At 36.7% G+C, this 243793-nt stretch overlaps 2 protein-coding genes and 1 pseudogene across 2 annotated transcripts; 2 read left to right on the top strand and 1 right to left on the bottom strand.

The window, feature by feature from the left end:
• Positions 1-11918: 11918 nt before the first annotated feature.
• On the top strand, positions 11919-126800 carry LOC123934684 (annotated as a pseudogene).
• Positions 126801-141910: 15110 nt separating this feature from the next.
• CYLC1 (cylicin 1) lies at positions 141911-153451 on the bottom strand. Its single transcript, XM_045994789.1, has 6 exons — positions 153418-153451; positions 152676-152736; positions 147263-147303; positions 145786-145904; positions 142582-144189; positions 141911-141964 (listed from the first exon to the last, which is right to left on the bottom strand). The coding sequence occupies exons 1-6, from the start codon at positions 153449-153451 to the stop codon at positions 141911-141913; spliced, it is 1917 nt and encodes a 638-aa protein (XP_045850745.1).
• Positions 153452-220097: 66646 nt separating this feature from the next.
• Positions 220098-220892, top strand: LOC123934682 (non-histone chromosomal protein HMG-14-like). The gene is made up of 2 exons (XM_045994788.1): positions 220098-220437; positions 220828-220892. The coding sequence occupies exons 1-2, from the start codon at positions 220098-220100 to the stop codon at positions 220890-220892; spliced, it is 405 nt and encodes a 134-aa protein (XP_045850744.1).
• The last annotated feature ends 22901 nt before the right edge of the window (positions 220893-243793 follow it).

Here is a 243793-nt window from a genome sequence, read left to right as displayed (position 1 = left end):
CTGTTGGAGCTGCGCGGAAACCCCGGAGCGGGAGAAAGAGGCGTGGCCCTCCCCCACCTGCCCGAGGCCACTGCCATCCTCCTTGTCCCACCAGGGCCACAGCATGGACAGGGACTCTCCACCGGTATCCCTCCCTCCCTCGGCCCTCACGGACCTCTCCTCAGCTGGGGCCCTCCCGGGAGCCGGAGGGGCCTCGAACGTGTTCCCAGAGGGTGGCAACGTGCACCGAAACAGAGAGGGCTCTCCCCAGGGGACTCGAGTGGGGCCCGAGTGGCCGCCCGAGGCCGGTCGATTCTCACCAGCTGTCTGCCCCAAAGCCATCTGCATTTGGGCAGAAAGCTGGTGACAACTGGCCGGAAACCCCCGGCCAGCTCCTTTGCCGGCTACGCGGGCTTTCAGCGGAGTCCCCTGGAACTGGCCAGCGGTCCCGAGTGGTCGCGGTCGGAGCCCTGCCAGAAAGCCGGGTACAAGCCAGGCGCACTCGTGGCCAAACCCTCCCTCAACTCAGCCTTCTGGCTTGCCGTGCTCATTGCAGGTAGATCGGTGCTGCCATGGGCTAGGCCCGAACCCGAAACCTCGGGGGCAGGGGGTATAGTTGACGAGTGCTGACTAAGGCTTCTGTCCTGGTGGCCTGCAGCCCGAGTTCTGCCCCGTGTGGTCCTGGAAGCCCAAGCTCAGAGGTCTTCTTGCCAGCCCCATGGAAACAGTGCCATTTACAGAGTCATAGAACCCTCAGAGTGGGAGAAAGCTGCATGTCGCCCTCAGAGGCTACCCCCACCTTCTTCGCCCCAGCATGCCAGCGACATGGAGAGTGATGGTCAGTCGGAGCCCCTCCCACATCTCTGGCCTCAGAAATCTCCCCTCAGCTGGGGCCCTCAGGCTCCACGTGTCCGCGTCCCCCTTAGCCTGATGTTTGCCCCTACACACGTAGCCAGAAAGGGCTCTCTACATGGGGCACCAGGTGGGCCCAAATCTTGGCGTCTCCTCGGCCGATTCTCACGAGCTTTCTGCCCAGTTGCAGATTGTTTTGGGCACAAAGTTCGTGAAGCCTTGGCCCGAAAGCCCCGGCCCAGTCACGTCAAGCTACGCGGACTTCCAGTGGGGCCCCCTGGGCCCGGCCAGAGGTCCTGCCTTGGCCTGGTCCGAACCGCACAAGAAAGCCATCTCAAAGCCAGGCGCCCACAGGGCCAAAACCCTCCCTCTTCTCAGCCCTGTGCTGAGCAGGTCTCAATAAACCGGGATTCCGATGGGCAGCTTTCCCACCGCCCTCCGTGCAGCTACCCAGGGAGATGGCCTCAGCGCTGGCAGATAGGGCCTGCCATGCTCCTAGGCCCTAATCCTAACCCTAGCAAGGGGTATAGGCTTCAGTCCCCAGATGCCTCCCCAAGCCCTCAGCTGCACTCCAGGGCTCTGTTGGCTACCCAGTAGCAAATGGTGCTGATGAAGGTTTGAATATGGGGACGTTCGGTCGGTTGATTTCGGGAGCTGATGACTAAGGAAGAATTCTTGAGTCATCTATGGTGCAAAAGGTGATTTATTAAAGCTCGGGGACAGACCATTGGGCAGAATGAGGTGCTGCCCTGGGTTGTGAGAAATGGTGGGTTATGTACCATGTGGTTGGGGGAGTTTATGCAAAGTGTGCTTTCAAGGGAACTTTCATATGTTAAAGAGGGCCTACTATGTGCTGGGATACTAGAGGTCTTGTGGCTTGATCAAGGTTGACTTTCCCTTTTAGCAAGCCATTAACATCAAGATAGTTGGGGGATTCCTAAAGAATGTCACATTTGTCCCATCCAAGAGTGGTGGGGGTGAGGGAGAAATTGTGAGTTGTCAGGCTTTTGCTTGGCATGAGGGGGCGATTGTGAGGTGTCAGCCTTTTGTTTTGTCCTCAGCCAGCCTTCTGCTCCCTCATCATTCCCTGCTGAACAATTTTAACCCTTAAATTTTTAGGGTAGTTGAAGGTGGAAGGTCTCATCTTCTGTAACATCTTCCTGCTGTATTGGGGCGTAGAATTGTCCCTACCTACTCGGGTCAACATTGATCAGTTGCAGAATATGTAGGGGAGTTACAAAAGACGGAGGCAACTGAATCCAGAGCTGACAGTGAAGTAGTGTCTCTATGTGTGGTGAGGATCATCTGTCGTCATGAAGTCATTGCAACAATGGAGTCTCGGCACCAAGTAGAGAAACACTGAACAAGGCAACACATTTAGATTAATAAGACTATAAAAATGAGAAGCCCGAAAAGGAGATTTTTAATTGTTGACCATAGTCCTCCTTTAAACCAGGAGCTTAACCAATCACTGAGAGAGAGAGAAGGATCCTGTAGAGCCTCAGTCTGGGTATTCATATCTTTTATTAGTCCTGTGACATTTTTGTGGTATTCTGGGATATACACACAACATTCTGCTTTGAAAATTGCACATGTGCCGCCTTGTGCTGCTCTTAGGACATCTAAGGCCCTCCGATTTTGTAGGACTGCCTTGCGCATCTGTGAGACTTCAATATTAAGTAAGGAGATGCTATTTAGTGAATCACTGAGTGCCTTTGCAGTATATTTATTAAGGGCTTCTACATGCCAAATGACATCCTCTAGTCCCACAGATGGAGCAAAAATGGATGTCAACTGATCATACCATTTAAAAACAGATCATGTCCATCTTTGCTTTAAATTGGGGAGATTAGCTGGAGTGGTGATGGTTTTAGTAATGTGCCCATGAATCTAGGCAAATCCTAAAGTACAGCGACCTATCCTCCCTGGAGGAAGCCAGGGCCACAGGTTAATTCCACATATCCAGTGGGTTTCGTTTGGAGCTGACCATCTAATGCCAGGTCGCCTTACCCAATCAGTAGCAAACCAGTCAGTAGCCTGGAGTACTATTATTTGGGAACACATTTCTTTTTTTTAATATATATTTTTATTTATTTCTTATTTTTCATAAACATATAATGTATTTTTATCCCCAGGGGTACAGGTCTGTGAATCGCCAGGTTTACACACTTCACAGCACTCACCATAGCACACACCCTCCCCAATGTCCATAACCCCACTCCCCCTCTCCCAACCCCCTCTCCCCCCAGCAACCCTCAGTTTTTTTTGTGAGATTAAGAGTCATTTATGGTTTGTCTCCCTCCCAATCCCATCTTGTTTCATTTATTCTTCTCCTATCCCCCAACCTCCCATGTTGCATCTCCACGTTCTCATATCAGGGAGATCATATGATAGTTGTCTTTCTCCGATTGACTTATTTCACTAAGCATGATACCCTCTAGTTCCATCCATGTTGTCGCAAATGGCAAGATTTCATTTCTTTTGATGGCTGCATAGTATTCCATTGTGTATATATACCACTTCTTCTTTATCCATTCATCTGTTGATGGACATCTAGGTTCTTTCCATAGTTTGGCTATGGTAGACATTGCTGCTATAAACATTCGGGTGCACATGTCCGTTTGGATCACTACGTTTGTATCTTTAGGGTAAATACCCAGTAGTGCAATTGCTGGGTCATAGGGTAGTTCTATTTTCAACATTTTGAGGAACCTCCATGCTGTTTTCCAGAGTGGTTGCACCAGCTTGCATTCCCACCAACAGTGTAGGAGGATTCCCCTTTCTCCGCATCCTCGCCAGGATCTGTGGGAACACATTTCTAATGATAGCCATCTTAAATGTCATATGTTATTTTCCCAAGTATCACATGTATGATTTCTTTGTTCCCAGCATAAAACTGCCTTTTGACTGAGCTGTCCAATAGTGGGTGTGAGCCACAAATATGTATCCCAGATTTGATATACGCCATCCTTAGTATAATGATAAGGAGGGTTTTGTAAATTAGGCCCTAGTTGGTGGGTATTAATTTGTGGGATTGTAAGGTCAATTAGGACTTTAACAGTTTGAGAGTATGAAAGTTTGGTTATGTCCTGGTGAACTCCATGTTTTACTGATCATGGGCCAGGAAGAAACATTGTGATTAGTGATAGATTTATCCCAGTACATACTGTCTCCGTATACTATATCTGAAATATAATCCTGCAGAGAATGCCAATCAGTGCCCTGTAAAGGGGAAAATCACCAGGGTAACCCAGACATACTTGACATAGGCATAATTCCTCATGTCCAACAATCTGTTTGATTTTGAAGTTCATCATAATGCTGTGCCCACTGTAGAAAGGAATTGTCAGTTAAGATAGGTGAAAGGAAGATAAAGAGAATATATACAACCTTCATTTTTGTTTGAAGAGAAGTTTGAGATGTTCTATGGGCTCACAGGAGTAAGAAGTCACGTTAATTTGCTCATTGGGGTCCTTTTACTGCTTCTTTAGCTGTATGGTCTGCTAAATTGTTTCCTTTAGATTCTAAGGTCATATACTTTTGATGTCCTTTGATGTGAATCACTGCTACCTCCTTGGGCAGGTGTACAGCCTCAAGAAGTGTTATGATCTCAGGCCCATATTTGATTGGGGATTTATGGTTTGACAGCAATCCCCTTTCCTTCCAAAAAGCTCCATGGGTATGTAGTACCAGGAAGGCATATTTGGAGTCAGTATTAATGTTTATTTGTAAGGCTTTGGCAATTGCAAAGTGCTAGTGAGCAATATGGCATACCTAGCCTTTTCTTATTCCTTTCATGAAAACTATTGTCATCAGCAAGCCAGCTGTCATTTGTATTTTTAATAGGGACATCTTAAATCTGACCAACTAGTGTAAGCAAGATCAATAACCTCTGAACAGTTTTGCTCTATAGAAAAAGAAGTACAATGGTCAGGTTCAGGCATATGGGTAACTAGGCTTAAAATTTGACAAGTTTTAAGTATTATCTCTGGTAAGTGTAGCCCAGTATTTAAGTTGGCCTCCATCATCCATTGGAGGCCTTTGCTTTCTAAGAAATTTTGGACCTGATGTTAAGTCATTACAGTCAGGGACTGTCCCATAGTGAACTTTGAGGTTCTTTTTATGAGGAGGGCTAGTCTATGCTTAGCTCAAGCATTTGTTTGCCATTGTACCTCAACAGAGGTGGCTTCTAGGATAAAGGGATGAAACCATTAAGAAGCCCTTTGAGTGGGCCAGCCTTAACAATATACTGATTACAGAGGATCACTGGCAAGTGGGAGAAAACTTGTCAAGAGATAAGGGGAGTCCCACATGCATCATTCAATCCAATCATAAAGAAAGTGGGGTCATCCATTATTTCCACAAGTCCATAGTTAATCCTATGGAGTGCAGTATGCTGGCTTTAAGCAATTCCATTATTCCAGCCACACATAAGGTGATAGTTAAGTTATACAATGTTGGGGAATCAATCCAATTTTCCAGTTGTTTAAATATTTAAGTTATGTGCCCAATGGTTTCTGTTATTATCCCTACAGAATATTAGGCAAGATCGTCTAAATGAGCTATTGTGCAACTTCTCTGAATTTTACCTCAAGTTGTCTAGTTTAGGTAATCAAACATTTAAAGACAACAAAATCTAGAACTTAACATCCACAAAGGTGTGTTACTGAAACATAATTTTTCTCTCTAAAATAACCCTCATTTCCAGAGATAGTCAAATCAGGACTAATTTATTTGAAAAACAAGTCCAGCTTAAACAGATTTGGCCTAATTATTTACATAAGATCAGCAAGAACAGTGAGTGATCATATAGATCATTTAGAATCTGCTTTGCTGGAACTTCTTATAAGGAATCTTTAGGTTGAACTTTTAGTAGCCTCTCTAGGCCAGAAGCCAAGCCACCTACTTGCCATCAGACATGCCTGAAATACCTGTCAATTTGGGTGAATTCCTTTTCCTGAGGTCCCCAAAGTTTCCTGAGGTTCCTGCACTTGCCAGGAAGTGACATTCTTTACTCACCTGGTGAGGAAGCTGGGAACTCTGTAAGCAAGGTATCAGGCCAACAGCTCCAAGGGGCTTTATGGCTCCAGGTTTCATAAAGTCAACCTTAGTTCCTTAAAGCTCTCTGGTCATATCTGAGTCTATGCATGTCTTTCTCAAATATGACATTCCAGTCAAAGCCTTGGTAAAATAACCCATGTTTCCAATGGTGTCCTGTTACAAGGAGAACAGATTCTTATTGAACTTATGCAAATGACTGATTGCCTTGGAGGAAAGAATACTTACTGAGACCTTTTGAGTTTTAGAGGGTTCAGATAGAGAGAAAAGTTGAATGCTTTGATTTGTTTACAAATAAATATTTTTACATTTCTTTAAGTCACAGATATCTTAAGAAAAAAATTTTCTTAGTCTGGAAAAGGAAACATTAGAGAACCAGCAATGTTTAAAATAACAGATACAATATAATCTTTTAGTTTGTTTAGTCCCATGTTACTAATTCTGCTTCAGTTTGAATACAGCTTTAGTTAGTTCTGGAAATTCTTACCCATTTCAGTTTTAGAATTTTCAAGTATATCAAATATCTGTATTTGTCCTGAAAGTCCTTTATATGAATCTGCTTTAAGATATAACTCATTTTATAATAGAATTAAAATAATTATGAATGAGAAAAACTCAGAATGGATATGGTTAGAGCTGATGAGATGAGAGTTTACAATTTAGCTGGCAAAGAAATCAGGTTATTTCCGTGACACATAACATTTCAATAATTACAATATCAAGTTATGATCTATCAAACCTTTGAAACTTTAGGAAATGCATAGAATGTCTAGAATAGTTATAAACTTTACCCAAATGTAACCCAAGGTTTATCATCTGTTTAGCAGTACTTCCTGAGTAACTTAGCATACCAAGGAAAAGGATGAGTTAAAGAGATTTCATTTACAACTTAAATCTTATCAGCAATTGCAAAAATCTTAGAAAGTTTTAAAGCACATGTCTAAATATAATTAAGGATGTTAAACACCTGATAGAGGCGAAATGTGGAAGATGGTTTTTCTGGACAGGCAAAGAGGAAACAACAGTTTATGTTTCCTTCTTCACAGCAGATCAATTAACCTATGGAAACTTTGTCCTTTTTGAACAGAGAGAAATCAGACTTTCTATACCAGTGTCTTTTAAAAATTCACTTCAATCCTAGTCTGTCCTGACCATACCTAAAATTCCATTCCAAAGATTTCTCTTCACAAACATTTTACAACTTTCCTTTGCATTTAGGCTTTGTCCCAAGCCATTTCCTTCCAAACAACCATCTCATTTAGGACAAAATTACCTTTTATCTTTAACAAAATGCATTTCCATTCCTTATCTTTCTTCTGTATCTACTTTTCCACACACAGAGTTGTTTCCCTTATTTCCATCAGTCTTAGTTACACTTAACAGAATTTTGTACTCCTAGAAACACCTTAATCTCTAGTGAAGACTAAATATAAACCAATTGCGAACTGTTACAACAGAATTCTTAAGATGGCACAATTATGAATCAGTTAAGCACAAAACATGTTTACCAACAGATTTAAATATTCTTAGTTTCTTTGCAGTAAGAAGTCAAAAGCACAAACCTACATCCAGTACTCAATGCTTTAACACTTTATCCTATTTGGAAAAGACCTAGATGTCCAACACATTTAATTTTATTTGATATCCAAGCAAAACATTAAATTTTCAGGTTACCAAAGACTTTGAAAGCTATCTCAGCAATTACCCATTAAAACTTTGAAACAGACAATTAACCATCAGTTTAGTCATCTCTTTGCTAAGAGATGTTAACAAATAACATGAACTTATTTGACCTTCAGTAAACTTTTATTGAAGTTTCACGTTTACTGCTGATAACTTAAAAGACATATCTATCTTAATTAAACCAACATTTCAAATCAGTTCAAATACTGATTTACGTTCTACCTGGGCCCAATTCACTTTGAATGTTTACCTGAGACAGGGGTGGGAAGATCTTGAGTGTGGGGTTTTAGGTCTGGGGGTGTTCTTCTTGCTCCTTGACAGTGAAGAGAGAAGGAGCCGAGGTGCAGGAAGCACCGAGGATGGTCTAGAGGCCAGTTATGCAGGCTGCACCTAAGTTGGTGCAGAAACAGAAGGGGGAGACAGAAGAACAAAGTGCTGCCAGAAGACAGAGAAAGGATTCCTGGTTTTAGAGCTCATCAGCGCCAACAGAGGAGCAGACACCATGTTTTTCCACCAACAAGGGGGGAGGGGCTAAGCAGTCCACGTTGGGCCAGAGAAGACAGGGAATTTCCCTGAAACAAAGGGAGTTTTGGCAGCTGCTTGGAAATATTCCTTAAAATCTCCTTCTTGAGTTAGACTAACCCCAGTTGGCTCCAGTTATAGCCATTAACACTGGAAATGCATGAGGAAGAAACCCCCACCTCTATTAGGAAGAACAGAGAGAGAGAAAGTCAGAGTCCCCTTTGCTAAGGGTGGCCCAGCAACCTGGGTTTACTGGAAGGCTTATTTACCAATTATCATCCAATATGTCAGGAGGGAGTTTACTAGTTGACTCATTCGGGCAAACACATTCTGCAAAAGGCCCTTAGATAGGGGTCCTGGTGTAGAGCAATGAAGGCCTAGGTATGAGTGATGAAGGTATCCTAGGTGCATTTGCCCTGTTTCCTACAGAGGAGATCTAACTGACCAATCCCACTGAGGCCATGCAACATTACAGGAGCTCAGTCCTTTCCTAAGTTTTGCAATCCAAATTATTTCCAGTGGGTTAAAAGGCACCCCAAGGTAGAGTCATTGGGAACTGAAGAAGTCTACTTAGGCCATGCTCCAGAAAAGTAAAGAAGATCTATTACCAAATCCCCCCTGATGCCTGGGTGGCGTCCCACACAGGATGTGTCAGAGGTTCCCATGTGTCAAAAGCGACCAGAGGCATCCCTCAAGACATCGCTATTGATCATGATCCTGCCTGACCTGGAAAGGCATTCCTGCCATAAAAGACCCTGGAGGGGTGCCGGCACCCCTACCCTTCCCCATCGCATCCTAGGCTGCTGATGGGTGCCTGGTGAATGGACCAATATTGTGCCATGCCATGTTATCGTCTGTCCTGAAGACTGCATACTGTTTTGCCATTTTAACTCATGGGAATACTAGAAAAGCTTGGCAACAGGAAATTACCCAATTTCGTAGCTTTAATTAGTTTGTAGAAGACACTGACAAGAAACAGTAAAGACTGAAATTCATCATTGTCTATGCAACATTCCAACACATGTGGTCCTTACAGCCAACTTCCCTAGGAAATTGTCCCCAGTTGTGTTTTAATTCAATCAGGTACTGATTTCGGCCGGCTCCCAGTGGAGGTCCCATGACCAGCAGTGGCTAAATCAGTGATGTGGAGGGGATCACATTAGATCAATCAGGAAGAAACTTCACACGGGAGTCTTAAGATTGGCAGCTGTCCTGGTGACTTAGGTGGCTGTCCATGCCCAAGAGAGAAAACATTATATAAAAACAGGAATAAAAAGAGGGCATCAAGTTTCTGGGTCTTGTTACCATTCTGGTCAAGGTACTAACTTCCAGCCAAAAGGCAGATGCTCTCCTCCCCACAGAGTAGCCACAGGCTAGAGGATTACAGCCTGAGCAATCGACATGCAAGTATTCCAATAAGACCATACTCCGTGAAAAGCCCTGAAATGAGAGTAAAGGAAGAAGAGAGAAAGTACTCACCAATTTTGCACCGAAGCTCAGAGTCCAAATGTAAAGACTCACAGCTCCACGTTTGGACGATAAATGATGAGGTTCTGGAATATAGGTGAGGTTTGATGGGGTGAGGTCTGGAGCCGATGACCAAGAAAGAATTCTTGAGACACCTTTGGTGCAAAACGGTGTTTTATTAAAGCACAGAGACAGGACCCATGGGCAGGAAGAGCTGCTGCCACGGGTTGTGAGGGATGGCAGGTTATGTACCATGCCGTTGGGGGAAGGTGAGGGAAAGGGAGGTTTCAATGGAGTTTTCCTATGCTAAAGAGGGCCTACAAGGTGCTGGGATACTGGAGGTCATGTGGCTTGATCAAGGTTGACTTTCCCTTTTAACAAGCCATTAACATCAAGATAGTTGGGAGATTCCTAAAGAATGTCACATTTGTCCCATCCAAGAGTGGTGGGGGTGAGGGAGAAATTGTGAGTTGTCAGGCTTTTGCTTGGCATGAGGGGGCGATTGTGAGGTGTCAGCCTTTTGCTTTGTCCTCAGCCAGCCTTCTGCTCCCTCATCAGTGCCTTTGGTGCTGTGCATAACCCTCAGAGAGGGAGAAAACTAAATGCCCCCTCAAGGTCGACCCCACATTGGGAGGCACTCCTGGCAATGAACCCAGTGTCCGATGGGCTGCCTGACCCCTGCCCTCAACTTTGGCCCCCAGGGAGACTGTCACAGCATTGGCAGAATGGGCCTGCCATGCTCTTAGGCCCTAACCCTAACCCTAGGATGGAATATAGGCTTCTACCCCAGAAGCCTGGTCCCCAAGATCTCAGGACTGGGGACCTCTCAACTACACCCCAGGACTCTGCTTGCCACCCAGGAGGAAGTGGTATCCTTTGGAGCTGCCCAGAACCCTCGGAGCGGAGAAACCTTCATGCTTCCCCAAGGTCGTCCCCACATTGGGTGGCACCACTGGCGACGAACCCGGGGTTCCGAGGGCCGCCTACCCCCAACTTCAACACCAGATCCAAGAAGACTGCCTCAGTGCTAGCAGATTCAGCCTGCCATGTTCCTAGGCCCTAACACTAACCCTAGGCTGGGATACAGGCTTCCATCCCCAGAAGCCAGGCACTCAAGCCCTTAGGACTTGGGACCTCTGGGCTACACCCCAGGACTCCGCTTGCCACCCAGGAAGAAATGGTGCCTTTTGGGCCTGCGCAGAACCCTTGGAGCGGGAGAAATCTGCATATTCCCTGAGGCCACGCCCTCAGGTTCAGGGGCCTCTTGGCAACCACCAAGGTGTCTGAGGCACAGCGCGACCCCCGCCCTCAACTCAGCCCCCCAGGGAGCATGCCTCAGCACTGGCAGATTGGTGCTGCCATGGCCCTAGGCCCGAACCCAAAACCCAGGGGGAGTTCTCAGGCTTCTGTCCCCGGGTGCCTGATGCCCGAGCTCTGCCCAGTGTGGTCCCCAAAGCCCAAGCCCAGATGTCTTCCTGCCAACCACATGGAAACTATGCCACTTGGAGCTGCACAGAGCCCTGAGACCAGGAGAAAGCTGCATGCCGCCCTCAGAGTCCACCCCCACCTTCGTGGCCCCAGCGTGCCACCCACACGGAAAGTGATGGTCAGCCAGAGGCCCTCCCACGTCTCTGCCCTCAGAAAGCTCCCCTCAGCTGGGGCCCTCACAACGCCACGTGTCCCCGACCCCAGTATCCGGATGGTTGTCCCCACACACCTAGCCAGAAAGGGCTCTCTCCAGGGGGCGCCAGTGTGGCCCGAATCTTGGCGCATGGCCGGCCAATTCTCATGAGCTTTCTGCCCAAATGGAGATTGATTTGGGCACAAAGCTCATGAGACTTGGCCAGAAACCCCCAACCAACTCGTATCCAGCTGCACGGACTTTCAGCAGAGCCCCCTGGGCCTGACTCGAGGTCCCGCTTGGTCACATTCCAAACCCTACAAGAAAGGGATCTCAAAGCCTGGCACACACGTGGCCAAACCCTCTCTCTTCTCAGCCTTCTGGTGTGCAGTTCTCAATGCAGGCAGATCAAGCCTGCCATGCCCCTAGGCCCTGCCCTAAGCCTAGGTTGCATTATCAGGCTTCCTTCCTTAGAGGGCTGATCCCCAAGCCCTCCAGACTGGGGAGTCCTGACTCACTCACCAGGACTCTGTTTGCCACCCAGGAGGAACCTGTGCCTTTTGGAGCTGCGCTGAAACCTCAGAGTGGGAGAAAGAACTGTGCCCCCCCCCCCCCAGGCCACCTCCATCTTCCTCCCCACCAGGCCATCAAAATGGACAGTCATGCTCCTCTAGGGTTCCTCCCTCATCTCTTCCCTCAGAAAACTTCCTTCTGCTGGGGCCCTTACAGGAACCGCATGTCCCTCAAAGAGGTTCCTGGATTGTTACAATATGCACCTTGTCAGACAGAGCTCTTCCCTGGGGGCGTGAGTGTGGCCCGAATCGCTGCACATCACCCACCAATTCTCTCGAGTGCTCTGCCCAAGTGGATCTCAATTTTGGCAGAGAGCTCATGAGAATTGGCTGGAAACCACCCGCCAACTCCCTTTCAGCAGTGCGGACTTTCAGCGGAGCCTCCTGCAACTGGCCTAAGGTCCCTCGTGGTCGCAGTCTGAGCCCTGCAAGAAAGCAGTCTACAAGCCAGGCACATGCGTGACCAATCCCTCCCTCTACTCAGTCTTCTGTCTTGCTGATCTCAGGGCAGGCAGATCCCCACTGCCATGAACCTTGGCCTGAACCCTAACCCTGATTTAGGATATCAGCCTTCTGTCCACAGAGGCCTGTCCCCTAACCCCTCTGGACTGGGGACCTCTGAAACACATGCCAGGATTGAGCTTGCCACCCAGGAAGAAACCCTCCCATTTGGAGCTGTGTGTAACCCTCAGACCGGGAGAATGCTGCATACCCCTCTTTGGTTGCTCCTTTGTAACAACCTCTTTGTCTGACCTACCTCCTGACCCCCGTTCTCAACTCAGGCTCCCTCGAGCCCATATTTGTACCAGCAGATCAGAATTGCCATGCCCCTCGGCCCATAGCTTAGCCTTAGTTTGTTTGTACAGGCTTCCATCTTAAAGTCTTAGCCCTCTGGCCCACAAGATTGAATTCCCCTCACTGACACCCCCAGACTCTGCCCATCATTCAAGAGGAAACTGCTGTTTGGAGCTGCACAGAGCACTCCGAAGGGTAGAAACTTTATGCCTCCCAAGACTAACCCCAAATATATATATATATGTTTTGCTTTGTTTTTTTTTAAACATTTTATTTATTTATTTGACAGAGGGAGAGAGATCACAAGTAGGCAGAGGCAGACAGAGAGAGAAGAGGAAGCAGGCCCCCTGCTAAGCAGAGAGCCCAATGTGGAGCTCGATCCCAGGACCCTAAGATCATGACCTGAGCCAAAGGCAGAGGCTTTAACCCACTGAGCCACCCAGGTGTCCCTTGCTTTGGTTTTGGTTGCCATTTTTGGATGTAGAGTCTTCAATCAGGAAGAAATGGATTACCCTGCTTTTTCTACCCTGCAAGATTGTTCTCTCCACTCCTCCTTTCCTTTTGCTTTTCTTTTGGTTTTGTTCACATTTTTGTTGTGCTTTCCATCAGCTCTTTTTTTGGTCTATTTTATATTTTGCTTGGAACATGTTTGATATTTTGGGATCTGCTCACTCGCTCACCTATCTTTCTCTGGGCAAAATAACTAGAAGTAAGAAGTCACACAAAAAAAGAAGGAAGCAGAGCCAATATTCTCTGCCACAGAGTTAATCCATATGGATATAAATAAGATGTCAGAGACAGAATTTACAAGAGTTATAAACTTCATAGTTTGGAATGAAAAACTTAAATGACAATAGAGAATCTCTAAAAGCAGAAATGACATCCAATTATGCTGAACTTCAAAATGTTCTAACTGAGATACAGTGGAAATTGGATATTCTAATAGCAATGGTGAATGAGGTGGAAGAGAGAATACATGATCTAGAAGACAAGCTTATGGAAAGGAAGGAAGTTGAGGAAAAGAGAGAATTACAAATTTGAGACAATGAAGAAAGGCTTTAAGAATTTAATGAAGTCCTGAAAAGAAAAAAAAAAATGTCCATATTATTGGTGTGCCTGAGGGGGAAAACAGGGAGAGAGGGGACCAGAAGGTATATTTCAGCAAATGATAGCTGAAAACTTCCCTTATCTGGGGAAGGAAACAAGCATTCATATCCAAAAGGCAAAGAGGAACCCTTCCCAAAATCAACAAAAATAGATCAACACCCTGACATATAATAGTGAGGTTTGCAAATGTTAGAGTGAAAGAGACCATCTTGACAGCAGCTTGGGACAGGAGGTTCCTTACATAAAGAGGGAGGAGCATCAGAATAACATCAGACCTGCCTACAGAAACCTGGATGGCCAGGAAGGATTGGCATGATATATTCATAGTACTAAATGAGAAGAGAATGCAGCCAAGCATTCTTTATCCAGCTAGGCTGTCATTCAAAATAGAAGGAGAGATAAAGAGATAAAGAGCTTCCAGGATAGACAGAAACTGAAAGAATATGGGACCACCAACATATCTCTGCAAAAAATATTAAGGTGTATACTGTAAACAAAGAGAGAACGTCAAGGGTAACATAGACAAGAAAGAAGCAGTGACAATCTACAGAAACAGGGACTTTACAGGTCATACAGTGGCACTAAATTCATATCTTTCAATAGTTTCTCTGGCAAATGAGCTGAATGCTTCACTTCAATCAAAAGACACATGATATCAGATTGGATAAAATAGAAAGACCCATCTATCTGCTGTCTACAAGGACCCATTTTAGACCTAAAGACACCTCCAGACTGAAAATGAGGGGTTAGAGAAAAAATTATCATGCTAATGGATCTCAAAAGAAAGCTGGATTAGCAATCCTCATATCCGACAATTTAGATTTTAAACCAAAGACTGTAGTAAGAGATGTAGAGGTACACTATATCATATTAAAGGGTCTATCCAACAAGAAGATCTAACAATCATAAATATGTATGCCCTCAACATGATGTAATGCCAATTATATCAACCAATTAATAACCAAAGTAAAAAAAAAAAAACCACATTGATAGTAATATATTAGTAGAAGGGGACTTCAATATTCTACTCACACCAATGGACAGATCATCTAAGCTGAAAATCAACAAAGAAACAAAGGCTTTGAATGACACACTGGAGCAGATAGACTTCACAGATATACACAGAACATTCCATCCTAAAACAACAGAATACTCATTCTTCTTGCGTGCACATGGAATGTTCTCCAGAATAGATCACATGCTGGGTCACAAGTCAGACCTCGACTGATACCAAAGATTGATATTATTCCCTGCATATTTTCAGACCACAACATTTTGAAACTTGAACTCAATCACAAGAAGAAATTTGGAAGGAACTCAAACACTTAGTGGTTAAAGAGCATCCTGCTAAAGAATGAATGTGTCAACCAGGAAATTAAAGAAGAATTTAAACAATTCGTGGAAACTAATGAGAGTAAAAACATATAGATTCAAAATCTCTCCCCACACTGGGCTCCCTGTTCAGCGGGAAGACTGCTTCTCTCTCTCCCACTCTTGCTGGTTGTGTTCCCTCTCTCACTGTGTCTCTCTCTGTCAAATAAATAAATAAAATCTTTTAAAAAAAGAAAGTGGCACTTTCCTTTATTGTCCTAAATGTAAAAAAAAAACAAAAAAAAAAAAACAAAAACTGTTGAGATTTAGAAAACTAGACTAACAAAAACAGAATAGATAAAAAGGAGACTTATTGATATATGAACACATTGTGACAGAGGTGACACCTATATTGCAAGGGAAAAACATTATTTGTCAATTACTGATGTTTGTTTCCCTGGATATCCATATTGTAAAAAAAAAGAAAGAAAGAAAGAAAAAAAAAAAGAGAAAAAAGTGAATCCTGACTTCTATTTTGCACATACATAAAATTCTACCCCAAGTGGATTAACTAAGCATGCATTTATGAACTTACAGGTTGGCAATGAACTTGTAGAATACATATACCAATAGCTGTTTCAATGTCAGCTTCTCTACTAAACCTATTATCTGCATCACTTTTAGGTCTGTTTTTATTGATTGATTTTTCTCTTCACTGTGGGTTGTATTTTAGAGTACCATACTATTTTGATTACAAGAATTTTGTGATATATCTTGAAATCTGATAATGTGATACTTCCAGCTTTGTTCTTTCTCAGGATTGCTTTGGCTATTCAGGGTCTTCTGTGGTTCCATACAAATTTTAGTATTATTTGCTCTAGCTATGTGAAAACTGCTATTGGTATTTTGAAAAGTATTGCTTTGAATATGTAGATTAATTTGGGTAATATGCACTTTTAACAATATTTATTCTTCCAATCCATTAGCATGGACTATCTTTCTATTTGCATTTCACTTTCAATTTCTTTCATTGGTATTTTACAATTTTCAGAGTACTAATCTTTCACCTTTGGTTAAGTTTATTCCTAGGGATTTTATTTTTTGTACAATTATAAATGGCATCATTTTGTTAAATTTCTGTTTCTGCTACTTGATTATTCATGTATAGAAAAGTTACTGATTTCTGGGTATTAATTTTGTATCCTGGTGGTTTACTGAATTCATTTATTAGTTCCAGTAGTTTTTTGTGAAGTCTTTAGAATATCATGTCATCTGAAAAGAGTGAGAGTTTAACTTCTTTACCAGCATGGAGGCCTCTTATTTCTTTTTCTTGTCTGCTTGATTCTAGCACTATGTTGAATAAAGATAGCAAGAGTGAATATCCTTGTCTTGTTTCCGAACTTAGAAGAAAATCTGTTTTTCACCATTGAGTATGATGTTAGCTATGGGTTTTTCATATATGGTCTTTATTGAGAAAATTTTTTTCTCTCACTTGACTTTGTTGAGAGTTTTTATTGTGAATAGATGCTGAATGTCAATTTTTTTCTCTTTTTTATAAAAAAGTTTTTATTTAAAATCCAGTTATTGGGGCGCCTGGGTGGCTCAGGGGGTTAAGCCTCTGCCTTTGGCTCAGGTCATGATCTCAGGGTCCTGGGATAGAGTCCCACATCAGGCTCTCTGCTCAGCAGGGAGCCTGCTTCCTCCTCTCTCTCTCTCTGCTTGCCTCTCTGCCTACTTGTGATCTCTCTCTGTCAAATAAATAAAATCTTTAAAAAAATAATAAAATCCAGTTATCTAACACACAGTATATTAGCTTCATGTGTACTACAGGGATTCAACACTTCTATACAATATCCAGTGCTCATCACAGCAAATTCACTCCTTAATTCCCATCACCAATTGAACCCACCTCCCAACCCATCTCCCCTCTAGTGAGTATCAGTTTGTTCTCTATAGTTAAGAGAGTGTTTCTTGGTTTGTTTCTCTCTCTCGTTTTCCTCTTTGTTTTAATTCTTAAATCCCACATATGAGTGAAATCATATGGTATTTATCTTTCTTTGACTGACTTATTTTGCTTATCATAATACTCTCTAGCTCCAGTCACATTGTTGCAAAAGGCAAGATTGAATTCTTCTTGATGGCTGAGTAATATTCCATTATATATATAAAATCTCATTTGTTCTTTGGTGTTTTTATTTTTTTAGACTTTATTTAAATTCAAGTTAGTTAACATATAGTGTATTATTAGTTTCAGGGCTTAGGATTTAGATTAATCAGTTGCAAATAACACTCATGCTCATTAAATCAAATGCCTTCCTTAATGCCTATCACCCAATTACTCCATTCCCTTACCCACCTCCTTCAACCCACCTTCAATTTATTCCCTGTAGTTAAGTGTTTCTTGTGATTTGCCTCTCTCTCCCCTTTTTAATCTTATTTAATTTTTCCTTTCCTTCCCTGTGCTTATCAATTCTGTTTCTTAAATTTCACATACGAGTGAAATCATATGCTATTTGTCTTTCTCTGATTAACTTATTTCACTTAGTGTATTACATTGTAGTTCCATCCATGTTGTTGTAAATGACAAGATTTCATTCTTTTTTTTTCCCTTTTTATTAATTTTTTCAGCGTAACAGTATTCATTCTTTTTGCACAACACCCAGTGCTCCATGCAAAACGTGCCCTCCCCATCACCCACCACCTGTTCCCCCAACCTCCCACCCCTGACCCTTCAAAACCCTCAGGTTGTTTTTCAGAGTCCATAGTCTCTTATGGTTCGCCTCCCCTCCCCAATGTCCATAGCCCGCTCCCCCTCTCCCAATCCCACCTCCCGCCAGCAACCCCCAGTTTGTTTTGTGAGATTAAGAGTCATTTATGGTTTGTCTCCCTCCCAATCCCATCTTGTTTCATTTATTCTTCTCCTATCCCCCTACCCCCCCATGTTGCTTCTCCATGTCCTCATATCAGGGAGATCATATGATAGTTGTCTTTCTCCGATTGACTTATTTCACTAAGCATGATACGCTCTAGTTCCATCCACGTCGTCGCAAATGGCAAGATTTCATTTCTTTTGATGGCTGCATAGTATTCCATTGTGTATATATACCACATCTTCTTGATCCATTCATCTGTTGATGGACATCTAGGTTCTTTCCATAGTCTGGCTATTGTAGACATTGCTGCTATAAACATTCGGGTACACGTGCCCCTTCAGATCACTATGTTTGTATCTTTAGGGTAAATACCCAGTAGTGCAATTGCTGGGTCATAGGGTAGTTCTATTTTCAACATTTTGAGGAACTTCCATGCTGTTTTCCAGAGTGGTTGGACCAGCTTGCATTCCCACCAACAGTGGAGGAGGGTTCCCCTTTCTCCACATCCTCTCCAGCATCTGTCATTTCCTGACTTGTTAATTTTAGCCATTCTGACTGGTGTGAGGTGATATCTCATTGTGGTTTTGATTTGTATTTCCCTGATGCCGAGTGACGTGGAGCACTTTTTCATGTGTCTGTTGGCCATCTGGATGTCTTCTTTGCAGAAATGTCTGTTCATGTCCTCTGCCCATTTCTTGATTGGATTGTTTGTTCTTTGGGTGTTGAGTTTGCTAAGTTCCTTATAGAGTTTGGATACTAGCCCTTTATCTGATATGTCGTTTGCAAATATCTTCTCCCATTCTGTCAGCTGTCTTTTGGTTTTGTTAACTGTTTCCTTTGCTGTGCAAAAGCTTTTGATCTTGATGAAATCCCAATAGTTCATTTTCGCCCTTGCTTCCCTTGCCTTTGCCGTTGTTCCTAGGAAGATGTTGCTGCGGCTGAGGTCGAAGAGGTTGCTGCCTGCGTTCTCCTCAAGGATTTTGATGGATTCCTTTCTCACAGTGAGGTCCTTCATCCATTTGGAGTCTATTTTCGTGTGTGGTGTAAGGAAGTGGTCCAATTTCATTTTTCTGCATGTGGCTGTCCAATTTTCCCAGCACCATTTATTGAAGAGGCTGTCTTTTTTCCATTGGACATTCTTTCCTGCTTTGTCGAAGATTAGTTGACCATAGAGTTGAGGGTCGATTTCTGGGCTCTCTATTCTGTTCCACTGGTCTATGTGTCTGTTTTTGTGCCAGTACCATGCTGTCTTGATGATGACAGCTTTGTAATAGAGCTTGAAGTCCGGAATTGTGATGCCACCAACTTTGGCTTTGTTCTTCAATATTCCTTTGGCTATTCGAGGTCTTTTCTGGTTCCATATAAATTTTAGGATTATTTGTTCCATTTCTTTGAAAAAAATGGATGGTATTTTGATAGGGATTGCATTAAATGTGTAGATTGCTTTAGGTAGCATAGACATTTTCACAATATTTATTCTTCCAATCCAGGAGCATGGAACATTTTTCCATTTTTTTGTGTCTTCCTCAATTTCTTTCATGAGTACTTTATAATTTTCTGTGTATAGATTCTTAGTCTCTTTGGTTAGGTTTATTCCTAGGTATCTTATAGTTTTGGGTACAATTGTGAATGGGATTGACTCCTTAATTTCTCTTTCTTCAGTCTTGTTGTTGGTGTACAGAAATGCAACTGATTTCTGTGCATTGATTTTATATCCTGACACTTTACTGAATTCCTGTACAAGTTCTAGCAGTTTTGGAGTGGAGTCTTTTGGGTTTTCCACATATAGTATCATATCATCTGCGAAGAGTGATAGTTTGACTTCTTCTTTACCAATTTGGATGCCTTTAATTTCTTTTTGTTGTCTGATTGCTGAGGCTAGGACTTCTAATACTATGTTGAATAGCAGTGGTGATAATGGACATCCCTGCCGTGTTCCTGACCTTAATGGAAAAGCTTTCAGTTTTTCTCCATTGAGAATGATATTTGCGGTGGGTTTTTCATAGATGGCTTTGATAATATTGAGGTATGTGCCCTCTATCCCTACACTTTGAAGAGTTTTGATCAGGAAGGGATGCTGTACTTTGTCAAATGCTTTTTCAGCATCTATTGAGAGTATCATATGGTTCTTGTTCTTTCTTTTATTAATGTGTTCTATCACATTGATTGATTTGCGGATGTTGAACCAACCCTGCAGCCCTGGAATAAATCCCACTTGATCGTGGTGAATAATCCTTTTAATGTACTGTTGAATCCTATTGGCTAGTATTTTGGCGAGAATTTTTGCGTCTGTGTTCATCAAGGATATTGGTCTGTAGTTCTCTTTTTTGGTGGGATCCTTGTCTGGTTTTGGGATCAAGGTGATGCTGGCCTCATAGAATGAGTTTGGAAGTTTTCCTTCCATTTCTATTTTTTGGAACAGTTTCAGGAGAATAGGAATGAGTTCTTCTTTAAATGTTTGGTAGAATTCCCCTGGGAAGCCGTCTGGCCCTGGGCTTTTGTTTGTTTGGAGATTTTTGATGACTGTTTCAATCTCCTTACTGGTTATGGGCCTGTTCAGGTTTTCTATTTCTTCCTGGTTCAGTTGTGGTAGTTTATATGTCTCTAGGAATGCATCCATTTCTTCCAGATTGGCCAATTTGTTGGCGTAGAGTTGCTCATAGTATGTTCTTATAATTGTCTGTATTTCTTTGGTGTTAGTTGTGATCTCTCCTTTTTCATTCATGATTTTATTGATTTGGTTCCTTTCTCTTTTCTTTTTGATGAGTCTGGCCAGGGGTTTATCAATCCTATTGATTCTTTCAAAGAACCAGCTCCTAGTTTCATTGATTTTTTCTATTGTTTTTTTGGTTTCTATTTCATTGATTTCTGCTCTGATCTTTATGATTTCTCTTCTCCTGCTGGGTTTAGGGTTTCTTTCTTGTTCTTTCTCCAGCTCCTTTACGCGTAGGGTTAGGTTGTGTACTTGAGACCTTTCTTGTTTCTTGAGAAAGGCTTGTACCGCTATATATTTTCCTCTCAGGACTGCCTTTGCTGTGTCCCACAGATTTTGAACTGTTGTGTTTTCATTATCATTTGTTTCCATGAATTTTTTCAATTCTTTAATTTCCTGGTTAGCCCATTCATTCTTTAGAAGGATGCTGTTTAGTCTCCATGTATTTGGGTTCTTTCCAGCTTTCGTCTTGTGATTGAGTTCTAGCTTCAGAGCATTGTGGTCTGAAAATATGCAGGGAATAATCCTAATCTTTTGATACCGGTTGAGACCTGATTTGTGACCCAGGATGTGATCTATTCTGGAGAAGGTTCCATGTGCACTAGAGAAGAATGTGTATTCTGTTGCTTTGGGATGAAATGTTCTGAATAGATCTGTGATGTCCATCTGGTCCAGTGTGTCATTTAAGGCCTTTATTTCCTTGTTGATCTTTTGCTTGGATGATCTGTCCATTTCAGTGAGGGGAGTGTTAAAGTCCCCTACTATTATTGTATTATTATTGATGTGTTTCTTTGATTTTGTTATTAATTGGTTGATATAGTTGGCTGCTCCCACGTTAGGGGCATAGATATTTAAAATTGTTAGATCTTCTTGTTGGACAGACCCTTTGAGTAGGATATAGTGTCCTTCCTCATCTCTTATTATAGTCTTTGGCTTAAAATCTAATTGATCTGATATAAGGATTGCCACCCCAGCTTTCTTCTGATGCCCATTAGCATGGTAAATTGTTTTCCACCCCCTCACTTTAAATCTGGAGGTGTCTTCGCGTCTAAAATGAGTTTCTTGTAGGCAACATACTGATGGGTTTTGTTTTTTTATCCATTCTGATACCCTGTGTCTTTTGATTGGGGCATTTAGCCCATTAACATTCAGGGTAACTATTGAGAGATATGAATTTAGTGCCATTAGTAGCCTGTAAGGTGACTGTTACTGTATATTGTCTCTGTACCTTTCTGATCTACTACTTTTAGGCTCTCTCTTTGCTTAGAGGACCCCTTTCAATATTTCCTGGAGGTCTGGTTTGGTGTTTGCAAATTCTTTCAGTTTTTGTTTGTCCTGGAAGCTTTTGATCTCTCCTTCTATTTTCAATGATAGCCTAGCTGGATAGAGTATTCTTGGCTGCATGTTTTTCTCGTTGAGTGCTCTGAATATATCATGCCAGCTCTTTCTGGCCTGCCAGGTCTCTGTGGATAAGTCTGCCGCCAATCTAATATTTTTACCATTGTATGTTACTGATTTCTTTTCTCGGGCTGCTTTCAGGATTTTCTCTTTGTCACTAAGACTTGTAAATTTTACTATTAGGTGACGGGGTGTGGACCTATTCTTGTTGACTTTGAGGGGGGTTCTCTGCATCTCCTGGATTTTAATGCTTGTTCCCTTTGCCATATTAGGGAAATTCTCTCCAATGATTCTCTCCAATAGACCCTCTGCTCCCCTCTCTGTTTCTTCTTCTTCTGGAATCCCAATTATTTTAATGTTGTTTCGTCTTATGGTGTCACTTATCTCTCGAATTCTCCCCTCATGGTCCAGTAGCTGTTTGTCCCTCTTTTGCTCGGCTTCCTTATTCTCTGTCATTTGGTCTTCTATATCACTAATTCTTTCTTCTGCCTCATTGATCCTAGCAGTGAGAGCCTCCATTTTTGATTGCACCTCATTAATAGCTTTTTTGATTTCAACTTGGTTAGACTTCAGTTCTTTAATTTCTCCAGAAAGGGCTTTAATATCTCCAGAGAGGGTTTCTCTAATATCTTCCATGCCTTTTTCGAGCCCGGCTAGAATGTTCAGAATCGTCATTCTGAACTCTTGATCTGACATAGTACCAATGTCTGTGTTGATTAGGTCCCTAGCCTTCGGTACTGTCTCTTGTTCTTTTGTTTGTGGTGATTTTTTCCGCCTTGTCATTTTGTCCAGATAAGAGGATATGAAGGAGCAAATAAACTACAAATAGGGTGGCAAAGACCCCGGAAAAATGCGCTGTAACCAAATCAGAAGAGACCCCAAATTGGGGGGGGGAAGGGGATAAAAAACAGGTTCTGAAAAAAAAAGAAAAAAAAATTTAAAAAATAAAACAAATAAAAAATATAAAAAAGAAAGAAAAAATATATATATTTAGATGAACTAGTCAAAAAACGTTAAAAAAGAAAAGGGTAAAAGTTTTTAAAAAAATTTAGCAGAAGAAGAAAAAAGAAAAAAGAAAAAAAAATTGAAAAAAGAAAAAAAATAAAAAATTGAAAAAAGAAAAAAAAAATTGAAGTAGCCGCAAGACTAAAGAATCATGGGGAGAAAGCCATGAGTTCCGTGCTTTGCTTTCTCCTCCTCTGGAATTGCTCTGCTGTCTTAGGAATTGAATCTGCTTTCTCCTTGATAGATGACCTTCGTCCTGGCTGGATATTTTGTTGATCTTCTGGGGGAGGGGCCTGTTGTAGTGACTCTCAAGTGTCTTTGCCCGAGGCGGGATTGCACCGCCCTTACCGGCGGCCGGACTAAGTAATCGGCTCGGGTTTGCTTTTGGGAGCTTCTGTTCCCTGAACGCTTTCCGTAGAGTTCCGGAGGATGGGAATGAAAATGGCGGCCTCCCAGTCTCCGGCCCGGAGGAGCCGAGAGCCTGGGGCCCCACTCCTCAGTGCGCCCCCAGAGGACAGCACCCAATCACTCCCGTATCCCCAGCCTCTAGCCACGCTCCGAGCTCACCCAGCCCGCGACCAGTTCAAGGTAACCCCGAGCTGAGAGTTCAGTCCTCGGCTCTGTCTTTGCAGCCGGTTTCTCCGTTCTAATACCTGCGAGCTCTCCGACACTCCGACACCCCCGATCCTTCTGTGACCTTGCGGGGCCTGGGGCCACGCTGGCCCCGCGTGGGCTTCACCCCGGTTTAGCCCCTGGAGCAATGTCCCTCAGTGGAACAGACTTTTAAAAGTCCTGATTTTGTGCTCCGTTCCTCCGCCGCTTGCCGGGAGCCGGCCCCTCCCCCCGCGGTCTATCTTCCCGTCGTTTTAGATTCACTTCTCCGCCAGTCCTACCTTTCAGAAAGTGGTTGATTTTCTGTTTCTAGAGTTGCTGTTCTTCTTCTCTTCGCTCTCCCGTTGGATTTGTAGGTGTTTGCAATGTTTAGATAAGCTATCGAGCTGATCTCCTGTTACCTGATGTAGTCTCAGGCTGCTACTTCTCCGCCATCTTGACTCTTCTTGATTTCATTCTTTTTGATGGCTGAGTAGTATTCCATTATGTGTGTGTGTGTGTGTGTGTGTGTGCATGCATGTTTGTGTGTGTGTGTGTTTGCATACACACACACATGTCACATCTTCTTTATCCATTTCTAGTCCATAGACATCAGGGTTCTTTCTATATTTTGACTATTATGGACATTGCTGCTATAAATGTGAGGTTGCATGTGCAACTTCAGATCACTATTTTTGTATCCTCTGGGTAAATACCTAGAAGGGCAAATGATGTAATGAGCACTGGGTATTACATAAGACTGATGAATCACTGACCTCCACCTCTGAAACTATATATTATTCATTGAATTATGTGTTAATTAATTGAATTCAAATGGTCATCATGCACTGAAACAAAGCTCTCAGACACCAATGTGAGCTGTCGTGCAGGGCTGCCTCTGCAAGGGAGAGTAGCATCAGCTGAATTATGCATGTAGCTTTTATTTGTATTGTTTTATCAGAAAACCAAGGAAAGTTGTATCACAGCATGGGGAAGGAACACAAAGAGATGGCGATTATCTTGAAGCTGAAAACAGGCCTTCACCCTCCCCTACACTCAGGCTTTCAGGGAGACAGTCAGGGGATAAGGGGGGACTAGGATGTTTGTGCTAGTCATCACCGAAGGCAGTAAGGGGAGTGGAGGGTTACTTTCTTTCATGGCTCCTAATCTATGCCCTGCCCCAGGAGATGATGGGATCCTGTTTGTACCAGGCTATTGGGTTCAGTAGCCCAAGAACAGGAATGCTGCTGACATTTCAGCTGCTTCCACAATCACCCTTAGGGTTTACAATATATTTTCTAAGAATAACTCTACAGGTCCCTCTTTTTGTTTATTGGGATTTGTAGGTGGGCTATTGAAAGGGATGGAGAGGATCTGTGTGGTCACTACAAGTGTGTATAGGGTCCTACAGGCAGAACAGCAGGAGTGGCTTGCCTTGATGACTATGATGAAAAAGAAAACCAGCAAAAATGGTACAGCCATGTAAAACAAAGAGGGGAGATTGAGAAAACCAGTTTTTTTGGATTGAGCCAGGTAGTAATGTCATTTAGAGTATTAATGGCAGCTTGTTGACTTTTCTGTTGGAGTTCCTGTATTTGTAAATCTTGCCATATCTTATGTAAACACCCCAGGAGGTAACTGAAACATTACCCATAATTACCTAGAGCTGAAGGAGGACAAGGGGGGGGTGGATGGGAAGGCCTATTAAACTACAACTGCTGTAATAGCTCTTTTGACCAAAATATATCCATAGCCTTTTTAAGATTACTTGTCAATTACAAATACAAATCTTAAATATCTTCTACACAAATATTAGTAAAAAAACAATTAGTCATTGGAGTGGGTAAATTTAACTTGTTCCATCTGCTGGAGACACCATTTGAATTCAACTGTTTTTAAAATATATATAAACTAATTTTGTATTGTATCTGATTCATGACAAAAATTTTTTAATAGAAGCTATAAGGTCTCTGTGTCTGTGTCTGTTTTTATATATGTCCATGGCTGTGTGTTATGTAAATGTGATTTTTCTCTACCTCTGAATGGTGTTGCCAAATTAATTTATATTAAAAGTTTTATTAAATTGGCTTAAGAAAAATAAGTGCTCATCAACTTAAATATTTCTAAACTCTAAGAAATATAGTAGAAACTGATCCAGTGATTTTCAAGTGTACATGATGTAGGATAACTTTCAATAAATAAAAGATAGTTATGTTTGTTGGCTTAATTAAAATGGCTTTAGAGTTATCAGTGATGGGTCCATGGTCAAAGGAGCGAGACTGATAAAAAGTGAAGGTCAAGCAAAACTTTATTTCATGCCAAGCATCAAGAATCAAACCGACGGATTGGGGCCACCTCTTACAGAGAGGCGACCCCTCCCAGCCTTACAGACTAACTTTTAAAGGGCAATGGCCATGTGGTTGAGCCTAGCCACACACAGGTGGCCAGTGAGATTGCAACACACAGAGAAAGTTGCAATCATGCTAGGTCACACATGAGTGGTCAATTGAATTACAATTCACCCTATAGTAGATATTTGAGCTAGCTTATCACCTTGGTCAGAATTGGTGCCCAAAAGGCACCCAAAAGGCAGGGCCCACACTCCTTGTTAGCTAGGGAGCCAGTATGCATGTTCCATGGATTGGATGTCTCCACCTGGCCTGACTCGCCCTTGTATTTGGGCTCTGTTACCTGGGACTGGTCAACCATATTTTACTAGTTTCCTGGACTTGCTTTTAAGTAAATCCTCTTGGTGAGGTGGCGGGGTCAGTTTAAGTTTTACTGCATAAACAATAAAATGGCTGTTCAACCGAGATGGAGCTGCTCTGGCTAAACAGGCCCTTGCAATCAGCATTAAACATAAAACAGACATACAATTTATATTCCACTTGAGTTTATTAGTCAAATAAGCTTATTTTATCAGTTACAAAGTTTGTCATGATGACTAGCTACATTAATGTCTTATGACATTTTTATAACTAATATAAATTTAATTGTTAAGAATCAATAAATTAAATTTAAATGAGGTAAAAGTTTTTAAGTGAACTTTTCAACATCAATTATGTTTTGTGATATGTCTACTTTTTTTTTAAAGATTTTATTTATTTACCTGACTGAGATAATATGGAGGCAGAGAGGCAGGCAGAGAGAGAGAGGGAGGAAGCAGGCTTCCTGCTGAGCAGAGAGCCTGAAGCGGGGCTCAATCCCAGGATCCTGAGATCATGACCTGAGACGAAGGCAGAGACTTTAACCCACTGAGCCACCCAGGAGTCCCTGTGATATGTCTACTTAAATAGTTTTGTCACTAGCTAGACTCTGAGACCTGACCTTCACTGCCTGCTTGTACTCATTGATTGACTTTTGTCACACATTTTCCCTTAAGCTCTTCTGATGAAGTTTTAGAATATAGATGAGGTTCGGTGGGGTGAGGTCCAGAGCCGGTGACTAGGAAAGAATTCTTAAGACATCTTTGGTACAAAATGGTGGCTTATTAAAGCACGGGTACAGGACCTGTGGGCAGAAAGAGCTGCTGCACCAGGGTTGTGAGGGGTGGCAGGTTATGTACCATGGAGTTGGGAGGAGGGAAGTAAAAATAACTTTCATATGCTAAAGAGGACCTACAAGATGCAGGATACCAGAGGCCTTGCCATTGCCAAGGTCGTCTTGCCCTCTAGCAAGGTATTAACATTAAGATGGGTGGGAGATTCCTAAAGAATGTCACATATGTTCCACCCAGGAGTCGGGGTGGGGGAAGGTTGGAGGGTGTCAGCTTTTGCTTTGTCCTCAGCCAGCCTTCTGTTCCCTCATCACTTCTTTCCAGCTTCTTTCTTTCTTTTTTTTTTTTTTTTAAGATTCTGTTTTTTTTTCTTTGAGCAGAGGTGGGGGAGAGGGAGGGAGAGGGAAAAGCAGTGCAAGCCCTGAGTGCATCCCCACATGGGGTTCAATCTTAGGACCTGAGACAAAACCACTGAGTCACAAGCTCAACCAACTGAGCCATCCAGGCTCCCCTCCAGCTTATCTCATAACTCAAGCAAATGAAAACTGAAATCAACCCTCTAGCAACAGCAATTGCCCTGACAAGATCTCGAGCCAACCCATACCACCCAGACCAGTTTGAGAGTAATCCCCATCTTGGCCCTGCACAGATGGACGATAGAATGACCTCTAGAATGACAGTCAACCATCTTCACCTCAGTAAAACACTAAAATCTCTGCACAAGGAGGAGCACAAACTCATCCACATAACATACAATATGTGTATAAGCATGTTTTGTTAAGGTGGATGCAGAGCCTTATGCCCAGCTCTACATACCATGACAAGGCTTCCTTATCTAACTATTCATTCTAACCCTAAAAAGAAAAGAAATCATTCATCCCTTGCTTGGGAATACATGGCTTTAGAAGTTATTCCCCATTAACTTCTTATTTGCTGCAAATAATGTTTACTTTGCATGACAACTCTGCCTAGTGTATCTGTGACTTACCAAGGAGAAAACTCATGGTGGTTTGGTTACAGTTTTCCATATCTCTTCAGTATCTTATACCCTTAGAGTTTTTCTAAATTAAGTTAAATGATAGAAATTACTTGATTATCTAGATTATTTTTAAATAAGATTATATACTGAAATATTAATTACTGAACATAGTTTTATTGACATCCAGCTTATTACAGAGAAATTAAGGATATTTGAGTGTGTTAGAGAATATGTCCAATACTATGTTAAAATTACAGTAAAAAACTATAGTAAAAACTCTAGAAGTTATGAAATGTATTCATAAATATTTCAATCTACAGAAGCTGACATAACAGAGAGATCACAGTTTATAAATGTTTATGACTTTTTGTTTTAACATTGCTGGTTCTTTAAAATTTGGGGTTTATTTCCAGATTTAGGGAAACCTCTTCTCTTAAGCTATCTATTACTTACCACAATTTGGCAAAATATATCTTTGGGAACAAAATTGAAAGAATTTTTTTTTTTTTTGTCCATATGGATACTGATCGCTCTAGAATTTGAACTTTCAGTGAGTGTTTTTATTTTCATGGTAATATAGGTACTTGCATGAATTCAATAAGAATCTCTTCTTGTAATAGGACATAATTGGAAACATTGACTCTATTACTGAGTCACTGGCTAGAATGTCATATCTGGGAGAAATATGCATGAACTCAGATATGACTATAAGGTTGACTTTATGATGCCAATAAATCCCTTTGGAAAAATTGGCCCAGTACCTTGCTGCCAGGGTTCTCAGCAGTCTTACTATGTGAGTAAGAAGGGGCACTTCCTGGCAGACCCTGAAACCTCAGGATATTTTAGGGACCCGAGGAAGCTAGGAACTTACCCAAACCCAGAGATGAAGCAGACAAAGTCTGATAGCAAATATTTGGTTTGTTATTATCAAGAGGTTTTTAAGAGTCCACTCTGACATTCCTTGTGAAAACATCCAGCAAAGCAGACTTAAAAGAACCTATATAGTCAATCACTATTCTTGCTTAAGTTATGTAAATAATCAAGCTAAGTTTAATGAAATTAGATTTATTTTGCCATCAAATCAGTCTTACTTTGATTATCTCTGGAAATGTATAGAAGGAAAAATAAGTTTCAATAAAAAGCTATAGTATATCTTTGTGGATATCAGATTCTATCCCTCTTAACAGTCTTTGAAATTCTGTTGCTTGCCTGTAAACTGGACTGGATGGTGAATTGTAGTTTTCTGTAGTAGCTGGCTACAAATCTCGAAACTAATGTTTCTAATTTTTCTCCTATCCTTCTGACTTGGTACTATTAAGAATGTCACCTTTTTCCTGAAGCTATGCAAGCTAAAGTTGGAAAATTAATAGGGACTTCAGAGAAAATGATGTGGGGAACAAAGGCAGAATGAGATGAGGGTAAAATTAAATCTTATAACCTGTAGCCCATTGACAAATATTTGAGATCGGCAGGTTAAAAGATTCCTCCAGGATCCTGAGTGTTCTTTAACATATGGAAGTGTTTTTTGAACTTCCCTTATCTTTATTTCTCCCAACCCCAAAGCATATAATCAGTTGCTCCTCACAATTCCAGGGCAGCAGGGAGAAGCAGCCAGCAGCAGGGAGCAGTAGGCAGCAGAAGGCAGCAGTGTCTTGCAGCTCTTTCTGACCATGGGTCTTGTCCCCATGCTTTAGTAAAATCACCATTTTGTACCAATGATGTCTCAAGAATTATTTTTTGGCCATTAGCTCCAGACCGCACCAACACAACAACATTCAAGAAAACTATATCATAAAAAAAAAAAAGAAAACTATATCATTTGTTCCCTAATGTGGAACTTCAAGTCTTTTTATCTGGACTCCAAGTTTCTGTGCAAATTTAGTGAGTACTCTCCTCTCTCTTACTCCCATTTCAGGGACTTTTCAAAGAGTATGGTCTTCTTGGAACACGTCCATGTCGATTGCTCAGGCTCCAATCCCTTAGCCCATGGCTACTATATGGGGAAGAGAAAGCCTGCCTTTTGGCTGGAAGTTAGTACTCTGGCTAGAATGGTAATAAGAACCAAAAACTTGGTGACTTCTCTTTATTCCTGTTCTTATACAAAGTTGTCCATCTTGGGCATGGGACATTGCCTAAGTCACCAGGAATTCTGCCAGTCTTAAGATTCTTTTTTTTTTTTTCATTTTTTTTATTTGTTTATTTACAGCATAACAGTGTTCATTGTTTTGGCATCACACCCAGTGCTCCATGCAGTACGTGCCCTCCCTATTACCCACCACCTGGTTCCTCAAACTCCCACCCCCTGCCCCTTCAAAACCCTCTGGTTGTTTTTAAGAGTCCATAGTCTCTCATGGTTCATCTCCCCTTCCAGTTTCCCTCAACTCTCTCTCCTCTCCATCTCCCCATGTCCTCCATGTTATTTGTTATGCTCCACAAATAAGTGAGACCATATGATACTTGACTCTCTCTGCTTGACTTATTTCCCTCAGCATAATCTCTTCCAGTCCAGTCCATGTTGCTACAAAAGTTGGGTATTCATCCTTTCTGATGGAGGCATAATACTCCATTGTGTATATGTACCACATCTTCCTTATCCATTCATCCGTTGAAGGGCATCTTGGTTCTTTCCACAGTTTGGCGACCATGGCCATTGCTGCAATAAACATTGGGGTACAGATGGCCCTTCTTTTCACTACATCTGTATCTTTGGGGTAAATACCCAGCAGTGCAATTACAGGGTCATAGGGAAGCTCTATTCTTAATTTCTTGAGGAATCTCCACACTGTTCTCCAAAGTGGCTGCACTAACTTGCATTCCCACCAACAGTGTAAGAGGGTTCCCCTTTCTCCACATCCTCTCCAACATACGTTGTTTCCTGTCTTGCTAATTTTGGCCATTCTAACTGGTGTCAGGTGGTATCTCAATGTGGTTTTAATTTGAATTTCCCTGATGTCTAGTGATAATGAACATTTTTTCATGTGTCTGTTAGCCATTTGTATGTCTTTGTTTGAGAAATGTCTGTTCATATCTTCTGCCCATTTTTTGATATGATTATCTGTTTTGTGTGTGTTGAGTTTGAGGAGTTCTTTATAGATCCTGGATATCAACCTTTTGTCTGTACTGTCATTTGCAAATATCTTCTCCCATTACGTGGATTGCCTTTTTGTTTTGTTGACTGTTTCCTTTGCTGTGCAGAAGCTTTTGATCTTGATGAAGTCCCAAAAATTCATTTTCACTTTTGTTTCCTTGGCCGTTGGAGACATATCTTGAAAGAAGTTGCTGTGGCTGATATCGAAGAGGTTACTGCCTATGTTCTCCTCTAGGATTCTGATAGATTCCTGTCTCACGTTGAGGTCTTTTATCCATTTCGAGTTTATCTTTGTGTATGGTATAAGAGAATGGTCAAGTTTCATTCTTCTACATATCGCTATCCAGTTTTCCCAGCACCATTTATTGAAGAGACTGTCTTTTTTCCATTGTATATTTTTTCCTGCTTTGTCGAAGATTATTTGACCATAGAGTTGAGGGTCCATATCTGGGCTCTCCACTCTGTTCCACTGGTCTATGTGTCTGTTTTTATGCCAGTACCACGCTGTCTTGGTGATCACAGCTTTGTAGTAAAGCTTGAAATCGGGTAACGTGATGCCGCCAGTTTTATTTTTGTTTTTCAACATTTCCTTAGCAATTCGGGGTCTCTTCTGATTCCATACACATTTTAGGATTATTTGCTCCAGCTCTTTGAAAAATACCGGTGGAATTTTGATTGGAATGGCATTAAAAGTATAGATTGCTCTAGGCAGTATAGACATTTTAACAATGTTTATTCTTCCAATCCAAGAGCATGGAACAGTCTTCCATCTTTTTGTGTCTTCTTCAATTTCTTTCATGAGTGTTCTGTAGTTCCTCAAGTACAGGTCCTTTACCTCTTTGGTTAGGTTTATTCCCAGGTATCTTATGGTTCTTGGTGCTATAGTAAATGGAATCAATTCTCTAATTTGCCTTTCTGTATTTTCATTGTTAGTGTCTAAGAAAGCCACTGATTTCTGTACATTGACTTTGTTTCTTGAGTGAGGTTTCCTCCTCATTAGTCTAATGTGATCCCCTTCTCATCTTGGTCTACCTGCTTCTGGCCAGATCTCCACCCAGAGTCAGCTGAAACTATTACCTGTTTGAATTAAAACCCAACCAGGGGAGAGCCTGGGTGGCTCAGTGGGTTAAGCCACTGCCTTTGGCTTAGGTCATGATCCCAGGGTCCTCAGATCAAGGCCCGCATCAGGCTCTCTGCTCAGTGGGGATCCTGCTTCTTCCTCTGCCTGCCTCTCTGCCTGTTTGTGATCTCTATCTGTCAAATAAATAAATAAATAAAATCTTAAAAAAAAAAAAACAACAGTCCCAACCAGGGACCATTTCCTTGAGAAGTTGGCTGTAAAGACTACATGTATTGGAATGTCACTTAGACCATGATGGACTTCTTTCTTTGCTATTTAATGTCAAAGTCCCCTACTAACTACTTAAGTTACAAAATTGAGTACTTTCCTTTTGTAAAAATTTTCTAGTGTTTTCCATGGGTTACAAACAGTGGGTTCTTTGTGGCCTTCACAGTGAGGCCTTCAGCAAAGCAAACCAAGTCATAATGGGAACTTTGCAGCAAGGAAAACTCAGTCTGTATGCTGGAACCCATTATAGTCCATAATGCAATGAGACAAGTGGCGGGGGGTGGTAGGCAGGTCTCCTTCCTACAGGGCCCTTACAGCAGTTGGTGATCATAGCAATTTTATTCAAGGAGCTTCTTGGGTCAATTTGACACCAGGAACCTCTGACATATCTTGTGCATGGGATCCCACCTGGGAGTCAGGGAGGATTTTCTTGTTAATGGACCTTCTCTCTTCAGTCCCCAAGGACACTCCCTTGGGATGTCTTTTAACCAAATGGAAACCATTTGGATTGAAAAATTAAAAGCTCTGCATGGTCTTAATAGGATCGCTCAGTTGGATCTATTCTTCAGGAAAGAGGGAAAATATACATAGGTACCCTAGTTCCAACCAGGCTTTCAGGGCCTCAAATCAGGACCCAGAACCAAGGACTTCTTGGGGAACATGTTTGGTAATAAGCAGACCTTAAACTCCCTCCTGATATACTGCATGATAATTATCTAAGTAGGCCTCATCCAAATAAACCCAGGTTGCTGTAGGAAACGCAGGCCATGTCTAACAAAGGGGACTCTGACTCTCTCTCTCTCACGGTTCTTCCTAATAGACCAGGTTATTCTAGTGGTATGTGGGGAGTTCTCCCTCATTCATTTCCTGGGTTAATGACTATAATTGGTATCTCTGGTTAGTATACCTCAGGATAGGGACTTTAAGGGATATTCTGGCAAAATCCCCCTTGTTGCAGGAAAAATTCCCTGTCTTCCTCAGCCTGACATGGACTGCCTATTCCCTTTTGTTAGCAGGAAAACACGTCATCTCCTCCTCTGTTGGAGCTGATGAGCTCTAGAATAGGGAACCCTTTCTCTGCCTTCTGGCATCACTTTGCCTCAGTCTCCCCCTCTCCATCCTCCTCTTTCTTCACCAGGTTTGGTGTGGCCTGCATAACTGGCTTGTATAACATCCTTGTTTCCTACAGCACCATGGCTCCTCTTTCTCCCCTCACTGTCAAGGATCAAAGAAGATCATTTCCTGGAGTTAAAACCACTCACTTAAGATTTCCCCACCAGTGTCCCAGGTAAGAGTTGACAATGGGGAATAAACTGATTTTTAAAAGATGATCCAGGTGGGATATAATTCGGTATTTAAACTGACTTAAGTTTGCTGGTTCAAGGTAGACCTGTCTTTAGATTTATCAGCATTAAATGTGAAACTTCTATTCTACCGAGATTTACTAAAGGTCAAATAAGCTTGTGTTATGTGTTGCAACTTGTTAGCAAAAAGATGAATTAAATGATAGTTAATTGTCTCAAGCTTTCATGGGTAATTATTACGATAGCTTTCAAAGTCTTTGGTAGCCTTCAACTTTAATGTTTTGCTTAGATAATAAGTGGAATGGTACTCACTGGACATCTAGGCCTTTTCCAAATGAGATAAAACACTAAAGTATTGATTGCTGAATGTAGGTTTGTGTTTTTGACTTTGCACTGCAGAGAAACTAAGGATGATATTTGAATCTGTTAGTAAACCTGCTTTGTGCTTAGTAGATTCATAAGTTTGCCATCCAAAAAATTCTGGTGTTACAGTTCTCATTTACTACTCTTACTACTTTTCACTGGAGATTAAGGTTTCTAAAAGTTAAAATTCTTCTAAATGTAATTGAGACTGATTGAAATAAAGGATTTAATGAAAAATGAAAAGACCCCTACCAGGTCATATTATGTACTCCCGCTGCAGTAAAATTTGGGGCATACTCTTCATGGACTCATACCTAGAATAAAATCCATATCTCCTTTACAAGAAGCCAGTGAGCAAAGTAACATGCCTTCTTATTCCTGTGACCAGTGGAAGAGCTCAAATTTCTCTACAAAGGACAGTAAAGGACTGGAAGAAAATTTTAGTCCACTATCAAGGTCTTTTTATTCGGACTTCTCTTTCTCACTATAACATTAACTTTATTTTTTGTCTTTTCTGTGTCTCCCTGCCAAGACTCTTTCACTGCTGTAACTTCCAGCTGAGAGTGTTGCAGGCTTTTTTTTCTCCATCAGTGTCTGTGGTTCCAGGTCATGCCACTTTGAAGAATGAAGAGTAGACCAGAGTGGTGAGCAGCAAGGCATGGTTTATTGAGCAATAGCAAAGTGATAATACAAAGCTCCCAAGGTTGGAGGGGGGGTGCCCAAATGGGTTGTCACCAGGGTTTTCAAGTCTAGGGGATTTTATGGGCTCGTTGGCAGATTGTTTTAATCTGATTAACCCTCCCTGTGCCTGTCATTCAATTAGATTTTTGTCACCTATTTATCATATAGGAAAAGATGGAGTGCTCTTTCCAGAGTACTGTAAAATACTTTTATAGGTGGTTTCTTCTTAGGGCAGGCATCCCATGTCTCTGCCTGCCTGCCTTCTAATTATCCTTCACTGATAAATAATATTTTCTAGTCAAGGAGGTTCATATATGTTGTCTACCTTGGACTGTCTGCCTTTGCCTTTGGTAACTCCTATATATAAATTCCCCAACCCTGCTTTGTTGCCCACCACTCTTCATCTGGTCTACATCTTCATCCTTCAAAGTGGTGTGACCAAGAACTATAGGCAGTAAAGGAGAAGAAATTCTGTAACAATTGACCATTACTTTCATTTTGTTTCCATAGAATTGACTCTTATTACATACCCGGTGTATGTATTTGTACCATATAAGCCTACATTTGTACCATATAAGCCTAACTTTGGGATCCCACCTGCATCACTGCCTCCTGAAATGAGACATGACCCTTTAACTGAAGTGACCTATACTCAGGATGAAAAGACTTGTTCAGTGAGATATAGAGCTGTCTAACATCTCAGGTCAGTGCAAATCTACTTACACCAGATGTCCCAAGATGTTAGGGTATTCCATAATATGACCCTGTTAAAATATTCCGCAATATTATCCAATCTTTTGACAAATTTCTAGGCCCCCTGAGAACCCTGACCTATTTTCATGACTGGAAACTTGAAGCTTGGGACAATGGCTAAAACAGGGTTTCAGATTATTGCTTATATACTTGTTATAGGATTTGCTATTGTAATCCTATTTCAATGTGTCCTTTCTTGTTTACAACACACCCTTCCCCTGACTTTTAGCATATCTTCTACTCAGGCCATTAAAAGCCTTAACATTAAGTCTGATGCTTCTAGGATCACAAGGTAGATTATAGTGTTTTTCTTTTGACATTGATTTTTCTTTTTTGTGATGCAAGCACCTGAATCAAACTTTGATTGCTGAGGCATGCACTGCAAAGGGGCATCTACTTTAAAGATGGCTATCTGAATGAACACATTGCCAGCCAGACCATGTGATTAAGAACAAAGTTGTTTCCCCCTTCCCATCAGCTCCTTTGATTTCCATAGCCAGCCATTTGTGCTGTTTCTCTCTCTCCTTTTTGGTCTTTAAATTCCCACTTATATATTTTGGATTTACTACTGAAGAATGAACCTGTCAAACCCCAGCACCCCCCCTTGAACCCAATTAAAGCAGAACCCCAGGTCTCTGCACGTTCTCTCTGACCCCTTACAACATTGCTGTGTGGCCCCAGGTGTGTTGTGTAAATTCCAGGATTTGTAATCAATAAATATGTCTCTTTCAAATTTTCTTAATTGTTATTGTTGAGGGCATTTTGCCATCATAATCTCTTGGTTAGTTTGGTCCAGTCACAATATTGGTTGATAACTTGAGACCAGCACAAAACAATTCCTTAGCATATTATTCATAGTTGTTTTAAATTCCCAGTCTGATGATTCCAATATTTCTGCCATGTCTGGTTCTAATGTTTGTTTTGTCTCTTCAGATTATGTTTTTCACCTTTTAATGTGCTTTATAATTTTTTTCTTGATAGCTGGACATAATGTATAAGATAAAAGGAGCTGCTAAAAATTGGCTTTTAATAATGTTGTGATGAGGTGTGGGGTGGGGGAAGTGTTCTGTAATACTGTGATTATTCTCAGCATAAAGGGAAATTTTCTTTCCCTTTAGGTAGGACCAGATGGTTAGAGTGGGCTGGAGTTGGATATTTCCCTCCTTACATGTGGAAGGCCAGAGCTAACTATATTAGGTACTTTGTCCACTTTAGTTAGGTTCTGATGACATAACAGCAGATTAGGCTCTGGTTAACTAGCTCTTACCTAGGGGAGGCTTTGTTAAGAATAGAGTGCTCTGGGGTACCTGGGTGGCTCAGTGGGTTAAAGCCTCTGCCTTCGGGGGTGCCTGGGTGGCTCAGTGGGTTAAAGCCTCTGCCTTCGGCTCAGGTCATGATCCCGGGGTCCTGGGATCGAGCCCCACATCGGGCTCTCTGCTCCGCAGGGAGCCTGCTTCCTCCTCTCTCTCTGCCTGCCTCTCTGCCTAGTTGTGATTTCTCTCTGTCAAATAAAAAAAAAAAAAAAAGCCTCTGCCTTCGGCTCAGGTCATGATCCCAGGCTTCTGGGATCGAGCCCCATATCGGGCTCTCTGCTCAGGAAGAGCAGAGCCTCTTCCTCTGCCTGTTTCTCTGCCAGCTTGTGATCTCTGTCTGTCAAATAAATAAATAAATTAATTAATTAAAAAAAAAGAATAGAGTGCGCTGGCATATTTCAAATGGTTCCTTTTCCTCTCTCCTTGCCAGAAGGAGGAAATTATTTTTCTCTAATATTTACTGTGTAAGCCTGGTCTATTTCCTGTATTTAAAGCACACAAAATTGTGGGGACTTTTCTACAACTGAAGGTCCTGGAATTTTTAAATCCCAAAATAGTCCACATTGAACCTCTATCAATTTATCAGTTACATTTCTAGTTTTCTTACCCTGGCCCTGTGGTGGTTTCTGCTCATGAGTCTCTGCTCTGCTAAGTTATTATTTTGTGTATTTTCCTTTAGGTCTCTCCAGTTCTCGGGACAGTTTGCCCTGTGTCCTCACCAACATTAAAGATATTAGAATATTTGATTTTTCAATCTTTTCAGCCTTTTAACTTGCTGCTATAATATAGTGGTGACTTCCAAACTCTTTACATAGAGAACTGGATGATAGGACACTTTTTTAGGCATAGAAATGGGGTTGACAAATTGCACAAACTTCTTAGGTATTTGGGACTTGTTTTTATATTGTGGGCATATGTGTGAGTTCATTTGAATTAAAGTGTAAAAGGCAGAATGGATAAATCCTAGGACTTTGGTGACCTACCTTTGAATGATCTATGAAGGAATGGACATAAATTTTAAAGAATAACTTTTTAGTAAAAGGAAGAGAAAAAAAAGATGGTTATTTTGGCATTCTATGTATCTATATTTCCTCATTCTTAGCTAATACGTGTGGCAACTTGGTATTTCCCCATTACATTCTATCAAGATCACACAGTTAATTTTATTTATTCTTCTTCTATGAGAAGTCTAAATCACACTGCTATAAGGAACAGTAGAAACTAGTAGGATGTCTAGAGAGATTATGATTATGTGCCCCCCTTACCCTTTAAGTCTGCTTATGTCTATAACCACATTGATGTGATTATTGGAAAAAAAAAAAACCTCTCATATAAGAGAGTCACAGTCAAGTTCATCAATCACTAGATTAATTGTTAATTTTTTTAATCAAGTTTTTTAAAATAAACTTTAACTGGTCTAAGCAATCTAGTTTGTTTTGATAAGAAATATATTAGAGCAGTGATTTTAATATTTTTAATTTTATTTATTTATTTGACAGAGAGAGAGAGAGATCACAAGTAGGCAGAGAGAGAGGGGGAAGCAGGCTCCCTGCTAAGCAGAGAGCCTGATGTAGGGCTCGATCCCAGGACCCTGAGATCTTGGCCTGAGCCGAAGGCAGTGGCTTAATCCACTGAGCCACCCAGGTGCCCCAGAACAGTGATTTTTAAAGTAGAAAAAGGAAAGGACACAGACACAGACCACAGAGGTTTTTTTCCTTTCTTACCTTTACAAAAGATATTTTTAAAATTTAATTCCAGTATAATTAACATTTAGTGTTATATTAGTTTCATGTGTACAATATAGTGATTCAACAGTTCCATTCATCACCAGTGGTCATCACAGCATACTCCTTAAAGCCCATCACCCTTTCACCCATCCCCCTACCCACTTCCCTTCTGGTAACCATCAATTTGTACTCTACAGTTAAGAAGTCCATTTCTTCTTTTCTCTCCCCTCCCTCTCTCTCTGTCTCTCCCTTGCTTTTTTTTTTCTTAAATTTGACATGTGAAAGAAAACAGAGTATTTGTCTTTCTCTGACTGACTTATTTCACTTAGCATTATACTCTCTAGCTCCATTCATGACACTGCAAATAGCAAGATTTCACCATTTTATATGGATAAATTATATTGCATTTCATATATATGCCATTTCATATATATGCCTGGATGGCTCAATGGGTTAAGTGTCTGCCTTTGGCTCTGGTCATGATCCCAGGGTCTTGGGCTGGAGTCCCACATCCGGTGCCCTGTTCTGCAGTGAGTCCACTTCTCTCTCTCCCTCTGCCCCTCCCCCACCCAGCTCTTGCTGTTTTTCTTTCAAACAAATAAATAAATAAAATATTTTTAAAAACTCACTGGTCGATTCACATACCTGTACTCCTGGGGCTAATAATACATTACATGTTTATAAAAAAATAAAAAATATATTTAAAAATTCACTGGTCTAGATCTAGAAAGACTTTTATGAGTTAATATTAGATTTGAAATTCACCAGTAGGAAGGAATCCTGAAAATAATACCATTTAAGTTGTGAACAGAGTTAAAGGTGTTTGAGAATGAGTTTGGGGAATAATAGAGAGGTATGCAGACAACTAGGACTGTGGAATCCTGGCAGTCAAAGGAAGAGTTCAGGAAGCAGTGAGCATCAAATGCCAGTAATTCTTCTCCTTCTGATGCTTTCCTTACTTGTGGTCTCTCTTGCATACTCTCTTTCTCTCTGTCAAATAGATAAAGTTCATATATATATATATGTATATATATATATATATATGTGTATATATATATATATATATATATATATATATATATATACAAAATTTCTGCACTCATCTATCAGTGAATGCTTGGACTGCTTCCATAATTTGGCTATTGTAAATAATGTTGCTATAAACCAGGGTGCATGTATCCCTTTGACGTAGTGTTTTTGTATTCTCTCAGTAAACACCAAGTAGTATAATTCCTGGATTATAGGATATTTCTATTTATATCTTTTTGAGGAATCTCCATACTGTTTTCCATAGTGGTTACATCAGCACAAGAGGGTTTCCATTTCTGTACTTCCTCACCAGCACCAGCTGTTTCCTGTGTTTGTTGTTGTTATTTTAGTCTGACAGGTGTGGGGTGATAGCTCATTGTAGTGTGATTTGCATTCCTCTGATGATGAGTGATGATGAAGATCTTTTTATGTCTGTTGGTCATCTGGATGTGTTCTTTAAAAAAATTCATAAGCATGGAATGTCTTTCCATTTCTTTGAGTAGTCTTCAATTCTTTGAATTACTGTTTTATTGTTTTCAGATACAGTCTTTCACATCTTTGGTTAGGTATATTCATAGGTATTTTATTATTTTTGGTGCAATCATAAATGAGATTGTCTTCTTAATTTCTCCTTCTGCTGCTTTACTATTAGTGTATAGATATGCAAAAGAATTATGCACAGTGATTTTGTATCCTGTGACTTTACAAAATTCATTTATCAATTCTAGTAGTTTTTTGGTGGAGTCTTTGGGTTTTCTCAATATAGTATCATGTCAACTGCAAATAGTGAAACTTCTATTTCTTCCTTACTGATTTGGAGGCCTTTATTTTTGTTGTCTAATTACTGTGGTTGGATTTCCAGTAGTATGATGAATAAAAGTGGGAGAGTGGACATCCTTGTTTTGTTCCTGACCTTAGGTGGGGAGCTCTCAGTTTTCCTACATTGAGTACTATGTTCTCTGTGTGTTTTTCACATATGGCCTTTATTATGTGGAGGCATGTTTCCCTCTAGACCTACTTTATTGAAGGTTTTTTTTTTTTTATCATGAGTGGATGTTGTACTTTCTCAAATTCCTTTTATATGTATATTGAGAAGATCATATGGTTTTTATCCTTTCTCTTATTGATGTGATGTATCACATTGGCAAATATTGGCAATATTGGCAAATATTGAACCATCCTTCCATTCTGGGACTAAATCCCAATTGATTGGCAAATATTGAACCATCCTTCCATTCTGGGACTAAATCCCACTTGATTGTGGTGAATGATTTTTTTTTTATCATGTTTTGTTAGTCACCATATGATATGAATTTTTTTTAATGTATTGTTGGCTTCTTTTTGTTAGTATTTTGTTGAGGATATTTTTTGAATCAATGTTCATCAAAGATCCTGGACTGTGGTTGTCTTTTTGTAGTATTTTTATATGGCTTTGGTGTCATAGAATGAATGGAGGTTTTCTTTTCTCTTCTATTTGTTGGAATACTTTGTGAAGAATAAGTATTAATTCTTCATTAAATATTTGGTAGAATTTCCCTGTGAATCCATTTGGTCCTGTACTTTTGTTTGTTAAGTTTTTGATTACTGATTCAATCTTGGTAGATTGGTCAAATTATGTATTTCTTACTGCTTCAGTTTTGCAGTTTATATGTTTCTAGGAATTTATCCATTTATTCTATGTTGTCCATTTGTTAGCATATAGTTTTTCATAATATTCTATTTTGATAGTTTTGTATTTTTGTATTGTTGTTTGTTAGTTCTCATTTTTCACTTGTGATTTGTTTTATTTAAGTTATCTCTCTCTCTCTCTCCCTCTTTCCAAGATTTTAGAGGTTTCTTAATTTTTTTGACCCTTTCATGAACTATCTCCTGGTTTCATTGATCTGTTCTCTTATATTTTTAAAATTTTATTTCATTTTCTGCTTTTATTGTTTATTTCTCTCCTTCTGCTGGATTTGGGTTTTGTTTCTGCTTCTTTTTCTATCCCCTTTAGTTTTATGGTTAGGTTGTTCATTTGAGATTTTTTTTCTTCTCTCCTTGAGGTAGACCTGTGGTGGTATAAACTCCCCTCTTATAAAAGCTTCTGCTGCATCTGACAGGTTTTGGATCCATTTGTTTCCATGTACTTTTAAAATTTCTTCTTTGATTTCTTGGTTGACCCACTCATTTTTTAGTAGCATTTTTAAAAAAATATTTTACCTCTACGTATCTGTGTTTATTCCAGATTTTTTCTTGTGCTTGATTGATTTCTAGTTTCATTGTGTCATTGTCAGAAAAGATGCATAGTATGCCTTTATTTATTTATTTATTTATTTATTTATTTATTTAATTTATTTTACTTGGTGAGGGCTGTTTTGTGACCTAATATGTGATGTATTCTGGAGAATGTTCCATTTGCACTTGAAAGGAATGTATATTTTGTTGTTTTAGGATGGAATATTCTAAATATATATATTAAATCCCTCTGGTCCAGTGTGTCCTTCAAGTCTACTGTTTCCTGATTTCTTTTCTGTTTGGATGACCTGTCCATCAATGTAGGTGGGATGTTAAGTACCCTACTATTATTGTATCACTATTGATTAGTTCCCTTATGTTTGTTATTAGCTGATTGTTATGAGGGTGCTCCCATTGTTCTATCTTCTTGCTTGATTGTATCTTTTATTATTATACATTCTTCTTCTTCTTTTTCTTCTTTTTTTTTTTTTACAGAGTTCATTTTGAAGCTGTTTTGTCTGATATATGTACCCAGGCTTTCATTTGACATCCATTTGCATGATAACTGTTTCTCTATTCCTTCACTTTAAATCTGCCTGTGGTATCTTTAGGTCTGAAATGCATCCCTTGTAGGCAACATATAGATGGATTTTTTTTAACTCACTTGTCACCTTATGTTTTTTGATTGGAGCATTCAGTCCATTTACATTCAAAGCAATTCTTAATAGATATGTATTTATTGCCATTTTTTATGTGTTTTGTGATAGTTTTTGTAGCTTTTTTCTGAAGGTTTCTTCTCTTTCTTTCATGGTTTGTCTTCTTTATGTTATATGTGGATATCTTACTCTTTATTTTTTGCATATCTACTACTCTTTTTTGATTTGTGGCAATTGCTCAGTTTATATATAATATCTTCTGCATATAGCTGTTTATTTTAACTGATGGTCACTTAATTTTAACTCATTCTTTGCTACTCTCTCTTCCACATATCAGATATTTGATATTATTATATTTTATAACATTTTATTTTATGAATACCTTGACTGGTTTTTATAGAATACTATTTTTTACTTTTTTTTATTTTTTATGCTTTCATATTCCAGTCGAGGGTCTTTCTTTCTGTTCCAAAGAGTACCCTTTAATATTTCTTAGAGGGCTGGTTTAGTGGTCATGAACCCCTTTGATTTTTTTTTTAAAGATTTATTTATTTGACAGAGATTACAAGTAGGCAGAGAGGCAGGCAGAGAGAGAGAGAAGGAAGCAGGCTCCCAGCTAAGCAGAGAGCCCAATGCTGGGCTCGATCCCAGGACCCTGGGATCATGACCTGAGCTGAAGGCAGAGGCTTTAACCCGCTGAGCCATCCAGGCACTCAACCCTTTTGATTTTTGATTGTGAAACTCTTTATCTTTCCTTCTATTCTAAATGATTGCCTTGCTGGGTAGAGTATTCTTGGCTGCAGATTTTTCCCATTCAGTGCTTTGAATATATCATGCCACTCCCTTCTGCCTTGGAAAGTTTCTGCTGAAATATCTCAGTAGTCTTATGGAATTTCCCTTGTATGTTACTGTTGTTGTTGTTTCTTGCTGTTTTTATTTATTTATTTTTTATATCACTGTATTTTGCCAATTTAATTACAATATGTCTTGGTGCAGATCTGCTTTTTTGTTTTTTGTGGAGGGTTCTCTGTGCCTCCTACATCTAGATATCTGTTTCCTCCCCCATATTAGGGAAGTTTTCAGCTATTATTTCTTCAAATAAACTTTCTGTCCCTTTTTCTCTCTCTTCTGGAACTCCTATGGTAAAAGTACTATTATGTTTGATGGAGTCACTGAGTTCCTTAAGTCTATTTTTGTTTTGAATAATTTTTTTCTCTCTTTTTTTTTCATCTTGATTACTTTCCATTACTCTATCTTCTAGGTCATTAATTCCTTCCTCTGGTTCTTCAAGACTGCTGTTCATTGCATTAGTGGTGTTTCTTATCTCATTTATTACATTCTTCATCTCTGACTGGTTCTTTATTAGTCTTGTGTTGAGAGTCTCACTGATATATTCCACTCTTTTCTCAAGTCCAGTGAATATCCTTAGGATCACTGCTTTAAATACTTTATGAGGCACATTACTTATATCTGTTTCACTTAGATCTCTGCCCATGGCCTTTTCTTGTTCTTTCATTTGGGACAAATTTCTCTGTCTTCTCATTTTGTCTAAATCTCTGAGCTTGTTTCTTTGAGTTAGGGAAGTCAGTTATGTCTCCTATTCTTCAGGGTAATGGCCTCATGAAGAAGAGTTCCTGTAGTGGCTTGCTGTGTAGTGTCCCTTGTTCTCCGGGGCCTGATGTTTCTGGGAATGTCTCCAATGTGTGCTTTCTGGGCTCTCCTGTTTTGTCCTTGCCATGTTATACTTCAGGCCAGTTATCTGGCTTTGCCTGTTATAGGCAGTATTTGGTCCCTGGCCTGAATATGAAACATTTTAACTACATGTCCTCAGGTCTGCTTGTGAAATGATAGTTGTCACAACTGCTGCCAGAACTGAGTCTCTACAAAACACCTGGGCTGAGATATATTGTGTTGTCAGGAGTTTTGGAAGAATGGGAGACATAGCTGACTTCTTCTGGCTGAAAGAGCCCACTGAGCTGTGTCTTAGGCAAGCTTAACTGGGAAGGGCAATTCCACCAGAGCACAGGGTAAATCTTGGCATAAGCGTTACTGAGTGTCATTGCTTTGCTAGTTCCCAAAGTTTGACCTGTGCTTCTGCTGAGGTGTACAGTAAGGAAATGGTGACTGTTGGTTCTCTTGTTCCTGGAGGGGTAGTGTTTCTGCGAATGCTGCCTCTCTGAAACAAGCTCTGAGATGAGCAAATGACCTCTAAATTGTATGCCCCAGATGCTCTTCAGACCACTTTCCCACTGTATGTCCATGGCTGTTTGTCCTTCCTTCTCTCCAAGAGCAAATCCAGTGCCCCCTACAGTCTATCCCAGCTAAAACCACTGATTTTAAAACTCCAGGCTTTAGGGCCCATTGGTTGCAAGATTACAGGAAATCAGCCTCTCTCATTTTTGAAATCCATTTCTATGGGAATCCATTTTTTCCAGTTTGTTCCTTTGTGTGCTAGTCTCTCTCTCACCCCTTGTAACGTTATCCCCCTCCCCACCACAGCAGCCATGAGCATCTCCATATTTCCTAGCTTTTTTGATGTGGCGTCTTCTATACTTTTATGTGTAGAATTTGTTCTTCCAGTCTTCAGGTTGGTTTCTGGGCTATCTAGAATGGTTTGATAATTATCTAGTTGCATTCATGGGATGAGGTGAGCCTAGGAACCTTCTACTCTACCACCATCTTCCCCTCATAACATCTTAATAAAATGATTTTCCATACTCATTATCAACCATATTAGCTAAGGAAGCCTGAATATCCTGTTTCTTGCATCCAAAAATACCCTACCAGGAAGCCACCACCAACTGTTTGGGCTTCAAGGTGTCTGGGTGACTCTATTACTTAAATATCTGTCTTCAGCTCAAGTGATGATCCCAGGGTCTTGGGATCAAGCCACATATCATGTTCCCTGCTCAGCTGGGATCCTGCTTCTCCTTCTGCCCTTCCCCCCTGTTAGTGATCTCTCTCTCTCTCACTCTCCTCAAGTGAATGAGTAAAATCTTTAAAAAAATACTTAAAAGTTTAGGCTTTATTCCATTCCATACATATGAAAACAATTTCTTTTTTTTTACTTTTTAATTTTTTTACTTTTTAATTTTTTAAAAACTTCCATTTTTTCCTAATATATAACTTGATTATGTATAAAATTTTTTTTACAAAATTGATTTTATTTTAGGCTGCAAAAACTTACTGATTCGTTCATTCATTTTTATCCTGCAAAATTTAAATGATTGACTGCTGTCCTAGAGGGAAGGAGTCTTATTTTATATCTCATATGTTTTAGTCAATGGCCTCTCCTAAAGTAGGTGCTTAAGACTTGTTTCCTTGATTCATCTGCAGTGGATTCTGGGGAGAGCTATGCAAGAGTTAGCAGTTACAATGTTAGAGGAGGAGTACAAAAAGTGGGATTCAATGAAGGAAAACACCATTTTTTCTTTAAGGGAGAATGGACTAGTAAAATGCCATCTAGTGAACATCCACTGTGAGCAGGTGTTTAGGCATGATGTTATGAGACACCTTTTGTCTATTTATATAGATCACTGAGTACCTTGATCCATTCTCTTTGAATATAATCATTCTTTTAAAAAATACTGTATCAACTTCACTTGCCCTTGAAACTTGCCAAATTGACTGAAGTGTGAACTGAAGACTTTTATGGCTTACTTCCCCTTCTTTTTTTAATTTTTTTTACTGTGTTAATTTAGTCACCATACAATATAACATTAGTTTTTGATGTAGCATTCCAAGATTCATTGTTTACATATAACACCCAGTGCTCCATGCAATATGTGCCCTCCTTAATACCCACAACCAGGCTCACCCCTCTCCCCCACCCCCTCCCCTCTAAAATTCTCAGTTTGTTTCATGTAGTTCACAGTCTCTTGTGGTTCATCTCCCCCTCTGATCCCCCCTTCACTTTTCCTTTCCTTCTACATCCCCTTCTTTTTAATTTAATTATCCTTCCTCCCTTCCAGCTATTTTTGAGCCCATTTTTTTTTTTTTTTGGTCAGCTTCCCACTCTTGGCCATAAGATGGTAGCATCCCCTGATGTACTGCCGTGTAGTTCCACTGATGAATTGCCTTCTACAGTTAAATTGGGGGAAAAATTATGTTCTGCAACTGATCCCAAGGTTTTTGTTTATTTGTTTGGTCTTATTAAATCAGAAAGGTCCAGGTCCTTAGGATCTGCTTATATTAGGGGACTTTCTAAAACAACTTACAGTTCTGCTTAAAATTGTTGGTCAACTGTTTTCCTTGAGAGAGGTAGTCATTTTCTAAAATATACTTTTTATTTTGTTATAATTGCTTTTCATAATGATAAGTGTACTCTTATCCTCATCTCTTTTTCTCCCATCCCCCCACCCACCTCCTTTCTGGGAACCATCAGGTTGTTCTCTATCACTCAGAGTCCTATTTCTTGGTTTCTTTCTCTCTCTTTTTCCCTCTATTCTTTTGTTTTGTTTCTCAAATTACACACAAGTGAGATCATATGGTATTTGTCTTTCTCTGACTGACTTTTTTCCCTTAACATTATACTCAATAGTGGGAGAAACTCATTTTATCCTCTTGAATTATTCCCTACTGGATATAATTATATCTGTTCATTTTAGGATTTTAGGCCTTTTTCTTGTAATATATAAGCTCACCTATTGATTTTCTGTAGGTGATTGGTGGTCAATAATCCAAAGTGACTGAATGCCTGGTTCTAAGATTGGGTTGACAACAGCTAATGCAACTCTTCACATATATGTTGGTAGCAATGAAGCCATTAAACAAAGTTATTAAATTATTTTATTTTCAGGAGAGGTATACAAGACTATAGTTAAAATTTCTCTGTTAAGCATCTAGTATTTGAGTATCCATTCTTCATTCAATAATAATTTGTCTATTTTACAAATTAACAAGATTCTTATTTATTATAATGCTTACATAATAAAGTGCATGTTTATGGTAAAAAATAATGAAACATGGAGATGTGTAAAGGAGAAAATGAAATATCTTTTCCTCAAATTCAAAGCCCCAAAAACATTCGCTATTAATAATTTGGCATATATTCTGAGCAAAAAAACCTATATATGTTGATTTTCTTTGTTCATTACAAAATTAAAATAAAACACTCTTATTGGTATGTTGGTATGTATTATAATATATGTCTGTATATGAAGTATATAGTTTCACAATTTGCAGTTTTATTTTGAAACCAAAAATCATTTAAGTCCTAATTTGAGCTGAACACTGTAACATGAGAAAACTATGCAGAAATGTATATTCTTAGTTTATTAAATATGAAAGTCTACATTCCACGACTAATCCCGTCTTAGAAATTTTTGGGTTGTGTTTATAGTTTGTCTTCTTTGTGTATAAATGTATTTTCCCCCAATGATGTTGGCTTGCTTTATCTCTCTTGGTGTTTCCATTCTGGACTTTCTTTGGTAACTGGGACAACAATCTAATCAGATATCTCAGAATCTTAGTATTTAGCTTCTCACTTGACTCGGACATTGGTCATGCCAGCCATAGCAATTTATAAAATGGGGAGTTAAGCACCTTCATAAACCATTGCTTTGAGAGGCCTACCTGATAGGTAGAGGTGAAAGGAGAACATAAACTATAAACAGAGACGTGTGTTTCTCCCCAGTTACTACAAGTAATGGTGGACTTCATCACTTCTTAGTTAGAAGTGTACATTTCTCTAGTCTTCATTACTCATGAAAGGCTTAAAGGTAAATAAAAATATTCTTGTGTAATTGTAACTGCCACTATTTAAAGACAACTGAAGAATCTTTCAGTTGCCATGTGGTCTGAGAAAGTAATAATATTTTCTTGTCGAGTTGAAGGAAATTATAGATATTTCTTCTCAAGCAACTCATTACTGCCAGAAAAGCTATTAATGTTTGCCTGCTACCACAATTAACAGGCACTGATGTTTCTGACCAAGAGATTAATGTGGCTTTATTTACATTTTATGAAGATCACTCTGGCAGCAGTATACAATATGAATTGTATTGGAGCAAAAATAAAGGCAGAAAACTGTCACAATAGTCAATGAAAGGGTACCTGAAAAATTTTACTAAGACAAAAATGGTAAGAATGAAGATGAAAGCATATCAGAGACATCATAGAGTTATGCTCAACAAAGGAGTGATAACACCAATTCATGCTGTTGACCAAAGAAAAATCCCAGCATCATACTTGACTTTGCTTCTCCTTATCACACCTTGTCAATTATTAAGTTTTTTCACTTTTACCTTTTCAACAATATTTTGAATCCACTAATTTTTAATTTCACTGCATAGTTTATGAATGCTTTCTAAAATGTGTTAACTAGACACACCTACATGAGCAGGGGGAACTAATTACAGTTATCTTTATGCTTTAACATAAATTGGTGTCAGTCTGCTGAATAACTTTAATTCTTTTGTTTTGTTTGCTTTAGTTTTTATTCAAATTCCAATTAGTTAACATACAGTGTAATATTAATTTCAGGTGTAAAACTTAGTAGTAGAAAAACTTTAATTCTAAAATGATTTCTCAAAAAAGTTGCATGGAATTACTACATTTAGCATTCATGGCTATAAACTTCAAAAGTACAGAAATTGTTGTTTTCTTTATTGTATCCTCAGTAAATGGTACTCCATCAATATTGGGTGGATGAAAGGATGGATAGATGGATGAAGAAAGGGTGATATTGCAGAACTAGTCTCTTTTTATGTGAATTTCTCATCACTGAAATCCAAGATACAAAGTTAGATAAAGATGGACTGCCAGGAGAAACAGGAAATGTTCTCACTTCAGCCATTGAAATCTAGGAGTATTCAAGGTGCATTCTGAGTAATTAGGCATGTTAGTAGAGAATAGATTTAGTTAACACTAGGTCCACATTATTAGATATACACGGTAGTCATAGCGGGCTGGCATCTTTATTCTGGGGAACATTTCTTTAGGAGGTCATCTTTATAGAAACATGTAAGTACTGTCTACATCTATTTTTTTTTAGTAGAATGTAATTCATATGCCATAAAAATCACCTTTTTAAAACTGTATAATTCAGTGTATTTTTTGTGTATTTGCAAGATTTACAAGCTTAACTGCTGAACTAATCCCAGAATATTCCATCTCCTATCTAAAAACTATCATTCATTAGTAGTAACTCCTAAGTTTTTTGTCATCACTCCTTTAACCACTAATCTAATTTGACCTTTATGTAGTCCCTTATTCTGCAGTTTTATATAAATGGAGTCACACAATATGAGGCTTTATGTGTCTGGTGTCTGGTTTCATTGACTTAGCATAATGTTTTCAAGATTCTTCCACATGGTAGCCTGAATCAGTATTTCATTTTTTTCTGTGGCATAGCAATATTACCATTATACGGATAGAGCACATTGATTTCTGCATTAATCACTTGATGGGTATTTGGTTTGTTTCCAATTTTGACTATTATAAATAATACTGTTATGAACATTTCTTTACAACTTTTTGTGTAGTTACATATTTTAATTTCTCTTGGGTATATATGTAGGAATGCAATTGTTGGGTAATATATATATATATAACTTAATATATTATTATTTGAGGATTTTCCAGGATGTTTTAGAAAGCAGCTGCATCATTTTACATTGCCTTCAATAATTTATGAGGGCTCTGATTTCTCCCCATCCTCACCAAAACTTATTATTTTCTGTAATTTTTAGTACAGACATTCGAATGTTGTAAAGTAACATCTAACTGGTTTTTTTTTCCATCTCCTTAATGATTATCATGATGTTATTATTTAACATTTGTATATCATCTTTGGAGAAATTTCTGTTTAAATCTTTTGCTCATTTTTAATTTTTTTTTGTTTTTTTAGTATTGAGTTGTAAGTGCTCTTTATCTATTCTAGACACATTTCTTTAATATTATCTTCTATTGTATGTTGTCATTTCACTTTCTTTTTCCCCCCAGTTTTATTGAGTTACAATCGACAGATGAAGTTGTGTATATTTAAAGTGCTTAATGAAATGATTTTACATATGTGTACATAATGATTAATTGCCACAGTTAAGTTAATTAACACATCTATCGCTTCATATAGTCCTTTAATTTGTGTGTGGTGACAATGTTTAATATCTACTATCTTAGTTTCCCCAGGCCCATGGGTCAGGAGTCAGTGGGAAGAGAGTTTACATGTGGAACAGCTCCATCTTCCCACATCTGCTTGGTGGGTAGGCTTGAGAAGTTTCCATGTAGCTACCAGTGGTTTGTGGCTCCCTTGAGCATATGATCAGTGCTGGGGTTACAGTGAGCAAGACTGTGCTTGGAAGGAACCTTGGGCATCACATGCTGTAGATCTCATTTCACATATTCAAGTAAGGACCTAGAGACCATCACATGTGTCTCTCTCTATATATATACATTTATTAGCCCTTAAAAAAGAAAGGGAGCCTATGGAGATGGCAAAGGAATAGGAGGACCTAGGCTACCTCATCCCAGGAAAACAACTACTTAATTTTGATATCCCAAATACTCAAGAAGTTGGCCTGAAGATTGACGGAACAAACTCCACAACTAAAGGGAGAGAAGAAGCCACATTGAAGAAGGAGCTGTAGACATAACTAGCTTTTCTAACACAGAGAGGAAGTCAGGAACTTAAACACAATGTGGAGACAGAGGAATTTATCCTAAGTGAAAGAATGAGATAAGACCATGGCCAGATATCTAAAGCAAAGCAGATAAAAGTAATGTTACTAGTGGAGAATTTAAATCAACAATCATAAGGATACTCACAGGGCTTGAGAAAAAAAAGAAGACATTAGCAAGAAACTTAACAGACATAAAAGAGTTAAAAAAGAATCAATCAGAGATGAACAGTGCAATAAACAAGATTGGAAAGAAGCTTGATGCAATGAACAAGAAGCAGAGGAATTAATTAGTAACATAGAAGACAAAATAGTGGACAGTATTGAAACCTAACAAAAGAGAGAGCAAAGAATTATGCAACATTGGAACACACTTAGGGGAACCAGGGACTTCATTATTATAATAAATTTGTATTATGGGAATCCCAGAAAAAGAGAGAAAAGGGAGAAGAAAATATATTTGAGGAAATAATAAATGAAAACTTCCCAAATTTGGGGAAAGAAACAGACATCCAGGTCCAGGATACACAGAGAACTCCCATAAAGACAACAAAACCAGCCAACATCAAGACATGCTATAATTTAATTTGCAAAATATAGTGATAAAGGAAAAAAAAAAAACCCTTAAAAGCAGCAAGATGAAAGAAGTCAATTTGTAAGGGAAGACCCATTAGAGTATTGGGATATCTCTCAACAGAATCTTGGCAAACTAGAAGGAAGTAGCATGATATAATCAAAGTGCTGAGTGGGTAAAATCTTTAGCTAAGTATGCTCTACCCAGCAAGGGTATCATTCAGAATAGGAGAGATAGTGTATCCCAGACAAATACAAATTAAGGAGTTCATGACCATTGAATAAGCCCTCCAATAAATATTAAAGGGGATACTTTGAGGGCAAAGGAGAGGTCAAAAGTGAAAAAGACAAAAATGGATCAGAAAAAAAATCTCCAGAAACAATGACAAAACAAAAAATAAACTGGTGATAATTACGTATCTATTAATAACTACCTAAATAGTAATTGGGCTAAGTCTTCCAATCAAAATACACAGGATGTCAGAACTGATTAAAAAAATAAAAAATTTGTCAAATGCTTTTTCAGCATCTATTGAATGTATCATATGGTTCTTTTTCTTTCTTTTATTAATGTGTTCTATCACATTGATTGATTTGCGGATGTTGAACCAACCCTGCAGCCCTGGAATAAATCCCACTTGATCGTGGTGAATAATCCTTTTAATGTACTGTTGAATCCTATGTACCCCTGGGGATAAAAATACATTATATGTTTATTAAAAAAAATTTGGAAGGGGAGGCAAACCATAAGAGACTATGGACTCTGAAAAACAACCTGAGGGTTTTGAAGGGTCAGGGGTGGGAGGTTGGGGGAACAGGTGGTGGGTAATGGGGAGGGCACGTTTTGCATGGAGCACTGGGTGTTGTGCAAAAAGAATGAATACTGTTACACTGAAAAAATAAATAAAATGGAAAAAAAATAAAAAAATAAAAAATTAAAATAAGGATTTACCTATATGCAGCCTATAAGTGACTCATTTGAGAGCTAAAGAAACCCACACATTGAAAGGGAAGGGATGGAGAAACATTTATCATGGAAACGGATGTCAAAAAAACCCAGAATGGCAATATATATAGTAGTCAAACAAGATTTTAAAACAAAGACTGTAACAAGACACAAAGAAGTGCTCTATAACATAATAGTCGGGACAATCCAACAAGAAGGTCCCAAAATTATAAATACACATCTAACATGGGTGCACACAATTATATAAAATAATTAATAACAAACATAAAGGAATTCATTAATCATAACACAGTGAGAAAAGGGGATTTTAAAACCCCACCCCATCAGTGGACAGATTATCTAAACAGAAAATCAACAAGGGAACACTGCTGTGAATGACGTACTCGACCTGATGGTCTTAACAGATATATTTAGGATATAGTATCCTAAAACAGCAGAGTACACATTCTCTACAAGTGCATATGAAATATTCTCCAATATAGATCACATATTAGTTTGTAAAAGAGACCTCAATGAATTACAACATATTGAAGTCATACCATGCAACTTTTCTGACCACAATATAAGGAAACTAGAACTCAAGCACAAGAAAAAATTTGGAAGGATCACAAATAACATGGAGGTTAAACAACATGTTATTGAGCAATGAATGGATCAACCAGCACATTTAAAACAAATAAAAAAAGATACATGGAAACAAATGAAAATACAGAAGTCCAATACATTTGTGATGCATCAAAGGCACTCTTTTTTTAAAAAAAGATTTTATTTATTTATTTGACAAAGGGAGGTCACAAGTAGGCAGAGAAGCAGGCAGAGAGAGAGAGGAGGAAGCAGGCTCCCCGCTGAGCAGATAGCCAGATGTGGGGCTTGATCCCAGGACACTGGGATCATGACCTGAGCTGAAAGCAGAGGCTTTAATCCACTGAGCCACCCAGGCACCCCTCAAAGGCACTCTTAAGAGTAGTATATTTCAGTAAAGGTCTACCTCAAGAAGTAGGAAAATTCTAAAATAAACATTCTACCATTACACCAGAAGGAGCTAGAGAAAGAACAACAAACAAAACCTAAAGCCAGCAGAAAGAAGGAACTAATAAAGATTAGAACAGAAATAAATGAAATAACAACAAAAAAATAGAATAGTGCAATGAAACCAGGAAATGATTCTTTGAAAAAAACTTTAAAAAAATTGATCAACCTACCGCTGAACTTTCAAAAAGCAAAGGAAAAGGACCCAAATAAAAATCACAAAAGAGAAAGGAGAAATAGCAATTAACACCATGGAAATACAAAAAGTCATAGGAGAATATTATCAAAACTACAGACCAACAAACTGGACAAACTGGAAAAAATGAATAAATTCCTAGAAACATAGAAAACTACCAAAAGTGATACAGGAAGAAATTGAAAACTTGAACAGACCAATAACCAGCAAAGAAATTATATCAGTACTCTAAAAACTTCTAACAAACAGAAGTCCAAGACCAAATGCTTTCATAGAGAATTTTACTAAACATGTAAGAAGAATTAGTACTGATTCAGCTGAAAAGATTCCAAAAAATAGAAAAGGAAGGAAACTTCCAAATTCATTCTATGAGGACTGAATTGCCCTGATTCCAAAATAAGATAAAGGCTTCACTAAAAATGGAACTACAAGCCCACATCCCTGATAAACACATACGCAAAAATTCTCAGTAAAATACTAGCAAACCAAATCCAACAATACATTAAAAAATATTCACCACAACCAATTGGGATTTATTCCTGGTTGCAAGGAATATATTCACAAATCAGTCAAAGTGATACACCATATTAATAAAAGAAAGGATAAGAAACATGATCATTTCAACAGGGGCAGAAAAGGATTTGACAAAGTAAAACATCCATTCATGATAAAAAATCTCAAGAATTAGGTGTAGATGGAACATAGCTTATAAATCATATATGAAAAACTGAGAGCTTTTCCTCGGTGCTCAGGAACAAGATAGGGATGTTATTTAGCACTGCTAATTAACATAGTACTGGAAGTCCTAGCCACAGCAGTCAGACAACAAAATGAAATACAAGGCATCAAAAATGGCAAGTATGAAGGAAAGCTTTCACTTTTTGCAGAAGACATGACACTCTATATAGAAAACCTGAAATAATAAAAAATGCTAGAAATTATACACAAATTCAGTAAAGTAACAGAATACAGTATTAACATACAGAAATCTGTTGCATTTTGTACACCAATAATGAAGAAACAGAAAGTGAATTTAAGGAGTCAACCCAACTTACAACTTCACCAAAACAATAAGATACCTAGTAATGAACCTAACCAAAAAATGAAAGATCTGTACCTGAAAAGTATAAAACACTGATGAAAGAAATAGAAAGGGATACAAAGAAATGGAAAGACTTTCCATGTTCATAGATCAGAAGAACAAATATAGTTACAATGTCTATACTACCCAAAGAAATCTACACATTAATACAATCCCTATCAAAATACCATCAGTATTTTTCACAGAACTAGAGCCAACAATTCTAAACTTTGTATGAAACCACAAAAGACCCTAAATATCCAAAGTAACCTTGAAAAAGAAAGAAAAACTGGAGGCATCACAATTCCAATCTTGAAGTTATATTACAAAACCATAGTGATCAAGATAGTATGGTACTGGCACAAAAATATACATCAATATAGAGCAGAAAAATACACCATATCAATAAATGTATAGCATGGTACTGACACAAAAATATAGATCAATGTAGAGCAGAAAAAAGGCAGAAATAAACCTATAACTATATGTTCAATAAATCTTTGACAATTCAGGAAATAATATACAATGGAAAACATACAATCCCTTCAACAGCGTTTAGAAAGTTGGAGAGCTACATGCAAAAGAATGAACTTTCTTAGACCACACCAAAAAAAATTCAAAATAGTTTAAAGATGTAAATGTTAGACAGGAAACCATTAAAATCCTAGAGGAGAACACAAGTGGTAACTTCTTTGACATTGGCCATAGCAACTTCTTTCTCAATATATCTTCTGAAGTAAGGAAAAAAGAAAAGTTAAACTATTGGTACTTCATCAAAATAAAAAGCTTCTGTACAGTGAAGGAAACAATCAATGAAACTAAAAGGCAACCTAAGGAATGAGAGAGAATACTTACAAATGACACATTTGATAAGTGGTTGGTATCTAAAATATATAAGGCACATATAAATCTTAACACACAAAAATAAGTACTCCAATTAGAAAATGGACAGGAAACATGAATAGACATTTCACATAGAAGACATAAATGGCCAGGAGGCACATGAAAAGATGCTCAACATCACTTATCATCAGGGGAATGCAAATGAAAACTCCAATGAGATTATCACTTCGCATCAGTCAAAATGGCTAAAATTAACAACACAAGAAACAACAGGTGTTGGCAAACATGTGGAGAAAGGGGAACACTCTTTTCCTTGTTGGTGGTATGTAAACTGGTGCAGTCACTGTGGAAAACAGTAAGGAGGTTCCTCATAAAGTGAATACTATAACTACCCTACATCTCAGCCAGCAATTACACTACTAGATATTTCCCTAAAAATACAAAAATAAAAATCCAAAGGGTTACATGCACCTAAATATTGCCAGCAGCATTATCTGCAATTGCCAAGTCACTGAAACCACCTAAGGTCCATCAATTGATGAATGGATAAAGAAAATGTATATATATATAATGGAATATTACTCATCCATAAAAACAGTGAAATCTTGCTATTTGCAATAACGTTAATGGAGCTAAAGAGTATTATGCTAAGTGAAGTAAGTCAGAGAAAGACAAATACCTTGTGATTTCACTCATGTGTGGAATTTAAGAAATAAAACAAATGAGTTAAGTCAAAAGAAGAGAGAAAAAAAGAGAGAGAGTGCCAAGAAATATATGCTTAACTCTAGAGAACAAAATGATGGTTACCAGAAGGGAGGTGGGCAGGTGGAAGGGTTAAATAGATAATGGGGATTAAGGAGTACACTTGTATAATGAGCACATGGTATTGTATGTAATTGGTGAATCAATATATTGTACACATGAAACTAATATTACTCTGTATGTTAACTAAGGAATTTAAATAAAGACTTTAAAAAGGAAAAAGAAAAGATTATCTTAGTAAATTTCAGATATGCAATACAGAATTAACTATAATCATTACAATGTGGGTTAGCTTCTCAACATCTTATAAATGCAAATTTGTACACTTAGACCAACAGCCACTCATTATCCCTACTCTCCAGAAACCACCATTCCACTTACTACATCTATGTATTTGACTTTTTACTTTTAGATTCCACATATGAATGAAATAAAAAAAAATTCATTCTCTGGTGGGCTTGCATCCCTTAGAATGAGGTCTTCTAGGTTATTCATGTTCTTCAAATGAAAGAAGTTCTTTTTATAACAGAATATTAATTTTATGTATATACCTCTTTTTAAATTCAATTATCTCCCAATGGGCACGTAAGATTTTTTAGATCTTATATATCATAATTAATGCTATAATAAACATGGGAGTGTAAATATCACTTCAAAATACTGATCACATTTACTTTTTATAAATCACCAGAATAGGGATAGCTGGATCATATGCTAGGTTTTTTTTTTATCTTTTGAGATATGTCTTTGATTATTTTTCACAGTATTCTCATAATTGTTTTTATTTCTATGGTGTTCTTTTTTTATTTATACTGTCATTTGTGATGTTATTTATTTGGGACCTTTTTCTCTTTGACATTTTCTAGAATTGATCCTACAATAGGATATAAAACAAGTATTAGCAAATTTAAGAGAATTGAAATACTAAATATATTTTTTTTCTTCAAGTTTTTATTTAAATTCCATTTAATGTAACATTAGTTTCAGGTGTAGAATTCAGTGATTCAACACTTACATACAACACCTACGTCTCACCACAAAAAGTGCCCTTCTTAGTCCCCATTAATTATGTAACCATACCCCACTCACATTCCCTGTGCTAATCATCAGTTTATTCTCTATAGTTACGAGTCTGTTGCTTGTTTTTCCTCTTTTTTCCCCCTCATGATAATTTATTGTTTCTTTTTTTTCATATGGTAGACCTATTTCTTAATTCTTTTATTTATTTATTTATTTATTTATTTATTTATTTATTTATTTTCAGTGCAACAGAACTCATTGTTTTTGCACCACACCCAGTGCTCCATGCAATACATGCCCTCCCTATTACCCACCACCTGGTTCCCCAACCTCCCACCCCCCGCCCCTTCAAAACCCTCAGGTTATTTTTCAGGGTCCGTAGACTCCCATGGTTCATCTCCCCTCCCAATTTCCCTCAATTTCCTTCTCCTCTCCATCTCCACATGTCCTCCAAGTTCTTTGTTATGCTCCACAAATAAGTGAAACCATGTGATACTTGACTCTCTCTGCTTGACTTATTTCACTCAGCATAATCTCTTCCAGTCCCATCCATGTTGCTACAAAAGTTGGGTATTCATCCATTCTGATGGAGGCATAATAATCCATCGTGTATATGGACCACATCTTTCTTATCCATTCGTCTGTTGAAGGGAATCTTGGTTCTTTCCACAGTTTGGTGACCGTGGCCATTGCTGCTATAAACACTGGGGTACAGATGACTTCTTTTCATTACATCTGTATCCTTGGAGTAAATACCCAGCAGTGCAACTGCAAGGTCATAGGGAAGCTCTATTTTTAATTTCTTGAGGAGTCTCCACACTGTTCTCCAAAGTGGCTGCACCAACTTGCATTCCCACCGACAGTGTAAGAGGGTTCCCCTTTCTCCACATCCTCTCCAACACACGTTGTTTCCTGTCTTGCTAATTTTGGCCATTCTAACTGGTGTCAGGTGATATCTCAATGTGGTTTTAATTTGAATCTCCCTGATTGCTAATGATGATAAGCATTTTTTCATGTATCTGATAGACATTTGTATGTCTTCATTGGAGAAGTGTCTGTTCGTATCTTCTGCATATTTTTTTGATATGATTATCTGTTTTGTGTGTGTTGAGTTTGAGGAGTTCTTTGTAGATCCTGGATATCAACCTTTTTCTGTACTGTCATTTGCAAATATCTTCTCCCATTCCGTGGGTTGCCTTTTTGTTTTGTTGACTGTTTCCTTTGCTGTGCAGAAGCTTTTGATCTTGATGAAGTCCCAAAAGTTCATTTTCGCTTTTGTTTCCTTGGCCTTTGGAAGCATATCTTGAAAGAAGTTGCTGTGGCTGATATCGAAGAGGTTACTGCCTATGTTTTCCTCTAGGATTCTGACGGATTCCTGTCTCACGTTGAGGTCTTTTATCCATTTCGAGTTTATCTTTGTGTATGGTGTAAGAGAATGGTCGAGTTTCATTCTTCTACATATCGCTGTCCAGTTTTCCCAGCACCATTTATTGAAGAGACTGTCTTTTTTACACTGTATATTTTTTCCTGCTTTGTCGAAGATTATTTGACCATAGAGTTGAGGGTCCACATCTGGGCTCTCCACTCTGTTCCACTGGCCTATGTGTCTGTTTTTATGCCAGTACCATGCTGTCTTGGTGATCACAGCTTTGTAGTAAAGCTTGAAATCAGGTAACGTGATGCAGCCAGTTTTGTTTTTGTTTTTCAACATTTCCTTAGCAATTCAGGGTCTCTTCTGATTCCATACACATTTTAGGATTATTTGCTCCAGCTCTTTGAAAAATACTGGTGGGATTTTGATCAGAATGGCATTAAAAGTATAGATTGCTCTAGGCAGTATAGACATTTTAACAATGTTTGTTCTTCCAATCCAAGAGCATGGAACGGTCTTCCATCTTTTTGTGTCTTCTTCAATTTCTTTCATGAGTGTTCTGTAGTTCCTGGAGTACAGATCCTTTACCTCTTTGGTTAGGTTTATATCCAGGTATCTTATGGTTCTTGGTGCTATAGTAAATGGAATCAATTCTCTAATTTGCCTTTCTGTATTTTCATTGTTAGTGTCTAAGAAAGCCACTGATTTCTGTACATTGACTTTGTATCCTGCCACGTTACTGAATTGCTGTATGAGTTCTAGAAGTTTGGGGGTGGAGTCTTTGGGGTTTTCCATATAAAGAATCACGTCATCTGCGAAGAGAGAGAGTTTGACTTCTTCATTGACAATTTGGATACCTTTTATTTCTCTTTGTTGTCTGATTGCCATTGCTAGGACTTCTAATACTATCTTGAACAAGAGTGGTGAGAGTGGGCATCCTTGTCGTGTTCCTGATCTGAACAGGAAAGCAGTGAGCTTTTTCCCATTAAGGATGATATTTGCTGGGGGTCTTTCATAGATAGATTTTATGAAGTTCAGGAATGTTCCCTCTATCCCTATACTTTGAAGCATTAATCCAGAACAGATGCTGGATTTTGTCAAATGCTTTTTCTGCATCCATTGAGAGGACCATGTGGTTCTTCTCTCTTCTTTTATTGATTTGTTCTATCACATTGATTGATATGTGAATGTTGAACCATCCTTATAATCCAGGGATGAATCCCACCTGGTCAGGGTGGATAATCTTATTAATGTGCTGCTGGATCCTGTTTGCTAGGATCTTGTTGAGAATCTTAGCATCCATATTCATCAGTGATACTGGTCTGCAATTCTCCTTTTTGGTAGTGTCTTTGCCTGCTTTGGGGATCAGGGTAATGCTGCCTTCATAAAAAGAGTCTGGAAGTTTTCCTTCTGCTTCAATTTTTTGAAACAACTTCAGGAGAATTGGTGTTATTTCTTCTTTGAAAGTTTGGTAGAATTCCCCAGGGAATCCGTCAGGTCCTGGGCTCTTGTTTTTTGGGAGGTTTTTGATCCCTGCTTCAATCTCATTACTAGATATTGGTCTATTCAGGTTGTCAGTTTCTTTCTGGTTCAGTTTTGGGAGTTTATAGTTTTCCAGGAATGCATCCATTTCATCTAGGTTGCTTATTTTATTGGCATATAACTGTTGGTAATAATTTCTGATGACTGTTTCTATTTTCTTGGTGTTAGTTGTGATCTCTCCCTTTTCATTCATAATTTTATTAATTTGGGCTTTCTCTCTTTTCTTTTGGATTAGTGTGGCCAATGGTTGATCGATCTTATTGATTCTATCAAAAAATCAGCTTCTAGTTTCATTGATACGTTCTACTGTATCTCTGGTGTCTACCTCATTGATCTCTGCTCTACTCTTGATGATTTCCCTCTTGCATGTGGAGTTGGTTTGATTTGTTGTTGATTCTCCAGTTCTTTAAGGTGTAGAGATAGCTGGTGTATTCTGGATTTTTCAATTTTTTTGAGGGAGGCTTGGATGGTTATGTATTTCCCCCTCAGAACTGCACTTGCTGTATCCCATAGGTTTTGGACTGAAGTGTCTTCATTCTCATTGGTTTCTATGAATTGTTTAAGTTCTTCTTTGATCTCCTGGTTGATCCAAGCATTCTTAAGCAAGGTGGTCTTTAGCTTCCAGGTGTTTGAGTTCCTTCTGAACTTTTCCTTGTGATTGAGCTCCAGTTTCAAAGCATTGTGATCTGAGAATATGCAGGGAATAATGTCAGTCATTTGATATCAGTTGAGTCCAGCTTTGTGACCCAATATGCAGTCCATTCTGGAGAAGGTTCCATGTGCATTTGAGAAGAATGATTATTCTGATGTTTTAGGGTGGAATGTTCTGTATATGTCTATGAGGTCCTTTTGGTCCAATGTTTCATTCAATGCTCTTATTTCTTTATCGATTTTCTGCTTTGATGATCTGTCTATTACTGAGAGAGGCGTATTAAGATCTCCTACTATTACTGTATTCATATCAATATGACTCTTTATCTTGATTAATAGTTTTCTTATATAATTGTTTGCTCCCATATTGGGGGCGTAGATACTTACAATTGTTAGATTATCTTGGTGGATAGTCCCTTTAAGAATTATGTAGTGTCCTTCTGTATCTCTGACTACAGTCTTTAGTTTAAAATCTAATTTATCTGATATGAGAATCACTACCCCGGCCTTCTTTTGAGGCCCATTGGCATGAAAGATGCTTCTCCATCCCTTCACTTTTAGTCTGGGTGTATCCTTAGGTCCAAAATGGGTCTCTTGTAGACAACATATGGATGGGTCCTGTTGTTTAATCCAATCTGCAACCCTGTGTCATTTTATGGGCGTATTTAGGCCATTCACATTGAGAGTGATTATTGATAGATATGTTTTTATTGACATCGTGTTACCTTTGAAGTCTTTCTGTCTGTAGATTGTCTCTATATTTCTGTTCAATGTTATTCTTAGGATTTTTTCTCTTTTATAGGACACCTCTTAATATTTCCTGCAGTGTTGGCTTGGTGGTTGCATAGTCTTTTAAGCCTTGCTGGTCTTGGAAACTCTTTATCTCTCCATCCATTTTGAATGTCAGTCTTGCTGGATAAAGTATTCTTGGCTGCATGTTCTTCTCATTTAGTACTCTGAATATATTTTGCCAGCCCTTCCTGGCTTGTCAGGTCTCTGTGGACAATTCTGATGTTATTCTAATGGGCTTTCTTCTTTATGTAGGCAGCTTCTTTGCACTAGCTGCTTTTAAGAGGGTCTGTCTAGAATTGTAATTCTTCATTTTAACTATCAGGTGTCACAAGGACTTTCGAGAATCTAAAATCTTTGGGGGAAACCACTCTGCCTCTAGTACATGATCGTTGTTTCCAAATTGTGAGATTGGAAAATTTTCAGAGACAACTTGTTCCACTATATCTTCTAGGCTTCTTTCTTTTTCCTCCCCTACAGGGATTCCAATAATTCTGATGTTGGAACGTTTCATGGCATCATTTATTTCCCTGATTCTGTTTTTGTGGCTTCTGAGCTGTTTGTTCCAGGCTTCCTCCCGATCCTTTCTCTCTATCTGTTTGTCCTCCAGATCACTAATTCTATCCTCTTTCTCAGTTACCCTAGCTTTTAGAGAATTTAGATTAGATTGGAATTCATTGAGAGCATTTTGAACATCATCCCTGGTGTCTTTCAGTTCTGCCCTAATCATTTCCATGTGGTCATCCATGGCTTTCTCCAACCTAGCTATTGCCTGGATTATTGTTAGCCTGAATTCCTTTTCCGACATATTGTCTATGTTGATAACCATTAGCTCTGTTGCAGAAGGTCCATCCTCTGTATTTTTCTTCTGTTGGGCATTCCTCCTCCTAGTCATTTTGGTAAGAGATGACTGAACAGATGCAGCTGGATGTATCGACTGTGGTGCAGTCAAGGTGCACCCTGGAATGCTTCTGTGCAATCATTATTCCCCACCCAAATGAGAGAAAAGGGAAAAGAAAAAGAAACAGAGAAAAAGAAAAAGAGAGAGAGAGAGAGGCAGGAAGAAAGGGAAGATAAAAGAGAAGGCTCAGCCCAAATGGGCCCCAGCATAAGATTTATGAAGTATACAAACAAAAACAGACAAACAAAATACTGATAAAACTATTTGAGAAGAGAAAAAAAAATATATATATAAAAGCAAAAAAAGGAAGAACCTTGTCAAAAAGAACCCCAAGTATAAGATTTATATACTATCAGGACAAACACAAATACACAAACACTGGTGGAAGGAAAAGTTGGGAGAGTGGTTATAAATTCTCGATGTGGGCAAGGAAGGTTATTTTGTTTCTTCCTGGATGTATCTTTATGTCTTTGGTAAGGGGATCAACTTTCCTAAGATAAAGGGGAATTCAAAATTGGTTTGCCTATAGGGGTAGCATTGATTGGGGAAAGGGGATTACCTTGAATTTTAACTCTATATGTATATTAGAAAATAAAAATTAAAAAAGAATAAACTAGACTAAACTAAATTAAAGTTTAAAAAAATTAAAAGAATAGAAAAGCAAGATAAAAACACGGGTGTATGTATCAAAAAGTTCAGGTTAGAAGGTTATTAAGGAATATGATATACTGGACATCTCACTGTGATGGTAAATAGGTTAAAATTATCTATATGTATTAAAAATAGTGGTAAAGAGTTAAAAATAAAAGTTGTATTTATGACGTAGTGGTGGTTGTTCTCTTGTCTTTTTTTTTCCTTCCTTCCTGGTTGGTTTTCTGGGGGATGGGCCTGCCACGTTGGTTTTTAGTCAACGATGTTCCCTGAGTTAGGTCCTCCCACCCCCCTCAAGGGGGTGGGCTCTGAGGAAACCATTTTTTTTCAGGCTTTTGTTCTCTGGAGGTTTTTATGTTTGTTCATCTGTTTTCTCTCGCCTTGACAGCTTTTGATGGTTTTTGGAGGTTTAGAGGAGGGCAAACTGCACCCCGACCTCCCTCTCAGAGAGAAGCCTCAGAATTCTCTGCAGAGCTGCTGGCAGAGTAGGTTCTGAGTCATGGTCCCTGGGGATGCAGGATCTCCTCCTTGTACCTAATACCATGGCAGCGGTGGCTGTCTGGGCAGCTCCAGACTGCCAGAGAGGTTCCAAGCAGCGATCACACACTGAGATTTTCCTGCTGGCCCAGGCTGGGAATGCCTGGTTTTTCCAGGTGCCAGAGCTCCCGGCTAGCACCTGTGAGCACCTCTCCCAGGGGAGGGTGTGGGTTGCACGCATTTCAGGAATGCGGTCTAGCGAGGCTTCCAGCCCCTCATGGCAGCCGGACCCCACTTGTTCTCAGGCATGCTGGCAACTCAGGTGTGCTGGCGGCTCAGGGACCAAGGCCTGGTTTCTCCACCGCACTCTCTCTGGCTCAGCGTCAGGGGAGGATGTCCTGGGTCCGGACTCTTAAGCCCCTGTCCCTAACCACCCCGATTCCCACAATTTCCCCCTGCGATCCTTTGCTCTTTTTTTTGAGTGCTTTCAACCAGACTCCAAGCTAATGCTGGTCCCCAGACCCAGGGCACTCTTGTATTGGGGTATTACTTTCCAATTGGTCACCTCTGGTGGCTCCCTCCCCCTTTTGTTTATCTTCTGATATCAGTCTGACGTTCCCACTCCACTTTACCTGCCCACTGGTGTCTTCTGCTCCTGTAAAGTTCCAGACGTGTATAATTCTGATCTCAGGCTGATTTCATGGGTGATCGGAGTTCTTTGGTAGGTAATCAGCTCACTTTAGGGTACAGGTTGAAACGGCGCTTCCTCCTACTTCCCCGCCATCTTGACTCCCCTCGATCATTTATTATGTTTCTTAAATTCCACATATGAGTGAAATCGTATAGTATTTGTCTTTCTCTGATAATTTATTTCACTTAGCATAATACTCTCTAGCTCTATCCCTGTAATTTCAAATGGCAAGATCTCACTCTTTTTGATGGATAATATTCCTGTGTGTGTGTGTGTGTACACCATATCTTCTTTATCCATTCACCAGTTGATGGACGTTTGGGTTCTTTCCACTTTGTATAATGCTGCTATAAGTATTGGGGTGTATGTACTTCTTTTAATTGTTAATTTTGTATAAGTTGGGTAAATACCTAGTAGTGCAATTGCTGGATCATAGGGTAGTTTCGTTTTTATCTTTTTGAGAAAACATCATAATGTTTTCCATAGTGGCTGCAACAGTTTTTATTCCCACCAACAGTGAAAGAGAGTTCCCCTTTCTCTGCATTTCACCAACACCTGTTGTTTCCTGCACTGTTAATTTTTATTCATTCTGACTATTGTGAGGTGATATCTTACAATATCTTTCTCTGATGATGAGTGAGCTTGAGCATCTTTTCATGTGTCTGTTGTCATGTGTATGTTTACTTTGGAAAAATGTCTACTCATGTCTTCAGCCCATTTTTTAAAAATTTAAATTCAATAAGAAGCATATAGTACAGCCTTAGTTTCAGATGTAGAGTTCAGTAATTCATCAGTTGCATATATTAGCCAGTGATCCTCACATTCCCTCCTTAATGCCCATCACCCAATTACACCATCCCCCCATCCATCTCCCCTCCAACACCTCAGTGTTTCCTATAGTTAAGAGTCTCTCATGGCTTATCTCCCTCTCTGATTTCTTCCCATTCAGTATTCACTCCCTTCCCCTATGGTCCTCTGTACTGTTTCATATATTCCAAATATGAGATAAACCATATGATAAATGTCATTCTCAGATCAACTTATTTTGCTCAGCATAATACCCTCCTGTTCCATCCAAGTGAATGGATTTCATCCTTTCTGATGGCTGAGTAATATTCTACTGTATGCATGTATATCTACCTATATCTCTATCTATCCATTTATCTATCTATCTATCTATCATCTATCTATCATCTATCTATCTCAGATCTTCTTTATCCATTCATCTATCAATTTGAATCTGGGCTCTTTCCATAGTTTGGGGATTGTGGATATTGCAGCTATAAACATTGGGGTGAAAGTGCCCTTTTGGATCACTATATTTGTGAGGAAACTGCATATTGTTTTTGAGAGTGGTGGTACAAGCTTGCATTCCCAACAACATCCCCCTTTTTCTGCATCCTGGCCAACATTTATTTCTGACTTCTTCATTTTAGGCATTCTAATTGGTGTGAGGTGTTATCTCATTATGATTTCAATTTGTAATTCCCTGATGCTGAGTGATGTAGAACATTTTTTGATGGACCTGTTGAGCATTTGCATCTGTTCTTTGGAGAAATACCTGTTCATTTCTTTGGCCCATTTTTGACTGGATTTTTCCTCTTTTGGGTTTTGAGTTTGATAAGTTCTTAATAGGTCTTGGATACTAGCCCTTTATCTGATATGTCATTTGCAAGTATCTTCTCCCTTTCTGTATGTTGCTTTTTAGTTTTGTTGACCATTTCCTTTGCTGTGCAAAAGCATTTTACCTTGATGAAGTTCCAATAGTTCATTTTTGCTTTAGTTTCCCTTGCCATTGGAGACTTGTCTACCAAGAAGTTGCTGTGTCTGAGGATGAAGAGGTTGATGCCTGTATTCTCCTCTATGATTTTGTGTGGCTCCTGACTCACATTGAGGTCTTTGATACATTTTGAGTTTATATTTGTGTATGGTGCAAGAAAATTGTCCTGTTTCAGGCTCCTTGATGGCTCAGGCATTAATCATCTGCCTTTGGCTCAGGTCATGATCCCAGAGTTCTGGGATTGAGTCCCGCATTGGGCTCTCTGCTCAGCAGGAAACCTGCTTCTCGCTCACCCACTCCATTTGCTTGTACTCCTTCTCTCGCTGTCTCTCTCTCTCTCTCTCTCTGTATCAAATAAATAAATAAAATTTTAAAAAAAGAGAAAAAATTCCAGTTTCATTCTTCTACATGTAGCTGGCCAATTTCCCCAACATTATTGAAGGTACTGTCTTTTTTCCATTGGATATTCTTTTTTTATTTATTTTTTATTTATTTTTATTTTTATTTTTTTAAAGATTTTATTTATTTATTTGACGGAGAGAGAGATCACAAGCAGGCAGAGAGGCAGGCAGAGAGAGAGGAGGAAGCAGGCTCCCTGTGGAGCAGAGAGCCCGATGCGGGGCTCGATCCCAGGACCCTGAGATCACGACCTGAGCCGAAGGCAGTGGCTTAATCCACTGAGCCACCCAGGCGCCCCTCCATTGGATATTCTTTACTGCTTTGTCAAAGATTAGTTGACCATAGAGATGAGGGTGCTTTTATCGGTTGTCTATTCTGCTCCATTGATATATGTATCTGGTTTGTGCCAGTGCCATACTATCTGGATGATTACTGTTTTGAAAAATAGCTTAAAGAAGGGAATTTTGATGCTACCAGGTTTGTTCTCTTTTTCAATATTCCTCTGGTTATTCAGGGTCTTTTCAGGTTCCATACAAATTTTAGGATTGTTTGTTCCATCTCTATGAAAAGTGTTGATGATATTTTGATAGGCGTTGCATTGAATGTATAGATTGCCCTAGGTAGCATAGACATTTTAACAATATTTGTTCTTTCACTCCTTAAGTACGGAATGTTATTCCATTTCTTTGTGTATTCCTCAATTTCATTCGTAAGTGTTCTGTAGTTTTTAGAGTACAGATCTTTTATCTCTTTGGTTAAGTTTATTCCTAGGTATCTTGGAATTTGGGTTTTGATACAATTGTAAATAGGATCGATTCCTTAATTTAACTTTCTTCTCTCTCAGTATTAGTGTACAGAAATGCAACTGATTTCTGTGCATTGATTTTATATCCTGCCATGTTGCTAAATTCCTATATGAGTTCTAGAAAATTTGAGGTGGAGATTTTGGCTTTTCTACAAAAAATATCATGTCATCTGTAAAGACTGAGAGTTTGGATTTTTCTCTGCCACTTTGAATGTTTTTATCTGTTTTGTTGTCTGATTGCTTAGGGTAGGACTTCTAGTACTATGTTGAACAACAGTAGTGAGAGTGGACATCTATGTTGTATTCCTAATCGTAGGGAAAAAGCTCCCAGTTTCTCCTCTTTGAGAGTGATATTTGTTGTGGGTTTTTCATATATAGCTTTTATAATATTGAGGTATGCTCCCTCTATCCCTACACTGCTGAGAGGTTTACTCAAGAAAGGATGCTGCATTTTGTCAAATGTTATTTCTGCATGTATTGAGATCAAATGGTTCTTATCTTTCTTTTATCAGTGTGATGTGTCACATTGATTTGCAACGTTGACTCATCCATGCATCCCAGGAAACCTGGGAATAAACCCCACATTGGTCATGGTGAATAATCCTTTAATGTACTGTTGGATCCTATTGGCTAATATCATGGTAAGAATCTTGCATCCATGTTCAGCAGGGATATTGTTCTGTCATTCTCCTTTTTTTCAGGTCTTTATCTCATTTTGGGATCAAAGTAATGCTGACCTCATAGAACAAATTTGGATGTTTTCCTTCCATTTCAATTTTTGAACAGCTTCAGGAAAACAGGCATGAATTCTTCTTTAAATGTTTGTTAGAATTCCTCTGGGAAGTCGTCTCGCCCTGGATTTTTTTTTGTGGGGGGAGATTTTTGATTACTGCTTCAATTTCCTCAACGGTTATGGGTCTGCTCAGGTTTCCTATATCTTCCTTTTTCAGTTTTGGTAGTTTATATCTTTATAGGAATGCATCCATTTCTTCCAAATTGCCGAATTTGTTGTCATAGTGTTGTTCATAATATGTTCCTATAATTGTGATTCCTTGGTGTTGGTTGTGATCGCTCCTCTTTGATTCACAGTTTTATTAATTTGGGTCCTTTCTCTTATCTTTTTGATAAGTCTGGTTAGGGGGTTATTGATCTTCTTAATTCTTTCAAAGTACCAGCTCCTAGTTTCTGCTCTAATATTTATAATTCTTGTCTCCTAGTTTGTTCAGGCTTCATTTGCTGTTCTTTCTCCAGCTCCTTTAGGTGTAAGGTTACATTGTTTGAGACTTGACTTGTTTCTTGAGAAAATCTTTTATTGTTATGTACCTTACCTTTGCTTCATCCCAATGATTTTGAATAGTTATGTTTTCACTTTCAATTATTCCTGTGACTTTTTAAAAAAATTTGAAAAATTACAAAAAAATTCTTATTTACCTGATTAACCCATTCATTCTTTACTAGGATACTCTTTAAATTCCACATGTTTAAGTTCCTTCCAAATTTCTTCTTGTGATTGAGTTCAAGTTTCAAAACTTTGTTATCTGAAAATATGCAAGGAATAATCCCAATCTTTTGGAACTGCTTGAGACCTTTTTTGTGACCCAGTATCTGATCTGTTCTGGAGAATGTTTTGTGTGCCCTTGAGAAGAGTATGTATTCTATTGATTTAGGAAGAAATGTTCTGTATATATCTCTAAAGTCCATCTGGTCTACTGTGTCATTTAAATCCTTTGTTTCATTGTTGTTCTTCTGTCCATTGCTGTAAGTGGGGTGTTGAAGTACCATACTACATACTATTGTATTATCATCAATGTGATTCTTTAATTTGGTTATTAATGGGTTTACATAATTGACTGTTTCCAAGTTAGGAGCATAAATATTTATAATTATTAGATCTTATTGCTGGATAAACACTTCATGTATGGCATAGGGTACCTCTTAATCTCTTCTTATAGTCTTGATTTAAAATCTAATTTTCTGTGCATTAGCATGCTAATTGATTCAATCTGGAAGTGTGTTTGGGTCTAAAATTATTCTCTTGTAGACAGTATATCTACAGGTCTTGCTTTTTGGTTCAATCTGATGCTCTGTGTCCTCTGGAACAGTCAGCCCTTTATATTAAGAGTAACTATTTAACCATATGAATTTAGTGCCATTGTATTACCTGTAAAGTCACTGTTTCTGTATATTGTCTTTGTTCCTTTCTGGTCTGTGTTACTTTTGGGCTCTCTCTTTGCTTAAGGGTCCCCTTTAATATTTCTTGCAGGCCTGGTTTAGTGGTCAATGATTCTTTTAATTTCTCTTTCTCCTGAAAGCTGTTCAGCTCTCCTTCTATTCTTTTTTTTTTTTAAGATTTTGTTTATTTATTTGACAAAGCTGTGATCACCAAGAAAGCGTGGTACTGGCATAAAAACCGACACATAGACCAGTGGAACAGAGTGGAGAGCCCAGATATGGACCCTCAACTCTATGGTCAAATAATTTTCGACAAAACAGGAAAAAATATACAACGGAAAAAAGACAGTTTCTTCAATAAATGGTGCTGGGAAAACTGGACAGCTATATGTAGAAGACTGAAACTTGACCATTCTCTTACACCGTACACAAAGATAAACTTGAAATGGATAAAAGACCTCAACATGAGACAGGAATCCATCAGAATCCTAGAGGTTCAGAACATAGGCAGTAACCTCTTCGATATCAGCCACAGCAACTTCTTTCAAGATATGTCTCCAAAGGCCAAGGAAACAAAAGCGGAAATGAACTTTTGGGACTTCATCAAGATCAAAAGCTTCTGCACAGCAAAGGAAACAGTCAACAAAACAAAAAGGCAACCCACGGAATGGGAGAAGATATTTGCAAATGGCAGTACAGACAAAAGGTAATTTGACAGACAGAGATCACAAGCAGGCAGAGAGGCAGGCAGAGAGAGAGAGAGAGAGAGAGAGAGAGAGAGAGAGAGGAAAGCAGACTCCCCACTGAGCAGAAAGCCCAAGATGGGACTCTATCCCAGGACCCTGGGATCATGACCTGAGCTGAAGGCAGAGGCTTTAACTCAATGAGCCACCCAGGTGCCCCTCTCCTTCTATTCTTAATGACAGCCTTGCTAGAAAACGTGTTCTTGTCTGCATGTTTTTATTATTTAGCACCAGGTATATATCATGCCAGTCCTTTCTGTCCTGCCAGGACTTTGTGATTGGTCTTCTTCCAGCCTTGTGCTTATATCTGTGTAGTTTAAGGACCTTTTGACCTGAGCTTCTTTCAGGACTTTCTCCTTGTCTTTGAAATTTGCAACTTCACCATTATATGGTGGAGTGTTGACTTGTTTTTATTGATTTTGAGGGGGGTTATCTGTGTCTCCTTCATTGAAATGCCTGTTTTCTGCCCCTGATTAGGGAAGTACTCACCTATAATTTGCTCAAATATACCTTCCACTCCCCCCTCTCTCTTTCCTCTACCTCTGGGACCACAATAACTCTAATATTGTTTCATTTTATGGTGTTGCTCTTCTCTTGAATTCTTTTTTTTTTTAGTTAACTTTCTTTTTATTTCTTTTTTTTATTTCTTTAATTCTTCTCTCGTTATCCAGTAATTGTTTATGTCTCTTTTCCTCAGTTTCTTTATTCTCCATAATTTTACCTTGTATATCACTGATTCTTTCTTCTGCCTCATTTGTCCCAGTAGTAAATGCCTCATTTTTTATTACATCTCATTAATAGCCTTTTCAATTTCAACTTGATTAGATTTTAGTTGTTTTATTTCTCCAGAAAGGGATTCTCTAGTGTATTTTATGTTTTTTTTAAATCTAGCTAGTATTTTTATAATAATTATTCTGAATTCTAGCTCTGATGTTTTACTAATATCCATATTTATTAAGTCTCTGGTAGTGAGTACTGCCTCTTATTCTTGTTTTCTGGAAAATCTTCCATCTTGTCATTTGGTCCAGAGATGAATAGGTAAATGTGAAAACAAAACTCAAATGTATCAACCATGACCACAATGATATATACACTAGACAAATCAGAAGAGATCAGAAACCAAAAAAGAAAAGAAAAACTAAAAGAGAGAGAGAGAGAGAGAGAGAGAGAGAGAGAATGTAATCAAACAAGTGGACAGAGCAGGATGATAAACTAGTCCTGAGTGTATTTTGGTCTGTTTGCTAGAAGACACTAGATCCCAAAATTGTAAAGAAAGACAAATACACACACACACACACACACACACACACACACACACACATATATATATATATACACATATATACATATATATACACACACATATATATACAAAAATAAAATGAGTACATACAATTAAAGGAAGCCAAAATGAAGAATATGTATATAAAATGTAAATGTAAAAATGAAACTTTAAAAAATCAAAAAAAGTGTTGATAAAATAGATAAAATAGGAATGTAGTTGAAAAGAAAAAAATTTTAAACTTAAAGACTAAAGAATCATGAGAAAAAAACTCCTCAAATTCTATATACTTTATTCCCCGAACACAGGAGTTTTTCAGTTCTGTGTGATCAGTAAACTTGGTATTAGTCAGATGTTCTTGCTGGTCTTCTGAGAAAGAGGCCTGTTGTGCAGCTTCTCAGATGTCTGCCCAGGCAGATTTACACCACTCTTGCCAGGGGGCCAGGCTCCACTTTGCTTTATGTGGCTGTTTTTCCCTGAAGGCTTTTTGTGCCACCCTAGAGGATGAAAATAAAAATGGCAGCCTCCCAATCTCCAGCTCCAGAACAGAAATACCACAGTCTTTGCACCCTCAAGAAAAGCAGTCAATCACTTTTGTTAGGGCACCAAACTCTCCAGTGTGCACCTGCACCAATCCTCCTGTTGGAAGGAGAAATGTCTCCCCACAGTTCTGATGTTTGCTGGGTCCCTGCTTGGAGAGCATCCCCTGATTGTAACCATGGCTCATGGTTTATGGCAACACTGAGCAAAAGTTTACTTCTTGGTTTGCTGATTGTAGCTGACTTCCCTGCTCCAATGGTTGGGAACTCTGCCACATTCAGTCACCCCTGATCTTTTTGTGACCCTGGGGATCCTGAGACCACACTATCCCACATAGGATTCTATCTCACTTCACATCTGAGCACCTTTTGGGTAGAAACATCCCTCGCTCTCACCAGAGAAGACATCCAGAACTTCAGATTTTGTGCTATGCTGCTATATCACTTTCCAGTAGCAGTTTATGGAGACTTCCTCCCCTCACAGTTTATCTTCCAATATCTTCACTTCTCCTCACCCCCTACCTTGCAAAAAGTGGTTGCTTTCCTATTTGTGGAATTGCAGGAATTCTTTTAGATATCAGGTTTAGTTCACAGGTGTTCAGAATGATTTGGTAGCTTCCTAGCTGTTTCAATTGACCAAATAAAACGAGGGTCACCTACTCATCTGCCATCTTCCCTCCTTCTGCCTACTTTTTAACTGGATTGTTATTTTGGGGGTATTGAATTTGAGAAGTTCTTTATAGATTTTGGATACTAAACCTTTATCAGATATGTCATTTGCAAATATCTTCTTCCATTATTTTAGCTGCCTTTTAGTTCTGTTGATTGTTTCCTTTGCTGTCCAGAAGTTTTATATTTTAATGAAGTCCCAATAGTTTGTCTTTGCTTTTGTTTTCCTTGCCATAGGAAACATCTAAAAAGAAGTTGCTATGGCCATTGTCAAAAAGTTGCTCCCTGTATTCTCCTCTAGGATTTTAAAGGTTCTATTTTGCATTTATGTCTTTAAACCACTTTGAATTTATTTTTCTGTATGGTGAAATGAAGTGGTCCAGTTTTATTCCTTTGTGTGTTGCTGTACAGTTGTCCCAACAACATTGTTGAAGAGATGCCCCCCCACTGGATATTATTTTCAAGTTTGTTGAAGATTACTTGACCATACACTTGTGTGTTCATTTCTGCATTTTCTCTTCTGCTCTTTCAATACATAAGTTTTTGTGTCAGTACCAACCTACTTTGATTACTACAGCTTTGTATTATAACTTGAAATCTGGAATTGTGATGCCTCCAGTTTTGTGTTTCATTTTCAAGGTTGCTTTCTCTATTAGGAGTCTTTTTTTGTTTCTATACAAAGTTTAGAATTTTTTTCTAGTTTTCTAAAACATGCTATTGTTGTTTGGATAAGGATTGCATTATATGTGTAGATTGCTTTGATTTGCATACACATTGTAACAATATTTTTTCTTGCAATCCATGAGCATGGCATGTCTTTCCATTACATTGTGTCATCTTCAATTTATTTTTTCAGTGTTTTATACTTTTCAGACACAGGTCTTTCACCTCGTGTGTTAGGTTTATTCCTAGGTATCTTATGGTTTTTGCTACAATTACAAATGGGGCTGATTCCTTAATTTCACTTTCTGCTTCTTCATTAGTGGTATATAAAAATGTAATAGATTTTTGTGTATTAACTTTGTATCCTGTGTCTTCACTGAATTTGTGTATCAGTTCTAGCAATTTTTTGGTGGAGTGTTTTCAGGGTTTCTATTTAGAGTATCATATTATCTGGAAATAAAGTTTGTTGATTTGGAAACATTGTATTTCATTCTGTTGTCAGATTGCTCTGGCTAGGACTTCCAGTATTATGTTAAATAATAGTGGTGTGAGTGGATATCCTATATTGAATCTAATCCTAGAGGAAAGTCTCAGTTTTACCCCATTGAGGATGATATTTACTATAAGATTTTCATACATGGCATTTATGATGTTGAGGTATGTCCCTCTATTCCTGCTTTGTTGAGGGATTTTTAAACATGAATAGATGTTGTACTTTGTCAAATGCTTTTTCTGCATCTATTCACACAATCATTTTTTTAAATCCTTACGTTTACTAATGTGCTATATCACACTGATATATTTGTGAACGCTGAAACACCCTTGCAGTCCAGAATAAAACCCACTTGATTCTTTTACTGTACTGTTGAATTCAGCTTACTGGTGCTTCTTTTTTTTGGATTTTTTTAAAAATTTTTTTATAAACATATAATGTATTTTTATCCCCAGGGGTACAGGTCTGTGAATAGCCAGGTTTACACACTTCACAGCACTCACCATAGCATAGCCCTTCCCCAATGTCCATAACCACACCCCCCTCTCCCCCAGCAACCCTGTTTTGTGAGATTAAGAGTCACTTATGGTTGGTCTCCCTCCCAATCCCATCTTGTTTCATTTATTCTTCTCCTACCCCCTTAACACTCCATGTTGCATATCTCCACGTCCTCATATCAGGGAGATCATATGATAGTTGTCTTTTTCCGATTGATTTATTTCGCTAAGCATGATACCTCTAGTTCCATCCACGTTGTCGCAAATGGCAAGATTTCATTTCTTTTGATGGCTGCATAGTATTCCATTGTGCATATATACCACTTCTTTTTTATCCATTCATCTGTTGATGGACATCTAGGTTCTATCCATTGTTTGGCTATTGTAGACATTGCTGCTATAAACATTTGGGTGCACGTGCCCCTTCGGATCACTATGTTTGTATCTTTAGGGTAAATACCCAGTAGTGCAATTGCTGGGTCATAAGGTAGCTCTATTTTCACCTTTTTGAGGAACCTCCATGCTGTTTTCCAGAGTGGTTGCACCAGATTGCATTCCCACCAAGAGCACAGGAGGGTTCCCCTTTCTCCATATCCTTGCCAGCATCTGTCATTTCCTGACTTGTTAATTTTAGCCATTCTGACTGGTGTGAGGTGATATCTCATTGTGATTTTGAATTCTATTTCCCTGATGCGAAGTGATGTGTAGCACTTTTTCAGGTGTCTGTTGGCCATCTGGATGTGTTCTTTGCCTAAATGTCTGTTCATTTATTCTGCCCATTTCTTGATTAGATTATTTGTTCTTTGGGTGCTAAGTTTGTCAAGTTCTTTATAGATTTTGGACACTAGCCCTTTATCTGATATGTCGTTTGCAAATATCTTCTCCCATTCTGTCAGTTGTCTTTTGGTTTTGTTAACTGTTTCCTTTGCTGTGCAAAAGCTTTTGTTTTGATGAAATCCCAATAGTTCATTTCTGCCCTTGCTTCCCTTGCCTTTGGCGATGTTCCTAAGAAGATGCTGCTGTGGTTGAGGTTGAAGATGTTGCTGCCTGTGTTCTCCTCAAGGATTTTGATGGATTCCTTTCTCACATTGAGGTCCTTCATCCAGTTTTAGTATATTTTCATGTGTGGTATAAGGAAATGGTCCAATTTCATTTTTCTGCATGGGGTTGTCTAATTTTCCCAGCACCATTTATTGAAGAGGCTTTTTTCATTGGACATTCTTTCCTGCTTTGTCAAAGATTAGTTGAGCAGAGAGGTGAGGGTCTATTTCTGGGCTCTCTATTCTGTTCCATTGTGCTATGTGTCTGTTTCTGTGCCAGTACCATGCTGTCTTGACGATGAAAGCTTTGTAATAGAGCTTGAAGTATGGAATTGTGATGCCACCGATTTTGGCTTTCTTTTTCAATATTCCTTTGGCTATTCGAGGTCTTTCTGGTTCCATATAAATTTTAGGATTATTTGTTCCATGTATTTGAAAAAAAAAATGAATGGTATTTTGATAGGGATTACATTAAATGTGTAGATTGTTTTAGGTAGCATAGACATTTTCACAATATTTATCCTTCCAATCCAGGAGCATGGAACATTTTTCCATTATTTGTGTCTTCCTCAATTTCCCTCATGAGTACTTTATAGTTTTCTGTATATAGATTCTTACCCTCTTTGGTTAGGTTTATTCCTAAGTATCTTATAGTTTTGTGTGCAATTGTAAATGGGATGGACTCCTTAATTTCTCTTTCTTCTGTCTTGTTGTTGGTGTACAGAAATGCAACTGATTTCTGTGCATTCATTTTATATCCTAACACTTTACTGAATTCCTGTACAAGTTCTAGCATTTTGGAGTGGAGTCTTTTGGGTTTTCCACATATAGTATCATATCATCTGCGAAGAGTGATAATTTGACTCCTTCTTTGCTGATTTGGATGCCTTTAACTTCCTTTTGTTGTCTGATTGCTGAGGCTAGGACTTCTAGTCCTATGTTGAATGCCAGTGGTGATAATGGACATCCCTGCCGTGTTCCTGACCTTAGTGGAAAAGCTTTCAGTTTTTCTCCATTGAGAATGATATTTGCAGTGGGTTTTTCATAGATGGCTTTGATAATATTGAGGTATGTGCCCTCTATCCCTACACTTTGAAGATTTTTGATCAGGAAGGGATGCTGCACTTTGTCAAATGCTTTTTCAGCATCTATTGAGAGTATCATATGGTTCTTGTTCTTTCTTTTATTAATGTGTTGTACCACATTGATTGATTTGCAGATGTTGAACCAACCCTGCAGCCCTGGAATAAATCCCACTTGGTCGTGGTGAATAATCCTTTTAATGACTGTTGAATCCTATTGGCTAGTGTTTTCATAAGAATTTTTGCATCTGTGTTCATCAAGGATATTTGGTCTGTAGTTCTCTTATTTGATGGGATCCTTGTCTGGTTTGGGGATCAAGGTGATGCTGGCCTCATAAAATGAGTTTGGAAGTTTTCCTTCCATTTCTATTTTTTGGAACAGTTTCAGGAGAATAGGAATTAGTTTTTCTTTCAATGTTTGGTAGAATTCCCCTGGGAAGCCATCTTGCCCTGGGCTTTTGTTTGTTTGGAGATTTTTGATGACTGTTTCAATCTCTTTACTGGTTATGGGTCTGTTCAGGTTTTCTATTTCTTCCTGATTCAGTGTGGTAGTTTATATGTCTCTTGGAATGCATCCATTTCTTCCAGATTGTCAAATTTGTTGGTGTAGAGTTGCTCATAGGAAGTTCTTATAATTGTCTGTATTTCTTTGGTGTTAGTTGTGATCTCTCCTCTTTCATTCATGATTTTATTGATTTGGGTCCTTTCTCTTTTCTTTTTGATGAGTCTGGCCAGGGGTTTATCAATCTTATTAATTCTTTTGAAGAACCAGCTCCTAGTTTTGTTGATTTCTTCTATTGTTTTTTTTGTTGTTGTTGTTTCATTTCATTGATTTCTGCTCTGATCTTTATGATTTCTTTTCTCCTGCTGGGTTTAGGGTTTCTTTCTTGTTCTTTCTCCAGCTCCTTTAGGTGTAGGCTTAGGTTGTGTACTTGAGACCTTTCTTGCTTTTTGAGAAAGGCTTGTACCACTATATATTTTCCTCTCAGGACTGTCTTTGCTGTGTCCCACAGATTTTGAACCGTTGTATTTTCATTATCATTTGTTTCCATGATTTTTTTCAATTCTTCTTTCATTTCCTGGTTGACCCATTCATTCTTTAGAAGGATGCTGTTTAGTCTCCATGTATGTGGGTTCTTTCCAAATTTCCTCTTGTGATTGAGTTCGAGCTTCAGAGAATTGTGGTCTGAAAATATGCAGGGAATGATCCCAATCTTTTGATACTGGTTGAGACCTGATTAAGACCCAGGATGTGATCTATTCTGGAGAATGTTCCATGTGCACTAGAGAAGAATGTGTATTCTGTTGCTTTGGGATGAAATGTTCTGAATAGATCTGTGATGTCCATCTGGTCCAGTGTGTCATTTAAGGCCTTTATTTCCTTGTTGATCTTTTGCTTGGATGATCTGTCCATTTCAGTTAGGGAAGTGTTAAAGTCCCCTACTATTATTGTATTATTATTGATGTGTTTCTTTGATTTTGCTATTAATTTGTTTATATAGTTGGATGCTCCCATGTTAGGGGCATAGATATCTAAAATTGTTAGATCTTCTTGTTGGAGAGACCCTTGGAGTATGACATAGTGTCCTTCCTCATCTCTTATTATAGTCTTCGGCCTAAAGTCTAATTGATCTGATATAAGGATTGCCACCCCAGCTTTCTTCTGATGCCCATTAGCATGGTACATTGTTTTCCACCCCCTCACTTTCAATCTGGAGGTGTCTTTGCATCTAAAATGAGTTTCCTGTAGGCAACATATAGATGGGTTTTGTTTTTGTATCCAATCTGATACTCTGTGTCTTTTGATTGGGGCATTTAACCCATTTACATTCAGGGTAACTATTGAGAGATATGAATTTAGTGCCATTGTATTGCCTATAAGGTGACTGTTACTGTATATTGTCTCTGTCCCTTTCTGATCTACTACTTTTAGGCTCTCTCTTTGCTTAGTGGACCCCTTTCAATATTTCCTGTAGAGCTGGTTTGGTGTTTGCAATTTCTTTCAGTTTTTGTTTGTCCTGGAAGCTTTTTATCTCTCCTTCTATTTTTAATGATAGCCTAGCTGGATAGAGTATTCTTGGCTGCATGTTTTTCTCGTTTAGTGCTCTGAATATATCATGCCAGCTCTTTTCTGGCCTGCCAGGTCTCTGTGGATAAGTCTGCTGCCAATCTAATATTTTTACCATTGTATGTTACCGACTTCTTTTCCTGGGCTGCTTTCAGGATTTTCTCTTTGTCACTAAGACTTGTAAATTTTACTGTTAGGTGATGGGGTGTAGACCTATTCTTGTTGATTTTGAGGGGGGTTCTCTGCACCTCCTGGATTTTGATGTTTGTTCCCTTTGCCACAGTGGGGAAATTCTCTCCAATAATTCTCTCCAATAGACCTTCTGCAACCCTCTCTCTTTCTTCTTCTGGAATCCCAATTATTCTAATGTTGTTTCGTCTTATGGTGTCACTTATCTCTCGAATTCTCCCCTCGTGGTCCAGTAGCTGTTTGTCCCTCTTTTGCTCAGCTTCTTTATTCTCTGTCATTTGGTTTTCTATATCACTAATTCTTTCTTCTGCCTCGTTTATCCTAGCAGTGAGAGCCTCCATTTTTGAGTGCACCTCATTAGTAGCTTTTTTTATTTTAACTTGGTTAGATTTTCGTTCTTTTATTTCTCCAGAAAGGGCTTTTATATCTCCAGAGAGTGTTTCTCTAATATCTTCCATGCTTTTTTGAGCCTGGCTAGAACCTTGAGAATTGTCATTCTGAACTCTAGATCTGACATATTACCAATGTCTGTATTGATTAGGTCCCTAGCCTTCGGTACTGCCTCTTGTTCTTTTTTTTTTTTTTTTTTGTGGTGAATTTTTCAGCCTTGTCTTTTTGTCCAGATAAGAGTATATGAAAGAGCAAGTAAAATATTAAAAGGGCGGCAAAGACCCGAGGAAAATGTGCTTTAAGCAAATCAGAAGAGACCCCAAATCGTGGTGGAGAGAAAGGGGATAAAAAGAAGTTCAGAAAAAAACGAAAAAATTAAAAAAAAGAAAAGAAGTAAAGAAAAAAATATAAAAAAGAAAAAATATATATGTATTAGATAAACTAGTTAAAAACATTAATGAAGAAAAGGGTAAAAGTTAAAAAAAATAGCAGCAGAGGAAAAAAATTTAAAAAATTAACTGCAAGTCTAAAGAATCATGGGGAGAAAGCTATGAGTTCCATGCTTTCCTTTCTCTTCCTCTGGAATTCCGCTGCTGTCCTTCGTATTGAAACTGCTCTCCTTGGTAGGTGAACTTGGTCCTGGCTGGATTTCTTGTTGATCTTCTGGGGGAGAGGCCTGTTGTAGTGACTCTCAAATATCTTTGCCCGAGGCAGAATTGCACCGCCCTTACCAGGGGCCAGGCTAAGTAATCCACTCAGGTTCGCTTTTGGGAACTTTTGTTCCCTGAACGCTTTCTGTAGAGTTCCGGAGGGCGGGAATGAAAATGGGGGCCTCCCAGTCTCTGGCCCGGAGTAGCCGAGAGCCCGGGGCCCCACTCCTCAGTGCGTCCTCAGAGAACAGTGCTCAATCACTCCCGTATCCCAGACCTCTGGCCGCACTCCGAACTCACCCAGCCTGCGACTGGTTCAAGGTAACCCCGAGCTAAGAGCACACTCCATGGCTCTGTCTCTGTAGCTTGCTTCCCCGTTCTAATACCTGTGAGCTCTGCAACACTCTGACACCCCTGATCTTTCTGTGACCCTGCGGGACCTGGGGCCATGCTGACCCCACGTGGGCTTTACCGCAGTTTAGCCTCTGGAGCAATGTCCCTCAGTGGAACAGACTTTTAAAAGTCCTGATTTTGTGCTCCGTTGTTCCTCTACTTGCCGGGCACCAGCCCCTCCCCCCCAGTCTATCTTCCTGTCACGTTGGATTCACTTCTCCACCAGTCCTACCTTTCAAAAAGTGGTTTGTTTTCTGTTTCTGGAATTGCTATTCTTCTTCTCTTCAATCTCCTGTTGGATTTGTAGGTGTTTGCAAAGTTTAGATAAGCTATCTAGCTGATCTCCTGCTACCTGATGTAGTCTCAGCCTGCTTACTTCTCCACCATCTTAACTCCTCCCTCTCAGCTTACTGGTGTTTTATTGAGAATGTTTGCATCCATGTTCATCAGGGTTCTCTTTTTTAGTGAAGTCTTATCTGGTTTTAGTTTCAGGATAATTCTGGCATCGTAGAATGAATGTGGAAGTTTTCCTTCCATTTCTATTTTTTTGGTAATAGTTTTAGAAAAATACATATTACTCTTATTTAAATGTTCGGTAAAATTCAACTGTGAAGCCATCTGGTCTTGGGGTTTTGTTTTTTGGAAGATTACTGATGACTGATTCAATTACTTTGCTCATTATCCGTCTGTTCACCTTTTTTTTTATTTCTTCCTGCTTCTGTTTTGGGGGATTATATATCTAGGGCTTTGTTAATTTCTTCTGGCTGTCCAATTATGTTACATATATTTTTCATAGTATTCTCATAATTATTTGTATCTCTGTGGTGTAGGTTTTGATTTTTCTTCTGTTTTTTTTTTTTTAATAATTTTATTTATCTGGTTCCTTTATCTTCTCTCTTTGCTAAGTCTGGCTAAGGGTTTATCAATCTTATTATTATTATTATTATTATTATTATTATTTTTAGAACTAGCTCTTGGTTTTTGGTTTCTATATCTTTCAATTCTGCTTTCATCTTTATTATTTCACTTCCTCTGCTGCCTTTATGCTTCATTTATTGTTCTTTTACTAGCTCCTTTAGGAGTAATAATAGGTTATTTATATGAGGTTTTTCTTGCTTTTATGGTACACCTCTTTAGCTCCATACTTCCCTCTTGGGAGCACTGTCATGTTTTGATTTTCCTTTGTTTCCACGTATTTTTAAAATTTCTTCTTTAGTTTCTTCATTGACCCATTCATTATTCAGTAGCATGTTGTTTAACCCCCATGTATTTGTGTTCTTTCCAGGTTTTTTTTTTCTTGTATTGACTTTAAGTTTCATAGCATTCATTTGTGAATGAAATGCATAGTTTTCAAAGGATCATCTCATAGTTTTATTAATCTTTCTCTATTAATCTTTTATTAAACTTTTTGTCAGAAAGTATTCATGATATAATCTCAGTCTTTCTGTGCTTGTTGAGGCCCGACTTGTGATCTTGTATGTGATCTATCCTGGAGATTGTCACATGTGCACTTGCAAAGAATGCATATTTTGCTTTAGGATGGAATGTTCTGAATATATCTGTTAAGTTTATCTGGTCTAGTGTGTCAGACCTATTGTTTTCTTGGTGATTTTCTGCTCAGATGATTTGTCCATTGATGTAAGTCTGTTGTCAAGGCCCCCTACACTTATGGTATTATTATCAATGAGTTGCTTTATGTTTGTTATTAAAAGTTATATATTTTGGTGCTCCCATATTCATAACATAAATATTTATAATTATTAGATCTTCTTGTAATATAGTCCCCTTTAACATGATGTAATGTCCTTCTTCACCTTTTGTTATACTCTTTGATCTAAAGTCCAGTTTTTCCTATATATAAATTGCTACTCCAGCTTTTTGACATTCATTTGCATGATAAATGTTTCTCCATCACCTCACTTTCAATCTCTATTTGTGTTCAGGTCCAAAATTAGTCTCTTTTAGCAAGCATATAGATGGGTCTTTTTTGTTTTGTTTTGTTTATCCATTCTAACACTATGTCTTTTGATTGGAGCCTTTTGTCCATTTGAATTCAGAGCAATTATTGATAGATATGTATTTAGTGTCATTTCACTACCTCTTTTGTCATTGTTTCTGGAGATTTTGTCTGTTCCTTTATTATCTTTGTTATTTTTGGTCTTTTCTTTCCACTCAAAGAGTCCCCTTTAATATTTCTTGCTGGGCTGGTTTAGTGTTGACAAACATCTTTAGTTTTTGTCTGGGAAAATGTTCAAGTTTCCTATTGCGAATGATAACCTTGCTGGATAGAATATTCTTTGCTCCAGATTTTTCTCATTCAACATGTTGAATAGATCATGCCACCTCCTGGCTTGCCAAGTTTCTTGGAGAGATATCCAGCTAGTCTTAGATGACTTACTTGTAAGTTAAGTACTTCTTTTGTCTTTCTGATTTTAAGATTCTTTTCTTTACCACTATATTTTGCAAATTTAATTACAACATGTCCTGGTGTTGGCCGCCTTCTGTTGATTTTGATGAGAGTTCTCTGTGCCTCCTGGATGTGGATGTCTGTTTCCTTCCCCAGATTAGGGAAATTTTTAACTCCTATTTCCTCCAAAAAATTTTCTTTCCAATTCTGTCTCCTTTTTTCTTCTGGGACTCCTAGTATATGAATTTAATTACATTTGATGGATTCATTGATTTTCTTGTCTACTCTTGTGATCCATCATTCTTCTTTTTCTTTTTTGTTCAGCTTCATTTTCCATTATTTTGTCCCCTATATTGTTTAGTTCTTCCTTTGCTTCTTCCATAGTTGTGTTCATTGCATCAATCCTGTTTCCAAGCTCAATTATTGTACTTTTCATTAATGACTGATTCCTTTTTAAATCTTTAATCTCTTCAGGAAGGGCCTCTCTGACATCTTCCGTTCTTTTCTCAAGCCCAGTGACATCCTTGTGATTTTTCTTTAAATTATCCACCAGACATGTTAGTTATATTTGTTTCACTTAAGTCTGTGGCCATGACCTTATCTTTTGTTTCATTTGGGATTAGTTCCTCCACCTTGACATTTTGATTAAGTCTCCTTCTTATTCTCTGTGTTAGAAAACCCCATTATGTTTGGTGGTCCTGACATTAATGGCTTTATGAAGAAGGGATCATATTGTTCCAGGCCTCATACTTCAGGTTGCATCTCTATTGTGTGCTACATGCAGTCTACTGTTGCATTTTGGCTTCTCTGTCCTTCAGGCCAGTCTTCTGCAGATACCTTTCTCCTTTTTGATGGGCAGTGTTTGTCCCTTACCAAGAATGTGGTAAATTTTAAGTAGATATGCTCTATTCTGCTTGTGAAACGAGACATGATACTGCTTCAACTATAACTGTAGTCCTGCAGAATTCTCTTATCAGGAGACATAGTGTGGGTAGAGGTTTCTTCTGGTCTTTTGGAGAAAGGGCACACCATTCTGAAACTGAGGCAAACTTGACCAAGAAGGATAGTACCATCAAGTACATATTCTGCCTCATAATGGTATGGTAAGAGATTTTAAAAATAGGAGGAAAATTGGAAAATTAACAAATAAGTGGAAACTAAACAACCCACTCCTGGAAGTTAACAAGGGTGTTAGAAATGTATCTTGACACAAATGACAATGGAAACACAATATATCAAACTCTATTGGGTATAACAAAAGCAGTTTTATGAAGGAATTTTACAGCTACAGTTGCATACTATAAAAAGATCTTGAAAAGACAACTTCAGGGGGCCTGTGTGGCTCAGTGGGTTAAGCCTCAGACTTTGGCTCAGGTCATGATCTCAGGGCCCTGGGATCAAGCCCTGAATTGGGCTCTCTGCTTAGTGGGGAGCCTGCTTCTGCTGCTCTCTCTCTCTGCCTGCCTCTCTGCCTACTTGTGGTCTCTATTTCTCTCTTTGTGTCAAATAAATAAATTTAAAAATCTTAAAAAAAAGAAAAGGCAACTTCAGTTTACACTTCAAGTATCTAGAAAAAGAAGACCAAACTAAGTCAAAATTATCAAAAGGCAAGAAATAATGAAAACTAATTTTCAATTTTCATTAGGGTAGAGACAAATTAAATAATAAGAAAACAATAGAAAAGATTAGTAGAACTATGAGATGATCCTTTGAAAAGATATACAAAATTGTGAAGCCATTAGCTAGATTCATGAAGAAAAATGAGAGAAGACCCATATTAATAAGACTGCAAATGAAAGAAAAGACATTACAAATGATACTGCATAAAAACAAACAAAAAAGAAATGACATAACTTTTAACACATACACTCTAATAAATTGTAGAGTCTAAAAAAATGAAACAAAATTCAAGAAACATAAAATCTCCCAAGACTGAATCAGGAAATATGTAGAAAATATAAACACCAAATAATTAGTATGAAGATTGAATCAATAATAAAATATCTCCAAACAAAATAAAGCTCTGGACTTACCAGATGTAGAAATACCAGTTGACTTTACTGCTAAATTATATCAAATATATATAGAATAATTAACACCAGTCTTCCTCAAACTCTTCCAAAAAATTGAGGAAGGAAAATATCCAAATTCATTTTAGCATTCACTAACTTACCCACATAGCAATGCCAAATGAAAAGATTAGAAGACTCCAAAAATATATTTTACTATCCCTGTTGAATCTAAATGCAATATTTTTCAACAAAATGTTAACAAACTGAATTTAATAACATTTTAAAGGATTACTTACCATGACCAAGTAGAATTTATCCCTAGGATGCAAAAATGGTTCAACATATGAAAATTAAAATATGTGGTATACTACTTTAATTAATGATAAAAAAGACATATGATCATCTCAATGGATGCAGAAAAAACATTTGATAAGTACCTCATCCTTGCATTGCAAAAACTTTCAAAAGCTTATGTTTAGAAGGAACATGCTTCCAAGAAATAAAGGTCACAGTGACAAACACAAAACCAAACTCATACTCAGTCACAAAAAGTTCAAAATTTTACCTGTAAAGTCAAGGACAAGACAAATATGCACACTTTCACCATTCTATTCACTATAGTATTGGAAGTACTAAATGGATCAATCAGGCAATAAAATAAAACAAATGGCCTCAGAATGAGAGTGGAGGATATAAAATTGTCCCTGTTTGCAGATAACATGTTTTTACATATAGGAAATTCCAAAGACTCCATCACTGACTTGCTATATTTAATCGACAAATTTAGTAAACTTGTAGGATGCCAAATCAACACGTAATAATCAGTGGCAATACAACTATATTTCTGGGGAAAAAATGGTAGAACTTGAGGAAGATGCTGGAGTAAGAGGATCGTAAGCTCAACTTGTTCCATGGATAAAACTAAAGAACACTTGCAACAGTGTAAATTCCTCAGAAAATGGCCCAAATACTGGAAGAATAAACTCTACAACTAAATTTAGAGAAGAGGCCTCATAAAAATTGGTAGGAAAGGCAGAGAAGTGGTCAGGAGCTTAACATATTTGTAGGACTATTTGTGGAGAGTGAGATACCATGGGCACAGAAAGAGGAGAGAAAGAGAACCACACATTGGGCCACCTGTAAGAGCAAGGTGAATCCCTTTAACATTTGGGTTTGAAAACCAAAAGGTCAATTTTTGTGAACTCTTATAAGCAGCGGGACTTAAAACCTGAAATTAAACAAACAAAACAAAACAAAACAAATGGCTCAGCTCTGGAAGAGGTAGTAGGGCAAGAGAAAATTGAGTCCCTGCCCATAAACAGAGAGCATAACAAACAGCCCATAAGGACACAACATATAAGCAGCAATTTGAAAGGTCCCCGAGGCATTTGGAAATGATTGTTATTTATTCATCTTGGAGGCTGTCCCAGATGAATAGAAATCGCTAGGGACTTCATCCTCCAAGAAAAAATAATTACCTTCCCAGCACCCAGCATACACAGGGGCACCTGAAGGACTGGCTATCAAACTTGTTAGCAGGGGCGCCTGGGTGGCTCAGTGGGTTAAAGCCTCTGCCTTTGGCTCAGGTCATGATCTCGGGGTCCTGGGATCGAGCCCCGCATCGGGCTCTCTGCTCGGCGGGAAGCCTGCTTCCTCCTCTCTCTCTGCCTGCCTCTCTGCCTGCTTGTGATTTCTGTCTGTCAAATCAATAAAATATTTAAAAAAAAAAAAACTTGTTAGCATAGCTGTTCAGCCTCCATATGCTGTGTTTTTGCCAAAACACCCCTCCAGACATTGCCCCTGTCCCAGCATTACAAGGCCGTTTACATAGTGTTCAAACCTTGCTAGCACTGCCCTCATGCAACATTTTCCACTGCAATGAGCTTCTAGGCCTAAAAGGTCTATTCAGTCTCTGCTGCATGGGCCCTCCCCTAACACCAATGTATTGTCTCGGTGAAGTGCTTTGGAAGATCGACACTCACCTATGTGCTCTCAGCCAGGGTGATGCTACAGGCTTGACAGTATGCAAGCAGCCCTTACGGTGGTCAGCATGATTCCAAAGTGATTCCTGCCCTGGAGAGAGGGAAAGGTAACCAAACACACAAGTCAGACTGCTGTCCCAATAGTGGCCTGGAGGAAAATATCTTGTCTGACTATGGGGCACAACAAACAACAAAATCTTCTCGAGGGACAACACAGTCAAATCACCTATAACACCTGTTGCTACAGCATCTCTGGCAAAAGTCTGGTCTTACTCAACTCAAGTACAAGGCATTGTAATTGGTTTGTAATGCTACAGGGACAAGAGAAAAAGAGGACCATTGCAAACAACTGGACTGAAAGGTAAAATTGGCTCATTGCAATAGTAGAGCAAACACATCACACATAGGAGACACCTCTGAAGCACCAGGTTCTCATGAACAGAGGACACTACATGGAAGGGGTACTACAGGACCTCTTCTTCATAAGGCTGCTATTTCCAGTGCAGGAGTTGTAGCTGTCTTTCCTGAAACAGAGAAACAGACACAGAAAGTGAGAGAAAATGAGAAGATAGAGGAATATATCCTGAATGAAAGAACAGGACAAAAACAGAGCAAGGGACCTAAGTGAAATTGTTATAATAAGACTGATAATGAATTTAAAGTAATGATCATGAAGACACTCACTGGACTTGAAAGGAAAGTGGAAGACACTAGTGAGACCACAAAAAAAGGGATGAACGATTGAAAAAAATGAACCAATCAGATATGTGGAACAATGAATAAAATTAAAAATACACTTGATGAAATAAATCAAGCTAGAGGAAGCAGAGGAAGGAATTAATGATCTGGAAGATAGAACAATGGAAATTAGTCATGGTGAGCAAATGAGAGAAAAATTAATTAATGAAAAATGAAAGTAGACTTAGGAAACTCAGTTACTTCAACAAGTTTAATAATATTTGCATTATAGGAATCCCAGAAAAAGAAGAGAGAGAAGAGGGGACAGAAAATTTATTCAAAGAAATAATATCTGAGAACTTCCCTAATATGGGGAAGGAAACAATTATCCAGATCAAGAAGGCACAGAAAGCCTCCCAACAAAATCAACCTAAGGAGGTCCACACAAAGTAACATTGTAATTAAAGTGCAAAATGTAGTGATAAGATTAAAAATTTAAAGCAGCAAGGGAAAAGGAGACATACAAGGGTAATACCATAATGCTATCAGCAGAATTTTCAACAGAAACTTTGCAGACCAGAAGAGAATGCCATTGCTGAAAGGGGAATTATTTTCCTTTTTCCCAAGAATACCTTATCCAGGAAACTTACCATTCAGAATAGAAGGGGAGATAGAGGTTCTGAGAGAAAAACAGATACAACAAAACAAAACAAAATTTAAAGAGGTCATGACCACTAAACCATCCTGGCAAGAAGTATTAAACTGGATGATTTGATGGATGGGAAAGACCATAAATGATAGTATGAAACATGAGTGTAACTGCAGAAATCAGTCAAGGGATTCACAGAATAAAAGGATATAAAAGACAACACCATATACTAAAAACATGGGGAGAGGAGAGGAGTAAGGAATTTTTTTAAACTTAAGAGACTAACATAACATTTGCTACATGCAAAAAAGTGTTAATAGAAACCTAATGATAATTACAAATCAAAAACCACTAATGGGTATGCAATGAATGAAGAGAAAATAATTTAAGTATATCAGTAAAGAAATCCAGCAAAACATGAAAGAGAGCAAAAGAAAGGATCATAGAAAAACTGTAGAAACAACAAAATAAATGATACAATATCAATGAATACACACACACACACACACACAATTACTTTGACTATAAATAGACTAAACAATCTAATCAAAAGACACAGTATGACAGAGTGGGGAAAAATAATAAGACCCATCTATATGCTACCTATAAAAGACCATTTTAGGCCTAAAGACACCTGAACATTGAAAATGAGGGAAGGGGGGCACCTGGGTGGCTCAGTGGGTTAAAGACTCTGTCTTCAGCTTGGGTCATGATCCCGGGGTCCTGGGATTGAGCCTCACATTGGGTTCCCTGCTCAGTGGGAAGCCTGCTTCCTCCTCTCTCTCTGCCTGTTTCTCTGCCTACTTGTGATCTCTGTTTGTGAAATAAATAAATAAAGTCTTAAAAAAAAAAGAAAATGAGCAAAGGGAGAAACATTTGCCATGCAAATGGCTGTTAAAAAACAAATCCAGGGTAGTGATATTTATATTGGACAAAATCAACTTTAAAACAAAGTCCATAAAAAGAAACAAAGAAGGACACTATATAATAATAAAGGGGACAATCCAGCATGAAAATATCACAATTGTAAATATGTATGCACTGAAGATAAGAATCCAAATACATAAAACAGTGAATAACAAAAAAGGAACTAATTAATAGTAATGCAATAGTAGTAGGGGAATTTAACACCACACTACATCAATGGACAGATCACCTAAGCAGAAAATCAACAAGGAAACAGTTGCTTTAAATGACACACTGGGCCAGATGGATTTAACAGATGTATTCAGAATATTCCATCCTAAAACAGGAGAATACACATTCTTTGCAAGTGGACATGGAACATCCCTTAGAATAGATCACATATTAGACCACAAAACAAGTCTCAATAAAATAAAAAATATTGAAGTCATACCATGCACTTTTTCTGACCCCAAAAATATGAAATTAGAAATCAACCACAAGAAAAAAATCTATAAAGGCCACAAATACATGCACATTAAATAACATACTACTAAACAATGAATGGTCAAGAAGAAATCAAAGAATAAATAAAAGATTACATGGAAACAAAGGAAAATGAAAGCACCATAGTCAAAAATGTTTGGTATACAGCAAAAGTAGTTCTAAGAGAAAAGTTTATAAGAATACAGACTTAACTCAAGAAGCAAGAAAAATCACAAATAAACAACCAAACCTTATTCCTAAAGGATCTAGAAAATGAAGGGCAGAAAAAAACCAAACCCAGTAGGAGAAAGGGAATAATAACCATTAGAACAGAAATAAACAAAATAAAAACTAAAAAAGAGGAAAAAAAGAAGAGATCAGTCAAGGCAGGAACTGGTTCATTGAAAAGAACAAGAAAACTGAAATCAAATTTAGCCAGATTCATCAAAAGAGAGAGAGGAAGAACAAGAGGGAAAGGACTCAAATAAACCAAAAAAGAGATGAAAGAAGAAAAATAACAACTGGCACCACAGAAATACAAAGGATTATAGGAGAATATTATGAAGTAGTGCATGGCAACAATTGAACAACCTGGAATAAAAGGATAAATTCCTAAACATATAACCTCCCAAAACATATAAACTCCCAAAACATATAATTGGGAATTAATAGAAATTTGAACAGTCAAATGACCAATAATAAAATTAAATCAGTAATCTAAAAACACCCAACAAACAAAAGTCCAGGACCAGATGGCTTCACAAGTGAATTATACCAAACATTTAAAGAAGAGTTAATTTAAGTTCATAAAGTATTTCAAAGAATAGAAGAGGAAGGAAGGTTTCTAAATTCATTTAATGTGGCCAGCATTACCATGACAGCAAAACCAGATAAAGACACTACAAAAAATATGGTTGAAGGCCAATATTTCTGAGGAGCATAAGTGCAAAAATTCTCAACAAAATATTAGCAAAGTGAATCCAACAATATATTAAGAAATATTCACCACAGTCACATGGGATTTATTCCTGGGTTGCAAGGTGATTCAATATTTGAAAATGAATCAATGTGAGGCATCACATTAATAAGAGAAAGGATAATGAACCATTTCAATAGATGAAGAAGAAGCATTTTCCAAAGTATAACATTCATTCATGATAAAATTTTTTAATGAACTTAGAGAAAACATACCTCAACACATTAAAGATCATATACAATGAACCCACAGTTATCATCATATTCAATGGAGAAAATCTGAGAAGCTTTATCCTAAAGTTAAGAAAATGACAGATATATCCTCTCTCACTAATATTATTCAACACAGTACTGGAAGTCCTAGTCACAGCAATCAGATAAGAATAAAGAATAGGGGCGCCTGCGTGGCTCTGTGGGTTAAGCCTCTGCCTTCAGCTCAGGTCATGATCTCAGGGTCCTGGGATCAAGCCCCACATCTGGCTCTCAGCTCAGTGGGGAGCCTGCATCCTCCTCTCTCTGTCTGCCTCTCTGCCTGCTTGTGATCTCTCTCTATCAAAAAAAAAAAAAGAATAAAGAATAAAAGGCATTCAAATTGGAAAGAAAGAAGTAAAACTTCCACCATGTTAAAATGACATGACTTTCTCCGATTGACTTATTTCACTAAGCATGATACGCTCTAGTTCCATCCATGTCGTCGCAAATGGCATGATTTCATTTCTTTTGATGGCTGCATAGTATTCCATTGTGTATATATACCACATCTTCTTTATCCATTCATCTGTTGATGGACATCTAGGTTCTTTCCATAGTCTGGCTATTGTAGACATTGCTGCTATAAACATTCGGGTATCATATGATCTCCCTGATATGAGGACATGGAGAAGCAACATGGGGGGGTATGGGGATAGGAGAAGAGTAAATGAAACAAGATGGGATTGGGAGGGAGACAAACCATAAATGACTCTTAATCTCACAAAACAAACTGGGGGTTGCTGGGGGGAGGTGGGATTGGGAGAGGGGGAGCGGGCTATGGACATTGGGGAGGAGAGGCGAACCATAAGAGACTATGTACTCTGAAAAACAACCTGAGGGTTTTGAAGGGTCAGGGGTGGGAGGTTGGGGCAACCTGAGGGTTTTGAAGGGTCAGGGGTGGGAGGTTGGGGGAACAGGTGGTGGGTAATGGGGAGGGCACGTTTTGCATGGAGCACTGGGTGTTGTGCAAAAAGAATGAATACTGTTACACTGAAAAAATAAATAAAATGGAAAAAAAAAGAAATAAAAATATCTGCAAAAAAAAAAAATGACATGACTATATATAGAAAACCCTTAAGACTCCACTAAGAAACTATCAGAACTGATAAATGAAGTCAATAAGGTCTCTGGATACAAAATAAATTTGCAGAAATCTTTTTCATTTTTGAACACTAATAATGAAGCATCAGAAAGGTAAATTAAGAAAGCAATCACATTTACAATTTCACCAAAGATAGTAAAATACTTAGAAATAAACTTAACCAATGAGGTGAAACACCTCAACGAAAACTAGAACATCGAAGAAAGTGAAGATGACACAAACAAGATAGTCTATGCTCATGGTTTGGAAGAAAAAAAATCATTAAACATCCAAATTACCCAAATCAATTTACACATTTAATACAATTACTTTCAAAGTACCAATAGAATTTTTCACAGAACTGGAACAAACTATTCTAAAATTTATATGGAACCACAAATATCCTGAATAGCCAAATCAATCTTGAAAGAGAGAAACAAAGCTGAAGTATCCAAATTTCAGATTTTACATTGTACTACAGAGTTGTAGTAATCAAAACAGTATGGGACTAACATAAAAATAGACATATAGGTCAATGGAACAGGATAGAAAGTCTGGATAGAAACCCATGATTATATGGTCAAATAATCTTTAAGCAAGGTGGAAAGAAAATGCAATGGAGAAAACACAGTCACTTCAAGAAATGTTGTTGGGTAAACTGGATAGCTGTATGAAAAAAAAAAAAAAAGAAGAACCTGTACCACTTTTTACACCATTCACAAAAATAAACTCAAAATAAACTGAGGATTGAAATGTGAGACATGAAACCATAAAAATCCTAGAAGAGAGTACAGACAGTTATTTCTCTGACAATTGGTAATAGCAAAATTTTTCTAGATGTGTTTCCTGAGCAAGGGTAAAAACACAAAAAATAAACTGTTGGGACTTCATCAAGTTAAAAATCTTCTGTACAGCAAAGGAAAAAAGAAACAAATGAAAAGACAACATACTGAATGTGATATTTTTGAAAAGACACCAAATAAAGGGTCAATATCTAAAACATATAAAGAACTTCTACAACTGGAAAACAGTATAAAGGTTCCTCAAAAAGTTAAAAATAAAACTGGTCCTATGATCAATAAATTGCACTATTACATATTTATTCAAAGAATACAAAAATACTAATTCAAAGTGATAACATGCATCCCAATATTTATAGCAGCATTATCTACAATAGCCAAATTATGGAGACAGCCCAAGTATTCATCGACTGAGGAAAAGATAAAGAAGATGTGATATATGTATATACATATATACACATGTATTTACACATGTATATGTATACATATATACACACACATGCATATGCTGCAACAATACAGAAGATGTGCTATATATATAGTAGTAATCAAGGCAGTTTGGGGATGGCATGAAAATAGATACATAGATCAATAGAACAGGACAGTCCAGATAAAAATGCATGATTTGTGTGTGTGTATAATATATATATATTTTATATATATATATAATACATATATTACTTATATTACTCGGCCATAAAAAAAGGAATGAATGGGTGCCTGGGTGGCTCAGTGGGTTAAAGCCTCTGCCTTTGGCTCAGGTCATGATCTCAGGGCCCTGGGATTGAGCCCCATATCAGGCTCTCTGCTCAGCAGGGAGCCTGCTTCCCCCTCTCTCTCTGCCTGCCTCTCTATCTACTTGTGATCTCTGTCTGTCAAATAAATAAATAAAATCTTTTAAAAAAAGGAATGAAATCTTGCCATTTGCAATGATGTGGATAGAGTTAGAAAGTATTGTACTAAGTGAGTTAGAGAGAAATAAATACCATGATTTCACTCATATGTGGAATTTCAGAAACAAAACAATTAAGGAAAGGGAAATAAAAAAAGAGAGAGAGGCAAACCAAGAAACAGAGTTAATTATAAAGAACAAACTGATGGTTACCAGAGGGCAGGTGGGGGTGGGTGAGGGAGTGAGTTAAATAAGTGATGGGGGTTAAGGAGTACAGTTATGACGAACACCAGGTGTTGTATGAAAATGTTGAATCGCTATATTGTACACCTGAAACTAATACTACACTCTTTCTTAACTGACTGAAATTTAAATAAAAAAACTTTAAAAAAGTAAAAAATGAACTCATAAAACTAAAACAAATAATCTAATTGAATATGGAAATAAGTCATGAACAGAACATAAAGAAGGACAGCAGACACATGAAATAAGATCCTCAATATCAATCATCATCACGGAAATGCAAATCAAAACCACAATTAGATTGTACCTCACACATGTCAGAATGGCTAAAATCAAAACACAAGAAACAAGTTTGGGGAGGACGTGGCAATAAATGAACACTTATTTATGTACTGTTGGTAGGAATGAAAACTGGTGCAGCCACTGTGGAAGAAAGTATGGAGTTTCCTTAAAAAATTAAAAACAGAACTATCCTATGATTCAGTAATTACACTACTGGGTATTTATCCAAAGAATATGAAAATAGTAATTTGAAGGGATATATGCACCCCTGTGTTGATTTCAGCATTATTTATATTAACCAAATTACAAAAGCAGCCAACTGTCCATGGATAGATGAATGGATAAAGAAGTGGTTTAATATTCAATGGAGTATTAGTCAGCTATAAAAATGATGAGATCATGTCATATGCAAAAACACGAATGGATCTATATAGCTTAATATTAAGGGAAATAAGCCATTCAGCGAAAGAAAAATACCATATGATTTTACGTATATGTGGAATTTAAGAAACAAATCATACAGGATGCCTGGTGGCCTGGGTGCTCAGTCAGTTAAGCTGCTGCCTTCAGCTCAGGTCATGATCCCAGGATCCTGGGATTGAGTCCCGCATTGGGCTCCTTGCTCAGCGGGGAGCCTGCTTCTCTCTCTCTGCTTCTGCCTGCCATTCTGCCTGCTTGTGTTCTCTCTCACACAAGTAAATAAATAAATCTTAAAAAAAAAGAAACAGGGGCACATGGGTGGCTCAGTGGGTTAAGCCTCTTCCTTCACCTCAGGTCATGATCTCAGGGTACTGGGATGGAGCCCCATATCAGGCTCTCTGCTCAGCGGGGAGCCTGTTTCCCCTTCTGTCTCTGCCTGCCTTTCTGCCTACTTGTGATCTCTCTCTCTGTCAAATAAATAAATAAATAAATAAATAAATAGAAAGAAAGAAACAAATCACACAAAAACAAAAGAGACAAACCAAGCAGAGCAGATTGTTAACTACATCAAACATACTGATGGTTACCAGAGGGGAGGTGGGTGGGTGTGCCTGAGTGAAGTAGGTGAAGAGAAGTAAGTGTACACTTAGTAACGTATATAATTGCCGAATAACTACTGTACAGCTAGAGTTGTATATCTAGAATCTAGCAGTGTATGTTAACTATACTGGAATTAAAAAAAATAAGAGTAACTAGCATATAAAATATCTAGCCTTGAATTCTCCCAAATGACAGGGGAGCTGTTTGAACATTCTCTGTTTGGTGGGGCTGGTGGATACACTTTTGCTGCCCATCCATGTTGAATTGCAGACCCGTGCAGGGTTTAGGTGCCTAACTTATATGCTGCCTCATTGAGCTCCAGGCCCCTATGCCACACTAGTCCTAGTTGTCCCACAAATTTTCCCACATGGTTGTGCACACTAGGTCACTCTTACTTGCGCTCATTACACCTCCAACATTTACACCAAAATGACACAGACACAAAGCACTCCAGAATATTTTAGGTCCACATCACTTTGACTTCAGATAGTTTGCTAATGCACTTCTGGTACAGAGCATGCTGGAACATCCTGGCTTATATCTGCTTCAGATCCAACCACCCTGCCAAAATGTCACCTTCATAGATTGCCCCAGAATACACCTTCTTGCACTCTACTCATCTCCAGTGACCCAGCCAGGGCACCTACTATGTTATGTACCTCAGAACACACTGGCTTGCAACAAAATCAGTTTCAGCTGTCCTGTCAGGTCATTCATAATGTGGAGAACACTGGGGCAAGCCAACTTGCAATCATTTCAGCTTCAGCTAACATGCTAGTGAACATTTTATGTAGTGAGCCCAAATACCACACCCACCCACATCCACTGTAGCTTTAGCTATCCCACCAGAGGACCTCTTTTTGGAGGATCTCAGGGCCCCTTGGTCTGTACACTTGCTCAGATCCAGCCACTCCACCATTGAGCTCTCTGTACAGAGCCCTGAAACACCCTAATTTATAGCCACTCCACTTATCTATTCTGCCAAGGTATTTTCTGTGATAGAAATCCAGGCCCCCCAGCTTGTACCCACTTTAGTTTCAACTATTCTGCCAGGTCACCCTCTGTACAGGGAGCCCAGGAACTTCCTTGTTCACACACAACCTCACTCATTTCCCTGTCAAGGTACTCCTCACACAAAGAGCACCAAAACATCCTAGATTATACCAAATTCAGCTTCAGCTGCCCTGCCAAATTGCCTTCTGCATGTAGAGCCTCCGGACACCCTGGCTTGCAGGTACTTTAGCCTTAGCTGTCCTGCCAGGGAGACTTTTGCATAGAAAGCCAAACACCACAAAAAATGATTTCCACTTCATGTTTAGCTATTCTGCCAGGACATCCAGTGAGTAGAAGTTCCTGGGGCCCCAGGCCACATCAGCCACAGTTACAACCAGCCAGAAAAAATTCACCAAGAACACACTGTCAACATAGAGGATACCATACCCAAGACAAATCCATCAAAATTAAGAGAAGTAGCTGTTCTACCTAATCCATAGAAACAAACACAGAAAGTCAAGAAAAATGGAGAGACAGTGGGATATGCTCCAAAATAAGAATGAAGAAAAAATATATCAAAAAATACCTAAATGAAGAGGATATATGCAAAATTCCCAATAACAATCTACATTAATTACTGTAGTGATGCTCACTGGACTGGAAAGAATGGTGGAATAACTCAGTAAGACCTTCAGAAAAGAGACAGAAAATATTTATAAAAGAACGAACAATGTTGAAGAATAGAGTAATTTAAACAAAAATACACTGGAGAGAATCAACTCAGAATATACAAGTGATCCAGAAGACAAGGTAACATAAAGTACTGAAGCTGAACAGCAACAACAACAAGAAATTTAAATGATGACAAGTTAAGGAATCTCATGGACAACATCAAGTGAATAAACATTTGCATTTGCATTATGAGTATCCCAGAAGAAGAAGAGAAAGAAAAGTACAAAACACTTATTTGAAGAAATAATAACTGAAAACTTCCCTAACAAGGGGAAGAAATTACACATTCAGGTTCAAAGAAGCACAGGCAGTTCCAAATAAGATGAACTCAAGGAAGACCATACGATGACACAATTAAAATGTCAAAGTTTAAAGATGAGTAGATAATTTTAAAAGTAGCATGAGAGAAGCAAAACATTACCTACAAGGAAAACCCTTAATACTATCAGATGATTTCCCAGCAGAAAATTTACAAGCTAGAAGATAGTGGCATGGCATATTCAAAGTGCTGATAGGAAAAATTCTACAATCAGAAATATTCTACCTGATAAGGTTATCATTCAGATATGAAGGAGAGATAAAAAGCTTCCCAGAAAAACACAAATTATAAGTGTTTATCACCTCTAAACCAGCCTTACAAGAGATGTTAAAGGGACTTACTAAGTGGAAAATAAATGGTCATTATTGGATAAAAGAAAACTATGAACAAAATGTTGTTAAAATATGACAGCATATATATAGAACATGAAGGAGGGAGTAAAAAAAATTTTTTTGGGATGTGATTGTCCTTAAATTATCAGCCTAATATAGACTGCTATATACTTAGGATGTTATATATGAACCTCATTGTAACCACAAATCCAAAATATACAATAGAAATGCCAAGAAAAAAAAAGAGAAAGCCAAACATAACACCACAGAGACTCATCAATCACAAAGAACAAGAAGAAAAAAGGAACAGAGAACAACTGCAAAAATGAACAGAAAACAGTTACCAAAATGGCATTAAGTACATACTGATTGATAACTATTTTAAATATAAGTGGCCTAAATGTTCCAATCCCAAGACATAGGTTGTCAAAATGGATAAAACAATGAGACCAATGTATATGCTGCCTGTAAGAGACTCGCCACACATCCAAAGACACATATAGACTAATAGTGAATCTATGGAAAAGCATATACCATGCATATAGAAATGAAGGAAAAGCCAAGGTAACAATACTTATACCAGAAAAAATAAACTTTAAAACAAAGACTGCAAGAAGAGACAAATGAAGGCATCACATAATGACAAAGGGATCAAACAAAAAGATAAAATAATTTTAAGTCTCTACACACTGAATTATGATGCACCTAAATACATAAAGGAAGTATTAATGGACATAAAAAGACATTGATGGCAATACAATAATGGTGGGGGACTTTAAGGTCTCATTTACATCAATGGATAGGTGATCTAGGAAGGAAGTCAATAAAGAAACAGTGTCTGAATTACAAACTAACCAGATGGACATACCAGATATATATGGAACATTCCATCCAACACCAACAGAATACACATTACTTTCAAGTGCACATGGAAAATTATACAGGCTAGATCACATGTTAGGCCACAAAACAAGTCTCAATAAATTTAAGAAGACTGAAATCATATCATGCCTCTATTTCAACCCTACTGGTATGAAATCAGAAATAAATCACAAGAAAAAAAATAGAAAAAACCCCACAAACACACAGAGGTTAGACAACATGACACCAAACAACCAATGGTTCATGAAGCAACCAAAGAAATAATAATAATAAAAAAAATACAAGAAGCAAAGTGAAAATAAAAATGCAATGTTCTAAATAATTGGGTTGCAGCAAAATCAGCTCTAAGAAGGAAATAGCAGTACAGGCTTACCTTAAGAAACAAGAAAAATCTGAAATAATGAATCTTCACATAAATGGCATAGGAAAAAAAGAATAAACAAAGCCCAAGGTGAGTAAGAAGTAAATAATAAAGATGAAAGCAGATATAAATAACATAAAGACTAAAGAAAAGACAAGAAAAATAAATCAAGGAAGTCAAAAGCTGTTTCTTTGGAAAGATAAACCAAATTAATAAACTTTTAGCTAGACTCATCAAGAAAAAAAAAAGGACCTAAAAAATAAAATCAGAAATAAAAGGGGATAAGTAACAACTGAAACTATAGAAATACAAAGGATTATAAAAGAATACTACAAAAAATTATATGCCAACAAATTGCATAACCTAGAAAAAATTAGTGGATTTCTAGAAAGGTACAATCTTTTGACATTGAATCAAGAAAAATAGAAAATTTCAACAGACAAATTAATAGTAATGAAGTTAAAACAACAATCAAAAAACAACCAAAAAAGTAAAATAAAAATCCAGGACCAGATGGATCCACGAGTGATTTTTGCCAAACACTTAAGGAAGAGTTAATACCTATTCACCCCAATCTATTCCAAAGAACAAAAAAAGGAAATGAGCTTCCAAATGCATTTTATGAATCCAGCATTAACCTGTACTCAAACTAAAGACATGATTAAAAAATCCCACTACGGGCCAATATCTCTGATGAACATAGATCCAAAACTACTCACTAAAATATTAACAAACCAGATTCAACAATATACTAGAGGAATTATATATCATGATGGAGTGGGATTTATTCTGGGTGCACAAGGATGGTTTGATTATTGCAAATTAATCAATCTGATATATCACATTAACAAAACAAAGGGTTAAAAGCATGTCATTTGTCAATAAATGTAAAAATACCCTTTAACAAAGTATAGGATCCATTCATGATAAAAGTTCTCAACTCTGTGGGTATAAAGAGACCATACCTCAACATAATTAAAACCATGTATGAAAACCCCACAGCTAACATTATACTCAATGGTAAAAAAACTGAGAACTTTTCCTTTAAGATCAGGAAAATGACAAAGATGTTCACTTTCACTATTTCTATTCAGCATAGTACTGGAAGTCCTACAGACAGAAATCAGATAAGAAATAGAAATAAAATCACCCATATTGGTGAAAGATAAGTTAAATCACAACTCTTTATAGATGATAGAATTTATTCTATAAATAGAAAACCCTAAAGACCCCAGCATTAAAACTACTAGAAGTAATAAATGAGTTCAACTGGCTGCAGTATACAATATTAATATCCATAGCCAAAAGCATTTCTATACACCAATAGCAAAGAAGCAGATAGAAAAATTTGAAAAACAACATAATTTACAATTATACCAAAATAATAAAATAGCTAGAAATAAACTTAAGCAAAGAAGCAAAATACATGTAGCTTGAATACTAGAAAACGTTGATGAAAGAAATTGAAAATGGCATAAACAAGTGGAAAGATATTCCGTGTTCACTGATAAGAAGAATCAATAATGTTAAAATGTCCATGTTAGGGAAAACAGTCTGAAGACTCAGTGCAATCCCTATCAAAATACCAACATCATTTTTCACTGAATTAAATCAAATAATAGTAAAATTTATATGCCATCACAAAAATACCTGGCAAAACAATCTTGAGAAATAACAAAGCTGGTGGTATCACAATTCTAGATTTTAATATATACAATAGAGCTGTAGTAATCAAAACATCACAAAAATAGACACATAGATAAATAGAACAGAATAGACATCCCAGAATTAAACACAAGTATATAGTTACCTTCAACAAAAAGGACAATATTATAAAATGGGGGAAAAGACAGTGTATTCAAAGAATGTTGCTGGGAAAACTGGAGAGTTATGTATAAAAGAGTAAAACTGGATCAGTTTCTACCATCATACACAAAAATAAACTCAAAATGGTTCAAAGACCTAAATGTGAGATTTGAAACCATAAAAATCCTAGAAGAGAATACAGGCAATAACTTCTCTGACATAGGTCATAGCAACATTTTTTTTCTAGGTATGTCTCCTAAGGCAAGGGAAACAAAAGCAAAAATAAACTATCAAAAGTACATGAAAACAAATCACTTTTGCATGGTGAATGAAATCATCAACAAAACAAAAAGGCATAGTACTGAATGGAAGGAAATATTTGCAAATCACGTATCTGAAAAGGGGATAATATCCAAAATATATAAAGAAGTTATAAAACAACACCAAAAAATCCCCCAAATAAGCTGATTAAAAATGGGCAGAGAACCTAAATCAATATTTTTTTCAAACAAGACGTATATATGATCAACAGACTCATGAAAAGAGGCTCAACATCACTATTCATCAAGGAAATGAAAATCAAAATAACAAGATGTGAGAACATATTAGAATAGCTAAAATAGGGGTGCCTGGGTGGCTCATTGGGTTAAAGCCTCTGCCTTTGGCTCAGGTCATGATCCCAGAGTCCTGGGATCGAGCCCCACATCAGGCTCTGTGCTCGGCAGGGAGCCTGCCTCCCTTCCTTTCTCTCTGCCTGCCTCTCTGCCTATCTGTGATCTCTGTCAGTCAAATAAATAAATAAAATCTAAAAAAAAAGGATAGCTAAAATAACAAGGGCAAGAAATAACAGGTATTGACAATGTTGTGGAGAAAAAAGAGACTTGTACACTGTTGGTGGAAATAAAAATTGGTATAGGCACTGTGGAAAACTACATGGAAGTTCACCAAAAAATTAAACATAGAACTATCATATTATCCATTAATTTTACTGCTGAGGTTTTAACCAAAAGAAAACAAAAACAATAATTCAAAAATATATATGCAAAATATTTGTTTATTACAGCATTGTTTATAGTCAAGATGTGGAAGCAACCTAAGGATCCATGGAGAGATGATTGGACAAGGAAGATTTGGTATATACATATACATATGGTATATATGCATACATATATAGTAAAATATTACACACCCATGAAAAGAGTATGAGATCTTGCCATTTGGGACAGTATGTATGGAACTAGGGAGTATTGTGTGAAGTGAAATAAGTCAATTAGAGATAGACAAATACCATATGATTTCACTCATATATGTTATCTAAACAACAAATGAGTAACAGAAACAGTAATCAGGCCAATAAATAAACAGGGAAAACTGATGCTTGCTAGAAGGGACAACAGAGTGGGATGGGCAAAATGTGTGAAGAGAATTGGGAGATACAGTCTTCCAGTTATGGAACAAATAAGTCATAGTAACAAAAGGTACAGCATAAAGAATATAGTCAGTGATACTGTAATAGCATTGTATGGTGACAGATGGTAGGTATACTTGTAGTAGCATAGCATAATGTATAAACTTATTGAATCACTGTGTTGTACCCTTCAAACTCATGTAACATTGTGCCAAGCATACTCAAAATTTTTATTTTATTTTATTTTTTAAAATTCAAAAAAAAGTTGAAAAATGAGGATTTGGCCAATATTGAAAAATATTTATAAATATGGAGTATATGATACTTTTATTTGGGGAATAAAAGGAAATTAAAATGTAATTTGAAAAATATTTACATTAATAGGTAAAATAGTTGAAGAAGATTAACTGCAAACTTACACATCTGTGTTATACATCATACAAATGAAGAGTGCAGCATAGAGAATAGAGTCAATAATATTTTAATAAGTACTTTCTTCATGGAATCTACAGCCATTTACTTGAGTGTCTGTACATTGGGGGAAGGAGAATACCTAGATACTTTGATGACTATTAGACACAGTATCTGACTTGAAACTGATATCCAGAGAACTGATACATCACCATCATGGTATCCTTAGTAAAGACTTAGAGGTGCTATGGGTTCAATCATGTCCCGAAAACTTACATGTTGAAATTCTAAACTTCAGTACATCAGAATATAACCTTGGATGGAAGGTCTTTACAGAGATAATCAAGTTAAAATGAGATCATTGGGATAGATCCTAATCCAATATAATGTGTCTTATAAAAATGGGAAATTTGGACACAGAGACATGTATGGAGGGAGAATAACATATGAATATGAAGACAGCCATCTACAAACCAAGGAAAGTCCTACTTTTATAGTATTCAGAAGGAACGAGTCTGTCAACATCTTGATTTTGTTTTTCTAGTCTCTATGACGGTGAAGAAAATAAATTTCTGTAATTCAAGCCACTCAGTTTGTGGTAGCTTGATTACTTGCTACTTTGCTATGCTACCCTAGAAAACAAGTACATATGAACAGGTAATAGTCTTGGTTATGATTCAGCTTACTACGGGTCTAATGGATATGGCAAACTCACCCACTGGCCATTTCCTCTGCTTCTAATTGTATCATTTCCAGTTGCATACTTGCCCATTGGAGTAACACTATGTATTCCATGGTCTATAGGGTAGGAGCTTTTCTTACTAACATATAATGTATTATTTGTTTTAGGGGTACAGGACTGTGAATCATCAGTATTACACATTTCACATCATTCCCCATAGCACATACCCTACCCAATGTCCATAACCCAGTCACCCTACCCCTCCTATCAGTCTCCCCTCCAGCAACCCTCAGTTTGTTTCCTGAGATTAAAAGATTATTATGGTTTGACTCCTTCTCTGGTTTCATCTTGTTTCATTTTTACCTCCCTCCCCCTATGATCCTGTCTTTATTCTCAAATTCCTCATGTCAGTGAGATCATATGATAACTGTGTTTCTCTGATTGACTTCCTTTGCTTAGCATAATACCCTCTATTTCCATCCACGTCATGGAAATGGCAAAATTTTGTGGTTCTTTTATGGCTACATAGTATTCAATTGCATACATGCAATTGAATACTATATATATCTATATATATATGAACATATTCTATATGTATATATATCTATATATAGAGAATATTCTATGTTCTATATATATAGAACATATTCTATATATAGAACATATCTATATATACAGATACATATATATATGTATATATAGATATGTATATGTATATTTTATATATATATGTATATATATATATATATATATATATGGTGTGTATATATATATATACACACCACATCTTCTTTACCCATTCCTCTGTTGAGGGACATCTAAACTCTCCATAGTTTGGCTATTGTGGACATTGCTACTATAAGCATTTGGGAGCATGTACCCCTACAAATCACTGCATTTGTATCTTTAGGGTAAATAACCAGCAGTACAATTGCTGGGTCATAGGGTAGCTCTATTTTCAACTTTTTGAGGAACCTCCATACTGTTTTTCACACTGGCTGCACCAGCATGCATTCCCACCAACAGTGTAGGAGGGTTCCCCTTTCTCTGCATCCTCACAAACACCTGTTGTCTCCTGACAGGTTAATTTCAGCCATTATGACTGGTGTGAGGTGGTATCTTATTGTGGTTTTGATTTGTATTTCCCTGATGATGGGTGATGATGAGCATTCTGTCTGTTGGCCATTTAGATGTCTTCTTTGTAGAATGCTTGTTCATGTCTTTTGCCCATTTCTTGGTTGGATTACTTATTCCTTGGGTGTTGAGTTTGATAAGTTCTTTATAGATGTTGGATTCTAACTTTATTTGATAATGTCGTTTGCATACAACTCTCATGCTCTCAGTTGTCTTTTGGTTTTGTTGACTGTTTCCCTTACTGTGCAAAAGATTTTAATCTTGATGAAGTCCCAATCGCTCATTTTTGCCCTTCCTTCCCTTGCCTTTGGTGATGTTTCTAGGAAGAAGTTGCTGTGGCTGAGGTCAAAGAGGTTGCTGCCTGTGTTCTCCTCCAGGATTTTGATGGATTCCTGTACCACATGGAGGTGTCTTATCCATTTTGAGTCTATTTTTGTGTGTGGTGTAAGGAAATGGTCCGGTTTTATTCTTCTGCATGTGGCTGTGCAATTTTCCAAACACCATTTGCTGAAGAGATTATCTTTTTTCCATTAGACATTCTTTCCTGCTTTGTGAAAGATTAGTTGACCATAGAATTGAGGGTCCATTCCTGGGATCTCTATCCTGTTCCATTGATCTATGTGTCTGTTTTTGTGTCAGTACCATACTGTCTTGATTATTACCGCTTTGTAACAGAGCATAATGTCTGGAATTGTGATGCCTCCAACTTTGGTTTGCTTTTTCAACATTCCTCTGGCTATTCAGGGTCTTTTCTGGTTCCATATAAACTTTAGGATTTTTTATTCCATTTATTTGAAAAAAAAAGTTGGTTATTTTGATATGGATTGCATTAAATGTGTAGATTGCTCTAGGTAGCATAAATATTTTCACAATATTTGTTCTTCCAGTTCATGAGCATGGAACTTTTTTCCATTTCTTTTTGTCTTCCTCAATTTCTTTCATGAGTACTCTATAGTTTTCTGAGTACTGGTTCTTTGCCTCGTTGGTTAGATTTATTCCTAGGTATCTTACGGTTTTGGGTGCAATTGTAAATAGGATCCACTCCTTAATTTCTCTTTCTTCTGTCTTGTTGTTGGTGTACAGAAATCCAACTGATTTCTGTGTATTCATTTTGTATCCTGACACTTTACTGAATTCCTGTGTGAGTTCTAGCAGTTTTGGAGTAGAGTCTTTGGGGTTTTCCACATAAAGTATCAGACTATCTGCAAAGAGTGAGAGTTTGACTTCTTCTTTGTTGATTTGGATGCTTTTTATTTCGTTTTGCTGTCTGATCATTGAGGCTAGGACTTATCGTACTATGTTGAATAGCAGTGGTGAGAGTGGACAGCCCTGACATGGTCCTGACCTTAGGGGAAAAGCTCTCAGTTTTCCCCCATTGAGAATGATATTTGATGTGGGTTTTTCGTAGATGGCTTTGATGATATTGATGTATGAACCCTCTATGCCTACACTCTGAAGAGTTTTGATCAAGAAAGGATGCCATACTTTGTCAAATGCTTTTTCAGCATCTATTGAGAGTATCATATGGTACTTTAATATATTGTATCACATTGATTGATTTGCAGATGTTAAACCAACTTTGCAGCCAAGAAATAAATCCCACATGATTGTGGTGAATAATCCTTTTAATGTACTGTTGGATCCTATTGGCTAGTATATTGGGTGAGAATTTTTGCATCCGTGTTCTTCAAGGATTTTGGTCTGTACTTCTCCTTCTTGATGGGGTCTTTGTCTGGTTTTGGGATCAAGGTCATGCTGGCCTCATAAAATGAGTTTGGAAGTTTTCCTTCCATTTCTATCTTTTGGAACAGTTTCAGGAGAATATGTATAAAGTCTTCTTTCATTGTTTGGTAGAATATCCCTGGGAAGCCATCTGATCCTTGGCTCTTGTTTGTTGGAAGTTTTTGATGACTGCTTCAATCTCCTCCCAGTTATGGGTCTGTTCGGGTTTTCTATTTCTTCCTGGTTCAGTTTTGGTAGGTTGTATGGCTCTAAGAATGTATCCATTTCTTCCAGATGTCAAATTTACTGGCGTATAGTGGCTCATAATATGTTCTTAGAATTGTTTGCATTTCTTTGGTGCTGGTTTTGATCTCTCCTCTTTCATTCATGATTTTATTAATTTGGGTCCTTTCTCTTTTCTTTTTGGTAAGTCTGGCCAAGGGGTTATCAATCTTATTAATTCTTTCAAAGAACCAGCTCCTAGTTTCATTGATCTCTTCTGCTGTTATTTGGTTTCTATTTCATTGATTTCTACTCTGATATTTATTATTTCTCTTCTCCTGCTGGGTTTAGGCTTTATTTGCTCTTCTTTCTCGAGCTCCTTTAGGTGTAGGGTTAGGTTGCATATTTGAGAACTTTCTTGTTTCTTGAGAAAGACTTGTATCACTGTATACTTTCCTCTCAGGACTGCCTTTGCTGCATCCCAATGATTTTGAACAGTTTTCATTTTCATTTGTTTCCATGAATTTTTTTTCAATTCTTCTTTAATTTCCTGATTGACCCATTTATTCTTTAGTAGGATGCTCTTTAGCCTCCACGTATTTGGTTCTTTCCAAATTTCCTCTTGTGGTTGAGTTCTAGTTTCAAAGCATTGTGGTCTGAAAATATGCAGGGAGTGACCCCAGTCTTTTGGTACTGGTTGAGACCTGATTTGTGACCCAGGATGTGATCTATTTTGGAGAATTTTCCATCTGCACTAGAGAAGAATGTGCATTCCGTTGTTTTGGGATGGAATGTTCTGAATATGTCTGTGATGTCCATCTGGGCCAGTATGTCATTTAAAGCCTTTATTTCCTTGTCGATCTTTTGCTTATTTGTTCTGTCCTTTTCAGTGAGGGGGGGGTGTTAATGTTCCCTACTATTACTGTATTATGAATGTGTTTCCTTGATTTTTGTTATTAATTGGTTTATATAATTGGCTGCTCCCATGTTAAGGGCATAGATATTTAAAATTCTTAGATCTTGTTGGACAGACCCTTTATGATATAGTGTTCTTCTTCATCTCTTATTATAGTCTTGGCTTAAAATCTAATTTTATGATATAAGGGTTCTGATATAAGGATTGCCATTCCAGCTTTTTCTTGATGTCCATTAGCATGGTAAATTATTTTCCACACCCTCACTTTATTTTTTTTTTAAGATTTACTTATTTATTTGACAGAGAGAGAGAGATCACAAGTAGACAGAGAAGCAGGCAGACACGGGGGTGGGTGGGAGAAGCAGGCTTCCTGCTGAGCAGAGAGCCCGATGCAGGGCTCGATCCCAGGACCCTGAGATCATGACCTGAGCCAAAGGCAGAGGCTTAACCCACGGAGCCACCCAGGTGCCCCACCCCCTCACTTTAAATCTGGAGGTGTCCTTGGGTCTAAAATGAGTTTCGTGCAGACCATATATTGATGCGTCTTGTTTTTTTTTTTTTTTTTTAATCCATTCTGATATCCCATGTCTTTTTTTGGTAATTTTATTTTATTTTTTTCAGTGTTCCACGATTCATTGTTTATGCAGCACAACCAGTGCTCCATGCAATACGTGCCCTCCTTAATACCCACCACCAGGTTCACTCACTGCCCCCACTCCCCTCCCCTCCAAAACCCTCATTTTGTTTCTCAGAGTCCACAGTCTCTCATGGCTCATCTTTCCCTCTGATTTCTCCTGACTCACTTCTCTCCAACTCCCAATGGCCACAGTCGCCAAGCTGTGCAAAGAGACAAGATACCTTTCAATAGATGAATGAATACAGGAGATATGGTCCATATATACAATGGGATATTTTGCCTCCATCAGAAAGGGGGAATACCCAAATTTTGCATCAACATGGGTGGGACTGGAGGAGATTATGCTGATTGAAATAAGTTGAGCAGAGAGAGTCAAGTATCATATGGTTTCACCCTCTGTCTTTCGTTTGAGGCATTTAGCCCATTTGCATTCAGGGTAACTATTGAAAGATATGAATTTAGTGCCATGTATTGTCTGTAAGGTGACAGCTACTGTATATTTCTCTGTTCCTTTCTGGTCTACTACCTTTAGGCTTTCTCTTTGCTTCAAGGACTGCTTTCAATATTTCCTGTAGGACTGGTTTTGTGTTTGCAAATTCTTCTAGTTTTTGTTTGTCCTGGAAACTTTTTATCTCTCCTCTTTTCAATGACAGCCTAGCTGGGATCGTATTCTTGTCTGCATATTTTTCTTGCTTAATGCTCTGAATATATTGTGCCAGTCCTTTCTGGCCTGCCAGGTCTCTGTGTATAGGTCTGCTGCCATTTTGTGGTGATTTATACTACTTTTAAGGAGTTAATGTACATATTAATGATAGTCCCACTCATATCTCTGCTTAATTTTCCCATGTGGCTACTGAGAAAACTGGATGAATCATGGAGAATGAATATAAACTACTACAAGCTCATCCAGATGGTATCCCCATTTGCAATTATTCTGCTGGACATGATAGCATTGATAGATCAACTTAGTAAGACCTGAAATACTCTGATTTTGGCAACTAATTATATTCTATTTAATCAGAAAAGAAAAACAGAAAAGAGTTTTCATTCATATGAGACAGATAGCAATATTCATTTACAGTTTTACTCAGAGTTTGTTAAACCTCCTATTGTTTCTCATAACATAGTCCCAAATATTCTGGAAAACCTGGATACCCCATAGAATCAATGGCATTATGCTGATCAGGCAGGATAACAAAAAAAAAGGTGACTAATGCGGTAGAAGGATTTATTAAGGCACACTTATTTCAGAGGATGGAATTTAAATCCTAGAAATATTCAGGAATTTCCAATTTCACTAAAAATTTTAGTCTAATTGGTGAAAGACATGCTGAGGCATTGTTCCCTCTACAGAAAAGGGGGGAAAAAAAAGCTCTATCTTGCATTTATTCTATAAAGAAAGAAATACAATGTTTGGTGGGCTTCTTTGGATTCTGGAGCAACACATTCCACACCTAAGAGTAGTGTTCCATCTGATTTACTAGTTTACACTAAAGGCAGACAGCTTTCAGTGGGACCTTGATCTGAAAAGGGCTTGACAGCAAGTCCGAGTTGGGACGTCAGTAGCCCTGCTGCTTGTGGCACATAATGAAGAAAACACTATGGTTTTTGAGTTGTCAGTAGTAGGGAAATGTGCAAGATAGAGCTTATGGCAGGTTTCAGTGTGAGAATCTCACTGCAAGTCCCTAGGATTCTGTGGGTCATGCCATCTATATGTGAGAATTACATGTCTTTTAACAGACAGCTCTTGGCATGGTACTGGACCATGATAGAGACAAAATGCTATATAATGAGGCACCAAGTAATTATGAATTCAGAACTGCTAATTATAAGCCAGATTCTGTTGGATCTACTAAATCAAAAATTCATGAAGGCCTAGTAGCTATCCGTCATAAAATGGACATGGTTATTCTGGGATCAAGTCCAGGAATAACCAGAGATTATAAATAAATTGTATGAATAGGTTACATAGATCTCTATGTCATCTGACATACTTGTAACTGCACCTTCCCTCTGCTTGCATGTGAGAATATTTGAATGAGGAGAAAAAGTCTGAATTTGGTTTCTAAATAAGTTGGTTCAGTATGTAAGTTCAAGCTATAAATATATGGCACTTACCTTACAGCCACACTCAGGGATAACCTTGAAGGAGTACAGCATCCAACCAGACAATTCACTTCACAGTAAAGGAGGTGTGGGAGTGAATTTTTGACCAAGAGATTCACTGATAAATTACATATTGCACTATAGTGCACAATAAAGCTCAGAGAGAGCTTGAATGACTTACTGAAGGCACAATAAAGTATTACTTTGGATGCAACACTCTGAAAAATTGAGTGTCATTCTTTAAGATACAGGGTATGCAACTTCTATATAATGTGTCTTGAATAGGAAAAATGCATGTGCTTAGAAATCAAGGGATATACTCAGGAGTGGTCTCACCATCAATTGCAATGGCTCACTGAGGGTGTGTGTTCTTCTTGTTATATTATCTCTGGCCAGTGCAGTGTTGTAAGGCCTAATTCCCCCACCCCCACCAAAGGGACATATTCTTGCCTGGAGGTACAGTAACAGTTTCATTGAAATACAAGCTATGGCTGCTGCCAGGGAACTTGGAGCCCCTTATGTCTAGGGACCAGCTGTTGTGAAGTTTGGACTCCTTTTGCCTAGAGGTCATCTGTTGTGAAGAACAGTCACCACCTTTAAAGGGTAAATTAGCCTGATGAGCAAGAAGAGGTAAAATTTCTTTGCACAATATAAGAAAAAGGGAATATCTGTGGGAGCCACACTCCGCTTGGACTCCCTTGCCCAATAGAGTACAAAAAGAGCATGATTACTAGGAGCTCAGACCCTTCAGGAATCCAGTTTGAGATCATACCACCAGGTAAGGCAGCAAGACCTAGAGAAGCAACAGTTGAAGACTAGGGGAAATAATGGACGTGTAGGAGGTCAATCACTTGGGGTCCTAAGATTAACAGCAGTGATAAAGGCTATAATTTTTCCACTTCTTTTAAGATTACCTTAAGGAGAAGCCTGCAGGAACTTTGGAGGGGTGAGTATGGATAGAAAAGTGGATCTGCATCGTGACAGTCATGGGAGTTTGCTGCTTAGATTTCACTTCAAGAAGGATTCTGCTGTGAGGAGTATAGTTGCTTGATAGCCTCAAGCTACTATAAATTTGAGATCCATCAGTGTGTAAGCCAGGGCTACTCTTTCACTGGATTGCTTCCAGCTAATAATTTAGCACTGTGGGCATACTAAATCCAGGACATCACTTAACAACACAGACCCCTCTAAAGAGCAGTAATTGTTCAGGGCTCCTCACTGAGCTGGTTGAGACTTTCTCCAAGCATAGTCTGAGGCTATTCCTTCCCAGTTTTCTTTTATCTTTCTCCTTTAACATGGGTCAGAACCGCACAGTAATCTGAAGTTTCTCCCTCCCTTCTATTTCTCCTTTTATCCTTTAGTCTTCACCAGTTTCCTTTAATAAGTATTTTACACTTTTCATTATGCCTAGCTTTTAATTCCTGGATGATCAATGGTGTTCTTGGGGAGTAGGCAAAACAGGCATTTTAGGCAGAGGGTGAACTGTGTTGTTGACATTTACCAACTGCTTTGGAAGTATCTTACCAGTAATTACAGATCTATCCTTGCATACTGGTTGAATATAACTATTTGGCCTACGTTTTCCCCCTGTTTCTCTTTTATTTATTTCTCCAACATCACTTGTTATTTACAGGTAATTGTTTTTGTTATTTTATTTTGTTTCCCTCCAGAATTTCTTTAAGCAATGACAGGTAAATACAGACAGACTGACAGACACACACTCACACATTTAAACACTCAAACACACAAACATACAAATTTTCTTTTCCTGCTTTTAAAAAATGCCATAGTTCATACAGCATATACTCTCTTATTCACCTTGATTTTTTTTCACTAAAACTTAAGTCAGAGATCTTTCCATCCCACTACACAGAGTGCTTCCTTATTCCTTTCATATTCACATGTCAATCCACTGCAAAGTATTGTTATATATTCAACCAATCACTTATGGACAAATAATTGGATTGTTTTTAAACTTTTCCTATTTACAGTGTTGCAATAAAAAACTTTTTATGTGTCACTTAGGACATGTGTAAGATTATCAAATGGGTTAGAAAAATGACACCACTTTAAGAATTAGATCTGAAATCTGAATAAATGGAAGTCAAGATTATAACAAAAGACAGAAAGCAGACTGGATCCAATGAAGAAGGTCTTCATATTTTTATCTCTCTATAACTCTATCTGTATATTTATCATTACAATGGATTGGATGTTTGTGTTTTCCCAAAATTCATATGTTAAAATCCTAATCCCCAAGGTGATGGTATTAGGGTGGAGCCCAATATCCCCAAATATAGGGCCTTTGGGGGATTTTGGGAGATTAGAGTCCTCACAAATGGAATTAGTGCTTTTATAAAAGAGGACCAAGAATTCCCTAGTCCCCTTCAACTACGTGTTGGAGGTCTATGAATCAGAAAGTGGGCTCTCACTAGACTCTTAACTTTCTGGTGCCTTGATCTCAGACTACTTAGCCTCCAGAATTGTGAGAAATAAATTTTTGTTGTTTATGCACTACTCAGTTTATGGTATTTTTGTTATATTAGTCTGAACACAGACTAAGACATCTATCTATCTATCATCTATCACCTATCATCTATCAATCTATCTAATGTATCTACCTATCATCTATTTCTCTATCTGTTTCTCTATCTAACCTATCATTTCTTTCTGTCTATACCCCTTTCCTGCTCTCAGGACTCAATGTGACAAGCATATTCCTGGAAAATGTAAAATGATTGACAAATATGTATTATTCATTCAGGGTAACTTGTAGCTAATCATTAAGTAAAGTGATAAAGTAAAGAAAAAAGTGTTTAAAAGTAAATTATTACATTTAGGGGTTTGTATATTTATGAAGGAAGTGGGGCTTACTCTACATATAGCTCTCTATTTCTTTAAAGGGTGTTAAAGATCTGGTTCCTTCCCTCCATTCTTTGTTTACTTCTTAATGCTAAATAAAAGATAGATAAAACAAAACATGATAAGGTATCCAAAGGAAGATTGTTAAGTTTTAACGTAAACACAGAAATGGTTTCCAAATTAATTTTCAGAACATGGAGTAAAACACTACAGCAATTTGGCTTGAGTAGTTCAAACACTTAATACATAAAGCCTATATCTCCAAAATCACCTCTATAAATTACATGAAAAAAATCAGATCCTGGGACTCATGAAAGACTTGCTTTTATTATTACAGTTCCACAGCAGTAGAAATGTTCACTTGAGAGTAGCCAGTATTTACTGTGGTAAGGCCATTCTGTGAAACCAATTTCTCAGGTTTTTTTTAAAGCAGCTTATGAATCCACTTTGCTTCAGGCTGGGAAATAAAGTAAAAAAAGAAAGAAAGAAAGAAAGAAAGAAAGAAAGAAAGAAAGAAAGAAAGGAAAAGGGAAATTTTATGTATCTTAATTATAGAGAGTTCCTGGTTTTTGAGGTACCACACCAAACCACATAATGTCACTAGTGAAAGGGAACTTCCATATCATTTTTATTTCTTATTAAAAATTCAGGTCATTGAACCCCACCCCAGACTTACCAAGTCAAAGCCTGAGATGGAGTCAGCAATTTGCATATTCACCAACTTCCCTGGGTGATTCTAATGTTCATTTAAAATGAGAAGTACTGAATACTCACCCTACAACTAGTATTTGTAGAGGAACCAAGTTCTATCAATGTGCATTTGTGTCGAAGATCTCACAACTATTTTACTTATTTTTATTTTTTTAATTTTCTTTTTTTCTAAAATATCTATTTATTTATTTTTTAAAATTTCTTTTCAGTGTTCCAGAATTCATTCCTTATGCACCACACCCAGTGCTCCATGGAATACCCACTTAATACCCTCCTTAATACCCACCACCAGGCTCATCCAACCTCCCACCTCCCTCCCCTCCAAAACCCTTAGTTTGTTTCTCAGTGTCCACAGTCTCTCATGGTTCATCTCCCTCTCCAATTTCCCTTAACTCACTTCTCCTCTCAACTATTTTAAAGGACTAGAACATTTAAAATTGATAATATAAAAACACAGAATATATTTAAAATAGCTGATTGTCATTCCAAATTCTACCACACTAATGTAAGGATATTCATATTTGCGTATTACTGTCTATCTTTGTACACAAATACCCAGATTTTTGCTTAGTTGTGATCCCATAGTACTTTTTTCTCCTTCAGTCTCTTAACTGTATGGTATGAACATTTCCCTTTAATTATCAAGGCTTTATAATTATCATTTCAGTGAATGCATACTATCATGTGTATTATATTTTGCTAAACCATTTTCCTAATTTTATACATTTAGTTTAATTCCAAAGGTTTTCTGTTATAGACAATATTGCAATCAGTCTTTATTCCCAGATTTTGTTTTTCCTTCTGCTAATATTTTTATTATAATTAATTTCAAGTATTGGGATTACTGAGTAAAATAGTATTGCATCATTTAGAACTCTTCCTTCATAGTTCCATATAATTCCAGAAGAAGGTTGTACCATTTTACACTGTTCATCTTTTTCAGTCAGCAGTGAATAAATGTGCCATCAACATTAAAGCCGCAACAGGCCTATGTAAGATATATTTGTAAGATATTTTACATATATAATACATATAAAATTTGTTGTATTTATATATTTTAGGTATATATAATTTTATTTTTATTTAGTTATTAGATGAGAAATAATCTCATGAGGTTGCTTTGATTACTAACCATGGTCAATTTTTTAAAAAAGATTTTATTTATTTATTTGACAGAGAGAGATCACAAGTAGGCAGAGAGGCAGGCAGAGAGAGAGGAGGAAGCAGGCTCCCTGCTAAGCAGAGAGCCTGATGTGGGGTTTGATCCCAGGACCCTGAGATCATGACCTGAGCCGAAGGCAGAGGCTTAACCCACTGAGCCACCCAGGCACCCCAACCATGGTCAATTATTTTTTTAAATAATTTTATTTCTTATTTTCTCCTGTATAAATTATATTTCTATTTTCTTGGCCATTTGTTATAAATATATTTTACTCTCCGAAATATGTCTTAACACTAACACTCTTGATTCACAGTTCAGTACTTTTTTCTACATCATGATGCTTCCCAAATAATTAGGATGAAGGGTTAACTATATCAAACCTTAAATATGGGTGGGATAACTTTCATTTATATATTGTGATTTAGGAGAAGAACTAGAATATGCCCCCTTTCTAAAGCATTTCACATTATCTCAAATCCAAACATTTGAAAATCATTCATTTATATTTTGGCTCCAAGATTTTTAAAAAGATTTTACTTCTTTATTTCCTTATGAGAGAGAGGTGGAAGAAGCAGAGGGAGAGGTACATGAAGACACTGGAGTCTGCTACAAGGCTGGATCTCAGGTCTTTGAGCTGAAACCAAGAGCCTGACCCTTAAGTGACTGAGCCACCCATGAGTGCCTTGGCTTTTAAGTTTTTTAAATGCTTCAGTTAAACTATAGTTAATACTTAAAGGATAAACTGCTGTGGACTGAATATTTATGTTTCCCTAATATTCATATTTTGATGCCCTAATCCCCAATGTGATGGTATTTGGAGATAGAGACTTTTAGGGGACAACTAGGTTGAGATGAGGTCATAAGAGTGGAGCCCCCATGATGGGATTGTTGCCCTTAAAAGGGAAAGAAGAGACCAGAGCTCTATGTCATGCAAGAATACATCAAGAAAGCCATGTCTAAAAGCCAAGAAGAGGTTCTTTACCAGAAATCAGCCATGTTTGAACCCTAATTGTGGACTTCCAGCCTACCAAATTGTGAGAAATATGTGATGTCTAAACCACCCAGTCTATGCTATTTGTCACAGCAACTTGAACTAAGATGGTAATCAAAGTTAAGCTTGTAATACCATAATAGGAAATTATTTCAAAAATTGAGGGAATAATAAATAAGTGATAGATTTTTTTTTTTTTACAGGAAAGAGTTTTGAGTTCTGGAACTTTCCAGAAAATGAAACATTGTCTAAGGAATGGAGATCTTGGAATTTGAGTTTGTTCTTGACATCCAAGTGTCAATAAGAAGAAATCAAAACTAATGGTGAGCAAGGGAAGATAAGGAGAGTAGTTTCATGTTTGAATGAAGCACAGCTAAGCAACAACATATCAACAGTTATACAATAGGCAAAAAAAAAATCTTTTGAAACTACATTAAAAAAACAAAGGCCTTCTTTCCATTCAATTTATAGTTTAGAATTAAAAAAATAAAAATACTTATGTAGAAGCATCAAACTTTCCGCTGTTTTTATGCTCCTTAGACTTTCATTATGGTTACTATATCAGTTGCCACCCCTGTGTCCCTCTCACCATTCACTTTGAATTGGGCCTGGAAAGTCTGTGTTTTGCTTCAGTAAATATCATCTTTCAATACCATACTGTTATTTTTGTATGTAATGATACAATTTCATAGAGTAGCTCTCCTATTAACTAGTTGGGTATTCTTGGATAGAAACTTCCCCACTGTCTTTGTCTTTCAAATATTTCTTATCTTGCATGATCCAGGTCAAATATCACCTTGATAGGTAGATTTTTGGCAGACAGTTTTTTCACTCTTTATGAATGAATGAATGAATGAATGAACTGGGCACACTAAAAATTACGCTATCCAGTGTTATCTGGATTTTTTAAACTTCCCAGCATTTTTTTAAATTCAGTTCTTGCTAGTTTTCTAAAAAAAAAAAAGTCATACTAATTACTTATTCAATAAATATTGAGTGCAACCCACTCTTTTCGGAATTTGGGATATATTAGTAAACAAAACAAAGAGTTTTGCCCTCACAGAGATTACATTTTACCAGAGGATATACACAATAAACATAATAAATTACATAATTGAAGGTAGTAAAATCTATGGAAAAAAAGATGAGTTAAGGATTGGAGTGGGGGGACGGTGGTTTGCTGCAATTTTAAATACAGTGGTTGTATTAACTTCCTTGAAAAATTAACATTTGAGCAAATATTTGAAGGAGAGAATTACCCATGGGCAGATCTAAGTAAATACTATTCTAGTTAGAGTGATATATCAGTGCAAGGACCTAAATAATATTCCTGGAATGTTCTAGGAACTACAAGATGGCCAAAAAGGCTAGGTGAGATTGATGCTGAGGAAAATAAGATGAAATCAGAAAGAGCAGCAGGTCAAATTATTTAGGACTTTGTTGGCAATTGAGAGAATCTGACACTTATTTTGAGTGACATGGTGAAATTTTAGAGGGTTTTTTTTTTGCAATTAGTTTGTTTCTTTTAGGTTTAATTTAACACTGTCAGTCCTTAACATAATCTTTATTAATTATATTGATTTTCAATAAACTGCATCCATTTAAATGGATAACTTGCTGACTATATATAGCCACAATCAAGTTGTAGAACATTTCAGTCACTCCCAAAAGGTGCTATGCATCCCTCATCGAAAGTGACGTAACAGGAATGACATGATGTGACGTAGTCTACAGAAGAGATAAAACAGTGGCTGGGACCAAGTTGGTAGTAGTTGATGAGAGGTGGTCATATTTTAGATATTTTTTTCAAGTCAACCAGATCCAACAAAGGTTGGAAACAAAAAAGAAGAGTCAAAGACATCTTTGGTGTATCCTAACCTTATTCTTGATCTTAATGTGTCTTGACCTAATGGGAAAGTATGACATTTTCTGTAAGTTTTTGATAGAGCACTATTATCAAGAGAAGAAAATTCTCTATCCTTTTTAAAAAGTTTTTATTTAAATGACAGTTAGCATATAGTATAATATTAGTTTCAGGTATACAATATAGTGACTCAACACTTCCATACAACACCTGGTATTCATCACAACAACTTCACCTCTTAATCCCCATCACTTATTTAACACATTCTCCCACTCATCTCTCCTCTGGTAACTGTTCTCTACAGTTATGAGTCTGTCTCTTGGTTTGCCTGACAATTTTTCCTCCTTTGCTCCTTTGTTTTGTTTCTTAAAATCTAAATGTGAGTGAAATCATATGGTATTTGTCTTTCACTGACAGACTTATTTCACTTAGCATAATATACTCTAGCTCCATCCAAGTCATTGGATTTCATTCTATTTTATGGCTGAGTAATATTCCATTTGTGTGTATTCTTTTTTTGGGTCATCATTTTCATCTTAAATAATATTAAAATTTATAAAATACTTTTCTGAAGACCTACCATTCTAGTTCTTAGGAATAAAATTAATTTTAAAAGTTTGTAAAAGTGGAATACTTATGTGATATTTTGAGTGTTCCTATTTTCAGGTAAAACTAGTTTCAAGACAATCTATAGGTATCGTCATTTTCTGAGGGCAGAGTTTAAGTTCTATGGCAGAAATTGTCATGTGTCTGTGTATCTCCATCATTTAACACAGTGTTTAAAACAGAACATTTTCTCAATAAGTATCTATTGACATAGGAAACAAAAAATAAACATGGATAACTCTATTGAATACCACAACTTTTTCTAAATATTATATTTCAACCTATAAAATAAAAAAAAATCATGACTTGTTCTGACAATATCTTAAAGTTAATCACTCAAAAATATTTATTGTTTAGTATTTATTTCTTGTCATATATGACAATGTTCTGGGCATTATGGTAAATAGAAAGGATTTCATCCTTGCCCTTGAGGTGCTTTCAGTCTGGTTAAAGACAATATTAATATCAACTCAACCCATAAATATTAAGTGCTACAGTGTTTATAGGAAAAGTTCAGTTTTGAAGTAAATAACTACGGGGGGACAAACAATTACTTAAGAAAATGAGAGCAACAGAATTTAAGACATAAAGACAGTAGCAACAGTAGTATTCTTACATTTATATAGTGACTTAGAATTTATAAACCTTTTCACACACTATCCTTTGGACTTAAAAACAATTTGTTTTACTGAGTAGGTTAGGTATGATTATTCTTATTTCCAGTTGACTTAATCCAAATTAAAAAAAAACAGCTACATAACAGTGAAGCTATGTCTCAAATTTATTTCCCTTGTTCTCTGTAACTTATATATTGGTTGAATATAGAAGATAGCAGGCAAGTGTATGGATAGGAAAATACACTGAGGATATTGATTTGGAAATAACTATAGATGTGTGAAAATTGAAGCCATAATAATAGATGGATTCTCTCAAGGACAATATGTAGAGAAGAGTGGAATAACTGAGCCAAGAACTGAACCATAAACAATTTGAGTTGGACATGAGAAGAAGTGCCAGAAAGGCATATAGAGAAATAGAAGTCATAAAGGAAAAGAAAAAAGAAAATCATAGTAGTTGAAATTGAGGGAAATCAAGGGGAAGGAGATACATTTCCAATGAATGCAAGATGTCAAAAGGGGTTAAGAATGGAAACAAAGCTGGGGCGCCTGGGTGGCTCAGTGGGTTAAGCCGCTGCCTTCGGCTCAGGTCATGATCTCAGGGTCCTGGGATCGAGTCCCACATCGGGCTCTCTGCTTGGCGGCGAGCCTGCTTCCCTCTCTCTCTCTCTCTGCCTGCCTCTCTGTCTATTTGTGATCTCTCTCTGTCAAATAAATAAATAAAAATAAAAAAAAAAAGAATGGAAACAAAGCTATAGTATTTGGTGAAGTGTCATAATAGGGGACCATTGAAAGAATACTTCAGGAAAAAAAAACTAAAGGAATGTTCAAGATGACAGCATAAGTAGACCCTAAATTCATCTTATCCCATGAACACAAAATATGTACAGCTACATACGGAACAATTTTCCCCTAAAAAAACACCTGATAACTAGGTAAACAGTGCCTTCAAAACAAAAGAGACACATCAAGAAGGGTAAGGGAGCAGACAAATGGTTCTTCCCAGGACTCTACCTCACAGATAGTAATAATCAGGAGGAATCCCAAAGTATGGAACACTCCTGTGAGGAGTGAAGAGTTTATACCTCATCATCAGTAATCCTAACTTTGAGAGCTGGCACCAGAGAGATGATATCCCAAAATTTCTGGTTTTGAAAATCAGTAGAAATTAAAACCAGGAGAATTACAGGGAACAAAGATCCCACTCTTAAAGGACTTGTGTGCAAACCCACTTGTCCTAATATCATCAAAGAAACAGACTGAAAAGTCTTTAGGCCATAAGTGACAAAGACCCATTTACTAATTTTAGGCAGCTCCCAAAGAGGCAGAAACCTGCTGGGACTTTATCATGGGGCAGAAGCACTACAGGATGTCATTTTTTGCAATCTTACTTTAACTTGCTGTGGAGATAGGCAATGGGAACCATCTTTGACGTTCTTCCTCTAGGCTGCTAACACCAGAGGGCTTGTGCTGCCCATCCTGCACTGTAACCAGGATGACTAAGTTCCCCATGTCCCACCAACCATGCAGGGATCCCAAGCTATAATAGGGCCAGGTGAGTGCCCAAGCCCTGCCCAACCCATGCAGAGACCAAAGCACAACCAGGCTAGGCAAGTACTCCAAGCCCAGCACTACTTACACAACAACCAAAACAATATTAAGCTGAAAAAGTCCTCACATCCTGCCATACTAACGAAGTGGAAGGACCACAACTGGGATAGCAATTGCCTTGAGCCCTAACCAACCTGTGCACCGACTGAGCTATATTCAGTTGGGGCAAATGCCCTTAGACCCACATTCTCTGTGCAGCAAAGAAGCCACAACTTGACCAAATGAGTGCTCAAGCCCTACTTAACCAACACAGAGACCAAGCTATGATAAGATGACCAAGTGGCTCAAATTATTCTCTCCCTGTGCAGGGGCTGAGCTACAAAATGGTCTAGCAAAGGCTTCAAGCTCCACCATCTCTATGCAACTACTGTAACCTCCATGGGTATATTAAACCCACAAGAGGTGCTTGCATAGAGTACCTGGCTCTGGTGGCCAAGGGAGATTGTACTTCTGGACTATAAAGAATAGCTTCTACACAAGACTTCTTCTTCAATACTGAGGGAGTTGGCCATTTTGCCTAATAAAAAACAAACACAGACAACCAAAATGATGAGACAGAGGAATATGTTCTGAACTAAAGAATAATGGAAATACCCCAAATAAAACTCTAATGAAATCGAAATAAGCATCCTAACTGATAGAGCATTCAAAGTAATGATCATGAAGATGCTCACTGATCTTGGGAGAATACTGGATGTACATAGTGAGAACTTCAACAATGTAGTAGAAAATATATAAGAGAAGTACCAAACAAATTATAACTGTACTGAAAAATACACTAGAGAATTTTAACAGCACAATGGATAAAATAGAAGTATGAATTATTGAACTAGAAGACAAAGCAATGGAAAACACATAGAGTACAGAAGGAAAAATAAATAAAAGAAGTGATGATACCATAAGGAACCTCTGAGACAACATCAAACAGACTAGGAGAAGAGAAAGAGCCATAGGAATATGGCAAGAAATAATGGCTAGAAACATCTATAATCAAGGCAAAGAAAACACACATACAGGTCCAGGGAGCCCCAATAAGATGAAACCAAAGAGAAACACAGGCATATATTTAAAATGATAAAAGTTAATGGTAGAGAATTTTTAAAGTAACAAGAGGAAAGCAACTTATTACCTACAAGGGAAACCTTATAAGATTATCAGAATTTTCAGCAGAAACATTATAGGCCAGAAAGGAGTAGTGTGACATATTCAAAGTGCTGATAGAGGAAAACCACAAACCAAGAATTACCTATGTAGCAGGGTTATTATTCAAAATTAAAGGGTTTACATATTCTTTTCCAGATAAGCAAACACTAAGGGAGTTTATCACTATTAAATTAGCCTTAAAATAAATGCTAAAGAAACTTCTCTGAGCTAAAAATAACAGATCTAACAAATACTAAGAAAACATAAAAAAATAAAAAACTTACCAGAAAGCATAAATAAAAAAAAATAAGTAGTGGATTAACCATTTATAAAGTAAACATTATGGGTAAAAGGCAAAAGTAGTAAAATTAATTAAAATTACAATAATTAGCTAAGGGATGCATAAAATGATGTAAAATGTGTCTTCAAAAATATTTTTGGGTGGGATGAGTAATAATATAAGGCTTTGGAATGTGTAAAATATATCAATTTATTTATTTATTTATTTATTTTTTATTATTTTATTTATTTTTTTAGTGTAACAGTATTCATTGTTTTTGCACAACACCCAGTGCTCCATGCAAAACGTGCCCTCCCCATTACCCACCACCTGTTCCCCCAACCTCCCACCCCTGACCCTTCAAAACCCTCAGGTTGTTTTTCAGAGTCCATAGTCTCTTGTGGTTCGCCTCCCCTTCCAATTCATATGATCTCCCTGATATGAGGACATGGAGAAGCAACATGTGGGTTTAGGGGGATAGGAGAAGAATAAATGAAACAAGATGGGATTGGGAGGGAGACAAACCATAAATGACTCTTAATCTCACAAAAGAAACTGGGGGTTGCTGGGGGGAGGTGGGATTGGGAGAGGGGGAGGGGGCTATGGACATTGGGGAGGGTATGTGCTATCGTGAGTGCTGTGAAGTGTGTAAACCTGGCGATTCACAGACCTGTACCCCTGGGGATAAAAATACATTATATGTTTATTATTGATTTTTATTTTTATTTTTATTTTTTATTTTTTTCCATTTTATTTATTTTTTCAGCGTAACAGTATTCATTCTTTTTGCACAACACCCAGTGCTCCATGCAAAATGTGCCCTCCCCATTACCCACCACCTGTTCCCCCAACCTCCCACCCCTGACCCTTAAAAACCCTCAGGTTGTTTTTCAGAGTCCATAGTCTCTTATGGTCCCCCTCCCCTTCCAAAATTTTTTTTTTAATAAACATATAATGTATTTTTATCCCCAGGGGTACAGGTCTGTGAATCACCAGGTTTACACACTTCACAGCACTCACGATAGCACTTACCCTCCCCAATGTCCATAGCCCCCTCCCTGATATGAGGACATGGAGAAGCAACATGGGGGGGTAGGGGGATAGGAGAAGAATAAATGAAACAAGATGGGATTGGGTGGGAGGCAAACCATAAATGACTCTTAATCTTATTTTTATTTTTTAAAAGATTTTATTTATTTATTTGACAGGCAAGGATAACAAGTAGGCAGAGATGGAGGTAGAGAGAGGAGGGGGAAGCAGGTTCCTCACTGGGCAGAGAGCCCAATGCAGGACTTGATCCCAGGACCCTGAGATCATGACCTGAGCTGAAGGCAGAGGCTTAACCCCCTGAGCCACTCAGGAGTCCCCAAATTTATATCAATTTAAAAGAGACTGTAGTATACTTAAGATATTTTATGTGAATCCACAGTAACAGAAAGCAGAAACAACAACAACAAATACCATTATACTAAATACATAAAAGACAATGAGAAAGGAATCTTAACATAATACTAAAGAAAATAAAAATCAAACCACAAGAGAGAAAGTGGAGAAGAAAGGAACAGAGAAAGGAACTACAAAAACAGCTAGAAAACAATGAACAAAATGACAGTATTACCAGCTAATAATACCTTAGATATAAATAGACTAAATTCTCTAACTGAAAGACATAGGGTGTGCTGGGTGGATAAAAACATAAAAATATATAAAAAATATTCTATATGCTGCCTATAAAACACTCACCTCAAACCTAAATAAAAAACATTAAGGGGCGCCTGGGTGGCTCAGTGGGTTAAAGCCTCTGCCTTCGGCTCAGGTCATGATCCCGGGGTCCTGGGATTGAGCCCCACGTCGGGCTCTCTGCTCTGCAGGGAGCCTGCTTCCCTTCCTCTCTCTCTCTCTGCCTGACTCTCTGCCTACTTGTGATCTCTCTCTGTGTGTCAAATAAATAAAATCTTAAAAAAAACCTTTAAAATGAAGGATTGGATAAAATGATACACCATGAAAATATAAATGCAGAGAAAACTGCGGTAATTATACTTATGTCAGACCAAAATAAGTAAAACCTAAACTAACAAAAGACAAAGAAAAGTATTACATAATGACAAAGGGATCAATCCAAAATGAAGATATAACATTTGTAAACATCTTTGTACCCAACATAAGAGTATCTAAATATTTAAGCAAATATTAACAGAAATAAAGAAATATAGAGCAATACAATAATAGTAAAGGAATTTAATATTCCACTTTCATCAATGGATAGATCATCCAGACAAAAATTCAATTAAAAAATAAAATAGCCTTGAACAATATATTAGAACAGATAGGCTTATTATATACAGAATATTTCACACAAACCAGTAGGATATACATTATTTTCAAGTGCACATGAAATATTCTCTGGTATCAATCATATTTTAGGTCACAAGGCCTCTGAGAAAAGGAGGGTTTTAGAAGGGAGGGGTGTGGGTGGATGGGTGAGCCTGGTGGTGGGTATTAAGGACCACACATATTGAATGGAGCACTGGGTGTTATATATAAACAATGTTGGAACACTACATCAAAAAAACTAATGATGTATGGTACAGTGACTAACATAATTCAATAAAAAATTTTTAAAAAGTGAATCTCAATAAATTTAAGAAAATTGGAATCAAATCAAGCATCTTTACCAATAACAATGGTTTAAAACTAGAAATTAATTACAAGAAGAAAACTGAACAAAAAAAACCACATATACATGGAGACTAAACAACTTGCAATTAAAAAAACCAATGGATCAGTGAAAGACTTAAAGAGAAAATAAAGAAAATAACCTGCGTCACAAAAAAAATATAAAATTTCAAAATCTTTGGGATATAGCAGTTTATTTTATTTTTTTAAGATTTTATTTATTTATTTGACAGAGATCACAAGTAGGCAGAGAGACTGGCAGAGAAAGATGGAGAAGCAGGCTCCCCACTGAGCAGAGAGCCCAATGCAGGACTCAATCCCAGGACTCTGAGATCATGACCTGAGTCAAAGGCAGAGGCTTTAGCCCACTGAGCCACCCAGGTGCCCAGGAGATAGCAGTTTAAAGAGAAAAGTTCATAACAATACAAGCTTAACCCAAAAAAAAAACAAGAAAAATCTCAAATAAACAATTCAACTTACATTTGAAGGAACTAGGAAAAAAAACAGAAAAAACAAACATCAAAGTTAATAGAAGGAAGGAAATAATAAATATCAGAGAAAAAATAAAACAGAGATTAAAAAAACATAGAAGATCTCAATGGAATTAGGAGCTTTTTTTTTTCGGAAAAAAAAAGAGAACAAAACTGACACAATTTTAGCTAGACTCATTAAGAAAAAAGTGAGAGGACCCAAATTAAAAAAAAAATCAGTATAAAAGAGGAGAAATTACAACAGATAGTACAGAATTACAAAAAGAAAATAAGAAAATACTTTGAATCATTATATGCCAAGAATTTAGCCCAGAAGAAATAGAGAAATTTCTAGAAACATGGAATCTCCTGAGACTGAATCATGAGAAAATAGAAAATCTGAATAGACCAATTACTAGCAATGAAATTGAATCAGTAATTAAAAAAAAAAATCCCAACAAACAGGAGTACAGGTCATGATTAATTCTATGGTCAATTCTATCAATCTTTTGAAGAAGAGTTAATACTTAGCATTCTCATATTATTCAAAAAAATTGGAATTGATGGATGCCTGGGTGGTTCAGTTGGTTAAGCAGCTCAGGTCATGATCCTGGAGTCCCAGAATTGAGCTCCACATTGGGCTCTCTGCTCAGCGGGGAGTCCGCTTCTCCCTCTGACCCTCCCCCTTCTTATCCTCTTTCTCTCATTCTCTCTCTCTTTCTCTCGAATAAATAAATTTTAAAAAATCTTAAAACAAAACAAAACAAAACAAATCAAACAAAAAAGAAACCCAAAAAATGGAATAGAAAAGAACAATGTCAAACTTATTTTAAGACGCAGATACTACCCTGATATCAAATCCAGAGAAACTACAAAAATATAGATATGGCCAATATCTTTGATGAATATAGATGTAAAAATTCAACAACATACTAGCAAATAGAATTAAACATTAAAAGAATAATACATGATCACATGAGATTCATTCCAGAGATGTAATGATCGTTCATCATATGCAAATCAATCAACAAGATACACCCACATTAAAAAAAAAACAACAACAACAAAGGACTAAAAAGTATATAATCAGTGGTAGTACCAGAGGAGGAAGATGGCAACCACTTTAGTAGGTGCTGGAGGAGCAGGCCATACCAGCCTGTTTCTCACACTGGGAAAGCCAGGAAGTCTCCACAGGGACCACAGGGACCACTGTCATAGCCAAGCAACTTTATGAGGGTATGGTTCTGGGAGCCCACTCCAGACCAGCTACTAGGTCTTACATTGCCAATCAAGTGACTGACAATCTGATCCCTATTCTTGACTGTATTTTCTCCTGCTGCTTAGGCTCAGCAGCTGATAGCCAGGCTGTAGCTGAGTCCTGTCACTTATCAGCTTATTTCCATAGTATTGAGCTGAATGAGCCTCTGCTGGTACAAAAGGTAACCAGCTTCTTTAAGGAGGTGTTTCTCATACTGAGAAGACCTAACAGTAGGAATCATCAAATGTGGGCTGGGGCCCCCCAAAAGAGGGGCAGGTATACTCAGTGTTCATGGAGGGTATGATGGTAAGAGAGTCCTTTGTCACTGGGAGCTCTGGGAGCTCCTATCTTTGTGGCCATGTTGATGCTACCTAATGGGAAGATGTGACCAAGGAAGAGTGTTGGCAATTCATGTCAATGTTCTCGCTTTGGCCATGGAATGGGTCATCTCCAGTGGTGGGGTGATCTGCCTGGCAACCTTTGTAGAATCAGAGGTAGAGTAGCAAGTACTTTTGTCACATGTTTTTTCTATATCTATGGAAATGGTCATATTTTTTTTAATTCTTGACAGAATGTTTATTGGACTTTATATAACAATATGTTGTCTTTTATTTTTTCCTAGAATTCCAGGAATCAGGGAAGTGGTAAAGTAGTAATGGTGAATTTGGGAATATGGTCTCCCAAAAGTACCTGCTGCTTATTGACATAAGATTTCTACTTATACATGGAATCTAAAAAATAAAACCAGCCAATAAAACAAGATAGAAGTAGGCTCATAGGTAGAGAACAAACTGATAGTTGCAAGAGGGTGGGGGTTGAGGGGTGGATGACATAGGTAAAAGGGACCTACCAACGTTCAGTTTTAAAATGACTAAGTCATGGGGATGCAGCAAAAGGAATATAGACAATAACATTGTAATAATTTTGTATGGTAATAGATGGGACAGAAAACTTGTAGTGGTGATCATATTGTAATGTTATCTAATGTATACAATGACAAAATAACTATGAGGTAAATTTGAAACTAATATATATTGTATTTCAATCATAGTTCAGTGAAAAATACAAAATAAAAGAACTAGAGAAAAAGGATAGGAAAAGAGAACTGAAGAGTAATTAGAGCAGTTAATTGCAATTAGACAGAAAAATTCCAAATAAAGTGTTTAAAGTTACAAAGATCATCAATAAAGGAACTAAAAACAAAGATTGAACTATATTAGGAAAGAGGATGAAAGATGTTGCATACAAAAAAAAAATATTCACCCATTATGGAAGAATGCCATTAGGAAATGTGTAAAATTGTGAAGTAACCATATAAATATATTATTTAAAGATATGGAGGTAGCCACCAAACTAAATGCAGAATCACATTAATATGTGCCTATGTTTGTCAGACAGTTTTACTGGTACATGAATCTTATCTTCAAATATGGTTATAGTGCTTTAAATTAAAGAAATTGTGTCTTTTGAAAATAGATTAAACCAGCAATGATAGTGACAGAAGAAAAATGACTTCTTACATTGTAAGTATACTTATATATTTCTAAGATTTGTATATTTATTTTAGAGGGAGAGATAGCATGTGCAGAGGGAGAGGGAGAGAGAATCTCAAACAGACTGCACACTAAACATAGAGGCAGACATAGGGCTTGATCTCATGACCATAAATCATGACCTGAGCCAAAATCAAGAATCAGATACTTAACCAACTGTGCCACCCAAATCACCCATAAGTATACATTGTAACTACAACTCAAATTGATTTTTACACTCTAAAAATCATAGTGTACTTAAGATTTCCATTATTCTTTCTTAAGAAAGATTTCACAAGATAATGATTTTCATTTGATGCCATTATTATATCTTGTATTCTAGTAGTTGAGCCACCTCTGCGACCTCTTCAGGGGTATTCTACTCCTCTTCCATCCCAACTATGGGCAGACATATGGTCTGCTTCTCTTAGGCTCCATTAGAAAACACAAAATGCTTTCCTCTGTGCTATTCACTCCAATTTAAATATATAGCTCATTTAGCTCAATTCCTCATTTGGGAGATGAAGAAAAAGGCCCAAAACAGGAAAAGCATTTTCTTGTTTTACTTTATCATGGAAACATGTGTTTTAGGAGGAAAAATTCTAAAGAGTCCCCACAGTTCTTTTTAAAAATATTTTATTTATTTATTTGACAGACAAAGATCACAAGTAGGCAGAGAGGCAGGCAGAGAGAGAGGAAGAAGCAGACTCCCTGACAAACAGAGAGCCCGATGTAGGGCTCGATCCCAGGACCCTGGGACCATGACCTGAGCTGAAGGCAGAAGCTTTAACCTACTGAGCCACGCAGGCACCTTAGTCCCCACAGTTCTATAGTTCCTATGTATTTAACTTCAATTTGTGAATTAGCTAATTTTGTATAGAGTAAATACTCTGAGGTGGATTCCAGTGTTACAAACAGCATCTTTCATTGAATAGAAACAATGAATAACTTTGTAGCTTCCTTATTTTTTTCTGGTTATTTGATTTGACTTCATTAGACTCCTAATTAACTGTAGTAATTAACAATATAAGCAATTTAATCAAATGCATAGTATTTTGTATAATATCATGTAACTTCAGGGTGCTCTGTAAATGAAAATATCTGCTGGAAAATTAAATAAGCTATCAATTGACTCTTTCTATTGTTAACAGGGTGATACTTAACATATTTTGTACTGAATTGGTTTACCTTGTGTTCCTGTTGCCCAAAAGAAATAAAAAATCTGCAGAGGAGCAAGACGGCAGAGGAATAGGAGACCTAAATTTCATTGGGTCCCAGAAACTCAGATAGATAGTTATCAAACCATTCTGAATACCTACAAACTCAACAGGAGATCAAAGAAAAGAATAGTAATTCTAGGAACAGAAAAGCAACTACTTTCTGGTAGGTAGGACATCAGAAGAAGTGAATCCAACGTGATATATGGGAAGATAGACAATGGGGGAAGGGCCAGCTACTGACAAGTGAGAGAGCAGTGGAGCACAAAATCAGAACTTTTAGAAGTCTGCTCCACTGAGGGATGTCACTCCAGTGGCTAAACGGGGGGGGGGGGGATTCTCTTTGGGTCAGTGTGGTCTCAGGACATATGGGGTCACAGAAAGACAGGGGGTGCCAGAATGTGTTAGAGCTTCCAGGTATTGGAATGGGGAAGCCAGCTGCAAAGACTGAGCTGAGGAGGGACCTCTAAGATTGGGATTGCCATAAACCATGACCCAAGAAAAACTTGGGCCACTACTCTTCGAGCAGGTACACCACAAGTGCCGGATCCAGGGACACATCCCTTCCTCCACTGCGAGGAGAAATGCGGAAGCACCGTGCAGGAATCTGCTGGGTTCTGAGACACCAAACAGGGCTGTGTTCCAGAGACAGAAATGCTCAGTCACAGGCTGGCTGAACTCAGAGTGCGGCCCAAGGCCAGGGCAACAGGCATGATTGACGGCTTTTCTCTGAGGGCTCACTGAAGAGGAGGACCCCTGAGCTCTTGGCTCCTCTGAGCCTGGAGATTGGAGGGAGCAATCTTCATCCTCATCCTCCAAAGCTGTATGGAAAGCTTTCAGGGAATGAAAGCTACTGAGAGCAACCCAAGTAGACTACATAGCATGACCCCTATCAAGGGAAGTGCATTTCTGCCTCCGACAATGACATTTGAGAATCACTGCAAGAGGCCCCTCCTCCAGAAGATCGGCAAGAATATCCAGCCAAGATCAAGTTCACTGATCAATGAGAAATGCAAAACAACAGTACTAGGGGAATACAGCACATAAAATTCATGGCTTTTTGCCCATGATTCTTTAGTCTTTTAAAGTTAAATTCTTAAAAAATTTGTTATTTTTTTCTTGTTCTATTATTTTTAATTTTTCCTCTTTCTTATTATAACCTACTTTATCTATTTTATCAATACTTTTTAAAAATCCTATTCAATCCCTTCATTGTATTTAACCTTATTTTTTGTGTACATATAAATTCTTTATTTAAAATTTTGGGATAGAATTTCTCCTAACAGACCAAAATATATCCTAAATCTAGCACATGGCTTTGTTCTAATTTACAGCCTGATCACATTTTCTGCTTTTTTATTTTCTATTATCAACCAACATCTTATCATACCAATTCCTTTTTTAGAATATTTTTAAATTTTCATCTTTACTGTCACATTCTATCCCTTCATCATGTTTTACACACACACACACACACACACACACACACACATATATATATTCCTTTGTTTAAAATTTTGGGAAGCAGTTTCTTCTAACAGGCCAAAATATATCCAAAGTCAAGGGTGTGGGTCTGTTCTATTCACCAGTGTGTATTATATATTCCCTTTCTTCTTCCCTGTTTCAGGTTTCTACTGATTTGGTTAGTGTATATTTTTCTGGGGTCATTGTTACCCTTTTTGCCTTTTGTTCTTTCATTCATCTATTCTTCTCTGGCTAAAACGACAAGGTAGAAAAACTCTCCTCAAAAAAAAAAAAAAAAAAAAGAACAAGAGACAGTACTGATTACTAGAGACCTAATCAATATGGACACTATTAAGATGTCAGAACTAGAGTTCAGAATGATGATTATAAAGATGCTAGCTGGTCTTGAAAAAAAGCATAGAAGGTACTAGAGAATCCCTTTCTGGAGAAATAAAATCCCTTTCTGGAGAAATAAAAGAACAAAAATCTAACAAAGTTGGAAAAAAATATTAGTGAGGTACAATAAAAAAACAGAGGTTCTAACTGCTAGGATAAATGAAGCAGAAGAGAGAATTAGTGATATAGAAGATCAAATGATGGAGAATAAAGAAGCTGAGAAAAAGGGAGATAACAACTAGTGGACCATGAGGGAAGATTTTAAGAGATGAGTGATACAATAAGATGAAAGAATATTAGAATAATTAGGTCCCAGAAGTAGAAGAAAGAGAGACAGAGGCAGAAGGTATATTGGAGCAAATTAAGGCAGAGAATTTCACTAATTTGGCAAAGGGAACAAGCATCAAAATCCAGGAGGCACAAAGAACCCCCATCAAAATAAAAATAGGTTAACAGCCAACCTCTAATAGTAAAATGTACAAGTCTCAGAAAGAATGAGAAAATCCTGAAGCAGCTCAGGACAAGAACTCTGTAACCTACAACAGTAGAAATATTAGATTGGTAGCATACCTATCCACAGAGACTTAGCAGGCCAGAAAGGACTGGCATGATATATTCAGAACATTAAACAAGAAAAACATACATCCAGGAATACTATCCCCAGATAGGCTGTCATTGAAAAGAGAAGGAGAGATAAAAAGATGCCAGGACAAACAAAAACTGAAAGAATTTGCAAACACCAAACCAGATCTACAGGAAATATTGAAAGGGGTCCTCTAAGCAAAGAGAGACCCTAAAAGTAGATCAGAAAGGAACAGAGACAATATACAGTAACAGTCACCTTACAGGCAATACAATGGCACTAAATTCATATCTCTCAATAGTTACCCTGAATGTAAATGGGCTAAATGCCCTAATAAAAAGACACAGGGGTTCAGAATGGATAAAAAACCAAAACTCATCAATATGCTGCATACAAGAAACTCATTTTAGACCCAAAGACACATCCAGATTTAAAGTGAGGGGGTGGAAAACCATTTACCATGCTAATGGATATCCAAAGAAAGCTGGGGTGACAATCCTTAGATAAATTGGATTTTAAGGCAAAGACTATAACAAGAGATGAGGAAGAACACTATATCATACTCAAAGGACCTTTCCAACAAGATCTAACAATTTTAAATATCTATGTCCCTAACATGGGAGCAGCCAATTATATAAACCAAATAATAACAAAATCAAAGAAACACATCAACAATAATAAAATAATAGTAGGGACTTTAACTCTCCCCTCACTGAAATGGACAGATCATCCAAGCAAAAGATCAACAAGGAAATAAAGGCCTTAAATGACACACTGGACCAGATGGACATCACAGATCTATTCAGAACATTTCATCCCAAAGCAACAGAATACACATTCTTCTCAATTGCACATGGAACATTCTCCAAAATAGATCACATCCTGGGTCAAAAATCAGGTCTCAACCGGTATCAAAAGATTAGGATCATTCCCTGCATATTTTCAGACCACAATGCTCTGAAGCTAGAATTCAATCACAAGAGGAAAGCTGGAAAGAACCCAAATACATGGAGACTAAACAGCATCCTTCTAAAGAATGAATGGGTCAACCAGGAAATTAAAGAAGAATTGAAAAAATTCATTGAAACAAATGATAATGAAAACACAACGGTTCAAAATCTGTGGGACACAGCAAAGGTAGTCCTGAGAGGAAAATATATAGCGGTACAAGCCTTTCTCAAGAAGCAAGAAAGGTCTCAAGTACACAACATAACCCTACACCTAAAGAAGCTGGAGAAAGAACAAGAAAGAAACCCTAAATCCAGCAGGAGAAGAGAAATCATAAAGATCAGAGCAGAAATCAATGAAATAGAAACCAAAAAAACAATAGAAAAAATCAATGAAACTAGGAGCTGGTTCTTCAAAAGAATTAATAAGATTGATAAACCCCTGGCCAGACTTATCAAAAAGGAAAGAGAAAGGACCCAAATAAATAAAATAATGAATGAAAGAGGAGAGATCACAACCAACACCAAAGAAATGCAAACAATTATAAGAACATATTATGAGCAACTCTACGCCAACAAATTTGACAATGTGGAAGAAATGGATGCATTCCAAGAGACATATAAACTGCCAAAACTGAACCAGGAAGAAATAGAAAACCTTAACAGACCCATAACCAGTAAGGAGATTGAAAGAGTCATCAAAAATCTCCAAACAAACAAGAGCCAAGGGCCAGAAGGCTTTCCAGGTGAATTCTACCAAACAGTTAAAGAAGACTTTATACTTATTATCCTGAAACTGTTCCAAAAGATAGAAATGGAAGGAAAACTTCCAAACTCATTTTATGAGGCCAGCATCACCTTGATCCCCAAATCAGACAAGGATCCCATCAAAAAAGAGAACTACAGACCAATATCCTTGATAAACACAGATGTGAAAATTCTCACCAAAATACTAGCCAATAAGATCCAACAGTACATTAAAAGGATTATTCACCACGACCAAGTGGGATTTATTCCAGGGCTGCAGTGTTGGTTCAACATCCACAAATAAATCAATGTGATACAATACATTAATAAAAAACAAGAAACTTATGATACTCTCCATAGATGCTGAAAAAGCATTTGACAAAGTACAGCATCCCTTCCTGATCCAAACTCTTCAAAGTATAGGGATAGAGGGCATATACCTCAATATTATCAAAGCCATCTATGAAAAATCCACCACAAATATCATTCTCAATGGAGAAAAACTAAGAGCTTTTCCATTAAGGTCAGGAACATGGCAGGGATGTCCATTATCACCACTGCTATTCAACATGGTACTAGAAGTCCTAGACTAAGCAATCAGACAACAAAAAGGAATTAAAGGCATCCAAATCGGCAAAGAAGAAATCAAACTATCACTCTTTGCACATGATATGATACTCTATGTGGAAAACCCAAAAGACTCCACTCCAAAACTTCTAGAACTTGTACAGGAATTCAGTGAAGTGTCAGCATATAAAATCAATACACAGAAATCAGTTGCATTTCTTTATACCAACAACAAGACAGAAGAAAGAGAAATTAAGGAGTCAATCCCAATTACAATTGCACCCAAAACCATAAGATACCTAAGAATAAACCTAACCAAAGAGGAAAAGAATCTAGATTCAGAAAACTATAAAGTACTCATGAAAGAAATTGAGGAAGACACAAAGAAATGGAAAAATATTCCATGCTCGTGGATCGGAAGAACAAATATTGTGAAAATGTCTATGCTACCTAAAGATATCTATACATTTAATGCAATCCCTATAAAAATTCCATTCATTTTTTTCAAAGAAATGGAACAAATAATCCTAAAATTTATATGGAACCAGAAAAGACCTCGAATAGCCAAAGGATATTGAAAAAGAAAGCCAAAGTTGGTGGCATCACAATTCTGGACTTCAAGATCTATTATAAAGCTGTCATCATCGAGATAGTATGGTACTGGCAAAAAAACAGACATACAAAAATAGACTCAAAATGGATGAAGGACCTCAATGTGAAAAAGGAATCCATCCAAATCCTTGAGGATAGCACAGGCAGCAACCTCTTCGACCTCAGCCGCAGCAACTTCTTCCTAGAAACACCGCCAAAGACAAGGGAAGCAAGGGCAAAAATGAACTATTGGGATTTCATCAAGATCAAAAGCTTTTGCACAGCAAAGGAAACAGTTAACAAAACCAAAAGACAACTGACAGAATGGGAGAAGATATTTGCAAATGACATATCAGATAAAGGGTTAGTATCCAAAATCTATAAAGAGCTTAGCAATCTCAACACCTAAAGAACAAATAATCCAATCAAGAAATGGGCTATGGACATGAATAGACATTTCTGAAAAGACGACATCCAGATGGCCAACAGACACCTGAAAAAGTACTCCACATCATTCAGCATCAGGGAAATAAAAATCAAAACCACAATGAGATACCACCTCACACCAGTCAGAATGGCTAAAATTAACAAGTCAGGAAATGACAGATCCTGGCGAGGGTGCGGAGAAAGGGGAACCCTCCTATGCTCTTGGTGGGAATGCAATCTGGTGCAACCACTCTGGAAAACAGCATGGAGTTTCCTCAAAAAGGTGAAAATAGAGCTACCTTATGACCCAGCAATTGCACTACTGAGTATTTACCCTAAAGATACAAACGTAGTGATCCAAAGGGGCACATGCACCGAATGTTTATAGCAGCAATGTCTACAATAGCCAAACTATGGAAAGAACCTAGATGTCCATCAGCAGATGAATGGATAAAGAAGATGTGGTATACACATACACACACACACACACACACACAATGGAATACTATGCAGCCATCAAAAGAAATGAAATCTTGCCATTTGCGATGACGTGGATGGAAGTAGAGGGTATTATGCTTAGTGAAATAAGTCAATCGGAAAAAGACAACTATCATATGATCTTCCTGATATGAGGAACTGGAGATGCAACGGGGGGGTGGTTTAGGGTTGTAGGAAAAGAATAAATGAAACAAGATGGGATCGGGAGGGAGACAAACCAAAAGAGACTCTTAATATCACAAAACAAACTGAGGGGGGATGGGGAGAGGGTTATAGGGAGAGGGTGGTGGGGTTATGGACATTGGGGAGGGTATGTGCTATGGTGAGTGCTGTGGAGTGTGTAAACCTGGTGATTCACAGACCTGTACCCTGGGGGCTAATAATACACGTGTGTTTATTAAAAATAAATAAATAAATAAATAAATAAATAAATAAATAAATAAATAAATAAGGTAGACTTAGGGACCTCAGCAACACTGTAAAGTAACATTTGTATTTAGGAGACTCAAAAGAAGAGAGGGGAAAGGGGGCAGTGGTTTCATTTAAGGAAATATCAGCTGAATACTTCCTTACTCTTGGGAAGGAAACAGACATCCAAATTCAGCAGGCACAGAGAACTCCCATTAAATTCAACAAAAATAATGCCAAACATCAAGATATATTGTGGTAAAGCTTTGGAAATATAGAGATGAGGAAAGAATCCTGAAAGCAGCAAGGGAAATGAAGTCCCTATCCTACAAAGGAAGACAAATAAGGTTTACTGCAAGTATTTCCACAAAAATCTGACAGAGAACATTCCTCAATATCATAAAAAAAGTCTATGAAAAGTTCACAGTTAATGTCATTATCGATGGGGAAAAGCCAAGAGCATTTGTCTTAAGATCAGGAACATGGCAGTAATGACCACTCTCACCACTACTGTTCAACACAGTGCTAGAAGTCCTAGCATTGACAATCAGACAACAAAAAGAAATAAAAGGCATCCAGATTTGCAAAGAAGTCAAACACTTCTCTTTGCAGATGACGTGATACTTCATGTGGAAAACCAAAAAACTCCACCCTCAAATTACTAGAACTCATGCAACAACTTAGCCATGTGGCAGGATACAAAATGCACAGAAATCAGTTGCTTTCTTATACATTAACAATGAAAATATAGAAAGGGAGATTAGAGAATCGATTCCATTCACAACAGCAACAAAAACCATAAGACACTTAGGAATAAACCTAACTAAAGAGGTAAAGGAGCTATACTCTAGAAACTACAGAATATATATGAAAGAAATTGCAGAAGTCACAAAGAGATGGATAAACATTCCATGCTCATAGATTGGAAGAATAAACTTTGTGAAAATATCTCTCCAACCCAGAGCAATTTGCACTTTCAATGCCATCCTTATTAAAATACCATTGGCATTTTTCAAAGAGCTGGAAGAAAAAAAAATCCTAAAATTTGTATGGAACTAGAAAAGACCTTGAATTGCCAAGGGAATGATGAAAAGGAAAAACAGAGTTGGGGGCATCACATTGCCTGAATTCAAGCTGTATTATAAAGCTGTGATCACCATGACAGCATGGTATTGGAAAACAAACAAACAAACACATAGACCAATGGAACAGAATAGAGACTCCACAAATAGACCCTCAACTTTATGGTCATTAATCATTGACAAATCAGGAAAAAATATCCAATTGAGAAAAAGACAGTCTCTTCAATAAATAGTGCTGGGAAAATTGGACAGCTACATATAAAAGAATGAAAATGGACCATTTCTTTGCACCATACACAAAGATAAATTGTAAATGGATGAAAGACCTCAGTGTGAGACAGGAATCCGTCAAAATCCTAGAGGAGAACATAGGCAGTAACCTCTTCGACAGCAGCCAAGATAACTTCTTTCAAGACATGTATCCAGTTTGGGGGGTAGGAAAAGAATAAATGAAGCAAGATGGGATTGGGAGGGAGACCAATCATAAGTGACTCAATCTCACAAAACAAACTGAGGGTTGGTGGGGGGGGGTCGAGAGAGGGAGGTGGGGTTGTGGACATTGGGGAGGGTATGTGCTGTGGTGAGTGCTGTGAGGTGTGTAAGTCTGGCGATTCACAGACCTGTACCCCCAAGGATAAAAATACATTATATGTTTATTAAAAAAAATAAAATTTTAATTAAAAAATAAGACATGTCTCCAAATACCAAGGACAATAGAAGCAAAAATGAACTTTTGGGACATCAAACATATCAAAAACTTCTGCACAGCAAAGGAAACAGTCAACAAAGCAAAGAGGCAACCCAGGAAATGAGAGAAGATATTTGCAAATGACATTACAGATAAAGGCTGGTATCCAAGATCTATAAAGAACTTCTCAAACTCAACTCCCCCAAAACAAATAATCAAGTAAAAAAATGGGCAGAAGACATGACCAGACACTTCTCCAAAGAAGACTTACAAATGGCTAACAGACACATGAAAAAATATTCAACATCATTAGCCATCAGGGAAATTCAAATTAAAACCACATTGAGATATCACCTTACACCAGTTAGAATGACAAAAATGAAGAAGGCAAGAAATAATAAATGTTGGAGGGGTTGTGGAGAAAGGGAAACATTCTTACACTGTTCGTGGGAATTAAAGTTGGTGCAGCTGCTTGGGAAAACAATGTGGATGTTCCTCAAATAATTAAAAATAGAGATACCCTATGACCTAGTAATTAGACTACTGAATATTTACCCCAATGATACAGATATAGTGAAAAGAAGGGGCACATGCACCCAAGTGTTCATAGCACTGGTATCCACAATAGCCAAACTGTGGATGGAGTCAAGATGCTCTTCAACAGATGAATAGACAAAGAAGATGTGGTCCATATATACAATGGACTGTTACTTAGTCATCAGAAAGGATGAATACCCACAATTTGTGTCACAAGGATTGAACTGGAGTATATTAGGTTAAGTAAAATAAGTCAAGCAGAGAAATACAATTATCATATGGTTTCATCTATTTGTGGAACATAAGGAATAGCATGGAGGACATTAGGAGAAAGAAGGGAAAAATGAAGGGTGGGGGAATCAGAAGGGTAGAGGAATCATAAGAGACTATGGACTCCAGGAAACAAACTGAGGGTTTTACAGGGGAGTGGGTATGGGGGCCTGGGATAGCCCAGTGATAGGTATTAAAGAGGGTATGTATTGCATGGAGCACTGGATGTCATATGTAAACAATGAATCATGGAGCACTACATCAAAAACTAATGATATACTCTATGGTGACTAACATAACATAATAAAAAAAATTAAAAGAAATAAATTACTGGTACTATAACAAAATGCAAAACTTTTACACAATGAAGGAAAACATCAAAAAATATATACCCTTCCAAATGAAGGAAGATATTTCAAATCTTACATCTGAAAAAGCATTAATATGCAAAATATGTAAACAACTTATACAACTCAACATAAAAAAAGCAATTAAAAATAGGCAGAAGACATATACAGACATTTTCCAAGCACAACTTATAGATGGTAAAAAGAAACATATAACCATGCTCAACATCACTAAACATAGGGGAAATGCAAATCAATAGTGAGATATCATTGCATACCTGTCAGAATGGCTAAAATAAAAAAGATAAGAAATAACAAAAAAATGGTGAAGTGGTGATATGGAGAAAAAGGAATCCTTGTGCTCTGTGTGTGGGAATGTGAATTGTTGCATCCACCATTGAAAACAATAGTGATATTTCTCAAAAAATTAAAAATATAATTACCATGTGATTCAGTAATTCCATTACTCAGTATTTACCCAAGGAAAACAAAAACACTAATTTAAGGGATATATGTAACTCAATGTTTACTGCAGCATTGTTGACATTATTGAAGATATGGTACCATCCCAAGTGTCCTTTGATTGATGAGTGAATAAAAAAGAGCTGATATATCTGTACAATGGAATAGTACTCAGTCATAAAAAGAAATGAATTCTTCCCGTTTGTAACAAGGATGGACCTAGAGCGCATAATGTTAAATGAAATAAGTCAGAGAAACACAAATGCTCTATGTTTCACTCATATGTGGAATTTAAAAAAGAAACAGAAAAAAATTGACAAAACAGACCCTTAAATATAGAGAATAAACTGGTAGTTTTCAGAGAAGTGGGGGGGATGGGTGAAATAAGTGAGGGGGATTAAGAGTACACTTATCTTGATGAGTAATGAGAACTATATAGAATTTTTAAGTCGTATTGTATATCTGGAACTAATATAATCCTGTGTATTAATTATACTTACATTATTTTTGTTTTAATTCAAGGTTCTGAATCATGGCATGCTTTACTAACATAATTTCAAAAGTTAATTCTTTTAATCCAGGAGTATAAACTGAGGTGACCCTGAAACATGGCATTAGCCTTATGATTCTGTTCTAAGAATCATTAAGATTCAAGAAGGGTAAGACTGTGGTTCTTTAAACCCTTACTAAAAGAGACCCAAGACCCATTAACACAGTTTGCTCATAAATTCCCCAGACAGAAATGATAAAAAAATATGTATCTTCTTGATACTTCCATTTAGAATGCATGGTTCCCTTTTGTGGTTCATAACTCCCTTTTAATATACTTTGTTTTTGTTCATTTTGTGGGAGTAGAACTGCTTGGAAAAAGAGATGTCAGAAAGTCCATTAGTGTCATATGACCTGCAGCTCTTTAAAGAAAACATATTCTTAACCAACTGAGTATATTCCATGTGCTGTTTTTGGAACTGACAATACAGGAATGAAAAAACAAGTAAGGCTCACTGCCTGTTTGCAGCTTACATTCTCATTGTGAATACAATTAATAATAAATGAATAAATATGGAGTTTTAGGTAAAGATGTTAAGATGAAGATAAATAAATAGGCTTCAGGGTTAGGAGACTGACAGCACACTTGTTGGGGAAGGAGTTAACAAAGGATATGTAACCAGGGAAGTCTTCTACGAAGACATAACATTTAGCATAAAATAGTGAATGATGAGAATGTTTAGTCATCCATAATGCAGAGGAACATTCCAAGCAGAGGAAACAGCAAAATGCTTTGGCAAAAATATCAATCAATCGATCTTGGTGCATATGAGAAACAAACAGACAAAAAACCAAACAAAAATGGATGCTAGTTTGGCTAAATTATATAAGAAATATGAACAAATACAGAATTAGAGTGGAAAATAGGTAGGGTCTAGATAATGTAGGCATTGAAAACCAATGTAGGAAGTTTGAGCTTTATTCTGAATGTAATGGGAAAGTACTGGAGTGTTTGAAGCAGGAGAGAATAGAGATAGCAAGACTACTTAGGCACTCTTACAGTATTTCAGGAAAGGTAATGATTGAAACTATTTAAGTGGTAGTAGTTAAGATGCAGAGACATGCACTGATACAGGATATATTTTGGAGGTAAAGTAGAGAAGTTTTACTGATTGATCATATGTAGGGGATGAGGAAATGAATGGAATCACAGATGATATCCAGGTTTTAAAATATCAAGTGGGTGGATGGCAGCACTATTTACTAAGATGGAAAAGACTGGGGAGGTATAGATTTTGGAATGGGTTGAGAGTTGTTTTGTTAATTTTGAGATGCCTAGTAGAATTCACACTGAAAATTTCAAGTAGTTGGTTAATACAAGAATTTGTATTTCAATGGAAAGACCATAGGCAAAACATAGATGATATTTAAAGCCATTGGATTAGATGGATTTACCAAGAGAGGGCTGTAGATAGAAAAGTTCAGGAACAAAGTCAAACATGAAGAAGAGGGGGATAAAATAAAGGTGACAAAAACTACTAGTAAGTAGGAAGGAAACAGGATAGTAGAGTCCTAGAAATCAAGTAAAGTACATATTTTTAGAAAGAGAGAGAGGTTATTTTAAATGATGTTGGATTGTAGAATAAGATGAGAGAGGAGAAATCAATGGATGCAGCTATGAGAAGGTATTTGGTAAATCTTGAAAAAAGCACTTTCAGTAAAGTGATAGAGATGGTAGCTATGCTTATGGAAACTAATTAAAGAGACTTAATCTGGATGTATACAAGCCCATAACATACCTTGAAATGTTTTCTTTTACAATTAAAATCAATCTGTGTCCCCAACTTCTTTTCTTGTATTTTACTTATTTTTCATAAACACTTCTCAGGGAAAAGAACCCAACTACTTGCAGGTATTTCTTTCATTTACCTTAAAATTTATCCACCAATACATTCTCATTTCTTGTAAATATAGTTGCCCTAATGGTCACTCACCCATTGATTCAACCTCTAAAACTTACCATTTAGCAAAGAAGTCATTAATCAGCTTTTAGTCTTCAAAACTGACTTTTTGAGTCTGCTTGGAGAAAAATAGACTTAAAGTCCAGACTTTCTGACAGAAGTGAAAAAAAAGATATCTAAATAAAAACAGGAAAATATGTGAAGAGAAAAATGGAGATATATACATAAACTTTTATTATAAACCAAGGATAGAAAAAACTTGGAATAAAAAGTAAAGAGAGATCTTCATGAGACTAGAAGAGGAAGTAGAAACCCCTTGAGAGAAAACAAGCATAGGAGAACAGGGAGGAAGTGGAGGAAGGGAGGAATTTAATTAACACAAGAAGCTCAAGGTTAAGACCCAGCAATATCTAGGGAAACTCTGAATTTAGCAGAACATAGGACATCCACCCTGTCATGCTGAGAATTGACAATAAACACTGTGAAAGCAGAGGACCCATAGGTTGATGCCCAGAAACCATGAAAATGAATTATTTCTCAAGGTCAAAGAGAGCCAGCAAGGGGAAGAACATGGGGAAGAGGAGAGCCTACATTCAAACTGAGATGTCTACTTATTCCCCTTATAGCCAGATTTTGGAAGAAGGGAGATGAAAGAAGAGATCTGGAGAAAAGAAAAGAAACTAAATTTACAGAGCATTTACTCCCAAAGAGAGCAAATTAACCTGAAAGAGACTAAAGGGATCTAGTTACCCCTGCAAGTTAATTTATTTCCCTGATTATCAGTAAGAATGATGACTTATAAAGAAATTTAATTCAGATACAGATTAAATTATTTGATTTGCATATTTGAATCCATGTATGTTATGTTTGTACTGCGCTATGCTTGGCTTTTGGTTGAGTTTTTACTATATTTAGCAACTACTTAGGAAATGTCTTTCTATCTCATTAAAATCTGCCCCTATAGAAGTTTTAGTCAATTTTCATTTTTTATTCCTTTTTAAGAACATGTAATTGTATTCTCTTTACAAACAATTTTAAATGTTTTCTTAAGGTGCAAGCCAGTTGTCTGTTACAGTCTAAAGATTATTCTTAATTTTTTGACATTTGTTTTCCAACTCTTTTGAGTCCTTTTGAAGTATTCTTTCTTATCCATTAGTCCTTAACTTGTAAATATTCCAGTATAATTGAACTACTCTTAAGGAAAATATAAATTCAACCCTTTAAAATATTTTTCATTTTAGTCCATTTTTTCTCTAAAGTAAAACACAGTAAACATACCAAAGGAGCATATCTTGGTTTCAGAGGTGCAGCAGGCATCTTGCTCCGACAGAGACGTTTGCTCTTGGGTGATGGTAGCAAAGGCTCACAAGGAGGTAGTGGTGGCCTTTCTCTTGATGGAGGGACTCTACCTGTACCTGTTTTTTTTCCTTTTTCTTTGAATGTAGTCTTTTTGAATGACATTTTGGATTCTCTCTTTAGTTCCAGTTTTTCCTTCTTTGAATCTGTAGATGCAGCATCTGATTCATTAGCAAGTCTCTTTTTAGCCCCAAGTTTATACACTGACTCTTCAGATTCAGCATCTGAACTTTTGAATGTCTTGGGCTTCTTTGAGTGTTTCCTGGAAAATTCATCAGATTCTGCATCAGTAGACTCTATGACCTTCTTTGCATCCTGTTTCTTGGCATCTTTCTTCAAATCTTTCTTAGTCTTCTTTGAATCATATTTATCCTTCAGATATTTATCCCAATCAGATTCAGTTTCAGTAGACTCTTCAGACTTCATTGCAAACTTATTTTTGTTGTCTTTCTTTGAATTTCTCTTTTCCTTTTTTTCATCTTTTTTACCCTTTTTTGAATACCATTCAGATTCAGAATCAGCATCAGTAGACACTACATCCTTCTTGGCATCCTTTTTCTTGTCCTCTTTTTTTGAATCTTTCTTATCCTTCTTTTCATCTTTCTTCCAATTCTTTGTCTCCAATTCAGAATCACTTTCAGCATCAGTAGACACTGCATCCTTCTTTTTCTTGTCACTTTTCTTTGAATCTTTCTTAGCCTTTGAATCTTTCTTTGCATCCTTTGAGTCTGTAGAATCTTCATCAGTTGTCTCTGTGTCTTTTTTTGCATCCTTTTTCTTGTCACTTTTCTTTGAATCTTTCTTAGCTTTCTTTGAACCTTTCTTTGCATCGGTTGAGTCTACAGATTCAGCATCAGAGCTTTTCTTTGCATCCTTTTTTGTGTCCTTCTTTGAAGTCTTCTTTGAATTATTCTGAGAGTCATTCTTTAACCACATATCACATTTCATGGATTCAGCACCAGACTCCTCCAAATACAGTATGAAATCCATACTTGAACTATTGTTTGAACAAGTCTGTGCTTTGGCATCAGAATTGTTCTTTGAGTCCTTAAAATCCTTCTTTGTACATGTGAATTTGTTATCTGTCTCTTTGGAATTCTTTGAATCTCTCTTACCTTTTCTTTGATACAGTGAAACTGTCTTAAAATCAATGGATTCTGGATTTATTTCTAATTTGGACTTTGAATCCTTAGATAGCTCACTGTTACATGATGATTTTGATGGAGTTTTAGCTGCATGATTTCGTCTTTTAGGTTTCTCATCATTTACCATTTTAGATTCTGTAGTTATTTCGTGTGGGCCTTTGTTTTTCTTGGAATTTCTCTGCAAAGTTCTTCCTTTTTTGTCACCTTTGGACTTTTTAGGTTCTCCATTTTCATGATGGGCTTTAAGAGTATAAGGATTTCTGAATGGAGCCTCTCTCCTGACAGTTAAGTAAACAGATGGCCTTTGGAAAAAATTTTTTAAAGAATGCCTTATCCTTATATGAGCTGGCTTCTGAACTTCCTCTAATTTTCTTTTGTCATGTCTCTGAAAAGATTATTTAGAATAATGATAAACATTTTAAAATAAGTTATATCTTTTTAATATTGAAACATGAAAATTGTCTAGTTTTTCATTAACCATCTATTTAAAATGGGAAAAAAACTTGCAACATTCTGTGTGTGTTGTGTATGTGAGATAACTCGACATTAGAAACCAAATGACTTCAAACCTTAGGATTTTCTCAATGACTCATACAGAGATTGGAGCAAGCCCACAGTGATTCATGACATTTAAGGGCCCATCCTTACCATTGATAGTGGGTTACCATTGATAGTGGGAGAGATCTTTTAAAACATATTGGGTGCCTTTCATCCCCGTTAGCTCAGAAATAAGCTGACTCCCTTGCAGTTTGTCATGACAATGCTTGTGATAACTGTAGGCTTCAAGCCTTAGCTTGATTTTTACTCCTGCTTTCAACATCTCTGATGAAATCAGGCCTGTGAGAGCCTAGGTGTGAACTATTTCCCAAAACAAGGACATAAAATTAAACAAATATCTGATCCTATTAATTGTGTAGCAGTAGTGTAATTTTTTAAAGCCTCAATCCCAAATCTGCCAAATCTGGTTCAATCTGGATCTCAAAGTGGAAACATATACCAATTTTGCATTTATCTTTTATAGTCCTTTAACTATTCAGTAGGGACATCACCAGTCAATGAAATGGTCATATATAATTAAAGGAGGACAATGAAGAGAAGCAGGAAACTTGGATCACTACAGATGTAATGAATAGCACTTGAATAAATGCACTGACTGTAACTCTGCTTTGGGTGATGCTTTTGAAACACATTTTGATATTACCATGGGTGATATCAGACTTCACTTAAATTATTTTTTTAAAGATTTTATTTATTTATTTAACAGAGAGAGATCACAAGCAGGCAGAGAGGCAGGCAGAGAGAGAGGGGAAGGAAGCAGGCTCCCTGCTGAGCATAGAGACTGATATGGGGCTCAATCCCAGGACCCTGGGATCATGACCTGAGCCGATGGCAGAGGCTTTAACCCACTGAGCCACCCAGGCGCCCCAGACTTCACTTAAATTATAATAGTTAAAATAATATGAAGAGTAAGAATGGGAAAAGAGAAAGATTTGATGTTTTCTTTCAAACATCTCCATTATCTTCTCTTTTTGTAAGCTAGTTTTTCCTTTTCCTTATTAATAATATAATGGCACTTTATAAAAGAGGGAGAAATCTTGAATGTCCCAGTATCTAGTATCCTGAGTGCCAGATTAAAGAAAATGGAGGGGCCCTGAAACTTCATCAACATTGGATCATATTCTAAGATTCAGTTTAGATGTTTTTGCAGCTGGTAAATATTTCCTGAGAGATCCCACTAGCCGCAGCATTAGGTTCTGTAGCTTACATAGCCTACTAACTTTATAATGCCTTTGAAAAGGAGGATTAAGTAAAGGTGAAATAAATAAAAATCTATCTGAAACAGATGGAGGTAATCTGTACCAGTAATTATAAATTTAAAAATTGCTTCTGAAAAGAAGTAAAATTCAAATTACATATTTTAATTTATATTTGTATATTATATAATCTTAGATTTAGTTAAAATGACATTTTCAATACTTACAGGAACTGAGCTTTGTGATTCTGAAGGTCTTGATCTCTTTTTTCTACCTGGCTGGAGTGGTTTGGGAAATGTCAAAGTAACATAATCTTGGTTGCATAATTTTCCACTTGATTCATTGACTAAAATGAGTGAGGACAATGAACAATTGACAGTTGATTTTAATAAGCACTGAAATATTCTTGAGCAAGAAATATATTGTTCAAGATAAGTTATAGCTTAAAACATAGCTTTTCCCTCTGGACTCTATAGTTTATTTGCATATCAGTTAGGGAAAATAAAAGATGATTTCTCCTTTTAGCAATAAATTATGTTTAAAATTACACTGTAACATTATTTGCTAGATTAAACTAGTTTTCACAATTTTCACTTAAAGCATAGTGGTTGAAATAATACAAACAGTAGGAATGGAAAATAGAGAAAGATTTGATGTTTCCTTTCAAATATCTCCATCATCTTCTCCAGTTTGGCTTTTCTTTATGTCACATTGGTTATGTTGCAGACAATATGTCTCCTATAGTCCCTATAGTTGCACAATGTAGAGCACAATGTACTCAGTAAAGTCTTTATTGATAAATCTAATCATTTATTTTAGTGCTCTGACCTTAATGATATACAAGACACAGAAATCAGTGTTACAAACCTAAATCCTGATTTTAGTTCATGATCACTACATTCAAATATTTAAAGAACTATTATATGAAAGTGTAGTAGCAATAGTAATATCAGAATAGCTGAAACAGCTAACATTTATATACTGCTGATTATTTGTCAGACTGTTTCAAGCACATTTAATTATCAAAACAACTCTTTGAATTAGATATAATTTATAATTGCTTCCATTTTATAGATGTAAAAAAATGAAGCACTGAGAGAAGTTAAATTGCTTGCCAAAAATTGTAAAGTGGAAGAGCTGAGATTCAAAGACCTATAGTTTGGCTCAGAGTCCATGCTCTTAATCACAGTGTTAGATAATTCTATTTATTTCCCTAAGAATTGGACTAGGTCCAGTGGGTTAGAGTTGTATCAGTGCAGGCAGATATCAGCTCAATATATAAGGAGAACTTTCCCTAAGTTGTAGCTGTTCAACAAAATGAAATATCCACTTTCATCATTTTGACTATTTTTTCTGTACTCTGGGTTTTATAATTGTGGATTTTAAGCAAAAGGAAAACTTACACAATTAAGGTTGGTTTTTATAATGAGGAAGAATAAACAATTTACTTTAAAATAGCTAGTACAAACCCACACCAAGGTCAGAAATATTTTAAACACACACACATTCCAACACACATACACATATACACATAACATAGGCTCTTTCATTTTATTTTTTTTTAAATATAGGCTCTTAAATATTAAGAAAAAATAAGTGCACTTTATGTTTTATAACAGTGAATTGAAGATACTAGTAATTTGTCCCTAAAATAACTTTAAATATAATCTAAATAATATTGTACTTTAAAGATTCAATTCTTACTTGGTATGGAATTATCATTTGTTCTGATATTCACTTCTTGCCTGTTAAAAAAAAGCTTCAATTAAACTCATGTTATAGTTAATAATAACGAATAATAATAGTGTGTCAATAATAAAATAATAGTATTTGTAATATGATAAGGTATGATTATAATATAATATAATATAATATAATATAATATAATACAATACAATATAATATACCAGTGAGAATGCTTGGTATCAAAAAGCAAAAAAATAAGTGTTTGTGAGGATGTGGAGAAAGGAAACACTTGAACTCTGTTGGTAGGAATGTAAACTGCTACAGCTACTGTGGAAAAACAGCATAGAGGTTCCTCCAAAAACTAAAAATAAAAGTACCATATGATAGTTGTCTTTCTCCGATTGACTTATTTCACTAAGCATGATACGCTCTAGTTCCATCCACGTCGTCGCAAATGGCATGATTTCATTTCTTTTGATGGCTGCATAGTATTCCATTGTGTATATATACCACATCTTCTTTATCCATTCATCTGTTGATGGACATCTAGGTTCTTTCCATAGTTTGGCTATTATAGACATTGCTGCTATAAACATTCGGGTACACGTGCCCCTTCGGATCACTATGTTTGTATCCCTGATATGAGGACATGGAGAAGCAACATGGGGGGTTAGGGGGATAGGAGAAGAATAAATGAAACAAGATGGGATTGGGAGGGAGACAAACCATAAATGACTCTTAATCTCACATAACAAACTGGGGGTTGCTGGGGGGAGGTGGGATTGGGAGAGGGGGAGGGGGCTATGGACATTGGGGAGGGTAAGTGCTATCGTGAGTGCTGTGAAGTGTGTAAACCTGGTGATTCACAGACCTGTACCCCTGGGGATAAAAATACATTATATGTTTATTTAAAAAAAAAAATTGGAAGGGGAGGCGACCCATAAGTGACTATGGACTCTGAAAAACAACCTGAGGGTGTTGAAGGGTCAGGGGTGGGAGGTTGGGGGAACAGGTGGTGGGTAATGGGAAGGGCACGTTTTGCATGGAGCACTGGGTGTTGTGCAAAAAGAATGAATACTGTTACGCTGAAAAAATAAATAAAATGGGAAAAAACAAAACAAAACAAAACAAAACAAAAAAAAGAAGTACCATATGATGCAGTAATTCCACTTTTGGGTGTTTACTTGAGGAAAACAAAACATTAATTAAAAAAGCCATATGAGGGGCGCCTGCATGGCTCAGTGGGTTAAGCCTCTGCCTTCAGGTCAGGTTGTGATCTCAGGGTCCTGGGATAGGGCCCCACATCTGGCTCTCTCCTCAGCAGGGAGCCTACTTCCTCCTCTCTCTCTCTGCCTACTTGTGGTCTCTGTCAAATAAATAAAATCTAAAAAAAAAGATGTAATATATATATATACATATATTGAGAATATGTATGAATATAATTATATGTATATGTGAGTACAATATGAATATATATGAATGTAAATATAAAATGTACCTATATACATATATAAAATATTTCTCAACCATAAAAATAATTAAATATTTCCATTTGCAGCAACATGGATGGGCTTAAAAGTTATAATAGAAAGTAAAATAAGTCAGATAAAGAAATAAAAAAATGCAATATGATTTTACTTATATGTAGAATCAAAAAAAAAACAAACAATGTATATATAAACAAAAATAGAAACAGACTCTTAAGTACAGAGAAAAGCTGGTGGTTTCCAGAGAAGAGGGTGGCAGGAAGAACAAAATAGGTAAGGAGAATTAAGAGTTATAAAACTTCCATTATAAAATAAATAACAGGGATGAAATGTATAGCACAGGGAATATAATCAACATTTTAATAATGAAGTATGCTGACAGATGATAACTGCACTAACTGTGGTGAGCAGTGAATAATATATAAAATTGTTAAATCACTATGCTGTACAACTGGAACTAATATAATATTGTATGTCAACTATACTTCAATAAAAAAGTAACAAATTTTAAAACATGCCAAAATATTATATATCTCCTATGTAATAAATAACCATTTGTACTATAAACACTGATAAACATATAACAAAAATAATTTAACTTTGTACTATTGCTAATAATAATAATAAAAATATTGTTATAAGCCTTCAATTGTAACACTTTGAAGAATTTTTTTAGTGTAGTTGATACAATGTTACATTAGTTTCAGTTATACAATATAGTGATTTCACGAATTTATACCTTATGTTATGTTCACAAGTGTAGCCCTCATCTGTCCCAATACATTGCTGTTACAATGTAACTATTATCATCATGCTATGATGACTGTCAACTATTTGTTCCCTGCATTTATAGGTCTGATTCTTCTTCTTGTTTGTGAATTTATTTTTTGAGATTCCACTTATAAGTGAAATTACATGATATTTGACTTTCCCAGCCTGATTTATTTCATGTATCATAACACTCTTAAGGTCCATCCATGCTGTCTAAAATGGCAAGATCTCATCCTTTCCTACTGTTGTATAATATTCCTGGTAAAATGTATTTAGATGTTTTCCTCCTTTTTTATTTTTTAGAATATTTTGAGGAGAATAGTAGTAAATCTTCTTCAAAGGTTTGGTATAATTCACCTGTGAAGCCATCTGGCCCAGGACTTTTATTTTTTGGTAGTTTTTTTGATTACTGATTCAACTTCATTACTAGTAATTGGTCTGTTCAGATTTTCTATTTCTTCCTGATTCAGATTTCAAAGATTGTTTGTTTCTAGGAATTTATCCATGTCTTCTACATTGTCTAATTTGTTGATACATAAATTTTTGTAGTATTCAATTATAATTCTTTAATTTTTCTTGTATCACTTGCTACTTCTCCTCTCTCATTTCTTATTTTATTTATTTGGGTATTTTCTCTCTCTCTCTCGTTTCTTGATGAGTCTGGCTAAGGATTTATCAATTTTATCCCTTTAAAGAACCAGTTTTTGGTTTCATTGATTTTTTCTGTTTTTTTTTTTTTTTTCTTTTTAGTTTCTATGCCATTTAGTTCCTCTGACCATTGTTATTTCCTTCCTTTTACTCACTTTGGGATTTTTCTTTGTTTGTTGTCCTAGTTCCTTTATATGTAAGGTCTAATTGTTTATGTGAGCTTTTTCTTGTTTGTTTAGATAGGTCTGTATCCCAATATATTTCCTACTTAGAAGTGATTTTTCTCTGTCCCACAGATTTTGTGTTTTCATTTTCAATTTTCTCCATTTATCTACTTTTTATTTCTTCTTTGTTTGATTAACTCATTGGTTCTTTAGTGTCATGTTGTTTAGACTCCATGTGTTCATGTTTGTTGTCTATTCTAGTCTTTTCTCTTGTGATAGATTTCTAGTTTCATACTGTTGTTATTGGAAAAGATGCATGGTATGATTTCAATCTTCTTAAATTTATTGAGGTTTGTTTTGTGTCCTAATATATGACCCACTCTGGAGAACATTCCATGCACACTTGAAAATAATGAATATTCTATTGTTTTTGGATGGAATGTTCTGTATATACCTCTTATGATGATCTTGCCCAATGTGTCATTCAAAGACATTATTTCTTTGTTGATTTTTTGCCCAGATGATCTATCCATTGCTATAAGTGGGGTGTGAAGTATCTTACTATAATGCGTTGTCATCAATTTTTCCTTTTATTTCTGTTAATATTTATTTTATGTATTTAGGTCCTCCACTATTGGGTCTGTAGATATTTATAATTGTTATAGCCTCCTGTTGGAGTATCATTATGTAATGTATCATTATGTAATGTTTTCTTTTTGTCTCTTGTAAAGAGTCTTTGTTTTGAAGTCTATTTTTCAATATGCAAATAAATAAAGTCCATTTTTTCTGACTTCAGTATCACTACCATGTCTTTTTTGTTTGTTTGTTTGTTTCCATTTGCATAGTATGTGTGTTTTTTTAATCCCTTCACTTTCAGTCTCTTTATCTATAGGTCTGATGTCTGTTTCTTGTCAGCAACGTATATAGATGTTAGTTTATTTTTTATCCATTCCACCATCCTATGTCTTTGATTAAATAATTTAAGTCATTTAATTTTAAAGTAATTCTTTTTTTTTCCATTTTATTTATTTTTTCAGCATAACAGTATTCATTCTTTTTGCACAACACCCAGTGCTCCATGCAAAACGTGCCCTCCCCATTACCCACCACCTGTTCCCCCAACCTCCCACCCCTGACCCTTCAAAACCCTCAGGTTGCCCCAACCTCCCACCCTTACTCATTTTCATTTTGTTAATTGTTTTCTGGTTGTTTTTGTAGATGGTTCTCTGGTTCTTTTTGCAATTCTTCTTTTTTCCTTTCTTCTTCTCTTATTCTCTTTCTTTTTCATTCCTAGTTTTTATAGTCTTACTTTTGTCTTCCATTATCTTTGTTTTTTTATATATCTATCATAGGTTTTGGGTTTGTGTTTATTATGAGGTTCATATAAAAAATCCTATGTAAATAACAATCTGTATTAATTTTGTTGTTACTTAAGTTCAAAGACTTAAAAACTAATTTATTTTTCTCTTTTCCCTTATTTTTTACTCCTTCATCCATGTTTTATATATATGTACAGAGTCATATATATAATAATCATTTATATATTATTTATAGTCTTTTTATGTTTTTATTAGTAATTTTCTTATGTCTAATTAGGGTCATTTTTTTTTCACTTTAAAAGTCCCTTTATCATTTTTTATATAACTGGTTTATTTGTGATAAACTCTTTTATTTTTTGTGGAAATTCTTTATCTCTCCATCAAATCTGAATAATCCTGTCAGGTAGAGTATCCTTGGTTGTAGATATTTCCTTTCAGCATTTTGAATATATCATTGCATTCCTTCTGGGCCTGCAAAGATTCTGCTGAAGCCCTATGTTTTCCCTTGTAGATAACTTTTTACTTCTCTCTTACTGTTTTAAGGCTCTCTATCTTTAACTTTTGACATTTTCATTATTTTGTCATGGTGTGGACATCTTTGGGTTCATCTTGTGTGGAATTCTTAGTGTTTCTTGGATTGGGTGTCTATTTCCTTCCCTGTGTTAGGGAATGTTTCAGTATTATTTCTTCAAATTTTTTTTCCTATCCTTTTCTCTCTCTTCTTCTTCTTCTTCTGGGGCTTATATAATGTGAGAATTTGTTTCCTTTATGTTGTCTAAGAGTTCCTTTAACCTATTCTCAAATTTCATTTTTCTTTCTCTTTTTGTCATTTAGTTTGAGTATTTTACATTGCCCTGCCTTCCAGATCATTGATATATTCTTCTATATCTGCTGATCTGCTGCTGAGACCCAGGACTCATTGAGGTGGCAGGCCAGTTAGCATGCTCAGACTGCACTGGTCTGTGCTTTCAAAGTAAAGGAAGAGTTTAGACTATGCATGTTCATCCCTACCACCTGGAGAGCATTCCAACAGCTCTCCTACCATTTGGAAGCATTCTCAGACTGACTTTTTTCTATTATAGTGGCCCATTGAACTGCAGCTTCTTAAAGAAAGAAAAAAATAAAAAAAATTAAAGAATACAAAAAAGAACAAAAAGAAAACAAGACCAAAAAATGTGGCTGATTTGCCATGCTCCAGCATGACTAGGGTTGTGTTGGCTTGTGTACACTGAACCAGCTGAGATTGTAAGCTCACTGTGTGGGACTGGAATTTATTCCAGTCTGGGACTTTAAGGTGGGGTGTGAGAGAAATTTTCCACAGCTTCTAAAAGGGTGGACCCTTTTAAGCAGCAGCATTTTTCCTGTGCCCCAGCTCAACTAAAAGAGGTATGAGCTTGTGAACCCTGAGCTCACTGAGGTTACAAGATTGTTGTGTCAACTATACCAACTAGTTATGGAGTCTGGACCCTTCCTTGGTATGGGCTTTTAAGGTGGAGTGGAAAAATAAACTGTGTTGTTCTCTAGTCCCTCTGACTTGGAGAACATTCTTGCAGCTCCTATGCCATTTAGTGGAGTTCTAGTGTTGTCTCTTTTATATACTGTTGCTTGTTTGCTTGCTTTCTTTCTTTTTTTTTAGCAGCTCCAAATACTGCTGATTTTTTTTTAATTTGTTTATTTTCAGTGTAACAGTGTTCATTGTTTTTGCACCACACCCAGTGCTCCATGCAGTACGTGCCTTCCCTATTACCCACCACCTGGTTCCTCAACCTCCCACCCCCCGGCACCTTCAAAATCCTCTCGTTGTTTTTCAGAGTCCATAGTCTCTCATGGTTCATCTCCCCTTCCAGTTTCCCTCAACTCCCTCTCCTCTCCATCTCCCCATGTCCTCCATGCTATTTGTTATGCTCCACAAATAAGTGAGACCATATGATACTTGGCTCTCTCTGCTTGACTTATTTCGCTCAGCATAATTTCTTCCAGTCCTGTCCATGTTGCTACAAAAGTTGGGTATTCATCCTTTCTGATGGACATTGGGGAGGGAATACTGCTGATTTTTATTTTTATTTTTATTTTTGTTTATTTTCAGCATAACAGTGTTCATTGTTTTTGCACCACACCCAGTGCTCCATGCAGTACGTGCCCTCCCTATTACCCACCACCTGGTTCCTCAACCTCCCACGCCCCCGCCCCTTCAAAAGCCTCTGGTTGTTTTTCAGAGTCCATAGTCTCTCATGGTTCATCTCCCTTTCGTGTTTCCCTCAACTCCCTCTCCTCTCCATCTCCCCATGTCCTCCATGTTATTTGTTATGCTCCACAAATAAGTGAAACCATATGATACTTGACTCTCTCTGATTGACTTATTTCACTCAGCATAATCTCTTCCAGTCCCATCCATGTTGCTACAAAAGTTGGGTATTCATCCTTTCTGAGGGAGGCATAATACTCCATCGTGTATATGGACCACATCTTCCTTATCCATTCATCCGTTGAAGGGCATCTTGGTTCTTTCCACAGTTTGGCGACCATGGCCATTGCTGCAATAAACATTGGGGTACAGATGGCCCTTCTTTTCACTACATCTGTATCTTTGGGGTAAATACCCAGCAGTGCAATTGCAGGGTCATAGGGAAGCTCTAGTCTTAATTTCTTGAGGAATCTCCACACTGTTCTCCAAAGTGGCTGTACTAACGTGCATTCCCACCAACAGTGTAAGAGGGTTCCCCTTTCTCCACATCCTCTCCAACACATGTTGTTTCCTGTCTTGCTAATTTTGGCCATTCTAACTGGTGTCAGGTGGTATCTCAATGTTGTTTTAATTTGAATCTCCCTGATGGCTAGTGATGATGAACATTTTTTATGGTTAAATAATCTTCGACAAAACAGGAAATAATATACAATGGAAAAAAGACAGTCTCTTCAATAAATGGTGCTGGGAAAACTGGACAGCGATATGTAGAATGAAACTTGACCATTCTCTTACATCGTACACAAAGATAAACTCGAAATGGATAAAAGACCTTAACGTGAGACAGGAATCCATCAGAATCCTAGAGGAGAACATAGGCAGTAACCTCTTCGATATCAGCCACAGCAACTTCTTTCAAGATATGTCTCCAAAGGCCAAGGAAACAAAAGCGAAAATGAACTTTTGGGACTTCATCAAGATCAAAAGCTTCTGCACAGCAAAGGAAACAGTCAACAAAACTGCTGATTTTTTAAAAAAGATTTTATTTATTTATCTGTGAGAGAGAGAGCACACACAAGCAGGCAGAGGCAGAGAGAGAAGCAGACTCCCTGCTGAGCAAGGAGCCTGATGCCGGACTCAATCCCAGGACCCTGGGATCATGATCTGAGCCAAAGGCAGTGGGTTAACCAACTGATCCACTCAGGTGTCCCTTTTTAAAATTTAAATTCAGTTTAGTTAACATACAGTATTATAGTATTTTTAGTTTCAGGGGTAAAATTTAGTGATTCATCAGTTGCCTATAACACCCAGTGGTCATGATATCAAGTGACCTTCTTAATGCCCATCACCCTATTATCCCATCCACCCACTGCTTCCCTCCAGAAATCCTGTTTGTTCCCTCTAATGAAGAGTCTCATGGTTTGCCTCCGTCTCTGTTCTTATCTTGTTTTATTTTTCTTTCTTCCTTTCCCCTATGTTCATCTGATTTATTTCTTAAATATCACATATGAATGAAGTAATATGGTATTTGTCTTAGTATAACTGATTTATACTTATACTTTAACTTTATACTTGCTTAGCATAATAACCTTTAATTCCATCCATGTCTTTGCAAATGGCAAGATTTCATTCTTTTTGATGGCCGAGTAATATTTCATTGTATATACAGACCACCTGTTCTTTATCCATTCATCTGTCAATGGACATCTGTTTTTTCCCCATATTTTGGCCTTTGTAGACATTGGTGTTATACATATTGGGAGTGCAGGTGTCCCTTTGAATCACTATTTTTGTATCCTTTGGATAAATACACTATCCTTTGGGTAGTGGAATTGCTGGGTCCTATGGTAGTTCTATTTTTAACTTGTTGAGGAAACTCCATACTGTTTTCCACAGGGGTGGTACTAGATTGCATTCACACCAGCAGCATAAGTAAGAGGGTTCCCCTTTTTCTATATCTTCTGCTGTTCTCTACATCAGTCAACATCTGTTGTTTCCTGAGTTGCTAATTGTAGCCATTCTGACCAGTGTGAAGTGGTATTTCCCTGTGGTTTTGACTTGTATTTCCCTGAGTTTATTGGCGTTGAACATTTTTTCATGCATCTTTAGCCATTTGTATGCCTTTGGAGAAAAAAAAAAAAGTCTGTCCATGTCTTCTGCCCATCTCTTGACTGGATTTTTTGTTTTGGGGTGTTGAGTTTGATAAGTTCCGTATAGATTTTGGAAACTAGGCTTTTATCTGATATGTCTCCCATTCCTTAGGTAACAATCAACAAAACTAAAATTGAACCTACTAGTTGTTCCTTTATTTATTTATTTATTTATTGGCCAATTCTTCTTTTTTTTTTTTCTTAGATTTTTTTCCATTTTATTTATTTTTTCAGCGTAACAGTATTCATTGTTTTTGCACAACACCCAGTGCTCCATGCAATACGTGCCCTCCCTATTACCCACCACCTGTTCCCCCAACCTCCCACCCCTGACCCTTCGAAGCCCTCAGGTTGTTTTTCAGAGTCCATAGTCTCTTATGGTTCGCCTCCCCTTCCAAATTTTTTTTTAATAAACATATAATGTATTTTTATCCCCAGGGGTACAGGTCTGTGAATTGCCAGGTTTACACACTTCACAGCACTCACGATAGCACATACCCTCCCCAATGTCCATAGCCCCCTCCCCCTCTCCCAATCCCACCTCCCCCCAGCAACCCCCAGTTTGTTTTGTGAGATTAAGAGTCATTTATGGTTTGTCTCCCTCCCAATCCCATCTTGTTTCATTTATTCTCTTCTTTTTTTATTAATATATAATGTATTATTTGCTTCAGGGTTACAGGTCTGTTAAAGCATGCCTTTTTTCCCCCTGTGTCCAGGGGCAAGGAATCTCTTCTTGGTCCCTCAGTACTATCCTAACCTACTGCTGTACATAGCATCAGGTGTGAGGGTTCCCATTTTTACTGTATCTCCTTCTTTTCTGTGGTCCTCTTTGCCATTCTCTATACTTTGATTGTGTGGAAACATTTCAATCAGCCCTTATTTTTTTCTTCAGGAGTAATTGTTCTATAAATAAGTGTAATTTGGTGTTTTCCATGGAGGAGGTGAGTTCAGGGTGTTCCTATATCACCATTTTGGGCTGCAAACAACACTTTGAGAAATGTTATGCATTCACTGACCAGGTCCATTTTTTAAGGTTGTCTAGTTATAAATCACACACAGTTCCCCAATCCTAAGTGAAATTATTTTTTAAAAGGTATATTTTCACCAGAAATTTGAAGAAAAATAAACCACGGGTCAAAAGCTACAATAAAAACACATATTTGACCAAACCTAAAATTAATTAAATTTTTAATAGAACAATAAATCAAACCAGCCTCCTCATCCTCTAATGAAAATGTTTAAACAAGTAGAAACTCACCTATTTTCTACACATACTAAATAAGTTTTGAAAAAAATGAAACATGACAACTTTTTAATGTTCTCAGAACTTAAGACATATAATGATATCTGAAAAGGGCACAGATAAGTGTTAATATGGATTTTGAATTGTTTGTAAACACAGGAAAAATTGCTGTATAATATTTTCCATTCAAAAAGTACCCATTGAATTAGGCAATAATCATGATGTTGACTGAGGATTCATATGGTGTAATTTGCTTTAAAATTTTTACATCATTACTAGTTACCAGGGACAATGAGTTTGACCATTGCTAATTCTGAGATTGTACTCATATACATGTATATCTTGGAATTTGATTTTTTAACTGACTTTAATGATCAAGTTAGTAAATAACTTTTTATTTTTATAAGTAACTACTTAACTTGTATTTATATTTGTGTCAAATCTATGTTCATTTCCTAAGTAAAGCTCTAGTATCCAGCATAAAGCCTAGTCTATACTCATCATTAAATTACTACTGACTTACTTAGGAAACATTTTGGATACCAGTTTTAAAAAAAAATCTAATCCAGTGGTTCTTAACTAGATGTGAATATCAAAAATAAAAATAAATGTGAACATGCCTTACAAATGCTCCTAGACCCTTGAAGCAGAATTTCTGGGTGTGGCTTAATGAAGTCTGTATTTTAAAACTCTCCTAGGTGGGGTGCCTGTGTGGCTCAGTTGGTTAAACATCTGATTTTTAGTTTTGGCTCAAGTCATGATTTCCCTCAAGGCCTGGGGATAAGGCAAGTAAGCAGCACACTCAGTAAGATTGTGCTTCAGATTCTCTCTCCCTCTCCCTCTATCACTGATAGAAGAACTTAAAATAATGGTCATAAAGATAATCACTGTATTTGAGTAAAGAATGGAGGACACCTCAATGATACCCTCAACACAGAGAAAGAAAACATAAAAGGAACCAATCAGAGATGAAGTACTCAATAACTGAAATTAAAAACACATAAGATGTAATACATCACAGATAAAAGGAAGCAGCAGGATAAGTGACTTGTAAGAGTAATAGACAAAGCAATCAAGCAGAACAGGAGAGAGAAAAAAAAAACTATTAAGGTAACTCAGAAACATCATCAGCTATAATAACATTTGCATTATAGCAATCCCAGAAGGAGAAGAGAGAAAAGGGGGTAGAAAACTTATTAGGGGGGTCCACAAAAAGACTCAAAGTACTTAAAATTACAAAAAAAAGATAGTTTAAGAGAGAATTTTTATTTGTTTTTAAAAGATTTTATTTATTTGACACACAGAGAGCAAGAGAGAGCACAAGCGGGCGCCTGGGTGGCTCAGTGGGTTAAGCCGCTGCCTTCGGCTCAGGTCATGATCTCAGGGTCCTGGGATCGAGTCCCGCATCGGGCTCTCTGCTCCGCAGGGAGCCTGCTTCCCTCTCTCTCTCTCTGCCTGCCTCTCTGCCTACTTGTGATCTCCTGTCTCTCGCTGTCAAATAAATAAAAAAAAAAAAAAAAAAAAAAAAAAAAAGAGAGAGCACAAGCAGGGTGAGCTGCAGGCAGAGGGAGAGGGAGAATAAGGCACCCTGCTCAGCAAAGTACCCCCAACAAGGTACTTGACCCTGGGATCATGACCTGAGCTAAAGGCACATGCTTAACTGACTGAGCCACCCAGGCAGTCCAAGAGAGAATTTTTAAAGCAGCAAGAGAAATCAGTTACAAAGGAACCCATAAGGCTGTCAGTGGATTTTTCAGCAGAAACTTTGTAGACCAAAAGAAAGTGACATGATATATTCACAATAATGAAAGGGGGGAAACAAAAACAAAAAAAGCAAAACAAAACAAAACCTGAAATCAAGAATAGTCTATGCAACAAGGCTATCTTGCAAAATAGGACAGATAGTTTCCAAGAGAAATTAAAGTTAAGTTAAGGAATTCATGACAAACCAGCACTACAATAAATATTAAAATGGTAAAGAAAGACCATAAACAGGAGTAAAAATGTAGGAAGGACAAAAGCAGTAAAATTAAGCATATCTATAAAAATCAGTCATGGGATTTACAAAATAAAAGAATGTGAAGTATGACACCATAGACCAAAAACATAAGGGGGAAAGGAGTAAAGAATAGGTACAAACTAAAGTGACTATCACCTTAATATAGACTGCTATGTGCAGTTATATGTTAATCTACTTGTAATGGTAAATCAAAAACCAGTAACAGATATTCCAAAAATACAGAAAAAAGAATACAAATATATCAATAAAGCCAACAAACAGTGAGAGGAGAGGGAGAATAAAGGAACAAAGAAGAACTACAAAAACAACCATAAAACAAATAACAGAATGTCAGTAAGTACATACCTAACAATAATTAGTGAATTAGTGAATCTTAATTAACTAAACTCTGCATCCAAAGACATAGGGTGAAGAATGGGTAAAACAGCAAGACCCATCTATAGTCTGCCTACAAGAAACTCATTTCAGACCTGAAGACACACAGAGATTGAAAGTGAAAAGATGGAAAAACATTTATCATACAAATGGAAGTGAAAAGGACACCAGGGTAGGATTACTTATATCAGACAAAATATACTTTAAAACTGTAGGGTGCCTGGGTGGCTCAGTGGTTTAAGCCGCTGCCTTCAGCTCAGGTCATGATCTCAGGGTCCTGGGATCGAGTCCCGCATCGGGCTCTCTGTTTGGCAGGGAGCCTGCTTCCCTCTCACTCTCTCTGCCTGCCTCTCTGCCTACTTGTGATCTCTCTCTGTCAAATAAATAAATAAGACATCTTAAAAAAGATAAAAAAAAACAAAAAACAAACACTGTAATAAGACAAAAAGCAGGACATGACATAATCATTAAAAGAACATCTACTGAGAAGATATCACAATGTAACTATTTATGCACCCAACATGGAAGCACCAAATACGTAAAACAGCTAATAACATACATAAAGGAAGTAATTGGTAATAATACAGTAATAGTAGGGGATTCTAGCACCCTACTTACTTCAATGGGTATATTATACAAACAGAAAATCAACAGGGAAACAGTGACTTTGAATGACACACTGGATCAGATAGATAAAATAGATATATTTAGAATATTCCATCCTAAATCATCAGAGTACCTATGCTTTTCAAGTGCACATGGGGCATTCTCCAAAACAGATCACATATTAGACCACAAAATGTCTCAATAAACTCAAAAAGATTGAAGTCATACCATGCAGCATTCTAACCACAATGCTGTGACACTAGAAATCAACCACACACAAAAAAAATAATAATAATCTGAAAAGAACAAAAATACGTGGTGGTTAAATAACATGCTCTAAACAACAAATGGATCAACCAGGAAATCAAAGAGGATATCAGAAAATCCATGGGGTCAAAAGAAAAAGATAGCATAATGATCAAAAATCTTAGGGATGCAGCAAATGTTGTCAGAAGGAAGTTCACAGCAATACAAGCTTAACCCAAATAGCAACAATAAAAACAACAAAAATCTAAAATAAATTGCTTGCCTTGCACCCAAAGGAGCTAGGAAAGGAAGAAAAAACAAAAAGCAAAAGCAGTAGAAGAAAGTAAATAATAGGGGTGCCTGGGTGGCTCAGTGGGTTAAAGCCTCTGCCTTCAGCTCAGGTCATGATCCCGGAGTTCTGGGATCGAGCCCCGCATTGGGCTTTCTGCTCTGCGGACAGCCTGCTTCCTCCTCTCTCTCTCTGCCTGCCTCTCTGCCTGCCTGTGATCTCTGTCTGTCAAATAAATAAATAAAATCTTAAAAAAAAGAAAGTAAATAATAAAGATTAAAGCAATAATAAATTAAATAGAAACTAAAAAATAACAACAATTAATAATAGTATAAATCAATGAAACCAGGACCTGGTTCTTTGAAAATATCAACAAAATTGATACAATTTTAGCCACATTCATAAAAAACAGAGAGACAGAGAATTCAAATAAATTAAGAAATGAAAGAAATGAAATAATAATCAGCATGACAGAAATAGAAAGGAGTGTAAAATATTACTATGAAAAAAAATGCCAACTAATTGGAAAACCTAGAAGAAATGGATATATTCCTAGAAACATATAACCTCCCAAAACTGAACAAAGAAGAAACAGAAAATTTGAACAGACTGATTAGCAGCAATGCAACTGAATCAATAATAATAATAATAATAATAATAATTTCCCAACAAATTCAAGTCCAGGACCAGATGGCTTCACAGGTGAATTCTACCAAACATGTGAAGAAGAGATAATACCTATACTTCTCAAATTGCTCTAACAAATAGAGGATGGAAAAATTCTGAAACCATTGTATGACAGCAGAATTACCCTGATACCAAAACCATATAAAGACTGAGAGAGAGACACAGAGGGAGAGAGAGAGCTACAGGATTGTATCTCTGATGAACTCTGAACTTAGATGCAAAAATACTAGTAAATTGAAACGAAAAATACATTTAAAAAAAGCATCACCACAATTAAGTGGCATTTATTCCAGAGATGGTTTACGAATTTATCAATGTGATAGATCACATAAGAGAAAAAATTAAAAATCACATGATTATTTCAATAGATGCAAAAAAGTTTTGACAAATTGCAGCATCAATTCATGGTAAAAACCCTCAGCAAAGTAGGTTTAGAGGGAACATATCTCAACATAATGAAGGCCATATATGGAAAACCCACATCTAACATCTTATTCATTGGGAAAAAGTGGGAGAATTTCCCTAAGACAAGACAAGCCCATTCTTACCACTTTTATTCAACACAGTATTGGAAGTGCTACCTACAGCAATCAGAAAGAGAAAAAAATAAAACACAACTAAATTGCTAAGGGTGAAGTAAAGTTCTCACTATTTGCAGATGACATGATACAACATACAGAAAACCCTAAAGACTCCATTAAAAAAAAACTATTAGTTTTGCTAAACTACTTGTATTGCTAAACAAATACATAAGATCACAGGATATAAAATGAATACACACAAATCCATTGCTTTTCTATATACTAATGATAAAATAGCAGAAACTGAACTTAAGAAAATAACCCCATTTACAATTGAACCTAAAATAATAAAATGTCTAGGAATAAACCTAACCAATGAGGTGAAAGACCTGAACTCTGAAAACTATAAAACTTTGATAAGAGAAAGTGAAAACAACGTGAATGAAAAGATATTCCATGCTCACAGATTGAAAGGACAAATATTGTTAAAATGAAAATATTCTACACAAAGCAATCTACAGATTAATGCAACCCTTACCAAAATAGTAACTGCAGTTTTCACAGTACTAGAATAAATAATTTTAACAATAATATGAAAACAACAACAAAAAAGACTATGAATGGCCAAAGATATCTTGAAAAAGAATGAAACAGGAGGTAATAGAGTCCTAGCTTTCAAGATATGCAGCCAAGCTGCATATATAATCCCCAGAAATAAACTAATGATTATATGGTCAATTAATCTATGACAAATATGGTGAGTATATGCAATAGAAAAAATTCTCTTCAACAAATGGTGTTAGGAAAATAGGGTGGCTGAATGAAAGAGAAAAAAAAAAAAGAAACTGAACCACTTTTTCACATCATACACAAAAATAAAATACAACTGGAATAAAATCTAAATGTAAGACCTGAAGCCATAAAACTCCTAGATGAGGGCACAGACAGTAATTTCTCCAACACTGGCCATACAACATATTTCTATATATTACTCCTAAGGAAAGGAAAACAAAAGCAAAAATAAACTTTTGGGACCACATCAAAACAAAAACAAGAACAAAACTTCTGCACAACAAAAGAAACAGTACAAATTAATCTAAAATACAACTTATTGAACAGGAGAAGATATTTGCAAATGACATATCTGATTAAGGTTTAGTATCAAAAATACATAAAACCTTATAAAACTCAATCCCTCAAAAAAATTCCAGTGATAAATGGGCAGAAGATATGAACATACATATCTCCCAATAAGACATCCTTATGATTAACAGATATGAAAATATGTTCAACAATACTCATCATAAGGGAAATGCAAATCAAAATCACAGTGAGGAGTATCTTGGAGGCTCAGTCAGTTAGGTGTCTGTCTCTTGTTTTCATCTCAAGTTATGATTTCAGGGTCATGGGATTGAGTACCCACACTGAGCTCTGAACTCAGTGGGTAGTCTGGTTGACATTCTCTCTCTCTCCCTCGCTCTCTCTCCCCACTCACTCTCTCACTCTCTTTCTAAAATAAATAAGAATCTTAAAATAAAACCACAGTGAGATATCACCTCATTCCTATATTAATAGCTAAAATCAAAAACACAAAAATAAAATTGTGTTGGTGAAGATGTGGAGAAAAAGGAACCCTAATATACAGTTTTTGGTAATAAAAACTGGTGCAGCCACTGTGAAGGATGGCATGGGGGATCATCCAAAAATTAAGAATAAAATTACCATTTGATCCAGTAAATCTACTACTGGATATTTTGCCAAAGAATATAAAAACATTAATCCTCCCTCAAAAAAAGTCAAAGAAAAACACAAAATTTTGTTTCACTTTATTTTTTAAGATTTTATTTTTATTTATTTGATAAAGGAGAGAGCATGAGAGGGCAGAAAGTCAGAGGGAGAAGCAGACTCCCCATGCAGCTGGGAACCAGATATGGGACTCGATCCTGGTACTCTGGGATCATTACCTAAGCCGAAGACACTGGCTTAACCAACTGAGCCACCCAGGCTTCCTATTTCATTTTATTTTTTAGTGTGTTATTTTAGCCACCATAAGATATATCATTAATTTTTGATGCAGTGTTCCAATATTCATTGTTTCCATAAAAGATTATTATTTTTTATGTATTTTTAAAGATTTTATTTTATTTATTTGAGAGAGAGAGAGAGAGCACGAAAGGAGAGAGGTTAGTGGGAGAAACAGACTCCCTGTCAAGCAAGGAGTCTGATGTGGGACTCAATACTGGACTCCATGATCATGACCTGATCCGAAGGGAGTTGCTTAACCAACTGAGCCATCCAGGCATCCAAAGATTATTTTTTTTAATGGAGAATAGACACTGTGCACATAGTAATGGGTAAAAGTTAACTTTAACATAAAGATAAGTGAAACATCTTACAATATTAAATGGGTCAATTCCATAGGATAGAGAAAGTCTAAATTTTTATGTATTCACTCAAAATACTTTTGTAGCTGTAAAATATATAGGCAAAAATTTACACAACTAAAAGCAATATGGAAACTCACAATACAATTGGAAACTTTAGTACACTTAGTAACTAACAGAGCAATTAGATAAAATATATTAGTAGAGCTATAGAAAATTTGGATAACATTATTAACAAAATGACCAAATTTGAAGACACTGCACCAAACAATCGCACAATACACATTATTTTCAAGTTCACATTGAATGTTGAACAAAAGTGATCATAGACTGGACCATAAATTAAGTTTTAACAAGTATCAAAATACTGAAATTATATGGCATATATTTGGTGACCACAATTGAATAAAGCTAGAAATTAACAACAAAAAGAAAATTTTTGAAAAATCTAAACATTTGGAAATTAACAATACAATCTGTGGGTTACAAAGTAAATTACAATGTAAATTAGAAAATATTTTGAACTATTTGTTGTACATCATTAAGAAAAATATGATATTGAAATATAGACAGATGCAAAGAACTCTTAAGAATTTGATAGTTTAAAATTCATATATTACAATTTGAAAATAAATGGTTTATGTATCTATCTCAAGGAGCTATAAACCAAACAACAAATTGAAGTCAATGTATGCAAGAGAAAAAAAAAAGTAAAGACAACAGATGTGAAAAGAAAGCAAACGTTTTATGCACACAAACTTAAAAATTTAGTTGAAATAGGAAAATCCCTTCTGTTAAAGCTGAAACAGAAATTTTGAACTACTGTATGTATACTAAAGCTGTTAACTTGATAATTAAAAAAACTTACCAACATAGAGATTTCCAGGTCTGGATGTCTTCATCGATCAATTCTCCCAAAAACCTAAGGAAGAAATAACAATTATTTACAAACTCCTCCAAAGTCTAAGAAAAAGGAAACATTTATCAACTTGTTCTTTGAAAACACTGTAAACTAAAAATCAAACAAACAAAAAACAACAACCAAAAAAACCACCAGAACCTCAAAGGTGATTAATAAAAAATAAAATTATAGCCCTATATCTTTTATAAACATAGATTCCAAAATGCTTAAACATTGTATCAAATTCAGTACATAGGAAGCATATTATATCACAACCAAATGAGTTTTATTTCAAGTCAGTTTAACATTGCACTTTCATCACTTTAACTCATTAGATAAAGGATAGAAAGTCATTCAACCATTTCAGTATACAGAAAAAAAATCTTTAAAAATATCTGATGTTGGGGCGCCTGGGTGGCTCAGTGGTTTAAGCCACTGCCTTCGGCTCAGGTCATGATCTCAGGGTCCTGGGATCCAGTCCCACATTGGGCTCTCTGCTCAGCGGGGAGCCTGCTTCCCTCTCACTCTCTCTGCCTGCCTCTCTGCCTATTTGTGATCTCTCTCTGTCACATAAATAAATAAAATCTTAAAAAAAAATCTGATGTTGATTTACAGTAAAATTTTTAGCAAACAAGAAATGAAAGGAAACTTTAGACTGATAAAAGAAATCTACAGAAATCTAGAACTAATGTAACATGCAATGGTGAAAAGGAAACACTCCTGTTGACCTGAGGAATAAGAAGGATGTCCATAGTTCAACTACAATTTGACATTATACTAGAGGTCCTAGTCTATCCAATAAAGCAAGGAAAAATAAATTAAGATTATATTAAATATACTATTTGGAAGTGTATTTAAAGCAGTATAAAACAATAGAGGGGCACCAGCATGGCTTAATCAGTTACTAAAAAAAAAGAAATAAAATTGTTATTTTTGCAGTCAGCAGGCCATTTACACAGAAAATCCAAAATGTTTCAGATGCACAATAATAATTAATAAATGAATTTAGAGAAATTGTGAGATACAAAGACTAGCTACAAAAATCAGTTACATTCCTATACATAGCAATACAATTAGAAAATATTTTACTAATATCACTTACATGATAACATCATGAAGACCAAATTCATAGGAACAAATCTAAAAATATAACAGCAAAATGTCTACACTGAAGGGTGGAAACCAATATTAATTTAAATTAAAGTAGTCATTAATAAATAAATGGATGTATATACCATGATTAGAATCGGAAGACTGAATACTATATGCATAACATTTCTTCCCACATTGATACATTGATCAATGCAATTTCAAAAACAGTTTTGACATTTTTGAAAACTAATATTTGATTCTAAATTTTACATGGATGTGAAAGATCCAAGAAAATCCAAAATAATTTGAAAAAATGGAAAGATATGTATTACCAATATCAATATATCAACTTATGATACAAAGACAACAGTTAAGACAATGTAATGTTGGCACAAAAACAAATAACCAATGGAACAGAATAGAAAATACAAAAAGATACCTATAAAGATATGGTCACATGAATTATCCCAAAGTTCTTATGCATTAGGGAAGAGTGTTTTCAACAAATGGTACTGATCAGTTTGGTATTTTCTTTTTCTTTTTAATATTTAATTAATTTATTTGACAGAGAGAGACAATGAGAGAGGGGCAACAACTGGCTCCATCCCAGGATGCTGGGATTGTGGCCTGAGCCAAAGGCAAATACTTAATGACTTAGCCACAAAGGCGTCCCATAATTTGGTATTTTCAAGAAGAAAAAAATGTAATTCTTGATCCTTATCTTACATTACAAACCCAAGTCAGCCCCAGAAGCATTATTATTCAAATACAGCCCTAGATGTATTATTATTCAAATCTTATTTTTAAATAAACATGTATTATAGACATAAAAATGAAAAGTAAAACAAAATGCTTTCAGGAGGTAACATAGGATAATATTTTAATGTTAGTGGACGAAATATTTCTTAAACAAGACACAAAAAACTATAGTCATAAAGGAATAGAATAACATGCTAGCTTTTATTCAATGATGATGGACTATACCACACTTCTTTTTTCCAAAAATGGAAGTGTGAAAGAAAACAAAACAAAATAGTATGAAAGACATATTTCTTCTTTGAACCTCATAATAAAATAGTTTGAAAGAAATGATAGAGTAAGATAAGATAGAGTAAGATATAGTAAGATATAGTAAGAACAATAGCTAATGGTTATTATGCTTTTGTAGAGTTTTCTTTTTTAAAGAGATTTATTTATTTTTAGAGAGAGAGAAAATGGGGAGAGGCAAAGAGAGATGGGGAGAGAAGCAGATTCCCTGCTGAGCAAAGTGAATTTCAAATGTTAAACTGACTTGAAATAAGACTCATTTGGTTGTGATATGATATGTTTTCCATGTATTGAATTTGATAAAATGTTTTTTTTTCTCATTTTATTTATTTTTTCAGCGTAACAGTATTCATTCTTTTTGCACAACACCCAGTGCTCCATGCAGTTTGGAATCTATGTTTATGAAAGACATAGGACTATTATTTTATTTTCTATTAAGCACCTTGTGAGATTTTAAATTAAGGTTACTCTGTTCTAGTAGAACAAGTTGATAAATATTTCTTTTTTTCTAGACTTTGGAAGACTTTGTAAATAATTGCTATTTCTTCCTTGGGATTTTGGAAGAATTGATCAATGAAGACACTCGGGCCTGGAATTTCCTGTTCTTTGTTCTGAAGTGACATCCTGCTCTCAAAATTCTTTATTCCTTCTTCATTTACATATCCCTTACTTCAAATCTTATTTTTAAATAAACATAACTTATTCTTCCCGTTTTTTTCTCTTCTTTTATTTAATTCATGATTGTTCTTGAAATTGTATTCTCTGACAATGGAATGAGTCAATTCTTCAAATTTGAATAAGAAATATGATGTGGTTTTCATTCAATTATTCATTCAAAAACTAAATATTGACTACTTTGAAAGCCTGATGAATGACCTCACAAAATGTCCATATCTGAACCCCTGGAACCTGGGAATATTATCTTATATGGAGAAAGGAACTTCACGTATATGGTTAAGAATTATGAAATCATAACCCCCTCCCCCTCTCCCAACAGCTGCGAAGTGTGTAAACCTGGTGATTCACAGACCTGTACCCCCTCTCCCAACAGCTGCGAAGTGTGTAAACCCGGTGATTCACAGACCTGTACCCCTGAGGATAAAAATATATTATATGTTTATTAAAAAAAATTGGAAGGGGAGGCGAACCATAGAGGGTTTTGAAGGGGCAGGAGGTGGGAGGTTGGGGGAACCAGGTGGTGGGTAATAGGGAGGGCACGTACTGCATGGAGCACTGGGTTTTGTGCAAAACAATGAATACTGTTATGCTGAAAAAAATTAATTAATTGATTAAAAAAAATTAAAAAAAGAATTATGAAATCATTAAATTTTTATGGATTATTCAGAAAGGTACTAAATTTATTACCCAGTGTTCTTATAAGATAAAAACAAGAAATTTGGAGGATGATAAAGCAATCTGATGATGAAAATAGAGATTGGAATTATTCAGTTTGTAGAATTGGTGAGGGAACACAAGTCAAAGAATTCAGGTGGTCCCTAGATACTAAAACTATGCAAGAAAATTGGTTTTCTCTTCAGAGCCATTAGAAAAAAAACAACTTTGCTGACACCTTGATTTCAGCCTAGTAACACTGATTTAAGACTTATGACCTCCAGAACTGTAAGCAGGTAAGTTTGTCTTGTTTTTTTTTGCACTGAGTTTGTATTTTTGTATTTTGTATTGTATATTTTGTATTTTTGTAATTTTTGTAATTTTGTATTGTATTTTTCTACAGCAATAATAAATAATTAATACAAATTTTGGTACCACTAGTGGGTGCTCCTGTAACAAATACCTAATAATGTGACCCATGCATCCACTAATGCATCTTAGTAAATTTCAGGAATGGAGATGAGATTAAACAAGAAGAACACAGGAGGAGCAACTTGTGTAATGGTATAAATTCTCACAATATACACAAGAAACCCATACATTTTAAAAGAATGTTATGGGGATGCCTCGGTGGCTCAGTTGGTTGGGCAGCTGCCTTCGGCTCAGGTCATGATCCTAGCATCCTGGGATCGAGTCCCATATCGGGCTCCTTGCTTGGCAGGGAGCCTGCTTCTCCCTCTACCTCTGCCTGCCTCTCTGCCTACTTGTCATCTTTCTCTCTCTGTCTCTCTCTCTCCGACAAATAAATAAATAAAATCTTTAAAAATAAAGAATGTTATGTAAGCAGAACTATTTCCAATTGGACCTAAAAGGACAGGGATAGAAAAAAGAAAGAAGACCATTAAACTGCTAAAATTCATAGACAGGATGCAGACCAAGAAAGCTAGTTACAAACACCTGCTACCTTTCAAGGAAAAGGAAAAATTACTCTGAGGGCAAAGCTGAAGGTACAGAGGGTGGAGCATCAAGTTCCAGTGAATTATTCCCAAGCCTGAAATCTGAATGGTGTTTGTCCTGCTGGGTTTAGAAATTGCTTAGGGTAAAAATCCTTTGTATAATTTCCTTTGTTCTTTTTTTAATCCTTTTTTTAAAACCATTTTTTTATTCTGTTGTTAGCCACCATAAAATACATTATTAGTTTTTGATGCAGTGTTCAAGATTCATTGTTTATGTACAACACCCTGTGCTCCATGCAATACATGTCCTCCTTAATACCCACAACCAGGCTCACCCAACCCCCTACCCTCCTCCACTCCAAAACCCTCAGTTTGTTTCTCAGGATCCACAGTCTCACATGGTTCATCTCCCCCTCTGATTTCCCCCAACTCACTTTTCCTTTCCTTCTCCTAATGTCCTCCCTGTTATTACTTATGCTCCACAAGTAAGTGAAATCATATGATAATTGACTTTCTCCACTTGACCTATTTCACTCAGCATAATCTCCTCCAGTCCCTCCCATATTGATGCAAAAGTTGGATATTCATCCTTTCTGATAGAGACTAATATTCCTTGTATATATGGACCATATCTTCTTTATCTATTCATTTGTTGAAGGGCATCTTGGCTCTTTCCACAGGTTAGCAATTGTGGCCTTTGCTGCTATGAACATTGGGATACATATGGTCCTTCTTTTCACTACATCCTGCATCTCTGTGGTGAATACCCAGTAGTGCAATTGCTGGATCATAGGGAAGCTCTATTTTTAATTTCTTAAGGTATCCCCACAGTGTTTTCCAAACTGATTGCACCAACTTACATTCCCACCACCAGCATAAGAGGGTTCTGCTTTCTCCAAATTGTCTCCAACACCTGTTGTTTACGTCTTGTTAATTTTGGCCATTCTAACTGGGGTAAGGTGGTATCTCAATGTGGTTTGGATTTGAATTTCCCTGATGGCTAATGATGATGAACATTTTTTCAGGTGTCTGTTAGTCATTTGTATGTTTTCTTTGGAGACATTTCTGCTCATGTGTTCTGCCTATTTTTGATGTAATTATCTGTTTTTGGGTATTGAGTTTGAGGAGTTCTTTATAGATCTTGGATATCAGCCCTTTGTGTGTCATTTGCAAATAACTTCTCCCATTCTGTGGGTTGACTTTTTGCTTTGTTGATTGTTTCCTTTGCTGTGCAGAAGCTTTTAATCTTGATGAAGTCCCAAAAGTTCATTTTTGCTTTTGTTTCCTTAGCCTTTAGAGACATGTCTTCAAAGAAGTTGCTGTGGCTGATGTTAGAGAGGTTACTGCCTATGTTCTCCTCCAGGACTTTGATAGATTCCTGTCTCACATTAAGTTCTTTCATCCATTTCAAGTTTATCATTGTGTATGGTGTAAGAGATTGGTTGAGTTTCATTCTTCTATACATAGCTGTCCAATTTTCCCAGCACCATTTATCGAAGAGACTTTTTTCCATTGCATATTTTTTTTCCTGCTTTGTCAAAGATTAGTTGACCATAGAGTTGTGTGTCTATACCTGGACTCTCTACTCTGTTCCACAGGTCTATATGTCTGTTTTTGTGTCAGTGCCATGCTGTTTTGGTTTTGAAGGAATTCAAACACTTGGAAGCTAAAAACCATCCTTCTCAAGAATGTGTGACTCAACCAGGAAATCAAAGAACTTAAAAAAATCATGGAAACCAATCAGAATGAACACACATCTATGCAAAACCTATAGGATATGGCAAAGGCAGCCTTAAGTGGGATATACATAGCCATCCAAACCTCAATCAAAAAAATTGAAAATTCTGAATATACCAACTCTCTTTACACCTTAAAGAGCTGGAAAATCAACAAGTTAAGCCAACCCCCCACACAAGAAGGGAAATAATTAAGATTAGAGCAGAGATCAATAAGTTAGAAACTAGAGATACAGTAGAGCACATCAACAAAACTAGAAGCTGGTTATCTGAAAAAAATTAATAAGGTCGATAAATCACTGGCCAAACTAATCCAAAAGAAAAGAGAGAGGACCCAAAGTAATAAAATTATGAATGAAAGGGGAGAGATCACGACTAACACCAAGGAAGTAGAAACAATCATCAGAAATTATTATCAACAGCTATATGCCAATAAGTTAAGCAGTCTAGAAGAAATGGATGCATTCCTTCAAACCTATAAACTTCCAATATTGAAACAGGAAGAAATTGACAACCTGAATAGACCAATATCTAGTAACAAGATTAAAGCAGTGATCAAAAACCTCCCCAAAAACAAGAGCCCAGAACCTGACGGAGTCTCTGAGGAATTCTACCAAACATTCAAAGAATAAATAATACCGGGGCACCTGGGTGGCTCAGTGGGTTAAGCCGCTGCCTTCGGCTCAGGTCATGATCTCAGGGTCCTGGGATCGAGTCCCACATCGGGCTCTCTGCTCAGTGGAGAGCCTGCTTCCCTTCCTCTCTCTCTGCCTGCCTCTCTGTGATTTCTCTCTGTCAAATAAATAAAATCTTTAAAAAAAAAAGAATAAATAATACCTATTTTCCTGACGCTCATTCAAAAGATGGAAACAGAAGGAAAACATCCAGACTCTTTCTATGAAGCCAACATTACCCTGATCCCCAAACCAGACAAAGACCCCACCAAAAAGGAGAATTTCATACCAATATCCCTGATGAATATGGATGCCATGATTCTCAACATGATCCTAGCTAATAGGACCCAATAGGTCATTAAAGATTATCCACTATGACCAGGTGGGATTTATCCATGGGATTCAGTGGTGGTTTGAAATTCACAAATCAATCAGTGTGACAGAACAAATCAATAAGAGAAAAGGGAAGAACCACACGGTCCTCTCAATTGATGCAGAAAAAGCATTTGACAAAATACAGCATCCATTCCTCATAAAAACTCTTCAAAGTATAGAGATAAAGGGAACATGCCTCAACTTCATAAAATCTATCTATAAAAAACCCACAATGGGGAAAAGCTGATAGCTTTCCCTTTGGGATCAGGAACAGGACAAGATGTCCACCCTCACCACTGTTGTTCAACATAATACTAGAAATCCTAGCAACAGCAATCAGACAACAGAAAGCAATAAAATGTATTCAAATTGTCAAAGAAGAATTCAAGCTCTCTTTTTTCGCAGATGACAAGATATTTTAATGGAAAACCCAAAAGACTCCACCCCCAAACTACCAGAACTCATACTGCAATTCAGTAATGTGGCAGGATAGAAAATCAATGCACAGAAATCAGATGCTTTCTTATACACTAACAATGAAAATATAGAAAGGGAAATTAGAGAATTGATCCCACTTACTATAACACCAAGAACCATAAGATGTCTTGTAATAAACCTAACCAAAGAGGTAAAGGATCTGTACTTGAGGAACTACAGGACACTCAAGAAAGAAATTGAGGAAAACACAAAAAAAGGAAGAGCATGCCATGTTCATCGTTCAGGAGAATAACCACTGTATATATTGTCCAGAGCAATCAACACTTTCAATGCCATCCTGATCAAAATTCCACTGGCATTTTTCAAATTTTTGGATCAAACAATCCTAAAATTTGTATGAAACCAGAAGAGACCCCGAATTGCTAAGGAAATGTTGAAAAAGAGAAACAAAAGAGGGGGCATCACATTTCCTGATTTCAAGCTTTACTACAAAGCTGTGATCACCAAGAGAGCATGGTACTGGTAAAAAACAGACATATAGACCAGTGGAATAGAGAGTCCAGATATGTACCTACAACTCCATGGTCAAATAATATTCAGCAAAGCAGGAAGAAATATACCATAAGGAAGATAAAAACAGTCTCTTCAATAAATGCTGCTGGAAAAATTGGGCAGCTATGTATAGATGAATGAGACATGACCATTCTCTTACACCATACACAAAGATAACCTCAAAATGGATAAAAGACCTCAACATGAGGCAGGAATCTCAAAATCCTAGAGGAAAACATAGGCAGTAACCTCTTTGACACCTGCCACAGCAACTTCTTTCAAGATGTATCTCCAAGGGCAAAGGGAACAAAAGTGAAAATTAACTTTTGGGACCTCATCAAGATCAAAAGCTTTTGCACAGCAAAGCAAACAGTAAACAAAACAAAGAGGCAACCCACAGAATGGGAGAAGTTATTCGCAAATGACACTATAGGCAAAAGGCTGATATCCAAGACCTAGAAAGAACTCCTCAAACTCAACACCCAAAAACCAGATAATTGCATCACAAAATGGACAGAAGGCATGAACAGACACTTCTCCAAAGGAGACATACAAATGGCTAACACCAATTGGATCAATGAAGAAATGAAAACAGACAAAAAAAAAAAAACTTTGACATAAATGGAAATGGAAATATACCAAAACTTACAGGATGCTGCAAAAGCAGTTCTAAGAATCAAATTTAACACAATAAATAATTACATTAAGAAAAAAAAAGAATGATCTAAAACAAACAATCCAACTTGCCATCTCAAGGAGCTAGAAAAAGAACAAACTATGTTCAAAGTTAGATTAAAGGAAAGATAAAGACTAGAGCAGAAATAAATTAAAGACTAGAAAAACAATGGAAAATATCAACAAAACAAAGAACTTAGTGTTTGAAAAGATAAAATTAACAAAACTTTAGCTAGACTAACTGGAAAAACACAGAAGTTTCAATAAATTATAATGTTAATGAAATAGGAGCTATTCCAACTGATACCACAGAAATATAAAGGGTCATACAAGACTACTATGAACAAGTATATGCCAACAATTTAAAAATATGCAAGTGCCTGAATTTTAGAAACACAGAACCCATCAAGAGTGAATCTTAAAAAAAAAAAGAAAACAGAGAGAATTTTTTTTTTTTAAAGATTTTATTTATTTATTTGACAGAGAGAGATCACAGGTAGATAGAGAGGCAGGCAGAGAGAGAGAGAGGTAAGCAGGCTCCCCGCTGAGCAGAGAGCCCGATGCGGGACTCGATCCCAGGACCCTGAGATCACGACCCGAGCCGAAGGCAGCGGCCCCACCCACTGAGCCACCCAGGCGCCCCGAAAACAGAGAGAATTTAAATTGACACATAGTAAGAACAAAGACTAGAGCAATAAAAAAATCTCCCATCAAAGAAATGCTCAGTAACAAATGATTCCTCTGATGAATTGTGCCAAACATTTATTTTTTAAAATATTTTATTTATTTATCAGAGAGAGAGCAAGAGTGGGAGAGCACAAAGCAGGGGGAGCAGCAGAGGGAGCAGCAGAGGGAGAGGCAAAGGGAGAGGCAGAAGCAGGTTCCCAGCTGAGCAAGGATCATGACCTGAGCCAAAGGCAGATGCTTAACCAACTGAACCACCTGTTGTTCCTATACCAAATATTTAAATAATTAATCCAAGCCTTCTGAAACATTTCCAAAAATCGAGAGGTGACAATGTTACTGATAAGAGAGCAGAAGGCCAACTGAGTACAGAGCACAAGCTGATACCAGGCAAGCTTCACCTACTTCCACTCCAGTGGGATATGTGTGACTTTCTTCTAGGAAGTTCCCAACTGTCTTAATGTTAATGCCTTGCTAGAGGGAAAAACAACCTTAATTTGACAATGGCAAGGCCTCCAGTATCTCATAGGACCTCTTTAGCATATGAAAGTTTCTTTGAAAAGCTCCCTTTTTAGAGCACCTGACTCTCAATCAGTCAGAGCCCCTGACTCTTGACCTCAGGGTTGTGAGTTCGAGCCCCACCTGGATGTAGAGATTATGAGCCTCTGCCTTCAGCTCGGGTCATGGTCTCGGGGGCCTGGGATCGAGCCCCGCGTCGGGCTCTCTGCTCAGCAGGGAGCCTGCTTCCCTCCTTTCTCTCTGCCTGCCTCTCTGCCTACTTGTGATTTCTCTCTGTCAAATAAATAAATAAAAATCTTTAAAAAAAAACTTTAAAAAGTAAAAACTCTAAAAAAAAAGTAACGAAAAGCTCCCCTTTTCATTACTTTCCCTAACCTCATAGTATAAAATCAATTGCTCTTCACAACCCCAGTGAAGATCTTTCTGCCCAAAAGTCCTATCCCCATTCTTTAATAAAACCACTGTTTTGCACAAAAGATGTCTCAAGGGGAGAAGATATTTGCAAATGACAGTACAGACAAAAGGTTGATATCCAGGATCTATAAAGAACTTCTCAAACTCAACACACACAAAACAGATAATCATATCAAAAAATGGGCAGAAGATATGAACAGACACTTCTCCAACAAAGACATACAAATGGCTATCAGACACATGAAAAAATGTTCATCATCACTAGCCATCAGGGAGATTCAAATTAAAACCACATTGAGATACCACCTGACACCAGTTAGAATGGCCAAAATTAGCAAGACAGGAAACAACGTGTGTTGGAGAGGATGTGGAGAAAGGGGAACCCTCTTACACTGTTGGTGGGAATGCACGTTAGTGCAGCCACTTTGGAGAACAGTGTGGAGATTCCTCAAGAAATTAAGACTAGAGCTTCCCTATGACCCTGCAATTGCACTGCTGGGTATTTACCCCAAAGATACAGATGTAGTGAAAAGAAGAGCCATCTGTACCCCAATGTTTATTGCAGCAATGGCCACGGTCGCCAAACTCTGGAAAGAACCAAGATGCCCTTCAACGGATGGATGGATAAAATGCACTAAATAATTATCTATCAATATTGACTTTGAAAAAGAAAAAAAATGATGACTTTGAATGCCAATGGACTTATACTCCAATCCAAGGAAATAGGGGTCATAATGGATGAACAAAACCCATTTATAGTCTGCCTACAATAGACTCATATTAGACTTAAAGACACCTACGCATTGAAAGGGAGGGGATGCTGAAACATTTATTATGCAAATGGATGTCAAAAGAAAGTCAGAGTAGCAATACTTATATCACCAAAACTAGATGTTAAAACAAAGACTGCAACAAGTGATAAAGAAGGTCAGTATATCATAATAAAGAGGACAATCCAACAAGAAGTTATAGCAATTGTAAATGTGCACTCAACATGGGAGCACCCAAATATATAAAACAACTAATAACTAACATAAGGAAACTAATTAATAATAATACAATAATAGTAGAGGATTTTAACACCTCACTTACATCAAATCTAGATAGATCATGTAAACAGATCTATTGATCTTGAATAACAGTGGACTGGATGGAGTTCACAAATATAATCAAAACATTTCAAATATATGGAGGATAAACAACATGCTACTAAATTATGAATGTGTCAGCCAGGAAGTCATAGAAAAATTTTTAAAAAAGCATGGAAACAAATGAAAATGAAAATTGAAATGAAAATGATATGAATGAAATGAAAATGAAAATGAAACATGACTTTGAAAAAAATGGATGGTATTTTGATAGGGATTGCATTAAATGTGTAGATTGCTTTAGGTAGCATAGACATTTTCACAATATTTATTCTTCCAATCCAGGAGCATGGAACATTTTTCCATTTTTTTGTGTCTTCCTCAATTTCTTTCATGAGTACTTTATAATTTTCTGTGTATAGATTCTTCGTCTCTTTGGTTAGGTTTATTCCTAGGTATCTTATAGTTTTGGGTACAATTGTAAATGGGATTGACTCCTTAATTTCTCTTTCTTCAGTCTTGTTGTTGGTGTACAGAAATGCAACTGATTTCTGTGCATTGATTTTATATCCTGACACTTTACTGAATTCCTGTACAAGTTCTAGCAGTTTTGGAGTGGAGTCTTTTGGGTTTTCCACATATAGTATCATATCATCTGCGAAGAGTGATTTATATGGAACCAGAAAAGACCTCGAATAGCCAAAGGAATATTGAAGAACAAAGTCAAAGTTGGTGGCATCACAATTCCGGACTTCAAGCTCTATTACAAAGCTGTCATCATCAAGACAGCATGGTACTGGCACAAAAACAGACACATAGACCAGTGGAACAGAATAGAGAGCCCAGAAATCGACCCTCAACTCTATGGTCAACTCATCTTTGACAAAGCAGGAAAGAATGTCCAATGGAAAAAAGACAGCCTCTTCAATAAATGGTGCTGGGAAAATTGGACAGCCACATGCAGAAAAATGAAATTGGACCACTTCCTTACACCACACACGAAAATAGACTCCAAATGGATGAAGGACCTCAATGTGAGAAAGGAATCCATCAAAATCCTTGAGGAGAATGCAGGCAGCAACCTCTTCGACCTCAGCCGCAGCAACATCTTCCTAGGAACAACGGCAAAGGCAAGGGAAGCAAGGGCGAAAATGAACTATTGGGATTTCATCAAGATCAAAAGCTTTTGCACAGCAAAGGAAACAGTTAACAAAACCAAAAGACAGCTGACAGAATGGGAGAAGATATTTGCAAACGACATATCAGATAAAGGGCTAGTATCTAAACTCTATAAGGAACTTAGCAAACTCAACACCCAAAGAACAAACAATCCAATCAAGAAATGGGCAGAGGACATGAACAGACATTTCTGCAAAGAAGACATCCAGATGGCCAACAGACACATGAAAAAGTGCTCCACGTCACTCGGCATCAGGGAAATACAAATCAAAACCACAATGAGATATCACCTCACACCAGTCAGAATGGCTAAAATTAACAAGTCAGGAAATGACAGATGCTGGCGAGGATGTGGAGAAAGGGGAACCCTCCTCCACTGTTGGTGGGAATGCAAGCTGGTGCAACCACTCTGGAAAACAGCATGGAGGTTCCTCAAAATGTTGAAAATAGAACTACCCTATGACCCAGCAATTGCACTACTGGGTATTTACCCTAAAGATACAAACATAGTGATCCGAAGGGGCACATGTACCCGAATGTTTATAGCAGCAATGTCTACAATAGCCAGACTATGGAAAGAACCTAGATGTCCATCAACAGATGAATGGATCAAGAAGATGTGGTATATATACACAATGGAATACTATGCAGCCATCAAAAGAAATGAAATCTTGCCATTTGCGACGACGTGGATGGAACTAGAGCGTATCATGCTTAGTGAAATAAGTCAATCGGAGAAAGACAACTATCATATGATCTCTCTGATATGAGGACATGGAGAAGCAACATGGGGGGGTAGGGGGATAGGAGAAGAATACATGAAACAAGATGGGATTGGGAGGGAGACAAACCATAAATGACTCTTAATCTCACAAAACAAACTGGGGGTTGCTGGGGGGAGGTGGGATTGGGAGAGGGGGAGGGGGCTATGGACATTGGGGAGGGGAGGCGAACCATAAGAGACTATGGACTCTGAAAAACAACCTGAGGGTTTTGAAGGGTCAGGGGTGGGAGGTTGGGGGAACAGGTGGTGGGTGATGGGGAGGGCACGTTTTGCATGGAGCACTGGGTGTTGTGCAAAAAGAATGAATACTGTTACGCTGAAAAAAAATAAATAAAAAAAAATAAAAATAAAAATAAAAAAAAAAAAAAAAAAAAAAAAAAAAAAAAAGAAAATGAAACATGACATTCCAAATGTTTGGAATGCAACAAACATGGTTTTGGAAAGTATATGGTTTACCCCAAGCAACAAGAAATTTCTCAAATTAAAAAAAAAAAACTAACCTTACACCTAAGAGTGGTAAAAAGAACAACAAACAAAGAGTAATGCCAGCAGAAGGAAGTAAATGATGAATATTAAAGAAATAAATGTCATAGAAACTAAATATAAATAAATAAATAAATAAACATTTTAAATAAACATTATATGCTTCTTCTGGTTTAACTGATATAACCAGAAGAAGCTTCTTTGAAAAGTATGAATAAAATTGTTATACCGCTAGACAGATTTTTCAAAAACAGAAAGAAGCTAAATAAATAAAATCAGGGGCTCCGGTGTGGCTCAGTGTGTTAAAGCCTCTGCCTCTGGCTTGGGTCATGACCCCAGGGTGGGATCAAGCCCCACATAAGGCTCTCTGCTCAGTGGGAAGCCTGTTACCTCCTCTCTCTCTGCCTGCCTCTCTGCCTACTTGTGATCTCTGTCTGTCAAATAAATAAATGAAATCTATAAATAAATAAATAAATAAATAAATAAATAAAATCACAGAGAGAAGAGAAACAGCAACAAACACACAGAAATACAAAAATTATAATGGGATATTATGAAAAACTATGCAAACAAATTGGAAAACCTGGAAGAAATGGATAAATGGATAGAAACATATAAACTACTAAAAACTGAAAACAGGAAGAAAAAGAAAACTTGCAAAGACCAATAAGCAGCAAAAAATTAATTCAGGAATCAAACACTCCAAACATACAAAAATTTCAGAACCATGTGACTTCTATATGCAAATTTTACCAATCATTTAAAGAAGAGTTAATACTTACTGTTTTCCAACTATTCCAAAAAGTAGAAAAGGAAGAAAAACTTACAAATTTATTCTACGAAGCCAGAATTACACTGCTACCAAAACCTGAGAAAGACTTTTGAAAAAGAGAACTACATACCAATATCTCTGAGGGACACAGATGCAAAAATTATCAATAAAATACTAGGAACAATACATCAAAAACAAATGATGTACTGTATAGTGAATAACATAACGTAGTAAAAAATAAAATAAAATATAAGGAAAACAAATCCAACATTGCATTTAAAAAATCACTCACCATGATCAAAAGGGATTTATTAATTGGTTGCCAGTTAGTTTCAATTTTTTCTTTTTTTAAAGATTTTATGTGGGGCGCCTGGGTGGCTCAGTGGGTTAAAGCCTCTGCCTTCAGCTCAGGTCATGATCCCAGGGTCCTGGGATCGAGCCCTGCATCCGGCTCTCTGCTCAGTGGGGAGCCTGTCTCTCTCTCTCTGTCTGCCTCTGCCTACTTGTGATCTCTGTCTGTCAAATAAATAAAATCTTAAAAAAAAGATTTTATGTATTTATTTATTTATTTGACAGAGAGAGATCACAAGTAGGCAGAGAGGCAGGCAGAGAAAGAGGGGAAGCAGGCTCCCTGATGAGTAGAGAGCCAGGTGCGGGGCTCAATCCCAGGACCCTGAGATCATGACCAGAGTGGAAGGCAGAGGCTTAACCCACTGAGCCACCCAGGCACCCCTGTTTCAATATTTACAAATCAATCAACATTATAAACCACATTAATTGGTGCCTGTGTGGTTGAGTCAGTTAAGCATCTCACTCTTAATTTCAGCTCAGGTCATGATCTCAGTGTTATGAGACTGAGCCCAGTGTTGGGCCCTGTGCTCAGTGTGCAGAGTATGCTTGAGATTCTCTCTCTCCTCCCCCCGTGTGCCTATACTCCTCCCCTCTTTGCCCTCTCTTTAAAAAAACACACATTAATAAAAGAAAGGATAAAAACCATACTACCTTTTCAATAGATGCTGAAGAATCATTCCACAAAATGTAACACTGATTCATAATAAAAGTCTCCAACAAAGTAGTTTTAGAGGGAACATGCCTCTCATAATAAAAGCCATTTATGAAAAACCCACAGCTATATCATCCTTAATGGGTATAAACTGAGAGCTTTAACTCTATGGTCAAGAATAAGACAGGGATGTCCACTCTCACAACTGTATCTAAACAAAGTAATGAAAGTCCTAACTTCGGCAATTAGACAACAAAAAGAAACACAAGACATCCGAATCATCAAGGAAGTTTCATAATTTGCAGATGACATGATACTCTATATGGAAAACCCAAAGGACTCCATCAAAACCTTGCTAGAAATCATACACAAATTCAGCACAATCAGAAGATAAAGATCACCATACAGAAATCTGTGGCATTTCTATATACCAAAAATGAAGCAGCAGAACATTAAAGTAAGGAATAAATCCCACTTGCAAATGCACCAAAAATGATAAGATACCTTGGAATAAACCTAATCAAAGAGGTGAAAGTACTACTTTTAAAACTATAAAACACTGGTCAAAGAAATTGAAGACAACACAAAGGATTGTAAAGATATTCTTTTTTTTTTTGAAAGATATTCTTTGCTTGTGGATGGGAAGAACCAATGTTCTTAAAATGTCTCTACTACCCAAAACAATCTATAACTTTAATCCAATTCCTATCAAAATACCAACAGCATTTTTCACTGAACTACAAAAATTAACCATAAAATTTGTATAGAAACACAACTGGCCCTGAATAGCCAAATGATATTGAAAACAAAAAGCATAGCTGGAGGCATCAAAGTTCCAGATTTCAAATTATATTACAAAGCTGTAGTGATCAATGAAGTATGGTACTGCCACAAAAATATACACATAGATCAATAGCATGGAATAGAAAACCCAAATAAACCCACAACTATAGGGACAATTAATCCTCAACAAAGCAAGAAAGAATATCCAATGGGGAAAAGACATTCTCTTCAAAAAAGTGTTGGGTAAACAGGACAGCAACATGCAAAGGAATGAAACTGCACCACATTCTTACACCATACATAGAAACAAATTCAAAATGGATAAAAGATCTAAATATGAGACTTGAAACCATCAAAATCCTGGAGAAGAACACAATCAGTACCCTATTTGACATCAACCATAGCAACTTCTTACTAGATATGTCTCCTGAGGGAAGGGAAACAAAAGCAAAAATAAAGTGCTGGGATTTCAGCAAACTTAAAAGCTTCTGCACAGCAAAATAAGTAATCAACAAAACTAAAACACAACTATGGGATGGGAGAAAATAGTTGCAAATTATGTATTATTTTTTAAATTCAAATTAAACTTAGTTAACATATACTGTATTATTAGTTTCAGAAGTAGAATTTAGTGATTCATCAGTTGCATAAAACACCCAGTGTTCAGGGGCACCTGGGTGGCTCAGTGGGTTAAAGCCTCTGCCTTCGGCTCAGGTCATGATCTCAGGGTCCTGGGATCGAGCCCCGCATCGGGCTCTCTGCTCAGTGGGGAGCCTGCTTCCCCCTCTCTCTCTGCCTGCCTCTCTGCCTACTTGTGATCTCCGTCTGTCAAATAAATAAATAAAATCTTAAAAAAAAACAAAAAACAAACAAACAAAAAAAAACCCAGTGTTCATTATATCAAGTACCCTCCTTAATGCCCATCACCCAGTTGCCCCATCCTTCCACCCACCTCCCCTCCAGCGACCCTCAGTTCACTTACTATAGTTAAGAGTCTCTTATGGTTATCTGACACACTATTGGTATTGAAAATATATAAATAACTTATAAAACTTAACATCTCAAAAATGAATAATCTAATTTAAAAATGGGCAGAAGACTTGAATAGACATTTTACTAAGGAAGACATACATGTGGCCAAAAAACACATGAAAAGATGTCAATATCACTTATCAATCAGGGAAATACAAATCAAAACTCTAATGAGATATAACCTCACACCTATCAGAATGGTTTAAATCAGCAACACAAGAAACAAGTTTTGACAAAGTTGTGGAAAAAGGAAAACACTCTTACATTGTTGGTGGGAATGCAAACTGGTCCTGCCCCTATGAAAAACACCACAGAGTTTCCTCAAAAGTTAAAAATAGAACTACCCTATGATCTAGCAATTGCACTACTGGGTATTCACCCAAAGAAGAGAGAAATACTAATTCAAAGGGATTGATGTACCCCTATGTTCATAGCAGCATTTTGTACAATGGCTAAATTATGAAAGCAGTGTAAGTGACTATCAATATATGAATGAATAAAAAAACTTTCATATATATAATGGAATCTTATTCAGCCATAAAAAAGAAGGACTATTTCCATCCTTATGATGTGGTTGGAACTAGAGAGTATTATGTTAAGCAAAATATGTCAGTCAGAGAAAGACAAATACTATATGATTTCACTCATAGGTGGAATTTAAGAAATAAAACAAATGAGCAAAGAAAAAAAAGAAAGGTGAACCAAGAAACATACTCTTAATTATAGACAAAAAATTAATGGTTACCTGAGCATAGGTGGGCAAGAAGAAGGATTAAATAGGTGATAGGGATTAAGAAGGGCAGTTCTTGGGATGTAAGTGTTGAACCAGTAAATTTTATACCTGAAATTAATATTTATTATATTATATTATATTATATTATATTATATATTAACTAACTGGAATTTAAGTAAAAATTAAAAAAAAGAAAAGTAAACAATCTAATTCAGAATACTTAAAAACCATAAAATTCTTACAATCCAAAGAAGTTAAACATTTGTACATTGAAAAATTTCAGTTATTGATGAAAGAAAATGAAGACACAAGTAACTGGAAAGATATCCCAAGTTCAGGGTTCAGTAGAATAATATTGTTAAAGTGCCAATACTACCAAATTCATCTGTAGATTAAATGCAATCCTGATCAAAATTCCAATAGAATTTTTCCACAGAAATGATTACCAGAAACTGCCAGAAGCTAGGAGAATCATGGGACAGAGTCTTAGATCCTTAAGAAGTACCCCTACTGCTAACATCTTAATTTTGGACTTTCAGCTCCCAGAAATGTGAGACAATAAATGTCTAATATTTTAAGCTAGCTAGTTTATGGTAATTTGTTTCAGTAGCCATAGGAAACTAATACATCTTAAGTTATACTCAGATGTGAGCAAGAGGAGGGTATCTACTCCAACAGGAGGAAGGAAGGAAAAAAGGTTGTAAAGATACATATAGACTAGGATATTTAGTTGTGGCAATGGTGAAAATGTCCCCTATTTGTCTCTTTTAGCCAAAGTAGGTTGGAAAAATCTATTGTAAATTTAAGAGAAAAAAAATGAAGAAATAGTCATCTTAAAGGACAGAACAGATGAGAGAAGTTTAATACAATTGCTGGATATCATTAATGGTCCACTTGCAGTTTGACATTATAAATTAAATTGAAGCCAACTGTCATGGCTACATGGTTTTCCTCAACCATATTCAGCTTGCAAAGGTACTTCTGAAGAATAATAGGGGAGTTGGATTTATCTAAAATTAGGGTTTTTAAAATTTATTTATTTGATAGAGATCACGAGTAGGCAGATAGGCAGGCAGAGAGAGAGAGAGAGAGGGAAGCAGGCTCCCCACTGAGCAGAGAGCCCAATGTAGGGTTCGATCCCAGGTCCCTGAGATTATGACCTGAGCCGAAGGCAGAGGCCCAACCCACTGAGTGACCCACGTGCCCCTAAAATTAGGGTTTTGTCAAAGAAATGTTAAAAGGAGAGTGAGTAAAGGGGATTGAAGATGTATGCAGGAATTTATTTGTATCAGTTCACCAGGAGCCTATAAGAACCTAAGATAGGTAAGGATCTATAAAGGGTAAGAACGTAAGTAAAGCCATGGGGAAAGGACTGATCAGCAATAGCTCTAAGGCAATAAAATCAATTGTAGGTCTTATAAGGGTAGAAGAATTGTTGGAGTGTGGATATTAGAGGTACCTGAAGCAGTGGTTGGAAAATGATATGCTTGAATTTAAAATTTTGAAGGTGAATAAGAGTGGGCCACTGAAATTAGATGGAAGGCAAGATAATTTCAGAAAGTAAAGTAAAATAATTGAGATGTTAGGATATAAGAATGATTATCTAAATCTTAAAATCACTAAGGAATGGCAGTGGGCCAGATAGAAAATCATCGCAAAATAAAGGGAATGACCTGGGAGTTACTAGATGAATATAACAAGGAAAGGTCACAGATGATATAATGATGAGATTCAAAACTGGCTATTTTTAGGGAGTAAGGATATAGAATGAGTTGGAAATGCCATTGAGAACACAAACATACATTTACTGCACCTCTGGGTCCAGTGGTAGGAAGGGATATGGAAAGGGAAACATTTCCTACTCAAGAGGGCCTCAGGAGAAGCAGTGTATTTGAGATACAGCCAAGTTTCAGAGAGCAAGAAAGTGTGGAGATATTCAGATATGAAGCAGAGGAGGATACAGAAGATTTTGCTGACGACAGTGTGTTTCAGACATAATGCCCAATGGTGATGTAATCTTGAAGCCTTTATGATGTAAGAGGAAAGAGGAGATGGAGGCAGCATCAAACTAGAAATATCTTTCTAAAAGCATTAGAAGCTCAATTTCAATTTCTAGATTAAATGATTCTTTTCCTTTCTTTCACAGTGTATCGAAATTTCTGATTTTAAAAGTAACACATACTCATTGAAAAACATTGAAACATCACAAAAATGTATCATTTACAAAGGAAATATCCTTTTAGGGGTTTTTTGGTATTTTTTTTTGTTTTGTTTTGTTTTTGTTTTTGATTTTAGAATTTTAATTTCTGAGTTAAAGATTCTCTAAGTTTTCTTTTCATAAATAGGGTTGTACACTTTTCATATATGTATCATCCATTCATATTTTTTCTATAAAATATCTGTTTATAACTTTCAACTGTTTTTATGTCATCTTAAGTATATCTTTCTTACTGATTTTTATCTGCTTTTTCTATCAGATTGAAATTTCCATTTTTTTAGGTAAAAAATGGTTGAGTATGATAATCTCTTTTGTTCAACTTAATACACATGGCTATTAGCTGGTGGCTCCAAATCAATATGGTCTATATTATCCTAATTTTTGTATTATTTCAGCAATATTCTTTCAGAGGAGATCAACTTTTAGTAAGTTTTTTTTAAGATTTTATTTATTTATTTGACAGAGATCACAAGTAGGCAGAGAGGCAGGCAGAGAGAGAGAGGAGGAAGCAAGCTCCCTGCTGAGCAGAGAGCCTGATGCGGGGCTCAATCCCAGGACCCTGGGACCATGACCCGAGCCGAAGGCAGAGGCTTTAACACACTGAGCCACCCAGGCGCCCCGGAGATCAACTTTTAAAGACCAACATTGAAAGACTGTGGCCATTAAAGCCTGCAGAAATACTATTGTTTAGTTCCATATTAATAATATTCATCATCCACTTAATGACTCCTTTTGAAAGTTAACTCACTATACTTCCTTTTATTGGAAACGATACTAAGCCTTCCTTTTTATCAGAGCAAAGGAATGGTCTAATTTTCCTTTTACATAAAATTAAGTATATCAAAGTTGTATAATAAAGTCTTAACTACATTTTATCCAGCTTTCCATTTTAAATGTCTTCATACACAGTAATTACTTCCCTTCTCCTTAAAATAGGATGTGATTATAAGCACACCCACACACACAATGGTTAAGACCATGTAAGTATTTCATGAAAAAGCCTGAAGTAGCTAAATCTCAATTCAAAACACCCAAGATATTGTTGAAAATTTCATACTTCTGTTTAAAATTTTAATCTTCCATGAAAGAAACAATATTTACATTTAAAAATATAAGTATGCTGCTAAGTTGAGCATGTTAGTTATTAAAAATACTGAAAAAGTATTAAAGTACTTACAATCTTGGAAGAGACATTTCCCCTGCGTACATGTTGCCAGGATTTTAGCAATGTAAATTCAGTGGTAATGTTGAGTGATGACATCATAAAGACACTGGAAATAACAGGAAGTTGAAGGTAAAAGACAAAGTAACTATAATTTACAGTGTATAGATGCTTCTGATATCCATTTTAAAATTGCAGCTGTGTATACACACACTATTTTACAGTTTGAACTGAGAGAATCAGTCATTTTTTCATTGATTGAATCTATTTGGTTGTTCAATAAATATCTAATTATTTGATATCAGACTATTTTAACACTAGTTTTGAACATACATATGTGTATATGTGTTCATAAAAGGACTATATGGACTGAAAGGAAAATAAAAGAATATAAACATTCCTCTATAAAGAGCAGCTTTAATCCTGTGCATTTCCTTCACATTCAGACTTCTCCCCCTAAAAATATATATGTTCACAATAACCACTTTTCTTTCCCTCCTGTAGTCAAGATAGCAGGACATTTGCCAGAACCAGAGGGAACAATCTCTACCTATGGTATTAGGAGAATGTGCCCTACTCCACAAACTCCCCTGTGGGTCCACCCAATCCAACCTGTCCCACTGGACAGGTATTGTTCCAAAGCAGCTCCTTCAAAGACATGCCCTGAAAGCAACCACAACGGTGAATGACACTACTCCAAAGTGACTCCTGCCCTGGGGAGAGAAGATAACCATATACTCAGTGTGACCACAGTCTCAGTAGCCAAATTCTATAATGGGCAGCACAGAGAGTGCCCTGCCAATCCAACCAGGACTGGAGGCAAGTATCTGGTTTCACAGCCAAACCTTCCTACCAATGAAAGCCTCTCAGAACACAATGCAGGAAGAATATTTTGCAGGTCAGTGCAACTGTAGCCATAATACACAAAATTGGGGCAAGCATTCACCCTGCCAGCCCTGCCCAGCAATGAAAACCTCTAAGGGGACAAGGCAAAGAGAATGTACTGAAGGCTACTATTACTGTAGACTTGGCAGATAGGCTGAGTGCAGGCATCTGGACTGAATGTTGACTCCACCCAATTATAAGCCCACAGCAGCTCCAGACTAAACCCTCAACAGCATTACAGAAACCAAATCCTGTCTGGTAGACCCACAATGGCAAACTGGGTCACTGCAGTCAACTGGACTAAAGTCAAATGAGGCTCAGTCACAAAAGGAAGACATAAGCAACACACATAGGTGACAACCCTGAAGCACCTGGTTCTGACTAACAGAAGATATTGCACTGCAGGGCACCACAGGGCCCTTTCTTCCCCTTCTTCATAGAGCCACTATTTTCAAGATCAGGAGACATAGCTGACTTTCCTAACACATAGAAAGAAACATGGATCATTAGACAAAATGAGGAGATAGAAAAATATGTCTGAAATGAAAGACCAGGAAAAAACACAGCAAAAGAGGTAAACTAAATGGAGATAAGCAATATGCCTGATACAGAATTCAAGGTAATGGTTATAAAATACTCACTGGACCTGAGAGAAGAGTGGAGGGTTTCACTGATAACTTCAACAAAGAGATAGAAAATATAAGAAAGAATCCATGAGAGATAAATAACTCAATAATTAAAAATTTTTAAAAAAATACACTAGAGTGAATCAAGAGGAGTTTAGAGGAAGCAGAAGAACAGGTCAATGATCGGAAAGATATGATAGTGGAAAGCAATAAAGCTGAACAGCAAAGGAAAAAAATATTTAAAAAATGAGAATAGGTTAAGAGAACTCAGTGACATCCTCAAGTGTAATAACATTTCCATGATAGGGATCCCAGAAGAAGAAAGAGGGAAGGATGCAAATATTAGGAGAAATAACAGCTGAAACTGTACTTAATCTGAGGAAACTAACAGATATCTAGATTTAGGGGTTACAGAAAACCCTCAACAAAATCAACCCAAGAAGACCAACACTAAGACACATAATAATTTAAATGGTAAAAGTAGAGATAGAGAATTTTAAAAGCATCAAGAAAAAAAAAAGATTACACACAAGGGAAACTGCATAAGGCTATCAACTGATCTTTCAGTGCTTTTCAAGACAGAAGGGTTTGACATGATAACATTCAAAGTTCTTAAAGGCAAAAACCTACAACAAAGAATGCTCTACTTAGCAAAGTTAACATTCAGAATGAGAGGGAGATAAAGTTTCCCAGAAAGTAGAAGTCAAGGAAGTTATCATGACTAAACCAGTTAAAAGAACTTCTTTAAATGAAAGTAAAAGGCCATAAATAGACATAAGAAAATTATTAGTAAAAAAAATGTAAAATGTGACAACATATACATGAAACATGTAGTAGTTAACTTAAAAAAGGCATTTTTAAAATGCGTTTGAACTTAAATGACCATCAACTTAATATATAGTACTATATACTTAGGGTGTTACATATAAAACTCATGGTTACCCCAAAGCCAAAATATATAATAGGTACACAAAAAAATATATGGAGAAAGAAAGCCAAACATAAAACTGCAGAAATCCATCAATTACAAAGAAAGAAAGAAATGGAATAAGAAAGGAACAAAAAAGAAACACACACATACACACACACACACACACACACATGGAGAAAGCAAATTAAAAAGGGCAATAGAATGGAGCACTGGGTGTTGTGCAAAAACAATGAATACTGTTACGCTGAAAAAAATAAATTTATAAAGAAAAAAAGGGCAATACATATATACATATCAATAATTATTTAAATTATTTAAATGTAAATGTTCTAACTAAAGACATAAAGTGGAGTTTTGGTATAAGATGGCAAAGTAGGAAGACACTGAACTCACATATCCATGGAATACAACAAATTACATATACTAATAGAAAAATTCCTCCTGAAAAAGAACTGAGGGCTTACGGAACAGCTTCTGAACAACCAAAGATAGAAGGAATAGCAAAAAGGATGGAGACACTTTAACAAATAGAACCACCATCCCTGATTCTGCAAATGACAGTGGGGATGGATAGTATTAAAGAGCTGAGAACAGATTCATCTGTCCTTGGACACAGAGAAAGGCCACAATTTAAAAAAGAACTTAGCATATAAGACAGAAAACACTAGAACTCTGTCAAGCAGTAGAGGAGCTGAGGGAATGATCTCCAGGTCAGAGGGACTGGGTAACAACATAATTTGTATTCCCACTCAATCTTCAAAACCTAGTCTGGAAAACAGTCCAGACACCATAATGGGTCTGGTCATCACAGATAGCTTGCAATCTCAGAAAGCTCAGGGTCCACGAACCCACACCAGCCTCCCTCATGCTGGAACTTGGGGGGAAAGACACAGTTTAAAAAGATCAAGGAGCTGTGGGAATGCTTTCTTTCCTTCCAACATAAAAAAAAAAAAAAAAAAACCTAAACAGGTTCTGGCTCACGATGAGCTTGTGACTTTAGGAAACCCAAGGTCTGGAAGCCCATGGCTTCTGTGGTACTAGGGTGGAGAAAATGAGCCACGTTTCAATTGTTTAATTAAAATTTATTTATTTATTTATTTGCTATTTACTTATTTTAATACGTCTTTTTTAAATTTTTCATTCTTTTTGTTTTTTTCTTTTCTTTTTTCTCTTTTTTCCTTTTTCCTTTTCTTTCTTTTTTTCTTTTATTTCCTTCTATACTTTCCCCTATAATTATAATTATTATATGCAATCAGAGCTCTAAGCAGCAAGCATAATTCACCAAGCACACAGTCTGCATAGTGGACACCATACACAAGATCATTCCTTCAAGTTTGGGGTGAATAGCCTTTCCAGTAACCCACAGAAACAAAGTCAACCAGATGGGGAGATAGAAGAATATGCCCCAAAGGAAAGAATAATGGAAAAAGAAAAACTAAATGAAACAGAGATAAGCGATACAACTGATAAAATTTTTAAAGTAATGATCATAAAGACACTAACCAGGCTGTAGAAAAAAGTGGAAGATCTCAGTGAGAACTTCAATAAATATACAGAAAATATTAAAAATAACCATTCAAAGTTTAAGAATACAGTAACTGAAATAACAACCACAGTAGAGGGAACCAACACTAGATTAGAGGACACAGAAGCATGAATCAGCAAGCTGGAAAACAGAGTAATGGAAAACACACAAGCTGAACACTAAGAAGAGAAAAGATTTTTAAAAAATGAGGATAGATGAAGAGAATTCTTGGACAATATCAAGTGAACAAATATTTGCATTATAAGGGTCACAAAAAAGAAGAGAGATAAATGGATAGATAATTTATTTGAAGTAATAATAACTGAAAAATTCCCTAATACAGAGAAGGAAATAGACAACTGAGTCTAAGAAGCACAGGAAGTTTCAAAGAAGATGAACTCAAGGAGGTCGACACCATGGCACATAATAATTACAAAATGTCGGGGCGCCTGGGTGGCTCAGTGGGTTAAGACACTGCCTTCGGTTCAGGTCATGATCTCGGGGTCCTGGGATCGAGTCCCGCATCGGGCTCTCTGCTCAGCAGGGAGCCTGCTTCCCTCTCTCACTTTCTCTGCCTGCCTCTCTGCCTAGTTGTGATTTCTCTCTGTCAAATAAATAAATAAAATCTTTAAAAAAAATTATAAAATGTCAACATTTTAATGTAAAGACAGCATCTTTAAAAGAGCAAGGGAAAAACAAAAAGTTACCTACAGGGGAAACCCTATAAGACTATCAGTTGATTTTCAGATGAAACTTCACAAGCCATAAAAGATTGAAACAATATAATCAAAGGAAAGGGGGGAAGAAGACTACAACCAAGAATACCACACCAAAAAATATAATCATTCAGATTTGAAGGAAAAAATAGCCTGTTCTCAGGAAAGATAAGATAAAGGAGTTTATCACCACTAAACCAGTCTTTCAAGAAGTTTTAAAAGGACTTCCTTAAGTTTAAAAACAATGGCCAAAATTAGACATAAGAAACGTACACATTAAAAGATGTAAAGTAGGACAATATACACATGAAATATGGAGAAAAGAGATAAAGGTAAGAGAAGAAAGGAAAGAAAAAGAAAGAACTTAAAAAAATACTTGAACTTAAATGACCATCAATTAATACAGATTGCTATTTACTTAGGATGTTATAAATGAACTTCATGGTAACAACAAACCCGAAACCTATAATAGATACACAAAATATCAAGACCAATAAAGCCAAGCATAACAATATAGAAACTCATCAAACACAAAGAAAGAGTGCAAGAGAAGAAAGGAGGAAAAAAAACAACAAAAAAAGAAAGCCCAAAGAACAATTTTTTAAATGGCCATCAGTACATACTTCTCAATAATTACTTTAAATGTAAATGACCTAACTGCTCCAATCAAACAATATAAGGTGGCAGAATGACTGAAAAAACAGGAACTATCTATACGCTGCCTACAAGAGACTCACTTCAGATCTAAAGCTACAAATGAACTTCAAGCAAAGGGATAGAAAAATATGCACCATGCAAATGCAAGGAAAAACAAACCAGGGTTGCAACATTTATATCAGACAAAATAGATTTTTTTTCTTTCTTTTTTTTTTTAAGAGAGAGAGGGGGGAGCAGGCTCCACATTGAGCAGGCTCCCCGCTGAGCAGAGAGTCTGATGTGGGGCTGGATCCCAGGACCCCGGGATCATGACCTGAGCTGAAGGCAGAGGCTTTATCCCACTGAGCCACCCACGCACCCCCAGACAAAATAGATTTTAAAACAGACTATATAATAAAAGAAAAGGAAGGGTATTACATGATGATAAAGGGATAAATCCAATTAGATGATATAACAATTATAAGTATTTATGCAGCCAACACTGGATCATCTAAAGACATAAAGCAAATACTAATGAGCACAGAGTTATTAATTGTAATATAGTAATAGTAGATGATTTTAACACCCCACCTAAATCAATGAACAGATCATCCAGGCAGAAAATCAATAAGAAAACAATACACATAACAGATATATACAGAACATTCCATCCCAAAACAACAGAATATACATTCTTTTCAAGAGCACATGAAAGTAATGTAGAATAGATCACATATTAGACCATAAGAAGTCTCAATAAATTTAAGAAGATTGAAATTATATCATGATTCTTTTCCAAACACAATGGTATGAAACAACAAATCAAAAGACAAAAACTGGGGGGAAAAAACCACCCACAAACACATGGAGACAAACATGATACTAAACAATCAATTGATCACTGAAGAAATCAAAGAAGAAATTTAAAAAATGTGAAGACAAATGAAAATGCAAACATAATGATCCAAAATCTTTGGGACACGGGGAAAGCCATTCTAATAGGGAAGAAAATAGCAATACAAGCCTGCTTCAAGAAACAAGAAAAAGCTCAAATAAACAATGTGGCATTGCATCTGAAGTAACTAGAAAAAGAACAAAGCCCGAGATGAATAGGAGAAAAGTAATACTAAAGATCTGAACAGAAATAAGTGATACAGAGAGTAAAACAAAACAAAACAAAACAAAACAAAAACAAAAACAAAAACAAAACAAAACAAAAAACTACAGATAATATCAATGAAAAGTTACATAAATTGGCACACCCTTAGAAAGATTAATCAAGGAAAAGAAAAATAAAGACCCATATAATGAAGAATGGGAAATGACCCATATAAATAAAATCAGAATTGAGAGGGAAGATATGATTTCATTCATATGTGAATTTAAAAAAAAAGAATGAATAAACAAATGAAAAGCAGAATCAAATTTATAAATACAGAGAACAAACCGATGGTTGCCAGAGGGTAAGGATGAGGATGAGGAGAGGGAAAAGTGGGTGAAGGGCAGTGAGAGATACAGGTTTCCAGTTATGGGATGAGTAAATTATGGGAGTAAAAGGCCCACCATAAGTAATATAAATCATTGATAATTTAATAATTATGTATGAATACAGATGGTAACTGCACTTATATTTTAAATTGAGATTATATTGACTCTACCAATTTGGTAGAATAAATATCCTAACAACATTAAGTTGTCTGATCTAGGAGCACAAACTATATTTTCATTTATTTAAGGTTTTCTAAATTTTTCTCAGCAGTGTTCTCTAGTCATCATTATATGAGTCATGAATATCTTTCATCAAATTTTATCCTTCAGCATTTCATATTTTTGAAATTATTGAAATATTGAAAGCAATATTTTTCAAAAGTTTTGTATTTTTTGGAATAAATGTCTATTTCCTCAGAGATTGATAAGTACACCAACCCCAACTTTAATTTATTTCACAGAATATCTACTGTAAAAACAATACATACCAAACAACAGATTAGCTAGCCAGAGAGGTGTGGGAAAGTGGGGGAAATATCTGAAGGAGAGACTGGGTTAACAATAATACCTTTAGCCTTTTCTTTCACAAGTGTGTCTAATTCTTCCAGCAAGGAACCATTTGGTGGATTTTTTTCACCCTAGACATCTCACACCCAAGAATATATTTGAGTAGTATGGATATCTTAACAATATTTATTTTCCTAGTTCGTGGGAATGGAATGTCTTTCCATTTGTTTGTGTCATCTTCAGTTATTTTCACCAATGTTTTACAGTTTTCAGAGTACAGGTCTTTCACCTCCTTGGTTAAGTTTATTCCTAGGTATTTCATTCTTTTTGGTGCAACTGTAAATAGGAAAATTATCTTAATTTCTCCTTCTGGTATTTCATTATTAGTGTATGGAAATACAACAGATTTCTGTATATTGACTTTGTATCTTGTGACTTTACTGAATTCATTTATCAGTTCAAGTAGTTTTTGGTGAAAACTTTATGGTTTTCTATATATAGAATCATGTCATCTGCAAATAGTGAAAGTTATGCTTCTTCCTTACCAATTTGAATGCCTTTTATTCCTTTTATTTTCTTTTCTGATTGCTGTAGCTAGGACTTCCAGTACCATGTTAAATAAAAGTGGTGATTGGACATTCTTGTCTTGTTCCTAACCTTAGAGATCCATTTTACTAAAAGTAATCTACAGATGTCATATAATCCTTATAAAATACCAACAACATTATTCACAGAACTAGAGCAAATAACCCTAAAATTTGTGTGGTACTGGAAGAGATCATGGAGAGCCATAGCATTCTTGAAAAGAACAAAACTGAAAGTATCACAATCCCAGATTTCAAGATACACTTTGAGGCAATCAAAACAGTGTGGTACTAACACAAAAATTGATATGTAGCTAAATGGAATTGAATACAGTGGAGAAATAAACCCAGATAAAACCTAGATATGTCTCCTGAGGCAAGGGAAATAAACCCAGATAAAACCTAGATATGTCTCCTGAGGCAAGGGAAAGAAAAGCAAAAATAAACTATTGGGACTACATCAAACTAAAAAGCTTTTGCAGAGCAAAGGAAACCACCAGAAAAACAACGATAACAACAGCAACAACGAAGACAACCTACTGAATGGGAGAAGATATTTGAAAATGATGAGTTTGATAAGGGGTTAATAGGCAAAATATAGAAATAATTTATACAGCTCAACACACACACAAAACTTCAGCTTGAAGATTTTCTCCCTCTGCCCCTTCTTCACTCAGTCACACTCTCTGTGAAGTAAATAAATAAATAAATACATATATTTAAAAAGAGTAATTGGACTTTAACTTTTATCAGAAATATTAGATATAGAAGATCATAGGAGATAAACTCCCTTAGATTTCCACATTTCAACAGGTGTCAGTTCAAGTGGTCAGCAGTTGTTTCCACATCTGCATTTCCAGAAGTGTCTTTCTTTCTTTTTTTTTTCTCCAAAACTGGAAATCATGAATCAAGTTTTTTTTTCCTTTTTTTTTTTTAAGATTTATTCATTTATTTTAGAGAGAGAGCATGTGAGACAGGGACGGGCAGGGGGAATGGGAGAAGGAGAGAAGCAGATGAGTGTGGAGCCTGACTCAGGTCTGGCTCCCATAACCCTGAGATCATGACCTGAGCCAAAATCAGGAGTCAGATGTTCAACTGACTGAGCCACTCAGGTGCCACAAGTTTTTCTTAAGCCAGTTGTTACCAAGTTTTATTGGTATCTAGTCCACACTTAATTTAGGTATTATGTAGCACATTTCATTGTCTGCTGTTCATACGACAACCAACCCTCAACATATTTTTTTCCTATCTAGTTCTTTCTATTAGCCGAACTTACTGTTCACAAGATTGTGTTATCATATTTAAAGGTTAAGGTGGAGGACACTTAAAATTCTTAGCCATATTTTAGGTGATATACCAAATGCAGCTTTGTAATAAAACAAATGTTTCTGTAATTCTCAGCTTCTTTGGAAGGTTCATTTAAGTTCTTACTATGAAACTCCTATGTGAGTTTCTCTTGAACAACATTTAAAAATTTTTCTTATTATGTTATGTTAGTCATCATACAGTACATTACTAATTTTTGATGTACTGTTCCGTGGTTCATTGTTTGCATATAACACCCAGTGTTCCATGCAGTATGTGCCCTCCTTAACACCCATCACCGGACCCATCCTCCCACCCTAATCCCCTCTAAAACCCTCAGTTTGATTTCCAAAGCCCATAGTCTCTCATGGTTCATCTTCCTCTCTGCCTTCCCCCTTCATTTTTCCCTTCCTTCTTGATAAACACTTACTTAAAAACATATGTATAAGCATTATATTTCCAGAACTCATTCATATTGCATAACTGAAACTTTGTACCCTTTGATGAATATATTTTCATTTCCTCTCCTCCCAAACTCTGGCAATAGCCATTCTACTCTCGCCTATGAGTTTGACTACTTTTAATTTCATATGTAATTAAGATCATGGAGAAATTTTCTCTTTGTGTAACATTTATTTTAATTAGCATAGTGATGAGAACTAATAATACAATAATATATACTTTAAATTTGCTGAGAATAGATCATAAATTTTCTCACCACACATTCACACACACAAGTAACTATGCAGAGGTGATGGATAGTTAATCATCTTGATAATAGTGATCTTTTCACAATATATGCATTTATCAAAACACAAGTTGTACACCTTAAATATACACAATTTTATACACCAAATATATCTCAAAGTTATTTTTTAAATCAAAGCACTAAAGAAAAATAAGTTATATTTTAAAAATCAAACTGGAAAATACAAGAAAGATCTCTAGATTGTATCAATGTCAATGCCTTGGTTGTGACACTGTTCTATAGTTTTACAAGATGTTATCATTGAGTGAAACTGGGTAAAGGGCATACAGCATTTCCTTGTGTTATGTATCACCATTACAATGAATCTGTAATACTTCAAGAAAAATTCCTCTTAAATATGTATATAGACTTTAGGACAAAAATTGTTACCAGAGATTAAGAATATTTTATAATGATAAAATGTTGAATCCATGAAGAATTCACAAAAACGAACAAAGCAAACACTAACATAATTAAAGGGAGAAATAGACAGTTCAACAATAGTCATTATAGACTTCCAACTTTGATAATGGATAGAATGACTAAACAAAACATCAGCAAGGAAATAGAAGATTGAACAATAGTATAAACCAAATAGACCTAAAATATAATTAAATAATATTTTATATGACAATAGCAGAATACACATTCTTCTCAGGTATATATGGAACATTCTTTTGAATAAACCACAGGTAGATCATAGATAAGTTAGAATAAAAGAAAAGGATTTCAAAAATACAAAATATTCTCTCCATGTACAATGGAATAAAATTAGAATTCAATACCAGAAGGGAAACTAGAACACTCAAAAATATGTGGAAACTAAAAACATATTCCTAAATAATCAGTGGGCCTAAAAAGAGCTCAGGAGGGGCACCTGGGTGGCTCAGTCAGTTAAGTGTCTTCCTTCAGCTCAGGTCATGATCTCAGGGTGCTGGGATTGAGCCTCACATCAGGTTCCCTGCTCATCAAAGAGTCTACTTCTTCCTCTCCCTTTAATACCTCCCCCACTCATGCTCTCTCTCTCAAATAAATAAATAAACCTTTAAAAAAAAGAACTCAAGAAAAACATCAGAAAATACTTTCAGATGAATGAAAATACAAAATGTCAAAATATACAGGATTTGATGAAAACAGGAAAATTTTATAGCTTTAAATTCTTACATTAAAAAAAGAAGGATCTTGGGAAGCCTCTGTCTTCAGCTCAGGTCATGATCTCAGGGTCCTGGAATCGAGTCCTGCATTGGGCTTTCTGCTCAGCAGGGAGCCTGCTTCCCCTCTCTCTCTCTCTACCTGCCTTTCTGCCTACTTGTTATCTCTCTCCCTTTGTCAAATACGTAAATAAAATCTTAAAAAAAGAAGGATCTCAAATCAAAAATCCAACTTCATACTCCAAGAAAGTAGGAAAATAATATCAAGGTATTGCCTAAATCTAGCAGAAAGAAAGAAATAATAAGCTTAGTGTGGGAATAAGTAAAGCAGATAATAAAAAAGGTAATACATTAAATCAATGAAACAAAAAATTGCTTATTTGACCACATCAATAAATTAACAGAAGTTTAGCTCAACTGACCAAGGGAAAAAAGTTTTCAGGAGAATCAAGTTTCTAAAATCACAAAGGAAAGAGGAGACATTACTCCAAAACCTAAAAAAAAAAAAAAAAAAAAAAGGAAATAATAATTGAATGTTAGCAATTTAAATAAAGAATATGAGATAGAAAAATTTCCAGGAAAACTCATCTGCTGAAACTAACTCAAAAATAAATCATGATTATAATATATCTATAATAAATGGAGACTGGACAGTAATAAAAAATTCAGGGAAAACATCCTGGGAGCATATGACTCACTGGTGAACTCTACCTAACATTTAAAGACTTAACAAAAATCCTTATGAACTTACAAAAATTACCAAAAGTGGGAATACTTCCCAACTCATTTTCTAAGACCAATATTACCCTGACAACCAAACTAAAAACATCATAAGAAAAAATCTACAGACCAAGACCATTTGTAAATACAGATTTTTAAAAAATCCTCAGAAGAATACTAACAGATCAAATCCATCAACAAATAAAAGAGAATATATATGATCACCAAATGGGGTTCATCACAGGGATGCAAGATTGAATAAATATATGAAAATCAATCAATGTAATCCACAAATTTCACAGAATAAAAAATAAAAACCACATCATCATTTCAATAGACACACAAAATACATTTGATAAAATCCAACACCCTTTAAGATAAACATTCACCAAACTAGAAATAAAAAGAAACTTCTTTAATTTGCTAAAGAACATCTAAGCGAATGTCACAGCTAACAATACTTAATGTGAAAGAGTGAAATTTTTTACTGTAATATTAGGAAAAGGCATGTATGTCCTGTCAGTTTTATCCAATGTTATACTGGAGATTCTAGTCTGGGAAATTAAGCAAGCAAACACAAAAAGGCATCCAGAATGTACATTAAAAAGTATAATGATCTTTATTTGCAGATGACATGATCTTGTATGTAGAAAATCCTAAGGAATCCACAAAAAAACCCCACAAACTATTAGAGTATTCAAAATACAAGATTAATATAAAAAAGCAACTGTATTTCTATATAATTGTAACTAATATATAAAAATAAAATTTAAAAATCAATTCCATTTATAATAGCAAGAAAACAATGAAATATTTAGTAAAGCTATAAAACTCTAAGAAATCATTGACATAATTATTTGTGACATTGGATTGTGCAAATATTTCTTAGCTATGACAACAAAAGTTCAAGCCAAGCACAAAGAGATATATAAAAAAGACTACATAAATTTAAATACACGTTTGCTTAAAAGGATGTTTTGTTAAAGTGAAGCCAACCTACACCATGAGAAAAAAATTTATAAATCATATATCTGATAGTAGTTTATTTTACAGAATGCATAACAAACTCTTACAACTGAATGATAAAAAGAGAATATAATTTAAACATGAAGGATTTCAACAGACCTTTTTGTAAGGAAGATCTACAAATGGCCAAGAAGCACATAAAAAATACCCAATATTATGTCATTAAGGAAACACAAATCAATACCATAAAAAGATGTTACTTCACATCCACTAGGATGGCCATAATAAAAACCAAGCAACAGAAAAGGTAAAACAGAAAAATGAGTATTGGCAAGGATGCAGAAGAATAGGAGCACTTGCACGTTGGTGGTGGAAGGGTAAAGTGATGTTACTGTAGAAAAAGTTTAGTGGTTTCTTAAAAAAATTAAGCAAAGTTGCCACATAACCCAGGAAGTAACTCCACCCCTAGGGATATGCACAAGAGGATTAGACATGTCCGAACAAAAACATATTTTAAGAATGTACATAACATTATTATTTATAATAGTCATCATGCAAAACAACCCAAATGTTTATCAATGGATGAATGGGTGTATAAATAATAGTATACCCACACAATGGAATATTGCTACACCAAAGAGATGAATATTGATGCATGCTACAGCATAGATGGAACTTGGAAACATTATTCTTAGTAAAACAACAAGCGTAAAACAGGTACAAAAGTCTACATTGTCTGATTCCATTTATAGGAAATGTCCAAAATAGGTAAATTTATTGAGATAGAAAGTAGATTAGTAGTTGTCATGGGGTAGGGGAATGAAGGATGGGAAGCTACTGATAATTGGTACAGAGTTTCTTTTTGGAGTGATTGAAAAGTCTGGAATTATATAGTAGTGATTGTTACACAAATTTGTGAATTATATACTTTAAAATGGTGAATTTTACCTCAGTAAAGAAATATGTATTGGAAACAGAAAATATCAGCATAAGTTAGGAGCAACTACTAGTCCATGCTCAAAGTGAAAAAAAAAAAAATTGAACGCCTTTTCTCTAAGTGTATGTATATCTACAATTTATGCCTTTATGTACTTTCACATTCTACAGAAGATTTGAGGTGTTTACAATAATGATATAACATAATAAATATTTAAAATAAAAAGACTGGAAAACAAAGAAGAAGAAGATTTTTTTTCTGAGATTTGTAGCAATCAAGAAAAAAGGAAATATCAAAGGCTATTATAAATATATCTGATACAAGGAAGCATAAAACTCTTTAGAAACAAGAAATTTTTCATGAGTCCTCCTAAGAGGAGTGATGGATCCTTATATTTAGGTCACACATTGCGATAGATAACTTATACTGATTTTTCCCTTAAGTTGCAGATTTTTCAAATAATTATGTCTTGCATTGATCCTTGATAAAGACAATTTTAATAGACGAAATCAGAAAAGTATATGAGTGGGTACTAAGCAGAAAACTAATTAAATTGGGAAATATTGTCTGTACAGAAAATGTTAGGTTAGGTAAGTGTGTGTATATAGCAGAAGTGTATATATTTAGAAATGCCTGTCGGTTTGTTCTTCCAGGCCCACTAAAACACTGGGGCATTGGCTTACTATTCATCCATCACCCAAAGACTGTGCCAAGGAAAATAAGGCTCTCAACAAAGTAGACCTCCTTCCTTTGGGAAGTGTCGGTTACAAGCATCAAGTTTGTCACAGAAAAGACAAAGGAACCACTTCTCTTCCATTAACCCTAAGTTTTTATAATCTAGAAGAAAGAGATCTACAAAGTCCTGCCTATGCATAAATCTGAGTTCTTTAAAATTTTGTCTTGGAAGGAGGAGAGATAGCTGAATTCAGGTTTATATGATTTTTTTTTTCTAAAGTTAAACTGACTTACTACTGAAGTGGCTTTTACACTAGCTTTCTGAAGTAACCTTCCACTGACTTCCTTCTCCTGTGACCAGTTGGATTATCTGTTCCCCAGGTAACATCTATATGTTGCATAAAATAAACATAATGCATAGATATTTCCTTCTGAACACTTGCTGCTCCTAAAAATCAAGGTAACCACATTGTTTCAGAAGTTCTCTGTGGAGTGGTCACCGAGGAAGACTTAGTAGTCTATTGAGAAGTAGACTTGGCCATCATTCTCCTTAATTACCCAGGTCGGTGGGTTCTTGTGGAAAGCTGATGACCTTTCTCCATAGGATGACATTAATATGAAAGATTTATTTTCAGAGTGCCTGGATGGCTCAGTCAGAAGAGCATGTGAATTTTGATCTTGAGGTCATGATTCAAGGTCCATGTTGGGTAAAAAGATTACTAAAAGAAAAAAAAAAAAAACCCATCTCCTGAGGATGGGATGAGAGCTTTGTTGGAGGTCTACTTCTAGGAGGGCCTTTGCAGAGCTAATAAGGGAAGATGCCTTTAAGGTTCCTAATTTTTAATGGATAACTAATACTTCCTAACTTATGCTAAAACTCTCTGTATTCCATTTGAGAGACCTTAAAGGAAACCATATGTCAGTGAAGTCTGCTGAAATACAGAATACTAAAATAAAAATAGATAAACAGTTAAAAAATAAACAGTAAGCATTAAAAAATATGGTCTCAAATTCAAATCCAATTCCTTGTGGTATACTGTAAATAAAATAGCACAGCACAGAGTTGAAATCAAAATAGTTGGGTTTGAGTCCAAAGTACATATACTTTTACAGTTAAAATCATGGTGTCTCTGACACATGTTCATGAGGACACAGAGAAAAGAGAACCCTCTTATGCTGTTGGTGGGAAGAGAAACTTGTGTGGCCACTCTGGAAAATAGTATAGAGGTTCCTCAAAAAGTTACATATAGAATGACCCTATGACCAACAATTGCAAAGGATACAAAAATATTAACTCAAAGGGGCACAAGCACTCCAGTGTTTATAACAGCAATGTCCATAACAAGCAAAATATGCAAAATATGGAAAGAGCCTAGATGTCTATCCATGGATGAATGGATAAAGAAGATGTGAGGTATTCATATATATGTATATTCATATATAATACATATATATGTATTTCCATACATATATATGTATTCATATATATGTACTATTCATATATAATACATATATATATTCATATATATATATGAACATTACTCAACCATCAAAAATAATGAAATCTTGCCATTTGCAACGACATGGATAGAACTAAACGATATTATGCTAAGCAAAGTCAGTCAGTCAGAGAAAGACAAATACCATAGATTTCACTCATATGTAGAATTTAACAAACAAATCTGCTGAACAAAGGGGAAGAGAAGGAAAAATAAAATAGGATAAAAACAGAGAGGGAGACAAACCATAAGAGATTCTTAACTGTAGTGAACAAAGTGAGGGTTGCTGAATGGGAGATGGGTAGGGGATGGGGTAATGGGGTGATGGGCAATAAGAAGGACACTTGATGTAATGAGCACCAGGTGTCATATGCAATGATGAAACACTAAATTCTACCCCAAAATTAATAACACACTATATGTTAACTAACTTGTGTTTAAATAAAACAAACAAACAAACAAACAAAAAAATAAAACCATGGTGTCTTTATAAAGTAGAACAGTGACATCTACCTAATAAAGTTGTTTTGAAGGCAGAAAGCAGTATTGCAATAAAAAGCTGAATGTTGAAGTCCAGAAAATTCTAAACAACTTCAGTTATTTTCTATCCTTCCAATCCAGCCCCAGGAAGCCAGGCAAACCAGCTCCTGTCCACACAGTGTTTTACTGCTGTTGTTGTTGTTGTTTCTGCAGCAGTGTACTTGTAGAGAAGCAAGGATAGTCACTGTGTGTTGCAACTATTGAGTGATCAAAAGATTATCTGAGATTCACCAACTTACTCAATATCCTTTGACATAGATCTTTCCTTTCTGAAATGTTCTTAAAGAACACGTGTTCAAACTTCGTGCTTGTTTCCCAAACTGCCTCCAATCCACTCCCAACTACTCCCTCTCAAGTCTTTTCAGGAAAAGATTCACTGATAATTTCAGTGGTTCCTGATTAGGAACTTAAAATATAACCTATCTGGATTATTTGTATTTCCACAATGGACAATATAAGACCCTCTTAAAAACACACACAAACACACATGTGTACACCTCAAAACTTTCAACATTTAATAGAATGACATATAATAATGTGCATGAGTATCCATAAGTATATGAAACGTTATAAATGTCTACCTGCATTGTTGCTTTAGAAATGTACCTGACATCTGATAGAAAATAATTTATAATTTGAGTGCTACCTTGAAGAATCACCCTTGAATAATTCAGAAGTTATTTAATCTATAGTATATTCAATGTTTTACTGTCAAATGTATCCCTCGCTCCTCTCCTAAGGAATAGCGGGAATTCAAATTACATTATATACATTATTTGTTCACTGGAATTTTGCTGTTAAAAAATGTCATTCCCCCTGTGCATAGATTTCACATGGTCCACAGAAGAATATAGCCATAGGAATGTCATTCCCAGAGCAACCAGCACTTGAGATCTAATGTAGCCTTTGTCTATTTTAATTTGTTTCTTATAATGCTCTGATTTTTGTCATTCACTTCCAACTTTAATGAGACTTCAGTGTTAATAAAAACCATTTCTGGAATTGCTTCAATATAGTTGTTTTTATCTCTTTATAGAATTAGAGCAACAGTTATTTTTTCTTAAAATGGAAGTGTTACAGTTTAGAAACATGCAAGTAAGTTTTGCTTTAAATTTCCTCAAGGGGTGCCTGGGTGGCTCAGTGGGTTAAGCCTCTGCCTTCGGCTCAGGTCATGATCCCAGGATCCTGGGATCGAGTCCCGCGTCGGGCTCTCTGCTCAGCGGGGGGGCCTGCTTCCCCTCTGCTCTGCCTCTCTGTCTCCTTGTGATCTCTCTCTCTGTCAAATAAATAAATAAAAAATCTTCAAAAATAAATTTCCTCAAGGTGTGTTTGTGTATGTGTGGATATACATATATACATATTGTGCATTTACTTTTAAGTAAGCTGAAAACTTAGGCTTCCACATAATTATGAACTTTTAATTTGACTATTTTCATTTTTCAGGGCTTTTGTAACAATGTACCATACACTGGTTGTCTTAAATAACAGAAATTTATTGTCTCACAGTTATGGGAACTAAATGTCTGAACTTAAGTTATTAGCGGAGTCAGTTCCTTCTGAGGGCTGTCATGGAAGAATTTGTTCCAGATCTCTCTCTTTGGCTTGACAATGGCTGTCTATACATGGTCTCCCTCTACACAAGTCTGTCTCCAAATATTCCCTTGGATTAGGGCCAACTCTAATGGCTTCATTAACTTGGTGAAGACCTTATCTCCAAACAAGGTTATATACTGAGGTGCTGGGCATTAGAACTTCAATAAATAGATTTTAGTTGTACACAATTCAACCCATAACATTGACTGAGAAACTTCTTCTTAAATAAAATGCTTATCCTTTAAAGATATGCTTTTATTACAATGTCTTTAAGCAACATTGAATAAACAATTAGCCAGATTGTCTATTTAACTTAACTATGAGTTCTGTGTTTTTCTCTTAGGAGCTACAGATTATGAACTCATTCTGCTAACCAATGTTTTCCAAACAGTAAGTATTCAATAAGTATTTTGTGAAGGAACAAAAGCATCATATTCCAAAGGAAGTAAATAGTGACATCATGAGCCTTCTTGATTTGTTTTATTTCTTTGGATCCTGACAACATGGTTGTTTGTATGGGAATTTAAGAAAGAAATAATATTCAATTACTGGAAGCCCTATTTGGAATATTGTTTTTTCCACAGAGTTTCCTAATGTAAAGCTTAAAGCAATGAGCTAAGTAGCTTTCCTGTGGTATGCTCTTATCCTCAGAAATCTACATATGTGGGTAAATGGAGTTTTGAAATGCTTTATTTTAGCTCCTTTCTTGGTTTTGTCTTTCACTAAAAGTTGAAGAGACAATGTAGGAGGGTCTTGAATGGGACTTCTGGAGAAAAAGTTGGCAATTTAACTGACAAATAATGAGGCAGTTAATTGCTGATTCCTGATCTTGAAGAAGGTAGACAGAGCCCACTCCTTTATGAGCCAGAGACAATTTGAAGATAGCAGCTCACATTCAATCAATTAATGCTTCATTCTGACTGAGAATAGAGCCCAATAGTCATTTATACCTCCCTGTGAAATACTTTAAAATTACTTAATTAATCCATTCAAAGGGAAGGGAAGTGCAGTGATCTCTCTTATTATAGCTTCTCCTTGCCTGTTTGCTAGAAAATGGAATATCCTTTGGCAAGGCTGAGACATATATTTGCCTGCAGACCTGACTGTATGATTTTGAAGAGAATCAGTAGAACTATTCTGCATATTTTAAAGAGAAACTCCCTTTTTAAGGTCTGTCTTTATTTGAAGGAAGATTATTATATCACCAAAATTATATATATTAATTTACAATTAAATATATATGTATATTTATATGGTGTGTATATATATTATTATATTTTTCATTTCAATATTTTGACATTCATGTGTTTTTCAGTTTCTCAAGCCTCCCTCTGTGTTTTCATGTTCTGTCATTCAAGATGATAATTGTCAGGTAGACAGGTAGATTTAAGGGAATTACAAAGGGTAGCATTGGTGATAGTGGTGGTAGTGGTATATGTATGTTGGAAGTATATGCTTATTTGACATTGAATTTTTAAATATCTTTCAATTCCAAATCCAATTTTAAACCAAAAAGACAAAAATATTTAGCCTAACCAGAATATAAAACTTGTGTTAAAATCACTGAAAACCCTTAGGAAAATTTGTGGGTAGTGGCCAAATTAAAAATTCCCTTATGCTGTATTTGCTGTTTACAGATAGAATAAAAACCTGATGAAATGTCCTAATGGCATCATATTAACATATAATACTTGGATATCACATGCTGCTCTCATCTTACTAATATAGTAGATAACAAAGTAACAAAATGGGATTGAATTTGGCTCTATTTAGAGGTGGAGAGGGAGCTCTACAAGTTTTAAAAAGTTATGTGACAGCTGGGTTTTTTATGCACCCACTTTTCTTTGTGGAAACACAGCGACAGGAAAATAAATGAAATCTCATTTATTTCTCCATGAAAAATCTGTGCTTTATGAACATGTGACAGCAATAACAATGGTTATCTTTTTTATTGCACTCACTATGTGTCAGCAGAACCACCACATTGTCCAAATCTAGAAGGTACCATTCACAATGCATTCTATGTAAATAGTATCCACTATAGTTTGGCAATGCAGTGATAATGTCAAGCACTGTTCTAAGCACTGTATGTATATTATGTCAAGATGATGCTCATAACAACCATAGGAAGTAAGTACTATTATTATGTGCACTCAACAAATGCAGAAAGTGAGGTACAGAGTATGTAAATACCTTGTCATTGCCTTCGTAAAGAACTGGAAGTAGCCAATACAGGTGGTCTAAGTGTAGAGGCAATAATTGTAACCACTACACATTATGTAAAGCTTAGAAAGAGTTTATGGCTTTGGAAATGAGGAGAAAACAGTCATTATATGAAGAATACCTGAATGCACTTAGCATTTAAAACGCTTGCTTGAAAAATTCTTCATGTTTACTTAACATGTTTACTTAACAAATTTGATTCCGAACTATTAAGTTTTCTTTTTTTTTTTTTTTGTTCCATTTTATTTATTTTTTCAGCGTAACAGTATTCATTCTTTTTGCACAACACCCAGTGCTCCATGCAAAACGTGCCCTCCCCATTACCCACCACCTGTTCCCCCAACCTCCCACCCCTGACCCTTCAAAACCCTCAGGTTGTTTTTCAGAGTCCATAGTCTCTTATGGTTCGCCTCCCCTCCCCAATGTCCATAGCCCGCTCCCCCTCTCCCAATCCCACCTCCCCCCAGCGAACCCCATCAGTTGTATGATTCACATTGTCTTAAACAACAAATAAGACCAGTTGGTAAAAAGCAGAACTATTGTTACTAAAATCAGAGAACTAGTCTCTCATGAGCACTCTTGAAGAAGATGTTGTGAACAATATTATCAATAGCACATCTACAGTAAACACAGCAACATGTTTCTTAAGGCCTGTTTCTAATAACTTTGCTTATTTTAAACTGATGTCCTAATGCCAAATAATTAAGAAGTAATTATTGAGATCTACTACGTCAAATAAACTAACCCAGTAGTCCATATGCACATTTCTCTGGTGGCCTTGCTTAAGCCAGCAATGGATTATAAAACATCCAAGAGAGAGAAAATTCCCTTCAGGGATTTTTCTATAAATATAAGCTCTTTCCAGTTAGATTTTGAAGATGTTGAACAAAAATAAGTTCAAGGTTATACTCTGTAATGAGAACCTGATGTGCAAGGATAGCACATGGCTGATTATATGCAGGTCCATGAACCTTAAATGTTGGTGACCATTTACTTTGTTATGGACCTTTTTTGCTATCAAGATCACTGTGTGTATAGTCCAAGAAGAATCAGTGCAGTGTCGTGGTTAAGCATCTAAACTTTTGATCAAATCATATCTGACTTCAAGCCGCTTAAGTGGCTATGTGACCTGGATAAGTTATTAACCTCTTTAAATTTTCTTCCTCACTGTTAAAATAGTGATAATGTAAGTGATAACATAAGATTATTTAAAGATGAAGAATATAAAATGTTCAGCAGAGTTCTTGGCATAAGTAGGTCTCAATCATTGTGAACATATAATAATAATAATAATAATAAATGAAATTATAGGTACTTAAAATGGTGATGGTATAAATATTTTTTTCTATGTCCAAAATGTAGGATTATTGGTTATCCTTTCAAAATTCTGCACACATTTTATTTATTATAACTAGAATTAGGCTTGGGAAAAAAAATAGAAAAAGGAGATTTACCTTCAGCTTCCCAGCCTCCCACTTTCTAGTTCCTATTTTTTGTGACCTTCCTTGGCTCCATTCATTCACACTGGGACATTAGTGAATCATTGTGGCAATACAGAATGGTGATTTTTTTTTTTTAGTCCAACAGACACAAGTTCTTAACCTTATTTTTGTTTTTTAAGTCCCAATTTTTCATCTAGTAAAGAAAAACAGTAACTCCTCATAAGGTTACTGAAAGAATTACAAGTAATAAATGTGAAAGTATTAACACAGGGTGCTGCATATAAAGTGTTTAATAAATGGTAGTTATTATGGGCATTGTTATTACTCTGTTATAATATGTAGCGTTGAAAACAGGCAACCTGAACTTGAGACCGAGCTGTTACCCTAACTCATGGTGAGTTCTTGGGTGATATATAAAAGTGGTTGGTAAATTAGAAGAATCGTACAAGTAGTAGTAGTAGTAGTAGTAGTAGTAGTAGTAGTAGTAGTAGTAATTAATAATAGTCATAGTAGCAGCAACAGTAGCAACAATAGCATTTGGGAAAATGTGAGTGAACAAGAAAATCGGCACCTACAATGTGCCAAGCACACTATATAAATTATCTTATTTAATGTTCACAATAAGTTACAATAACTAACGTTAAGATGATTTACTATATCTATGTTGTGAAACCCCACACAGTTTCTCTACTACTCAGCCTCAGGACTCAAACTTAGATTAAATGGCACTCTTTCCCTTTCTACTTTTTCTTTGTTTTATGAGGCTTCAGAATGCTACACGGGGCCAAGTTTCTGCTCCTTTAGAGGATAATACCTACCATTCTAATCACTGGGGTCCCTTTCTTTCCTCTTTTCTTCAGCCTAACTCTAAAGTGGAATTCATATTTGAGTCAGTAGAATTTGAGAAGACAGAAGTTGTGGTACCAAATTGAAGAAGCTGAATTTCACCCCAGAACAGAGTTGATCCTGGTCTAGGCAGCCAGATTCTAAGAGGAGGAATACCTTATGATCTATATGGTGAGAAGATAGATATAAGATTCTTCTCTCCTACATTCATTACCTGCACTATGAACTTAGAGATGTTGAGGGTAGGAAAAATGGTGCAGGAAAGATTCCCATTTTTTATGGTATATTTTGCTCTTCCAGCTCATTTTTTCTTGCTGCATAATGGAACAGTGCGTGGCTTTTTTACTTTAATATTTTTTACTATAATTCACACTTAGAAAAGCAATGAGATAACAAAAAGGAAACAATTGTGAAGAAATGTATTGAGTTTGTTTTTATTGCTGTATAACAAATCACCACAACCTTAGTATCTTAAACAACATCCATTTATTACTTCAAGATTCTATAAATTAGACTGCTGGGCAGACACTAAACTCTAAGTACAGGCTGAAATCAAGGTGTTTGCCATACTGAGTTCTTGTATGGGGAATTCAGTTCTCATATGGGAAAAAATCTACTTCCAAGTTCATTCTTGTTGTTTAAAGGATTTATTTCCTTGGGGTTTTAAGACTGGTTTTTATTTCTTTGCTGGCTGTCAGCCAGGGACTGCTCTTAGTTCTTGGAGGCCAACCACGTTCTTTGATATGTAGCCTCCTCAGTCTTCAAGCCAGCAATGATGTTGCATCAAATCCTTTTCATGTTTCAAACATCTGACTTGCCCTGTCTCTGACACTTAGAATAGAAAGGCTTATGTGCATAGATCGGGACCACCCAGATATTCTCCCTATCTTAAATTGAGTAGTGTCATACAATACAGCTGAATCCTGGGAACAAGACATGTCATAATCCCAGAGATTGTGCAAGACATGTACATAAGGAAGAAAGGGTATTGGGGCCATCTTAGAATTCTGTCTATCATAAATGTTAACAAATTCTTTTAAGCATGTTTCCTACTTAGTACTGCTACTACTACTACTACTACTGCTACTCTTTCTCCTCTATCTCCTCATACTACTAGTAATAGCAACAATATTTTTGAGTATTTATTAAGGGTTTAGGCACTGCTATAAGCACTTTGCATTTAATAAACAATTTCTTTTTTTAAGAATTTATTTATTTATTTGACAGAGAGAGCACAACCAGGAGTGGTAGGCAGAGGGAGAGAGAGAAGCAAGCTCCCCACTGAGCAGGGAGCCCAATGCAGGACTGATCCCAGGACCTTGGGATTGTGATTTGAGCTGAAGACAGATGCTCAACCACTAAGCCACCCAGGTGCCCTGACAATTTTTCTTTAAGACAATCTATTTAGCTTTAAGTTTATGTCATTCAAATTTTAGTAATGGATATGTTTAACATCTAGTTAACAAAATATCTGAAAATTAGAAATTGGTTCTTTGTGCATAGGTGTGATCCAGCTACAACACTTCCAGGTAGATTTTATACTCTCCTTTTTATAAATGGAAGGACTGAGACTCAGACAAGTTAAGTAATATGACCTGTGGCCCAGGCCACACAGCTAGTAAGTGGCAGACCTGGGATTTGAACACAAAATTTTGGCTCCAAAACCCATACTTTTAATCACCTGCTTCCTCTGATATGTTAAGTTGCATGAGAATTTTGCCCTTGGTTTTCAAATGTGAAAATGTAACCTGCCAACTTTGTGGCCCCCTCTCTTTATGAAGAACCTGATGTAAACTGGTTAGCCTACAGATGCAGTTCTTGAAGAATATCAGATACCCTCTTTGCTACAAGTGGGTAATTTGCTTACACTAGGTCTTTGTTAAGTTCACAATAATACACTCTAGGAATTTACTAACAATTTAAAACATCAATTTCTTTATTTGTAAATGGTAGATAATAATGCTAAGCCCAGAGTGAACCTTGTTTCTTAAACAGTACATAAAAACCCACTAAGTTCCATATACTTTTTGTACATCATATCAGAGAGTCAAATATTATATCTTCATTTAAAGGGCAGAGAATTAAGGATCTTCCTTACTGCCAACCAAAGAGCAAAATGAGAAAACTAGGGGTCAAACTTAGATATATTTCACTCTAAAGCTCATGTTCTTCCCACATTATAGAAATGGGAATGTGAAATCTTCCTCTCAGCAAATATTTCTGTAAGAAATATTATGAGGAAAAATGATGTAAACCTTTCTGCAAGGCTTAAATTTTTCTGCAAATACAAACTGTGCCTAGAGAGGGAGCTGGTCCTTTGGTTAAATATTAGCACTGGTCTACTCCAGTCTGACTCATTATTCAAACCACTTCCTTCTGCCTGCAAACTGATCATTAGCCTCAAGAAAGGGAAATGTAGATCAGAATCTTCTTTTGTTGCAGAGTGACCCAGAATATGTATTATTCATATTTATCTCCCCAACACATTTGGTCCCTTGAGAGGAAGCAAATATTTTTCATTTTTTCAAAGTTTTATTTAAATTACAGTTAATGTACAGTACAATATTACTTTCAGGTATAAAATTAACTGATAAAACACTTACATACAATACCCAGTGCTCATGACAACGTTACCCCTTAATCCCCATTGCTTATTTAAGCCATTCCCCATTGATCACATTTCTGGTAACCATCAGTTTGTTCTCTATAGTTAAGAGTGTGTCTTGGTTTGCCTCTCTTTTTCTTTGTTCTCCTATGCTCATCTGTTTTGTTTATGAAATTCCACGTATGAACAAATCATGATATCTTTCTCTGACTGCCTAATGTCAATTAGCATAATAGTTTCTTGGGACACCTGGGTGGCTCAAATGGTTGAATGTCCAACTCTTGATTTTGGCTCCAGTCCTGATCCCTGGGACATGAGACAAAGCACTCAGCACAAAGTCTGCTTGAGATTTACTCTCTCCCTCTCCCACTTGGGGCTAAAACTCATGACCTCGAGAGAATGACCTGAACTAAAATCAAGAGATGGATATTTAACCAGCTGAGTCACCCAGGCATCCCCTCCCAACACAATTTTTTGATGAGACTGTCTTTTTTCCTTTTGATATTCTTTCTTGCTTTATCAAAGATTAGTTGACCATATTGTTGTGGTTCCAATTCTGGGTTTTTAATTCTGTTCCATGGATCTATGTGTCTGTTTTCATGTCAGTACCATACTGTCTTGATCATTACAACCTTGTAATACATCTTGAAGTCCAGAATTGTGATGACTTAAGTTTTCTTTTTTTTTAACATTCTTTTGGCTATTTGGGGTCTTTTGTGGTTCCATACAATGTTTAGAATTGCTTTTTCTAGCTCTGTGAAAAATTCTGGTGATATTTTGATAAGGATTATACTAAATGTATACATTGCTTTGGGTAGCATAAATATTTTAGCACTCTTTATTCCTCCAATCCATGAACATGGAATATCTTTTCATTATGTCCTCTTCAATATCTTTCACTAGTGTTTTATAGTTTTCAGAGTACATATCTTCCACCTCTTTGGTTAGGCTTATTCCTAACTTTGGCACAACTGTTAAGGTTGATTTAAAAGGTTGATTCCTTGATTTCTTTTTCTTCTCCTTAATTATTGGGGCAATAATTAGCAATGCAAGAGATTTCAGTATTTGATTTTGTATCCAGAGAATTTATTGAATTACTATATCAGTTCTAGCAATTTTGGGGTGGAGACTTTTGTGTTGTTTATATGGAGTGTCATATCATTTGCAAATAGTGAAAGTTGATTTTTTCTTCTTGCCTAATTGGATGCTTTTTATTAATTTGTGTTGTCTGATTGCTGAGACTAGGACTTCCAGTACTATGTTAAATTACAGTGGTGAGAGTGTACATTTTCCCTGCCTTGTTCTTGACCATAGAAGAAAAGGTCTCAGTTTATCCCCATTAAGGATGGTCTTTGTTTTGAGTTTTTCATATATGGCCTTTATTATGTTGAAGTATGTTCCCTCTAAACCTACTTTGTTGAGGATTTTTATCATGAATGGATGTTGTACTTTGTCAAATACTTTTTATTCATCTGTTGAGAAGTTCATATGTTTCTTAACCTTTCTTTTATTAATGTGGTACATCAAGTTGATTGATTTACAAATATTGAACTGCCCTGTTATCTCAGGAAAAAATCCCACTTGATCATGATGAATGATTCTATTAGCGTACTGTTGGGTTCAGTTTGTTAGTATTTTGTTGAGAAATTTTACAACTGTGTTCAGAAGGGATACTGGCCTATAGTTATCTTTTTTAGTGGGGTCTTTGTCTGGTTAAAAATAAGGATAATGCTAGTTTCAGAGAACAAGTTTGGAAATTTTCCTTCCATTTCAATTTGTTGGAATAGTTTAGAAAAGTAAATATAAATTCTTATTTAAATATTTGGTAAAATTCTTCTGTGAAGCCCTGTGGCCCTAAACATTTGTTTTTGTTGTTGTTGTTGTTGTTGTTGTTGTTTTGAGGAGATTTCTGGTTACTGATTCAATTTCTTTGCTGATATCAGTCTGTTTAAGTTTTCTATTTCCTCCTGTTTCAGTTTTGATATTTAAATGTTTTTAGAAATTTATCCTTTTCTTCCACATTGTCAGATTTGGTGGCATATAATTTTCATAATATGTCTTTACTTGTTTCTATTTCCATCATGTTGGTTGTGATCTCTACTCTCTCATTTATGACTTTATTTATTTAGGTCTTTTCTATCTGTTTTTTATAAGTATGCTTAGGAGACTACCAAGTTTCTTAATTCTTTCAAAGAAGCAACAACAGCAATAGATCTGTATAACAGATCAATGAAACTAAGAGCTGGTTCTTAGAAAATTCATGAAATCAGTAAACCCCTAGCCAGACTTGCAAAAATTCTCAAAAAATTCTAGAAAATAAAATCCAACAGTACATTAAAAAATTGTTCATCATGATCAAGTGGGACTTATTTTTAAAATATTTTATTTATTTATTTGGCAGAGAGAGATCACAAGCAGGGGGAGCAGGAGACAGAAGGAGAGGGAGAAGCAGTCTCCCCACTGAACAGGAAGCTGGATGCAGGGTTCAATCCCAGGACCCTGAGATCATGACCTGAGTCAAAGGCAGATGTTTAGCCAACTTAGCCACCTAGGTGCCCCACAAGTGGGATTTATTGGTTCTATTCTCTTTTCCCTCATTCATTATATTATTTATTTGTGTCCATTCTATTTCTTTCTAATAATTCTGGCTAAGGGCTTATCAATTTTATTAATTCTTTCAAACAAACAACCAGTAAAACAGATTAATTAACCTAGGAGCTGTTTCTTTAAAAATTAATAAAATCAATAAACCCCTATGAAAACTTTCAAAAATCCTTAGCAAACTACTAGAAAATTGAATCCAATGTACATAAAAGCATTATTTAGCATAATCAAGTGGGATTTATTTTTCCTCTGGGGCTGCAGGGGTTGGTTCAATATTCACAAATCAATCAACATGGTATACCACATCAATAAAAGGAAGGATATGATTCTCTCAATAGATGTAGAAAAAAATCATTTGACAAAATACAGCATTGGTTTTTGAAAAAAAAAAAAAAAAAAAACCTTCAACAAAGTAGGGATAGAGGGAACATAACCTGCCATCATAAAGCCATATATGAGAGAACCACAACTAAGATGATTCTCAGTGGGGAAAAACTGAGAGCTTTAACTCTATGGTCTGGCACAAGGCAGAGATATTTACTGTCTCCACTACTGTTTAACATAGTACTGAAAGTCTTAGTCTCAGCAATAAGAAAACAAAACAAAGCAAAAAATAAGTAAAAATCATCTAAATGGTCAACAAGAAGCCAAAATTTCACTATTTGCAGACAACATGATACTCTATATAGAAGATCAAAAGACTTCATCAAGAAATTGTTAGAACTCACACATGAATTCAGCAAAGTTGTAGGATACAAAATCAAGATACAGAAATTCATTGCATTTCTATACACCAAAAATGAAGCAGCATAAAAATAAATTAAGGAATCAATCCCATTTATAATTGCACCAAAACCTGTAAGATATCTAGGAATAAACCTCACCAAAGAGGTGAAAGATCTGTACTCTGAAAGCTGTAGAACACTTATGAAGGAAATTGCAGATGACACAAAGAAATGAGGAAAAATTCCATACTCATGGATTGGAAAAAAAAAAGATTTTTAAAATGTCAATAGCACCCAAAGCAATGTATGTATTTAATGTAACCCCTATCAAAATACTATGTGCATTTTTCACAGACCTAGAAGAAACAGTCCTAAAATTTGTATGGAAGCACAAAAAAACCCTGAGTAGCCAAAACAATCCTGAAAAATCCAGAAAAAAAATCCTGAAAATGGAATGTCTCCACAGCTGGAGGCATCATGGTTCTGGACTTCAAACTCTATTACAAAACTGTATTCATCAAGATAGTATAGTACTAGCACAAAAACAGACACATAGATCCATGGAACAGAATAGTGAAACCAGAAATGGACCCTTAACTCTATGTCAACTAATCTTTCTGTCATCAAAAATAATTCAGCCATCAAAAAAAATTCAGCCATCAAAAAAACAAGATGCTGCCATTTGCAAGGATGTGGATGGAACTACAGGGTATTGTGCTAAGCAAACTAAGTCAGAGAAATATAATTATCATATGATCTCACTGATATGTGGAATTTAAGAAACAAGGCAGAGGATCATAGAGGATGAGAGAAAAAAAAATGAAACAAGGTGAAACCAAAGAGGGAGACAAACCATAAGAGACTCCCAGGGCTGCTGGGAGTGGAGTGGAGGATGGGGTACCTGGATAATGGACATTGAGGAGGATATGTGTTGTAATGAGCACTGGATATTATATAAGAATGATGAATCACAAACTTGTGTCCCTGAAACAAATAATACATTATATGTTAATTGAATTGAAAAAAAAAAAAAAAAGAACAGAGAATCCAGAAATTGGCCCACAATCATATGGTCAGTAAACCTTCCACAAAGCAGGAAAGAATATCCAATAGAAGAAAGGCAGTTTCATCAACAAATGATGTTGGGAAAACTGGACAGCAACATGCATAAAAATGAAACTGGACAACTTTCTTTCACTATACACAAAAATAAATTTTAAATGGATGAAAGATCAAATTATGGAAAGTGCTGAAATTTACACTGACTGTTTAATGGATAAAGAAGTGACATAATAGAAGAGTTAAGATGGCAGTATAGTAGGGGGACCCTGTACTTGTCTCATCCTTCAAATACAGCTAGATCAACATTCGACTATTTCGAACAACTGGGAAAATGATCTGAGGACTGAGGAAATAATCTGCACAGTTGGAGGGAGCGAATGTGGCCAATGTGAGGTTCTGAGCCATGAATTGGAGGTGAGGAAAGTCATGTGGCGGTGAAGGGAAGGGAATCCTTTTTGTGGAGCAAAGTCAGGAACAAGAAGAAAGTGGGAAAGTGTCCAGGAGGGTAGGGACCATACAGTTAGCTGTGGTTAGTGGATCCCCTGGGTCACACAGGTAGAGATTGCTCCCCTTCCTGGAGGGCATTTGAAAAAGTGTATTTTGCTTTTCCAAGGACAAAAGTCCAGCTGAGAGCCATTGAGCAGTGTTCAACAGCAGAGTCAGAGGTGTGCGCAGAGGGAAGAAAACCTCTTAACACCTTTTCTTCAATGTGAACCACAAAAAGCTTAAACCTCTCTGTGTGTGCCACTGTGACGGCTTTTCTGGGGCAGAATAGGGTAGGGGACTGAATTAAAGGCAGACGGCCAATAACCTAGTTCCAACTTTTCACTGAGCTTTACAATAAACTCCATCCTCTGTATATGCACTGTGTGACTGTTTCTTTTTCTTTTTCTTTTTTTTTCAAGGGGGAGGGGATGGGACAGTTCTCAGTATGCCCAAGCATCTCCTCCAGGACACGGGGGTCGATTCCCAACTTACCAGACCATTTAAAACTTGGTGTTTGGAATCCCAGCCACCTGCCAGAGATAAAATTCAGGAGATCTGTGATTCTGGGTATGCCAACGGCCCGGACACAGAAAGGTTAAGGGCAGGGGACTGACAAAACCCTTGGACACAGGGGGTTGTTCCTTTTTTTTTTTTTTTTTGGTAGTTTCAATTTTTAATTTTTTATGTTGATGGTGATGATGATGATGATCAGTTAGCCACCATATAGTACATTGGTTGCTCACACTTTTTTAATAGGACCCCCTGAACAAAGTTGGCTGGGAGTTCTGCTCCCTAGGGACAAGAGGGTAGGGTGATGCCATATTCTTCCTCCTCCAACACCACTTCCCCCCCCCCCCCGCCGCCCCAACAGCAGTGTTGGAATTCAGAGAGAAACACAGCACCTCCTGTGGAGGCTGGAGTCCACTACACTAAACCCCATCCCCCTCGCACCTGGTTCAAGCATCTTTTCAGGGGCAAGTCAGCTTCTGAACCAGCTTAGCAGGACTCTCCCTCAGAGGATCAACAGACCCCCACATGCACCAAGTCTACTGATTAAAGAAAGCTCTAAAATAACAGCTTCCTGTGGAAATAGGACAGGCTTGTTTCATTTTTTTTTTGTCCTCTTTCCTTGATATTTAAAAATGTTTTAATTTAAAAAATTTTTCTATTTCTAATATTTATTCGTTATCCATTATTATATAAAATAAACATTATATATAAAAATATAAAATAAATTATATATAAATATATAATAATATATTAGACTATATATATTATTTTCTCTATAATTTTTATGAGGCATATAGTCTTTTTTTCATATGTTATTTTGTTTGTTACCTTCTCTTATTTTTTCAAATGAAGGTACTTACTTATTTTTTTCTCTTCTTTCCCTACTCTTTGTCTATTTTTTTTTTTTTGCCTTCCTTCTTTCTTATTTTTTAGACTCGGGCTTATAGTTTATTTTTTGTCTGTTTCTTCACATTTTGGTTCTTTTTTCTTCTCTTGTTTTGGATCAGACTTTTTGGTTTTTCTTCATTTTTCTTTTAATTTTTTCTTCTTTTCTTTTTTCTTCACGGCTATATCTTGACAAACAAATCAAAGCACATGTACTTAAAGGTACAAACACTCCCCACTACAAGCAAGAATGAACTCTGTAGAAGAAGGAACAGTGGGAAAGAACAGCCAAAACACAACAACAGTGTACAAGTGTACAACAGTGTACAACAACACAAAAAGAGTGTACACAGCATACACCAGAAACACTTCCTGAAGTTGTTGTTGTTGTGACTGCTGGTTTTTTTTTTTTCTTTCTTTCTTATTTTTTTTCTTTCCTCCTTCCTTTTCTGGGCAAAATGACTAGACAGAAAAATTCACCCCAAAAGAACAGAAGGTAATACCACCAGGAATTTAAACAATAGAGATATAAGTAAAATGTCTGAACTAGAGTTTAGATCAACAATTATAAAGATACTAGCTTGGTTTGAAAAAAAGCATAGAAGACACTAAAGAATGCCTTACAGTAGAAATAAATCCATAGTTACATGGTCATTTAATCTAGAAAAGGAGACAAGAATATAGAATAGTAAAAAAAAATCTTTTCATCAAACGGTGTTGGGAAAGCTTAAAAACCACATATAAAAGAATTAGAGTGCATTACTTTCTAACACCATACACAGAAATAAATTCAAAATGGATTAAAGACCTAAATGTGACACCTGAAACTATAAAAATCCTAAAAGAGATCACAAGCAATAATTTCTCTGACTTTAACCAAAGCAACATTTTTTAAAATATAGATCTCCTAAGGAAAGGGAAACAAAAGCAAAATTGGGTTATTATAACTATATCAAAATAAAAAGTTTTGTACAGAAAACCATCAACAAAACAAAAAGAAAACTTACTTAATGTTAGAAGGTATATGCAAATGATATATCCTATAATGGGTCAGTCTCCATAATATATAAAGAACTCATACAACTCGAGAAGACACAAAAAGATGGAAGACCATTCCATGCTCTTGGATTGGAAGACCAAAAAAACTAAACAATCTGATTAAAACCTGGGAAAAAGTCCTGAATAGACATTTTTCCAAAGAAGACATACAGATGACTAACTGACACATGAAAAGTTTATCCACATCAGTCATTGTCATCAGGGAAATGCAAATCAAAACCACAACGAGATAACACCTCACATGAGTTAGAATGTCTAAAGTCAAAATTATAATAAATAACAAGTGTTGATGAAGATGTGGAGAAAAAATAACTCTTGTGTACTCTTGGTGGGAATGTAAATTTGTATAGTTGTTGTGGAAAATACTATGGAGATTCCTCAAAAAATTAAAAAAATAAAAATACCATATGATCCAATAATGCCACTATTGGGTATTTATGACCCCAAATACAAAAACTTAATGCAAAAAGATATATGCAACCCCAAGTTCATTGTAGCATTATTTACAATATCAAGATATGGAAGCAACTAAGTGTTTATCCATAGTTGAAAAGATAAAGAAGAAATAGTATACGGCCCAGCTTCATGAAGGCTCTAAGTACCACATGGACCTCAGGCACCCAGTACGTGCCAGCCCTATTGCTATGATGCCCAAGAGAAAGTTCAGCTCCACTGAAGGGGTGGTGAAGGAGGAGCCCAAGAGGAGATTGGTGAAGTTGTTAGTCAAACGTGCTCCTGCAAAAGTGGAAACAAAAAAGTCAGAGAATGTGGCAGGAAGGAATAAATCTTCAGGCAACAAAAAAAAAGTGGAAACAAAGGGGGATAGTGGACCAAAAGGAAAACAGGCCGAAGTGGCTAACCAAGAAATGAAAGAAGACTTACTTGCAGGAAATGGAGAAACTAAAGAGGAGGAGAGTACAGCCTCTAATGAAGCAGGAGAGAAAGAAGCCAAGTCTGATGAATATCATATATTATGTCTTATCAGTGGTCTTTGTCTCCTCTCTTGTACAATTCAGAGGAATATTTTTATCAACTATTTTATAAATGCAAGTTTCTTAGTAGCTCTAGAAACATTTTTGAGGGGCACCTGGGTGGCTCAGTGGGTTAAGCCTCTGCCTTTGGCTCGGGTCATGGTCTCGGGGTCCTGGGATCGAGCCCCACATTGGGCTCTCTGCTCAGTGGGGAGCCTGCTTCCCTCTCTCTCTGCCTGCCTCTCTGCCTACTTGTGATCTCTCTGTCAAGTAAATAAATAAAATCTTCAAAAAAAACATTTTTGAGAAGGAGAGAATCCACCTCTTTTCTTTTCTTTTTTTTTTTTTGGTATTTTTTTTAAGAGGTGAAATAACTTTCTGGTTTTTTATTTTTTGTTACAACCAGAAAATAGTGGTATATTGGATATGGGAGGGTTTGATTTTCTTGAGTGTCAGCTTAACATTCCATAGATGAGTTAGTATTTATATCCAGTAATACAAAGCATATTAAATAGCAATTTGAAGTCAGTTGTGCATTTAATATATCTTGAACATTTTAAATTACTTCTATTCCCATGTTATTTTGGTGGAATTGTTTTACTCCTTGATCTTCACTTTCCCTGGCTGAATTTTGTACACTATGTAACATCTTGGTCATGGTGATCCAGTTTTCCTAGTATCTTTATTAATGTGGTGTACAAGATTGAAAACTTGAGTATGTACTCTATATTATATTAATTATTAATTAATGGGACTCAACAACATAACAGTGTATCAACATTTGAAGATATTTTTTAGTTGATATATTGCTAATGAAAATTTGTCTCTAAATTTTAAGCCAGAAGTTCAGTAGCATGACTTTTACAACTGATTTTTTAAAGATTTTCAGTACATATGTTAAGAATTGTGTACAAATTGAAATTTTTGTACTGGTCCTCAGAACAACCAATAAAAACTCAATAATAATAAAAAAAAGAAGTGGCATGTATACCCAGTGAAATATTAATGACCCATAAAGAATGCAATCTTGTCATTTGCAACAACATGGGTAGGTCTAGAGGATATTATGCTAAGTGAAATATGTCAAATACCATATGATTTTACTCATAAGTGGATTTAAAAAAGCACAACAAATGAATAAACAAAAAAAGCAGAATTGGAGGCCCATGGGCAGCTCAGTCAATGAGCACCCAACTCTTGGTTTCAGCTCAGGTGATGACCTCATGGGTGTGGGATCAGGCCTCAGGTTGGTCTCGGCACTCAGCATAGAACTTGATTCAGATTTTCCCCTCCCTCTCACTTTCCCTTTCTTTCTCTGTCTCTGTCTCTTTCTCTCAAATAAACAAATAAATACATAAATACACAGACAAACAAACACACAAAATATTTTTTTAAAAAGCAGAATCAGATTTATAAATATGGACAATAAACTGATGGCTGTCAGAGGGGAAGGGGTGGAGGTAGGGCAAAAGGGGCAAAGGGAAATGGTAGATACAGGGTTCCAGTTATGGAATGAATAAGTCATGGGAGTAAAAGTCCCAACATAATTAATATGGTCAATGGTACTGTAATAGTGATGTATCCAGTACCATTGACCATATTAATGTATCCAAATGTATCCATATGTATAATGTATCTATTATGTATCCATACAGAGGGTAGCTACATTTGTAGTGAACATACCATAATGAATAAGCTTGTTGAATCCTTATGTTGTATACCCAAAACTAACGTAACATTGTGTGTCAGCTGTACTAAATAATAATCATTTAAAAAGCAGAACAGAGAACACAGAAATAAACTCTCATATATATGTGGCCTTATAATTGTCATCAAGACAGACAAGACAATTCCATTGGCGAAAAGACAGTTTTTATTTCAACAAAAGGTGCTAGGAAAACTGGATACACACATGCAAAATAATAAGGTTGTACCCATGACCTCAACATATACAAAAGTTAACTCAAATTAATCAAAGACATATACATAAGAAAAAAACTTTGTAAAACTCTTAAAAGAAAACGTATGGGGAAAGCTTCAGAAGAATGGACTTGGCAATGATTTCTTAGATATGGAAACCAAAATCATAGGCAAGAAAAGAAAAAGAGATAAACTGTACTTCATCAAAATGAAATACTATGTGCATCAAAGAACACTATCACAAGAGTTGGAGAAAATGTTTCCAAATTGTTTTGATAGGGGTTAATATTTGGAATGTATTTTATAGTATCTAAGGTATGGGAACAACCTTAAACATTGATGGATAGATAAAGAAGATGTCACACACACACACACACACACACATACACACACACACACACACTGCAATACTACTCTGCAATAGAAAGAATGCATTCCTGCTATTTGCAACAGCCTGGATGGACCTTGAGGGTATTATGCTACCTGAAATAAATCATGCTAAGAAAGACAGATATCATATAACCTAAAACAATAAATAAATTAAAAGTGGAATCACGTCTATAAATACAGAGAACAAACGGATGGATGCCAGATCTAATGGTGGTATGGGATGGGCAAAAATTGGAGATACAGATATCCAGTTATGGAATAAATAAACCATGAGAATAAAAGGTGCAAAATAATGAATATAGTCATTGAGACTGTCATAGCATTGTATGGTGACAGATGGTAGTTGCACTTTTGGTGAGCATAGCATAATGTATAAACTTGTTAAATCATTATGTTGTACACCAGAAACTAATACAATAATGTTTGTCAACTATGGTATAAAATTAAATAAAACACATATCATCAGCAAAAGATAAGAATATTCATCCAATGATTCAGCTCAAAGGCCTGGAATTTTGTTATCTGTCTGATAAAAAAATTCAAATGGCAATTTTGAGGAACCAAACAAGCTACAAGAAAACAAAGAAAAACAATTCAGCACAATCAGGGAAACATAACAAGACCAAATTGTGAAGTATTAAAAACGTGGAAATCATTAAAAAACAAAATCCCAAAGTGAAGATTTCATTAAATGAAAAAGTGCAATAGATAACAGCTACAGCCAAGTAGTGCAACTGAAACAATAAGTTATGCAAAGTACAAGAACTTTTACACAACTCAGAAGAATAACAAAAAATAATGAATTAAAAAAAGAAAGGCTATCATCGATGACATTCATATAAACAAACATATATTAGAATAATTGAAGTTCCAAAACTAGGAGAGAGGAAAAAATGAGCACAAAGTTTATTTAAGGGAATAATACCTGAGAATATCCCAGAAGTGAGGGGAAAGACTTCAACATCCGAATTCATCAAGCTGAAAGATGACCTCCTCATTTCAATGGAAATATATCTTCTATTAGATACATTGCAACAAATTGTTGAAAAGTGAATACAAAGAAAAAAAGACTGTAATCTACAGAAAGCCCCATTAGGCTCAATAATTTTCTCTACAAAAACCGTACAGGACAAGAAAGAGAGAGAGAGGAGTTCCACATACAAAATATTAAAGAATGGGGCGCCTGGGTGGCTCAGTGGGTTAAGCCTCTGCCTTCGGCTAGGGTCATGATCTCAGGGTCCTGGGATCAAACTCTGCATTAGGCTCTCTGCTCAGTGGGGAGGTTGCTTCCCCCTCCCCCTCTGCCTGCATCTCTGCCTACTTGTGATCTCTCTCTCTCTCTCTCTGTCAAATAAATAAATAAATAATCTTTTAAAAAATTAAAGGAAAAGGTGGCCAGACAAGGAACTCTATATGCCAAAACTAACTTTCAGATATGGAGGAGAAATAAATACTTTACCAGAAAAACAAAAACTTTTGGAATTCATCACTATTAGAACTGCAATGCAAAAAATAAATAAATAAATAAATAAAATCTCATATTAGATCTTTTTTTCTTTCCAAGATTCATTTTTCGTTCCAAGATTCATTGGAATGTGCACCACAGCCAATGCTCCATACAATATGTGCCCTCCTTAGTATGCACCACCAAGCTCACCAATTCCCCCAATCACCTCCCCTCCCAAACCCTCAGGTTGTTTCTCAGAGTCCACAGTATCTCATGGTTTGTCTCCCCCTCTGATTTCCCTCAACTCCCTTCTCCTCTCCATCTCCCTATGTCCTCCATGTTATTTATTATGCTACACAAGTAAGTGAAACCATATGATAATTGACTTTCTCTGCTTGACTGATTTCACTAGCATAATCTCCTTCAGTCCCATCCATGCTGATGCAAAAGTTGGGTATTCATCCTTTCTGATGGAGGCATAATATTCCATTATATATATGGACTACATCTTCTTTTTCCATTTATCTGTTGAAGGGCATCTTGGCTCTTTCCACAGTTTGGTGATTGTGGCCATTGCTGCTATGAACATTGGGGTAGAGATGGCCCTTCTTTTCACTACATCTGTATCTTTGGGGTAAATACCCAGTAGTGCAATTGCAGGGTCATAGGGAAGGTCTATTTTTAATTTCTTGAGGAATCTCCACACTGTTCTCCAAAGTGGCTGCACCAATTTGCATTACCACCAACAGTGTAAGAAGGTTCCCCTTTCTCCACATCCTCTTCAATACTTGTTGTTTCCTGTCTTGTTAATCTTGGACATTTCTAACAGGGTTGGGTGGTATCTCAATGTGATTTTTATTTGAGTTTCCCTGATGGCTAATGTTGAGGAACATTTTTTCATGAGTCTGTTAGCCATTTGTATGTCTTCTTTGGAGAAATGTTCATGTCTTCTGCCCTTTTTTTTTTTTTTGGTCATGATTATCTTTTTTTGGGGGGGTGTTGAGTTTGAGGAGTTCTTCATAGGTTTAAAAAATTTCTTTATTTAAATACAATTTAGTTAATGTGAAGTGCATTATTAGTTTCTGGAGTTGAATTTAGTGCTCCATTAGTTGCATATAATGCCCAGTGCTTATTAGATCAAGTGCCCTCCTTAATGCCCATCTCCCAATTAGTTAATACACCACCCACCTCTCCTCCAGCAACCCTTAGTTTGTTTCCTATATTTAAGAGTCTCTTATGGTTTGCCTCCCTTTCTGTTTTCATCTTATTTTATTTTTTCCTTTCCTTCCCCTGTGTTCATCTGCTTTGTTTCTTAAATTCCAAATCTGAGTGAAGTCATATGGTATTTGTCTTTCTCTGGCTTATTTTGCTTAGCATAATACCATCTAGTTTCAACCACATCATTGTAAATGGCAAGAGTTCATTCTTCTTGATGGTGGAATAATTTTCCATTGTGTATATATACATCTTCTTTATCCATGGACTGTGGATGGACATCTGGGCTCTTTCAATATTTTGGCTATTGTGGACATTGCTGTTATAAATGTTGGAATTCAAGTGCTCCTTCATATCATTATGTTTGTACACTTTGGATCAATACCTAGTAGTGCAATTGCTGGGTCAAAGGGTAGTTCTAATTTTAACATTACGAGAAACCTCCATACTGTTATACAGAGTGGCTACACCAGTTTGCATTCCCACCAACAGTGTAAGAGTGTTCCCCTTTTTCTGCATCCTTGCCAACATATGCTGTTTCCTGAGTTGTTAATTTTAATCATTCTGACCAGTGTGAATCAGTGTCTCTATGTGATTTTGATTTGTATTTCCTTCATGCTAAGGGATATTGAGCACTTTTTCAAGTCTCTCTTAGCCATTTGTGTGTCTTCATTGGAGAAATATCTGTTCATGTCTTCTGCCCATTTTTTGAATGGATCTTTTTTGTTTTGTTTTTTGGGTGTTGAGTTTGATTAAGTTCTTTTTTAATATCTTCTCCCATTCCACAGTTTGACTTTTAGTTTTGTTGACTGTCTTCTTTGCTGTGCAAAAGCATTTTTCCTGATGAAGCCCCAATTGTTCATAATTACTTTTGTCTTCCTTGCCTCTGGAGACATGTCTAGGAAGAAGTTGATGCAGCTGAGGACAAAGATGCTCCTGCCTATGTTCTCCTCTAGGCTTTTGATAGATTTCTGTCTCACATTTAGGTCTTTCATTTATTTTGATTTTTTTGTGTGTGTGTATGGTGTAAGACAGTGGTTCAGTATCATTCTTTTGCATGTGGCTGTCCAATTTTCCCCACACTACTTTTTGAAAAGACTGTTTTTTCCATTCGGTATTCCTTCTTGCTTTGTTGAAGATTAGTTGACCATAGGGTCCATTTCTGGGTTCTCTCTTCTATTTCTTTGATCTATGTGTCTGTTTTTGTGCCAGTACCACACTGTCTTGATGATTACAGCTTTCTTATACAGCTTAAAGTCTAGAAATGTCAAATCACCCACTTTGGTTTTCTTTTTCAATATCACTTTGGATATTCAGGGTCTTTTCTGGATCCACACAAATTTTAGAAATGTTTATTACAGCTCTGAAAAATGCTGTTGGTACTTTGATAGGAATTGCATTGAACGTGTAGACTGCTTTAGATAGCATAGACATTTTAACAATATCTGTTCTTCCAAATCTTTAGTAATAGAATGTTCTTCTATTTCTCTGTGTCATCTTCAATTTCTTTCATAAATGTTGTACCATTTTAAGAGTACAATTTTTTTAACTCTTTGGTTAGGTTTCTTCCAAAATATCTTTATTTGGTTAGGTTTCTTCCAAAATATCTTATAGTTTTGGTGCAATTGTAATTGCAATTGATTTCTTGATTACTCTTTCTGCTGCTTCATTGTTAGTGTATATAAATGCAATAGACTTCTGAGCCTTGATTTTATATCCTGTGACTTTGCTGAATTAGTCTTTCAGGTATAGAAATTTTTTGATGGAGTCTTTCAAGTTTTCTACATGTAGTATCATGTCATCTACAAAATAGGAAAGATTGAAAAATAGGAAAATTTGAAATAGGAAAATAGGAAAATTGGAAAAATAGGAAAAATTGAAAGTTTAACTTCTTCTTTGCTGATTTGGATGCATTTATTTCTTCTTCTTGTTTGACTGCTGAGGCTAGGACTTCCAGTACTATGACAAACAACAGTGATGAGTGGACATCCCTGTCATGTTCCTGACCTTGGGGGAAAGGCTCTCAATTTTTCCCCATTGATGGTGATGTATGCTGTAGGTCTTTCTTATGTGGTTTTTATGATATTGAGGTATGTTTCCTCTATCTCTACATTGTGGAGAGATTTTATCAAAAAAGGATACTGTATTTTGACAAATGCTTTTTGTGCATCTATTTAGAGGATGGTATGGTTCTTTTTATTTTTTTTAAAAAAATTATTTATTTACCTGACACAGATAGAGAGAGAGATCGCAAGTAGGCAGAGAGGTGGGCAGAGAGAGAGGGGGAGGCAGGCTCCCTGCTGAGCAGAGAGCCTGACGTGGGGCTTGATCCCAGGACCCTGAGATCAGGAACTGAGCCAAAGGCAAAGGCTTTAACCCACTGAGCCCCCCAGGCGCTCTGATGACATGGTTCTTATCCTTTGTTTTATTAATGTGGGGTATCATGTTGACTGATTTGGGAATGTTGAATCACCCTTGAAGCTGTGGAATAAATCTCACTTGGTCATGGTGAATAATCCTTTGAAGGTACTGTTGTATCCTATTAGCTAGTATCTTTGTGAGAATTTTGGCATCCATGCTCATCAGGGATATTGGTCTGTAATTCTCCTTTATAGTGGTGTCTTTGTCTGGTTTTGGATTCAAGGTAATACTGGCCTCATAGAATGAGTCTGGATGTTTTCCTTTTTTTTTTTGGACCAGTTCCAGAAGAATAGGAACTTCCTTAAGTATTTGGTAGAATTCCCCTGGGAAGCCATCCAGTCCCGGACTCTGGTTTGTTGAAAGAGTTTTGATTACTAATTCAATTCCTTTGCTGATTATGGGTCTCTTCAAATTCTCTATTTCTTTCTGTTTAGTTTTGGCAGTTTGTATTTTTCTAGGAATTTATTGATTTCTTCCAGGTTGCCTCATTTGTTGGCCTATATTTGTTCATAATATTCTTTTATAACTGTATTTCTTTGATGTTTGTTGTGATCTGTGCCCTTTCATTCATGATTTTATTTATTTGAGTGTTCTCTCTTCTTTTATTTTATTTATTTATTTTTTGTAAGTCAGGCTAGGGATTTATCAGTCTTGTGAGTTCTTTCAAGGAACTAGTTCCTAGTTTTATTGCTCTTTTCTACTTTTTAAAATTTCTACCTCATTGATTTCTGCTCTAAACTTTATTATTTCCCTTATCCTGTTAGATTTAGGCTTTATTTGCTTTCTATTTCCAGGTATTTCAGGTGTCAAGTGAGGTTGTGCATTTGAAACTTTTCTTGCTTCTTGAGGAAGGCCTGTATTGCAAAATACTTCCCTTTTAGGACCACCTTTGCTACTTCCCATAAGTTTAGAACTCTCATGTTTTCATTTTCATTTGTTTCCATGTGCATTTTTTTAAATTCTTTAATTTCCTGGTTGACCCATTTAGTCTTTAGTAGTATGCTTTTTAACCTCCATGTATTTGTGGTCCTTCCAATATTTTTCCTGTGATTGACTTCAAATTTTAAGGCATTGTGACCTTAAAATATGCATGGTATGACCTCAGTCTTTTTGTACTGTTGAGGCCTGATTTGTGAGGCAGTATTTGATCTATTAAGGAGCATGTCCTATGTGCAGTAGAGAATATTATATATTCTGCTGCTTTAGGATGAAATACTCTGAATATATCTGTTAAGTTCATCTGGTCCAGTATGTCATTGATCTTATTTCCTTATTGTTTCCTTATTGATCTTCTGCTTAGATGATCTATCCACTGTTATGTCTGGGGTGTTAAAGTCCCCTACTCTTATTGTAATGTTTTCAACAAGTTTCCTTACTTTTGTTATTAATTTATTTATATATTTAGCTGCTCCCATGTTAGGGGCATAAATATGTACAATTGGTAGATATTCTTGTTGGATATGCTCCTTTTTTACGATATAGTGTCCTTCATCTCTTATTAGGGACTTTTGTTTAAAATCTAGTCTTTCTGATATAAGGATGGCCACTCCACCTATCTTTTGATATCCATTAGCATGATAAATGGTGTTCCACCCCTTAACTTTCAATCTGGAGCTGTCCTTTTGTCTAAAATTGTCTCTTGTAAGCAGCATATTGATGGGTCTTTTTTTTTAATTGTTTATTCTAATACCCTGTATTTTGATTGGAGCATTTAGTCCATTTAAATTCAGAGTAATTAAATGGTATGAATTTAGTGCCATTCTATTACCTTTAAAGTCAATGTTTTTTTACATTCTCTGTTCCTTTCTGGCCCATGTTACTTTTGGTCTCTCTTTCCATTCCATGGGTCCCCTTTAATATTTCTTGGAGCACTGGTTTTATGTTCTCAAATTCCTTTAGTTTTTTTTTTTTTTTTTGTCTTGGAAACTGTTTATTGTTCCTTCTATTCTAAATTACAGACTCACTGAATAAAGTTTTGGATGCATATTTTTTCCCATATAGCACCTTGAATATATAATGCCAGTCCTTTCTGGCTTGCCAGGACTCTGTAGACAGGTCTGCTGCCAGCCTTATGTGTCCACTTTGTGGGTGAACAACCTCTTGTCCTGAGCTGGTTTCAGGATTTTTCTCTTTATTTAGCAATTTTCAAGCTTCATTATAATATCTCATGGTTTGACATATTTTACATTGATTGTAAGGGTGTTCTCTGTGCCTTCTGGATTTGGATGCCTTTTTTATTCTGCAGATTAGGGAAAGCTGTTAGTAATAATTTGTTCAAATAAAAGTTCGTCCCTTTTTCCCCTCTCTTCTTCTATGGGAGTCCTATAATATGGCTATATTTCTTTTTCATTTTGTGAAATCAGTGAATTCCCTAAGTCTACCTCTTGATCTAACAGTTTTCTTTTCCTTTTCTTTCCAGCTTCATTATTTTCCATAATTTTATCTTTAACATTATTGATTCATTAATCCTCTTTTCCATGACCTCCATTTGGGACAGTCTCAGTAGTAGCATTTTTAATTTGCCTGATTAGATTTTAGTTCTTTTATATCCATATTAAGGTATTCTCTAGTGTCTTCAATATTTTCTTCATGCCGAGCTAATATCTTCATAGTTGTTATTTTAAATTCTAGTCCAGTCACCAAACATATATCCATATTGATTAAATCCCTGGCTGTGAATATTACCTCCTGCTCCTTCATTTGGAGTAAATTTCTCCATCTAGATACTTTATTCAGGAAAGAGAGAAGAAAGGAAAAGAAAAAGCCACAAAAACAAAAATAACTATAACAAAACAAAACAAGATCCTGGGTATGTTTTTGTCTGCTTCTTATAGAAACTAGATCCCAATATTGGGATAAGATGGCAGAGAAGTAGGAGACCCTGTTTCAACTGGTACCCTAAAGTGAACTAATTATCTACCAGAACACTCTGAAAACCCATGAAATCAGCCTGAGATGTAGGATTATATAATTCTGGATTTCTATGGGAGCAGAAGACACCAGTGGATAGGTAAAATGGAGTCAGAACACTCGGACTGATATCAGAGGATAAACAGAAGGGGGAGGGAGCCACCAGAAGTGACCCATTGGAAAGTAATACCCCAATACAAAAGTGCTCTATGATTGGGGACCAGCATTAACTTGGAGTCTGGTTAAAAGCACTCAAAAAGAGCAAAAGATCTTAAGGGGCAACTGGTGGAATCAGGCAGTCACAGGCATGGGCATAAGCCCATGGACCCAGGACAGCCAATGCTGGCGACCACCCATGCCAGAGAGAGTGCGGCAGAGCCTCCAGTTCCTGGTCCCTGAGCCCCAGGGGTTGCACGGCTTACACCACTACTCTGGGGGTGCACTTCTGCCCTCACATGAGAGAGTCTGGTAGGGGTGCCAGCTTGCACTCTCTGGAACTGCAACCTTTTGCGTTCTGTGAGCACTGTGAGACCAGTGTCTGACCCACTCCCCACCCATGCCTGAGAAAGCTCGGTGCAGGCACTAGCTGGTGGTCTCTAGAACCAGCCAAGGGTCTGAACTCTCCCAGCCTGGGCCTGAAGGAACTCAGTGCAATCTCTGGTTGGGATCATTTGGAGGTGACCTGCAAAACCATGAGGTCTGGACACCAGAGAGCAGTCCCAGCAAAGGCAGCCACTGGAAGCGGGCTCTCTGGACCAATATTGCTCATAGTTTTAGTGGCACGAGGGTGCACAGACAAGTGGGCACTTTGGGAGACCACTGAGACAGTGGCTGGAGATGTGCACTGCCTGTAGGAGGTTGCACAGTTCAGCAGAATTTTCAGAGGGGAGTCTGTGTGTTCTGGACCATGCAGAGGGGAGCAGACTGAGGCTTATCTCTGAGGTGGAGTTCTGGGTGCAGTTTGATTTCCACTAAACTTCTGAAAAGCCATAAAAAGCTGACAAAGAACAAAAACCTCCAGAAAACAGAAGCCTGAAAAACCGGTTTCCACAGAGTCCCTTGACTGGGGACATGAGGACTCAACCCAAGCAAGAGGGACTAAAAAACAATGCAGCAGGCTCCTCCGCAAGAAGGAGAGACAAAAGAATGAGAAGACAACCACCAGAGGGTCGCCATAAAACTGTAAACCCCAACATCAGGGGAAAGCAGTATATTAAGCTCATGGTATTGCTCTAAAACCTGTATATTTCATAGATATACAAGAGATATAGCTGAACAAATTTGGATGAAAAATTTTCCAGTCTGGCGAATGGAGCCAGTGTTCAGGTCCTAGAGGCAGAAAGAACACCCCCCCCCCAAGATCAATGAATCTAGAAAGACCTTGAGGCACTTCATTGTCAGACTGATGAATCATAATTTTACAGAAGTGCTTCTGAGGAAAGCTAGGAGGAAGAAATTCCTTACATACAGAGGAGGGTCCATCAGGATAACGTCAGACATGTCCACAGAAACCTGGCAAGCCAGAAAAGTCTGGAAAAACATATTCAGGGCACTAAATGAGAATAACATGTAGCCAAGAATACTTTATCTAGCAAGGTTGACATTTAAAATGGATGGAGAGCTAAAGAGCCTCCAAGACCAGCAAGGTTTAAAAGAGGATATGACCACCAAGCGGGCACTACAAGAAATATTAAGGTGGCTCTTTAAAAGAAGAAAAAACCCAAGAGTGACATAGAACTGAAATTTACAGAGACAATCTATAGAAAGAAGGACTTCACAGGCAAAATGATGTCTGTAAAAATGTATTTTTCAATAACCACTCTCAACATGAATGGCTTAAATGCTCTGATAAAATGGCACAGGGTTGCAGATTGGATAAAATGACAGGACACATCCATATGTTGCCTACAAGAGACCCATTTTGAACCTAAGGATACATCAAGACTGCAAGTGAAGGGATGGAGAAGCATCTTTCATGCCAATGGGCCTCAACAGAAGGCTGGGGTAGTGATTCTCATATCAGATGAATTAGGTTTTAAACAAAAGACTGTACTTAGCGGAAAAGCTTTCAGTTTTTCTCCATTGAGAATGATATTTGCGGTGGGTTTTTCATAGATGGCTTTGATAATATTGAGGTATATGCCCTCTATCCCTACACTTTGAAGAGTTTTGAGCAGGAAGGGATGCTGTACTTTGTCAAATGCTTTTTCAGCATCTATGGAGAGTATCATATGGTTCTTGTTCTTTCTTTTATTAATGTATTCTATCACATTGATTGATTTGCAGATGTTGAACCAACCCTGCAGCCCTGGAATAAATCCCACTTGATCGTGGTGAATAATCCTTTTAATGTACTGTTGAATCCTATTGGCTAGTATTTTGGCGAGAATTTTTGCGTCTGTGTTCATCAAGGATATTGGTCTGTAGTTCTCTTTTTTGGTGGGATCCTTGTCTGGTTTTGGGATCAAGGTGATGCTGGCCTCATAAAATGAGTTTGGAAGTTTCCCTTCCATTTCTATTTTTTGGAACAGTTTCAGGAGAATAGGAATTAGTTCTTCTTTAAATGTTTGGTAGAATTCCCCTGGGAAGCCGTCTGGCCCTGGGCTTTTGTTTGTTTGGAGATTTTTGATGACTGTTTCAATCTCCTTACTGGTTATGGGCCTGTTCAGGTTTACGATTTCTTCCTGGTTCAGTTGTGGTAGTTTATATGTCTCTAGGAATGCATCCATTTCTTCCATATTGTCAAATTTGTTGGCGTAGAGTTGCTCATAGTATGTTCTTATAATTGTCTGTATTTCTTGGGTGTTAGTTGTGATCTCTCCTCTTTCATTCATGATTTTATTTATTTGGGTCCTTTCTCTTTTCTTTTTGATGAGTCTGGCCAGGGGTTTATCAATCTTATTGATTCTTTCAAAGAACCAGCTCCTAGTTTCATTGATTTTTTCTATTGTTTTTTTTTGTTTCTATTTCATTGATTTCTGCTCTGATCTTTATGATTTCTCTTCTCCTGCTGGGTTTAGGGTTTCTTTCTTGTTCTTTCTCCAGCTCCTTTACGTGTAGGGTTAGGTTGTGTACTTGAGACCTTTCTTGTTTCTTGAGAAAGGCTTGTACCGCTATATATTTTCCTCTCAGGACTGCCTTTGCTGTGTCCCACAGATTTTGAACTGTTGTGTTTTCATTATCATTTGTTTCCATGAATTTTTTCAATTCTTCTTTAATTTCCTGGTTGACCCATTCATTCTTTAGAAGGATGCTGTTTAGTCTCCATGTATTTGGGTTCTTTCCAGCTTTCCTCTTGTGATTGAGTTCGAGCTTCAGAGCATTGTGGTCTGAAAATATGCAGGGAATGATCCCAAGGACTGTAGTCAGAGATACAGACGGATACTACATCATTCTTAAAGGGTCTATCTGCCAGGAAGATCTAATAATTATAAATATTTATGCCCCCAATATGGGAGCAGCCAACTACATAAGCCTACTGTTAATCAAGATATAGACTCATATTGATATGAAAACATTAATTGTAGGGAACCTTAACATGCCACTCTCAGTAATAGACAGATCATCCAAGCATAAAATCAATAAACAAGAGCATTGAATGACACTTTGAACCAGATGGACCTCATAAATATATACAGAACATTCCACCCTAAAAAAAGAGAATACTCATTCTTCTCAAGCGCACTTGGAACTTTCTCCAGAATAGACTACCTACTGGGTCACAAATCAGGGCTCAACTGATACCAAAATGTTGATATTATTCCCTGTATATTCTCAGACCACAATGGTTTGAAACTGGAACTCAAACACAAGAAAAGTTTGGAAGGAATCCAAACGTTTGAAAGCTAAAGACCATCCTGATTAAGAATATTTGGATCAACCAGGAAATCAAAGAAGATCTTAAACAATTTATGGAACCAATGAGAATGAAGACACATCCGTCCAAAACCTAAGGGATATGGCAAAGGCCCTCCTAAGGGGGAAATGCATAGCCATCTAAGCCACACTCAAAAAAAGAAAAAAAGAAAAAAAAAAGAAAAGAAAAAGGAAAGAAAAAAGAAAAAAAGAAAAAAGAAAAGAAAAATCCAGAATATACCAGCTCTCTTTACACCTTAAAGAACTGGAGAATTAACAACAAATTAAGTGAACCCCATGCACAAGAAGGGAAATATTCAAGATTAGAGCAGAGATCAATGAGATAGAAACTAGAGATACAGTAGAACACATCAGTGAAACTAGAAGGTGTTTTTTTTTAACTCCTTTTCAGTGTTCCAGAATTCATTGCTTATGCACCACACCCAGTGTTCCAGCAATACATGTCCTCCATGATACCCACCACCAGACTCACACAACCTCCCACCCCCCTTCCCTCCAAAACCGTCAGGTTGTTTCTCAGAGTCCACAGTCTCGCATGGTTCATCTCCCCCTCCAAATTCTCCCAACTCACTTCTCCTTTCCATCTCCCCATTTACTATGTGTTATTACTTATGCTCAACAGATAAGCAAAACCATATGATAATTGACTCTGTTTGACTTATTTCACTCAGCATAATCTCTTCCAGTTCCGTCCATGTTGATAGAAAAGTTGGGTATTCCTCCATTCTAAAGGCAGCATAATACTCCATAGTATATATGGACCACATCTTCTTTATCCATTTGTGTGTTGAAAGGCATCTTGGTGTCTGTTCATGTTTTCTGCCCATTTTTTGAAATGATTATCTGTTTTGTGTGTGTTGAGCTTGAGGAATTCTTTAGAGATCTTGGATATGAGCCCATTGTACTGTCATTTGTGAAGGTTTTCTCTCATTCTATGGGTTACCTCTTTATTTTGTTGAATATTTCCTTTGCTGTGCAGAAACTTTTGATCTTGATGAAGTCCCAAAAGTTCATTTTTTCTTTTCTTTCCTTTGCCTTTGGAGTTATATCTTGAAAGAAATTGCTGTGGCTGATGTCCAAGAGGTTACTGCATATGTTCTTCTCTAGGATTTTGAGATATTCCTGTCTCACATTGAGGTCTTTTATCCATTTTGAGTTTATCTTTTTGTATGGTGTGAGAGAATGGTCGAGTTTCATTCTTCTACACACAGGTGTTCAATTTTCCCATAGAAACTGTTTTTTATAAAGAATCAATAAGATTGTTAAACTACTAGCCAAACTAATCCAAAATAAAAGAGAGAGGAGCCAAATTAATAAAATTATGAATGAAAGGGGAGAGATCACGATTAAAACCAAAGAAATAGAAACAATCATCAGAAATTACTATCAACAGCTACATGCCAATAAATTAAGCAGCCTAGAAGAAATGGATGCATTCCTGGAAACATATAAACTTCCAAAACAGAATCAGGTAGAAATTGACAACCGAATTCACCAATATTTAGTAACAAGATTGAAGCAGTGATCAAAAACTTCCTAAAAAAGAAGAGCCCAGGACCTGACAGATTCCCTGGAGAATTCTACAAAAATTCAAAGAATAAATAATACCTATTCTCCTGAAGCTCTTTCAAAAAATAGAAACAGAAAGAAAACCTCCAGTCTCTTTCTATGAATCCAGCATTACTCTGTTCCCAAAACCAGGCAAAGACCCCACCAAAAAGGAGAATTTCATACCAATATCCCTGATGAGTATGGGTGCCATGATTATCAACATGATCCTACCTAATAGGACCCAACAGTTCATTAAAAAGATTACCCACCAGGGGCGCCTGGGTGGCTCAGCGGTTTAAGCCTCTGCCTTCGGCTCAGGTCATGATCTCAGGGTCCTGGGATCGAGCCCCGCATCAGGCTCTCTGCTCAGTGGGGAGCCTGTTTCTCCCTCTCTGCCTGCCTCTCTGCCTGCTTGTGATCTCTCTCTCTGTCAAATAAATAAATAAAATATTTAAAAAAAAAAAGATTACCCACCACGACCAGGTGGAATTTATCCATGAGATGCAGGGGTGGTTCAACATTCACAATCAATCAATGTGACAGAACAACTCAATAAGAGAAGAGAGAAGAACCACATAATCCTCCAAGTTGATGCAGAAAAAGCATTTGACAAGATACGCATCTGTTCCAGATTAAAACTCTTCAACGTATAGGGATAAAGGGAACATTCCTCAACTTCATAAAATCTATCTATGAAAAAAGCGACAATGAATATCATTCTCAATGGGGAAAAACTAACAACCTTCCCTTTGAGATTAGGAACACGAAAATGATGCCCAGTCTTGCCACTCTTGTTCAACATGGTACTAGAAGTTCTAGCAACAGCAATCAGACAACAAAAAGAAATTAAAGGTATTCAAATTGGCAAAGAAGATGTCAAACTCTCTCTCTTCACAGATGACATGATACCTTATATGGAAAACCCAAAAGACTCCACCCCCAAACTACTAGAACTCATACTGCAATTCAATAATATGGCAGGATACAAAATGAATGTATAGAAATCAGTTGCTTTCTTATACACTAACAAAGAAAATACAGAAAGGGAAATTAGAAAAACAATTCCATTTACTATAGCACCAAGAACCATAAGATACCTGGCAATAAACATAACCAAAGAGGTAAAAGATCTGTACTTGAGGAAATACAAAACATTCATGAAAGAAATTGAAGAAGGCACAGTAAGATGGAAGAGCATTCCATGCTCATGGATCAGAAAAATAAATTTTGTTTAGATGTCTATACTACCTAGAGCAGTCTGTACTTTCAATGCCATCCTGATCAAAATTCCATCAGCATTTTTCCAAGAGCTGGAACAAACAATCCTAAAATTTGTATGGAACCAGAATAGAACCCTTAATTGCTAAGGAAATGTTGAAAAAGAAATACAAAACTGGAGGCATCAAGTTGCCTGATTTCTAGCTTTACCACAAAGCTGTGGTCACCAAGACAGCATGGTATTGGCACAAAAACGGACACATAGATTAGTGGGACAGAGTAGACAGCCTATATATACTCCCAATGCTATGGTCAAAGAATCTCCAACAAAGCAGGAAAAATTATACAGTGGAAAAAAGATAGTCTCACCAATAAATGGTGCTGGGAAAATTGGACAGCTATGTATAGAAGAATGAAACTCAAACATTCTGTTATACCATACACAAAGATAAACTCAAAATGGATAAATGACCTCAACGTGAAGCAGGAATCTATCAAAATCCTAGAGGAGAACATAGGCAGTAACCTCTTTGACATTGGCCACAGCAACTTCTTTCAAGACACATCTCCAAAGGCAAAGGGAACAAATGCGACAATGAATTTTAAGACTTCATCAAGATCAAAAGCTTCTGCACAGCAAAGGAAACAGTCAACAAAACAAAGAGGGAACCCACGGAATGGATGAAGATATTAGCAAGTGACACTATAGACAAAGGGCTAATATCCATGATCTAAGGAACTCCTCAAGCTCAACACATACAAAACAGATAATTATGTCAAAAAATGGGCAGAAGTCATGAACAGAGACTTCTCCAAAAAAGACATACAAATGGCTAACAGACACATGAAAAAATGTTCATCATCACTAGCCATCAGGGAGATTCAAATCAAAACCACACTGAAGAAGTCAAACTCTCTCTCTTCCCTGATGACATGATTTTTTATATGAAAAACCCAAAAGACTCCACCCCCAAACTACTAGAACTCATACAGCAATTCAGTAACGTGGCAAGATACAAAGTCAATGTACAGAAATCAGTGGCTTTCTTATACACTAACAATGAAAGTACAAGAAGGCAAATTAGAGAATCGATTCCATTTACTATAGCACCAAGAACCATAAGACACCTGGGAATAAACCTAACCAAAGAGGTAAAGGATCTCTACTTGAGGAACTACAGAACACTCATGAAAGAAATTGAAGAAGACACAAAAAGATGGAAGACCATTCCATGCTCTTGGATCGGAAGAATAAACATTGTTAAAATGTCTATACTGCCTAAAGCAATATATACTTTTAATGCCATTCCAATCAAAATTCCATCGGTATTTTTCAAAGAGCTGGAGCAAATAATCTTCAAATTTGTATGGAATCAGAAGAGACCCCGAATTGCTAAGGAAATGTTGAAAAACAAAAACAAAACTGGCGGCATCATGTTACCCGATTTCAAGCTTTACTACAAAGCTGTGATCACCAAGACGGCATGATACTGGCATAAAAACAGACACATGGACCAGTGGAACAGAGTGGAGAGCCCATATACGGACCCTCAACTCTATAGTCAAATAATCTTCAACAAAGCAGGAAAAAATATATAGTGGAAAAACTACAGTCTCTTCAATAAATGGTGTTGGGAAAACTGGACAGCTATATGTAGAAGAATGAAACTCGACCATTCTCTTAAACCGTACACAAAGATAAACTCAAAATGGAAAAAAGACCTCAACGTGAGACAGGAATCCATCAGAATCTTAGAGGAGAACATAGGCAGTCATCTCTTCGATATCAGCCACAGCAACTTCTTTCAAGATATCTCTCCAAAGGCAAAGGAAACAATAGCTAAAATGAACTTTTTGAACTTCATCAAGATCAAAAGCTTCTGCACAGCAAAGGAAATAGTCAACAAAACAAAAAGGCAACACACGGAAAGGGAGAAGATATTTGCAAATGATAGTACAGACAAAGGGTTGATATCCAGGATCTATAAAGAATTCCTCAAACTCAACAGACACAAAACAGATAATCATATCCTAAAGTGGGCAGAAGATACGAACAGACACTTTTCCAACAAAGACATACAAATGGCTATCAGACACATGAAAAAATGTTCATCATCACTAGCCATCAGGGAGATTCAAATTAAAACCACATAGAGATACCACCTTACGCCAGTTAGAATGGCCAAAATTAGCAAGACAGGAAACAACGTGTGTTGGAGAGGATGTGGAGAAAGGGGAACCCTCTTACACTGTTGGTGGGAATGCAAGTTGGTGCAGCCACTTTGGAGAATAGTGTGGAGATTCCTCAAGAAATTAAAAATAGAGCTTCCCTAAGACCCTGCAATTGCACTACTGGGTATTTACCCCAAAGATACAGATGTAGTGAAAAGAAGGGCCATCTCTACCCCAATGTTTATAGCAGCAATGGCCACAGTCGCCAAACTGTGGAAAGAACCAAGATGCCCTTCAACGGATGAATGGATAAGGAAGATGTGGTCCATATACATGATGGAGTATTACGCCTCCATCAGAAAGGATGAATACCCAACTTTTGTAGCAACATGGGCAGGACTGAAAGAGATTATGCTGAGTGAAATAAGTCAAGCAGAGAGAGTCAAGTATCATATGGTCTCACTTATTTGTGGAGCATAACAAATAACATTGAGGACATTGGGAAATGGAGAGGAGAAGGAAGTTGAGGGAATTGGAAGGGGAGATGAACCATGAGAGACTATGGACTCTGAAAAAGAACCTGAGGGTTTTGAAGGGGCAGGGGGTGAGAGGTTGGGGGAACCAGGTGGTGGGTAATAGGGAGGGCACGTATTGCATGGAGCACTGGGTGTCGTGCAAAAACAATAAATACTGTTACACTGAAAAAAAATTAAAATAAAAAAAAACACATTGAGATACCACATTACACCAGTTAGAATGGCCAAAATAAACAAGACAGGAAACAACATGTGTTGGAGAGGATGTGGAGAAAGGGGAACCCTCTTACACTGTTGGTGGGAATGCAAGTTGGTGCAGCCACTTTGGAGAATAGTGTGGAGATTCCTCAAGAAATTAAAAATAGAGCTTCCCTATGACCCTGCAATTGCACTACTGGGTATTTACCCCAAAGATACAGATGTAGTGAAAAGAAAGGCCATCTGTACCCCAATTTTCATAGCAGCAAAGGCCATGGTCGCCAAACTGTGGAAAGAACCAAGATGCCCTTCAACAGATGAATGGATAAGGAAGATGTGGTCCATATAGACAACGGAGTATTATGCCTCCATCAGAAAGGATGAATACCCGGGCGCCTCGGTGGCTCAGTGGGTTAAAGCCGCTGCCTTTGGCTCAGGTCATGATCTCAGGGTCCTGGGATCGAGTCCAGCATCGGGCTCTCTGCTCAGCGGGGAGCCTGCTTCCCTCTCTCTCTCTCTCTCTGCCTGCCTCTCTGCCTACTTGTGATCTCTCTCTGTCAAATAAATAAATAAAATCTTAAAAAAAAAGAAAGGATGAATACCCAACTTTTGTATCAACATGAATGGAACTGGAGGAGATTATGCTGAGTGAAATAAGTCAAGCAGAGAGAGTCAATTATCATATGGTTTCACTTACTTATGAATCATAAGGAATAACACGGAGGACATTGGGAGATGGAGAGGAGAAGTGAGTGGGGAAGTCGGAGGGGGAGATAAACCATGAGAAACTGTGGACTCTGAGAAACAAACTGAGGGTTTTGGAGGGGAGGGAGTTGGGGTTGTGTGAGTCTTGTGGTGGGTGTTAAGGAGGGCATGTATTGCATGGAGCTTTGGGTGTGGTGCATAAACAATGATTTTTTGAACACTGAAAAAAATAAACTAGTTCCCAAATATATATATATATACATAATATATATGCGTGTGTACACACACACACACACACACACACACATGACAATGAAAGGAAACAAAATATAAAATTAAATAATATATAAAATAATATATAATGTATATATAGTAATAATTAATAAGAATGGAAAATGGAAAATATGAATATAACTGAAAAAATAATAAAAACCTAAAGAATAAATATACGAAGAATGCTATTTACTGTTTTCCCGAGCAGCTGAAGCTTTGCAGCCCTCTGTGATCAATAAACTTGATTTGAGTGAGTTGTTTGTTCTGGTCTTCTGGGTGAGTGGCCTATTAAGCTGATTCTCAGGTGGACTTGACTTGGTGGAAATTTGCCTCCAGTGCACAGGGAGGTTGGGCTCGGTGTAAGTAGGTCTGAACTACACTAGGTGGTGCTGTTTTGCTCCCTGTAGGCAGGAGGAATACAGTGGCACCCTGCTGTCTAGCCCTGGAGCTGAAAATTAATGCTCCCCATTCTTCAGTGAGCACTAACAGAAGAGCAATCAATCTCTTTTGTCTTCCCAGTCTTCATCAGAGCTCTGTGTTCCCCTGCCCGTGTCTGAGCATTTTTATTTCAGGCACATGACTGAGTTTCAAAACTCGAACTTTTAGGAACTTCCAAGTTCTTCCTCCCGTAGTGGGGTTATCTTGCCACACTTTTGCTTTTTGCTACACCTGTCCTAGTAAAGTCATTACATGACTCAGCAGTGGTTTACAGTTTATGACAACACAGATTAGAAAGGCAGCACCTAGACTCACTGTTCTTTTTTTTTTTTTTAGATTTTATTTATTTATTTGACAGATAGAGATCACAAGTATACAGAGAGGCAGGCAGAAACAGAGAGGAGGAAGCAGGCTCCCTGCTGAGCAGAGAGCCTGATGTGGGGCTCGATCCGAGGACCCTGAGGTCATGACCTGAACCGAAGGCAGAGGCTCAACCCACTGAGCCACCCAGGCGCCCCCTAGACTCACTGTTCTTAGCCAGCTTCTGTGCTCTTATACCTGGGAACCCTGCAGAATGGCATTTAGATGCCATCTGTTGTTCTTGCAACCCCAGGGACCCTCAGACCACACTATCATCCCTGAGATTTTGCCCTGATTCACCACCTGAGCATGTTTAAGCCAGGCATATTCCTCAGTGTAGTAGATTTCTAAAAGTTCGGATTTTGCTCTCTGCTGCTTATAATACTTTGCAGTAGTCTCCTTAAGCCGGCTCCCTCCCTGATGCTGTATCCTCAGCTGTATCACACTGGATTCAAGTCTCCACACCTCCTACCCTTCAACCTTTCAACTGGTGGTTGTTTTTTAATTTGTAGAATTAAAGCATTTGTTTTCTCAGACCACCAATCGATTTCTCAGGTGTTCAGAATGATTTAATAACTATCTACTTGTATTCAAGGGATGAGACAAACTTTGGGTCCACCCAGTCCTCTGCCATCTTAATGCCTCCCCCTGAAATGAGATCTTAAAGCAGAAATGAGAAAATACTAATCAGTTACATGGAAACATATGAAAGTACACAACACACTGGTAAATGTGAGTATGCAATAAGCTTTAGAAAACAGTGTTAATCACTTAATAATAGTATAAATATTAAAGGAAAAGAATATAAATAATAATGATTGTAACCACACTCTATTAATAAATATGTAATATAAAAATGTACTGTGATATCAAAAATATGAGAAATGGGGAAGTTAAATGTTGAAGCTTTTTATGCAATGGAAGTTAATTTGCCATCAGCTTCAAAAAGACTGTTTTATTTATATTCTGTGCAAGCCTCCTGATGACAACAACAAAAATACATAGATTCATGTAGGATTTAAAAAAGCGGTGGTATAAATATTGGAGTGCATGTATGACCTTGAATTTGTATTTTTGTATTATTTGGGTGAATACCTAGTCTAATTGCAGGATGATAGAGCTGTTCTATTTTTAACATAACTGAAGAAGTTCCATATTGTTTTCCAGAGTGACTGTACCAGTTCCCATTCTCACCAACAGTTTGCATCCTTGCCAACACCTGCTGTTTTTGCTTTATTGATTTTAGTCATTCTGACAGCTGTAAGGTGATATCTCATTGTAGATTTGATTTGCATTTCCCTGATGATCAATGACTTTGAGCATCTTTTTCTGTGTCTGTTGGTCATCTGTAGGTCTTTGGAAAAAGACTTATTCATGTCTTCTGCCCATTTTAATCGGATTATTCATTTGTGGGGTCTTTATTTTCATCAGTTTTTATATATTTTGGACACTAAACCCTTGTCAGGTATGTCATTTGCAAATATCTTCTCTCATTTAAAAATCTGACTTTTACTTTTCTTGATTGTTTCCTTCACTATGCAGAGGAACAAAATTTTTATTTTGAGGTAGCCCATGTAGTTTATTTCTGCTTTTGTTTCCCTTTCCTAAGGGAGATAGATCTAATAAGAAGTTGCTATGACTAATGTCAAAGGGATTACTAACACTGTTTTACTCTAAGATTTTTATGGTTTCAGGTCCCACATTTAAGAATTTAATCCATTTTGAATTTATTTTACTACATT

Source organism: Meles meles, chromosome X, assembly GCF_922984935.1.
Source record: "Meles meles chromosome X, mMelMel3.1 paternal haplotype, whole genome shotgun sequence".
Classification (NCBI taxonomy): domain Eukaryota; kingdom Metazoa; phylum Chordata; class Mammalia; order Carnivora; family Mustelidae; genus Meles; species Meles meles.
Note: the sequence above shows the minus strand (reverse complement) of the source record. Positions and strands in the feature narration are given on the sequence as shown.

What these genes read in the sequence shown, in the direction of transcription:
- LOC123934682 (XM_045994788.1), top strand. Translation starts at nt 220,098, where the DNA reads ATGCCCAAGAGAAAGTTCAGCTCCACTGAAGGGGTGGTGAAGGAGGAG. An exon ending in TATATTATGTCTTATCAGTG is followed by an intron (nt 220,438 to 220,827) that starts GTCTTTGTCTCC and finishes TGTTACAACCAG; the next exon opens with AAAATAGTGGTATATTGGAT.
- CYLC1 (XM_045994789.1), bottom strand. Translation starts at nt 153,451, where the DNA reads ATGGACTCTGAAAAACAACGAGAGGATTTTGAAG. An exon ending in ACAACGAGAGGATTTTGAAG is followed by an intron (nt 152,737 to 153,417) that starts GTGCCGGGGGGT and finishes TCTTTCTTTAAG; the next exon opens with AAGCTGCAGTTCAATGGGCC. An exon ending in AAATGATAATTCCATACCAA is followed by an intron (nt 145,905 to 147,262) that starts GTAAGAATTGAA and finishes CACTCATTTTAG; the next exon opens with TCAATGAATCAAGTGGAAAA.